This window comes from Ursus arctos, unplaced genomic scaffold, assembly GCF_023065955.2.
Source record: "Ursus arctos isolate Adak ecotype North America unplaced genomic scaffold, UrsArc2.0 scaffold_16, whole genome shotgun sequence".
Taxonomy (NCBI): domain Eukaryota; kingdom Metazoa; phylum Chordata; class Mammalia; order Carnivora; family Ursidae; genus Ursus; species Ursus arctos.
In genome coordinates, this window is record NW_026622830.1 from 29,972,429 (window position 1) to 30,259,687 (window position 287,259).

Genomic DNA, 287,259 nt, shown 5'->3' on the forward strand with positions numbered 1-287,259 from the left:
TGTGGAAATGGTGAGGCAGACCACAAGGGAGAAGAAAGAGTTCACTCCCATAGGTCCAGGAACTAAGAGTGTTGCCCACCCTAGGGAACCGGCATCTCGAATTCAGTTCCACCAAGGGAAGGGCAATGCCTAACCCCACAGAAAACCTGGGGCGAGTTTGCAACATTAGAAGCCAGGGGTTATGTGCTCGTACAAATGGCAAAGACCATTCATTTGTTGAGTGCAAGCGAGAAGGATGTCTTGACCATGAGGAACATAGCAGTAAACAAACCAGATGGATGAGACCTGTTCCTGGGAGTTTCCTTTGTAGAGGTGGAAACAGATAAATAAGCAAGACAATGTCCTACGTTGCTGAGTGAAGTAACGAGACAAGGCAGTGTGATAACAACGCACTGGGGAAAGTTGGTATCTTGATTGGGATATTGCTACAGAGACGTATACAGCTGTCAAAACTCTCCAAACTGTACACTTAAGATAAGCTAGTTTCATTTCATTGTATGTAGATGTTATCGCAATTAAAAACTTTTAGTCAATAATGAAAAGAGTGATGGGAAGGAAGACATTAGCTAGAGTGATCAAGATGGCTTCTTTGCAAGGTGGACATTTGAGCTGAGACTTGAACAATGAGAATGAGCGAGAATAAGTTTGCCATGCCAACATCTGGTGTCTCTTCCTGCCAAGATGCTGCAAGAAGAGGAAGCTGTGTGTTCAAAGCGCCCAAGTAGAGAATGTGTGGAAGGCATGTGGAGGCAGATGTGAGCAAAGGGAGCAAAATGGTGGGTATGTGAGATGAGGTTGAGGAGAGCTGATGATGCGGGCCTTGGAGATTATGCAGAAGTTCATCCTCAGTGCAGCTGGGAGCCCCTGGGGGACCAGATAGAGGAAAGATAGAATTTCCCAACCTGATGAGCCCTAGGCAGAGCGTAAGGAAGGCCGGGAGAAAGCAGCCAAGTCGAGCAGCTACCCGAGGACCAGCGGTAGGCATGACCTGGGCAGCAGGGGGCAACTAGAGTCCAGGGAGGCCACTGTGGCCATAGGTGGAAGCCATAGTGGGTAATGGGCAGGACCTAGAAGACTCAAGAAGAGCCAGGGTCACTTGGAGAGCCCCAAGACGTGGGGTGATCAACAAGTGGGCACCAGTGTATGCTCCCAAAATAAGGCCAGGAGCACAGCCAAAAGGTGAATCGGAAGAAAAGGGACAAGGCTGAACGCCATCAGCAGGGAGGGCACTTCCCAACTGCTGGCCTGAGCTCCATAAATGCCCCGTCATAGGGGTGAACAGTCCATCCTGTGGTCATAGCTTAAGGAAGCCTGGTGTTCCAGAGAACAGATGCCCGGCTGGTCCACGCGGTATCTAACTTCCCTGAGTCTTCAGGGCAAAGGGTTTCTGTAATGTGGGCAGGTGGCCGGAAACTCAGTAGTATGTCCCCAAAAGGCCCTCCGTCACTATTTCTGTCTTGACAGCTGTGAGCTCTGAGGTGAATGAGGGAAACCAGCTCAGATCTGCTCCTAAACACCCAGTGGCCTGGGCTCCTTAGGGAAGGAAAAGCCAAGTTGAATATCTGTGATGGGGCCATCTGCTGTCACCCGAGAATGGAGACGACCTCACCCAAGGTGAGACAAGTTGGAGCAAATCGCTTGGGCAAAGAGCAAGAAAACAGAGGGGCAATTTCAGCATGTCATTAAGGCTGACACAGAGGAGGGCTTGGCCCTCTGGATTACCAGCAGCCTCCTCCCCGGGAAGGGCTGTCTGTTGAGAGAAGAAAATGCCTTCTTTCTTGGCTCTGTGTGTCATAATGGGATCTTGATGGTTTCCAGTGTTCAGTGAACGACAGGGGGAAAGAACTGCAGATCACTCAGTGCTTTGGGAATTACCCATGAATATGTGGCCTTGAGATGGCTTACAAGAAGGGAATGATCTCTGAGAAGTGGGGTGTTAGGGGCTGAGGGGCTGGGGTCAGCCCTGCCTTGGCCTCATTTCAGTTACCTTTGTTTTTCATGCCTGGGCGATGTTCCAGGCTTCCACTGGTATGCATTCTCTTGTCTCCTAAACAGGGTCATCCAAGGACTGCAGGCACTCCTTTTTGCCTAACTTCACTTTTCCCAAATAATTCTGGTTTTCCATAGTATGGGTAGGCTGGAAAATGGCCCCCAAAGACACCAGGAACCTGCCAATGGTACCTTGATTGGAAAAGGGGATCTTTGCAAATGAGACTAACTTAAGGGTCTTGAGAAAGGGAAATTATCATGGATTATTTAGGTAAGCCATAAATAAATTTCTGGAGTGTCACCTGGGGTGGAGGAGAGAAGCCTTTCTTTTTAGGGCATCCAGAAAATTGCAAGCTGAAGAAATGTGGAAACAAGTTTACAAAAGGGTGGAATAGTTTAAATATTTACATCTAACAAATTGCTGCTTATAACACATACAGATCCACCAAGTTCCTGTAGCGGACATTGTCCATATCCACTTGCCATTTCTGGGCACATACACCTGACCTCTAATGGCCAGCACTTGTGTCCCTTGGCCTGTGGACTTTCTTTGGCCACCATGGCTTGCTGTGCTTGTGGACCCTGAAAGTCAGAGATGCCAGGGAATTAATGCCTCCCCCACCCCCCAAGAACAGCCCTCTCTCTCCCTACCGATGCCTGCTGGAAGTTGGTGTGTAAGTACCCCGGCTCCCTCACCCCTCGGTGGGAGAACTCTGAGGTATGCTCTACCCTGGCTTTCAGAGGTCTCAGGTCGGATGGAGCTCCAGTTGCCCAGACAGTGACTTAATTTATATGTGAAGTATTCGTGTGTGTGCGTGGGAGACCAAGGATCAGGATGGGACACCTTCCTGTCTGTGTCTCTTGCCGACTAGCTGTTTTCACCAACATACTGTCTTGGCATCTACTTTCAGAGAGTGAAATCGATTTTGGGCTACGTCTATAGACTTTAACGGACGTTCTCTACAAATTCTGAAGAAGCAAAATATTACACGCTGTGAAACAAATCTTTATCACTAGGACTTTAAGCTCTTTTATGTAGTTCATTGAAACCAAATTATTAGCTTTCAATATGTCTCCCAAGAAAGACAGTATTACAGATCTTGATCTTCTGGGGGTGCATTTTTGGAGCATTATCCTTTGGGGGGATAAAGCAGGTTATATCATGACCACTCAGCAGGGTTCATTTACAATACACCCTGTATGGATTCTTGTGGCTGGCTCATCCTTTAAGTGGTGGCTCCTGGGATTTTGTGTTTTCCCCTCACTATGCCGAATCTCACACTGGCCTGACAAACAACTTGGTGACTATAAGGGCAGCTTATAGTTCGTTTCATGAGGCCTAAAATCTACAATATTTTCATCTTAATTCAGGGTCAATTTCAGTGATTACATTGGGAAGAACACGGTGTGTGATTCCCAGATGAATTTTTGGTCCTAGCTCAAAAGTGGGATGAACTTCTAGAAAGTATTCCTTCAACTTCTTTTTTAACTAGATCCTTAGGTGACGGGCATGCACATGGAACTTGGGGTGAGGAGTGTTGTGGGGAGGGTCTGTGATGTCCCGTATCAGGAAAATCAGAACCATCACCACGCGTGGGCGATCTTAATACTGCTTTCTCGTTTTTCAGTGTTTAGGGTTTAAGGTCAGAGTTGTTAAGGTTTAGGGCTCTGGGTATCAGAGTCGAAGTCACAGTTAGGTCCAGGTAAGCCTCAGAGTAACCTCTGTCATGGTTCTCATGTCATTATGATTCTCAGGATGAAGGCATAGCATCACTAGGGGGAAGAGTGTCAGGTTAGGGTTGAGGTCAGGGTATCTGTGGGTCTGCTCTAGTCCGCTTTCCCGAGTTGACAGTTCACGGTCATTAGTTTATGGTAATCAGGCATTAAGGGTCGTCAGTGTCAGGGCAGTCAGAGCCAACCACACCTCAATCCTCTCAGTCTTCGGGTTCAGCATGAATGGCCTCCCAGGGTCAGGGTTAAAGGCAAGGTATATAAACAGAACCCTACTCTTTGGAGCATAGATGCTGAGTCACTGGGGTGGGGGTAATCGGGGTCAGGACAGGCCATCAACAAAGCATCTGCGCCACTGCCTCTTAGGGTTTTTAGATCGCTGCGTCATTCATGTCAAGTTCATTGACGTTGTTAACACTAATGTCGCTGAGAGTGGGAAAGTCAGGCTCATTAGATCTAATCTCCATTTAAACTACTTAAGGTCAATTTGGGTTTAGGATAATTTGGGGTCAATTAGAATTGTTTAGAGAGTCTGGGATTTTAGGTGTAATTACGCTCTCTTGGGTCTTTTAGGATCTTTTGGACTATTTGGGTTTAGATCATTCAGATGTGAATTTTTTTTAAGATTGTATTTATTTATTTGACAGAGAGACAGCCAGCGAGAGAGGGAACACAAGCAGGGGGAGTGGGAGCGGAAGAAGCAGGCTCCCAGCGGAGCAGGGAGCCCGACGCGGGGCTCAATCCCAGGACCCTGGGATCACGCCCTGAGCCGAAGGCAGACGCTTAATGGCTGAGCCACCCAGGCGCCCCTAGATGTGAATTTTGAAGACATTTAGGGAGGTGCAAGGGCTAAATCCTTTAGAGTCTATTGTGATCCTTAGGGTCATTCAGAGTCATCCTAGTAAGTGTAGGGTCATGGGAGATAATTTGGGGCTTAGGGTTTTAAGCATCATTTGAGAAGCTTTAAGGTGTTTGGGGTTACTTACGATTTAGGGTTTCATTTGGCTCTTTGAGGATATTCTAGAAAGTAGAGTAGCTTTACTTCTTTTAGGACCCTTTTGAGGCATGTAGAGTTACGTAATTTCTAGCCTTGCTATACAAAGCGTGGCCTGGGGATCGCAGCACCACGTTCCCTGGGGCGTTTGACAGTAAGGCAGGGGGTCTCCAGCCCCCTCGCCTCAGATCTGCTGAAACCTAATCAACATTTTAATAAGACAACCCTCCCCCCCCCACACCACCACCATGAGACTCTTTGTTCTAAGACAATTTAGGGTCATTTGGGACCATTTCCAATCATTAGAGCTTTGGGGTTGTTAGACACCCTAGCCATAGAGCCATTGAAATGACCGGGTTCTTTAGAGCCCTTGGAATGAGGGCCATTTTTTTTCATTTAGGATATTTTATGCCTTTCGAGTTAGAGTCATCTAGGGTTCAAAAATATTGAAGGTCCTTTAGAGACCTCTAAGGTTCAGGTTCTTTTTGGATTACTTCGAGCTTTTTAAGGATGGGTTATATCATTTAGCATCATTTAAAGTGGTTGAAGATCATTTAGGGCTTAAAGTTATTAGTAATTTTTTAAAAGTTTGCAGTAATTTATGGCTCTTCAAGTCTGTACGTGTTTAAAGTCTTAGGCCATTTCGGGGAGTTTAGGGTACCAAAAGGTTTGGGAGCATTTGGAGTGATTTATGGCCCATTAGATAGTCCGGGATGTCTAAGGCCATTTTAGTGGGAATTACAAGGGTTACGATGGTTAAGGAACTTGGGCCAAGACCTTACGGCTGTTATTAGCGTTGGCGTTCTTGGCATTTTAAGGTCTTTGTGTTCAGGGTACATTGGATATTGACTCGTGCATTCCACAGATATTATCAAGGTGCCCACCCAGGGTCAGGCACTACTGTAGGAGTTGGGGTTACCCTCATGAGGTTTGGGTTCTAGTGGAGAGAGAAATAAATCAACAAGTATATTCAGCCAGTGACGAGTGCTTTGAGGGACATGAAAGTACAGATAACCGGCAGGAGGGCAGCTGATGGAGGTAGGGCACTCCGGGAAAGCCTCACTAGGACGCAAGGGTTGTGCTGAGACCTGAATCAAAAAGAAGCCAAGCACGTGATAAGCTGAGCGAAGAATGTTCCAGAAAGAGAGGGTGGTGAGTGCAAAAACCCAGAAGCAGGCAAGGTCTTGGCATGTTTGAGGGACAGCAAAGCCAGAGAGCATGAAGCACAATGACGGTCAAGGAGGGTAGAAGCAAGAGGGTCCCAGGATTAGGTGGGATGAGACCATTTAGGTCTAAGTAGGCTGGAAAAGATTTTGGCATTCTTTTAAAGGTCTGAGGTCATTTACGGTCACTGACTATCACGAGGGTTCTTTAGGGTTAGAATTGGTTCCTTCAAGGTTTAGGGCCCTCTAGGGCCTCTAGGAGCCATTAAGGATCATTTAGGCCATTAGGTCATTTTATGGTCACTTAGGATCTTTGTTGCATAGGATTTTTGAGATTTGTTTAGGATCACTTAGGGTCGATTAATAGCACTTAAGAATCTTTTTTTTTTTAAGATTTTATTTATTTATTTGACAGAGAGAGAGACAGCCAGCGAGAGAGGGAACACAAGCAGGGGGAGTGGGAGAGGAAGAAGCAGGCTCCCAGCGGAGGAGCCCGATGCGGGGCTCGATCCTAGGACCCTGGGATCACGCCCTGAGCCGAAGGCAGACGCTTAATGGCTGAGCCACCCAGGCGCCCCAGCACTTAAGAATCTTAGAGTTTATTTAGGACCATTTTAATTGCGTATCACGTGAAAGTGTTTCACGTGGGGTCGTGTTTAACTGTTTAGGATTGTTTGGATTCATCTGGAATCTTTTAGGATTGTTTGGTGAAGTGGTTCTTAAATTCAGTGCAGAAAATCCTGCTGCCAGAGCCACACTTGAGAAGAACTAAATCAGAATCCCTCGTATGAAATATAGCCTCTGTGTTTGTAGAGCTCCCGGGGGACTGCAATGCACAGCCAAGCTGAGAGCCAGCACTTCATCCTGGCTCAGGACAGAGCTCCTCCCGTGCACCCGCAGCCTCGGCGTCATGGGAGAGCTCGCCAGAGATGCGAATTCTCGCCCCACACCATCTGCTGAATTAGGAACTCGGCAGGTAGGGCCCAGCAATCCGTGTTAAGAAGTTCCCCAGGTGGGGCGCCTGGGTGGCACAGCGGTTAAGCGTCTGCCTTCAGCTCAGGGCGTGATCCCGGCGTTATGGGATCGAGCCCCACATCAGGCTCCTCCGCTATGAGCCTGCTTCTTCCTCTCCCACTCCCCCTGCTTGTGTTCCCTCTCTCGCTGGCTGTCTCTATCTCTGTCGAATAAATAAATAAAATCTTTAAAAAAAAAAAAAAGAAGTTCCCCAGGTGATTCTGATTCTAAAGTTCGAAACTATTGGCATGGAGTTTACAAGAATCTTCAGGATCCTTGACCTTTTTTTAGGGTGGGGGATTCTAGGCGCATTTTAGGCTCATTGAATGTCATTTGGGTTAGTTTAGGGTTCTTTACTGTTGGCTTAGTGTGTGTATCTTTGTGGGGTACGGGTGGCCATGAGGTAATTATTTTTAAATTAGGTTTATTTGCTAATTCCCTGAATCCAAGAGTAATCTTCGCTGCCACCCTCCCTGGACCTCTTCTTCCCTGCAGCCCTCGGAGAAGCTGAGCCCCTGCTCTGTGGGGATGTAGGTTCTGAGTTCCTGGATCAGACTTCCTGGCGCGTGAGGTAAGACAGAGGAACAGGGACTGTCCCGTGGGCCAGGGTGGGGACTGGGTTAGCCGATCGGGCACCGCCTCTGGTACCCAGTTCTTAATAAAGAGAACTTCAGAACGTCAGCAATGAAAGTCCAACAGTCTGACAGCATATTCCGCATGACCTCGGGTTTCCAGAATTTATAATAGGTTTTTTCCCCCCCTCCTTTTGAAAGCTGTTGCTTTTCTAACTCCTGAAAGAAGCATCGAGAGTACTATTAGAAAGTGGGGTTTCGTGTCCAGGGTGACTGAGCCGAAAGACAAAGAATTCCCCGGTTTCCCACATAGAGCTTCCATCCCTCCGGCTCCCACTGGTTTTCTCACAGGCCCTAGAACTACGGATGTGATCCTTCCTTTCTGGAGTGCGGGTGTGTCTGCCCGTCTGTGTGTTGTCACATTAGTGTGTATGCATGCGATGTCTACTACATGCACACTCACAGGGACTGCATTTCAATTGCGTGAAGGGCCTCCTAGGACAGTGAGGCCTTAGAAGTCTTGCACAGGGAGAAAACTGGCCCCAGCAAGGGGATAAGGGCCTAGCTGGCTTTCATGCTCTGGCCACTGTGTTTTGTGTGTGCGTGTTTTGTACAAATATGTGCTTTTGGACCCTCAATATTTTTGGACATACTAGCAGGAAATTTTACCCTAAAAGCCAGTGTAATAGAAACATAAAGAAATCATAATCCCACCCTCCAAGGTAACTTGTTTCATTGGCTTTAAAGAGAGTCCTGCCAGCCTATTGAACAAGTTATTTTATTCACTGTATGTAATAATATTTTCCATGTTTCTACAAAAGCTTCGTAATTATACCTTTAATGGCTGAATAATATTCATGTTTATGGTTTCTATTTTATCTGCAGCATTATCACAGAAGGGAGGAAGAAAGGAAGAAAAAGTCCTACTTGGCTTTTTTTTTTTTTTTTTTTAATTGAGGTACACTGCTTGGCTTTTCATTGGGTTTATTTAGATCAATCTAAGGGGAGCTGCTGTCTTTCTAACCCGTAAATGAGGAATGCTTTTCCATTTTTTAATTTTATTTTCTAATCTCTTATTGCTGATACATAGAAAAAAAAATAAATTTGTATCTATTCACATCGTTTTGGCAACTTTGCAAAATTCATTGGTACTTCTAAATTTCTAGATTATTATGACCATTTTAAATTCAGCTTTCCCTTGTTGTTTTCTTTTAACGGGTCTGGATGTAATAATTTGTTCTTTTTGCTTAGGTAACTCGAGAGCTTTTTGCAAACTACTCAAATGTATTTCTGTGACTTGTGTTAGAGACAAATTTGGCTAAGGGGCTTTAACAATTTAAGTTGAACAATACATCACATTTCTGTAAATACGGGCCCTACCTTTAGAATCTTTCCTTGGGATCATTTTGGACTCAAGGTTTTTCATCGCCCCAGACATTCAGTATTTGCTATGCGTGGGAGTTCTCATCAGTAGTTTGTTCCCGAAATTATACCCCAGACATCTCTGAGACATAATTACTTTCCATTAGCAAGACATACCCACGCTGTCCTGTGCCTTCTGCCCCAGTCTTTGGCACCAGCTACTCTCCTGGGAGCCCAGATTTCTCTCAGTGGAGGCCATGGTAAGAGACCCCAAAATCTGGGTGCTGCCCTCCCCTTAGGTGGCTCTGCAGCTGTGGGTAGAGCGACGTTCACGCACGAGTTCATGCTAATGCGTCCAGGTCAGAAACTCCTTTAGGAAAAATGGATCTCACGGTAACGCAAGAACATTTCAATCAGTGTTATCAAAATATTGATATGTAAACTATCCACATTGTGGGGCGCCTGGGGGGCTCAGTCGGTTAAGCGTCCCGCTCTTCATTTCAGCTCAGGTCTCGATCTCAGGGTCCTGAGATGGAGCCGTCCCCCAGCTGCGCTCAGCAGGGAGTCTGCTGGAGATTCTCCCTCTTCCTCTGCCCTTCCCCTGCCCCACGCTCCCCCCCAAGCTCTCGCTCTAAAAATAAATAAATAAATCCTTAAAAATAAAATATCCATATTATATTTTGCCTTTCACCAAAACACGTGTTTAGATTTCAGTTCTATCGTAAAGTTTAAATTTAAGTTCCAACTTATGGTTTCATCTTGAAAATCTCACACATTATAATGAGGGCGAGCTGTTTTTCTCGCCAATGCTCAGAGCAACCACATTTGTCATCCACACCGGGACATTTTGAGAGACATAGGGGCTGCTTTTGCTAATTACAACGGAACAACAGGTATAAGCTGAAACTGTCCTGGGCAAACCAGAGCTTACAGTCCCTACCAGTGCACCCATGGATTTAAAGCTTGAAGTTAACTGAAGTATATACTTAAATCATAAGTAATAGTTTTTTTTTTAAGTAGGCTTCATGCCTGGCGTGGGGCCCAACACGGGGCTCAAACTCACGACACTGAGATCAAGACCTGAGCTGAGATCAACAGTTAGACGCTGAACCGACGGAGCCACCCAGGCGCCCCTTAAATCATAAGTCATCATTTTTTATTTTGCGTAGTTTTAAAATGAAAAGAGCAATGTCGATTCCACCCAAGTTCAATTTTCAGTGGGTTTGCTTGCATCTAAGCATCTCAGCAAAACCTCTTCAAATGTATTCAAAACTTGACAGCTCGGTCTTGTGCTCACAGCAAACTCCATTCAGTACTAGCTTCATTACCTAAAATAGACAAAACCAAATTATTTCATAAAATCTGTTTCCATAAAGAAAGCCAAGAACTGCTGGCTCCTTGGGGAGAAGATTATTAGTATTTGCTGGATAATTTTCAGCACTCTAACTTCTGTAAGGCTTACTGCCTGATTTGGGGTGTTGGTGGGACCCCAGGCAGACTGTTTATCTTTTGTCTTTGTCACCTACATGCCCTGTCTGAACAGTACAAAAACCTCACTGCCTTGGAAGTGTTTTAACTGTCTGCTCGTCTGCTGCACCCCGCTTAGTTAATTCAGCAACTAAAAAGCTACTGCTCCAAGGGAAAACTCTAAATATAAAAAATCAAAACAACACTTAAGGGGAGCTTTGATTCATCCAAGCTTTTTTCTCTCTTTTTATTTTTTTTTAAAGATTTTATTTATTTGAGAGAGAGAGAGAGACAGCATGGGGGGGGAGAAGCGGAGGAGGGGGAGAGAATCCCAAGCAGACTCCCCGCTGGGCATGGACCCCCCCCCCCCCATGCTGGGCTCAACATGGAGGTTTTTGATCCCAGGACCCTGAGATCATGACTTGAGCTGAAATCAAGAGTTGGACACTTAACCAACTGCACCACCCAGGCGCCCCTTTCTCTCTCTTTTAAAAGAAACATATAGGGGCGCCTGGGTGGCTCAGTCAGTTAAGCATCCGTCTTCAGCTCAGGTCATGATCTTGGGGTCCTGGGATCAAGCCCCACATTGGGCCCCTGCTCAGCAGGGAGTCTGCTTCTCCCTCTCCCTCTGCCCTCCCCCGTGCTCATGCTCTTGTTCGCTCTGTCTCTCTCAAAAGAATTTGTAAAAATATTTTAAAAAACAAATAAATAAAAGAAACATATAAGTATCATTTGGGGGCATTGTGGAAAATCTTATCTTGGTTGTTAGCTTTTTTTAGAGGCCAAATTATGTTGGTCATTATTTATGCTCCTAGGAAGACAATTATCAATCACATATTCAAATGTTGTGAACCAACCATATAACCCTCTGTGTTAGAGTTCTCCAGAAAAACCGAAGCAACAGGACATGTCTACATAGAGATTTATTTTAAGGAATTGGCTCATGCAATTGGGGGGTGGCAAGTCCAAAATCTGCAGGGTGGCCTGGCAGTCTGGACACCCAGGGAAGAAAGAGCCAATGTTGCAGCTCAAGCCCAGAGGCAATCGGGAGGCAGAATTCTCTCTCCCTCAGGGGAGGTACTGTTTTCCTTTAGGGCCTTCAACTGATTGGATGAGGCCCACCCACATTATGAAAGGTGATCTGCTTTACTCAAAGTCTACTGATATGAATGTTAATCTGATCTAAACCTTCACAGCAATTTCTAGACTAGTGCTTGACTAAATATCTGGGCACCATGGCCCAGCCAGGTTGACACAGAATTAACCACCACACTGGCCCCACACCATAGGGTGGAAATTAGGCCCCCATCTGGGATCTTGCATTTCGCAATCCCTGGGGAGCTGCCTCCAACAGAAGAAAGCCCAGGTCCCCACACCCCTACAGGGTGGCTCGGCCATTTTAGAGATGGGGAAACCAAGTCTTAGCAAAAGGTTCCACGACTTGGCCCCAGGATCAAAACAGGCCTGGGGACAGTCAGGACAAAATCCAGCCTCATCAAATGGTAGCTCCCAGCTCTTTCCACCTCAGCTCTTGGCTCCAGCAGGACCTGAACTCGAGACTCCTAGGGGACGTTCTCATTTCACTTCCTATTTGGAACATTACAGCCAAGTCTGAGTGCGTCCAAAGCATAAACTCTCAGGGAAGATAATCAACTTATTTCCTGGATGTGCCTTCGCATTCCCATCCCCGGCCCTCCCACAAGGCAGGGCTCCCCGCCCCGCGGCCAACGCGGACCCATCCACAGAGGGACTTCTCTTTGAAAAGTGCTTTATTTCAACAAGATCTAAGTTAGCTGTGTTAAAACATACCAACATGTTACAGACATTTATGGCTCCCTCCTGAGGCCTTGTCAAATTAGGTTATGACACCCAGACGCATCAGTCTATACGCTCAGAACCAAACGCTGACCCAGGTCATGTACCATGGTTGAGGCAAGTTATGATGAAGGAAAGAATACTCACAAAGCTAACACAAGTGGGGAAACCCTGAAGAAACACTAGAGTAACGCACCACAAACCGTCGGCCTGGGGAGCAGGTCTGCAATCCGCTGGGAAGACTCCAAGGGCAACCTGAGGCTTTCCCTTCCCAGCTCGTCCATGTCTTGTGCTTGGTTCAAACACAGGGGGCGCTGTAACCCCCCCCCCCCCCCCCCGTGGCAGGGTAAACGCTTTCAGTTCCGCCTGAAAGAAGGGGTGCCAGATTCACCTGTGTCTCTACCTCTGTCTCGGAGATCATTTCTCACCTCACCTGACTCAAGCAGGTCTTTGTATGCAACAACTGAAGTAACAACAACAATGTGCGCCGTGGCCTCGAGGGTGCTGGAGACCCCCCCCCGCCTGCTGTCTCAGCCCCCACATCATGGTTTGGCCACGAGGCCCTGAAATTCCCTCGTTTACGTAGAAAGTTTCTCTCTGGTGATCTACCTGTGACACCATGTTCTCCACGCTCTGGAGCTTGGCCGCCTTTTTTTTTTCTTTGGAGGAGAGCTTCTCTTAAGAGAGGGTCTTGCCCTTCTGGGAGCCTTCGCTCCTCTTTGTTCCCGACACGGAAATAACCACCCAACCCTGGAGAAAAGAATTTGTGCCAAGATGTTTTGCATCTGAGAACAGATTTGTGTGTGTGTCATTCTATTTCAAAGTCTTATCTACAATGATGATAAAATGTCTTTATCTGGCCATCTCCAGGACAGAGTGTTATTTTCTTTCTGGTAGGGAAAAGGGAAGGGTGTAAATATTTCTCCTTGAAGTCTCAGACCAAAACCTCAGCTTTTGGTCCCAGCATTTTTCTCGAAGGTGGGGGGGCTAATCTGAGCTCCTCCCTCCTCAACCTCACTGAGAATTCAAGTCCATCAGCCTGGAGCCCAATGCACACATTCCTCACCAGTCCGCACAGGCAGGCCTGCTGTTTGTGCTTCTCAGTCCCTCCCCAAGATACCCCTGTTCACCCCCCCATTTAACTCATCTCCTGCCCACTCATGTGGTCACCGAGAAAGTGACCTTGTGCTTAATTCCACCACCACCTGGGGGAGGGACCCCCTTCCCAGCCAGGCTTTTCCTTCATTTGATCACCTTGTAATACAAGCCCCTAGAAAAAGAAAGCCAGATGTGGCTATTCGGCTTTTCACAAGTTAGGGGAAAAAAACCCTATAAATTGGCCTTTTGTTCTTCACACGATTTCAGGTTCATTGCACGCAATTACATAAACCCACACAAATCACTAGAGGAATTCAAAGCTGCAAAGCCATGTGATACCAGTGAGAAAATCCGGCTCCACACCGTGGAGAAGGGTCTCTGTTTCAGCTGCTGCTGTGTCAAAGGACCTTTCCAAAATTCCTGATCGGGTTATTAGGACGTGCGAAATGATCTCTAGACGGGGTGGGCCAAATGGAAAAGTACAGCCTGTGGTAACTGGAGTGTATCTTCTAAGATGCGACTCCCCTGACTTCTACCCTGACCGACCCCCCCCCCCCCATCTTTAAGAAACCAGGCCTATCTTAGGATCGCTTTCTCAGAAAGGGAGCTGGCAAACCTGACGTTTTCAACATTTCCCTATTTAAACCCTCGCAGTTCTAGGGCAAATCACAGAGAACTCATATAAACCTGAAAGAGCTGTCCAACAAAAGTCAGTGGTTAGTAATTTGCTCTGTGGAAATTTTTCTGCCTAGCCCACCAAGGAGAATTACTGGGGCCCACACAGGCTTTGAGCATTCAAAATAAAAGTAACTGGAAGAGAAGTTTCTGAAGTCATTTTCTCAAATGCACAACTCAGGAAGTGTGTTTGCATTCACAAACCCGCTCTTTCCCATCTGTAACAAAGGAAGCCTCTCCCCCTGCCCCCGGGTTTTCTGTGCATTTTGCAGAGGCCCACCGAGGTCTATGATTGCGACTAAGGCCTCCGGATTTCCAGTCCACATCCCATAGGGCTGGGGCACTGTCCCCGAGGAGGAGGTCGCCTTGCTAGGAGACCCCCGGCAAAATGCCAGGTGGCAGCACGCCATCTTTGTGAAAGTCAACAATAAGACCACAGCTGTGAGCCATTTAAAGAGGCCACGGAAGCCACAGAGGGGAGCAGGAGGCAAGAGGGGGCAGGAACGGGTCTGCTGCAAACATCCACCCTCCTTGGGGACACTGATTAGTGGCTCTCCTTCCGCCAACTGCCCGGCTCCCCAAACCTTTCTTGAAGAGGAGGTGAAGAGATGGGGAGACCCTCCCCCAACAAGGCTGAGACACCTGCTGTTAGGAGCTCCCGGCCTTGCTTGGTTGATCTCCACAGCCAGGCATCCCGCTCTGTCTGTCCCTCTTCAAACTGTACCAGCCACACTGGTGCCCAGCTACCCAGCGGTCTTCCTGATGGGAGCCACAGGGAACACACCGTCCCACCCTTTCCCCCCACTGGGGTCTGTTCTAAACATCACCCAGGTGGCTGCTCCGAAAAGCTCCAGCCTCCCTATGCACCTTCACAGGGCAGCCCACCGAGCTTCCCTGAGCCCCACACTCAGTCAGTCGCTGGGTCATCCTCATGCTTTGGAGTCCATCTCCATGCATAAGGCGAGGGCAACCTCAAACACATGGCCTCAGCTCCAAGTGTGGGGAGAGCCCTTGATGGGAAATGGGCTGGTCTCCCAGGCATCTGTCACATCTGTAAGGAGCTTCTGTGACTCGCTAAAGAGGGAGACTCTGGCCCCCACCCCAGGACAAGGCCAGGCCCCGGCCACGCTAGCCAGAGTTGGGGTTGGCTTCCATGGCCTGGGGTTGGCAGGCTGAGTGGAACAAGAGGCTGCCCTCCTGTCTCCGAGACGTGGCCATGGAGGTGAGCACAGAGGCAGAATCCACAGAGATCATCACATGTCTTCGTTATTTTAAACGATCCAAGTTTCCAGTGTAAAAACTTGTGGGCTTATTGCATCTAACCCACAGATGATTTATCGTTCTCTTTCCATCCGACCTTCCCCGAGGGCCTGGGGCTGCTATTTTGTTAATTTCCCATGCCCAGGCCTTCTAGACGCACAGGGAGAATCTCTACCAACATATAAATACCCTTCCCAACACGTGCGGCTGCTCCCTGGCACTTGAGGGAAGACATCGAGGTCAACCCCTCAGATCGATGACTCCCCCGACGTGCCTGCTCTCGAGCTGCACACCGTCAGGCTCCACAACGATGGAGCCGGGGCTCGGAGTTCAGTCGCATGTGAATATCAGGTAGGCACGTGGCTATGTACCATGTGTGCACACACTTACGTGTGCATGCGTGTGCTCATGTGTATACACACACACACAAACACACACACGCGCGCTTTGGGTCCTTATAACAAATTTCAAAAGTCCTTGTGAGTGAAAGAAAGGAGTGGAGCCTGGGGATCCAAGGATGGGAGTTGCCTGCTGGCTTCTCCATCCTGCTCCGGGCAACAGATGGTGGCTCGGCGGGAGCTGGAGAGGTCTGTATCTACACGTTTCCATGGAAGTAAGGTACCCAGCTTCCGGCGCGTCTTCTCATGTCAGTGGCAGCCCCCGTGGCGTCTGGATCCCCTCCCGCGTGTGGCTCAGATCGTTGCTGGGGTCTCGGCCATCTCCTCCAGCCTCTGCCGGATCATTAGCCGGAGCATGGTGTACCTGGGGACAGGGACAGCTACGACGGACGGCAGAAGGCAACACACGCCTCCTCTGGATCTTCCCCCACCCCGGGCTCCAGGGGCCACCTGTCGGTCCCTTCGCGTCTATCACGGGCCCCGCCGTCAGCCACCTTCTCGGCTTGTGTTCATTTCCACACCCGGATGAGAGAACTGAGCAGACCAAATCCAAACTAGATGATTTGACTGTCGTTAGGAACTCTGGCCAAAGAAGGACGGCAGGCGAAAACAGCAGCACCAACAGGAAGGGTTCCATGAACCGAGCTTACTAGGCTCAAGGCACAGTAGCATGGGATCCTCACCGGGGCTGGACCATCGGAAACTGCCGTTATTTGACCATCGTGAGGGGCCTACAAAAATGGCAGCTCCCTATGGTTCAAGCGCAGATCGGCCCCTGCGTGTTGCAGAACAGACCAGAGCGACTACCAAGGGTGGGGGTCCACGCGTGACGAGGGCCGGGCTCCACCCCCTCCCTGAACTGAGACCGTGCAGAGGCCGGCGTGCGGACCGCTTTGCGGGGCTCATGGGCAGGCTCCTGATGGCCAGGGCTTTGCACCGCACAGCAAAAGCTGTCTTTAAAGTCTGGCGCATAGCTAGTGTTCGGTAAATGTGAACTTTCATGCTATCGATCGTCACTGTTACAGCAAATGGAGCACTGGCGCCATTCTCCAGGGGCAGAAATCAACCCACTGTTCAGCCGTATCCCTGAAAAGCCGTCCACTCTATGACTAAACATGGCAAAAAAAAAAAAAAAATCATACATTCTCCCCAGAGAAATAGGGTGAAACAGGTGAAGGGGATTAGGAGGTACAAACTCCCAGTTGTAAAATAAAAAGTCACAGGGATGAAAAGTGGAGCATCAGGAATACAGGAATAAACTGTAATAATGTTGGATGGTGACAGATGGGGACTACGCCGATTGTGGTGAGCCCTGAATAATGGATAGAACTGTTGGATCGCTGTGCCAGGGCCTGAAACAAATATAACGCTGTGTGTCAACTGCACTTCAATCACAGAATTAAAAAAAAAAAAATCCTCGCCAGAGAGAAGCTTTACTGGACTTTTCAAGCCAAATGTAATTTCCAGGGGCGCCTGGGTGGCTCAGTTGGTTGGGCATCTGGCTTCAGCTCAGGTCATGATCCTGGAGTCCCGGGATCGGGACCCGCATCAGGCTCCCTGCTCAGCAGGGAGTCTGCATCTCCCTCTGCTGCTCCCCCTGCTTGTGTTCTCCCTCTCTCTCTCTCTTTCAAATAAATAAATAAATAAATAAAATCTGTTAAAAAAATTGTAATTTCCAGAAGAGAAATGTTAAGAAGGGAGAAGGGTAGGAGGAAAGGATTTCAGAGGTCGGTTGCTTAGACTTCTCTCCACTGCTAAGCCCGCCTTCCTGAAATCCCCGGAACACTTTTATGTCCCACATCAAGATGAGAAGCTGACACAGGAAGCAAAGAGACCAACACACTTAAGCTTTGCGTCCCCATCTGAGATCCACATTTGTCACGGGAAGCTCCCGGAAGAAGGTCCACAGGACCCAGGCCCACACAGCCGCCCAGCACAGTCCCCAGGAGGCACGGAACGGAGAGCCGGCTCCCCGAGCCCCCGGAGAAGCCCAACCAGCGCCCTGGGGCCACACGTACTTGCGCACCAGCTTCCTGACTTCGCGATCTTCTTCCTCTTGGAGCTTCTGAATGAAGCTTTTTAGGACAGGCATCTCAAACTTTATGTACTGGGCCACCTGGGGAGGAAGGAGTCGGTCTGGGGTGCATGCACGTCCCTCCCACCCATATTCCAAAGCCTTTTGGCGTCCCTCTCATGTAAGGCGCAAAGGCGCAGGAAACCTTTCTGCACTGACCCAGGATTTCTTTAAAACGCAGTAGCCAAGCCTTGCTCTTCTCAAGGCTGGCACAGAGTTTGCGCTGATGATCGCTCCCTATCGGTGACAAGTATCTCAGAACTTCTCAGTTCTCGTCCCGTGTATCCCAATGCACAACAAGGTGATTATCAAATGTGGGAAAGCACTCTCTCTTGATGCAGTGAGGCAGGGAACACCTGAACCCACAGCATTCTATAGACCTCTCTGTTCTCCTCTAACAAGATTTAGGGAGCCACGTTGCCTCTGGAGTCTCGAGCAGGCATCCAAATGGGAACCGGCTCCGGAGAGGCTGGGGGGGTGAGGGTGGCCCCCAGGTGTGCTGAAGTTCCACTGCCGTCCCCCCTCCTCCGCAAGAATCCCCACCCTACTCGATCAACTCTTTTCCATGGGAAAAGCCTATTAGTGTCAAGCTGCTGTATGACTTGCGACTTGCTTTGGTCAATGGAACGTGCGTGGACACGATGTAAGGTATATTTGGGTGGAGGCTTCAGATGGGCTTCTAAGGTTTGCCCTGGTTTCTAGCACACCAGGCATCTGCCATGGGAAGTGTACCCCAGGGAGCCGCTACCCCTCAGGCCTGGGTCTCTGAATGAGACACGCAAGGCACGCCTGAACCCCACCCCCAGCCTGGAGCAGAGCTGCGCCCACCAGCCTGCAGCATCCTGAGCAAGAACGGAAATGGTCACTGTTGCAAGCAGCTAGGATTCGGAGATGTTTGTCACTGTAGCAAAAGCTGACTAACACATAGGAGAAGGTAAAATTACTGCAAACAGCATGAAGTTGCTAAGAGAGGTCTGCAGAAACTTCTCAGCCCTTACAGTAGCCTAGAAAAGTTGAAGACATTTACTCTCTATGTAAACCACTTTGTGCCTGAGTGTTCCCCCAACAACTCCCCCAGGGCATACTCTTCGCCTAGCCTCCACGTTCATTCTCCCTGCCTCATGACCGTTCCTGCTTCAAGAAAACCTAGTATTTAAAAAAGAAAATTAAGAAAAAAATTTAAAATGACAAAAAAAATTTAATTCAAAAAATTTTAATTCAAAAAAATTCTTAAATTAATAAATAAAAAAACTTAAAAATAAAATAAAAATAAATTTAAAATTCAAAAAATAAATAAAAAACAAAATAAAAAAATTTTAATGCTGAGTGAAATAAGTCAAGCAGAGAAAGACAACTATCATATGATTTCTCTCATCTATGGAACATAAGAACTAGAATGATCAGTAGGGGAAGAAAGGGATAAAGAAGGGGGGTAATCAGAAGGGGGAATGAAACATGAGAGACTATGGACTATGAGAAACAAACTGAGGGCTACAGAGGGGAGGGGGGTGGGGGAATGGGATAGACTGGTGATGGGTAGTAAGGAGGGCACGTATTGCATGGTGCACTGCGTGTTATACACAACTAATGAATCATCGAGCCTTACATCGGAAACCGGGGATGTACTGTATGGTGACTAACATAATATAATAAAAAATCATTATAAAAAAAATGAAAAAAAATTTTTTTAAATGAGAAAAATTTAAATTAAAAAATAAAAAATAAATTAAATATTAAAAAAGAAAAGAAAACTTGGTATTAAGGAATGGCAGCAAAATGGGATGTGGTCCTCGGCCAGAAAGTCAAGTCATAGCCCAGTTGCAGGTAACCCAACCAAATCTCCGCTCTCCTGAGGAGAGACCACCCAACCGAAGGGGGACTCACATCGTACGTGACTTCTTCCACCTGGTCCTTCTCCATAAGAAACACTTTGGAGACTTGCTCACACGGTCCCTGGAGGATTCGGGCAACCAGAGGGTAATCGGTGTTCTTCAGTTTCTGTTTCTCTGGAACCACACACAGCCAAGAGCAGCCCTGAGTGTGGCCTGAGGCCTTTCTCACCATAAGTAGGGGCCAACTCAGGGGCCCCAGGGGCCCAGGCACCTTAGAGGACGCGGCCAGGTAAGTCAGGAGACTGCATTGTGAATGAACAATTCTGGTTCAAAGCAACCGCTCCCTCCCCGCTCTGAGGAGTTGGTTTTATCTACCTCTCAAGAAAATCCGGTTCCCCCTTAAATAAGCAGTTGGGTTTTAAACCCCATTCGGCATTCCCCAGTGGACTCAGCCAGTGACCCCACCAGCCTCGGAGACAAACAACACATGGAAGTTTCCAGAGGCCAAACAGCAAGCGAATGAGGCAGAGGTAGTGTTTTTACACTCGCTGTTTTGAGTGAAATAAACAATTTTCAAGTACCCTGTGTTTTTCAGACTTACCACCGCTGGTATGGACCACATACAAAGCAAACTCCTCTGCGGAATTCTCGATCTGAATCAGAAACAAGAGATGCTTGAAGAAAGTGCCTATTTACACACCCCAACTCCGAGCCATGGCTTCTTGAACGCTGCAGAGCTAAATGGATTTTCGGGGCTCCCGAGGGGGGACTATCTCGCCAGCTCTCAGAGGGGATGAGGAGAGGGGGCAGGCAGGTAACCCTATCAGTACCAGTCGATAAGAAGGACTGACTTTGCTTGCCCCCTGCCTAGCACCGGGCCACACACAGCCCCTCGATGGGGTCCCGTGAACCCTCCTTTTACAGAAGATGCAGCAGAACCACAGGGAGCTTAGGTCCCTGGCTCAGCTCCTCCAACAGCAGGTGCTGGCTGGGGACCTGAACCCAGAGGTCACCAGCCAACAGTGCCTCAGTGACAAACAGTGATCCCTGTCTCCCAAAGATTTCTTACAAAGGGATTGTGGAAAACCTATGGAGTAACGGGACTCTAAGGACACCCATGCACTAGAACTTGCACGTGTCTCGAAGTTCATTTTTCGGAGTAGGGTCCCCAGATGTGTTTCAGAAGTCAGTCTGTGCCCGGGGCCTGGGGTCTGAGGGCCGGTGCTTCTCAGAATTCAGCAGCACGAGAATCTCCTGCCAGCTGCTGAACGGGCTCCCTGGTCTGCGGGCTTTGGATTCGGCAGGTCTGATTCAGGGCTGGGGCCTGGGAAGCTGCTTTGCTAACAAGCTCCCGTGGGATACTGATGCCATGGGGTCGGAAGACCCCAAGCCCCCCGCCCCCCGCCCAGCTTCCCCCACCCCGGCTTACTGCACGCTCTCCACGGTCTCCCTTCCCACCTCGGGGCCCCCGCAGGCCCACACGCCGCCCCTCCAAGGTCAGCCCGCAGGGGGGACTTGCCTTGAATTTGTTGAGCAGAAGCTTCAGGACCTGTGGGGTGGTCATGGTGCTGTTGATGCGGACGTTGGTGACGGAGCCGTAGGCTGGCGTGAACACTGATGTCTGTCAATAGAGGGGTCCAGCTCAGGGTGGCAGTGGGGACAAGAATTGGACCCTAAAACCCAGGCGTCCCAGCCCCGTGGCCTGGGGTAAAGGGCACAGTGACAAGGGCACTCACCCCGTGTACCCTGAGAGCCATGCCCCCACACACAGCCTGACAGACAGTGGGCTTTGAAGTCAACAAGGCAGCCCGGGGCTGCGCCTAACTCAGGAGCTCGTCTCCCACCCACCGTCCCCATGGGAGGCTGGGGGGCGGGGGGTAGATGGGATCTGAGCTCGGCAAGTGGCAGGGTGGGGGAGGAGGGACCGACCCAGATAAGGAAAGCCCTCTCTTCAAAGAAGACACGCACAAGGCCCCTTCCTCTGTGACTTCAACACAAGGTCTCTGACCCCTCTCCCCTGATGCACTTGCTTCTGGGTCTGGGTTCGGACCAGGCGGCGGGAGGAAAGGAGGGTCAGCTAGTGTTGGGAGGGGGGCATGGGTAGTGTCTGGACGCCCCCTGATTTGAGTCCTGCTTCTGGGGGTACGCTCAGCTCACAGAAAAGTGAGACCACACAGCAGACGAGAGGCCCACGGGGTAGGAAGAGGGGAACGTGTGGATTTTCCAGGCAGGGCGGACAGCTCTGATGTTCGTGGGATCATCTCATCCACCACCCTAGGGGGGAGTTTCCTGATCTGGAGTCCCTCATCCCTCCCAGAGCCAGCAGAGCCCGCAGCCCACCCACGACCCAAGACAGAAGGGCAAACACTTGGCTTCCCACTTGTCTGTAGCCTTGAGGTGTGGCCGCTGCCCAAGAAGAGGCCTCATTCCCTTGGGGCTACCCCTGCCCCCAACCCCCCATCCTCTCTACCTTGTGGTTGTAGAAATGGCCATTGATGGAGAAGCGGTGGCGTCTGATTCGCCTCTGGTCACTGGGTGTCCTCACGTTGCCACGGCGACGCACCCCAACATCACTGCGCGTGCGCATCAGCTGTGGGGTGTCTTCCTGCAGGGGCTTCAGGCCCCTGGAGTCTAAGAGGGAAGGGGCAGGTGAGCTCTGTCTGCCTGGACCGAGGATGTGGCAGTCTGCACACAGTACCCTCTTTGTGGCCAATGCCACGGTACCCACCCCCGCTTCCCCCGAAATACAGTTCGTAAAAACAGTATTTCCTGCCGCGGGAAAAACATACGGTATAATTTACTGAGAAGCAATACAGTGACAAGATTCAGAGCAGAGACTTCAGAGCCAGATTCCCAGGGCCAAATCCCAGGTTTGCTATGTGTCACTAACCCCTCCATGCCTCAGTTCCCTCATCCATAAAATGGGCATAATAATAGCACCCACATCACGGGATTGTTGTGAGGGTTTACTGAATTAATTCACACAAAGCATTTAGAATAGTGCTTGGCACAGGGGAAGCATGACATAAGGACTTGCAAGATATTGCCAACTGACAGTATCTATCAAAATTACAAATGCACATAGCCTCAGACCCAGAAATTCCACTTGGAAGAATCCTACAGACACTGACAATGTGTGAAATGACACGTGTCCAGAGCCGCTAACTGCTGTTTGTCACAGCAAAAGACTGGAATGACTTCAGCGTCCATCAGTGAGGAGTCTCTCAGCTATCATTTCTCCACACAATGGGATACGGCAGAGCTGGATAAGAATGCCGAAGTTCCTTACGGATTTGTGCGGAACAGTCCTCAAAACTAACAGAAACAGAGATGTGCAACGTGCTACCGCTTATGTAAAAAGGGGAAGAAAAGAAATGACCTCCCACCATAAAGGGACCTTGCTGTGTATTTGCTCGTATCTGTACAGAGGATATCCGAAAGAATGCATTCAAGTATCTTCTAGGAGGGAACCACTTATGTGAGTAGATAAAATGGGGAACTTCCGACTGTCTCCCTTGAATACTCTTTGAATCTTGAACCACGTGAATTTTATTTATTCAGTTTACAGCATCTAGATCACATCAGTCTTTACACAGCGGAGCCCGACACGGGACCCTTCCCACCGCGCGCACCTGTGGGGCTCGGCGTCTGCCCACCCTCGGGCGGGGCATCCACTTCCGAGATCTGAATGCTGGGCATGGTGAGCGGCTTCAGGATGGAGCTGGGAGACAGAACACAGAAGGGAGACCGGGTCAGCCCCTGCAGGAGGACCCTCCCTCTCCTGCAAGGGGAGCACTTGGCCTGTACCAGGCTGGGGACCGGCACACCCCCTTGGGGGCGGCCCGTGCAGAGTGTCCCGTGAGGCTGGCTCCGCTCCAGGGCTGAGCACTGGGGGGGAGGGGGTGTTCTGGAGGAGAAGAGGCTCCTTCCCGGCATCGGCAGCAACACAAGCACCGGATTCATCAAGCCCGGGATGGAGAACACCGAGGAACAAAATCTGCGTGCTGTCTGCATTGAGTCCCTGAGCACACACAGGTTCTTCAGCTTATTTGGAAAACCCTATAATAATGGACATCTGTTTCTCCAGACAAGATTCCAGTTCAGATCCTTTCCTGTTGGAGGAGTGACTCAGAAATGGCTTCTGGCATCTATAAGGAACGGGGCTAATAGGTTGGCTGCCACGAGGGTCAGAGCAGCTTTGGAAGGGCCACTGATGACAGCGTTCTTGGGGCTGCCAGACGGGACGCTCAACCAAGCTGGACCCCATGCAGTCTGAGCAGAGTCCCGGACAACTGGCAAATGACTCCCCTCTAAGCCAAAAGGGATAACGACAGCAGCTCAGAGATGCACAGCCAAAATCAACAGGAGATTTGAGCAGAAAAGAGAATCATATTTAACCCCTTACGGCCATCCCATAGTGAGAAGAGTGTGGGCTCTCTGGGACCCAGTAGAGATGGGACTTAGGGTTCAGGGATGACAGTTTTAAGGACGAGAATAAAAACTGAAAATCTGACAGAACTTTCCACTGTCCTAACTCTGGACTTCTGACCCCAGACCGGAACTGGGGAGAGCCGCTCCGGAGTGGTGAACGTCTGGTGCTCCCAGCGACCACCGCCCACTCCCTCACCGAAGCAGAAACTGGTCTCAGCCTGCTTCTCGTTCTTACCGCAGTGGCCCAGGTATTCACTTTATTCTAGCCAGCATCGGGGATAACATTAGTTACCGTTCCTGACAGCCCTCTCAAAAGTCCTGGCAGGTTTTAAGAACCAACCAAGACCAGCTTGATGTTGCAGGGGAGGGAGAAGAAACGAGCGCGCCAAGTGAAGCATGCGTCAGCCGGCTCAGCCAAAAATCACGCAGTCGAATGGTATTCTAAAAATCCTCTCACGTAGGGGACGGACTGTAGCATAGTCTGGGCGTCGTAATGCGGCTGTGGCAAGGGTTTGGCCCACAGGAAATCCAAGATGGTGAAAGGGCTGAAATCGAAGTAGAGCGTGAAACCAGCCAAGGAGGTGAAGCCAGAGAACCTTGACCAGACATCCCAGCGTCTGATGGGCTGGGCGACTTCCCTCCTAAAACTCCCTGGGAAAGAAAGCAGATCAGCTCCAGGGTTTGGCCACAGTGCGGGTTTCTCTCAACTTTGGAGAAAGATGGATTTGGCTGCGGAGTTTAACAGAACGTCCAGCGTGTCCAACAGAGAGGGCCTGGTTCTGGTTGAAAACAGAAAACGCATCACTGTGGTTTTGGCTGAGAGGTCAGCACATGCCGCCCACACTCTGGCCTCGAGGCAGCAGCAGCAAGTCGGAGGACGGAGCACGGCTAGTCAGTCACTCGGCACCAAGAACTCCAGTCCCTGGAAGAAGTCCCAGCAGAGAGGGCGGGCCTCCCTACATGCACTTGGCTACTCAGGTGGCAGCAGAGGGAGGGGACGAACGGGCTCGGGCTTCACAGACCTTCCAGTGGGAACGCGGAGGAGGGAGCCTCCCAGAATACTGTCACGCTGTCACCCAGCTCTGGGTGTGGCCTGAAGGAAGCAGCCCCCTAGCTGACCTCACAGGAGTGGTTTGGGCAAGGCCTGATGTTCCTTTTCTTCTTCCAGTTTCCCCCAAGTCATGGAGAACTTTGGAGAGAAGGTTCTAGGCCTTAGTGTCTCCACAGCTGGGTCATTCTGTAAGGAGTGGTCCCCATGGGAAGGTGCTGGGCACCAGGCGTCCATCAGAAATCTGCAGGCGAGGCCCAGCTGGCCACAAGTGATACCCCTCAGAGATTCAAGAATTCTCCATGAGGAAGGACACACCACAGCCAGGCCTTGGCCCTTCCCCCCTCTGACTCTCACCCAGTGATGGTAGTGAGAGGCACGGTGGCCTGATCACACCAACACTGGCTCCTTCCTCCTCCTCCTCCTAAGCCCAGCAGAGGTGCACAGTGCAGGTGGGGAGAATGGGAGCCGGAGTCAAGGCTTGCTGGAAGAAGGTGGCACTTATCTGCTCAAGAACATTGAAGAACAGAACCCCCAGACACTCCCGGCCACCCGCAGTCCCACCTCTCCTACTCACCCCTGAGCCCCCAAGTTGCAGCCGGAGTGCCAGGAGGAAGAGGATGGTGGGGGGCGAATGCGCTCGTTGTCATCCTGCATCTGCAGACGGATGGGCCGGCGCAGCCCCCAGGAGATGTTCAGTAGCCCCTCCACGATGAACTCATCTTCCTCCTGCCCACGAGACAGTTGGCACGGTGAGCCGGCCCAGAAAACCCCGCAGAAGCCAGCAGCCCACGGGGGGACAATGGACAGCGCCCTTGACGCGGGTTGGCTGGGCGCACCTGTTACACCGCACCCCAGCTCGAGACACACCCCACCGCAGACGACCCCTGACGCCCTGAAGACGACCTCACAAGTCAACGCGAAAGTTGCCTCGAAACTCAAGTACATGTATGTAAATGATAAAAATGGGTTTTCTTGTCTTTATACTTTAAAGAAAGAAGAAGACATCTCTCAGGGTAAATGAGACGAGCCTTGCTAACAGAAGCCAGAGCGAGATTCTTGAATTGGCTACTTTCCCCTCCCCTACCGTGGAAAGTGATCCGGCCTTAGCTACAACATATGGTTAGCAATCTGACCTGCTGGTTGAAGGAGATTTAAAGTAACATTTCCCCAAGTTTATACTACCGAAAACGAGCTCCTCAGGCTGATCAACTGGTACCTTAAAAAGGGTGTCACGTGATCATGAGTTGGGAGATGATATGTTAATCAGATTTCTTACCAGCAGAACTCCCCAGAGGCTTTAATTAGCTAATGTGCTACATTAGGCCTCTCCAAGAGGTGAATAAATCCTCCAAGAATTCCAAATTTATACTCAAAGGTTGTTGACTGCTAACAAGTTAAACGTCAGACCCTTCTAAAGGCATTGGCATGTTTTGTCGCAAAGAACTGAGTCTCATTTATTATAATGAGTCTCTATTTAATCATAGAGCATTCTGAGAATTTATTCTCTAAGACACACCGCGGAAAAGCTCTCCAAGGACCAAAATCTTGTGAATAGCCCAGCCTCTCATGAGGAGAAGCTTTAAGGACAGTGCCTAAAAAGGGTCAGGCCTTCTTTCTCAAGTCTCAGAAAACCCCACAGCTGTCAGTTCTGGGCCACCGCACTTCTTCAGGACGAGCCACGTGGATGAAGAGGACAGCCATCCAATGAACAACTGACCCGGATCCCAGGATCATCCCCAGGGGCGAGGGGGAGAAAAAAAGAAGGCAGGAGAGGAGGGGAACAACTTTCAGGCAGGTGGGTGTCTTGGAGGAAAAGGCTGTATAGATGGCCTTTAGCTGGTGAAGGCTGGCATACCTACTGTTACATCACGTGATTTTAGGACCAGATTTAACCCAAAGTAGGACTTTGTCTACATGGACTGGTTTGAGGGACACAGAAAAAGCCACTGCATCTCACATACTCTCCCCAACCAGCCCGCCTTCGTAGCTGAAATTCAACCATCTGATATCTGTTTCTATGGATTGAATCACCATGGCTTGATAACCTGAAAATGTGTTTAGAAGGGTATTACACATATCTTATCAGTCTAGAACACTTGAGTATAAATTACTCTACCTGGCTTCTACATGACTCACCATCTACCTGATAACAGGCTTTACGGAAATGGATATGGGTTGAGTAAGCTTAGATTCGGGCTGGGGGCTGAGGGAAGCCGGAAGGAGAGCAAAGCGCGTCCCAAGAGGGCACCCTAGGAAGACCACTGCAGTTGTGGGGAAGGGCCAGCGTTTCCACGCAGAGCTGACGCGGCTTGCCCAGTTGCTGTAGCAATCAGACATGGGCCGGGATGTGTAAACAGAGAGGACTGGGTAAGATCCCTGAATTGCCCGAGAAGAAGCAGCCTGCTTGAGAGCCATGAGAAAGGGCCCCCCTTTGGAGGACCCTCTCTGAAGCCGATGCTAGCCCAGTCTCATCCCCAGGAATGTCTCTGGAACAGAAAAGCTCATCCTCTTTAGAACAAAATGAGCCTGGGATCTCCTTCCAAAGAACTCCAGGGACTCCCGCTAACATCCTAAATGAGAGGCCACTCCCAAGGGAACAGGAGAGGCAGGGACCCTTAGGCCCTGGAGACATGGAGACAGACTGGGCTGGCCCACACGCCTTCCCCAGAGACTCCTTACCTCACGGTGTCGGAGCTGCAAATTCTGGCCTTCGTAGTACAAATTGTAGGTCTTCAGATGCAGGAGAAGTTCATTCCTTAGGGAGAAATACAAAAGGTGTGACATTGTCAGCTGAAGCCGCTGTAATGCTCCTGTTCCCCCTTTTCTCACTTCCAACCTGGCCCTCAGCGACCCCAGTCTGGGTGTCTGTCCACACGTGTGTAGACACATGCACACAGCCATCACACCCATCCCCATCTTCCCCCAGGATCGAGGTCAAGAACAGACCCCACCTGGAACAGACTGAGCGTAAGAACACTCCAGCAAACCAAGGCTGGCCGCTCTGACAACACTCCCCAAACCAAGCTCCATATCCAGTCCTCCGTAAGGCAAACACGCTGCAAAGTCCACCATGTGTCTCTGGCCTCTCACTGTCCTTTCTCCCTCACCTCTGGCGGGACAATCGCTACAGGCTTTCACGAGACTCAGAAACGTCTAGGCTTTTCAGAAAGTTAAAAGGGACAGGTCTGGACCCACAGACTTATGCTTCATAGACACGACCCGATGGTGTGCTTAAAAACTTCCCAACTCCCATCAACAGTGGAGGATGGCTAAAGGGAGCTGTCGCCAGTCAGTGGGATATTACATAGTGACAAGAATACAAATGAGCCACGCACAACACGGAGGAATCTCACAGACACTAGGCTGAGGAAAGGCCACATATTGTGTGATCCCACTTGGATGAAGTTCAAAATGGGTGTTAGAATTCAGGAGAGCGGTTCCCCTTGGGGAGCAGTGACCACAAGGGGGCAGGAAGAGATTCTGGGCCCCGCAATATTCTGTTCTACAAGGTTTTCTCTTTTTATTCTATCCTAAGTGCTTTCAGTTTATTGAAAACAAACATGGCAGGCACCTGGCTGGCTCAGTGGGAAGGGCGTGTGACTCTTGATCTCAGGGTCGTGAGTTCAAGCCCCATGGTGGGTGTAGAGATTACTTAAATAAACTTAAAAAAAATTTTTTTAACTTGCAAATCTCCCTCTGAAGCCCTATATCAGGCCTCCGTAGCTGTTAAATCCTGGTTTTCCGGCGGCCCCCTGGAACACAGCTCTACTGAACAAGAGACAGTGAGGACCCCCCCACCTTTGTGATCAGGGTGAGCCCTCATCCAACCTGAGAACAATCCACTCCCATTTTCTGTGAAAGTGCGTGCCGGTGCCCGGGGGCCGGGAAAGGAGGAGCTTGGCCATGGTGCCCTATGCTTATGCCAGGCAAGACGCTACAAAGTTGGGTCTCTGAATGCAACCATTCAATGGAGCGGCTTGGGGCCACACCAGAGGTCAAGGCTGGCTTGAAATTCCAAGAAGCTCCTGACAAGTTAAACCTAGAAAAATCGGAGTAACTCTATGCAAGCCTAAATGAATTAGTGAAAAATGTGACTCCTTATAACTTAACACGAAAGCTGCTTGGTGTTTTGGAGTGCACAGATCGGAAATTACTGGCCAGCCGGGGTCCCTGGAGAAACCCCTCGATGAAGCGATAAGAATGATCCCCAGTTCACACAACTGCATGTCTGTCTACGGCCAGATATGTGGAAAGGAATTAAAGCAATTCGGTCTCGGGTAAGTTAAACATTTTGTTCAGAGAGAGAGCGCTCAGTATGCACGAACCCCTGTGCTGGATATAAAAATATATCCTCAAAATTATCATTTAAAGAAGTCCCTTTTGGCTCCCATTAGCAAAACCTCTGAGCTCAGGAGATTTAAGTGCATATAAAGCAATGAAACTATCTCCCATTCAGGGGGCACCTGTGCCCATTCTGGTCAGCACCCCAGCAGCACAGGGACACGACCCAGCGGGGACTCCCTCAGGGGACACCATGGACAGCACAGGGGGCAGCCACCATTAATTCCTCCCTCCAGGACACCATCTCTCTTGAACCCCCAAAGGTGTTGAGTCTTGAAGGTCCCCTTTCCTTCGCTGTCCATGGCCAGGCTCCGGGGCCATGTTTTTATCTAGAATGCCAACCTTGGTGTGCTCTCACTCATTCACACTCAGCAGCTTCCCTGCTTCCCACACACAGGCGCCCCCCCACCCCATACACAGAAGAGCCTCCCCTGCCAGGGGCTTCCATCACGCGAGGCTGGCCACTGGGGACATAACACTAAAGCCAAAAATCTTACTTGGAGATGTATTTGTCTTGTCCGCACGGGACTAGGGAGGTTTGGTGACTGTAGTCCATTCTTCTGTTCTCTTTTCATCAGAAGGGGAGACCTGTATTTGAAAAAAGACACAGGTCAAAGTCAGGTTGGGTCCTTAGGAACTCAGCAGAACTTGGGCCAGGGGAGGGGACACATGGCTCTCTGTCCCCACCCCAAACCTGCAGCCTGGGCAACCCAGTGCTTGATCCAGGGCTAGTGGAATACCACACTGCCGGTACCGCCTCTGCTCGTCACAGCCTCTGGGGAAAAACACCCAAAGGAGAGATGACAACCCTTGGACAACCCCAGATCAAATGCTCCAGTCCCTAAGAATGTTGCCATGGAAGGTGGTGCCAAGGGCGACCAACACGTCTCCCCTGAAGAGATCTTCACAACACAGGATAGAGATGTGTCTGCCAGGGAAGACTCAGATTCCACTGAGGGACACCACAGATTGGCAGGCACCTAAATATGCCCACACGGAGCTGGACGCAATAAATCACAGTGGACGCATCTACAATCACCATTAAAATATGGTCACGTGAAAGGCAATAAATTACCTGGGAAAATGACAACACGTTATGGAAACACAGGGCACAAAACCATGAGTTCGATTTTGTTTAAAATACATGGCAGCATAAAATATGCACATATATACATTTATATGAACAGACATATATATTCAGATATTCAGATACACATGTCAGGGTTTCTCAACCTCAGCACCCCTGACACTTGGGCTAAGTCATTCTTTGTTGTGGGGACTGTTTTGTGCACTGAAGGACATTGAGCAGCACCCCTGGCCTCTACCTACGAGATGCCGGTGGCACCACCCAGTCATGACGATTAAAAATGTCTCTGGACATTCCCCAGTGTCCCCTGCGGGCTAAACTGCCCCCAGTTAAGAATCCCTGGCATATGTATATATGTATAAAAATCAATGAGGGATTGGCTCTCTCTGGGTAATGGCATTACCCCAAATTTTTTTCAAACATTTTATTATGAGAATTTTCAAACATAAAGATGAAGAATAAGACCAGAACAGCCGTGGCAGCGTGGCTCTTCTACCCTTGACATTTACTATCCTTCTTTATCACACATCTGTCCCGCTACACATTCCTCTATCTATTCAACAATCCATCTTATTTTTGATGCATTTCAAGATTTTATTTATTTATTTGACAGAGAGAGAGACAGCCAGTGAGAGAGGGAACACAAGCAGGGGGAGTGGGAGAGGAAGAAGCAGGCTCATAGCGGAGGAGCCTGACGTGGGGCTCGATCCCATAACGCCGGGATCACGCCCTGAGCCAAAGGCAGACGCCTAACCGCTGTGCCACCCAGGCGCCCCATTATTTTTGATGCATTTCAAAGTAAGTTACAGACAAAACAAGTTTCATAACTTAAGGAGATTGAAATCGTACCAGTTGTCTTCTCCAACCATAATGGTATGAAACTAGAAATCAACAGTAGGAGGAAAACTGGAAAAATCCACGAATATGTGGAAATTGAACAACACACTCCTGAACAACCAATGGGTCAAAGAGGAATGGAAGTCAAAAATATCTGGAAACAAACAAAAATGGAAATACAACATACCAAAAGTTATGGGATATGACAAAAGCAGTTCTAAGAGGGAACTTTATAGCAATAAACACCTACATTAAGAAAAAAGAAAGATCCCAAATAAACAATCTCGAGGAACTAGAAAAAGAATAAACTAAGCCCAAAATTAGAAGGAAGGAAATAACAAAGATCAGAGTAGAAATAAATGAGATCAGAAAAACAATAGAAAAGATCAATGAAACTAAGCTGGTTTTTGGAAAAGGTAAACAAAATTGACAAACCTTTAGTTAGACGAAGAGAAAAAACTCAAACAAAATTAGACATGAAAAGGAGACATTATAACTGACACCAGATATATACAAATGATCTTAAGGGACCACTATGAACAATTACATGCCAACGAATTGGATAACCTAGAAGAAATGGATAAATTCCTAGAAACATATAGCCTACCAAGACTGAATCATGAAGAAAAAGAAAATCTGAATAGACCAATAATGAGTAAGATTGAATTAGTAATCAAAACCTCCCAGGTTTTGAAAAGCAAAGCAAAGCCCAGGACTAGATGGTCTCACTGGTGAATTCTACCAAACATTAAAAGAAGAATCAATACCCAATTCTTCTCAAACTCTTCCAAAGAACCGAAGAGGAGGGAACATTCCCAAACTCATTTTATGAGGCCAGCATTACCCTGATACCCTTATAGCCAGGTAAACATACTAGCAGATAAGAGAACTACAGGCCAGGGATTCCAGGTGGCTCAGTCAGTTAAGCGTCTGCCTTTGGCTCAGGTCATGATCCCAGGGTCCTGGGATCAAGTCCCACATCGGGCTCCTTGCTCAGCAGGGAGTCTGCTTCTCCCTCTGCCCGCCACTCCCCCTACTTGTGCTCTCTCTCTCTCCCTCTCTCTCTCTGACAAATAAATGAAATCTTAAAAAGAAAAGAAAACTAAACGATGAGTGTAAATGTAAAAATTCTCAACAAAATACTAGCAAACCAAATTCAACACTACATGAAAAAGATCATACAACATGATCAAGTGGGATTTATCCCTGGGATACAAGGAGGTTCCACACATGTAAATCACATATGATCACCTCGACAGATGCAGAAAAAGCATTTGACAAAATTCAACATCCTTTCATGACGAAAACTCCAACCAATTAGGTATAGAAGGAATATACCTCAACATAGTAGAAGCCAGATATGACAAGCCCACAGCTAACATCATACCCAACAATGAAAAACCAAAAGCTTTTCTGAGACCAGGAGCGAGACAAGGGTGCCCACTGTCACCACTCCTATTCAACACAGTACTGAAAACCCTCGCCAGAGCAATCAGGCAGAAAAATAAATAAAAGGCATTCAAATCAAAAAGGAAGAAGTAAAATTGTCTCTGTTTGCAATATGATCTTACATATAGAATATCCTAAGGACTCCATGGGGCACCTGGGTGGTTTGGTCAATTAAGCATCGACTCTTGGTTTTGGCTCAGGTCATGATCTCAGGGTCGTGAGATCGAGCCCTGCGTCTGGCTCTGCACTCATGGGGTGTCTGCTTCCCTCCCTCTCCTTCTGTCTCTCCCCCCACTCGTGCATGCTGTCTCTTTCTAAAATAAATAAATAAACCTTTTAAAAAAATCCTAAGGAGGGACACCTGGGTGGCTCAGTCAGTTAAGTGTCTGCCTTCAGCTCAGGTCATGATCCCAGGGTCCTGGGATCGAGTCCCACATCAGGCTCCCTGTTCAGCGGGAAGTCTGCTTCTCCCTCTCTCTCTGCCTCTCCCCTCCTTGTGTGCAAGTGCTCTCTCTCTGACAAATTTTTAAAAAATTTTTTAATTAAATAAATAAATAAATAAAAATCCTAAGGATTCTACCAAAAAACTTTAGACTTAATCAATGAATTCAGTAAAGGTGCAGCATACAAAATCAGCATGCGAAAATCAGTTGTGTTTTTTTTTTTAAGATTTTTTTATTTATTTGCAAGAGAGAGAGACAGCCAGCGAGAGAGAGAACACAAGCAGGGGGAGTGGGAGAGGAAGAAGCAGACTCCTAGTGGAGAAGCCTGATGTGGGGCTCAATCCCAGAATGCCGGGATCACGCCCTGAGCCGAAGGCAGACGCTTAACCATATGAGCCACCCAGGCGCCCCTAAATCAGTTGTGTTTCTGTACATTAACAGCAAACTATCTGAAAAGAGATAAAACAATCCCATTTACAATAGCAACAAAAAAAATAAAATTCTTAGGAATAAATTAACTGAATTAACTGTACACTGAAAGTTAAATGATATTGATGAAAGAAATTGAAAAAAAAAATAAATGGAAAGACATCCCATGTTCATGGATCAGAAGAATATTGGTTTTTTGTTTGTTTTTTAAGACTTTTATTTATTCATTTGAGAGAGAGACAGAGAAAGAAAGAGGACAAGCATGGGGAGAGGCAGAGGGGGAGGGAGAAGCAGACTCCCTGTTGAGCTGGGAGCCCGATGTGGGGCTCGATCCCAGGACTTGGAGATCATGACCTGAGCCGAAGGCAGACACATAACCATCTGAGCCACCCAGGAGCCCTGAGAATATTGTTAAAATGTTCATACTACCCAAAGCCACCTCTTGATCAACATAATCCCTATCAAAATTCCAATGGCATTTTTCACAGAAACAGAAAAAATATCCTGAAATTTATAGGGAACAACAAAAGAACTCAAATAGCCAAAGCAATCCTGAGAAAGAATAATGCTGGAGGCATCACACTTCATGATTTCAAACTGTACTACAAAGATATAGCAACCAAAACAGCATGATGCTGGCACACAGACCAATGGAACAGAATTAAGAGCCCAGGGGCGCCTGGGTGGCACAGCGGTTAATCGTCTGCCTTCAGCTCAGGGCGTGATCCCGGCGTTCCGGGATCGAGTCCCACATCAGGCTCTTCCGCTATGAGCCTGCTTCTTCCTCTCCCACTCCCCCTGCTTGTGTTCCCTCTCTCGCTGGCTGTCTCTCTCTGTCGAATAAATAAATAAAATCTTTAAAAAAAAAAAAAAGAATTAAGAGCCCAGAAATAAACCCATGCACGTACAATTAATATTTGACAAGGGAGTCAAGAATATTCAATGAGGGAAGAATAGCGTCTTCAATGAATGTTGGAAAAATTGGAAACTCCTATGCAAAAGAATGACATTGGCCCCCTATCTGAGACCAATCACAAAAAATAACTTGAGGGGCACCTGGCTGGCTCTGCTAGTACAGCATGCAACTCTTGAGGTCACGAGTTCAAGCCCAATGTTGGGTGTAGAGACTACCTTAAAAAAAAATTAACTTGAAATGAATTAGACTTAATTAAGACCTGAAACTGTAAAACTCTAAAGAAGAAAACAGAAATAAAGTTCCTTGGCATTGGCCTTGGCAACAATTTTTTGGCAATGACACCCAAATCATGAGCAACAAAAGTAGAAATAAATAAGTGGGACCACATAAAACTAAAAAGCCTCTGTACAGCAAAGGAAACACTCAGCAAGATGGAAAGACCACCTACAGAATGGGAGAAAATATTTGCAAACCATATATCCGGTAAAGGGTTAATATCCAACATATGTAAGGAACACAGAGAACTCAATAGTAAAAGAAATCAAATACTCCAATTAATAAACGGGCAGGGATGCGGCACCTGGGTGGCTCAGTCGTTAAGCGTCTGCCTTCAGCTCAGGGGGTGATCCCGGAGTTCTGGGATCGAGCCCCACATCAGGCTCCTCCGCTGTGAGCCTGCTTCTTCCTCTCCCACTCCCCCTGCTTGTGTTCCCTCTCTCGCTGGCTGTCTCTCTCTCTGTCAAATAAATAAATAAAATCTTAAAAAAAAAAATAAAAATAAAAATAGAACAACCAGATGATCCAGCAATTCCACTTCTGGGTATATATCCAAAAGAACTGAAAGCAGGATCTTGAAGAGAGATTTATACACCCATGTCCACAGCAGCATTAATCACAACAGCGAAAAAAGTGGAAGCCACTCAAGGGTCCATCAACCGATGAATGGATTAACAACGCACAGGAGACATATTCCACGGAATAGCATGCAGCCTCAAAAAAGAAGGGGATTCTGACACGTGCTACAACATGGAAGAAGCCTGAGGACATTCTGCTAAGCGAGAGAAGCCAGCAACCAAAGGACAAATACCGTATGATTCCACTAATAGGAAGTCTCCAAAGTAGTCAACATCACAGGAACACAAGGTAGCAAGTTGGTTGCCAAGGCTGGGGAGGAGGGGGAATTCGTGTCTAACGAGTGGAGTTTTACTTTTGCAACAGTAAGTGTTCTGTGGCTGGGTGGTGGCGTTGCTAGGACAACAATGTGAATGTCCTTGATGCCACTGAACTGTGCACTTGAAAATGATGACGTTGGTATGTTTTATGTGTATTTCGCCATGATATAAAAGAAAATGGAAGAGGGAGGCAGAAAAGCCCGTGCGATGGTGACACAACGTGAAAAGGACACGATCTGCTGTTGCTGGCGTTGAAGCTAGAGGAAGGGGGCGCGATCCAAGGAACGTGGTGGCCTCTAGAAGCTGAAAACGACGAGCAAATGAATTTTCCCCAGGTCCTCTAGAATACAGCCCTGCTGACACCTTGATTTTAGCCCAGGGAGACCCTGTAGGTCCTGACCTAAAGAACCCTCAGATCATAAATTTGTGTTGTTTTAAGCTGCTAAATTTTGGCACTTTGTTAAAGCAGTCCCAGGAAACAAATACAAGAGGCCCCCTAAAAATGGGGCATCGATGCAGGGAGGAGAGTTGAAGGGCTGAGTTTCATTCAGAAAATTCAATCCCCAGCTGTGTACCCAAAAGTGGTACCCTAAGTACACAGTTGCTCTAAGTTCTAAATTTTAATTTTTCGGCTTTTCCTAAAAGGGAAAAAAAAAATCATAAAAATTGGAGTCCAGAGGCGCCTAAGTGGCTCAGTGGGTCACACGTCCAACCCTTGATCGCAGCTCAAGTTCTGGTTTTGGGGTTTTTTTTAAAGATTTATTTTTTTATTTTACAGAGAGCGCGAGAGGGAGCCTGCGTGAGCAGAGGGAGACAGACAAAGTCTCAAGCGGACTCCACGCTGAGCAGGGAGCCCCACATGGGGGCTCGATCCCAAAACCCTGAGATCACGACCTGAGCCGAAACCAAGAGTCAGACGCCTAACCGACTGTGCCACCCAGGCACCCCCCTCAGCTCAGGTCCTGATCTCAGAATTATGAGTTCAAGCCCCATGCTGGGCTCCGTGCTACTTAAAAAAAAAAAAAAAATCAGAATACATATGTACTGCAAAGAAGAAGGAGGAGAAGGTGAAGGAGAAGAAAGAGAAAGAAAAAAGAAAGAGAATCAGACTGGTGAGAAAGGTTTTTTTTTTTAAGTGACAATGACCCATAACTAGTGAGTACCCATTTTTAAAAAAGTATTCTTTCTAAGAGGAAAACAGAGCAGGAGGCAAACCGTAAGAGACTCTTAACTAGGAAACAGACTGAGGGTTGTTGGAGGGGAGGAGGAGGGGGATGGGGTAACTGGGTGATGGGCATTAAGGAGGGCACTTGCTGTGATGAACGCTGGGTATTTTTTTTTTTTTTAAGATTTTATTTATTACTTTGACAGAGACAGCCAGTGAGAGAGGGAACACAAGCAGGGGGAAGTGGGAGAGGAAGAAGCAGGCTCCCAGCGGAGGAGCCCGATGTGGGTGTGGGACTCGATCCCGGATCGCTGGGATCACGCCCTGAGCCAAAGGCAGATGCTTAACGACTGCGCTACCCAGGCGCCCCATGAACGTTGGGTATTATATGCAACCGATGAATCACTGAATTCTACCTCTGAAGCTAATAATACAGTATATGTTAATTAAATTGAATTTAAATTTAAATTTTAAAAAATGAAAAAAAGTCCCCTTCCTATGCAGGTTTAAATGTATGCATTGCACAAACATTCCTCGTGTGCCTGACATGTGCATTTTGCGCTTACTGATGGTGATTCAACAGCCAGGGGAACAGGCACAGCCCTGCCCTCCAGATGCAGTAAGAGATGGACGGGGGAGACTGTTCTAGCAAGGGAAGCAGATGCTATGGCAGCACACCGAAGGGCACCCAATCTGGACTTGGGTGGGGCCTAGGGGCTTTCTGGACGAAGCGACCTCTAGGCTGAGACCCCGGGGATGAGATGGAGCTGGCAAAGGGGCAGGGCAGAGTGGTCCCGACGGAAGCCACAGGCACTCCTGAGCCGTGCAAGATGGGGCGGGGCCCGGTTTGGGACCTTGGCCACGTCCAGGAGTTCAAGGTGCCACGGGAGGCGGTGTGGTAGTCCGAGTAATGGCCCCAAAGATACCCAGGTCCTAATTCCAGGAGCCTGTGAACGTTCCCTTATAGGATACAGGGATTCCCCCGTCCCCAGGTGTGATTAAATTAAGGTTCTTGGAATGGGGGAACCATCCTAGGTTACCTGGGCGGGCCTTAAATGTAGTTACAAGTGTCCTTATAAGAGAGGCAGAGCGAGCTTCTGGAACATCAACCCCAGCAGAGAGAGAGAGAGAGAGAGAGAGAGGGAGAGAGTCGGGAAGGTACTAAACTGGATGAGGATGGAGAAAGGGTCCAGGAGCTAAGGCCTGCGGCTCCCGAGTCACAAAAGGCAAGCGAATGATTCCCCGCCCCCAGCCCTCCTGATTCCTGGGCTTGGGCCGGATGAAACCGATTTCAGACCTCTGGCCTCCAGAATGTTAGAGAGTAAATTTGTTGTTTCCACCCACCCCATCTACGATCCTGCTTACAGAGCCCCTAGGGAAACAAGGGGAGGGTGTGATGTGCCTTGAAATTCGGAACAGCTGCCCCACCCCGCCTATTTTGGGAAAGGATTGTGGCAGACAACAGAGGCAGGGGGACCCCTGGAGGGGCCTGACCCGGGAAGGGGGCGATGGGGGCGGAGTCACAGCGTCTATAGGGTTTAAAGAGGTAGAGCGAAAAGTCGTGATACACCAGTTAAAAAGGTTTGGAAAAGGGCCCCGCTGCCAGAGTCACCGTGGGGCTAAAGGCAGAGTCCAGGTGCTGCAGGGGCTGGGGGCGCCACATTCGCACTTGCCAAGTTGAGGAACACGGGCTGACTTTGAGACATGCCCACGGGACCCTCTGGTGCAGCCGGGTCTGCGGCCCAGGAAGGTGACTGCATGGAGCTCCGAGAGAGGGAGGTCTGGAACATACGGAGGGGCTGAGGGGGCAGGGCTCCGATGCACCCAGTAGGTCAGTGACCGGCAGAGGAAAAGGAGTCCCTCGAAGAGGAGGAGGGAGATAGGTTGCCCCGGCAGCCGAGAGAATAAGGTGCCTTGAAAAGGAGGCGGGTCAGCAGAGCCAGAAGCTGGTGGTAGGAGCCGGAGAAGGAAAACCCAGAGCAGCCTCTGAGCCGTGACGCAGGACCTCAGCCAGAACTAGTTCCACAGCCTGCCTGGTGCAGAAATGAGATTAGCGGTGTCTAGCCGTCCACAGACCTTCTCTCTCTCAACTCTCCAGTCTTCCTTCAACCAGGGAAACGCTGTTCTAGTCTTTCTTTGATTCTCTTCTCTTCCTTCCATTCTTGGTTCTTCTTCAGCAATGTCTCTACGTCCTCTCTCGAGCACTGTCTGTTCATCTAACCATCTATCCATCCATCCATCCATTCATCCATCCAACCATCCATCCCTGCCCCTATCCTCCAAGTACCATATCATTTTTACTCATAACCTTTCATCTCCTTCTTTCCCTTAGAATTCTGCAGCTAATCTTCTAACGCATGGATTGGATTTTCTGCAGGACTCTCTTTTGTTCACTGCCTCCATCATAAGCTATAATTTAGTAATTTCATTTTGCATCTGAAAGCAGTCTGTCCTGTTCTTAAGACAATTCCCTTTGATAGCACGCCCTCTTAAATCTGCTCAGCACACTAATTAGGGAATTTAAGTCTTCTCTACAGTTATTAAAACTATTTGGTACTTGAGAAAAAATAGGCAGATCAATGTAACAATATAGTGTACAGAAATAGACCCAAATATATTTGGGAACATAGACTGTGGGGTGCATTTCTAAATAGTCGGGGCAAGATAGATTAATTTTTAAAATGTTGCTGGAGAATTGACCGGCTTTTGGAAAGGGGAGGTTGGGGAAGCTTAATCCCTACCTTACGCCTGCCACCCAAAGAAATCATAGATGAATAAAAAATTTAAACATTAAGACATAAAATGCTGGAAGGAAACATAGGATATATATCAACTTGAAGTGGGGAAAACTTTCCCATGAAAGACCCCAAATCCAGAAGGCATCATTGAAAAAAAACAAAATGGAGCCAACTTGCAAAAATTTCCAACTTCTGTTTAGAAAAAATTTTTACCCTATCCAAAGTCAAAAGTCAATGACAAATTGGGAGAAAACATTCACAATACATATGACAAAGGGCTAATGTCGTTAATTTGTAAAATTAATAAATCCATAAGAAAAAAGATTCTACATCTAATAGAAAATTGGACAAAGAACATGAACAGTTACTTCGCCAAAAAATAAATACAAATAATTAATAGATTTATGAAAAGACGTTCAACCGCCCTAATCACTATTTTTTTACTTGCCAGATAAGTATAAATCAAGTAGTCTGATGGCCCAAATGTGGGGATTCTCCAAGGTTCCCTCACTACCTGTCGGGTGATCTTAGCAAGGCCATCGCTACTATCAGACCTCCAGGCTCAAGTTGCCCGATCTTTGTCTCCAACCTGAACTTCTTCCCACCTTTTTTCTTACTGCTATAAATCTTGAGTTAGGGGTGTTAGGAAAACACTTACTAGCCTACCACATTGTTGAATTAAACTTACATGTAACTGATTCTAGGACCCAATCCCTACTTTGTCTGTCTCAAGGACAACATCTGCATCTCTCTTCAGAAACTTTCCAACCATCACCACAAATCACTGGCTACCTCCAACTAATTGGGGGTTTGGGGGCGGTGGAGTCGGAGGGGGGGGTTCAGCTAAATTAACATTCACTTTAAGGCAAACACAGCAGCAAAGCTAACAAAGGGCCGGAAATTTAGAGTTTGGTCTGATATTCCTTAAACAGAGTATTGTTCCTCACACAAGGAAGGGTCAGAGGAAGATGGTTGATGGGGCTGGAATGTGGATTCAATGGGACACTTCCTCCAAGGGCGCCTGCCAATATCTACAGCCTTGGAGAGAGGGATTTGTTCAGCTGACTCGTTGCAACTCTTCAGCCTTCTCTGTTATTATCAAGAATTTACGGGGCACTCTGGGACTCCAAAATGCCTTGTAAGAATCATTTACAAGCAACGCTTCCATGATGCCTTGAGAACACCAAAGTGGCAGGTGACCGGCGCCATCTTTTTGAGGAAGACAGAGCACAACGGGGAGGAAGGCGGGGCTTCCCATGTGGGTCAGCATCTCAGACACAGAACTGAAACAACTCACAGCTTCCCACACAGAAAAAGAAGGGGAGAGAAAGGGACGCAGATGAAAGGGCGACTTTGACACGAAACCTAAGTTTTATAGAAAAATAACTTTCTAAAAAAGTGTTCATAAAAGAATTAACGTGGAGTTGCTCTTTGGAAGTCTAAATCCTATTTAAACCTACTGAACTCCTTACAGGAACATCGTCATTCACCCCTCAAGAATTCTCAATCAGTACAACTTCCCTGAAGAAAGACTTCAAGAGGTAAAATGTATATTGAAGCACGTCTGCTAAAACATCTGGAGGTCTGTGTATCATTGGGCTTGCCTCATGGGGACATGAGCCTCCCAGGCCTTAGTCACATTGGAGACTCATTGGGGCCACTAACTAGTCAGTCCTTCCTTCTGGCACTGACTTCACGCTCTGGCAGAACTTTCTAGGTTCTCTTCAGTTCCATCAAATGCCTGGGCAGTACCATGAACCTTGCTAGTGGTGGATGGGAAGACCCATCCATTACTGCTTGCGGGTTCAACCTTCCCTAAGATCCAAGAGAATGTTTTGACAACTGGAAGGTTCCTAAGCCATTGGAGGTGATGACATCCCCGCCACAGAGAACATTCTAGGCCTGCTTTTCAAGCTCCATGAGCGTGCCCATGCTCTTCCACAGACCAAAGCAAATGCACATGCTCCCTAGACCCTGATCCAAAACTTAGCTCCCCCTTCAAAGTATCCTCACTGCCCCCCAGGCGGTGTCGGGGGGCAGGCGCTCACACCCTGGCCTGTCCCTCACAGCACTTACCACCACGAAGAAACCACCCATCTGGTGTTTCTTTCCCTCCTGGGCCTGGAGCTTCCCCTTTCTGGACCCCAGCTCCCAGCCTATCCTTCTCTCCTGTGAATCTTCCCACGATCATTGTTTTTTCAAGGTCTGAGGTAAGAGGATTTCTAGAAGCTGGGCCCCACACAAGGATTTTTGGGCACATGAGTTACCGAGGAAGTGTTCTCAAGAGAACCCTGTAAGCAAGCAAGGGCAGCAGGACCGGGCAGGGGAAGGAGCTGGGTGACCGGGGTTCAGCTGGAGTCCAGCCACAGCCTGATCCCGGGGGAGCTCTGGGGTGTGAATAACTCCACGGACTTGTCCCGCCTTCAGACAGCCAGGCCAGCCTTTGCACCTTGTGCTAGTCAGTCACTGGTGGAGAGCCGCCCTGGGAGGAGGAAGGTGAGCTCCCAGGCACTGCCCTGCAAGAACCGTTCCCAGGACGAGGGAGCAACTACGACTCAGAAGGAATCCACTTTCTCCCACCCGCTGTCCAGCCGAGAGGAAGCAGCTGCCCACGCGAGGGGCCAGGTGCGCTGCAAGGCTGAGCTGCAGGGATGGGGACAGACACTTGCCAGAGCTCTGGACCAATCACACCCCGGCCAGCTGCCGCACAAAGGGTCCCTCCCTCTTCCTCTTCACAGACCCTCCCACTCACAGGTGTCTCCAGCTTCCCTGAGAATAGATGAGGGGCCGTGCAAGCCCTTGAAAGTCACCAGCTCAGGTTCTTGGGAGGAAGGCAAACATCGAGCACTCAAGGAGCTTGAGGAGGTGGGAAAAGGCATCCAAAGCTCTCTTCAAGAAGAGCAAAATCTCCTGTGTTCTTAGCTCTTGGCTCCTCCAAACTCCGGGGCCCTCACTCCCGTTCCATCAGGGCGCCTGGAGAACATGCCAAGGTTCATCTTCCTCAGAGCCTCCCTCACTGGCTAATCCCTACAGTTTCTGTTCCAGCCTAGAGACTACGCGGCTCTCATCTTATTGATCCACTGGAAGGTCCCCAGAGGGAGAAGGGCAAACGCAGAACAGAAAGGCTGGCAAACCACCCCTTGGCAGGAGAGCCCAGAGGAGACGAAGAACCCACTTCGTTTCCTACACCGTCTTCCCGGTGGCACAGCGGGAGCCGGCCTCGACCTCGGCAACTAGGGCGGGATGGGGGTCGGGGGGGCCACAGCCAGTTAACAGGACCCAGGCAGTCCCAGTCTCTAAGACAGCACAGTTAGGAGAACGAGACAGGCTCGGGGAGGGGAGCGCTTTCCACGGAGAATTCCCAGGGAGGCAAACCCCACAGAGCCCCCCTTTGACCGACGAGAGGGACAGGGAGTCTGAGAGGCCTCAGCAGAAACCAAAGCAGGAAGGAGAAGCAGCTGGCCTCGAGACACACAGCTGCTCAGAGGTTCTCATTCTGGGCGCTCCTTAGACTCTCCCTGAGTGAGGACGGGGAGCGGGCAGGGGGGTGAGGGGGTCCATTTAAAATTCTCCATGTTCAGGCTGCCGCTCATACCAATGACCTCAGACCCTCTGAAAGGGGCCCAAGCATGAGCATTTTTATAGCCTTCCCAGGGGGTGCCAATGTACAACCAGAGCTGAGAACAACCTAGAAATCTGAAAGGGATAGAGCTGTGTAGACTGAGGACATCACCAAATGCATCTCGAAGCAGCCTTTCAGGAATAAAAGGAACAGAATTTTCTAAAAGCAAACTGAGTCGGGTCTTCGGCACCTGCCTTCCCATTGCTAATATCTCAAAGGGGAGAGAGGACAGCGCGGAGCAACCCAAAGGGTCGGTGCAGGCAGGGACTGAGCTAGCTGACGCAAAGGGCCCCACGACATGCAAACCAGGGCACCACACCACAGAAGCCAGGAAGCCAGCCCTGCGCCCCAGAAACAAAGGAAATGCTCACTGGAGGCCCACAACTTCCCCTTTTGGGGCCTGTCCCCACCTCTTGTCTGAGTCCTGCCCTGGCCCCCTCCGCAGGGGGATAATCTGGAGCTCCTGGGTTGGAGTAGAAAGTTTTCCTACACAGTGCTTCATACTATAGTGTTAAAGACTGTCTCATCAGGTCTCCTGAGGGACTCTGCTTTGTAACCAGGCAGTGGTTCCAGAGGAGATCGGGCTGACCCCCGTGTACTTCAGCCCTTGACAGAGCGGCAGGAGGAAGTGCCGCTGGCAAACAGGAAGCCCCAGCCCTGTTGTGCCACACGAGGAAGGAGACTCGAGCTGTGGCCTGGCACACTGCCAAGTTCTAGAGATCACCGGAGATTCCACCTCCTGGTTCCTGAACCTGAACCCATCCCAGACATGGGCAAAATCCAGGCTGCCTGGGAGGCAAACGGCACACCTTGCCTTCCCTTTATTCAATAAAAGGCCCACTTACTGGCCAGGCCTGGGTCCCCTCTGGGGCCTGTTCGCCTCACTGATCCTCCCTTCCCTGAATGTACCCCCTCTGTCCCCTTTCCCAGGTGTATAGGCCCCCAGGGACCCACCCACACGGCTCGCCCAGTCACTCTGCTCAGGAAAGAGCCTGGCACCAAACACCACCCAAGCGGGTGCTAAGGTCTAGTGTCCCGACTGTATGGACTGCACCCTCTCAGCTTTACATCTGACCGTGAATAAAAGGCTTTGCCAGTCCCCGCCCCCAAAGCATGCTAAGCATCAGGAAAGGGGGAGTGGAAGGTATCTGGTAAGAGATGGGCAGGTGGAAAAGAGCTTAGCTCAGGAGAACTAGCAGAAGACTTGTCTCGGGAGGCCCTTGACGACGGTTTCCCCCACGAATCAAGAACACAATAATTGTTATGGGGCTAATGACAAAACACCGGACGTGAATAATAGACAGCTACATAAATGAGAGTTTACTCTGGGCCACCTAGTATCTGCTTTGGCTCATTGAATCCCCACAACAACCCCATGGAGAAACCTCAATATCCCCATTTTGCAGATAAAGCAAATGAGGCACAAAGAAACGAAGTAAATTGTCCCAAAATACACAGTGGGGGGTGGGGTCAGACCTGGGACTGGGTGAGTTCTTGCAAAGCAGAACCCTCTTGAGGTGGAGGGAGAAAAAAAGAGTTTTCAGCTAAAACTCAACCGAGCCAGCCGTATCCTAGAGGAGGGGGTTCTCACACTGGAGTGTGGACCAGAAGCCCCTGGAGGGCTCATTAAGTACAAATTCCTTTCCCCCTCCCCCCCCCCCCCCCGCGCTTCTGATTCAGTCCTTCTGGATGGGGTCTGAGGTTGTGCATTCCTAACAAGCAAGATCCCCAGTGACTGGCACTGCCCGTAACAAGGCTCTAGAAGCTTTATCTTCTTCCTTACGAGAAAGAACTCACGGGGAAGCTTTATTTTCTCTGTTTTACAGATAAGGAAACAGAAGTTCCCAGAATATTAGGCGACTCATCCCAGGTCACAGAGCTGACATGAAACCCAGGGCTCCTTCTGTGGTGCCCTGGCTAAGCGCTGGATATGGGGGGCTCTGAGCAGGGCAGGCAGGAACGGGGTAGGGGGCTTCTGCTGTGAGCCACGGGGAAGGGAGGCAAGTGAGTGAAGGGCTGGACGGACCGGATGTAGGTAGAGCAGACCCTGCAAGGGGCCGGGGATAGAGACCCCGGCCAGGGACCTGGGCACCTGCCACAGACCCTAAGTCACAACTGCCCTCTGTCCAAAGAAAAGCTACCCGTCACACTCGTGGGTCCCACAAACCACCTGCTCCCCCAACCCGGAAAAAGCTGGGGGGCCTGACCGATGACAGGTACGAGGCCCCCGCTGAGAGGGGAACTTGGCTCCCATGCCCGGAAGCAGCCCCTGCCTGGCCCACCCTCTCCAATGAGGAGCTGAGATTCCAGCCACACCGGGCTCCCCACAAGCAGCTTGGTCTGCAAAGCCCCTGCTCTTCTGGAGGCCAACTGGGACCCTGGGCCTGCTCTGCTCAGGCCTCTGTGCACAGGGCTGAGTCCCCAAGGCGGCTGGGACAGAGATCTGAGGAAATGGTCCTGGGATTCCTGCCAGAAGGGCCTGCCTCCCGTTCCACACCAGCGGGCGGGTGGCAGGGGAGTGACCTGGAAAGTCACCGCGGGGACTCACCCCAACAATCACCTCACAGGCCCGGATGAGCAACTACTTGCTTATAGGAAAGTCCCTCCAGTGTCCACAAGCTTCTGACCTTCTGGATGGGTTTTAGGAGGAAACCCAGAGGCCCTTAACCTCGTATCAAAGAACCAGGGTGTTGGAGCAGGACCAAAAAAAAAAAAAAAAAAAGGCATTAAGGAAGTAAAAACTCCAGACAGAGAAAACTCTGTGTGTGTGTGTGTGTGTGTGTGTGTGTGTGTGTGTGTAGCATTTAGACTGTAGCTCACAGGAACCAGAGACCTAGAAAGCCACTGTTCAATTTGACAGACCCAGCAAGGAAGGACCTTGGTCACACCTGCCTCCCTAAAGCAGTGCCATCATCACCTTCAACCAGAGGGGCCCTGCCAAGATGAACCCTCCTGGGCTACGATTCAGCGACGTGCAAACTTCGTAGGCTGAGGTGGCCTGAGGGAAAGAGTGGGAAGCTGGCCGAGGCAACAATGGCCCTAATAAGGCAAATAAGATGAAGCATTCCTTGACCTGCATCTCTCAAAACCAAGGGCTACTTTATAGGGTAGTTTCATGTCCTGCCTTGGGAAGGGCAAATTAAGCTCTCCTCCAGCCCGATAACTAGGGGATTTCTGGCACTGCCCTCCCACAGGGAGGCCGGGATCAGTCTTTGAGCCTCGAGCCCCCCCCCCCCCCTGTGGTGAGTCTCTCAGCCTTTCAGGGATGTGCTGACCTAGCGGGGCAGGTGAGGGGGGGCTGCCACCAGCTCCCCATTTCCTACAAGCACAGGTTTCTTTCTGGCCACTCTTCCTGTTTACTGAGTGATTTCTCCGAGACTCATCTCTGACCTCACTTCCCCTTCCTCAGGGAACCCCAGCGGCTCTTCCTTTTTTGGTGCTAGAGGCTAAGCCTGAGCTCTGTGTGCAGAGATCTTGGGGTTTCTGCTCTTTGCTACCTGGGGCCAGGACTGGAAACCCAAGGGCCAGGATCGCGGACTTCCCCCACCCCCACCCCAGCCAAGATGGGCAGGTTCCTGGCACTTCAGAAGCAATAAGGAAGGGAGAACAGAGGAAGAATCCAGTGTGCGCGGAGCCCTCCCCTGGGGCAGCTCTTGGGGGGCATCTCACATCCCCCCTCCTTTCACCTCCTTAATACTCTGTGTGTGGAAAAATTCACCCTCACACAGCAATCTCAGATCCTTCCTAGTACCAGGAATGACCGCTCATCTGGGGGTTTCCAGAGCATTTCCAGGAGGCTGAGGGGGAGTTTTCCACACAACCACATTCATACCCTCCTCTGTCTGCCCTGCATCCAGCCGACTAAACCTAAAGAAAACTCAGCACCGTGAAACACAGAACTTCTCCTCAAAATGGGCTTCAAAGGCTGTCTCTGTAAAATCTTTACACTTCCCCAACCGTCTAGGATTAAAAGAGCAGCCTCCCACTGGACAGAGAAAACAGGCAGAGCCAGGTAAAGAAACTTCCAGAGTCCAGTGGGCAGGTCTGCCCCTCCCACACCTAAACCCACTCACTGACTCGCTGGAGAGCCCAGCAGGCCCTTCTGGGAGCTCACTTACCAAGGAACCCAAAGCTTTTCCCACAGAACAAGGTGTCCCATTGAAAAGCCACTTGATCCACTCCCGTGGCACCTGAACAGAGCCACACGACCTGGTTTCCCAGTTCTGGGTCCCAAAGCTTCCCGACCCCCTTTCACCTCAGAGTCGACCCGAGGCTGAAGCGTACACACCATCTCCCCTGCTCCCCACCCCACTGCACCACGTCCCCGATTAGCTTGTCACAGACACAAGAAAGCAATCCTTGTCCCAAACGTTTGTGTGATGAACTGTTAAGATCCCGTGTGCAGCTTCAGGAAGAGGGCGCCGACTACCTAAGGCTACCGCCCATCTCTCCGGAGCACTTGGGGCCTCATGGACCCCACCAGCTAACGTCCTCCCTGCACGCCAGCCGGGCCACCCTGCCCGCAGACAGAACATTCCGCAGCCGTACCCACAGCCGCCATGCTGGGCATTTAGCAGACCGAGTTGAGCCCCAGGATTTGGAACACACACAAAGGACTCTCGAAATTGAAAAATCGAGGCTGTCGTTCTCAACCTTCAAGAAAGATGGTCCCAACAACCCACCTCTACCTGGTTTGGACCTCACTCACTGCAGGACAGCTCTGAGGTTCAAGGCACGGTGAACCCCAAGTGCTCGCACTCAGACCCACCACAGAAGCCGCCGTCTGGGGCCTGGGGCCCAGCTGCCAGCAACCAGCAAGCCATGCCGTGGTCGGCTCGGAGGCCGGGAGCGCTGCATTCGCCTGTGCCTGGCCGCCTGCTTTTGCCCCACCAGGCTGACAGGAAGGTCAGAGCCTGCCCCCCACCCCAGGGGAGGATGGCAGGGGCGGGTCGGATGGCCAGGACCTCGTGGCCCTGCCTGAAATGAAACCACCGGGGACCAAACACCATGACTCTATCGCAGGGCTCTTTCTTTCCTTCTTATGACCTAAGTAAAACAAACGTTTCTATTTCTTTGACCAATATGGAGAAGCAAAAAGATTAGGATCCACAGAAGAACAATTATTGAACGATTCCAATTCTATGAGATTCCTGGAACAGGCAAATTCACAAAGACGGTACGTGGAATCGAGGTTACCAGGGGTTCCGGGGTTGGGAATGGGAAGTTGATGTGTGATGGGGACAGGGTCTTTGGGATGACGGAAGAGTTCTGGAGATGGATACTGGTGATGGTCGTAGGACACTGGGAATTCACGGTATGTCACTGCTGTCATCGGAATGTTTGTGTCCCGCCAAATGCTTATGTTGAAATCCTAACCCAAAATGGGGTGGCATTAGGAGGTGGGGCCTTTGGGCATGTTTCACGGGGGTGTTGCCACCCTCACCAATGGGATTAGTGCCCTTCTGAGAGACCCCACGGGGCTCCCCCATCCTTCCTGCCACGTGGTGGTAAAATGAGAAGTCTGAGATCTAGGAGGCCTCTCGCCCCCCTGTGTGGGCACCCTGATCTCATACTTCCAGCCTCCAGAGCTTCGAGAAAGACATCTCTGGAGTTTTCAACTCCCTCAGTCTGTGGTATCCTGCTACAACAGACGGGACAGCCCCTGAACTGTGCACTTAAAAATGATGAAAAGGACAAATTTTCTATTATGTCTATTTTACCATAATTCAAAATAAAAAATAAAAATATTTAACTTAAAAAAAGACTAAGATCAGTATCCCCCCTCAGATTTCACCACTCAGAGACAGTCACTATGAACTATGTTCCAGAGACAAATATAAAATGGGGGGGAGGATATATTTTACAAAGAGCCCAGTTTGGTAACCTGCTTTTGAGAAATATCATACTTTTCCACGGTAATGGGTGCACATCGCTCCCCTATATTTTTTGTAGCCCCGTGGTATTCCAATGCATAGAGACACAGGTCTTCCCCCCCCCACCCAAAAGCAGGGCGCACCTATGAACCTTTTTGTGAGCCAAAGGGGCCCAAAGCAAAGAATCAATTACCATTAATTTATGTGGGAAAACTTGTTAGCATTCCCAGACCCAAAAATAACCTCTCTTAGGCTTTCCTGATACCTCGGGACACATCTTGCTAATGGATACACAAAATAAATCGAGACAAAGCACAGATGCCCACAGACACAGTTCAAAGCTCTGGCGGCTCGATGCTGAGACGGAGTGTAGGTCCCCGGGAAGGAGCTCGGCCGGGCGGCTCTCAGCGCTGGGGGCGTGTGCGGCCCCTCCAAGGGCTCCCTGCGAAACAGTCGCTGAATGCGATTTTTGCTTTTCGCCTTTTTTTCATAAAAACAAAAATCCTGGGACACCTGGGTGGCTCAGCTGGTTAAGCGTCTGCCTTCGGCTCAGGTCATGATCTCAGGGTCCTGGGATCGAGCCCCAAGTTGGGCTCCCTGCTCAGCGGGGAGCCTGCTTCTCCCTCTCCCTCTGCTGCTCCCCCTGCTTGTGCTCTCTCTCTGATAAATAAATAAATAAAATATTAAAAACAAACGAACAAACAAAAATCCTCTTCCGATTTCTTTCTGTTAGCAAAACAGGTACTAATGCAGGTCTTTCACAAAAACCAAGCAGCCTGGGGCAAACAACTCCGGAAAAGCGAGGGATACCTGGACCATAATTAACACGTTTGCTTTCTTTGGGGTTTAGTCTCCATTTCGGTGGTTGTTATTATTACAAAGAATGCTGCAAGGGACATCCCTGTGCACATATTTTTCTGCACTTGTCCAATTATATCCTTAGGATAAGATTTCCTACCAGTGCAATTGCTGAGTCAGGGACTCCCTCGGGAGGACCGTCAACAGAGCTCTGTGAGGAAAATCACAGCAGGGGTGTTGAATTGTGCCATACAAAAGTCCCTTTCGCCACGTGCACTTTTCTTGGCTCTGACTTGGGTGTCCGTGGCATTGCCTAGCAGTTCAGGAAAGTAGGGACTCTCCTTTCCATACGAAACCAGCCCCTCCCTCCCACAGCCCTGGCCTCCTCGGGGGACACACCACGCCTGTGTCATGAGGAGAAGCCGCCATACTAGGAAGGCAGAAGGGGGCTGGGCCACTATCTCCTGAATTCCCCTTTGCTAGCGGGAGGGACCACAGCAGAACTCCAGGGTGGCCCATGGCACCCAGTCAGTTGTTCAGCTTTTATCATGGGCCACGGCCCGGATGTGACAGCCATGAGCAGGGGTACTCTGTTTCCTCACCTAGCCGAAGGATAGCCTCTCTCCAAAGCATCGTAACTGGCCATTCACGGGCCATCATGATACCTGCTCCCAAATCCGCCATGGCCCCTTCTAGCTTATGAGCAGCACATGGGTGCCTGAATGTTTGCTGTGTGCCAGGCTCCCATCCGAACGCACATCACAATATCACCGTGAGAGAGTCGTAACTGCCATCTTACAGTTGGGGAAACTGAGGCTCAGAGACTTTACATGACTGTTTCACTGCAGCCTAAAGCTTATCCTAGGTTGGTTTTCCCCAGAAGTTGACCCTGAAACAAGGATCCGAGTGCAAATGGAAGGGGGCTGGAAAGTGAAGTAGGGAAAGGACAGCAGCCCGTGCAGGGAGCCAGTTACAAGGCAACTCTGACAGCATAGCACGTGTCCCCACGCCACCCCAGCAGAGAAGTGAGGGAGCTGGGGTATTTATACGCCTTCTCTCATCGGTCACTGGTTGAGGTCAAGGGAACACGCACGGGAAGGATGCTGGCGGCATCTACTACATTGCCCAATATCGTGCGGCCGGAAGTGGTAAAATGCCATGAAAACTCCAAATCCAATTCTCGGCATTACTCTTAGAAAGGAGCGGTTAATCAAACCCTTAACGGAGTGCCAACTACGGGGAACGTGCCATGCTGGTGAAAAAAACCTACTTTGCCAAATCACTTTGGGTTGAGATGTCCAAGGACAGCGCAAGTACCTTTCTGCCAAGTTTTATCAATGGGCTGAATAGGAAGAGCCCTCCGAAGTCACTTTGCTCATCCCACGGGAATTAGCCAAGAGCCCTTCCCTGCCCTCGTCTTCTGCATAAGGTTCCCCTCTCTGAATCAGCCACAGCTGGCGTGGGCAGGAGTCCTCCAGCCTCGAGCTGTCATCCCAAGCAGCTGCATCAGCCGGTGATTATAGGCTCCGGATCTGCCTGTCATCCCAGGAATGATCAAAAATGACCCTCTGGACACCCAGCTGGCCAAGTCTGGAGGATGTCCCTGTTTACGGTGCCCTGCTTCCCCTGTGCCTCCTGCCCTGCCCTCTCCCTCCATCGTCACACACACACACCCTCCATGGGAACCCACAAGCCGGCCGAAGAAATGGAACCAGCAATCACAGGGCTGCAGGAGCTTACCCCACCTTAAGGACTCACTTAAAATTCTTCTGGAGAGGCAGGGAGGTGTCTAAATAGGACAGTGTGTCATTAGGGTAAATCACTGGACCCTACTGTACGGAGTGGTGGGAGAAACGGAGCTGGCAGAAGGACACGGCTGCCCTAGTTTTAGCAACCCAGCGGTAGCAGCTCTCAGCAGCTCTGTCTTGAAGACAGAGACTGGACGGCTTGTTCTGCTCAGAGCACACTGCTGAGACCTGCCCGGTTTCTCGCCCTGGGGGAGAGAAGGAGACATGGGTAAGTCCCAGTCCCTTTCCTGGTCTCCCAGCAGGATTCTCTGGCAATGGGGCCCTGCCTGTAAACCCCCTCCCAGGGAGGACACTTGCGGCCCGAGTATCCTAGGGAGGACTGAAGGCAATAATCAGGCCAGCGTTCTTTTGTGCTGTGGGACAGCCATCGGCACTCCAGCAGAGGTGCCCGGATGTGCGGTCCTGGGCACCTCTCCAGCCAAGTCTCTTGGCCATTCCTAAGCAGCTCACGCACAGAAGGCAGACACGAAGCTTGGCTCCGGGGCTCCAGGAAACAGACCAAGAAATCAAAACAAAACCAGTGGATGACTGAAAGGTCCCGGGTAGGACAGTGCAGCTGAGAAGAGGAAGGCTCGAGGGTCAGAAAACAGGTGTAGGGCATCTACCACTGCTAACGGACCTCTAAGAGAACACCAACCGAAAGAGGGCCCGCAGCCCCAAACAGAAGCTGTGTAGAAATGCAGAGAGGGGGGCTCTGGAGCCCCAGGGACAGGATGAGAACGCCCCTCACGAAGGTGGGGATGCTGCCACCCGAGGCACAGGTAAGCATGCCCTGGTCCACGCAGTCGGGTGCAGAGGGCACCCCCTCTCCCCGCCCCCCCCACCTTCCCCTGGAGGGGGACATGCCTGGGGGTCCCAGGTCACCTGGCCTCCTTTCAGCCAGGCTCCCTGAAGATGCCCCTCATTCTAACTAGATTTCAACAGCACAAAAATGAGGGCAAGGCACTTGGGGTACATCTCGGCTGCACCCCAGCTAGATTATCCTGTCTCCCAATATGCCACCCCTGCTCTCCTGTCTTCTGAAGGCAGGGGCAGGACTCACCGCCCAGCCTCCCCAGCACGGAGAATCCCCGACTGTGCCAGCCCACACCCCCAGGTGCCCAGGCGGGCAGCATCTCCGGCTCCCTGTCCTTCTTTTAGCCTGTCATGACCCGGGGACTACAGCAGCTCCCAGACGGCGGCGTCCAGAGAAGAAAGCCCAGCTGGTACCCACACTCACCACCCCACTCCAGGGTCTCTGATCCCAAGTGCGCACCGCCCAGGCTGACTCCACGCTTAGTCCCTGGGACACGGCATTTGGACACGAGTTAAAAAAACAAAAAAACAAAAACCCCCAGAAAAACAGAAAAAAACCCACCTCTCTCAAAAAACCCAATGTATCTTAGCCATGAGAAGTTTCTTGAATTCCTCAGAACACCTGCAGAAAAAGTTCCCAGTAAATAATGCTAAGTGAAATAAGTCAAGCAGAGAAAGACAATTATCATATGATTTCTCTCATCTATGGAACATAAGAACTAGGAAGATCGGTAGGGGAAGAAAGGGATAAAGAAAGGGGGGGTAATCAGAAGAGGGAATGAAACATGAGAGACTATGGACTCTGAGAAACAAACTGAGGGCCTCAGAGGGGAGGGGGGTGGGGGAATGGGATAGGCTGGTGATGGGTAGTAAGGAGGGCACGTATTGCATGGTGCACTGGGTGTTATACGCAACTAATGAATCATCGAACTTTACCTCGGAAACCGGGGATGTACTGTATGGTGACTAACATAATATAATAAAAAATCATTAATTAAAAAAAAAGAAAGAAAAAAAAAGAAAAAGTTCCCAGTAAATAAGTGTAGATTGATAAATTAAAAAAAAAAAATCCAACCGCAGATTCCTCTTCCAGATGCTCTGGAAAGAAGGCCCCTGGATCTGAATCCCAGCTGTTTAAAAGCATCATTGTTTCTAATTCTTTCCTCCCATTGTGTCAAGATCCGTGGCAGGAACAGAGTTCCACTCTGGGATTAATTGCTATTTGGCCGCTCACTGGTTCACATTTTCATTCATCCCATTAAGGTACTTACTATAAACCCGGCCCGCACGAGTCACGGCCTCTGTCCTCTGGGAGAACCCGGCTTCCGGACACCTGGGGATAAAGTACTTGCGGCCCTGAGAACGGAGGCGCTCAGCTCCTGCTGTCACTGAGGGGCAGAGGTGCTGGGAACAGCCCGGGACCCACAGAGAGCCCCACAGTAAGATGGAGCCCTCCGTCGCCCTGGCGGGCCACCGCGCCGCTCCGTGCTGTCCCCAGGGTTCGCCCAGTTTAAGAGCTGAATGCAAAGCAGGCGCCCCAAATGCAGAAGTGGCTGGGTGGCCCAGGGAACCTGCCCCCCTCAGGCGAGAGAGGACGCAAAGCTGAGGTCCCCAACGACCTCAGCACTAGCTCGGAAGGCGGGCGGGGAGACCGCAAAGGGAAGTGCCACGAGGACCAAGGGCCCCCGCGCCCCTGCGCCCTTCCGAAGGGGCCTCGGGCGCGCCGCCTGCCCGCGCAGGGTGCTGGAACCCGCCTCTGGGGGACCGTCCGTTGGGCAGAGAAGATGGGGACCAGGCTGGGGTCGGGTATTCCCCAGCGCTGTCCGGGCCTCCCATCCCTGCACCTGCTGCCCGGCCCCAGCTCGCCAGGGAGTCCCGGGAACCCCGGGGATGGGGCGGGGGCGCCTTCCTGTCGCCGCCCTTGGCGCGGAGGGGAGGTAGGCCCCCCAGGGGTCGCAGAGGGAAGACGAGCTTGGAGCCGCAACTTTCTCCTGCCAGAAGCTGGGCGCGCAGGGGCTGGCTCCTACGCGGCCCCCGGGGGGTCCGCACGCCCGGGAACCGCCAGCGGCCCCGGGAGCAGAGAGGAGACCAGGGCAGGGGAGGACTGAGGCGCTGACCTGGACCGGGCTGGGAACACCGCGGGAAAACTTTCGGCGAGGCTGGAGGGAGGCAGGGGAGAGAGGACCGGCCCGCGCCCGGCACCTTGCGCCCCTCATCCCGCGCCCGGGGCCCCGCGCCCCGAACCTTGCCTGCGTCTTGAGCCTGCTGCATCACCCGCGGAGTTGGAAAGTGGGGGTGCCTCGGAGCGGGGGGGGTGCTCCAGCCCCCGCCTGGGTCAGCGAGCGGCGGGCCCGACTCAAATTCAGTCGGGCAGAGCAGGCGGCGGCCGCGCGATTGGGGGTCGGGCGCCCCGCCCTCCTCGCCTCCCCTCCGCCCCTCCCGCCCTCTCTCCCGCCCCCTTGCCTTTATCCTTCCCTACCGCGTCCGATCGGCCTCTCTCCCCGTCTTTCTCTAGCTCTCCATCTCTCCCCCGCCCCTCTTCCCTCGCCTTTCTTCCTCCCCTGGTCTCCCGCCCTCTCTCCCTTTCCCCGATCCTCCCCTCCCCTCCTCCTGGGGGGCGGAGCTTCTCCCCTCCCTCCCAGACAATGCTGGGGCTGCGCGTCCCCTGCTTCCCCTCCTGCAAGTCAGGGCTCCGGCTGCCAGCGCTTCTTCCGGGCTGGGGGGGGGGGGGGGGGGCGGGGAGGGGGTAGGAGTGCAGGGGTGGAGAGGATGGACTGGCTCCCCTCACCCCATTCGCCGCTGCCCTCTTCAAGCCGGATGGAGTCTTGGCCCAAGCCCCTTGGCTCGCCCCGCGCTGTGACAGCCACTCCCAAGGAACAGTCACGCTGCCCCGCAGAGCCCACCTCGAGCGCCCCGGATTCCCCAGGCAGAAGACGTGGGATTCATTTTCTAACACCGCGCCTTATTACAAAAAGGGTTTGAGCTGAGCAGAGGCTAAGCAAGCCCCCTTCGACAGGCGGGTGGGCAGACGTGACCGTGAGTGAAGGAAGCCAAGTTTCTTTGTCCACCTCTCACCTCCCTCTCTCATCCACTCCTGGACTCCAGGGGCTCTCAGTGCAGAGGAAGGCTTGGAGCACCCCAGCTGCGGGGCCCCTTATCTATTGCCTTCCTCTTATCATAATCCCCCCCCTCACCCGCGCAATATATGCCCCAACCCTGCAGGGCGAGTCTCCAAGTCTAAAGCAAGCCTAATGGTTAATGGGTAGCCAACCCCCAGGGTACAGCCGGCTCTGCTCATCCCTCCTAAAAGCCAAACATTCTTTACTAAATTCATTGTTTGGATCTTGGAATGTGTATCCCTTAGAAACAATGTTATAAATGGTGATGTGCCTCTCAGCCCAGCCACAAAAGCCTTTGAACCCAAAATGCAGCTGTAGGGTGGTGCTGAAAACTGTGTCAGCTACCCTGGAACAAGGAGGCCACTAATCAGCATTTTTTTGTAAGAAAAAAATGATCTACTTGTACTTCCCCCTTGACCTATAAACACAAAGCTCTCCCATTAATATTCCCCCTACCCGTCAGCCGCTACTCTGCATTGGTAAGCTTCTTTCCTTTGCAGGTAACATGAACACCATCAGGGGGATGTATTCTGAGGACATGCTGTTTTCTCTATGACCTTGAGGTCAGAACTGCAGGGAGAGCTCAGTAAGAGGCAAATCCAGAGCCTGGAGGGCTTCCAGTAACCCAGGAAGTCTTCTCTGAGGGGCCAGGTCTTCCCTTGCATCACAGGTTGGCCTTCCCTACGCCCCAGACACATGACAAAGGGTGGCCCCCATTTCCAATTCACTGGGGGTTGGAGCTCCCCTTTTGAAGACACTAGCCAGGTGGAGCTGGAATCCCTTAGTCTCTACTCCAGTCTCCCAAGAGAGCAGCTCATTGGCCCAGCTTGGGTCAGGTGACCATCCTATGACCAATAAACTGGGGTAGGGGACTCCTCTTGTACAAACTGGGCTGCCAAGCACCCTGCCCGTAGGTCCTGTTTAAAACAGAATCCAGTCCCCTTGGTGGACTTGTTGGTTAAGCGTCAGACTCTTGGTTTCGGCTGAGGTCATCATCTCAGGATCCTGGAATCAAGCCCTGTTGGGTTCCACACCCAGCAGGGAGTGCACTGGAGATTCTCTCGCTCTCCCTCTCCCTCTGCCCCCCCAACTCTCTCTCTCTCTTTCTCTCTCTCTAAAATCTTAAAAAAAAAAAAAAAAAAAACAGAATCCATTCCCCTCTACTTCTATTTTCCATCTTGGTGAATAAATTGATTAATTCAAGATGCCAGAAAACATCTTTCTTTTCATCAATTTCCCCATACAGAAGCTACAGAAGAGAAAGGAAAAGGTTCTTATCCTTCCAGGGGATGTAGGGACAATACATCTGTAACAGGTTTAATACTTTGCAAATATTAAAATGATACATGAAAGCCCACCCTCAAAACCATCTTATTTTGCCACCACCCACCCCTGGGGACTGACCTGAGAGGCACATGGCTTGAGGGAAGCAGCAGGTAAGCATTGTCTAGAACCGGTTCTCCAACAGGAATACAGTGCAAGCCACAGGTGCAATTCGAACTTTCTGGCTACGTTACAAATAGTAAAAAAGGGGCGCCTGGGTAGCGCAGTCGTTGGGCGGCTGCCTTCGGCTCAGGGCGTGATCCCGGCGTCCTGGGATCGAGCCCCACATCAGGCTCCTCCGCTGGGAGCCTGCCTCTTCCTCTCCCACTCCCCTGCTGTGTTCCCTCTCTCGCTGGCTGTCTCTCTGTCACATAAATAAATAAAATCTTTAAAAAAAAGTGAAATTAATTTTAATAATATATTTTATTTAACCCAATGTATTCAAAATATTTCCACTTCAACATGTAAGCAATATAAAGTCCATGACTCCCGAGGTATTCTGCATTCTATTCGTGTACTGAGGCTGAAATTGGGTGTGTATTTCCACTGTAGCACATCTCAAGTCAGACGTTACATTTTCATCAAGAATACTTGATCTGCATTTAGGTTTTATAAAATTTCTATCTGAAAATATCGATTCACATACCCAAGTTGTTCCAGACATACTTTAAATTTACCCAATAACTGAATTGAGTGTATCTGTTTTTACATTTAAATCTTAATTAAGATTAAATGAACTTAAAAGGTAGTTCTTCAGTAGGACTAGCTATGATTCAGTGCTCCACAGCCACATGTGGCCTGTGGCCACCCTATTGGGACAGTACAAGTTTAGAGAGTGAGGAAGCCACTGACTGACTCAGAGTCTCAAAGTCAACTTCCCTCATCTCTTGAGCATAGCCATGGCAGGAATGTCAAGCATGGCCAGAGAGAAAATAATTTTCCCAATTACTTATGTCTCCATAGAACACCACAAGAGGCAGGCTCTGCCACTAAATTAGAGCTCTACCACATGCCTGGGGAGAAGGAAGGTATGCAGAGAAGAAATGGAGGCCCAAAGCCCACTCTCGTGTTCCCAGTGGATTCTGGGAGAAGAGAGGAAGAAGCAGGAGACAGACAGTCTGAAGGAAAGGTTGCATCTTCCCTGATGATGACCTTTGACCGGAGGGAGGAGGTATGTCCCTGGGTCAGGGGAAGTTCTGAGGAGATTGCCGCATGGGTTGCCTACCTCCTTCTCCGCTTTCTCAGGCGCTGACCTAGGAGAGGGGGCAGCCTCTTTAAAGTCAACTTAGTGGATCACCATGGTTGTACAGAGTAGGGCCTGGATTTAGTCTCTGGAGTCACCTGTAAGTCGTGTATGGCACAGCCATGATGCGGAAGTCCCGCCTGCTCCCGAGGATCAGGGGCCTCAGAAGGAGGCTAACTTGTGAGTCCCAGGCTTTTCATAGGGCCTGTCTTCGTCTGAGTTCTCTCAAAAACAGAACCTGAAATAAGGACCTGGGTGCAGGTCACTTACTTGGAGTTGATCCCAGAAAGCAGGGAGGTGAGACAGGGTGGGAGGAGAAGCTAATAAAGGGCGTACAGCGGAGGCTCCATTTCGCTGGGGCCCTTTTGAGGAACTGTATAAAATGTGCCTCAGAACTGTCCTCTCTGTCAGGGGGCTGGGGCATTTATCTCGTGTCCCACCAGCGGAGGGGACTCCCAAGAAAGCTTACTTCTTACTTCCTGGTTGTGTGGACTTCTTTGGCCTCAAGGAAACGTCTGAGGCAGAAAAGCAGGAGCCGCTGCCTTTGTCATTTGAGGTGGGATGAGTCATTGTGCATGAGGTGACACACAAACCAGCCGCTCTAAGACCCAGCGTGGAGAGGGGCAAGTGGACCCTGGAGGCTAGGTCAGGGGCTGACAGGAGGACATGATGGAGACTCTGCTGAGGGAACATTGGTTCACGTCGTCGGGGAGGTCAGGGAGCTCTGCAGAGCTCTGAAGGAGCACGGAGCACCCAGTCCGTGAGGTACACTGGCCGCAGGCATCAGTAGCCACACACTCAGGAGTGGGGCTATCATCCCTCAACATTCTGCTTTCAAGGGATGGTCCGGAGCAGACTTTCTGCAGGGAGGCCTAGGGGAGACCCAGAGGCATCACCTTGCATGCCACCACAGGAAGAACTTGGGAATTCTCCAAAGAGACCAGAGACTGTTTGAGTTACTGCCTCAGACTCCATGTTTCCCCTCTGCTATCCAGGAGGTGAGAAGCTACAAAAGAATATCTAATATCTTTCTAGAGAAATAAAGAAGACTAAGCGAGGTCTGCCACTGGGACCCCAATATATCTGGACATGTCTGACACACTCGCATGGTGGGCTGGCTGGAAATCTATTTGCTTGGGAGGCGAAAAAAGGTCCTCCTGGGAGATCATTTTCATTCTAAGGAAAGAAAAAACCATGTTTGGTTTGGTACAGTAACAAAGTTTTAGTCGCCAGAAGGAAGATGAAGTTGTCACTCAACTCTGCCCCGAACTCGGCCCTCCGGACACACCAGGAAGGTAGAAGAAGCTCTATGTTACAACTCGAAGAACTGTTTCATAAACTGCAGGGAGGCTCTGGGGCCCAAGCAGCTACACTTTGGGGACCCTCCTGCTAAGTAACACTTCAGGGACCTACCCTCCACTCAGCGTCTCCATTTCAAGGGCTTGGTATGTTGACATGACCCAGAAAGTAGTGATGGATTGCCAAAACAGTCAGTTGTTCCCCTCCCTGCAAACACTCGGCCGTTCCTCCCACAAAAAAGGGGGAGCCTACTTCCCCACCTTGAATCTGGATTGACACCATTGCTTTGGCCAATAGAATGTAGCAGAAGTCACACTGTACCTTTTCAGAGCCTGACCCGAAGAAGGCTTGCATTCTTCTATTCTCTCCACTGGGACATTACTCTGCCATGTGAGTAAGTCTGAGCGAGCCTGCTGGGAGGTGAGAGATCTCATGCCCCAGAGCCAAGGCAACCCAGCTGTCCCAACCAAGGCCCCCCAGACATGTGAAAGACCCAACCAAAATCTCTACAGCCCTCTACCCAATCCAGAGTTGACCACTGATGCATGAAGGAGCCCAGCTGAGTCTAGCCCAGATAGTCGGCCAGTACAAGCACGAGCTAAATAGATGCTTGTCATCTTAAGCCACTCAGGGCCGGGTTGTTCCTTATACAGCAGTGGCTGTTAAAGAACTTAACAGGATAAAAAATGGTAACTCCGGGCAGTGATGGATGTGCTAACTAACCTTATTGGAGTAATCGTTTTGTAATACACGCGTATATCGAATCATCATGCTGTACACCTTAAACTTACATCATGTTTATGTCAATTATATCTCGATAAGGCCGGAGGGGGGAAACACAAAAAATAAAAGCCTGTAATACCAAGGAAGGAAAAGAACTTAATAAGATAAAGTGCGCATGGCTGACATAACCAGGATATTGGTGGACACGAGTCTGGAGCCTTCCAGATTTGTTTATGAGTTTGTGAGAGAGGCCTCTGGGAATTCTCCACCCACAGACACCCCGCTTCCAAAACCAGTATGGAAGTAGAGATGGCTGAAGTCTCCGCGAGCTGGTGAAATTTCTATTTATGGCTGCTAATGTGACCATGTGTTCTCATAAAGTGGAGAGACGCAGGGAAATTTGAGTAACAAAGACTTTGTCACTGAACCCCACAGGTTTATCTTTCATGGAGAAGGGCTATCTTAATTAAAAGAGTCCACTTTATCCACCACTAAGAAATTTCCATAGCATCTTAAATATTTATACAGTACAGTGTCTGGACTTATCCGTGCAGACAGGAGGGCGGATTAAAGATCTCATGCAGTTAGCACCTCAGTAGACTCAGGGGCGCGAGCCTCCGGCCCCAGAGAGGAGACCTGCCTTGCTGGATTTTTCCCTGCTCCACTTCAAGCGCAGGCAGGGGAGGGTGAGAGGGGAAAAAGGAAAGCCAAGGACCCAAATATATAGCTTAGGCTCAGTTCACTTCTTGCAAATATGCATCTTTTCCCAATTAGTATTTGGTAGAGCGCCATAAGGCGAAATTCTCTGGGCAGCTATCCCTCTAAACAAAATGCTTATAAACAGAATTTGGTGGGGCACCTGGGTGGCTCAGTCAGTGAAGCGTCTGCCTTCGGCTCAGGTCATGGTCTCAGGGTCCTGGGATCGAGCCCCACATCAGGCTCCCTGCTCAGCGGGGAGTCTGCTTCTCCCTCTCCCTCTGCCCCTCCCCTGCTTATGTGCTCACATTCTCACTTTCTCTAAGAAATAAATAAAATCTTTAAAATAAATAAAGTATTGGAAGTCCTAGCCAGAGCAATTAGGCAAAAGAATACAAAGCTTCAAAATCAGAAATGAAGTAAAATTGTCTCTTTTTGCAGACAATATGATCTTATATATAGAAAATCCTAGAATTAATTTTTTTTAATTTTTAAATTCGAAAAATAAAAATTTTTCTCCCTCTGCCCCTCCCCTGCTTGTGCTCTCTCTCTCTCTAGCTTGCTCTCTCTCAAATAAGTAAATAAAAGCTTTAAAAAAATAAAAATAAACAGAATTTGGTAACTGAACTGTGTTTCAGATTAGATGGGAAATTCCATATAATTTTTCTAGGGATCTATTCAAGTTTCCTTAACCCCACGGTTACATTCCATCAAAGCTCCCCCTCCATTCTTGGATGTATTGAAATACTAATTACTTGGTGTGAAAGTGTTATTCTGTCATAATGCAATACACATTCAAAATTATGTTGATAGATATTTACTAGACCTTCGTGGTGTGCAAGGTGCCGTGTTAGGCATGGTGAAATGAAAGAAATATCAGAATCAAGGAGCCAAAAAAACCATTAAAGAGCACCCAGTCCAACAATGCATTTGGTAGGCTCAGAAATTGAGACTTAGAGAAGTCAACTCACGGCACCCTTTGGTGGCAAGAAACAGAAGCCATTTGGGCCAGCCAAAGTAAAGAGAGACTGATTTTAAAGAACAAAAGTTTCTTGCAGAACTCATGGGAAGGAAGTAAGAGGGGCTAGACTATGACCTACAGTCTTCTCTCATCCTTGCCCCCACCTCTCTGTCTCCCTCTCTCGCTCCCTCTCTCCCTCCCTGCTTCGTGTATTGCCTTCTCTCTTCATATCTGCTCCAACGTTTCCCCAGATGGCAGTCTTGATCCCAAGGTCTACATGCTCTTAGAGATCCTGTGCCCACCGTCAACTCACACAGTCTCTGGGTATCATCAGCTGTGGCTTGTGGCAGAGTAGGGTGGGCGGGGGAGATGGGTCAGTGATCTCAGAAAAGGAAGAAGTGGGGAGAGAGGGAAAGTGCTTGCTTCGAGTGTCTATCTGAGGGATCACATAGTCTGTTTATCTCCCATCTGTTGGCCCTAACATCTCTGGCAGCTCAGGTCCATGGCCAGGGGGAATGGTCCCTCTCCATGGGCCCCTGGCCCCTGGGTATTCTTGAGAGACCCTGGGTGGCGGGTTCCCTGAATGTGCCATGCCTTCTCACACCTCCATTAATTGGCTCAAGCATTTCCCTTCTCTTGGATGCCCTTTCCTCCCCCTCTCTGCTGGACTCTTTCTCCCATTACCATGATGTAACATCCATCAGCGCCCTCCAGCCTTCATCTTCCCAGTTGAAGCATGCAATCCAAGGAAAAGATCGGTCCATCGGAGCATCTGCTGCATCCCCTAAGCTCCACGGTCCAATTAGAAGTCTACTTACATGCCTCCCATATTCTGGAGCTAACCTCAATGACTGCTCATTCTCCAAAACTTGGCTCCCATGCCACTTCCTTTGGGAAGCCCTCCCTGCTTTCCCCACCGACCCCATCACTTCTTCGGTGCTCTCACAGCCACAATTCAAAACGCATCTACAGTGAGCACTTCCTCAGGTCAACCAGCCCAACGGCCAAGATGGCATCCTGTTTATCAGTTTACCAGTTCATCTCCATCTGCCATACTGTGCGTGCTCAGCACATATCTATAAATGAAGCAAATGAAGAATGAATCCTATCACATTATTTGCCACGTTACTTGCCACAAGCTTTAGCTCATTTAATTCTCATATATCCCTGGTAGGTGGTACTATTATTATCTTCATTCTTACAGAAAAGGAAACTGAGGCAAGGAGTGGTTAAGTAACTTGCCCAAGATCATAGCAACAAGAGTCACAGCGAGACTAGGCAGTCTGTCAAAAGTGTCTCTCAGTGTTTGTGCTTTCTGTCTCCTCAGCAGCCCGGTCCAGGTGTAGAATGACACCTACTGATCCCCACCCGGCTAGCCTCACTTAAAACCTGAGACCAAATGAGGGAACTGAGGTTGGTATATGTCCTGGGGTGAGAGTAGAGAAAGTCAGGTTATTGCTTCTTTGCAATCTTGAAAGGCGGGCCACTGGAAGCAACAGAAGTATCACCTCAGAATTCTTGGGGTGAGAACGTAATGCCCATCCACTCTTGGAAAACTTGTGAAGTAGCAGAAGTTGGCCTTGTGCCCAGCCCTCACTACCCTGTCTTCCCTCCTACCCTACACTCCCATTCTCTCTTTCATTATGACATAGAAGCCTCTGTCAGTCACTGATTCATTCAACAAACACTCAATAAATAGGAACAATGCCAGGAGTGTTCTCAACACTCCGGAGACAAAGGCCTGTCAAGTTACTATTGTGTAATGAAAGAAATAAATATATATATTTACATCTTTAATACTACTGTTAATATATATTATTGTTAGTATTCTTTATATTATACACACACACACACACACGTGTGTATGTGTTGTCCAGAGCTTTCCAGTGAACCAGAGAGAGAGAGACCCCTTGCTACCATTTAAGAAAGACTTTGTCTTGGGTAGATAAAAATGGTGATGAAGATTTTCTCATAAATTCAATAACTTAATGAAAAAAAATCACCTATAAACAATAATTCAAAAAAAGTTATAAGCACTCAAGAAAAAATTTAGGACAAAGGAAAGAGGGGAAATATCAGCTGCCAGGACTTAGGAAAGAAGTGAAAGAGAAAAATAAAATCATTACAGAAATGAAGGATCCAGAGAAGCACCAAAAAAATAGGAGAAATTCAGCTCCGAACATCAAAGACGAATTCTAGAAAAATGAACACCACCACATAGAGAATAATAATGAATTTTAGGGGCATCTCGATGACTCAGTTGGTTAGGTGTCTGACTCTTGATTTCGGCTCAGGTCATGATCTCAGGGTCATGAGATCGAGCCCCTTGTCAGGCTCCACGCTGGGCATGGAATCCGCTTAAGAGTCTCTCTCCCCCTCCGCACGCCCTAAAATAAAAAAATATTAAAAAACTCAAAACAATGAATTTTAAAAGGAAGAGAATAATAAATACGGAACAAAAAAAAGGAAATCCAACACGTGTGTACTGGCGTTCAAATACATGAATTGAGAAAACTTCTCTAAACAGAAAACTCGAGTTTATAGATTTAAAGGGCATACTCTGCTCTGAGAAAATATAGTTTTCTTTCCTAAGTTTTTCGCCAAAATGTAAGCTTCATGAAGTGTACGGACGGGGATTCTCGTCCTTTTTGTTCACTGCTGTGTCCCAGTGTAAAATCATGTCTGGCGCCTGAGAGTCCCAGTAAACATTGACTGAATGAATTCCTAAAGAAATAGACTAACATGTCCTAATAATATTACCATACTTTGAAGATAAAAATTCCTTTAGTTACCTGGGAGTGAGGTCAAATCACCCATTTGGGGAAAAAAAAAAAAAAAAAAAGAAGTTCAGGACGCCTGGGTGGCTCAGTCAGTTAAGTGTCTGCCTTCAGCTCAGGTCATGATCCCAGGGTCCTGGGATCTAGTCCCCTGCTCCGCAGGCAGTCTGCTTTTCCCTCTCCCTCTGCCTGCCACTCCCCTTGCTTGTGCTCTCTCTCCCTCTCTCTCTCTCCAATAAATAAGTAAATAAATAATCTTTGGGGGGGGAGGTCAGACTGCCTACAAACGTCATCACAGCAACAGTCAAAGCTAGAAAACAATGAAGCAGTCATGTGCCTCTCATGACACCATGGTGTCCACAGAGAAAGAAAACATGACCCAAGAACTTCTATCAACCCAAACTGTCACCCAAATAGAAAACACACAAATATTTCAAAATGACAACACTTCACCCACCTTGAAGAAAATGCTGAAAGACTAAGTCTGGGAAGCAAATGGATAGAGACACAGGCAAAAGCACCCAAAGGGAGCACTGAATATACTGATGTTTGGGATTAAAGTTAAAACAACTTCGGGGACTATGGTTCCAAAATAGCACATAAACGTTATATGCCATTATGTCATAGAAACCATAGACCAACGGAGGGAGGCATTTGTTAAGTATACTGATTTCTGCGACTGCTGCTTCTTTTTTCATAGTAAGGGAATCAAAAGATATGTTGCAAGCCGACAGCCCTGATAGTAGAGTTACAGGTAGGGGTGTCCGAGTGTCCGCCGAGGGCAGGTTTCAGCCAGGGGCGGGGTCTGCATCTTCGGTGGTCCCGGAGCTTAAGCACCACTCACGCCTTTCAGCGTGTTGGGATCAAAGCTTATGAGCAAACTGCAAAGTGCTCGACTGTCTTGCACAAAGAAGATCTGTCTCACAGAAACACAGAATTAATGTGACTCTAATAAAGCCCTAGAACCAATAGTAACAACGAACCAGAACTGAGGAGAGGGGAGGAGAGGAGAGATGGCACAGAGTGGAGGCACGCCGATTTGCCATCCCCATGGTGGAGACTTGAATGATACTGTCTTAGATAAGAAGATTAAGTAAATTGTATAACAATCGGAGTGCTCTTTTGTACTATGTGAATTACTTATTCCATATGCATAGATTAACTAGTCAAAAAAAAATTACAAAGTAAGCAAACGTAGCCCTATGGAAAGCAGGGAGGGGGGAAGGAGGGGGAGCTGGCCGTGAAGCGAATCAGTTAGTAGCTGGTGGGGATTTCTGAGGGGTCCACAGGCTGCCTCCTCTCTAGGGTTAGATCCAGAATGATGGGGGAGTGGACAAGAAGCCCCTCAGATTTCCGATCAGTTTGGGAGCTGGAAGTGGGAAGGAACTGCGTCACCTCCCATCAGGAGCCTGCTGTAAGCTGGGACCTGTGATGACCATGTGGGAAGTCAGACATCTCGGGGGAGCCAGGGTGGAGGGATGCTATACACGCAACCAGCGTGATATCCACCCAGCACCAGATGCCTCCTCCAACCCCCAGCTGCCAAGATGCCACCTAAGCCCACCACCGCCGCCACCGCCACCAGTGGCAGCATCCGCAGCAAAACAGATGAGATCCTAGAGGGAATGGCGGGGGGTGGGGGGAAGGCAGACAGAAAGGAAAATTTTAGAATTAACCAGATGTAACCTGGAATGACCAAGTTTACCAGAAATTAACCAGCATGTTTTCTGCTACTAGCTGAACGGGAGTTCAAAGGAGAGGTTAAGTTGTACTTTTTTAAGCAGTTTCACATGTAGCTTGTCAGACAAGGGAGAGAATGAGATAAACGCTGGTCCGTGTGTGGTCCACGGACCAGCAGCACTGACCTTACCTAGGAGTTGACTATAAAGCCAGAACCAGGCGGTGTTCAGTTTTAATAAGGGGGTCAGGTGCTCCGAGGGCCCCTGCCTTGATAATTTCAGGTACTCCGTGGAAGCGCCTAGAAAGACAGGACTAGGTATAGGAAGGGAGGGACCTCTGGAAGGAGGTAACGTCGTATTGAGGCTGACAGGGTGACCAGGAGTTCCTTAGGGAGCAAAGAACATCCCGGGCAGAGCTAGAGGACGTTCAAAGCCATGTCAGAGAGCCGTGTGTGGTCTGGGGTGGCTGGAACAGCAGGTGGGAGGTGAGATGTGTTTTGTGTTCCATTTATGCGGCCAAGAAACAAAGTTCAGGCCGAGCCGAGGTCCCTGGCTCGTGTGGCGTCTCAGGAACGCCGCTCCCCCGGCCCTAGGCTTGAACACCGTTCAGACTGCAGGGCCAGAGTGGGAGCCAACGCCACCTCGCTCGTGGAGATGCGGACCGGCTGAGAGGAGCCAGCTGGGGAAGTTTCTTGGAGGACAGACATGCTTTCTGGGCCAAGAAGCCTCTGGAAGGAGCCAAGGAGGGGAGGGCAGGACCGCTCAGCCAGCAGGAGCAGTCCATCGGCCTCTCCCGGCCTGTGTGAGACGCTGACCCTCCACCCAGAGCTGGCCCAGTCTCCGCGGTCACAAAGCCAACTCTCAGGGCTTTACCGCTTTGAGGCCTTGACCGCCCCTCCTTGCTGGCTCTGGCCCACCCCACCCTCCGCTGTGCACAGAGACCAACATTCAGCATGTTCTCTCCCACACTCCACCTAATCGCTCTGCTGTGGAGACTTCCCCAACCCGGCCAGCAGCCCCACGCCTTCCTGCTGTGCCCTGATTGAGAGCAGGCCTGGGCTGTCCAGGCCTTCCAGCAACCTTAACCTCTTCCTCCCCAGACCCGGTCCAGGGAAGGGATAGGGAGGAGGGTCTGGGAGCAGCTGAGTGACTAGACGGAGAAGGTTCCGGCATCCCGCCAGTTGGCTCTGGTTGCAAGGGAATGGCAAAACAGGTGCGCAGAGGAGCAGGGAGAGGGCGCGGGGAGCTGGGCACAGGGGAGGCGCCGAGGCCAGGTCATGTCTTGTACCACAGGCCGCAGTGAGGAGCCTGGGGTTCAACCACGTTGCAGTGAGAACCTCAAGTCATGGATCTCGTAGCGCCGTGGGTCCTTACCTCCCTGGTGGGACACGTTGGTGAGGTGACATCTGGAAGAAGATCGTTGAGAGGTCAGGAAAGTCACAGCCGAAACCACAAAACCGGGAACACGATGGAGAGCTCGGTGAGAGGCTGGCGCCCCTGCGTTCGGGCTGCTGTTTAGAGAACAGATTTGCAAGGGGCAAGATTAGAACATGGAAACCAGCCGAGAGGTTGTTACGGCAGCAAAGGAGCAAACTGGTGATCACTTCCGCCACAGAGGTGTGTCAGCCGCCTACTGTCACGGTACTGCCACGCGACACATAGCCCTAAACTCAGGGCTGAAAACACTTATCACCTGTGGGGGGGGCGTTGGCTCTGCTTCATGCTGCGGGCCTCAAGCTCTGCTCTGCATTCTCTCCCCTTCCAGAGACCAGTGTGCTAGCCAGAGTATGTTCTCCTCATAGCGAATGGCTGAGGCACAGGAGAGCACGTCTCACCCCACAGGCACGTTTCAAGTCTTTAAAGCAACTCGTTGGCCAAAGTAGGTCACATGGCCAAGCCCAAAGCCCAGGCATGGGAAGAGCACCGCCTGTCTAGTGAGAGAAACCACGGTCATGTGTCAAAGGATGTGGACTCCGAGCCGACTCAGATCCAATCCCGTTTCAGGGTTACCAGCGGTAACACCGCATAACACTAATCATTGTGCAGAGGAGAGGACAGATTCAGGAGGTGGTCGCAGGGCGGGACTCCCAGGGGTTGGTGACAGCCTCGGTCCAGGAGACCAGAGAGTAGAGGAGCCGCAAACGAGTGCAATGAAGCTGGAAGAGAAGCTTATCTGGTGGAGAGGGAAGGTGATGCCTCCGGTTTGAGACGTACGATGCGGTTAGGTCAAGTAAGCAGTTGGCTGTAGTGTCAGGAACTTGGAGACGAGGTCTGGGTGAAGGTTTAGAATGGCCAGTCATCAGCTTACCAAAGCCGACTGAGGGGTTTTGCTGTGATGCCATGGGACGTCTGTTCTCCTTTCCCCAATCCCCCACCCTGACGCAGACCCCTGAAGACATTGGACCCCAGGGGACTAAGTGGACGGGGCACCATGCTGTCACATGAGAGGACAATTCTCTGTCAGGTCCAGAGAAGCTGAAAGGAGGAGATAAACTCTGCATGGGACTGAAAAGAGGATTTTTGTTCTAGTTTGCTTGAGAAAATTATTGCTAGAAGCTCTCCCTTTCCCACTTCCAGATGAGGTACCCGTGAAGTTCAGTGATAACCGCCGGCAGGTGTCAGAATTCGGGCCCCCTCAAATGCAGACCCCAAGACACAGCACCAAGTGCAAGTTGCTTAGGCGGGAGGTGGGGAGTGGGGAAGTGAAGGACACCAACACGGGGCATGTGGAGCACGGTGCCGCTGGGGGCAACTGGGGCTCAGTCCTGCTGGGGATTCTGGGAGAAAGCTTGGAACATACCTCAGCTACCCACCCAGCAGATGAGGAAGCTGGCTACTGATTCCCTTCAGCCATGGGCTGAGAGCTTCTTCTGTGGGTGTTGTCCCCTGGCGTTTCCTGTTTGCTTGAAAGGTTCCCAGGGAGCAGCATTAGTCGAGTGAGTGCCCAGTGCCTAGAGAACGCGAGTGGACGCTGGCAGCATCTCCCACAGCAGGGAAGGCTGTCATTCTGTCCATCACATGGGGTGCACAGAAAGGCAGCCTTCCTCCCTGCAACATGTCCACAGGTGTTGGCAGGAGGGACAGACCACTCCCAGGGTTTCTGGGAACCATGGATGCCACCGGGGATGGCGAGGTGAGTGTGGCCACCTCCAGAGACCATTTCAGGAACTCGTGTCACAGGTCTCCTATAACGGAAGGGGTGACGCCTCCCATGTCTTAGTTTGGCTTTACCCCAAAGCAGAATCTGTATATTAATTAACTATTGCCATATAACCAATTACCCCCAAAAGTTAGCTTAAAACAATAATAAATGTGGGTTATTTCATACATTTACTGTGGGTCAGGGATTTGGGAGTGGCTTAGATGAATGGTTCTGCCTCAAGATCTCTCCCAGGGGCCGCAGTCTATCTGAAGGCTTGACCGGGGCTGGAGAACCCACTTTCAAGGTGGCTCGTGCACATAGATGTTGTCAGCTGGCCTCAGCTCTGCCCACAACCTGGACCTCTCAATAGGGCAGCTCAAGTGTCCTCACAACACGACGAGTGGCTTCTCCCAGAGCGAACGATCCAGGAGAACAAAGTAGAAGTTGTCGTATCTTGTGTGACCTAGACTTGAAGACACACCTTGTGATTGCGATGACATTCTATTCACTAGACATAAGCGATGAAAGCCATCAGCCTCAAGAAGAGGGAAATGAGCTCCACCTTTTGAAGGAAGGCATGTCAAAGAATTTGTGAATATATTGTGAAGCCACCACATAATTTATTTGGGAAGTAATCCTAGGCAGACCAGGGAGGGAGTGAGGAAGTGGACAAGGGAAGGAGGAAGGTGACATAAATGTGCAATCAGCATAAGCAGTTTGTCGCCGTGGGCAACTGGAGCTCCATCCTGAGAGTTCTCGGAACACCATGCTGACGTGCCTTAGAACCATCCCCCCGGAGGGTGGAAGTGCGGGACATGACCCACCGTACCGGTCCTGCCCTGGTAGAGGTGACATCCCTGCATCTTCCACTTCCACCGAGCAAACTCCTGTCAGGCCCCAGCTCGAAGCAGAGGAAAAGCGAACGGGACAGATGCTGGAGGTAGGAAGCTGTGCGTGGGCCGGAAGCCATCTTCGTCCGCAGCTGCAGATGGACTCGGGCAGCGGGGGGTAGGGAACGAGGCGCCAACGTCATCCACGCCGGCCTTCAGCGCTTGCCTAAGGTGCTGTCTTCAGGACCGACCTCTCTGGCCCACACTTGACTTTGCTCAGTTAGCTCTCACACCCCAACAGGAGCAGAAAAAGACTAAGAGCGCCTCGCAAGATGTAAGAGCTGCAAAAAATGTGGAACTAAGATATTATCGAGCTTCGTGATGAATAGTTGCACATACAAAGAAGAAAGTACTGTGAATTCCCACATGCCCGTCACCCAGATTCAGCAACTATGAAGATTTTTGTCATGGGCTTCATCTCCCTCCTCTTCTTCCCTTCTAAGTATTTTACAGCCAATTCCAGACACCGTGTCCTATCACCCCTACAGACTTCAGGATCCGGCTCTAAAAAACACATACTTGTTCTCTTCTACCCCCAATTTAACTCCGGCTTTATCTACTCTTCTACTTTGCAAAAGTATTTTAAAGCCGGTTCTCTAAAAAATACGGGCATCTTACCATCTAATCACAATTATAAAAATGGGATTTTTATTTATTTTTTAAAAGGTTTTATTTATTTATTTGCCAGAGAGAGAGAGAGTGCACAAGCAGGGGGAGCAGCAGGCAGAGGGAGGGGAAGGCTCCCCGCTGAGCAGGGAGCCCCATGTGCGGCTCGATCCCGGGACCCCAGGATCATGACCTGAGCCCAATGCTCAGGCAGACGCTTAACCAGCTGAGCTACCCAGATGCCCCTACAAAAATGTGATTTTTAAATTGAAATATTCAGCATATGAACTGAAGGAAAGGATGGCTGATGTTGATATTTGAAAGAGAAAACCGGAAAAAAAAAAACAAACCCGAACTAGGCAGTTACACAGGAAAAATAATCCAACTGGCAACAGACTTTTAATCTGCAACACAGGAAGCTAATGGACAGTGGGATAACGAACTGATCAAAAATTAAAAAGTAAAAAAGCCCAGCAACCCAAGAATCCTCTACTCAATCAAGATTTCACTGACATGTCGGGGTAAAAGGAAGATATTTGTGGATGTGCTAGGCATCAGAATGTACTGTTCCTTCGGGAAATTCTCAAGAAAGAACCCTGTCCAAAAACAAATGACTCAGAACAGAGATTTCAAGTTGAGAGAGGATAAAGAAAAGAGGAAATGGTGGTGACCGGTGGACTTTTAAAAGTGCACACTGTTAAACAGCATAATCCATGGTGTGAAATTGTGTGGTATAAATATTCTGCAAGGGTTTATGCATAGAAGGGACATACTGTAAGAGAAATTCAAGTAATCAGCTGGAATGAAGAGTATTCAACGATCTCTGCAAAACTTAGGAATCATAGGGTGACAGGTGGGGGCTGGGAAGTAGCAGCTTTCTAAATGTCATCAGAAAAGATGAAGAAATGCAAGTACTATGCTTGTCTCAACTTATTAAGGGGCAAGGATGGGAGTAGTGAGAGGAATGGCTGGTGTCTTGTTTTTAAAATAGAATTATGTTTGTTTATTATGAAATCCGGGGAAAGTTCAATGATATTCCCTACCTAACTGGGCAGAGAAGGGAAAAGAAGGAGGAAATGAACACAGTTTCATCAAATCAATAAAAAGTTACAAAGGTAAACTAGATACAACAAAATAAGTAGTATGTAAAATGAAGAAAGAATGAAATCAAGAATATCACTTAATACAGTAAGTCCAAATAGAATTATACCAATAAAATACAGAAATGTCAAAGTTAAAATGTGAAATTTAGCCATATGCAAAAATATGTGCAGAAAACACAGTTGTAATACAATGTTAAAGAATGGTGATAACGGGATGGGCACAGAGATATTGAGTAGATATAAATATTCCTCCTACTACAGCTATTACTATTAATAAAGTGCGGTACTTTTGATATTAAACAATATGAAACTTAGAATCTTAAAGCATGAAATAGAATAAGGAGGTTCATGATAAATGTCACAGTATACGAATAAGTTATAACAGCTATAAACATGTAAGCACGAAACAGCATGGAAACTGGGGTGCCTCGCTGGCTCAGTGAGTACAGCGTGTGACTCTTGATCTTGGAGTCTTGAGTTTGAGCCCCACATTGAGTTTAAGGCCCACACTGGGTGTAGAGATTACTTTTTTTATTTTTTATTTTTTTTTAAGATTTTTAAAAATTTATTTGACAGAGATAGAGACAGCCAGCGAGAGAGGGAACACAAGCAGGGGGAGTGGGAGAGGAAGAAGCAGGCTCCTAGCAGAAGAGCCTGATGTGGGGCTCGATCCCAGGAATCCGGGATCACGCCCTGAGCCAAAGGCAGACGCTTAACGACTGAGCCACCCAGGCGCCCTGAGATTACTTTTTTAAAAAGCAGAGAGGTGAGGTACCGTCCTGCCTTGCTGGTGGAAATAGAATTATGATGGCTTTCAGACAGCAATCTGGTAAGATCCCTTAACACTTAAAATACACATATTCTTTAGCCTACCGATCCCGGTCGGGGGGATGTATTTGCTCATTTGTTAAAGCCTACGTACAAAAATGTGTATTGCAGCTATGTGTGATGACTAACAACGGGGAACACCAGCATCAGCCCTCAATAAGCTATGGGGATCCTCAGGAAAGCATATTTTAAATCTTTATGAAAAAATGAACGCGAGTGATGGCGGCTGATGTGTAGAGATTTCCACAAGATATTGCCGAGAGAACAATGCAAGGTACAGAAAAGCATGTATAAGTGGATCCTTTTTCTTTCTTTTTTTTGTAGAGCAAACCCTGACAAAACATGAATGACTATGTATGTATGGTGTTGATGCCTATGTGTGTGTCCTGATAGGTAGGCAGACAGTTCACACGGTTGCGGGAATATGGAGAAATGTATGAATGCTGCAAAGCCGGTTACCAACACGGATTACTAGAGCGATGCAGAAGGATGGGCAGAGGGGGAGGGGTGGAAGAAGAGAAGTGAGCGGACAGAAATGAAGGAAAGAAGGCTGCACAAAAAAAGAAATGCTTGTGTATAAGATCTTATGTTAAATTGTATCTCAGGAAAAAGGTCTACGTTTTCCCATTTGTAGGAATGCCCAGGCTATACTGCAAAATGAAAAAAATCGAGTTTCAGAATGCAGTATGCCACCATTCTATTTCACTAAAACAAATCACAAGCACAACCCTTGGATATGGCTATTTATGATTATATGCATTTGTCCAACGAAGAGAACGTTGTGAGAGGATACACCCGATGAGTAATGGTGGTTATGCGTGGTGGGGTGGGACTGGGCTGGAGCGGGGGGGAGTTTTCACTTTTCACATCTTTGTATTGATTGAACTGTTTCACTGGTCACAATAAGCATATATTACTTTGTTTCAAAACATCAATAGAGAAAGAAAAACTAAAGTAATGATGGTTTCAATCTCTTTCCATCTTCCTTCTCTCCTGAACATCCGGTTGTGAATGCAGCCCACCTCCCCACGCCCCACCTCACTCTACCTCATGCACGTACAGACATCTGAGTCCCATTTGCAGAGGGACTTGTTACCTTCCACAAAAATCCCAGGGAGTGGTCCAATTCAGAGAATGTGTCCGGGTATCTATGAGGCTTTTTGAAAATTCTGGGCCACTTAAGGACTTGGCTAGTCCAGAGAACACAGAGGAACTAGGGATGGGACCCACGACTGTACAGATTGATATATCCAAGTCTCAGCGCTGGCCTGGCCAATTCTTCCAGTAAAAGCACATACACCGTGATTGTGGTTCTGTAAAAATATCTGTGTGTGTCTACAAGGCCTGGAGGGGAGTTGAGGAGGAATGGAACCTAGCCTGTTGAGGCCTTATATCTTAACCCCTATCATGCTAATCCTCTGGATGGGTATTACTTCTGTTTTATAGAGAAGTTAAATAGCGTGCTCAAGGCTATATAGCTGGTCAGCCGTAGGTGGAAACGTATGAACTGCTAACCCAACTTTAGACCGGGTTTTAACCTCCAGGAGGGCACGGCGTTGAGCTACAACTGTGCACAAGTACTAACGGTTTAAACCAGTGTGTTTCTCTCTCACATCAAAGTTTGGGCTGCTGTCAGGAGGAGTTCAGGCTCCTTCTTCCAAATTTTCTTGCCCTCCCAGGCGTTGTCCTTGTTGAAAGGGACCACGTTGGCTGGCCCTCCAGCAGGGAGAACTGGGGGTTATGGGGGAAGGCAAGGATGAGGGTAAACATCTATCCTTTCAGAACACAACCCAGAAGTTTACCTTCAGGCTTATTTACCCCTCACTTGCCCCAGCCCAGTCCCATGGTCACACCGAGCTGCAACCAAGGTTGGGAAGTGTAGTCTTGGGCCCTTCTGAAATTGCAGGGCCATGGAAGAATGGGGGAGGAGACCCTGGGGGACACTTGGCAGTGTCTGCCACAGCGGAAAGAGGACTACATGGATCTGTACACCTGCAAAGCTCATTATCTGATGAGTGAACCACAATAAAAATGGTTAGGCTGCTACTCCCGGTGAAATATTTTTTTTTAAAAAAAGATTTTATTTATTTATTCGACAGAGATAGAGACAGCCAGCGAGAGAGGGAACACAAGCAGGGGGAGTGGGAGAGGAAGAAGCAGGCTCATAGTGGAGGAGCCTGATGTGGGGCTCGATCCCATAACGCCGGGATCACGCCCTGAGCCGAAGGCAGACGCTTAACCTCTGTGCCACCCAGGAGCCCCTAAAAAAGTCTTCTGTTCTGCAAGAGGCTCATGCCTAGAAGATCCCTCTGAGGGTGACTCTTCCTGCTTCAAATCCATTCTCATAATTTTCCTGAGACCACAGTGGATCACTCGCTGCCCAAGAGGTGAAACAAAACAAACTGTCCGTGTGTACACACGTGTACGCACACACGTAAATATACAAAAGGCCCTCTGACATCTTTGAGTCTCCAAACACAGTTGCTTCATAGTTGATATAAATTGGGAATTTGAGGCTCAGCATCTCCATAGTGGTTGGAAGGTTGGGGCTGCAATGGAAGTTTTCTTGTCCCTCTGCCTAGGCATGTGTCCAGAGACCGCATCAGCCCGGTTCAGACTTCCTTAGTGTGTTGTGTGGACAGGACATGGTGTGGGAGTGGTCAGGGGCAGGTGCCTAAATTCCACCATCTGAGAGTCATTCCACCTGAGCCTCTGTTTTCAAATCTCACTGTGTCCTCCCCAACTGACCCCTCCCCCCTCCCCCAAGGATGGAATGTTCTGGAAGATTTTACCCACCAAGGCATGTCATTTATAAGGCAGAATCTTCCTATGCAGGACAAATGGCAGCCAACACGATGAGTAGTAGCTTTAGCACTTTCATATCTCTACTGAGGTATATTTGGCTACCGCTGTTATTTTAATGTCAAGTATAATTTGAGGAAGTGTGATGTTTTATATTTGTATTAGAAGAGTACAGGGACTTTCCTATTTCTTTAACTGTGATATTACTGAGTATTCATAACATAATTTTTATCTTCTTTGAAAAAAGATTTATGAGTAATTCATATTTAGAATAGTTTTAAAATGCAAAAAAAATTAAGACAGAAAAAATGGAATAAATGTAACCTATAACCCCACTTCCCAAAGATAATAATCAAAGATCTTGAGGTACATTTTCATTACTTTTCTTCAAGCACACATTGACATAAATATGAAGGTATTCGTGATAAAATTGAAATGTCAGAAGAATACCTATGATGAGTTATTGCTAAATAAACCAGAATCTGGTAAGTGGATGCAGATGGACCCAAACTGAAGAAAGGCCAAGGAGAGGCCAATTCACAAGGTCTAAAGGATTTTAATTTCAACTCATAAGCTTTGGGGGGAAAAATAATCAACCAAATCCACCATAAACCCTATGGTTGAGCAAACACAGACCTCCTTCTTTAGCATAAGCGGTCAGAAAAAAAAAAAAAAATCACCAGATAACATGAAAAGATTCCAGTCCCAAAAAAGGGTACATTCAGAGTCATTGGAAGAAACACTTCCCAATGAAACATATGAAATGGGAGAAAACTTTTAAGCAAAGTCCCCAAGATATATTTTTAGTGGGACTTGAGAGGCTGTGGCATCTATGAAAACATCTCATCATGGAAGACTGTTTTAATTTGAAATGCAATTACAGAGCCAAATAAAAAAATGCAATGTCGCCAGGAAACCATCGGATGTGGGAATTGAGTATCAATGGCTGTAAACATCACAAAAGGAGAGACTACGTGCTGCTTCATAAAAGGACACACGTCCACTTATAAAGTAGTGCTCCCCGCGACCAACACCAGATTCAGGCAAAAGAACACGTTTAAGGGGCTGTACTCTGTAGGAAATGGCAAGACAGATACATTGTTCAACAAATAAGCTGCAGCGAAGAGACTTATCAACCAATACCAATGACGAAGTATGAACATTTCAAACATTTGATTTGAGACAACTGCAAATTTGAACACTATTTGACCATATTAAATACTATTAATTTTTTAAGATATAATAGCTTTTTAGAAAACCTTTTAGTGGTTAACTGGTGAAATACTGAGAGATGAAGTAGGATGTCTGGGATTTGATCAGGACAATGGAGGAGGGAAAGTTGCAGGGTGTAGACGAAACAAGATCGGCCAGGAGCTGATACCTGTTAAGCTGGGTTGTGGGCATGTGCGGGGGTGGTCGTGCTCTTCTCTACTTTCGTGTGTTTGAAAATGACCAAAATAAATTGTTTAAAAATTGCACTCGAAGACACGAGCAAGAGGCGGAGTATTCTAGAAAACCCAGTCAGAGTAACCCAGATCGTTCCTCAGGAAGTTCTCCCAGAACTTAGAGGAAATGGAAACAGACAGCATGAGTGAAACAATGCGAAACCCGCAGGAGAGACCTAGGAGATGCAGGGTGGACATAGAATCAGAATTCTCGGAGGCACGTACGGAACCACCAGACGACCCCCAATACACTTCATTAAAGAACATGACCATTATTCGTTTCTCCTTTACCCACGGAGTTATTTAGCAACACTTTATACATCCAAATATGCAAACTTGTAAATTAAACTTTTTATTATCATCCAACTTAGTTGCACATAGTTAGGCAACATGTTCTGCATAATACTTATTCCTGAAGGTTTTTTTGAGGCTTGTTTTAATGCCTAGAACAAGAAGTTTTTAGAAACATCCCTGAGTGCTTGTGAAGAATGTGTATTCTCCAGTTGTTGGGTGTAGAGTTCTAACCATGCCCTTTGGTCACTTCCATGCCTTGCTTAGTTCCTGCCTGCCTGATTTACCAAAAGGGAAATGCTAGAATCTTCCACTGGCAGGGGGACTTGCCAGCTTCTTGCTGTAGTTCTATCCATTTATTCTGCATGAGTTTTGAGGCTGTGTGTAAAATCAGTGACTCTTTGTAAACTGAACCCTTCTTATCATTATATCATGAACTTTCATATCCTTAACAAAGCTCATCTCAGATTTGGTCTGAAAATATAATAGATGGTTAGGATCTGTCCCATGTGATTCCCCCCCATCCTCTGTCAGTTTTGCACGCCCATACGTAAACCGGTTTCTTGTAAATGGTTCTCTTAAACCTACATGTGGTGAAGGATTGTTTCCCCGAACCATTATAGCCGAAGACTTTTGAGAAATATGCTTTAAAAGATTAATAAAATTCTGAACTTAAAGACATGCAAAATACAGGCGAGATATTTTAGTATTAGATTCAACACTATAAAATAACCATCAAATTGCCTAGAAACTTTTTCACACACAGTTTTTAAGTTATCAACTCCTGAACAGATCTTCTTGCGGCCTTCGACAGAGCCACACTTTTGAACACCAGTGTTATACACCAGGATTTTGTCCTGTCCTAACACTGATCTTTAAATTGACAAGTTTAGTTCATTTGTTACGGGTGCATTTGGGCGTGTTTCTCTCATGTCTACAGGCTCCTCTTTTCCCCCAACACCAAGTTCATTCGGCCTCAAATAACAATAAGACCAGGTGCTACAGACTGTGCCCCGCTCCCCCCAGTTCATGTTCCAACCTGATCCCCAGTGTGATGGTATTAGGAAGTGGAGGCTGTCGGGTGATTAGGTCATGAGTGGGATTAGTGGCCTCATCACAGGGGCCCCAAAGAGTGGTCCTTTGCCTCTCCCACCATGTGCAGACACAGGCGAGGACGGCCGTCTACGGACTGGGAGGAGGGTTCCTCACCAGACACCACACCTGCTGGGGCCTTGGCTTCCAGCCTCGAAAACTGTGAGCAGTGTTTGCTTGTAAGCCACCCAGTCTATGGTTGTCTGTGACTGCAGCCCCAACGGACCAAGACGGCAGGTTTACCAAGGTACTTACTGCCCACCTCGCCCTCTACCACCTCCCACAGCGCCTCCTGCGCTCGTCTCCTCCTCATAGTCAACTGCTTCATCCCAAGGACTTCAATGGGGGCATTTGAGCGGCTAGATGTGAAATTCTAAGTTCGAAGTTCTTTTCCTTCAGTCCTTAGAAATGTTAACTCCACACGCAGGGTTGCTGCTGGACTGACATCCACCGATCCTGGCTCTCTGGGCTCTGCTTCCGGGTCACGGTCTCCAGCAGCTTTCAGAACGAGCTTCGTCTTTGTTAACCCTAAATTTTACTACCCGGCAGTGAAGACGAACTACATCATAGACACATACCAACATGAAGGAATCTCACACTAGCGGGCGAAATGTGGTAACACGTACAACACTGCTACTCTTTTTGCGTAATGTTAAAAAACATGCAAAACACACTGACCAGTAAACCGTTTAGGGATCATATATACAGGCAAGATTGTGAAGGAAAGGACCAATCCAAAACCCAGACAGTGGTCCTCTCTTGGTGGATGGGGTACACCAGGAGAAAGGCACGTGGGGTACGGGGAGGGGGTCTGAAGTACTGGTAATGTGCTTTTGTCCCACTGGAGGTGAGAACATGGGTATTCTATTCTTTTAATACGTTGTATGTGTTTTTTTGCAAGTCCGTAGTGTAAAGTAAGCATTTCACCCCGTGACTGGTTGCCCAGCGGCGGCTCACGGGTCAGGATACTGGGAACAGGAGGCAGCAGGATGCACATCCCATGGGAGTAGCGGTGGGGGCCACGCATGGCCCAAACTGCCAGAGATGAAGCCGGGATGGAGACAGGAATGGGGGAACTGGAGTCTGCTTCAAATTAAGAAACACATCGGACTGCCTCGGCCCGCGTCCTCGCGCCCCACCAGAGGCCTGACGGAGTGCACCGTCACCAGCGGCGCTCAAGCTGGGCTCCAGGCCTTTACGGCACCGCCTCAGTGATTCTTGCCCTAGCCTCGGTACTCGGACTGAAGCTGCTCTGGGGGCCTTTGATTCCACCATGTGGACAGACAGCTTCTCTGTCCAGCCTCCAGAGGTCGCTGACTTAATGAGAGACTCACAGTGTCACCCACAGTCCAGCAGGGTGCACCCTGGAATGGAAGGCTCACGCAGGCATCACCCCCCAAGGAGCCTGCTGTGGTTCTCCGGTCGTGGGAACAGATGACGTTTTGGCTCCTGCTTTCCTCCTTTTGAGTCTTCCAGGACCCCGACCATAGAAAGATCTGAGGCTTGCTGAAACAAGTTTTTTATTAGTCGATTTCCCTCCCCTAGGTGATGACTTTTAATTAATAACAAATTTCTTAAAGACCAGCCAAAAAAAAAAAAAAAAAAGAGGCACAGGAACACAGAACTGCGTCCAGGAGAGCTTTTATTTGTACGGAACAGTTTTAAAAATACAGAATAAAATAGCTTTATCTCTACTATTATTCACAACATCTGGTCCAAATATTACATATTTTTAAAATACTTAAACGTTTAATGAAGCCATGTTAGAAAAACAATATGAAAATTCTTTTTAAAAACTCCATAAAAGAATTACACATCTCAAAAAACAACCCCACCCCCAAATACCCTCGGTATGCAAAATAAAAATAAAAAACAAAGGAAATCCCCGAAAGGTATATAGCCAAAGTCAGTCACAAAAACTCAAGGAAAATATAGGCATCCCCACTGCTTTAAGAACAGTCAGAAATTTATTACTGTGTCAAACGAAGGTCGTTATCAACGAACAGAAAAGGGTATTAAGTTGAACTGTCAGTAAGACGGCAACACTGGTGAGGTGCCCTAAGTGCCAGGAAACAAACACAGCACGTCTAAGGACGCCGGATGGGGCTTCTGCGGAGTGATGACGAGGCACAGGCAAGAACCACCTAAAAGGGCAGGAATGTGTGTGAGGCTGCTGAAAGGGGGAGCCCAGCGCTCACGTGCTTTCCGCGTCCACGGGTGGGAGCCGAACGCCGGCAACCACGGGCAGTCTCCTTGCGCTACTCGGGATGTGACTGCAGGTGAAGTGGCGGCCGTCCAACCCTAAGGGGACAGAGCACCACACGCACAGCGTGTGAAAACCCCAAGCGCTTCGCAGAGGCCGAGGGCGGCTCCCGCGGGAGGTGGGCCCCGCCAAGTCTCAGGCCCCCACGCCCGGCCAGAGCGCGGCCCCGGGGCCCGGGGGTGCGGCGCCCGCGCAACGCGGCCGCCCGGGGCCAGCCGGGTTCCGGAACGGGGCCTCTGCCGCGGCCACCTATCCACCTCGCACCTGACCTGGCCACTCCTGCGGCATCGGTATCATGGAAGATTATAGTTGCCAACTTCAAGTCTCAGTGGCTGGCCAGTACCGGTGCTTCAGCGGGGCCGTGAACTAAAGAAGTAACAACTTAGCCCATGGTGATAAAACAGACGCATGGGTAATAAAGTATACACACATACTAGAGATTCATCAATGGAGAAATTCTATTATCCCATGACATTGTCATGAAAATTATATCATTCCCTCCCTGGAAAACTGTGACTATTATCCTGGGTAGAAATGTTATTTTACTATATGGAAATACTGCAATATTCATGCATAAACCAAGTCGTCATCATGAAAGTCAGTATTCTACAGTATAAAGCAAATCCTGTGTGTGAATTTGTTACCATGAAAACGGGAAACCATCGGGACTCGCGATGCTTCATTCTAGCTGGCCTGGTGAAGCCACTTCTCTTGCCTTCACCCATCACCAGAAACTTACTACAAGTCAACATCTGAAACCCTCTTGAGAAAGAGTCTGAATGAAGCCAAGTTTAATTCCCTAACGAGACAAAGACTGGAGCCACTTCCCGTTATTCTGTCAACCATGTTAGATATTTTATTAACACCACTGGTGGCATCTCCCTTGCCACCCACTGTGACGGGACAGCATCACCTACTGTCCTTATAAACACTTCCTACATCTCACACCAAGATCGCCAAGTGAATGTAATGATGCTGGGTAGGTGGTCACTATGGAAACTGGAGTCTGAATGCCCCGCCCAAGGACATGTACATCCAAAACGCTTTGAAACATTCTACTGGCCAAACAAAGCACAGTGGGTGCGCTGCCCCAGCGACGCAGGTAATGGGAAGTGCACAGGCGCAGACCAGGCACGGCCCCTGTGTTCCCCAAAACCTCCCTTTCACGTGTGTGCTTAAGCCTGAGGAGCAGACGAAGACATTTTTCTCTTGATTAGAGCCTCATTCTGTAGCCTATCTGCCAGCAGGAGGACCACTGTCTAAAATGTTACTAATCATCAGGAGACTCCATCACTCAAGCGACGGTGAGCTTCACAGGCTGTGCAGAAAGTACCAGACTCAATGGGACCTCTGGTCAGGCTGCCCTCTCCCCTCCCCACCTCCTGACCCCCCCTTCCCCCTGCCTTAGGGAATCGAAAGTTGGCCCCAATGGAACAAGAAGGGTAAAACCTCAAATTTCTAACAGAAGGTGAGGGTATAGGACTTCCCCCCACATTTATATGCTTGCAGAAGACATCCCCCAGACCAGCAGAGTTGGAACCTCGAATAAAACCCAGCCCAAGGAGGGGTTTTCAGAAGGGAGTGGGTTTCTGGATGTTTGAAGCACGTATCCTGAGTGTCACTCACTGGAGGGAAGATGCCAGACTGCAAGTTAAGATTACCCGATGTTTCAGATGCTTTTATTTGGATATTTGGTCCTTCTGCTCCCCAAGAGAGCTGGACTCTCTGGCATGTTTAGCAGTTTCCCCCACTTTTCAGAGCAGAAAAATTAGAGATGCTGAGCAAAAACACAAATAGAAGGAAACAGGGCGACTTGGTGCAGGAAGGCCTTCAGCATCGAGTGCTTACCAAGTTAAAGGGATAACGCTGTTAACCAGTGTGCTTCTAAAGTGAACTATGCATCAGGTACAATTTTGAAAAACAACATACAAAATTCAATATAATTTAGAATCTTTTTTTTTTTTTACTTAATCTGCAACCAGATCTTGGCAAAACAATGCAGTGGCCTGAACTGTTCTTGCCAGAATACACCTCGAAGCCCCAAACTTCCCAGGAGTCAGGGAGGCTGTAGTAACACTAATGCTGCCAAGAACATCCCAGCGCCGGGGAGCGGAGCCGGCCGTGGGGGCAGGAAACGCACGCTGCGGACACAAGGCTGCTGAGAACCACGCCCTGCTGTCAGAGACAGGAACGCCCGCGGCCGTCCAAGGCTCAGCCGGGTCAATGAACCACCTAGGAAGCACCACCTCACGCGGCGAGGTCGCTACTTGGTGTTTCAGGGTTTTCCTTTGGCTGACAAATTTCAAACCAAATTCCACAGAAGTCACTTTTTCAGAAAGGATTTAGTGTTATTAATGAGAACTCGACAGAAGAGGCCCTGCCAACTGCTTTTCTCACCACCTTCTGCAATGACTTAAATGGGAAAGGTGCATTTGGCCAGGGGGTCTAATCTTCCCCTCTGCAAAATCAAGATCCGGTGGACACACAACATGGCAACCCACACACAGTCTCCTTAAGCCTTAAGTGCCAGAAAAGACTAGCAACAGAACTGCAGTGATGAATTGACCAGGATGCCCACCATTCAATATCGTGGCTCTGTGGATTACCTGCCCCCAGTTTCCCTTCTTCACAAAACAAATTCACGTATAACTTAACCCATGGTTTCTGGGCTCTGGTCCAGTAGTCAGTTTTGATAAATAGATTAGGCATTACAGTATTTACACTTTCATGGTATCAAGCAATACAAAACACAACCACAATAATGGTTACTGGCCTTCAAAAGCCATGACGACAAGCTTCCCTGATGGTGTCCACAGCTTTACAAATGCTGGTTCTTTCTTAGTGGGAGGTGAGGGTGGGGGACAGATAACAGGGGTGCGAGGTAAGAGGGTCACATGGAAAACACGGATTTCAAACACCTGCTATAGCCAGTAACATGAAATAGGAATAAAGTCTTGTAATTTATAGACACGCGCAACAGTAACGGACATCCACACGACAGCAGAGTCAAGACTCCCATAAGCATCTGCTCAGTGCCCTTGTGTGGCACTCTATACCCATCGCACCAGCCCGGAGTGATAAATGTCAGAGTGTCTCAGTTAGAGTGAAAAAGCAGCCAGTAGGAAATGTGCTGGCCCAGCCTGGGCCAGGGTGGCACCAAGAAAAAGCAGTTGAGAATCAGATATGACTTCAAGGTACTTTCCCTTCCCCTTTAATCCCCCAAACAGATTTCAATTCTAATAATACCTATATAGACCTTACCCACGCACAGACGTGGGCATGGGGTAACCATGCCATGGTTTTCAATCAGGTCAATAGCTTCCCCCCACAGGAGCATCAGGGAACACAGAATCACATTTGACCAGTTAGTTGTGACAGTGTGAGGATACTGGTGCCCCTTGACCAGAGGGGATCTCTGCGGGTTGCAGGCAGAGGTCAAACAAAATAGAAGCAGGTCCAGGTGCTTCCAGGACAGAAAGCCCCTGGACCGCGGCGGCAGCTCGTAGGAAAGCTAACCCAGGGTGGTAGAAGGAGACCAAAACCAAGGAACCGCTGTGGATTTCAAACACCCACTCCCACAGGAGGATAGGAACTTCAAGTTCGGCGGATGCTCTCGAGGGCGAGGGGTAGGGCTTAAATAAGGAGACAGGTGAGACACGATATTAGACACGATCACCACCCACAACAAAAAAGCTATCTGTAATCGTCTTAGCTCTGGGTGCAGAATGTAAATGCAGATATACAAACATATATGTTACTGCTTGTTACTCAGCAAGGAACTACAGATTCATGCCTCACTGCGGCCGGGCCACAGGGTGACCTACAGCTATACCGTGGCCTGCGAGTCCTCGTCTGAACTCCGGCTGGTGGCACTCTTCCCGAGGCCTTTCCATGTGTAGCCTGCAAAGGTTGGGCTGATGGGTAAGTAGCTGAAGCATCTGTATTTTTTTATAACGTTCATGCCAAATGGCAAATCGTAGGATTCCATGCCATCGAGCGACTTGCTCCCTTTGCCCACACCCTTCTTCCATTTCCGGATTCCTCTTTCCTCTGGAGTACCTGGAACACACACGCATAGACATACACACACAAAAAACAATACGATGGACTGTTTAGCTTGACAGTTCCACCAAGAGCTGAGATTGCCCAGCGTGCTGTCCCATATACGGAACCTGCCGGATGACAGCAAGGAGTCCCTGGGGAGGAACTGATGGCACTCAGCCATCCAGGTGCCTGAGCCAGGAACCTAAGAATCGCTAACCCATCCTTGTTCCTTTTGCTCCACTTTCAAGCCATGTGATGGCTCTGCCTTCCCCCGTCCTTCCACGTGACCCATATCTCCTCCAATGTCACTGCTGAGGTCCGGCCCACACGAGGTTACTGCCTTCCGGGTCATCAGAAGGGTCTGCTTACTGGCTGTCTGCGCTTCCATTTCACCATCTCCTTCCCCAAATCTGTTCTCAAAACACAACAAAAGAACTCCTAACCTGCAATGTGATCTCTACAAAATGGGGCCCAGTCTTTATTATACCGTATATAATGCCTTCAACTACTGGTCAGGGCAAACCACCCCCATCCAGGCATATAGAGTTTTATCCTACTTTGCTCCGTGTGTGTGTGTGTGTGTGTGTGTGTGAGAGAGAGAGAGAGAGAGAGAGAGAGAGAGAGAGGAAGAGAGAGAGAGAAGGAGAGACAGGGAGAGAGAGAAGGACACACTTGCTACGTATTCCCCACTTGTCATGGCCCTTCTGTGAGGATGAACGTCCACTGGCGTTAACACTCGGGGCCACTCTGTACCCTGACAGATGAGTCAGGGAGAATGATCTGAGCCCTGGATTTGTTTCATAAATCTTCCCAGTGCAGAGCGGCGCACTGGCAACTGTGCTTGGCTACCTGGGACACCGGACAACATACTCTTCTGCCCAAGCCTAGATGATGAGTTCGAGTCCATAGTGAGTATAAGGAACATCACTTTCTTACATTGAAACTGTGCCCTCCTGCCAGGGTTTCTGTAAGGAAGCTTTCATATCCCTCTGACTCCTGTGCCTCTCTCTCAATAAGCTCTGAGCGTGTGTGTTAGTTATTGACATCCATGAATCTAGCACGTTCCACGTACTCGTGCATGTGATTTCTCCTGCCTGATGTGTCCATCCCTGGTTTCTCCAGCAATCTCTTGATTGAGGCTTTCTGGAGGTGTGCAGTCTTCAGGGGAAATACCTCAACAAAACCTTCAAGCTCAAGAATAAGCATCACCCTTCCTTGATGGAAGGTGAATCTACCAGCGGGTCCACAGCAGCGCTCCCCATCGGCACCTCCTCTGGGAAGCTGGGAAGCTGGCAAGGCTGTGAGGCAGGGCCCACATCACATCCTTGTCCAGTACCCAGCAATGGGCACAGAACGCACCCAGCTGAGGCATAAGGGTTACGGGCATTGGGAGACAGCTGCCTCCATCCGTCCCTCAGTCACTGATCCTGGCAACAGCCTGCGTCCACCATACTCACTATCTTTTGGTCTTAGTTGGGGGGGGAGGGCTGCCTCAGGAAGGAGGCGGAGGAGCCCCACACGCTGTCAGCTGCTCAGGGGAGTGTCTGAGCAAGTTGATGAAAGCTGCTGTGGGGACTGAGCCCGGCTGTGCAAGAGGCAGGCGGCCTGGAGAGCGCCCACAGACAACGGACTTCCCTTTCTCCTAAGTCAGCAGGGAGGAAAAAGCCACTAGGTTTATCAGCAAAAAACTGATTCCTAAAAGGAGGCTGGGAGTGCCATCTTAACCACTTCAAGACCGTTTTAACCAGCGATGGCTTTGAACGGATTCGCTCTGCCTGCTTCCATATTTATTTGGTAAAACAAGTACTTCCCATATGGAATAAGCATGTTTGGTATATAGCACATACCTGGGATGGTGTTATCCAAAATGAAAGCCACGCAGCCTCCTACAAACATAGCAGTTGTGAGAAGAACGTTCAACACCTGATCGATTCCCGTTATCCCTAGAAACAGAACACAGTGGTAGGGTCACTGCCACGGCCAGGAAGGTGCACTGGGGTGGGCACCCACCACCAATGTGATGCATGAAAGTGCAAATATCCATTGTACATGAGTAGATAAATTTTTGCCAGTAACATTTTAAACTGTTATAAATAATTTCAACAATAATTAAGAGGTTATCTCTGTAAGGAAAATTCCCCAACACTGGTCTACAGAAGATAAATCTTAAAGTGAAGCTCACCCTATAATGAATTAGAAAGCCAATGGGGTGCAGTCTTAGCAGATTAAGAAAAAAAAATTAATAAAAAGATGACTGTTGCAAGGCTGAAAATATTACCGAGTAAGACAACAACAAAAATATTTGTGGTATTTGCAATCAGATAAAGGGTTTCAGAATCCTGGGTCACTGATTTGTGCTTAGCTGCTTAATTAGGAGCTACTGGATGCATATGAATGAACTCATTTGAATGTGGTATGTTAAACTGTAAAAAGTAGCAAGAATATCCTTGTTGCTAGTAGCTCTCACACTTTCTATATTTAAAATATACGATCCTTAGGAGCACCTCGGTAGCTCAGCTGGTCTCAGCTCAGCTCATGATCTCAGTGTCGTGAGATCAAGACCTGCTTTGGGCTCTGAGCTCAGCAGGAAGTCTGCCCCTCTTTCTCCCCCTCTGCCCTTCCCCCCCACTCATACACGTGCATGCCCCCGTGCTCGCTCGCTTTAAAATAAAATAAATAGAATCTTCAAAATATATGGTCCTCAACAGAAAACAGTAAGTGCTGGGAAGAATGTGGAAAAATAGAAACCTCTGATCATAGCTGGTGGGAATCAGTTTGGTAGTTCCTCAAACCATTAAAACCAAGAATTACCCTATCACCCAGCAATTCTACTTCTAGGTATATACCTAAGAGAACTGAGAGCAGGGACTCAAACACAGCCGATTCCCATTACTGGCAGATTCTGTATCTGTGAACTGACCTACACCCTAAAATTTATCTGTAAACCCAAAATGAGTTCTCCTGGCTTTCACAGGCATTCACAGAGCAGCACAAACTCTGGGTCGCCCAGCATGAGTGATCCCAGCGGAGGTCATATAAGGTAACGCTCTGCCTTCTTGTCTCAGCTCTCATACGTCCTAAGTGTGCTTGCAGTAGTCTAATACCACTTCTTCCCCATTTTTGTGTTTTTGGTTGGTGATTCCGTTGTTTAAAATGGCCCCCAAGTGCTTTCTACTGTTCCTGAGAGCAGGCCTCCCTGAGGCTGTGCTGTGCGTCAGGGAGAAAATACGTGTGTGAGAGGAGTTACGCTGCTGTTGGCTGCTGCCCCCCCTCGAGGGAATGGTCAGGATTTGCTCCTTCCGTGCTCACAGTGCCTTTCCAGGACACGGCTACCATGAATGAGGACTCACTGTACTGGTACACCACTGTCCACAGCAGCGCCGTTCACGACTGCCAAAGGCTAGGACAACGCAATGCCCAGTAGTGGACAAATGGACAAACAGATTATGGTATATACATACAATGGAATATTATTAGCCATAAAAAGGAATGAAATATTTTTATATAAATCTCAAAAACATGATGCTAAGTGAAAGAAGACAGAGATCACATACTATGTGATTCCATTTATGTGAGAGATCCAGAATAGGTGAATCCACAGAAACAGAAAGCAAACTGGTGGCTGCCAGGCGCTGGGAGAAGGGCGGTAATAGGGATTAACTGCTTCACTGGTGTGGAATTTTATTTTGGGATGGGGAGATGGTTTGGGAAACTAAACACAGGTGGTGGTTACATGACATTGTTAATGTACTAAGATGGCACTCAACTGTTCACTTTAAAATAGTTAATTTAATGTTATATAAATTTTACCTCAAAAAATATATATAAAACGGTCCCCAATTCTGCATAAAATGTCAACAGCAATCGCCATTTCTTAAAATGGTTCCTTCTTGAGGGCATCTGGTGGCTCTGTCGGTTTAGTGTCCAACTCTTGATTTCCGCTCAGGGCATGATCTCAGGGTCGTGAGATCGAGCCCTACATCAGGATCCACGCTGGGCGTGGAGTCTGCTTGAGATTCTATCTCCCTCTCCTGTTGCCCTACCCCCCCCCAAAATGGTTGCCCTTTGTTCATTTTTCATGACATCGGGTTATTAAAATAAAGAGGTGTTAAAAAGGTTAATCTTGAATTCAAAGTAGTTATAATCCCAGTAGAAAGACATGTATTTGAAAGTCTATGAAGCTGCGTTTTAAGAAATTATACATTTTCATAAAGCATTAGTCTGAGAAATCAAAGGGTTTTACACACAGGCATTCTCCCAAAAGACAGGGTCCCAGTAAATAAGGAGAACTTAATGTGCACATGAGTCACGTGCACAAGCCAGCTCATGCGGGACGTGCAGGTGGCTTCCAGATCAGTGGCGGCAGAGCGAGGCTCGAATGAAATCCATGGACGAATGTCTGAGGAGACAACTCCTGCAGTTCCAGAGCCCTCTCCGACTGCGGATGGGCTGTTTGTGAACTAACGGCTAGGGTTCCAACTTGAATCTTGAATCTTGAACCAAGATGCAAGGCCAGTTTTCCTTACCTGTGACAAGAGGGTTCTGTCTGAGGTAACTTGGAAGGACAAGCCCAAAGAAGATTGAAAATCCCAGTACAAAGAGGTTCCTGGAAGAATTTAAGTCGATGAACTGTAGGTTGGAGAGCCCAACAGCTGTGATCATTCCTGGAGAGAAACAGCAGACGGCAAGTTGCACTGAGCTCACCTACAGATGGGCAACGGGCCACGCACAGACTCCCCGCATCGTCCCTTCATCTGCCCCAGAAACTAGCTGGGACACAGAACAGTGACAGGATGGGGTCAGAATACAACTACCTGGATCTCTGATCCAAATAACTCTTGGCCTAAGCACCATCTGGGCTGACACAGGGACACAAACATCACATGACATTCTTTAGACCAAGCAGAAAACTAAGGAGATCAGTTGCCCCCCGAAAACCTCTATGCAAACATTTTGATTGAACAGGGAAACCCACCCAAAGATCTGGGCCCCGATCACAACTGGATGCACAGAGATCATGTCAAACTCCGTGGTAAAAATGGTCAGGTTTAAATGGCCGTGCAGGCAGAAGTTAGATCGATTAGATACACCAATTAAAGATTGAGGTCGTTTTATTTTTTCCAGCACAAGTATTCTACATTTGGTCCTGCCTTTAACATAAATTCAACTCAGAGATGCATTTAGGTTTTTATGGTTTGAAGGTGTATCCCCTTTGTATTTTTAAACAGAAAAGTATGACTACCTTCCATCTCAGGAAGGGATTCGGTGAGCAAATGTGAGAGGAGGAGAGAGGTCAGGCTATCGAGGAAATGGGATTTTACCAAAGAGAGTACAGAAGAGGGCGCCAAGCACCGGGTCCGGGAGGGAGGCGAAGAGGGCGCTGAACTTGCCGACCATGCCCAGCGCCAGCATCAGGGCCGCGCCGTACTGGATCACCCGGCGACTGCCGACCTGTGGAACACACCAGAAGCCAGACGGCACTCAGCGCTAGTTCTACACCCGTTCTCAGCCAGCGCCCCCCACCCCGGGGGGAAATGTGACAGAAGCCCCAGACAACGCCTAGAGTCTTCTTACAACTTTTAGTTAAGAGAGAGGTCTTGTCAGATAATGAGGATTGATCTCAGAGCACAATTACTATAAAGACACCCAGAGTAAAGAGACTCCCTCTCCTCTTTCTCATCCTGTCCCGTCCTCCTCGCTGGGAGGAAGGCAGCACCAGGGCTCGGCCTCTGGGTCTTGGTGCCCTGGGTGATGTCACTTCGGGCATGGCCCTGCTTGGGCTCTCAGGTCCCGGGTTTCTAATGCCCTTAGTCAGCAGATGGGATGACCTTCTAACATCAAATGCAAAAACCACACTCCATCCTGCTTTTCTCTTCTGGGCTCTTGGAATCACCCTTTGCCAAGTTAACCCACCCCAAAGCAAATAACCTTCATCTCCATCTTCCCCACACCCTGAATCAGATAAGAGTCCCAGATATTTCTGGAATCCCCTCTCCTCAGGGCATCTTGCTCGTGAGAGGTGGCACAGCCAAGAGGCAAAGGAGCGTGGATTCTCAGCACCCCCTGCCCAGGGTGTACCCCCTCTGCTCTGTGTGACCAGGACAAGTCACTTGGCCTCTCTGGGTGGCAAGATCCTCACTTCTATAATGATAAACCACGAGGTTTCCTTTAAGGGGTTAAATGAGACAAGATGTAAAACAGTGTGAACAGTGCCTGGCAAGCATGAGGCTATAATGACAGGCTCCCACCTGGGCTTGCTGACTCTGGCCTTTCTTTCCTCTGCCTCCCTATCTTCTCCACTGTGGTAGAGTGACCTTTCAAACACAGTGATCTGGGAGGTCAGTGCCCTTCTACTCCCCTTAAATCCTCTGGTGCTCATGAAACAAAACCCCTTCTCAGACATCCCCAGGCCTGTCTACCCAGAACACTCCCACATCCCCCCTTCTGGCTGGTTCCAGACACATTCTTCAAAATACTACCCAAATGCTACCTCCTCTTAAAAACAAAGTCTTCCTTGATTCCAAGGCTCTGTTCTCCCACACTGGGCTTCTGTAGAACCATTATAATATTTTCCACATGGCCTCATCTTTATCTGTTCAACCTGATCTCTGCCTTCTAGAAACTTCCACCTAGCCTGCTGTCACCCAGGCGGTGGGATGTGGAGAATCCTGCATGGCTGGCCCCTACTGTGTGCTGCCTCTTCCAGGAAAACACCCTGAGGACATAAACTCAGAGTAAAAGAGGTCCCAGAAGCGCCTGGGAAGTACCTATAGGGCTTTAAGTATGACTTACAGTGAGAAGACGGCTACTTAAATTTAATTAAAACGCAACGAAATGTAAGCTTTAGTCCCTCAGTTGCACCAGCCACTATTTCAAGTGCTCAGCAGGAACACGTGCATGGCCCCTGCACAGAAGAGCAGCGCAGGCGTATGCAGACCGTGTCCACCACTGCACAGTGCTTCCGCTGGCTGATGTTGGTCTAGAGCTTCCAGCAGCATCTCAGAGGACCCAAACATCAGCTGGTTAAGAATCAGAGAAGAATCTCACTGAGCCAACGAAGGGATGGCTGTCTGGCTAGAATCTGGCCCAGCTGACCCTGCAGCCCAGGTTCTGCTAATAACGATCTACCGTCTATCCCCATCCCCCATATCATCAAGTGAAAGGAAGCAGCGAAAAACGGTACGCAAACTGGAGAATCGAGCAAAAATGACTTCTGCTGGGTCGCATTACATGATAAGGAAGCCTGCCATTTTCAGCAAACATTTTTGGGAACCTACTATGTGACTAGCACTTGTTAGACCGGAGGGGGCAGGGAATACAAAGATGAGGAAGCCACAAACTCAGGACCAATCACTGTACTGCTACAATTGTTACGGTGTGTGGGCACCCAGCACGGAGGAGAAGCTCTGAGGAGCTGCAGAGGGTTCCACAGAGCTGGTCCGGAGTAAGAGTTCCCTGGAGGAAGAGCACCCAGGCACAGGGAACCACCCGCACAAAGCCCATCTTGCAGCAGATCAGATGTGCAAGGCGCAGGGCGAGGCTGGCCCCAGGGACGCTTGAAACGATCGATCTTACGTGAAGGCTATGCATGGACGGCTGATCGGCCTTAGATGCCCCAAACAAACAAACAAGCAGCAACGAAGCCATTCTTCAGTTCAGCGACGATTAACCAAGTGCCTGTTACACACCTCCGTCTGAAGCACCAGAAACACAGGCCTAATCCCTGTCCCCCCAGTGCTTACATGGAGCCTTTGCCTCTCCTCTCCTGCTACCCGCTCCCTGGAATCTCTTCCCTGCCTCCGTTCTGACCTCCTTCTTGAACTCCGACTTTGCCTCCAGGGCCATCAAAACACTGACACCTCATTTCTGACCTTCCAAAGTCTTCCACAGTGTGGAATGCAGCAGAGGAGAAACGACCTTCCTCTGAGGAGCCTGCACTGTCAGGGGAGGTGGCGCTCATTCGGTCCCTAGAAGTAAACTTAGGGCTACGTATCAAGCAGGGACGCTACCCACTGCTTACTGTGTACCTGCATGCCCGACTCTGCTAAGCGCATTACGTCAATTTATTAACTCCAATGCCTGGCAAGCTGTCTCTATAGACGAGGGCATGGAGACTTGGGGAGGTGATGTAACCTGTCCACAGTCACATGGGACAAAGTGATGGCACCAGGGCTGGAACCCCAAACAGCCAGCTCCCCACCCCATCATGCCACCCCTCTTTGCGGGCCAGCCACTGGAACACACTCAGAAGAGAAGGCCCATAAGGATGTACCGTATGGTGACTAACATAGCATAATAAAAAATAGAAAAAATAATAATAAATAAAAAAATAAATAAAAAAAGAAGAGAAGGCCAGCACATGGAATCCCGCCTGCGGGCTTCCAAGCACACAACAGGGTAGCCGGCAGCTCATCTCCTTATCAGACAGCTTAGAATCGCCACGTATAGAGAGCGTCAGAAGTGGATAAAGGGTAACAAGTATCAGAGCCGCCAGGACAAGGAGGCAGAGCCTTGGGAAGAACGAGAGATCACCCTCTTCCCACAAGCCCTGGAGTCTGACACAATGGCCCAGCCCAGTGCTGTCTGTAGAACCTTCTGCAGAGATGGAAATGTCCTGTATCCGTGCTGCCACTAGCCACATGGGACTACTGAGCCCTGGAAACGTGGCTAGTGAGACTAAGGAACTTAGTTTTTCATTTTAACAAACTTAAAAGAGCCACATGTAGCTACTATCAAACTGGACAGCACAGATCCAGGTCTGGAAGTGCCAGATTTCAGAGCTGCAGGTTCTACTCAGACAAGTGACTTGTCCCAAGTCCTTCTGCTGGATGAGGGGCAAAACACAGCCTCCAACTCGTGCCTCCTTCCTCCAGGACTGAGTCCTTCCAGGGGCCGCGTGGTTGGGGCCAAAAGAAATTTCTGCTGCAAGTCCCACTTTCCATCCCAAGACAGCTGTGTAGACGGCTCAATTACCCCCCTGTGAGTCAGGGCAATGAAAACCAATTCCAGGCCCCAGAACGCAAGCCGCCTTTGCCTGGGGATAGTAATCCAAAGGGGTTCAGAGGGAAGATCAATTAGCTCACTAAAAAGTGCTGGCAGGTTGCCTTCTCAGAATAGGCTGGCACCGTTCAAATTGTAATAAAGATAATTATCCCCAAACCACCTGGCATTGCAGAATGGAACCTCCATGAGCGACATCCCCTACTGCCTACAGTGACCCTGGTTATATTACATGATGTGATGATCAGTTTTAAAGGGGTGCAGAAAGGGAGCTGGCTTGTTAAATTGTTTTACCCTAAGTCTCTCCGTCTACACGAATTTTCCTACTATGGTATTTCAGATTCGTTCTAGGTCTGTCCACAAGGTCATGGCAGCAAACGGTTAAAGAAAGGCACGGCCCTTAGCTCCGTGTGCTCGGCATCAGCTTCTCCCCACGGGCAGTGCTAGAACCTAGCGATGGCACATGGCATGAGGGCGCTGGGAGCACCCCACAAGGCTGTATGCACACAGGACACAGGGCTCTGCGAAGGCCCCGCCAACTTCCAGGGAAACGAACGTGTCAGGACCATGCTCCCTTCTCACCTGGACTCACAGTCAGGATGAACCAAGCAGTCTCTGGTTTCTTTTGTCTGGTTATAGAATCTTACAGAGAGCGGGGAGGGGGGGTATTTCTAATTTTACAGAGGTCAGATAGCTGGAGAAGGCTGCAGCTCGCCCCTTAGTTCTCAGGACACAGGGCTTGGGGAGGGAGACATCCCAGATGGCGACCAGGTTCTAACTGTCTCTGGCTGCTCGGCGTACAGCAGCTGGGGCGGAGGCGCGTTCCAGCCCGGCAGGCAGTGCGCCCTGGCCAAGGCACCTGGGATCTAGAGCTCGGTAATAAGTGTGAAAGGCCTAGGAGCGGGTTCCTTACAGAAGCTGGACTGTGGGGTGGGGCAGTCACAGGTCTGTGTAGAGAGGGGTGGAGAGACCCATGGGGAGGACTCCAGACCCAGACCCTGCTCGGCCTGGGGGACCCGCTGTGGCCTGTCAAATCCACGAACTCTGCGCCAGATTTCCTCTAAAACAGAAGGTTGCTGTTGCTTTGGTTTGAAAACCGCATTAATTCTTTACTGTAAGAGTGACATTTTCCTGTAAGGAGTGAGATCATCTCACATCTAGAACTAGTGCCATCTCCTGCTCCCATTTCCACCTCCCGCCCTGACCCTGAGGTCCACTCTCATCATAATAGCCAAAGTGAGCCTTAAAAAATACGCTGATGGAGGCGCGCCTGGGTAGCGCAGTCGTTAAGTGTCTGCCTTTGGCTCAGGGCGTGATCCCCGCGTTCGGGATCGAGTCCCACATCGGGCTCCTCCACTGGGAGCCTGCTTCTTCCTCTCCCACTCCCCTGCTGTGTTCCCTCTCTCGCTGGCTGTCTGTCAAATAAATAAATAAAATCTTTAAAAAAAAAACAAACAAAAACGCTGATGGAGGGGCACCTGGGTGACTCAGTCTAGGTTAAGCATCTGACCCTTGATTTTGGCTCAGGTCATGATCTCGGGGTCGTGGGATCAGGCCTCACGTTGGACTTGGCGCCAGACATGAAGCCTACTTTATATTCTTTCCCTCTGCCCCGCCCCCCAACTCGCACATGCATGTGTGCAAGCACGTACCCCCCCTCGCTCTCTAAAACACACCAAAAAAACCCCCAAAAAACCACAAAACCCTCATGGAGCCACAGCCCAGGGGATGCCCTTTCCCTCAGTCTCTGGAAGTTTCTGGGGCCTGCGTGACCTGGTCCTCCATTACCTGGAGGACATCATCTGCTCTTACTACCCCCATACTCTGCTCCTGCCCCACCAGCCTCCTTGCTGATGGGCAGCATGTGGCCCTGCTCTCATGACAGGGCTTCATACTGGCCGTGTCCTTGGCCTGAATGCCCTTCCCCAGGGGCCTGCATGGCTCCCTCCACCTGCCCTGTTCAGGTCCTTGCTCAAGGTCATCTTCTCGGTGAGGGTTAGCCTGATCCTATTTAACACTTACTAGCCCTCACTCCCAAAACCCACTCCTGCCCTGTGTTTTTTTTGATACTCACTATGCTTACTGTCTATGGTTTGTCTTCCTCTGTCTAGAACGTGAACACCAACAGCGGGAATTTTGTTTTATTCACTGTTGTATCCCAAGTGCCTAGAACAGTAGCCTGGCACAGGGTTGGTGCTTAGTATTTGTAGAGTGCCCATGAAGCAGTGACAGCACTGAGTGCCTGGCTACCCAGGCAACCAAGGGAGGGAGACCTCCACCAGCATTCCAGAAACCCATCAACGAGAAAAAGGAGATTGGGGGTGAGGGGAGATGATCTCAGAACTGGAAGCCTTCCTTTTGGAATTCACGGTGGTTAGACCAATCGATGAAATGAATCAACACTTAGAGGCCCAACCATTTAATTAGAAAAATAGCTGTACCTTAGTAATTCCCAAAACTCCAATGTTGGGACTGGATGAAGTAGAGCCATTCCCAGTACCAAATATGCCATCGAGAACACAGGAGAGACCCTCCACGAAAATCCCCCTAAAATGTAAAGGAATGGGGGAAAGAGAAACATTCATTCAATGGGGGAAACACTCTGAAATATGCTCTAAGTGGCTGCACCCCAAAGGCGGCGTGCGCGGCCGGGGAGCCTCCGCATTCCGGGGAGGGGTTAGAAGTGCAGAGTCTCGGGCCCCACCCCAGACCTGCTGAAGTGGAACCTGCATTTTAACAGGATCCCCCATGCTCATTCAACTGTGAGAAGCACTTCTGTGAACCACACATTGGACACAGGTGTTTAAAAACCATTCCAAATTAAAGGCTTTTAGCCAGAAAACAGAGCCATTTGTTGGAATCTAAGACAAATAAGGGCTGTCTGCTGATCTGATTCCTTTACTGTTAATAGTTTCATCAGGAAGGAAATGCTTTGTAATTCTGTCAACATCAGAACTTTTTAAACAATCGATATATAAGTAACTCAATCATGTGCAACATCTGTTAGAGAAAGTTGTGACCAGGAGTGTGAACACTAACAGCACCAAAGCCAGACATGCTAAGACACCAGGCCCCTGGATCTCATCACACGCAATCCCTCTGGAAGGGCAGCAGCTGGCTGAGCAACGGGGGGGGGGGGAGGGAGGAAGGGGGGCGCTGATCTGCGCTCTTCTCTGAGGCCTCCACAGCGTCCAATGCGCTCTCAGCATCCAGAAACTGAAGACCAGGTGTGTTGAGAAGATAAACCCCACAGCCCGTAAGTCTCTAAATTCTGCAGACTTCACCTACTCCTGCTCTTGTCTCTCTATATGTGAGCTATAATTGTGAATAGATGACACAGCATGTACCCCTAAGAACAGTAAGGAAAAGAAGAAATCAAAGGGGACATCCATTCATGACCCTAAAGCAAGCAAAGAACAACGGCAGTGTCTCGCATCTGTTGTGGCGAGTTTAAGGTCTGGCACGGTCTCAGAGTGTCTTACGTGACTGTCAAGACGGAAGGAAGGGTGGGAATTGCCCTCCATACTACAGATGAGCAAAATGGGGGCAGTGACTTGTCCAAGGACAGACAACCAATAAAGAGCCCTGATGCCTGGCTGCTTCCGTGCTGAAAATCCTTTTCTTCTCCAAGATCAACCAAAGAGCCAAGTGATGGGGCACCGGGCCCAAGAAGGACTCCATTTTCTGAGGAACGTACCTGTTTATGGCATGGATGGGAGGCGGCGGGGCACAGGATAGCCTTGCGCAGGCGTAATAGTCCCCAATGGATTCAATAATGCTGGCGACGACTGCGCTGAGCATGCCGATGACGCCGGCCGCGGAGACGGTGGGCAGCCCCCACTGAACTGCGGAAGGAACACAGGCCAAAGTCATCAGGACATCGGAGGACTCTACACGACACACCCAGTTTCGAGGCTCAGGGAAAATCTTTATTTTTAAATGTCACGCATCAGTGCCCTAGATGCCTGGGGACAGTTCCTGAGTCAGATGGAGATGGCCACAATCAGGACTGATCTGTTCTCTGTCTCTATGAAAAAGAAAGTGGTTAGAAGAGGAGGATGCCTCTCTTCCTGCTTCAAAGCCACGCTCGGTGTCTACTAAATTACAATTTAACACAGGCTGCTGGGGTAGGAAATGCTGTTGGGATGGGATATGTGTATGAAGAAGATTTTTAACCCTGCTGTGCAGAGCATGGCACAAAACAATGGTGATCTTGCCCAGGGGGTGGCATTAAACAAAAAAGCAGTGAAAAGTCACCCACTAAATTTAAATCCCACCAGTAAAGCACAGCACCAGATACAGACAGCCCTCTAATGTAAGATCGGCACGATTTCTTTCTTTCTTTTTTTTTAAGTAAACCATGTTATGGAAAATTAAATAGTTTCCTTTAGGAAAGCAAAGAGAAGTTCCCAGGTCACTGTATCTTGAATATCTGGATTGCCACATGAGCCACACAGGGGAACCCTGGTTTGGGAAGAGAAAGAGGACAGGAAGCAAGGTGTGCAGCTAAGCCTGGGATGTGTGCGAGGGCAGGACTGCTCCTGCCTGGGAGCAGACGGGGCGCGCTTGGTCAACACGGCATTCCCGGGTGGGTCTGGAGCAGATTTTTCCCACGCCGGTAATTTCTTTATCCAGCAACATTTTGTATTTTCTAAATAATCTTTTATGTAGTTACCTTGTTACTGACACAGCCTTGTGGTTTCATTTTAGTGTCTTGATTTGGGGGGGGGGGATACTTATTTTGCCATTTATTGTTTCTTCAGAAATTGCATTTCTTAGTCTCTTTACTCTGTTTTCTTATTTTTTTCCCTTTTGCCAGCAGCCCTTAACTTTGATTTTTAAAATCTTTATTCCATCTACTTCAACATTTTAAATTGTACTCTTAAATTTTTGATCCCTCTTCCTTCAGATCATTTCTATATACAGTTGACCCCTGAACAAGACAGGTTTGAACTGCAGTGGTCCACTTACTTGCAGGTTTTTTCCAATAAATGCAGTACAGTAGTGTAAATGTAGTTTCTCTTCCTTATGATTTTCTTAATAACATTTTCTTTTCTCTAGTTTATTTTTTTGTAAGGATACGGTACATAGAGCATGTAACATACAGACGTGTTAGTTGACTGCTGACGTTATTAGTAAGGCTTCCAGTCAACAATAGCCTCTCAGTAGTTAAGTTTTGGAGAAGAAAGTTATACGTGGATTTCCGACTGTGGGGGGGGGGTGCACCAACCTCCCCACTACCCCCTACCTGTTCAAGAGTCAACTACATGCGTGCATGTGCACATGTGAGTGTGTGTGTGCGCGTGCGTGTGTATGCGTGTGTGTGTAAATCTTCTCGGCTTCCAGCCTTCTGTCTGAACTGTTATTTCATCTCTCCTTTTAACTAGAACGTTTAATTTATGTTGCTTCTTTAGAGCAGTTTCTCAACCTCAGGACTATTGATATTTTGGCCCCCAAATCTGTATTTTCACAATTTTTCTCACACTAAACACTAAAGACCACTGCTGTAGATAGTTGAAAACCTGTCTCCAGACTAAGCCAAATTGTCAGAGTGCACCCTCTTGCTCTCTGGGGGTGGCTTTCTGCCCCAGGAGCTGTGGCAACGGAGCAGCTCGCGGCAGTGAAGGGCTGTGGTGAAGGGGAGCCTCACAGCACAGGCTGCCATCCTGGGGCCTAGTGCCGGGTCCACTCGGCCACGCCCCCTCATGCACGGGCCGGGAGACCCCGGGAAAATCTCTTCGGTCTCTCAGCACATGCGCAGCCGCTCTTCCCCAACAGCCCACCCTGTGTTCCTCATTTGTGCTCCTCTTGGGACCGGCCTGTGTAGCAGAGAAGACCTCCCAGCATGTGCCGTGGGGCTTCTTCCTACCTGCCTCCCGCACCTCCTCCTGACTGCCTGGCCAACCAGTTTAATCTCATTTTATCTCGGATTATACATCTGTTTACAAATGTATTTATTCTCTTTTTGGGAAAAGCGATAGGTATACATAAATACATCGTTAGACCATATGATCTGATGAGAATGTTATTTTAGAAAGAATAAACTTTTTGAAGTATAGACATGTCAACGAATGAAGAACAACTGCCAACATCACTGTCATTTAACATGCTCGGAACAGTTCTCTTTGACCCAACCTTAATATTCTTGGCTTTTCCTGCCTTTTCTCCTTATCATCATAAAACGTGAAGATGTGGCTGCTACGCAGGGGAATAACTCCGCAAACCCGACGAAGGTCAGCTTTCGGTTCTAATTAAAAGGTCCGAGTGACGGGAACAGAGTCTTTACAACAGAACAACCAAGCATTAACCACTGGATTCATGCAAGTCACTTCTGGGGCTGGGGTCTAGAAGTATTATGTGTGAATCCGGCCTCAGCTTGGGACTCCCCCCCCACACACACACACCTTGCCAAGGGTTACCCAACACTTAAATTATAACTTAAGAGCCATCTTCCACCCATTGGTGAGTATCAGTTTACCTCTGACAGCTGTGCCCAAATAAAAAACAAAGCTCATAGCCACCCATTAAAAGATTACACAAATCTCATCATGCTTGAGCAGTCGGCTGGCTGATCTTGGGCCTCTCCGACTCAAGCGTGCTCTGTGTGGGCAGCTTCGGTACTATGCAGCTCTGTACTTGCCCTCTTCAACCCTGGCAAGAGACCCCTTGTCCAGGATTTCATCCCAGGGGAACCAAAAGAACTAGCTCATCTGGGAAGGGTGCTGGCGGGTCTCTGAGCATTAGGGACAGCCCTCTGGGGACAGGGCCTCCCCCTGTCCGCTGCCAAATCTCTGAACGGTAAGACCTTCATGGGACATTCTAGGACAAAGAAGGCTTTTCAAGCTGCAGAGCGTTCTCTCTAAGCGGGGCTCTCATGAGCTCCTGACCCCTCTCCCTCTGGCCGCCAGAATACTTACACGGGTATGGGACCTTAAACCACGGGGCTACCAGAAGCACACCCTGCCTGGCGTCCGTCCGAGCGTAGAAGCCGTACTTGGTGCTGTCAGGAGGGAAGACGTCGGTCACTGTGAAGATGAAGCAGAGCAGCCAGGACACAAGGATGGCCAGGATGATCTGAAATGGTCGAAGGGAAAAGCTCCGTGAGGCCAACGGAGGTGGTGGATGCTGGCAAACCACACACCTTCCTACAGTCTCGATGTCCTACCCCAGAACTTCCGCCATGGTCAGTACTTTCCAGAAGAAAACAAACTACAGATCTGCTGAGAGCCTATTCCTGAATGGAATCACATTTAGAGAGAGCAGTTTTATGGAGGTGAAGTTATTTTAACCCCTAGCCTGGCTAGAAAATAAGAATAATGGACAATGTGCTTGCCGAGGCCATGGGAACACAGATCTCCTTCTGTCTTAAGAACAGTGTCTTCCCTCACACTCCTGAAAGGATTTAAAATCAGAACCTTCTGCGGCTGGGAAACCTTAAGCCTACGACAATTTCGTGGTCATTAGTACCCTGATGTTACCACCCCGACCTAGTTCCAAGAAGACCTGCTTAAAACTTCCTTTCACATAAACAAAGGCAATACTGTCAAAAAAACAGAAGTGACTACTCACAGGGAACATTTTGAAAAGCTGTAACTTGTATGCAGTCCATCCTTTCTTGGATTTGTAAATTGGGAGAGGAAATTTAACATTTCTGGCATACTGAGAAAACAATAACACTAGGAAAATTGTCCTGATGAGAGAGAGAGAAAATAAACTAGGTTAAAGGCTGTCCATCTGTGTTTTAGAATAACACTCAAAACTTCAACAGCAAAACTGACCACATATTGTCAATTCACTTCTCTAGAAAGCTGCTAGTCCTCTGAACTGTTATTCGGGAAATCCTATCTTTTGGAAATGCCATTTTGGGAAAGATATTAGTTCTAAGTATATCTTGATACTAAATCAAACTGCCATATAAATGCTTCGGCTAAATTTTCCTTAACAGAGTAAGAAAACTTGAAGAATGCACATACTCAGGAGAGATGCTCACACTGTGTAAGGGGAAAAGAGAACCACACACAAGACAATGCACACTATAATCACCACCATGAATTAACTACAAAACAAGCACTGCCACACGGGCACGTACACGCAGGCACGCGTGCAAACAGGTAAGGAGGATGGGGTCCAAAATGCTCCCAGGGATTGACTACAGGGGCCAATATGTTTTGAGACTTTTCTACTTTTCTGTACTTTCTGATTGATGTATCAAGAGCATAAATTGCTTCAAAAAGCAAAAAGCTTCAACATTTAGGAAGGCTACATACAGAATTAAGTATTAATGCTAATTCCTGAGAGGTCTGTGTGTGTCAGACATCATGTGAAGGTCGTCCCGCCCATCATCCCAGCCTTCTGCAGCAGCAGCTTCTATGACCATCCACGTCCCAAACAGACAAAGCCAGCAGTCCAGGATCACGCAGCCCGAGTTTGCAGGGCGGGCGGGCCAGGGGGTCTAGCTCTAGCACCTGGGCTCTGAACTGCTTTGCCACACTGTCCTAAGAGCAGGGATGCTGGGGCTGGCTCAGAAGGCGCTCTACCTTGAGCCCCACACTACTGACCCAGCTGCACTGAGGATCACAGGCGGCAGCGACGTCAGGTGAGTCCCTGGCGGCAGGACCCGACACGTCCTTATCCTCCTGCTACCAAGCGTGGCAGGTGTGGGATGGCTTCCCACCGCTGACACAATGAAGGCCTACAACGATGTGTTTCATCACCCACAGGGACGCACTCTCATTTACAACCCGAGGGAGAGTTGGCACGAGAGTGGGTTCTCAGTCAAAGCCCAGCTTAATTGTTCCTGGGCACAGCTCCAATTGCGGAGATGGAATTATCAGCTCCGCTGACAGCCGGTCAAGTGCAGCTTCACCGTCACATTCCTAACGAGGCCCGTGGTCTACAGCCAGCTGGAGAACAGGCCATGCTACTCCATCCTCTCCTCACCTACCCAAGTGCTTGGCTCACCTGGTGATGGGGGTCTCAGCTCAAACACAAAGTCATCGAACCAGTACCAGTTCGAGGTTGGAAATATACACGGTGCCCAAGCTATTCCAATTCCCTCGGGGTGGTGAAGTTTAACAAAAAAATGTTTTATGGTGGGACACCTGGGTGGTTCAGTCGGTTAAGCAGCTGCCTGTGGCTCAGGTCATGCTACCAGGGTCCTGGGATCGAGTCCCACATTGGGTTCCTTGCTTGGCAGGGAGCCTGCTTCTCCCTCTGCCTGCCATTGCCCCTGCTTGTGTGCGCTCTATCTCTCTGACAAATAATTAAAGTCTTTTTTAAAAAATGTTATGGTAATGATAGGTACTAAAACTGGTTTACTTTAAATTTAGATCAACATAAAATTTTCATGTTCCAAAAATGTGCTGATTTATTTCGAAGTGAACACTATGAGATCCCAAAAGGCCCCAAGTCTATTATCATCATTATTTCAGGCAACATGCACCTGTTATTGCCTGCACTGTGGTGTTCACTTTTTAAAGCATGTTTGTAAGGACAGGAGGGACACAGAGAGAATTCCAGGAAGGACACCCAGATCTCAGGCCAAATCTGGCAGTGCAAAGAGTGAGTGGACTAGGCGATGACACCCCATTTTCCTGCCACTCTAAAACCCATCCCCTTCTAATTTATATTTATCCTCAAACAGCCTGTGGGGCAGGTAGGGCAGGCAGTCCCATCACAGAGAGGCAGCAGCAGACGCTCGGAGGTGGGGGACATGCCCGAGCTCACACATCTTGGCCGAGCAGAGAAGGAAAGGATGAGCCAGCCCCAGGTCCTCAGGCCAGGGTTCTGTCCAACCACTGGTTTGCTGACCTTTTACCTCACAAATATTATGCAAGCAATGCAGACTAAAATGTAGGAAAATTATAAAAGGCAGATAAGCAGAAAGACAAAATCCTGAAGGTCACTCATCATCCCAGCTGGGTAACATTCATTCCGGCCTATAGATTCTGAACAGCTTCCATTCCCTGGATACTTACAGGGCATCACTGGGTCCAGGGCACCAGGGTTTGAGAGGGACATGGGAGTGCCTGACGTCACCCTTGCCCATGGAGCACAAACAGGTCACCATCTGACCCAAAATGGAATTACACTTCACAATGTACTTCCCAACTAGCTTGTAGCCCCTATTAATGCCACAACCTCAACAGATGGACACTGGAAAGAGCACCTTAGTGGCTACTTAGCATTCCATCTTTGGACCTACCACATCTTGATACACAATTTCCATATGGTGTGACATTGGGAGCAACATAAACAACCGTGATAGATTGCCCCTCCTTGGCACCAGTCTACACATCTCCTTACGGCAGGTTCCTAGGACTAGAATGAATCTGTCGAACAGTAAATGCCTTATTAAAAAGCTTTTCTTTTATTTTTTCTTATTAAAAAGCTTCTGATACAAACTGCCAAATACATAAAAGTTGGATGAATTTGCAATCCCACCCACATACCAAAAATGTCCACTTGCTACTCACTGCAATACAGTCTTATACTTAAAAAAAAAAAAAAAAGATTTATTTATTTGAGAGAGAGACACAAAGAGAGAATGAGCAGGGGGAGGGGCAGAGGGAGAGGGAGACAAGCAGGTTCCCCACTGAGCAGGGAGCCCAACGGGGCTGGATCCCAGGACCCTTAGATCATGACCTGAGCCCAAATCAAGAGTCAAAGGCTTAACCTACTGAACCACCCAGGGGCCCCATAAGGTCTTATACTTTTAAATCCCTACCAATTTTGTCAATTTAAAAAACTGTCATCATTTGTTTTAACATTCATTCCTTACATTACACATAAGAGTATGTATTTTAGCATTGGTCACAGCAGCAAATATTTTAAACAACAAGCACGGGAGTATCAACTGGGGAATGGTTTCATAAATTCCACACTATTTCATACTATTAAGCACTGTGCGATTTTGCAAAAAATGGAGTAGATTTAAACACACAGTCTTAGAGAAAAGAGCCCAACAAACTGTTGGTGAAAAGCAGATGATCCCGGTGAAGCTGCATACGTTACCATGTTCGTATTTATGCGTACAGGGCAAATACGAACTTTTCACTAATCATGACATTTTGTTTTTTTGAGGGGTTGCTGTGTGTGGGAGGAACTATTACTTTAGATTTCCCTGTTTAATTACTGTTAAACTTCAAATGACTAGAATTTTAATATATTTTGGGGGTAGAGATGAAAAAAGACTTCTCTTGAGTATGTGGTGATGGTACATGGGGGTTCATTATATCTTTGAATAGGTTTGAAAACTGCACAGAAGAAAAGTAATCAAGAAAAACGGTTCCCATCCGGGACCTATGCTTGGAGTTGGAAATATCACCCCATCTATCCTTCCCTGAGAATCTGCTTCTAACAGTGCCTCTCTACTGTCTGATCTACCACCACTACCCCCACTGTTAATAAAATCCCTGTGAAGGGGGCCTGGGTGGCTCCATCAGTTATGCAGCCAACTCCTGATTTTGGCTCAGGTCATGATTTCAGGGTCCTGGGATCAAGCCCTGTGTCAGGCTCCACGCTCAGCAGGGAGCCTGTTTCTCCCTCTCCCTCTGCTGCTCCTCCAGCTCGCTCTCTCTTTAAAATAAATAAATCTCAAAAAAAATTCCTATGAATATGCAGGATTTTGATAACTGGGGAGGGTAATCCTTTTTACACACTAATTAGCTATTTATATGTCCTTCATTTGGTTAAATGGCTGCTCATATCATATCCTTCATTCATTATTCCACCAGGACTCTCTCCTTTAGTTAGTGAAACTATAAATTAAGGACATTAGCCTTTTTAATGGAATTTGTTGTAACTATAGCCTAGATTCATTTATAATTTAGTTTCAGTACATTTTGATAGGAGTTTTAAATGCATCAGTAGTAAAAATCTATCAATCTCTCTCTTTTCAGTATCTGCTTTAAGAAAGATCTTCCCCCTGGGTATCTGAGTGGCTCAGTCAGTTAAGCGTCTGTCTTCGGCTCAGGTCATGATCTCAGGGTCCTGGGACTGAGTCCTGCATTGGGCTCCTTGTTCAGCGGGGAGCCTACATCTCCCTCTGCCCCACCCCTCACAAAAATAAACAAATAATCTTTAAGAAAGGAAAAAAAAAAAAAAAAGACCTTCCCCATTCCATGATTAAATATCTATGTAGGTTTTCTTCTGGCACATTTATTGTTTTACTTTCTATACTTAAGTCTTTAACTGAAATGTAATTTGATATAAACTAGGAATCTAAATTTTTTCCAAATAATTACCCAATTTTTCTCACATAATTCTTCTATGCCCCATTGATTTCCAATATGACTGCAATCATACACTAAGTATTAATTTTTTTCTTGGTTCTATTTCTATCCCTCCTATTCTGCTCTACCAATGTCTATCCTTCCCAGGACTACAGTATTGTTATTAAGTTCCGAAATGTCTCTTAATTCTTGTAAGAGCAAGTCACCATTCCCTTCTCTCTGACCTTTCTGGGAATGATCCATATTACTTTATTTTCTTATTCACTAATTAGCAAATCCAGAACAACCTTAAATGATACTGGTAATAATAAGCATGCTTATCTTGGTTTCTGATTGCAGCAGTCAGGCCTGATATTTAAGTCTTTCACCATTAAACAATGAGGCACTTAACAATCTTATTCATGAAAGAGCCTCCTATTCCCAAAATGCTAACAGTTGGGAGCAGAGATACAGACTGAATTTGATTGATTTAGTTGTCATCATGTTTTTTTATTAATTAAATCCACCATGGGCCTATAATGAATTTATTAATAAATTTTCTAGGGACGCCTAGGTGGCTTAGTCAGTTAAGCATCTGCCTTCGGCTTAGGTCATGATCCCAGGGTCCTGGGATCGAGTCCTGCATCGGGCTCCTTGCTCAGTGGGGAGCCTGCCCTCTGCCTGCCACTCTCCTTGCTTGTGCGCACTCTTTCTCTCTGATGAATAAATAAATAAAATCTTTAAAAAATTTTTTTCTAATATTTAATCATCCTCGAGTTCCTAAAATGACATGCATAATGTGCTGGCTTTTTAATTATTATCTACAGCATCATCTTCCCAAACCATGTTTCAAAGAACAGTCTTCCAAAATATGTTACTAGATATGGCACTAAAAAAATAAATTGTGTGTGCAGAGCTGGACACTAAGGCCTTTTTCAGAAAAGAACCTTCTGCACACTTGTATTTTACAAGATCACAAGAAGGTTTCAAGTACAGAAAGACGCTGAGCTGTAGCCTGCTACTACCTAAACATATCTGAACTGAGCTTGGCGCTGTATACCAACTCTAGGGAGTAAAGAAAATGCTGGTCCAGGCTCTCCCTTTTGTATTAGCTCTGTCAGGATCTGCCATTTAGATACAATTGGCTGGGAAGTTTTCCTGGTTTCTCAAAGTGCCAGAACCACTTAACCAGTGCAGGAATTCTCTCTTCCTTGAAATATAATATACTCACCAGCTACTGGAGCCCAGAACTTTTTTTAGGGATAAAATCCTTTGACAGTATTCTTGCCTCTTCCTGTGGTCAGGGGTGTACTCACAAGCCCTAGTCCTCCCCTCACTTATTACAAGGTGATTACTGAACACCTGCCCTGCGACAGGTGGTGAGCCAGGCGCTGGAGGTGCCATGGGGACCGGCGCTGAACCGAAACCTTGCCCTCACAGAGCTGGCATCCCAAGTATAAAAGAAGCTGGCTGGAAACTAAAAAACATGACAGCAAAAAGAAAAAGCTTGACAGAAGGATGCAGAGATACAACTGAGGAATTTTCCCATGAACAGAGAAAAAAATAAAGAAATGGAAAGCAGAGGAAGGGTCTGGGAGGTCCAACGTTCTAGAAGTTCCAGATAAGCGGGAACGGAGGGGAGGAAGGCATCCATGAAATAACTCAAGATCGTTTCCTTCCCCCCCCCCCAAAGTCTGAGATTCCAAAGTGAAAAGGCCCCAAGTGCCCAGTGCAAGATGTAAGTAGAACGAGGGACAGCAAGGGAGGTTTCAGACACAGACAATGAAAAGACCTATAAGCTTCCAAAATTCTAGCTTGTGTCCAAGTAGAGTTTCAAACAGCTGGGTGTGTGTTGTGGCCCTGAGAGCAAGATGGTGGGGGGGGCTGGTTTGAGGGTGAGGGGGAGTCAAAGCTTGACACTTTCTCCCTTTGAAGTCTGAGGTGTCTCGTGTCACAGCACCTGGAGGGTGCAGGCCAGGGCTTAGGCTTAAAGTGTGGTGTCCAGAGGTCTGGGCTGCAGGATTCTGTGGAAGTCACCAGCATAACAGAGCCTTGCTGGGGCCGTGCACTAGAGGGGGTCCCCCAGGGAAAAAGCATGCAGTGGGGAGGCGGCCCAGGACTAGGTTCTGAGGAACCCCAACATTTAGTGGCCAGGGTGAAAAGGACTCCAGTTTGGATTTTATGCTTTTCTGGAAACCATCCATTTTATTAATTTGCTGTTGTCATTGTTTCTAAATTTGGGGACAGGGAGCACAGCTAGAACTCGTCCTCCCTGGATCTAAGGTTTTATCCTCCATCTGTGCACTCACTCCCTTCTCTGCTCAATTAGCCTTGCCAGACGTGTGTCCACGTGTTGTTTTCCAAACAACCAACGCTGGGATTTTCTACTTCTGTTTCTTTCCTATTTTTGTATCTGTATTAATTTTTGGTCCCCTGCTGCCATTAGGCTCATTTTTATCCTGTTTTTCTAGTTTCTAGAGATAAACTCTTCATGTACTTTGCCTTTAAGATTGTGCGAGTTTTTTTTTTTTTAAGATTTTTAAATTTATTTATTTGAGAGAGTGAGAGAGCGGTGGGGGGAGAGCAGAGGGGAGGGATGAGTAGACTTAACCAACCGCGCCACGCAGGCGGCCCAAGATTGTGAGTTTTTCGAGAACAGCTCTGACTGCTCTGTGGGAATGGTTGGTTCTCATCATCATCTTCTCAATTATCAGTAACTGTGAAGTTTCAACTTCCCCTCTGACTAGGACTGATTTTTAACAGCGCTTTCCAGCTTCTAAGCGGTCTGAGGGTTTTGTTCACCGCTTTGCTGTCAGTTTCTAATTTTACTGTATGATGGTAATTACACTTTCTCCTTCTTGGAACTTACTGCACTTCACTGAACAAACATTCTTCCATGCCCTTCTACACACCCATGCTGGTGTGGGCAATACTGACCAACCTTCAGTGAAATGAGAAAATTAAGAACAATCCTGGACATTTTCACATACCTTAATTTGTAAGGATAGAGGGATTAGAATTACGCAAGGACACAATTTACTTGTTCCAACACAGATAGGCAGGATTAAGTGTTACAGGGTAAATTCTGGTCAGACTATTTGGGTTCTGAAAACCATCCCAGCCACTTACTAGCTGTGAGAGCCTGGGCACCTAACTTCGCACCTTTGTGCCTCTGCTTCTTTTGCTGTTAAATGGGGGTAACACTGGTGCCCACCTTAAATTACAATGTGTATGAGTGTTTGGTAAAGCACTACGAATGCAGAGGCTCAAGCACGCTGTTTTAACAATTACAGAGGAAGTCACAAAACAAAAACAACTGGAAATGCCCTTCTACTATCATTTACTTTGTCTTAGAAAGTTCACTGGTCGGCAAAATTCCAGGTTTTGCACCATGTCCCTATGACGAGATCAACTCTTACATGTGCTCTCCAGGCACACAAAAACAATGTGGGTTCTATTTGTGGTATACAGAGTTCCATGGCTCTAATAATCAATCTTATAATATTACCAAAGTCCTGGAGGTCTTTACTGACGACACATGAAGGGGTAAGTGACATTTTTAATGGACTTGCAGTTCCACGCTGAAGGACCAGCAGTGACTGGCAGGACTCTGGTATAGGCAGGAGCCCAGGGAGTCATGTCTCCTTCAATGCCAACACCCCCACCTGCAGCATCCCTGTCTCCTGCCAACCTGGAAGGTTTTTTTGAGTCTAATCTTAAGGATTCAGCTTCTCGGTATTTCCACTCACGTGCAGGAGACTTGGCGTGACATGACCTCAAAAGGTAAAAAGTACTGGCATCACCATCTTACACCCCCTTCCTAAAGCCTGAAACCTTACAACCTTCCCTCTACACATCACTGCCAAACAGGTCTTTGGAATACCTTGACTGCACGTCACTTCCCAACCTCTGAGTCTTAAACCCTTCAATAACTTCCTGGCAAGAAACAAATCAAGTTTAAACTATCAGACTATTCTTACTTTAAAAAACAAAAAAAAACCAGAAAACCTATCTCCTAAGGTCTGTGCGATGGGAAGGGGAGGTGCTGACAGTCTGTTCGAAGTGGTCTGGAGCACTCACAGCATGGCGATGCCCCAGTGCTTCCCCGCTCTCTCTCCTGCCGCCTGGAAGCCAGACAACCCGATGAGGGCCACCGTGGGCGTAATGGTCAGGGGCCCGATGTATTTCAGCAGAGCCCCCGGCAGGCCGAGGAGGCCGATGACCACTTCTATCAGGGAGGACATGATGATGGCGCCCTGGATCTGGAACGAGAGAGGGCACAGACAGGAGCGTGAGCTGCTTGTAGATCGTAGACTCCATAAACGTCACCTGCAATCACCCTGGACAGTTCGGCCAAGCAGCGGGTTATTACTTAACAGGCATGACGCAGCTGGAAAATTCCTGAGGTCTCAAAAGAAACCAGTGGGGTGAGTGGGGTCTAGCCAACCTACGAATGACCTGGTTGACATAGAAGCGTTACAGAAACACGCACGGACTGACGTACGGCCACCCTGCCTCCCCAGATAAGTGAGAGATTCATCATTCGTGCTCAAGACACGGGACATTCAAAACCAGCCTCAGAAGAACACTCCAGCACAGATTCTAGAGTGAGTCCCTGAGGGACATTTAGAAGGTAGTATTACTGACACAAATTCTAAAGGAATGTTTCTGTTGTGAAGAACGGCTGTATCTGTGCCTGTTCTGAACTAATGGTGAAAGATCTTCCAGGTTTGGGAAGATCTGGGTAAACGGTCAGCCATTCTTCACGGCCGACGACGTCCGTGCCCTGCTCTGTTCAAGTGCGCCACAGCAGACAAGTATCTTTAATTCTTCCCACACCCGGGCAAACGCAGGCGGGGATGAAGAGTTCTGCTGCCCCCAGGCCAGCCTCTGTCGCTCCTTGAGAGGGGGCTGCGCCCCCCAGGCCGGTGATGCCGGAGGGTAGAAGTCTGGTCTTGTGGGTACACAGTGGGGGGGGGGGGATGAAGGGCAAGAAACAACACTGTCTGGTTGCACAAAGCATTTCTGTATGCTTTGTTTTATGGTGATGGCATCTAAGTTTAGTTTCACAACAGAAATAAACATGTCAGAAGTTGAAAAGGAAAAGGAGGGCTTAGTGCAAGTAACTACAATTTCTCGGGCACAGCCAACAGTGAGGCGAGGAAGAAACACAGAGAAGCCAGAAGCGGATGACGCGCATCTTTTACCTCGCGTATCCGGGGGTACCAGATGTGCTCCGTGTGTAGCAGCTCTGTGGTTCCATTGGACACTGAAACATCTTGAACACAAAAACAAAGACAACATTTTTTTGGAGTGACACTGATGTTTCACAGGATATATTCATTTTACTCTTTAGTAAGGAGCAATTTCTTCCCTGTTTTAAGTATATTTGCATAAAGTACCCATAACTAAAATTCAAGTTACGACAGTATGGCTTACCATACCGAAAGGTGGATTCCCCAACGCTAACGTTAACCAAACTGATTCACCGACTGAGAGCTCCCAGCGTGTCACAGGCTGACTGAATTGGGGATGCACGTTGCTAGTGCCGGCCTCCCACAAAGACCAACATTTGCAAGCAGCTGAGCTAACTGAAATGCCTTGAGAGCAAGGTTGCTGACTGAGGTTTTTAAAACTGAGAGAAAGCAGAGGGCCTTTTCCAGTTCCTAAGTCAAATCAGTGGTCACAAACTAACTCCTAGGAGCAGGGAAGGAAACAAAGGTTGGAAAACTTTGCTCCTAGAACCAAAAAGTGTAACAGTATTTTGAGAGTACAACAGGTCTATCTGATTTTCTCCAACCCCCTATCTGATTTTTTCCTGACCTTATCAGGTTATTTAAGGATCTCTGTAATCACTAATCGGGTGGGGTGGGGAATGAAAGTCATTTGCAGAAAACCAAAGCAGCCAGATCCTTCAAAAGCAGAGATGGTTCAGAGAAGGGATGCTGATGCAGCAAAGAGAGTGATTACTGGTGGTTCATAAAATCCACTGAAAGAAAGAGGCAGAAAAATAGCACAAATGTTGTTCTAGTCCATTCCCATGTTTATCAATTTCATTAGCATAGAGAAATGAGGTCCTTTCTGGTCCTTACTTGCTCTGGGGTTAGGGATGAACGAGTGGGGAGAGAGAGAGAGACAGAAACACGATCCACAGACTGGAGTGTTCTAAGCAGTTTGTCGGTTTGTGTGTTCTGTGCCCGATTCCAAAAAAGATTTAAGGCTGCCGAGGGCAGCACGTCCAGGCCTCCCTTCTACCGCCTGCGCTAAGGGACCCCAATGACGTACGTGGAAATAACTGCAGTTACCTGTGGTGTTACATTTCCATTTATCTAAAGACAGGATGGCTCGAGCAGGGGCCAGAAATGCAAAAGCACTGGCCTGAAACAGGGGTAACCTAAAAGAAACGAGACCAAAACCATGATCACGGCATCAGGAACTACCGAGGTAGTTCACGATTTGACAGCTTAACAGTCTTTTCCATAGACACACAGCACATGAGTAAATGCAGGCGCGCGCGGAGAAAGAGCCCCAGTGCACACAGATCTCCTCGGCCCGCGGCCAGGGCCGCCGGCTTCTCCGTCCTCCCCTCCTGCTGCTCTCCCCGCACACAGCCCCGGCATGCGCCCAGGGGGAGCCCTGTGGTCAGCGCCAGCACCCCAACACCGGGCCCTGCCCACACCACCTCTCCCCTCGGGGCTCGGGGATGTCGGGCGTCTCACTTTCCTCCTGAGCTTGTGAGCTCCTTCTTAAACACCGGTTCGTCCTCCAATAACCACCCGCCTCGTCCGCCCCTTCACATCCTTATCAGTCACCACAGAGAAAAGAAAATCTATCTCCCCGTCATTCCATTTTGTAAATCGAAAAGCCGCCCTAAATCCTCGAGGATACGTGTCATGATCATGTCAGTGATCTAGAGCTATTGAGGGGAGGGAAACTGTAAGTTACGAATCAACAGTAGACAGAATATTCTGCTCAATCATAAAAAACTCAGGGAGCGTTCTAAACCCTATTTTCAAAGAACCCAGAAAGCATGTGGACTCTGTTAAAGCTCCTGCCTACAATCCTCAAACACCACCGTTCAATTACATTTCAGATACTTCATGTTGACTTTTTGAACACCTGAGCTACTCAAATTCAAAAGATTTTGCCTTTTTTTTTCTTGAATGTGTACAGCATACGAAGGCAGCTTTACAGGCTAACATAAGAACTTGACTGCTATTTTTAACATACATTATTTTCAAGGTAAAATATAAAAATGACTCCTTCTGTTGGCAGGGCTGGGAACTCCCAGATGTCCAGATCCTTCTGAAATACTCCCCAGCGGCCTTGTATCAGCGTCCTGGCCAACAGACGGGCACCAGGCACATACCCCTCTGCGCTCTGACAGCACATCCTGCCCCAACTGGAACAGGAAGTGGGCTGAGAGAGGTGGCTCTGGCTGAAGGGTAAGTAGTCACGTTACAAGCCCAGAGCTGGCACACACCTCTCTGAGCCAGACAGGGTCTCAAGACTCTCTAGGTCTCCTGGCTGTTTGAATCATGCAATGAGATCAACTGAGAGTAGGCAGGATGCTGGCTCTAGAGTGTAGAGGCGGGCTGCATGGTACAGACCAGATACGATGTTGGCTGTCACTCACACAGGCACGCCCTCCACCAACCGTCCATCTATAATTACCTGTCGGAGGGGCCCAGAGCTCAGTACTATCAAAAGTGGGAGTGAAAGTCACCTGAAGTGGGAATGTGTATTAAAGGAAAACACTGTTTGATTTGATAACTTTACAGAAATGCCCTGAAAGGGCAAAGGGAGGACAGCATCTAATCAGGAAAGGCTGCCGTCTCAAATGGCCCAAATAACATCTGCTTTACTATCGTTTCAGATTTCAAGCAACACATCCCAGGGCCAGGTAATGTGGATTGCATTTAGAGACCTCGTCCTGGGAATACTGCAATCAACACTGCACTCTTGACTCACTGGACAGGAAGGTGAAGACTGGCTCTGGGTTCCACTCCCGGTGACGTGAACTATTCTTGACCTCGTCTGGACCTGACCATCACCTGGGCACCTTTCAGGGCAAACATTTTATGGCTTAACCATGACCAAAGTCGTGAGAACACAGCTGCAAAGAAGCTCCCTCATTTCAAGCAACCGGGACCCTGCATTCCTTTGAAAGTGGGTGGTAATAGGAAATCCCCACATGTGCTGCCCCAGACTCCCAGGATGCTCTGGGAAGGGCCGGCTCACATGTTCACGGTTGAGCCACACATGCACTGCCCGCCCCGCGCAGTACCAGCAGGAGGACGGTGGCCCCTGTATAGTAAGCAGCAGCAGTGTCCCAGCAGTTAAGGGTGGTCTCCACAACTGGCAGCGTAAATCAGCAGCTTGACGGAAATATTCTTAGGGAAAGCTGTGACAAGAGCATATTATTTCACCAAACAAGAACTTCCCTAAATACAAAGCCAATTTTCCAAGAAAAAGATGGGGGGACGATAAAGCACTAGATATTCTCAGCTGCTGCAGGGGTTTTTTGAAGCCCTTCCTCAGCAGACAGCTGACCGAGCCCAGGGCTCATCTTTCTGCACTTCGGTCACACGCCTGTCACCACCTCGGGTCTCTGGGCTCCCCACGTAGGCAGGACTGCCTGCTGTTTTACTTTGTTCTGACGCCTGGAAGAGAAACGAATCAAACCGTGCCTTTCTTTACACCAGGGGCTGGCAAACTAGCCCATGAACCAAATCTGACAAACGACTCCTCCTTGGGAGGAAGGGTTTACCGGGACACCGCCACTCACATTTATTTGCCCGCTGTCTGCAACTGCTTTGGGGCTGCAGTGGTGGAGTCTAATAATCACAACAGAGACCACAGAGCCCAAAATGTTTACTGTTTGTCCCTTTACAGAAAAAGTTTGCCGCCCCAGTGTATAGGGAAAGTATTATCTGAAACATGGGAAGAGGTGGTGGGTTTTTGCAGACGAGTTTTTAAGGTTAATGGTGTCACTAGATGTTATGAGAAAAAAATCTGAGCAGACAGGCACCTTTGTTGTGACACATTCCCATGTTGGGCTCTAGCCTTACTTAGGATGGAGGAAAACCTAACCTCAGCCTTACTTTCTTTAAAACTCTGCAGAGGCATCCCACTGCCTTCTCTGAACCCAGGAGACCAGAGCCCCCGGGCCCCAGGCTCTTCCTCACCTGCCCCTTCACAGACGTACACTCCAGCTTCTTGCCTCTGAGCCTTTGCTCTTCTCAGTCATCAACTCACTTTCAGAGCCCAATTTTTATTCCTCATTCAAGGCACAGAGAAAATACCACCTCCTCCAGGAAATATTCCAGGATCTCCTTCTTCGGATTCAAAGCATGTTCCCCTACAACTCAGGACTTTCTGCCCATGATTTCTGCAAGTTACCCTACACGTTGCCAGGAAGCTGCTTCATGATCCCTGGGGCGCTGCATCTCACCCAGGCCTGGTTCATCAGAGTCTCGGATGAGGCCTCCAGTCTGCATTCTGAACAAACATTTCTGGGTGAAGCTGAGGCACTTGGCACCACAAAGACAGACGACCCCTGTAACGACCCCTGTACCAGTGAAGCAATTTACCGTTTTACCCCTGGACTGCCAAGGAGTTTCTGCCATGTGAAGGACACAGCTAGCCATGGCCACACACGAAGCCGGGGACGTCTGTAGGAGCAGTCACCGACCTAAACTAAAGGGCCAGAAGCACTTCACACATGGGATGGGCTACAAAGAGTCCAGGCAGAGGGAAGAACAGGCACAAACGCGAGCCACGCAGCAGCCCCAGGAATCCTCCAAGAACCGCAGGCACCTGACTATGGGTGGGGGCCAATGGAAGGCCAAGGCGGACCAAGGGCAAACGGCCCACCCTGTGCCAGCAGGCAAGAGCAATCTTGCTCAGAAAGGACCGCTTTGGAGGATCTGGGGAAGGCAACCTTAACCCCAAAATGTTCTCAGAAGGCACTCCAACAGGCTGTAGCCTGACTCCGTTTGTGGTCTGTGCGTCCCTGACCCACTCTTGCTGCCGCGTCGGCTCCAGTGTGACCTGCCAACTCAGGGCAGGTCTGCGCATGCACCTCAGCCTCTATGGACTCCCTTCGTAGCACTCTGTGCTGCTGAGCTCCCTCCATGTGGACCTGCCCTGACAGAAGCTGGGCCATTTCACCCATCATCACACCCTCCTACATGAGCACTTTCCCATATCATACCCAAGGATGACATTAATTTAACAATGTCATCTACCATTCAGGCTGTATTTATCTAATTATTTATAAAAGTGCTTATACCTGCCTCTGCTCCCCCAAATCCAACTGGAGTTCCCATATTGCATTTGGTTGTCTTGTGTCACGTTTAGACCCAGGCTAAACACTTCTGGCAAGGAGACTGCTCGGGTGTCATGCACTTCCTATTAGAGCATCCCATCAGGAGGCCTCCTGGTACATCAGGTTGTCCCAAGAGATGGGAAAGCCCGCTTAGGGCAGTGGCTGCTGGAACTCTCCATTTAAAAAGGACCGTTCTCCTTTTCTAATTAATAAATTATCTATAGGGTGATTCTTACACTGTGTAAATATTATATTCCCACTAGCTTATTAACATTCTTACATAGGTTTAAAAACTACATTTTTCCATTTGATCATTCTATCCACATTTAATTAGTGGCCTTTTGTAAAGAAGAACTTGCCTCTTTGTTCAACTTTATCTCCCTTTTATTTTTTGAACATCGTCGTAGATGCATTAATTCCTTTTTCATTTAGTTTTATAATTCACTTCTGTGACTGTTATAAACTGTCCAAAACTTGCCCAAAGCAGCCTGTTCGAGCAGGTTCCCCTTCTTTATGACATGACTCTCCCCCACCTTATTCTTTGAGCAGGTCTTTGCATTCTGGCATAAAATGCTCCAGGGTCAACATGCACTTTTCTCAGTCCTGGCCCTGTAGTCTACTACTCCAGGAAGCCCAGTTCAATTTAGTGGAGAATGGGATTTAGAAACCAAGATGGAACACCAGGTGGGCTCATGGTTCCTGGGGTGGCATTTAGTTAGTGAACAGAGCTAGGATTCATTTTTGAATCGTGGGGCCACAATGACACCTATAGTTCAGCCCGTACCCCTGGATTACCTTCTTTCTTTCCATATTTGTATCTCTCCTTTTCCTACGCTGAGTTCCTGATTTCCATCACCATCAACGTACAAATCATTTGCTTTATCCTATAACATCATATAGCACCTACTAACAAGACTACTAAGATCATTGAGACTATTAAGATTTCGAGGCGCCTGGGTGGCTCATTTGGTTAAACATCTGCCTTCAGCTCAGGTCATGATCCCAGGGTCCTGCAACTGAGCCCTGCCTCGGGCTCCCTGCTCAGCGGGGAGCCTGCTTCTCCCTCTCCCTCTGCCTGCTGCTCTGCCTGCTTGAGCTCTAATAAAATCTTTAAAAGAAGACTATTAAGATTTCTATTTTGTCCTTACAATACAACCCATTCAGGGCATGTAAAGTACTGTGTTTTGAAGTCTGTGAATGAATTATTTTCTGTATGGTTAGCAATTTGACATATAGTTCGGCTCACGTGTTTCTGTAATTCGATTTTAGGATTTGCTTTTCTTCATCCTTTTAGATTCATGCTTTGAGTATGTTGAACATTTGTACAGTTTAAAAATCAAACCATATAGACAGATATACCAGGAAAGTCTCACTCCCATCCCATCCCCTCTGCCCCACCCCCAGCTACTCCCTATAGGTAACCATTCTCCTTACTCCTCACTTGTCCTTACTCCTTCATGCATGCACTCACACTTTTTTGCAACTTGTTTTTTCCTATATGTCCGGAACTTACTCTATGCCAGTTCACAGAGATCTTCCCCATTGTTTCTCAGGGCTGCGTGGTACTATACTGTGTGATGTACAAATAGCAGCCAGTCTCCTACGGATAGGCATTTAAGTTGTTAAATATTTTGCCATTACAAACGATATGGCAATAAATAACTTTTTGGGGATTATTTTGCCTTTGTGGGAGTGTATCTTCAGAGTAAATTTCTACAAATGGGATTGCTGGATCAAATGGTAAATGCGTATGTACTCTTGATCTTGTAAAATTCTTCTTTATAAGGGTTGAACTATTTTCACTAGTGACAGCAATGTGTACGAACGCTTGTTCTCCTACAGTCTTGCCATCAGAGTGGCTCATCAAATTTTTGTGTGTGTGTGAATCTGACAAAGGTGAGAAGGGGTATCTCAGGGTAGCTTTAGTTTACATTTTGTTTTTATTATAAATTGACCTCTTCTTATATAGGGAGAAGGACTTTACTGTGACCTGTTCATGTCCTCTGCCTTTTCTTCTGCCTATATAATTTTTGGCATCTTTTTAAAGTACTTTGACTTTAGGAGTTCTTTCTATATTAGAGATGTTGGACTTTATCCGTGATACATTACAAATATTTTCTCCAGTTTGTCATTTTTATGGTATATTTTTACAATGTAAAGTTTAAAAATTTTTTATATTTAATGTCATCAAATTTATTATTGTTTTGTTTCTGGGGTTTGAGTCCTAGTTTAAAAGGCTTTCCGTACTTTTAGGTTATAAAGGAATTTGCCCTTGTTTTATTCTAACACTTATATAGTTTCGTGATTCTTGCACTTGGATTTCTAATCCATTCTGAGTTGATTAAAAAAAAAACTCCTCATTAAAGACAAGTGTAACCTTTTATCTTCAAGTTTGCGCTATTCTTATTCTACAGGCAAATGCCAAAAGTGGATGAACTATTCCAGTCAGCACTTCCAATTACAGAGTCCTGGAGATCCTCGGCAGGAAGCAGCCAACTAGCGTCCCTCCCAAGCCACAGCTCACAGCCGGAGGCTTTGTCCGGACAGAGCACAGGAATTTAGGAGGGCTAGCTGGATACGATTCTGATAACCTCCTTGTCAAGCATGATAGTATCAACTATATCCAGTCAAGAGTTTGTTAGCCCATGGGGCGCCTGGGTGGCACAGCGGTTAAGCGTCTGCCTTCGGCTCAGGGCGTGATCCCGGCGTTATGGGATCGAGCCCCACGTCAGGCTCCTCCGCTATGAGCCTGCTTCTTCCTCTCCCACTCCCCCTCCTTGTGTTCCCTCTCTCGCTCGCTGTCTCTATCTCTGTCAAATAAATAAATAAAATCTTTAAAAAAAAAAAAAAAAAAGAGTTTGTTAGCCTAAAACACTTTTGTGGAGAACTGAACTCGTTAACCCCACATGTACTAAGCGGACTCTGCCAGTCTCCTAGTCCCCGGGAGCATCAGAAATACTTAAAGAGAAACAGCATGTCAATTGAAGGCAAAATCACCTGGAAAAGCCAGTGTCGAAGGAACTAAACTTGAGCAGCCCCAGCGGAGAGGTAGCGGGTGCTCAGGCTGCAGGAGGAGCTGGATGAAGTGCCCTAACCATTTCCTGATGGCCTGAGACAGATTCAGGGGCCCATCCTGGCCAGGAGATGCTGGACTGTGGCCGAGGAGTGCACTCAGCCACCTGCTACCCACCTCAAGGACATGCTGCTCAGACAGACAGCCCAGCCCTTGCCCACTGCATCCCCCTCCACCCCCTCACCTCACCTGCACCAGCCTGCCTCCTTCCCTTCCAGAAGGCCCACTAAAATAATGAGAGCAAACAGGCAGGTGTGGACAGGTTCCAGGCATTATCTCATTTGATGCTAACAATTTCACCATTATTAATTACCATTTTACAGATGAGGGAAGGGGGCATTGAGAGACCAGGCAGCTTATGCAAAGGCTGGAAAACAGTGGAACAGGAGTGATGCTAGCTCTGAGGCCAAAGCTCCCCAATACAGCTGTTTAGGGGACCGAGGCAAAGCTCCCTCCAAGGTCATTAGCTCCAAGTTCTCACTGGCTCTCAGTTCTGTAACCTCCTACCCAAAATTTAAGTTAAATGGTCTTTTTTTTTTTTTAGGGGAAAACCCTGCAACCTGCTACCATATGCCTGCTTCATGTGACAGAATATGAAAGTCTACCACCCACATGGTAATTTTGGCAAACATGTTCACCCTGAATCAACCATGCCTCTGGCCCCATCCCCCAGTGTACAACAGAGAAGGGGGATTATCGAAAAAAGTCAAATACCACCCAAGGACACAATCAGACAAATTCAGACCACTGGATGTTCAACAAGACAACTGGCCTGGGCACTTCGGGAAGGCAACAAGCGTTACGGAGGAAAGACGTGAGGACAGCTTATTATCAAGAGACCAGAGAGACGCAATAAACCAATGTGCCACATGACCTGGACTGCATCCGGGTTCAGGAAGGTGGGGGAGCACTAAGGAAGATATTTTAGGGACAGCCTGGGAAACTAAATAGCCTGCATGTTAGATGGTACGGTGGAACGACAGTGCTCTCAGGTGTGGTACATGGTCACAGGGGTCCCTCAGTCCTAGGAGAGTGTTTATGCGTGAGCTGGCATGCTGTTTACAACTCTACTTCCAAGCGGTTCCAAAAACTGCACGTACACCCCAAATACATGCACGGAAACAGAATGTGGGAGGCTTCCCAATCTCCCCCATCCCCAATCTAACCACTGCTTCCCTCTACCCTTGTAAGTTTTATGAACAGTTAAGAGTTCAGAGCCCCAGACCTGAGAGCTGGAGGTATCCTGCAGCCACCCCCGTACTCAGTGAGTACACATCATGCACAGGACCCAAGAACTCAGGGAGGTGAGACAGGGGAGCGCCCTCTTCAGGACAATCTGGTTAGAGAACAGGCTGCCACATCAGCTACTAGGACGCTCTTGGCCCAATCCCTACCATTTCTCAGCAAAGAAAGGCTCTGCAGGCCTGTGATGGACCGGAGGGGCTCCTCTGGGAAGGAGCCAGCCTACCTGCAGTCTTTTCTTTTGTGGGAGAGCTCAGAGTGAGGCCTCCCAGTCTTTTGCCCCAGGCACCTCTTGAGGTAACCCCCAAACACACCTCAGGGAAGGGCAGTGTGGCAGATGAGGGCCAGGGTTAAAGGGTCCTCCTTCACCCCCGGCTCTGCACTGACACCCGGGGTGAGGCGTGAGGACTCGGCGAAGCTCAGAGCTGTACCGAGACTTGGCCTCTGTTTTAAGAGGCAGCAGCAGCCAAGGTGATGCATCAGCTGAGTGCTCCCCGAAGCCAGGGAGGCGATGCTGCCGCCAGCTGGCTAACATTGTGGGGGAGGGCGGGGGCATCTGAACAAACTTGCCCTGATCTCTCCGGATTTCAAAGCTTCGCATTAATTCTTGGAACTAGCCTGAGGAGTTCCCCACATTGACATCACAAACTAACCAAAATGAGAACTGTTGAAACCTCACTTAAGGGAACTCAGCAATGAAGGCCTTGGTGAAACCAAAGTGCAGGGGGTCAAGGTCAAAGGGCAGGACGATGAAGAAGGAAAAGGCAGGGTGGGGAGGAGGGAGGCGGCAGAACACTGTCCCCAGCAGGCAGAGGCTCCGGGAAGCGCTAAAGCCAAAGGAGTCACACGCTAAAGCCAAAGGAGTCACACGGCTCAGGGGCTCAGACCCACCGCCACCATTTCCAAACAATCATTTCCAAACAGTCACATCCCCAGAGGAAAGGAAAGCATTTCACGCAGGGGGAGGCGTGCAGGGAAGGGAGGAGGATCTGCAGCACACATGGTGTGGCCTCAGCTAGCCCCACCCAGGGGACATGCCCCCAAAGAAGCCTTCACTGCAGGCATCCTAGGGCTGGCTGGTGCTTGGAGCTCATGCAAAGGCACAGATCGGCTTTGCCTGCACTGGTTCCCGACCAGTTCTGGTTATTTTAATGGAATGAAACAGGTTTCCAGGAACAGTGCGCGCCACTCTTCACCAGGGTGCCCGTGTGAAATGAGCGGGAGGAATGACTTGGTCAAAGCCCACCGGTCAGGGACGTTGACACTTTCCTCTGTCTTCTGCTCTAGACCTGTGGCCCTCCCAGCTTTCTCAAAGTAAAGGGCCTGCTCCTCACAGATACAGACCACAGCTGGTCCTTAGGTCCCACGCGTCGACTGCATCCAGTGCAGTGGAGAACTGGGTACTCAGCACGTGGGGGGAAACATGCAAACACACGTACACAACTCAGACACTATGTACACAACTCAGACACTACGTGGTCTGACAATAGGTCCTAGAAATCATGAAAGTTCAACATGAAACTTCCTTCTGTGGCTCTAAGCCTAAGGAAATGGGCACTAAACTGCAAACACACACACGCATATACACACACGCACAGGCCCCCTACAATCCTTACAGCTGGGACACTGGAAATACACTCCGCTCCCGACCCCATCAGCCACACACCCCGCCCCCACACTGTCCCACCCTGGCCATCCCCGCTGCCCCAACTGCTTTATCTATTTCTTTGATCCTGTCGTGATCAGGAAATAAATATACAAGTTTGTTAAGATGATGATTCACAGCCCATAACGAGGGTCCACGTTAGCATCCAGCAGAGCTAAAGATCTTTCCTAGGACTCATACTCCACAACGTCTGAGATAGACTTTAGGAAACTTGCAAAAATCTATTTGCACAATAATGGCAAAATGTCATCTAAGGGCCACCTTCAGAAGAGCTGCCTCTCATTTTCACAAAAGGAAACAGGGCTGGGGAGGTTCTCTGGCCAAGATCAGAGGGCCGAGTAGGTCCCTCTAACTTCCTGTGCTCGCTGCACTCCTCCATGGGTGAGGGAAAAGAAACCATTATTTGCCACATGCTTTCAGGTAATGCTTTAACACTGAGTACTGTAGGTTCTGACTGCCCATGGGATCACAGTTCATCATTAAAATAGTCAACAATTTGATTTTTGTTAAATACATCAATTACCTTTATTAGTTGCAATCCTAAGTTAGTTTTCCTTAAAACAGTAACATTTCACTTCTACTGTTTATTCACCCATTAAAGCAACATCACCACACTGCCAAATTAACCATACACAATTAAATACCTGACACATGCATCCCCCTCTAACTGAGCCAGCACCCGCAAAGCGGCCAGCTCTGGCAGCGTCGCCTTGGGGAGCCTCTGGAACAGACGCTGGAATGCTCACCCTCCGCCCCATCCTGAGTAGGAGCCAGGTGTCCGAGTAGCATGGACAGCTCCTCACTCTGAGATCTGACCGCCCACCTTGCTCTGCTGGAAATACTGGAGGAGGGGGTGTGCAGGGGAGACAGTGGGATATCTGGCCACTCTTGGGATTTCTACTCTTCTCTCACTCAACCTACAGGAAATGGGCCAAGGGCATAGGAGGTGGTTCCACTGGAGAGGAGAGTCCTGCCCTTTGGGGCCGAGGGGAAGAGCGGGGATTAGAAAAGTCAGAGCTCTAGTGGAAAAGGTAAAGGGTGGGGAGCCCACTGAGTCTTCAAGACCCATCTCATATGATGTCACCTCCCCCGGGACTCTCCCTTCAAATCCCTGGGACATCACAGCAAATCCCCAAAGGTGCAGGTGGCCGCCCCGTGTGCTTCACAGCACATGCTCACTTCAACAGCTCCACCATTGGGTCCAGTCACCCAGTGCCAAACACAGACTGTTTGCTGCGTATCTGTGGGGACAGGCCGGTACTTTTCTCCTCTTCTTTTCCCAGGTTAAGAGTATGGACACCACCACACACTGTGACAGCCATAGAAAATCCACATTCCAAGACAAAACCACACCAAAGCCTCTCAACACACGTCATCCTGCCCCAGCAGCACACGTTCACTGACACGGCTGGCAGATGTGACACCCGCCTCCCAATTTACAGCTAGGCAAATGGCCGCACCACAGTGAGGACGGGACCCACGGCTTCTCACACCACCCAAGGCCATGACATGCACTCGTACAGCATGCACAAACGTCTGCACGCATGCATACTGCAGCTCTGCACGCTGGGCCCCACGGCATCCCAGCAGGTGTTTCAAAGCCCTCTCCTGTTCCTTCTCCGCTCAGGGTGCACAGACCCAAGCTGTTCTGTTCGGGTCTCTCATGCCCCGAGAATGGGCAAGGGGGTCCTGAATGGGTGGCCTCCCCTAACTGAGAGTCCTCACCCAAAGGCCCCCACCCTTCCCTTCTATGTCACCAGCAGGCAACTGTGCCTGCTGCTGCCAGGCTCAACTGTCAGTCAGGACTAGCCTCCTTGGCATAAGACCAGGGCAGAGCTGCACACTGAATATTTTACCACAATAAAGACATATGCATTCCCTCCGCTCTTCAGATCAACCAGCAATTCTCAACTGTAAGCACTGCCCAATTTACAGATGGTTTCTGCTACGAGTTCCCCCAATGAGTCAGCTGTTTAGAAAAAGAACAATTCTTCCCCTTCCACCCCCCACAGAGAACCAGTGGCCTGTGTACAAGGTAAGACTCCCGAGTCAGTCAACAAAAGCTTTTTAATACACTCTGGACTCGAAATACAGAACCTCGAATGCTTTATCAAAAGACTGAAAGATGCTCCCAGCCAAATTTATCTACCTGGCTCTAAGAAAATAACTCAAGTCCTCATTGGAATGCCCAGAACACATCCCCTCCCCCTCGCAGGTCAATGACACCCCTCCCCTCACAGATAGGAGATCGTCCCTCTGGGGTAAGGGAGGTGCTCAGAGTGGTGGCTGCAGGCAGTCCTGCAGGGGCTGGGGTTGGACAACTCCAAGAGCTGGGCTGCCCCCACAGCCTTCCATCCATCGGCAGACCTGCCAGGTAGCTGCCCTGTCCCTTCCCAGGACACTGCCTTAACACTGCCCGTGGCCCTTCCCATACTTCTCCTGTCCCCAAGTAAGGGCAACCCTCTTGAGGTCCCTAAGGATTCTGGCCCCTCACAATACAGTCCGTGATTCTCAAGCTGCCCTCTGTAGCTTCTCCCTCTTGGTCCCCCAGCAGTGAAGGAAAGCCCTCCTCAGGCTGTGGGACAGGGGACAGAACTCCCAAGTGAACGCTGCTGCCCTTCCGCTGGGGACAGAGCGGGGGCGAAGGAGGAGGCCGTACTGTGATGAGGGTGGAAGAGGAGAAAGGAGAGGAACGAGCGGCCTGCAGGAAGAGGCAGGCAAGGGCGGTTCTCTTCCCTCGCGTGCCAGCTCCACACCCCTTCCAGCTGGGGGCTGAGGATGCAAGGTGAACCAGCCAGAGCCCTGGCGCCAGTGAGGGGAGCACAGTCCAGTGGGAAAGACACGAAAACAAAAAAGGACAAAGTGGACTAAGAGCCACATCTGAAGACTGTACACAAGACGCACGTGTGGGGATTCAGAGGAGGCAAGGGCGGAAGCCCTGGGGAGGCAGGGGTGTTCACGGGGGGGAGGGGCAAGCCGGAGGATGAGCAGGCTTCACTGGTCGCTGGGAGCACAAGCACGGGAGGGTGAAACAGAGGGCTCGGGGAGGAGCTCAGCCCAGGGCGAGAGTGCGGGGCTCAGAGGCGGGCCCGGGTGGAGGGACAGAGAGCAAGGAAGAAGCCTGGGGGGGCGGGTGCAGATTTTAAACAGGACGTGGGGCTGCGGCCTGGCAACACGGAGGAAGATGTGAGGTGAGCAAGATGGCCCAGGGGGCACAAAGTGGAGAGCAGAGCCACCCTAGAGGCAGGGAAATCAAGTAGGCAAGAGAGTTCTGAACTAAAGGAAGGGGGGCAGGAAGGGGATCCTGGAGAGAATGAGACCTGCCCGCTAGGGATCAGGAAGGAGCGGAGAGTGAGCCCGAGTCTCCAGCTTGCATACCCGGGGGAGAGACGGGGCCCTCCACCAAGAAAAGAAATATGGGGATGGGGGTGGGCCATGGCCACCAGGATGCCCCCTCTGCCAGCTCCAGCCAGTCCTTCCAAGCAGCCCCAGGGGAGTGGCCTGGCTCCATGCCTCAGGGGGCTTCAGCATCCCAATTCGGCACCCCAATCTCACCTGCATCCAAACGTTGTCTGCAGCAAGGTTGTGATTCCCACGCAGAAGAAAATGGTCCCGATGAGCTGGCTGGTGGCCCACTGGTCGTACCCCACACACATGGCGTCGGCCAGCAGAAAGGGCACGGCGATGGTGCCGCTGAAGCACGTCAGGTAGTGCTGTGGACGACAGGAGGCGGTCGGGGGGAGAGGAAGGCTCCCTCGTGTTTCTGTCTGATCCTGTCCAAACACGGCCCACGGGAAGAACCTCCGGTGTCCTGGGTACACTTGCCTACCCTGTGCCCAATCCTCTTCCTTCTTCAGCGTTTCTCCTTTCTGGTACGCCTTCCTGTCTTACGGCTCACCTGAGGCCAGGCCTGCACAGGTGAGGTTTTATTTATATAACTCTGAGAATACCTGCTTTGTTCAAATGCTCTTTTTAACATCAATTGCTAAAATCGGAGATCCTTTTCTTCTAATCTGTTGACATGAATTGCACTGCATGGGACCATTCTTGAAACAAGCCTTCGTTAGTCATGCTAGGTTTTTCTTCTGGGATGTGATTTGCCAATATTTTATGTGGCATTCTACATCTGTATTCTTGAGAAAATCAGTCTGCTTTATTTATTTTTAATTCTCTCTGGTCTGTGGATTAAAGTTACATAAGCTTCAATGCACAGGGTGTTTCCCATCTTTTTTTAAGGTCTGACATTGTTTGACTACCATCAGGAAGGGTTATGGGTGTGTGGAAGCTGTGGGAACCCTCCAGAAAGTGCCCATCCCCCACTCCTCCTTTGGGGCCCAGCCCCCACTCTTACAGCCCCTGGTGGGACATTCCTGATACTCCCCACTCACATCCCTTCCTCCCAGAGGTCTGTCTGTTCAGGTCCCACTTCTGTTCTGCAAACTTCCTACTTCCCTTCCCAAGTTTCCCATGTCTGCTCATGTTTGCCAAAATGGGTTGCCTACAGCCCGACACTCCACTATACAACACTATTAGGCATTCCAGGCGGGGAACAGAACGTTCCCGGCCGGGACTTCGCAGAGCTGCTCACAAGCTTAAGCACTGCAGATCGTCAAGAAAGGCATGACACATGCAGGGTTTCCCCACCCTATTTGACCAGGGAATACTTCTAGAGACAGCTGTAATATAAACATTTCCAAAAGTTGAGACTCCTGAACCTGATTCAGGATACTTAGCCCAAGCCAAAGACCACGAAGCTCCTTTGGCTGTGACTCCTCCTTTATTAGACACCTTTCAGTCCAGGTGACCGAGTGCTTTGATGCCTGTGTGGGAGGTAGGGGCAGGTGGGGACAGCGGTGTGGGGAACCAGACCAAAGCCTCCGGTGTCGGCAGATACAGCCCCACCTCCAAGTGACTCTCCTGTCTGGGCAATGGGACCAATTTTCTCAGCATCTGAAATACCTCAGGCTGAACAGCCCATTCCAACTTGAGAAAGGAAGAAAGGAAAATAAAATCTCAGAACAGAGTCCGGGCGAAAACAACCAAGGCAGACACAGGCCAGGGGGACAGGGCCTCCCAACTTGTAGTTCTCCAAAGGCCCCCCTCCAACCCCTAAGTGGGAAAAGGGTACTGAGAGAGGGGAGGAAAATACCCAAGACGTAGGGGCCCTGCGTCAGCCTGTGTCACCTCCGGCCTGGTGTTCCCCACCCCCACCCCCCCGCCGTCTGGTGGCTTCCCCCTGTGCTCCCACGGCCATCCACAGCACCGTCCCCTTCCCGTACAGAGAACACCGAAACCTCCCACGTACGTCCCAGCCAACAGGACACTTCTTAGTGTCACCCGTGTTTCATGGCAGCACTGACCACGACTGGACTGCATGCCTACAAATGAAGATCAACACTTCTCTTCCCTCCCCACTGCGTTCTCCCCTCTTCCTGTATCTCTACAGTCCTTCCTCCTTCCTGCCACACCACTCATCTCACTCATTCCTTGAGCCTTTTCCCTCCTTCAGGCCCCGGTCAACCTCTTCCTCCTGTGCTTTTCTTCCTTTCACTACCATGAAACGGATGCTAACTAGTCCCAGTCATCATTCTTAAAAGAGTCATTTATAATACAGCTGTCCATAAATAAAAATCAAAATTGAATTTTTAAAGAATCCAGACAGACAAGTCGAACATCTGCTGGTGGTTACATCCTAAGGGACCCATCTTACCTGTAACCCCAGAAATATGCACAGGTACCAGGGGGGGACGTCTTCTATGGTATAAATCATGTCCGATCTCTGGGGGTCTAGACTGCCAGTGCTATCCAAGGTTTCGGCGAGAGAGCTCTGTGAGCGACAGGGAGAAAAGGAATTGTTTCATAAAAGCAAGGACCAATAACAAACTCAGCTCAGTACAGGCCACTGTTACTGAAAAACAACTTTATATAGTGGTGGCCACTTGCTTGTAAAAATAAGCCCTGGCTGCCTTTGATGCAATGCTCAACACAGTCAGTGAGACAATCTGTCCTCAGAGTTTGGGGGCTCAGCATCCCTTGTCACTGACCCATCCCCAAGAGCACCCAGCTTGCTCAGTTTCCACCCCTCAGCCTGGGGACCCCCTACGTGCTCCCAGGTTGGGCCCACAGAGTGATACCTTTGCATGAGCAGTCCTTGAGTGGTGCCCCAAAGGAAAAAACGTTATAAAACGCTAATCGCTTTTAAACAAAGAGCACTAATTTGTCTCTTCTACTCTAACCCACCCCTGCAAGGAAAAAGAGCTCTGTATTTAAAAAAAAAAAAAAAAAAGTCCTACACGAACACCACCGCTCAAACACATGGTGAGTGAAAAGAGCAAAATTCAAAAAGACAAAGATATGAGGATTCCAATTTTGTTTAAAAACAGACTAAAGATGTATTTATAGTTTAGGGGACGGTGTTGTTTTTTTTCTTGCCTTCTCTTCCCCCCACCCCCATTACTACGGACTTTTAAAAATATTAAGTGTTGCATGCTTTTTGAGCCAAAATCTTCACAAAGACTGGACACTTTGGGTTATAGTCTAGACGTTTTCACAGCCAATGTCTGCACTATTTCTCAGCTAAACAGAAAACTCAAAGTAACCTTAAATTCTCCCACATACCCTCAAAACTGCTCTGGGTTCTAAAACTCTATGAACAATTTCTTTAAAAAAAAAAAAAAAATGCCCATCTTGGAGTCTAAGTCTCTTGTAATTTAAAAAAGTGCCCAACAGGAAACACAAGTAAAAGATGTTGCACAAAAAAGGATAATGACCTTCCGACTATATCCAGCCCTGCTTGCTCCCTGTTGTCCATAGATACGGTCCACAGAAGGAGAGACTCCCTGTCAATCGATTTCCTGTGCAGAGGTAGACAGGGATTTGGGGGCCAAATACCCTTGCATAAAAGTGGCGCAATTCAGCCTCACCTTTTAAAGCCTAAAGGTAAATAAATGTCTGAAGTAAGTTGACATTTGAGCTAATCCAAACGAGAACTGAGGGTGACCTTTCGAAGAACTTTTTCTTCCACTCTAAACAACGGATATTGGCAGATCTGCATTCCTGAATGAGTTATAACGAACTGCGTATGCCTTTTAAAATTTTGTTGGTAGGGGTGGGAGAGAAAGTACATGCGTGTGAGAAGTGCGGTATGTGCTAATGTGCAGGAAAGGATTAACCCAGCAGGCTGGGTTGTCCAAGCCCCCCTCCCCCCATTTCAAAAAATGGCTCGGTCCTTGTCCTTGCCTGGCAATTGGGAGACAACCTGTGAATTCTCGGAGTAGCCTGTTGTTGTTTTTTTTAAGATTTTTTTATTTGTTTGAGAGAGAGAGGGAGAGAGTGAGCGGGCAGGGAGGAGGGAGAGGGACAAGCAGACTCCATGCTGAGTGTGGAGTGGAGCCCGACGTGGACCTGAGATCATGACCTGAGCCAAAACCAAGAGTCAGATGCTAAACTGACTGAGCCACCCAGGTGCCCCATGAACTATCCTGCTCTTAAGAGTGTGTCTAGGGGCACCTGGGTGACTCAGTCAGTTGAGAGTCCGACTCTTGGTTTCAGATCAGGTCAAGATCTCATGGGTCATGGGATCTGCCCCGCATTGGGCTTCGCACTCAGCACCAAATCTGCTTGACATTCTCTCTCCCTCCCCGTCTGCCCCACCTACTCATACACTCACTCCCTCAAATAAATGAATCTTAAAAAAAAAAAAAAAAAAGAAGAGGAATTAATAAGCTTTTAAAAGTCAGACTAGAACAAGGAAAACATGGGGGCGCCTGGGTGGCACAGCGGTTAAGCGTCTGCCTTCGGCTCAGGGCGTGGTCCCGGCATTATGGGATCGAGCCCCACATCAGGCTCCTCCACTATGAGCCTGCTTCTTCCTCTCCCACTCCCCCTGTTTGTGTTCCCTCTCTCGCTGGCTGTCTCTATCTCTGTCAAATAAATAAATAAAATCTTTAAAAAAAAAAAGAACAAGGAAAACATGATATAGGAACAAATACAAGAAATAAAAAAATTTCCAAGAACTAAAGGATATGTTTGCAAATCAGAAAGACCCATCAAGTACTCAGTGAATTAATGAAAAATTATTTAGATATTTTGGAAGGCAGCCATGATACCACCAATTTTGCTCAGACTCAGATATTCTGAAACTCAATAAAATAATCAACTGTATTAAGAAAGACCTGAAAACAGAAATTTAAGAACAAAGGGAAATAAAACATGTTGACAGAATTTGGACAGAATTAAAAAAAAAAAGGACTAAAAAGTGGAAGTGGTAAGAGCACAAGAGAAAACAGACATGAGTAACAGAGTAAGGGTCACAGGCTGGAAGTGGGGGGGGAAAAAGAAATCAAACAATGTAAGAGAAAAAAAAAGATTAGAAAGAAATGATAGTTAGAGAAGGCAGGCAAAGGAGATCCAAAATAGGTCTCCTTAGAGCCCTCAAATAAGAAAACTGGAAGAACAGACTGAGACAAAAAATAAAGACAGAATTCAAGACAGCTTTCCTAAAGTAAAAGGCTCTTTAATGCTAAATACTCCAAGTGTCAGAAAACAGTGACCCAGAACATTCAACATCAAAACATAGTAAAGTTACTGAATATCAAAAGATAAATAAAGAATCCAAAATACAGAAAAAAGATCAAGATGCTGATAAAAAGAAAACAAGACTGGTCTGATTTCTTCACAACCACAATCAATACCAGAGAATCAAAGAGTAGCAACAAGGTATGGCTCAATTATTCTCTTATCTTATCTACTACACAATTTTCCAAACATAGACCAAGGTGGAAATATGGAATGCCCACCCCATTTCTCTCTCCAGCTTCAAAAATTACCAACGCTGTATTCTCGTCTAATCTATTCCAAGGGAACTTCCTTTTTCAAGAACTGCTGGTACCTTAATTTTAAAGAGAATCCACAAGGACCTCAAGTTTAAAAAGGTCTTTAACTTTAAAAGTAAATCTCAACATTATGAAAATAAGTTTATCTTCTATTTAGCAAACTTGGTGACAGTTGCAACCACACAGCTGTTGAAAAATGGGCAGCGAAAGACCCCAGTGCCAAGCCAGGTGGGATATTCAATGGGTACACATTATAACTAGTTCACTTTTGACTATTTTCACATTTTGGCAATCTCTGCTTCCTAAAAACCTCGTGCTATTTTACATTCTCCTGTCCTCTGTGCAAAGGCCCTAGGAAATTACGTGTTGTGATAATCCTGTTTTACAGATGAGGTAGACTCTGAGGGGCTGAGCGAGTCACCCAGGAGTTGAACAGACAGGCTGTCCACAAAGGCTGCGTTTGCCCCATGCTACACGGCCTCCCAGAAAGAACAGGGTTGCTTTTACGAAATTACCAGAAAGAACTGACTTTCTGAAATTGTGGTTAATAGTGATTTGCCCCATACCACTATGACCACTTCATATGCTCCTATAAACACATTTTGTGGGTAATCTGTAAAACAACAAAATGCTGGTATTTCAATGGGAACATCTAAACCGTTTACTTGGAGTTACTTCATTCTTGTTCCAAATACCCTCACTATAAACAAAGTTCAATTCCTTCAACATCCCTCATAGAAGAATCCCAGTAATACCGAGGTCAAGTTCGGAAGTACTGGGCATGGGTCCCAGTGCTATTTTACAGATTCATGCGTGGTTCGTGACTCAAGGCATTATCCTTCTGGTCGTTTCAGGAATAAATCCCTTTGAGCACAATCCAAGATGGGTATTTTGTAGTTAACACCGTATTACCCAGCATTTACCATAAGGAGCTCAAGAGTATTAAGAGACACCAGAAGTCAAGTTCTGTATAAAGTAAGTGAAAATATGACAACTAATAGCTTGCTATAATTAGGAAAACAAACATGAATATGGAGAACCCATGGGGTGATCTCTCTGGCCCCCATTCCTCCTGTCTCTCCTGCAAGGTCCCGGTGTTAATTCACGGTCAAGTGTTCAGAGACAGCCTTTCCATGCCCTCGAAAAAGCAAGACCCAAAGGGGAGCATCCTCTGAAGTGTTCTTTGCATGAATTCAAGACAGCCAAGGACCTAAATTTCATCTTCTTTTTCTCTAAAACAGGGATAGCGGCAGTGCCTCTCTAATTGGACTGTGGTGAGGGCTAAATGTGACCCGTTGCTTGAATCATAGAGCCCACGGTCTGGACCATTAGCACCCTTTAATACATGGTAGCTCTTCTCCCGAAACCTGTCATTTCACAAAATAAGAAAAGCAGCCAGTGAAACAGGAAGGTATCCTATCTCACTAGTATTCAAGGAAATACCAATGTATCAAAGTTTAGACAGTGAAAAAAGATTTTCAAACAGGTAAATAAATGTCTAGCACAAATGAGCTAGACATTTTTCCTGCCAACAATTCACTAGCATTAGTAAAAGGTACTGCTAGAGATGTTAAAAAAGCCCTGAGTGTTAATGCTCTTCACTGTTCATTTCAAAGGATGACCATCATTTCCTGGATAATGGAGGAGGAAATCCAAAATCATGACAGCCTATACCCGGGAAATTCTGGTGACTCTGATTAAGGGCCCAGTACACAAAAACTGGATACAGCCTGACAAGCCTGTGAATTCAGAAGCATTCTGCTACAAGATGTACCCCTTGGATGCTGAGACCCAAGCAGGCCAGGTGGTGGCTCCTGGCTCAGATCCTGCTCTGTGGGCTGTCTCAGCTGCGGGCGTAGGCATCAGTCAGCAGTGGCTACCTGAATTCCTGCACTCTGAGGAGCACCTCAGAATCCAAGACCAGAGGAATTTTAACATCTCAGCAGGAATCTAATTAGCCTCCATTAAATTTATAATAGCTTGACCAAAAAGCAATATTGCTCAAGATAGCCAAAAATGGAAAAAAGAAACCACACAGACGCAAAAATTCGATTAGTCCAGAATTTCAATAAAATCTCCTTGTTCTTTATTATTACAGTGATTTCACTGTAAACTTCTAGTGCTAATACCCCAGCTGGGTACTATTTGCATGTATCAACTTTCTAGTGGTCTGTTTCTAGAATATTAAGCGTACACTACCTAAGGTACAATCCAGGGGCACCTGGCTGGCTCAGTCAGTAGAGCATGCACCTCTTGATCTCAGGGTGGTGAGTTCAAGCCCCACAGTAAGTGTAGAGCTTACCTTAAAAAAGTACAATACAGATGTTCTAGAATATAATGCTTCAGTATAAAAACTGATTAAATTAGTAAATTTTCACAGTGAAAATAAAATGTGCTTTTAAAGTCTACCAAATTGGGGTGGCCTGGGTGATTCAGCCTTTTACACATCTGACTCTTGATTTCAGCTCAGGTCATGATCTCAGGGTTGTGGGATCAAGCCCCGAGTAGGGCTCCTCACTGGGCATAGAGCCTAAGATTCTCTCTCTCCCCTCCCTCTGCCCTGCCCTCCTCTGTCTCTAAAAAAAAAGAGCCTACAAAGTAAACCTCAAATGAAATTAAGAAGTCTTAGAGCTGCCATGTAATCTGGAAATATCCTATTGCCAAACTTTTCATGTATTAAGCATAGTGACCGACCCAAAGTAAAAAAAGAAATCAAGACATCTGGATCCTCTTTGGGCAGGCCTTTCCGGGCCTCTGTGAATAGGGTCACACGGACAGACCTCAAGGAGATGGGATGAGGCAAAAAAAAGATTCTCCCTGCCTCAGCATGTGATTTCCATCACTCTGTTCACTGTCACAGTCTACATAAGCCATCTACTGGCTTCTCTTATTCTCGTTTCCCGCCAACGGAGCATGTACCAGGAACAACACTAATAACCACCTACGTGACCATTCCGTTTAATCCTAACAAACTGAACAGATGCTGACATTTGCATTCCCATTTTGGAGAGGAGGCACCTGATCCCCAGGGAGCTTACAGGATCTGGGTCACACGAGCACCCAGACCCGAGTCCAGAGTCACACTCTGAACCACCTCCCTCAGCACCCTGGCTGAGGCCTTTGAAAACAAGGACTTCTATATGGGGCTCCCCTTAACTGCCATCAAGACAACTAAGTCACCTCCGCTCCTCCTCATCCCTTCTATTCCCATCATGAAGAGCACACACCCACTCAGGAGGGCAGAGACCAGCTCCCAGGAAGGACGGTCACGCCCTGTACGGGGCCAAGGACGCAGGGAGGAGGCTGGGGCAAGGGGCTACCTTTTCTGCGATGCCGTTTTCCGTCGTGTAGATTGCCATGAGCTCGGTGTCTTCGTTGTCCTGTTCACCGCTGGACGTGGCGCCTCCATTGATCACCACCTGCAGAGACACACTTCATTTACGGGCCGTTTCACCGCACGCCGCTGCGCTGTGGGGAAACAGACCCCCAGAGCCTTTTGTAATGTTCCTGACAGACCCGGGCTGTGTGGGTTTTGCCTACCAAATCAGCCAAGTTTCGAGTTCTCTTAAAGAAAACTCCGGGCAAGTGTGCGCTGCATCAGCGACCGCGTGTTTCTGACGGGGGAGAGAAAGGCACCGCGGGCCCCACAGGGGGAGGCCGGAAATGGAGCACCCACAGAAAGCCCGGGGAGCGGAGCCCGCAGCGCCCTTCCAGGCCGAGGGAGGCGTGGCTGCGCGCCCGAGCCGCTGGCTCTGGGCGGTGGGAAGCATCCCGAGCTGCCTTGGTCAAGACCCCTTCCCAAGTCACCACATGATGACGATTCTGCGTGGTGTCCCCGGGAGAAGCAACTCGCGCGCTGCGGCTCACCCAACGTGCTGACGTTTCCCCCCGTGGTTACTATGCAAACTAGCTTGCCGGCCCAGGCGCAGGCAGGCGGTAACGTGTGGCATTGGACGGGTGTAGGGGCTGTTCATGCTGACAAAATCTAGTTTCTGGGGGGCGCCTGGGGGGCGCAGTCATTGAAGCGTCTGCCTTTGGCTCAGGGCGTGATCCCAGCGTTCTGGGATCGAGCCCCACATCAGGCTCCTCTGCTGGGAGCCTGCTTCTTCCTCTCCCACTCCCCCTGCTTGTGTTCCCTCTCTCGCTGGCAGTCTCTTGCTCTGTCAAATAAATAAATAAAATCTTAAAAAAAAAAATCTAGTTTCTGGGCCCTCAAAGTAAGCACCAGAATTCATCACCACCCTTCATGCCTGCCCTGGTGAGGCACATGGAGTCATCTTAGGTCCTGGAAGCCCGTACCAAGAATCTTAAAATATTTTTACTCTTTAGCCAGAGGGCTCCATTTCTAGGAATCCATCTTGAAAAATTAATCCTGAAAAATAACTATGCATGAATAGCGGCACAACTACATTTTTAAAACACAAAGAAAAAAAGACAACGTACATAAGAAGTTTAACATCTGGTATTATAAAGTACACTAAAGACAAGTAAAAGATGAGTGACGGGGTAAGAGATGGTCCAGCGCAACTCCATAGCCCACAAAGGCCGGTATCAGTAGTTGGTAAAGAACACCTGCAGATCAATAAAACAGTCCACAGGAAATGGGCAAATGATAGGAGGCTACAACTCACAGGAAAAAATTTAAATATCTAAAACACACGGTTAGCTGTCCAACCTCATTTAAAATTATAGAAATGAAACTTTTAAAAATTTTTCATTTTTTAACATGAATTAGGGGGATATTTAAAAGATAAATCTATTGACCAGGGTATGAGGAGAAAGCTACTCTGAGTTATCAGAGAGATTACATTCTTGGTGGACTGGCTTTTTCTGGAGGGTAATTTAGCATTGGAACAAAACAGACATTTTCTTGCATCCAGCAAATGCACCCATAGAAACTTATCCTCCAGAAATATCCACGCAAATGCTGTGTGCATTCAAGACAGATGACTGATATTTAAAATGCCGAATCCTTGGAAACAACCTAAGTATTCATCAAAAAAAAAAAAAAAAAAAAAAAAAAGACATTACAACCAATGGGGGGAAAATAAAGATGAACATCGTGAGGTATGAGATATCCATTTCAAAAATAATGCTATTAAAAAGAACTAAAAAGCCATTAAAAAAGAAAAAAATAAGCTAATGTACTGATGAGGAAAGAACTCCAAAAGATAATGTTTCTTAAAAAAGTCACAGAACAGTAAGCCTAGAATTATCCTAATTATGCTTAAAAAAAATCTTAATAACCTCCCTGTCTTGAACACTTGGGAAGAAAGGATGCAGAAAGGCCCCAAACCGACAACAGGAAGGCTGCCCTAGGGACAAGGAGTAATGATGGGCCCACCTTTCATTTTTTACTCCCAATCCTCCTTTAACATTTGGGTCTTTAATAATCAGCATGTATTTGTGTGTTATTTGTATGCTGCTTTTTAAAGCAAACAATAAAAAAGATGTCCACCAAAATATTAACCGTGGTTGTCTTTCATCAATGGGGCCGTTTTCACCTTTTCCCCTTTATGCATTTTGGAACCTCCTACAATGAGGACAACTACTTTTTACAATGGGGAAGAAATTACAAACACTAAAGGTCTAATAAGCAGCACAGCTCAGATTGAGGAGGTCCAAAGACATTTCGATCCTTTTTGAATAGTTGAAGAAATTAGGCAGTGAAAAATTAAACTTCTTATACAGATTAATAACCCAAGTGTGAGGCTACGTTAAAGAATGCCAGAGATCTGCACTAACTAGTACATAATTTTTACAGGGCACCGTTTTCTTATGGCACTTCAAATAAAGATTTATTTCTAGAACTACCTATTAAGTTGCGAGACAACTTTTTACACAAGCTCCCTGGGTTTGGGACATTTGTTTGCCCGTAAAACCAGAGGCCAGCAAGATATACCTTCCCAGCCAAGTTCAAGTCCATAACAGGAAACTCTAACTTACTATCAGAGCCACGCTCCAAGTTCTATCACAGCAGTGCTCAGCCCACGGAGACGCCAAGACGTACACACACTCAGGATGAACTCTCTTACAACAACAACGCTCAGTTACTAAGTCATCAAAGAAACCCAGATCTGATTTGGAGTCCTATCCTGGCTAAAACCCCCTTCATCTGCACTCATGGCCAGCCGCCCAGGGGAAAGACTGCGGCTCCATGGGGACGGGGCTTCCTTCAGGCTGATGAAAAGGTTTTGGAACTAGGCAGTGGTGATGGTTGCACAACACCGTGAATGTGTGTAATGTCATTGAATTGTTCACTTTAAAATGGTTAATTTCATTAACTATTTGTGTGAATTTCACTTCAATGATTTTTTTGAATTCATATACCGGCACCAAGCAGGAGATTTTGGTAGGATTTATCAATTCCCACGCCTTTTCGGACTTACTCCACTACACACACTCACAATGCGGTAAGTTCCATAAGATGCAAATGCTGCCCAGCCCAGGCAAAGGCTCACTTACTCATTTGAGGAACTGTCTGAGCACCGGCTATGTCCAGGCCATGAAGATGCAGTCCTGCCCCGCCCCCACAAAGAGCGCCACCTGGAGTGGGTGCCAGGCTCAGGAATTCTGACTGGACACAGGGCCCCCAACAGGCAGCCACGAAGCAGTGGCAAGCACAGGTGGGCCACATCGGATGTGCCCTGTGGATGGCCGCTCTGCCAGCAGTGGGAGTGAAAGGGCGAGGTGCGGTACAGGACGTGGCGACGGGAACAGAGACAGGCAGACCTTTATGCGGCTGCTGCCAGGCACTAGAGACAGTGGCCTGGGCCAAGGTAGAAACAGTGCTCTGGGAAAGGTAGTATGGTTCAGGAGAGAGCAGGGATGTGGCCCTAAGTCCCCTGGAGACTGCCTGGATGGGAGCACACATCCCAGCTGCTTGGGGTGGGCCCCTGGCAGACAGCACTGCAGTCCAATGGGCAACACACTAGCCCTGCACTGAATGTCGGGGCAGGGGGAAAGCATCCAGGCTGCTGTCCAGTTCAATCGCCTGGGCCCTGGCTAGATGTGGGTCCCAGCCCCAGACTGGTGCAGGGAGGGGCAGGGAAACCAAGTGGTACAAGAGCAGTTTGTAAGCCAATCCAAAAGGTGTCTGATTCCTAGAAATCACATAGGACCCTTACTTTCCCAGGCTAGTGTAGGACGTTAATTTAACTATAAAGATGACTGGCCTAAATCACCTAACCACGATCTCTAACATATTTCCACAGGTCAAGCCATCCCTGGGGAGCTTGGAGCCCACTTCCATCCCCATCAGCCCCCCGTTCGAGAGCTGCACTGTTGCCCTCCACCCATGCCACCGTCATCCCAAGGGGAGAACATGTCCTGCTCCACTGTGTCCTGGAAAGTAGGAGGTTCTGGAGCAAGGGGCAGATGAACCAAGTTTCTACTGAAGGGAGAGGGGGATCTGGCACCGGAGAGAAGTGAAGGCGACGGGAGGTGGGGACGCCCACTAGGGCGCCCTTCTGACCCACTGCCTCTACTGCATGTGCAGGAAATGACCAAACATGACTGAAAAAATAAAACGCTGGTTTGTTTTACTAATATGTTTCCTTTGGTTTATTAAATTAGCTATTCTGATGATCTAGGGGTTTTTTTAAAGCGAAATTTTAAAAAATCAAATGTTAAAGTCTGTTCTTCAGGAAAGGCACAGACTTTTTTTTAAGAGAAAAAGGATAAAAAAAAATGTTCCTGATACTATCAAAGCTTCACATTTTTGAACCTCTCAATATTACTTCACTGGGAAATAAAACACGAGTTGGGAAGCTTCTTAAATGTAATAAGACAGGTTTTCTTTTGTGTTATTAATAGCATGGCCACTAACAATGGGATCTTGGCATCTTTCATCTCAGGAAACTGATCTAGGTTTTATTAAAAAAAAAAAAAAAGATTATTTTTGGAAACAAGATGTCCTTTCTCCCCCCCAAAACTATTTGAAACCAGACTTGATGGCTTTACATTTTTCCGCTAAACCAATATTGTATAATCAATCCATCAGCTGTGAAGCAAGCAGGTTTTCTCTGCCTACATTTGCCCAGCTAATGGCTTATTTCAAATATGCAAGGCTAGTATGGTCTCTGTGTGGGAGAGTGTGTTTAGTGCTCCATAAACATGTCTTTCTTACTCAAGTGTGTTATTTCTAGTAAACAAAGACAATAATGCTAACGTACTTGTTTCTAAACAGTAATCCAGAGATGGCCAAATATATGGGAAGCAGGAGAGAGGCGTAGTAACGGAGCCATGTCACGCTGAGGGTCAGTATCACAGCAATGTCCATTTAAACCGACAGCGAACGAGCCTGTGTTACTCACACAGAAGTTACAGTGAATGGCAGCTGTGGACACCTGCAAGTTGAAGGGTATAGGGACCTGGGAAACCTTGTGCCTCTCACCAGAGGTTCAGAACTCAATCTATCACCTATTTGGGGTGTGGTATAAAGCACCCACCACTATCATGTGTCCAGTAGCTAAGTGAGCCGTTTTCTACTTACTCGCTTTCAAAGTAAAAATGAAGTAGCCCAAATTAACTGTTTTCTATTCTTTTAATAACAAGGTAGCACTATTCTTACCCTCCTACACGCACAACGTGATTATTTCCACTAGTACCCATATCTACAACTAAAATGTGTTTAAAGAAGGTATCGGGGAGCCCGTGTGGCTCAATCAGTTAGGCTTCCGACTTCTGATTTTGGCTGGGGTCATGGTCTCAGAGTCAAGGGATCAAGCTCCACATCAGGCTCCACACTGGGCATGGAACCTGTTGGTATTTTCTCTCTCACTCCCTGTGCCTCTGCCCCCCACGGCACTTGTACTCTCTCTATAACAAAAACAAAATAAATAAAAAGATAGAGGTATCAAGATTAGTGTTTCTCAGCCTTTAACCCAAACCCTTTTTACAAGAACATAAAAATCTCCCACCTACTTTCATTATTTGAAATTTCAAAATTAACTACCATGAAAAATAAATCAAAGTATTATACAACATATGCTAAACCCCCAGAGCTTGTCGATCTTACATTATGATAATCCAAAATATACAGCTGATAGAACACTAGCAACCCTGAAGCTGTCTGAGGCAGCAAAGTCCCTAACCCTGTCTTCACTGCTTCCTCAAATATGGCAGCCCCCATGACACTCTTCAACAACCACTAGCGCAGCCTCCTTCACTTGCCCTGCCCTGCCAGGGCTTCTTAGGGCAGCCTCTTCACTTCCTCAGCCCTCTCCAGAGCGCACCTGGGCACGCAGCAGCCAGAGTACCCTGGGAGTTCCAGGGACGTGTCCCCTGCCCCCCAGCATGACTTGCCCTTCGAGAGGAGCCAGAGGTGCCTCACCTCCCCCCGGTTCCAGCCCCGGCCCCGCAGCCCTGGGAGGGCTGATGCGCCTGTCGGTGGCCCACAAAGAAAACCTTCTGCGCTCCTCCTCCCACACATGCCATGACGATGGTGATGGGGACGGCTAATGTTTGCTGGGCACAGATTCACGCCAATACTGGCACTGGTCTCCTTTCAGATCCCCTGCCGCCCATTGGCTGATCTCTGGTTTAAGGCACATAGTGGAGACGCAGGAGGTAAAGTGAAGCAAACATTTATTCACCGCCTACCGTGTACGTGATCTGATGTTGATACGCATGATCTCGTTTACGTCTCAAACATCCCAGATACAGGCAAGGAGGCTGTGGCTGTCCGTAGTGACAGGCACAGCTCCGGCTGGAGTGCTGCCGGTTCTCCCTCCACCCCCTCAAACTGCTACCTGATCAGGGATTTTCCCTACAACTGTAACTTCTAATAGGTCTGTGGCATTTCTGACCATCGGTACAGCTCAACATAGGTAAAGGGGTGGGGGTAGGGAAGACAGACATTTGCAAAGAGTGAACGGCCAAGGAACACAGGAAAAAACGTATTCCCCCTCATTAAAATTCAAAACTAGTACGCTTTGCAATAAGGTTAACATACATTAATGGCTAACATCTACTCTGGCAAACACTGAGAAACAATCTAAGATCCCAATGAAAGTGCAAAAGATCCACAATTTGCTATTATGTCACAATTACAAATTATGTGTTCAATGGCATCAATATGCCAGGCTAGAATATGAAGCTAAAAGGCTTCATAAAGCAGCGTGTGTGTGTGTGTGTGTGTGTGTGTGTGTGTGTATCAGAATTTTATAAAAGAACTACCAAATATTTGTTTCAAATCTCTAGAAAGAAATATACCAAAATAGCATACTGTTTTTCTGGCTGATGGGATTCTGAATGATTTGTTTTTCCCCTCATTACATCGTTCTATAGTTCCTAAATTTCCCACAGTGAACATATTTCTCTTGTAAATAAAGAAGTTACACAAATAATGAAACTGACAGAAAAGAAACCTAAGTGAACTATAAGAAACATCAAGGAAAAGAACACATTGGTTTTCTTACTACTCCCATTTTATTCCAATACCACATTTGTACCATGAAGCCCGGGGAGAAACGTGGATGCTTTAGAACCCATAAAATTAAAAGGGGTGGGGGAAATAAACACCGGGTAGTTAGGGCCACGCGACTGCCCACAGCCTATCTTCCTCCTCAGGTACCGTATCAAATTCTAACAGGAAATAAGCTTTCTCTCCACCAGAATTACGGACTTAGATTATGGTAAAGAAATCTATCTGAAATACCTTACCTCTAACTGTTGAAGTCAGGGATCCTGCCTACCTAGCTTAGGTAAACACAGGTTAGGAGTGAATGGAGAATTTAAAGGTAAGGGGCTCAGGAGGTGTAAAAGCCTACAAGAAAAAGAAATCTTAATTAGTCTAGGAATGCAAAAGACACAGGCAGGAATGCCAGACAGGGCTCGGATAAGAACATGGCCGGGAAGCAGGGAGACCAAAGACCCATGTTGACTTATGGACCAAAGAATGCAGTGGCCACAGGGATGGCGCTGATGGTGGGGGGCTTGATCGGGTGGGGAAGGGAAACCTGGGTGGCCTGTTGTCCTCCCATCACATCTGGCAAAGCTTGGAGCACAAAGCAAGCCTCAAATAAGACCAGAATGGACAGGATGTGCTTTAAGGCCCAGATTCTGTGGATTTGGCCACAGCTAAAATGCTCCTCAACTTTGTAAACCTCCTCTAGGAAGTGACTGCACCAACTCTGTTATTTTGTCATCATTTATACCAAACTGTCTGTGTCCCGACTACTAGGTGGTAATGTTTTTATATTATGAACATCTCTCATTTAAAACTGGCTCAGTTGGTTGCACATCCAACTCATGATTTCAGCTCTGCTTATGGGGTTGTGAGGTCGAGCCCGGCATTGGGCGTGGAACCTACTTAAGATTCTCTCCCCCTCTCTGCACCCCCCCCCCAACTCACCAGCATGCTCACTCTCTCTCTCTCAAAAAATAAAGGAAGGAAATGAAAGAAGGGGAAAAAAAACTACCAAACCTCTATTTGAATTAAAAGCTGAAATACTAGGGCACCTGGATGGCTCAGTTGGTTAAGTGTCTGACTTCCACTCAGGTAGTGATCTCAGGGTCCTGGGATCATGCCCCATGTGGAGCCCTGCATCCACAGGGAGTCTGCTTCTCCCTCTCCTTCTGCCTCTCCCCCCATTCATGCACGCGTACGCTCTCTCTCTCTCCCTCAAATAAAATCTTTAAAAAAAAAAAAAAGCTGGGGCGCCTGGGTGGCACAGCGTTAAGCGTCTGCCTTCGGCTCAGGGCGTGATCCTGGCGTTCCGGGATCGAGCCCCACATCAGGCTCCTCTGCTATGAGCCTGCTTCTCCCTCTCCCACTCCCCCTGCTTGTGTTCCCTCTCTCGCTGGCTGTCGCTATCTCTGTCGAATAAATAAATAAAATCTTTAAAAAAAAAAAAAGCTGAAATATAAATACTCAAAAAAACCTCAAAACCAGAGCATAAAAATTAATTTTTAATAGGGCACCTGGCTGGCTCAGTTGATGAAATATAAAACTCTTATTCTCGGGGTTGTAAATTCAAGTCCTACTTGGGTATAGAAATTACTTAAAAATCTTTAAAATTAATTTTTTTAAATTAATTATTTTAAATATTTTATTTATTTGAGAGAGAGAGAGAGGAAGAGTGAGCACAAGCGGGGGGGGGGGGCAGAGGGACAGGGAGAAGCAGACTCCCCGCTGAGCAGGGAGCCCCATACGGGGCTTAATCCTAGGACCCTGATCATGACCTAAGCCAAAGGAAGACATTTAACTGACCGAGCCACCCAGGTGCCCCTAAAACTTAATTTTTAAGAACACAAACGCCAGAAAGAAGGGAAAGACTCTCTCACACCATGCATCAAAATCATTTGCATCCCATCTTCTCAGTGTTTTCACTTCAAAGCATGTTATCAGGATATCCCCTTTCCTAAAATATATTTTCCAACTGATAGACTTTGAACAGAAAAGGCTGCTTATCTTGTGTGTGGGGGGAGGCTGCTTATCTTGGCTCTTCCATTTTTTACCTGTGGAGAACACCCCCTCTCTTATCATGGCCACGATGTAGGAGATTCAAGCTCTTATCTTACAGAAAGAGAGGAATTAAACCAGCTCTCTGGGAAACTACAACAAACATAACTCTCTTGATCCTCTGATCATTCTCAGAATCACACACTGTTGATCCCAAGATCTAATTATTCTTCAGAAAGAGAACATTTCCCAAGACACCTATCATTACCATCCAACTGGGACTCTCGGTTTTAAGATCTAACAACTCCGAGCCCTCTATTTAGGAATCCACTAAAAGAGACCCCACAGCACCTGGCATTCAAGTCACGAGAACGAGGGTGTTTTCTAGGCTTCCATACTGTTGTTGTTTTTTTTTTTTTTTAAACGGAACTATTTGCACCAAATCTTGTCCCTTCTTTTCACTGCTGAGGATGTTCAAATCTGCCATCACAGAGTCAGGGGCTTAGAGGAATCACATGATGTGATTTCTTTACTCACCCATGTCTGCCAAGATTCCTTCTCTTAAAGAAGAAAAAGCAAGAGAAGGGAGGGGAAGGAAGGGAAAATGAAGACGGGACAGGAAAGAAGGCGCACCTGTCTCCTGGCCGCGGCGGTCTACACAGCATGGCTCTGAGCTGCTGCCCCCCCAACCGGTACATCCAGCTGGACCAGGGTTCTCTTTCTGACTGCTGTATCATGACCTCGTTTCCCTTCTCGCAATCCATCACCTTCTCCTACTCAAGGTTTAAAGCTTCCTTCCTTTACCAACAACTTGAAAGACAAGGACAATGTCTTTACCGATGCTGATAAAATCCCCAAATCAATGGCAAACAAGGAAAACCCTCCAATTCTCTGGTTTGCTGGACTGTAGAAGTGGTCAAATCTGGCATAAATCTACAGCAAGAGATTCATTTGTAGTAATTCTAGAAAGTGAAGGGAGGGGACCCAACTATATTTTCTGATCCATTTCATTACCTTCCAATTCAAAAATAGTCTTTCTCTTTTAAATGTTTTACTGTGTTTTCCACATTTCCTAATGTGAACAGGTATGACTTTTACAACCAGAGCAGGGGTCTTTGTGTGTAAGTCTAATCACATGGAAGACTTTCCAAAAAGTTTCTCTGAAAGAGCTAAGATGTTTTCCACTATTTGACAGACTTATGCTTGGTTGTAATCAAGGTCACCGTATAATTTATTATCCAAACCAGGCCCTTCTAGGAGTATAGGGAAACTGGATGGACGTGTGCACAGGAACAACAGACCTGAGCCAGGACTCCCCCGGCAAACCAGACTGTCAGAGAGCCTGCGTGTGACCTTCTTACAAGCCTCTTCCTACCTGGTGACTTAGGAAACGGTCTTCTGTGCTACACGACGCCAGTGCAACAGTGCTCAGAGTGGGTTTCAGCTGGTTGCTCTGCATAACGCAGCAGGACCTGCACCCTGGCTGACAGAAGACGAGAGGAGGGAAAAGATTTCCCAGGTGCCAAGGGATCAGAATTTCCCTGCCTGGAAATGGACATAAAGCATCACAAAAGAGGACACTCTAACTCCTGAACTCCATATTTTATCAATTCCTTACTTCCCCACATCAACTTAAAAACAAACAAACAAAGCCCCGTTGATCTGTGTGCTTATTTCGTAGACCCCCATCCCCCCCACCACATATTTGAAGCTGTCCTTGCCTGCCCTTCCTTACTTCCATCCTCCTGAGTCTGTGGGTACCTGGGTTAGCTCTGCTCTGGGGCCCGACCCCTTCTCACCAACCCCACACACCAGCACTCTGGCTCGAGCCACTGTCAGCTCAGCTGCCCTATGGCAGTCAACTCCTGACTGGTCTGCTCCCCGCTCGGCAGCCACAGAGCACGTCACTTTTAAAACTAGGCGGAGCAGGGGCGCCTGGGTGGCTCAGTCCGTTAAGTGTCTGCCTTCGGCTCAGGTCATGATCCCAGGATCGAGCCCCGCATCGGGCACCCTGCTCGGCGGGAAGCCTGCTTCTCCCTCTCACACTCTTCTTGCTTGTGTTGCCTCTCTCGCCGTCTCTGTCAAATAAATAAAATCTTTAAAAACAAAACAAAAACTAGGCAGAGGATGTCACTCTGCTCAAAGCCCTCCGACAGCTTTTCCTCAAAGTCAGGAAAAGCCAAAATCCTTACCAGGACCATGCGGCCTATGTCATCTATGCAGAGCCCATCTTGCCCTCTGTCCAGCCACACCACCTCCTCAGGGTCCCTCAGACGTTCCAGGCACCCCCTGCCTTCGGTGCCTTTCTTTGCACCTGCTGCCCACACACCGTCATGGTGGGCCTCCCTCAACTCCCGCCGGCCCTCACTCAGGGCAGTCTTCCCGGCAGGCCGAAGGTGCGATGCCGCACCCCCGGCAGTTTCCACCCCACTTGTATTTATCAGTATCTAACATCTACCCATCCGACTTAGCTCTAGCACGTACTGCCTGCCTCGTCACCAGCGGGCAAGCTCTGTGGGGTCAGAGACGTCTGTCTAAGTCACGCTGTTCCCCAGAGCCTGAAACCTGTGGCAAGCACTCCGTACATGCTTTTAAAGGATACGCTACTTAATGGCCCGTGGGTCCTAAATGATCCCTGACTTGACATTCTATTCCTCATTATCCCTCTTCCTTGATTTATTTTCTTCACAGAATTTGTCACCGGTGCCGTCTGATGCTTCTGCTGCTTTGTTTATCGTCCACCTCCTCCCACCCCTGGAAGTCAATTCCAAGAGCGCAGGAACCGGGCAGGCACGCAGCGAACAGCTGCTGCAGGCGAGAGGCCCTTTCCCGCCTGGCTTCCCGGACCACGAGCCGCTCCACCTGCACCGTCAGAACGCCCTGACTGCGCTTCCTATCTCCAGAGCCTTCCTCTCACAGCACCCACGGCAGGAGTTCTCTGCCCCGAAGCTCAAGCAACTTGGCTATGATCATGCCTCGGCTCCCCGGCTGCCCACCCCTGTTCCCTAGATTCTGACTGTACTACGTCTGGGCCCAGAACAAGATACGGCCATGCCGTTCCCCAGCTCTTCTCCGTCCTCTTGAGCTGCTTCACCGAGACACTTTCCAGGACTCTGAGGCCATCTCCCCTGAGAATCTTGGACAGGCCAGGCCCACCCTATGCACATGGCTGGGCAGGGGTCCCTCAAGGGCGCTCCCACAGCACCCCATGCTGAATTCAAACCCTGACATCTAGGGTTTGATTGCATACTTGACCTCTCTCTTCTACTGGGCCGGAGCAGCTTGTTACCGAGTCTGCGTGGTGCCCACCCACTGGGGGCACGGTGGGTCCCTCCCATTATACGGCTCTGAAGAAAACACGCGAAGGGAAACTGCAACAAATTATGTACTTGTATGGGTGATGAGTATTTCTCCCACCCTTCCATAAAATTGAACCTAATGAAGCTACTCCTCAGTCCGTACCCCAACATCTCCAGACTCCGTGGTCTACTCTCGGCACCCAAGAGAGAAGACCCCAATGTTCTCACCAAGACTATTAGAAGCAGCAGAAGACACAAAACCTTAGGGAACCTTCAACACGTCTGCCGGCTGTGAACTTGGCATTGGAACGCCAACGTGCTGAAACAGGCTGTACTACAGGTGGGCCTCTGCCAACATGAAGTTCAGGCCCTTCACTTGGTTTCCCCTGGACAGCCCTCCAAGTTCAGATGACACAGAACTCTCCACGTAGAACTGCAGACCTTTTCCTGGCTGTCCTTCCTGGCCTGTGCCCTTAGGGTATGACAGTTCTTCAAGACTGCTGTTTTTCTGGTTCTAATTTCTGGCCACGTGGCATTCACTCGTATTACACATTTCCCAGTTGCCTTTAAAAGCACACAAATTTGCCAAACGAGACTCCCGTGGGATAAGGAGATCTTTTGTTACGTTTCTCTTATTTAATACCAACTCTGATCACATGATCTAACTTCTGTGAATGCTGGGGCTTTGCAAAGCTCTTGTTCTTACCGTGACCTATTCGTTATTCTTCTTCTATGTATGGATTTACTCTTTTTCTCGTTAAAGTGTTGTCATGGACCTTTGTTTTACTCAGTTTAAAGAAACTCTGATTCCCGGGGTGCCTGGTGACTCAGTGGGTTAAGCGTCCAACTCTTGATTTTGGCTCCAGTCATGAGCTCAGGGTCATGAGACTGAGTCCTGTGTTGGGCTTGGCGCTGGGTATGGAGCCTGCTTAAGATTCTCTCTCCCTCCCGGCCTCCGCTTACGCACGTGTGTGCTCTCTTAAAAAAAAAAAAATGAAATAAAATATAAAGAAACTCTGATTCCCTTTCTATGTGAGTTTCTATAAAAAAAAAAAAAGTCACCTCTTGCCACATTTCAGGAAGCTCTTATCCAACACAGGATGCCAAAGAAAATCTCTAATGATAAAATCCTCAGCACACCGCCACCGAAGCCCGCACCCCTACCCTTGGCAGCTTGCAACAGCAAACCCTCCCCAAACCTCGTTCGAGGAGCAGCCTCCTTTGGCTCCTGCTGTCCCAGCTCCTTGCACTCCAGGGCACCAGTCTCTAGCACCATAATAGCCGACAGCCTGAACCCCAGCTTCTGATTCCAAAGCAAACATGAAAGAGCCTGCATTTCAGAGTCTAGCAAGGCCTTGACCAGCAAGTAAAAAGAGATGGGCTAACCAGTAGCCTTGTGTGGCTATCAGGCTCTTGACCAGGGCAACTGAGGAACTGAATTTTAGATTTTTGTTTTAATGAATTTAAACAGCCACATGTGGCTAGCAGCTATTGCACCGGGCAGCACAGATGCAGGGAAAAAGACAAATACCATTTTTCAGTGCACGAAGGGGCCATGCTATAAGGACAGGAAAAAAACAAAACACAACCAGAATCACCAAGTCAGCCAGATGCTTACGGGGACAAGTAACTGGAGGCCACAAGAGACCGAGCCCCCGTTTCCACCTTTTACTCCTGCCAGAGCAGCTCCATTGCCACCCACCCCAACTCTTTCTAAGACCATCCCCAAAAATATCTGTCAAACTCAGAAGATCAGTGGGCACCGTACCTGTCATCAGTGTGCTCCTGTCTTGCTCACCCAGCGGTGAGCTACCTGCTGCCGAGACTGTGGGATCCAACGGAGATAAACTTGACTTAACACAGCATGTGAACTAGACGCTCTGGGCAAACCCTTGCATTTCACCCTCCCACAGAACCACTAGGAGAGTCTATGAAATTAGTGTCTAGACCTTGTGGGCCGAACGAGGAACAGGGAGACACAGATGAACACGCCAAGACAGAGAGGCAGGGACCAAAATAATCCTACCAGTTGGACAGTGGAAAGAGACCAGCTCTGCTCCAGCCCCCTAGACTATCCTGTTACCAAGCAGATCATGCAAAACAGTCTTCTATCTTCAAGTTTTCTAAGGCACAGCAACTTCATTAGTGATGAAATACGGGCAGTACAGTGTTCCTATTTTTACTATATTATAAAATATTTCCTACCAAAACTTTCTACAACCCCAAATTCCATCACATGAACTATTTCTTGACATTCTTTGACAGACTTTTGTTTTCATCTGTTTGCCTTCTGGTGTTTTGCCTTCTGCTTTCTCATGAGCTCTGCAGGAGTTCATGTGAACACACTTCCTGACATCCCTGTTTCCAAGTCATCCTGGCGGTTCGCGTGCTGACCCTCCATGGCCTCTCTCCCTGGCAGTTCTCCCCTCCTAGCAACTTGATCCCATGAGGCCAACTCTATTACTCCTCTTTCTCATCCCCTTTTTAATATTTACCTTTAAGCCCGACACAGGGGGGAATATTCTGCAAGTTCCCTAACAAAACTGCTGTAGTGTTAAACCAACTTTATATTCACATTATATTTACACCCACCTATACATTATGTCCCCGTTCCCAGCTCCCATGCACTTGCAGGGACTCCTAGTGAAGAGGGATCTGGAAGCTAATGCTATGAGGAACAGTCCTTCCCAGCCCCACTCCTATAAATAATGGTAGAGGGAAAACCCCCGAAACAGACAAACCTTTCTGTAACAAGAAACATCAAGTAACAAATAGGCTGACACTGGGCCTGGCCAGGGTCTGAACCTGTAGACCTCAGTCAGGCAGCCCTCAGCTCCAGCAGGGAGATGGGGACTTGGGGGCCCCCAAACAAGGGGGATGAGAACCAGGTCCAGGGGCGCCTGGGTGGCGCAGTCGTTGAGCGTCTGCCTTCGGCTCAGGGCGTGATCCCGGCGTTCTGGGATCGAGCCCCACATCAGGTTCCTCCGCTGTGAGCCTGCTTCTTCCTCTCCCGCTCCCCCTGCTTGTGTTCCCTCTCTTGCTGGCTGTCTCTCTCTCTGTCAACTAAATAAATAAAATCTTAAAAAAAAAAAAAAAGAAAAAGAAAAAGAACCAGGTCCAGTGCTCAAAGCCAGGGCCCAGCAGGTCATGTCATGGTTGGCAGCACTGGGGGAGAGAGTCAGACCTCCACCGTAAGGCCCAGTTCTGGACTGGACCCAGGAAGAGAGAAGGCAAAACCACAGCACCAGAAGCCGGGAAGGAGGCGGTGGCGGGAAGAGGGAAGAAAATCTCAGAAGAAACACTCAGAAGAGGATTGTACGCCAGATGAAAACAGAACTGGAGAACTACTTTAAAATAATTACATTAGGGTCCTCAGTGATTGAAACGAAGAAACATTTTTAAACAACACAAACACATATAAGAAGAACCAAAGATAGGCAGGAACGAACCAAACAGAAATCTCAGAAATGAGAACTATAATCCCTGCAACAAAAATTCAACGTAAACACATGACTGTCCATAAGGAATTAGTAAACTGGAAAATAACACTGGGGAATCCATCCAGAGGTTAGCACTAGAAAAAGATATCCAAACCATGAGAAAGCAGTTAAAGAGAAACAGAGAGACGGGAAAACTCTAGTGTGTAATTAACAGAAGTTCACCCAATAGTTGAGAGCAAAATACAGTTATTTTCAGATGTACAAAGACAAAGGTAGTGACCTTTCACAGACCCTCAGTGTTTTGCTTTGTTTTTAAATGAAAAGCAATCAGAGAGGGAGGGAGAGGGAAACCAACAACAGGGAATAATAAATATGAAAACAGACAGCATGTACTGTGGCTTTAACTAACTGTAGAGTATCACAATTTGAATATGAAAACAAGTCAACCTAAAACTCTCTGCCATAATGACAAGGCAGGTGGGAGGGGAAGGCCAGCTCAAGTTCATGTCTCTCCAGTGGATGGTGGGGGTGAATGGTGTGCTGGGCTCTCAGGCAGGAGAGACAAATCAATACCCAGGCACGAAACTTTCCTTTTCATTTTTCAATGACCATCTAATTTAAACTTGGAAAACCACCTTGCCTCTTCCTCTAGAAAAACTGTCAACCCTAAGCCTTCAACACAACAGAAAATCCAGTGTAAAAACTTCACTTTATAAAAGGAAGAAAGAAAAGTGACGTCCGTTGTAAAATCAGTGGGACACTGCTCTGTGAATCAACAGGGTAAAAATCAAAATGTGAATGCCAGTCAAGTCAATCAATGTACTTAAGGATGCATGTTCACATCCTTCTTACTGAGTAATGCCACAGTCAGGCAACTCCAGGACCATACTTTAAGGAACCCTAGAATGATATTTTTGCCCTTCACCTCATTTCTAGTATTAAGAGAATATCACTTGGAGGCAAGTTCTCTCTAAAGAGCATTTTCCTTTTTTGAACCAATACTTAAGGTAACTTTATACACATCATATCATAATCCTACACCTGGAAAAGTATTAGCACTGAATATAACGTGTGTAATCAGCCTTCTCTAACTGGGACACTTGTTCAGGTAAAATGACACCTTGGAGGCTGCTGCCCTAATACAAAGCTGGGACTTCTGGGTTCCAAATGGTGAGTCATTCATTCATTCTCCTACCTGGCAATGTTAAGTCTGAAGTTGGGTTTCAGGTCATTTCATTAGAACACATTTTGGGAGCCGGAATGAAGCTTTCAGCATCCTCCAGCACACAACAAGCACTGGGCTGGCTGGTTTTACAGTGTTCATGGCAATGCAGACTTCCTTCCTGGAGTTAATCCCATCAGGTGACTCCAGCAGACCGCAGAGCCAAAACCAGGCAGCCAACATGGTTCCCAAGACTATCTCACAAGAAAAGCATTTGGTTTTTGAATGCCTTAACCTTCTCTGAAAACAGGAGTATTCAAGCTAATCCTACGTTGACTGAATATGGAAACTACTAGAGAGTGAGTCAAGGGGAGAGAAAGAAGGGAAGAGAGTTACCGGAAGAGTAAAGAAAGCTGGGTGCTTCGCTTCATCTTCGTATTTGCCTTCAGTGGAACTTCCGGCCTCCATGGACTTGGACGTGGTGTTCTTACCGATACCCATCATGAAGAGAAAATGAGCAGTCCAGCCTCTGGACTGGAGGGGCTGGAAGAGAAGGCTTGTTCGGGCGAGGAGCTCAGGATCTGAACCGGCTCTGCCAGTGCCTGGAGGGCCCGATGCTCAGGCAGAGAGGAGCCCCACACGCGCCGCCATCTCTTAGCACCTAGGGAGAGAGGAAGCAGCCAGATCAGCACAAGCGCATCGAGAGCACAGGACACGCATTCCCTGCGTCTCCCGCAGAGAAGTCGGAGCGTAAGTCCCATCCAAACACCAAGAAAAGCACGTTACTTAAATCACACTTTTCAAGTCCCCATCTTCAGTTAGTCACGCAGATTCTGAATCGCCCCCCACCTCGAGGGGAGGACCACTGAACTGGGCCACCAGCAATACCCAAGTCCAAGGATGCAAAGGCTACGCAGGGATTTCTCTGACATGCATGATGGTACAGCTCTCACAGCCCAGCACTCTCCAGCAGAAAACGTGCCGTATCCAACCCAATCGTCACTACCCCCAACGCTGCTGGAGAAACTCAATCTTTACTTGTATCTAATTTTCATCAATTTGAATTTAAATAGTCACATGTGACTAGTGGCGACCATACTAGACAGTGAGTGCAGTTAGAGCTCATATACTATGATTGCATGGGTATCAAAGTTCTGAGTTCCCTATAGGGGAAGGCGTTCAAAAGCATTTAAAAAAAAAAAAAAAAAAAGGAGAGGAAACCAACCGAGGATTAAATGACCACACAAAGTTCTAGAAACGTGTCAAGATGACCTTTAATGGGCTAGAAGAATGCCATACAAAATACAGACCCAAAACATTCCATATAGATCGAATAACAGCATAAATCTAAGGAAGAAATCAGAGAGACAAAATAAAAAGGGGGGTAAAATGTCAAGAGATAAGGGAGGAGGGGGAAGGAGAGCAGATGGATCTGGAATGCTCAGAGAAACTGGTATCAGTGATGAGGAAAAGTGCAATGCTCCGGGCTAAGAGAAAATCTAAGCAAAAGTCAAGAGAGTAGGAAATTACTGAAACAGTTCTATGCAGCCAAGTTTCAGTGAAGAAGAAAATTAAAAACTCAATTTCAAACAAAAGTATGACTTGGACAATAAAAGAGATCCACCCAAAAATTAACAAGCATTTGGGGAATTTCGGCTTCAAGAAATGAGAGGACACAAAGGATCCCTACAAGGGTTGGCACATGGACAATAAAACATGCCTAAGTATGCCCAAAGTTTTATTAAAAAAAAAAAAAAAACCCACAAGCAGGTAGGGGTGAGAAGGGACAGCACATTCATCAGAATGATGTCGGATCTCAGCGCCAATTCATGTCCCATTGAGAGTGAGCAACCCAGCCAAGCTGTCCTGCAAATGCCAAGACACACCTACTAGAAGTTTAGAACCACATGTAGGAAACCTGTTCAAGGAACCTGTTAGGGACTCTTTCATTCAACAATGACTGGATAAGCCAGGGGAGAAACTGAAATACAGACAAACAAGAAACGAGAAGGGATTATTACAAAAATTTGGGAGTTCAGTAGGTGGGGTGCAAAAAGGGAAAATAAACAGTTGCCAGAACATCACGTTGCCGTAAGTAGGACAGAATCAAGTGCACACATCAAACTGGTTTGAGGGGCTCTCTTGGTTTAAATGTTCATGCACATCTTGCCTTCTTGGTTACATCATATCCATGTCTGTTTAAAGCAGTAGCTCTCAACCAGGAGTGATGTTCCCTCCAGGGGACATGTGGCAATGTCTGGAGACCTTCCAAGTCATCAGACTGGGGGTGGGGGGGAAGCTACTCGTATCTAACAGGTAGAGGCCAGGAGTGCTGTGAAACGTCCTCCAATGCATGGGGCAGATTTCATAATAAAGACCTACCTGTCCCCAGATGTGAATAGTACCAAGGCTGAGAAACCCCGGTTTAAAAACATTTCCCTCCTTCCAAAAAATGACACCCTGGTGTGCCATGTGGAACCTCAGCACAGAACAAGGGATACACGTTCCAGTTTGGGAAGCAGGGACATGGATGTCACCAGACAGAGCAAACTCCGTAAAGGCATAAGTCTATGGGACTTACTGTAATTTTGGGACTTTTAAAATAATTTTCCCTTTACAATAACCAGGATGAGCGGGCCACTTCTCATTTCTGCCGCTTGTAGGGAATATGGGGACCCATTTTACGATGTAGTTTCCAATATACGAAAGAGAGGACCTTCTGTCCTTAGAGGGAAAGTTATGGCCATTGGTTAGAAAACCCTGAAGGCTCTACCTGTAGCCCTAACAGAGAGTTCACTCCAAATTACCCTTTTTCCTTTGTTCTCACTTAAAGTGTGTTACAACAACTCAAAAACAAAACAACACAAAGAATTCCTAGCAAAGTTTCCAGAGAGACAGGCAAATGATGGAATGCGTAACAAACCCTTTGCATTCCCCAATCCCCCGGGATGGAGTCCCTGAAGAGGACTAAGGAGGCAGAGAGTTTCGAGGCTCTTGAGACATAAAATTCTCTTCCAGAAAGACTCTTGTAGTTGGGGGTGCCACTGTCGACGAATCAGTCCATCTCATCCAAGTTTGGGAACCCTACTACAAAGCTGCGCCAGTGGAGAATTTTTCAGAGATTTTGTGATGTGCTGACTCATGAGTTTTTCACGTCTGCTAGCAAGTACAGAGACTCTTTTGTGGTTTATCTCCTTCTGCCCTTTGCCTATAGTGTTTACAAATCTTTATTTTTGTATTAATCCTTTAATTCTGTGTTATATTGGTTACAAATATCTTATCCCAGCTTTTTGTGTGTTCATGAATTTTGTGGAAGATCTTTCAGAATTATTTATAATCAAATCCATCCATCTTCTACACATTGACTTAGCTACTACCACGCATCAGCTTCCCAAGAGCTTAAAAAAAAACAACAAACAAACACACAAAGCATGACAATGAACATACCTAAAAATAAAATCTACCTAAGTAGCCCTGACAGACCTTTACCTTAACTGCCAGAAGTATAGGTTTCCCAGAAGATAGGACAAGCAAAGAGGACAGAGAACCAATGAAAGGTTTTTACAAGACTACATGTGTGGTTATCAAAAGCACCAAATGAGCCCTTGGCTCCACATGCAGCCCCACGGCCATCAGTAGACCAGCGGAGCTCTCAAACCCGCACTCACCCATGCTAACCTTAGGGGAAAGGATAAGGCTTTTTTTTTTTTTTTTTTAAGATTTTATTTATTTTTTTGAGAGAGAGAGAGCGTGCGCACGCGCACAAGCAGGAGGAGCAGCAGGCAGAGGGAGGAGAAGCAGGTTCCCCGCTGAGCAAGGAGCCCGATGCAGGCATGAGGGGCTCAATCCCAGGACCCCGGGATCATGACCTGAGCTGAAGGCAGACGCTTAACCGACTGAGCCACCAGGCATCCCAGGATAGGGCTTTTTAATGTGGAATGCATCCCTTCTTGGCCTTTCGGCTAAGATCAAGTGTAATGTAGAATGTATTTACTCTCCTAGGAGAATTGCATCTTCATGCTCATTTCAGACACGATCATCCCTGCAGCAGGCAGCCCTCCCCACTGCCCCCATGACCAGGAACCAAGGGGTCCAGTTCCACTGAGGCAGGACCACTTTCCATCAAGCACTCTGTGTTTCTCTACTGAGTGTTTAACTGGCCCTCGTGAGCTCTACTGGGACCTACCCACTGCCTTTGCCGTCTCTAACAGAGCAGTGCCCTTCGGCGTGCCCTGAAGGCGCGGAGCCAAGTGAGCACAAGAGGGCACAGGCTCAAGCAAAGCTCAAGGCAGTGATGCTCTGAGAGAAGCTTCCGGGCAGAGGGTGCCGAGACCCGGGAAGAGAGGCTACCCTTTATTGGGTAAGACAGACAGGGGAAAAAGGAAGGAGATAGCGAACACTGAACGCAGAAATGTATCCGCAGAAGTCCCCAGATGACAGAGCATTCCACAGCCAAGTACTTGAGAGTTATGAAGACAGCCTCAAGGCCAGAACCCACGCACCCACCTCAGAGCACAGTGCTTCGTCCACACAGGCTGAACTTGAATGGGGGAAATGCCAAGGCCCAGAGGGAGATGGGGGGGGTGGAGTTTAGGGTCTGGTTTAGGGTTTGTGTTAAAACAAAAGGCAAAATCTTCCAGGGAATCTTACACTGGGGAAGGTCTGCACGCCCCCAGTCCATCCATCACCCCTCTTCCTACTCCTTGCAAAAGAAAAACTAAGCAAGGCCACCGCTATCTTGCCCCCACCCCAGCGACAAGGGGCAGGAGGAGCTGAAGGATGAAAGATGGGGCTCAGTAACGATGAAGAGGACGAGGATGAGGACGGCACAGTGAGAGCAACAACTACAGTCTCCCAGCTGAGCACCTGCCTCACCTTATCAATGGCACCTCGTTCTCCCGAGTAAGCAGAGTATGGCAATGATGGGCCCACTAAGTCCACACGAGGGGAAGCTGAGCTTCAGCGAAGTGGGTAACTTGCCAAAGGACACACAGCCGTAAGCAGTGGAGCAGGAGTCAGACTTTAATCCGCATTCCCGGCCTAACAGTGTTTATACAAGCGAGACCTAAAACTGTCCTTCGAATGTTTGGGTTTCCAGCCGATCCCCCTGAGCGAATATGCCCCAGGCTGGCCTGAGAGCACAGTCTCTGCCCGACCTGCTGTGTGCCTCTGCTTTACCTGGGATTTCTGAGGGGGCCCCGAGGGCTGCCGAGCTCCCTCTCCAGGGCTGACGCTCACGCCCCCCAGAGCAGGAGCTCCCAAATCTGTGGGCTCCGGGTGCTCTGCGGCATCAACGCCACCCAACCAACAGCCCCACCACCTCTGGTCTCACTTTCTGTTCCACCTTGAGCACTCCTCTTGTCCATACGAGTGCAGCCGGCATGACAGAAGCCACCATGCCCTTTGCTGGTGTCCTGACGCACCTCAGAATGACAGCCAAATTCCTCAGCAAGGCTGTAGGGTCACTGTGATGCCTACTGGGAAGCCTGGCCCTGCTGTGCTGTCATTTCCATCTTTCGGGTCCTCCGGTGCTGGGTCCACTACTAGCTTCTCGGGCTCTTGCATGTGCCCTGCCTCCAAACACCCTTTACCTCATCCTTTCCATTGGGGTAACTCGCATCCGTGCTTCCTCGGGTCTCCACGGCACTGTGGCATCCGGGAACCATGAGGATGGCTGTGCCATCGCAAGGTCACGCCTGCCTGCCCAGCCAGACCGCCGTCAGAACGGGGGCAGCGGCTCCCGGGGCCAGACTCAGCACCTGTCCCGAAGGCTCCCCGGCATTTGTGGGATGAATAAAAGGTTAAAGAAAATAATAAAGGTACCTGATATAATGTAACACTCATTCTTTTTTTTTTTTTTTTTTTTTTAAAGATTTTATTTATTTATTTATTTGACAGAGAGAGAGACAGCCAGCGAGAGAGGGAACACAAGCAGGGGCAGTGGGAGAGGAAGAAGCAGGCTCCCAGCGGAGGAGCCTGATGTGGGGCTCGATCCCAGAACGCCGGGATCACGCCCTGAGCCGAAGGCAGACGCTTAACGACTGCGCTACCCAGGCGTCCCTGTAACACTCATTCTTGCTTAATACTCTTACTAAACTGGGAAAGGAAATGAAGAGCCAACATCGACCACATCCCTGACACACCAGATGCGCTGAGGTCAGGGACAAGCCGGGGCCTACACAGCTGCGATCACTCGGCTGGCCGAGAAAGAGAAGGGAAGTGTTTGAAAGGAAAAGACCAAATCAGGACCACAATCAAGAGACAGGAAAATCTAGAGAATCTACGGGTTGATGGCGAGGTACAAAACGCATTAGGAGTGTGAGCCTGTATATTTGTTCACTACCTTACAAATAAGGGCATTAAAAATAACCCACATAGGGGCGCCTGGGTGGCTCAGTTAGTTAAGTGACTGCCTTTGGCTCAGGTCATGATCCCAGGGTTCTGGGCTCGAGCCCTGCATCAGGCTCCTTGCTCAGCGGGGAGCCTGCTTCTCCGTCTCCTTCTGCCTGCTACTCTGCCCGCTTGTACTGTCTGGCAAATAAATAAAATCTTAATCAATCAATCAAATAAATAAATAACCCATATAGGTTTTTAAAAAAGTACCTAAGGTTCTTTTAATTTCACTACTAAGATAGTTTACTACTAAGGTAGTGAACCTAAAGCATTCCCCAAACCCAGCAACAAGCATCCAGTTCAGAAGCTGGCAAAGTGCTGCCTGGACTGGTTTTGCAGGGTCCATTTCATTTTTAAATGGTGGTAAACAGCAGCAAGGAAGAACATATGACAGGATTATGTGGGCCAGAAAACCTGAGATATCTACAGAAAAGTTTACCGACCCCTAAAGATAAAAGGATGTACGAATCCTGTTTAAGATGGTAGTAACAGGGGACGCCTGGGTGGCTCAGTCAGTTAAGCATCTGCCTTTGGCTCAGGTCATGGTCCCAGGGTCCTGGGATCGAGACCCGCCTCAGGCTCCCTGCTCAGTGGGGAGTCTCCTTCTCCCTCTTCTTCTGCCGCTCCCCCTGCTCATGCTCTCTTGCTCTCTCGCTCTCACTCTATCTCAAATAAATAAATAAAATCTTTAAAAAAAAAAAGTAAGTCAGCAATAACAGATTACTTACGTTTCATCAAAAATGTGCATAGCCTTTATGAATAAAACAAACTATTTTACTAAGGGCCATAAAACAGATTTAAATAACCAGAGAAACAGACCAGATCCCAGGACAAGAGTGCTGCTCTAAGGATATCCATTTTCTGATACGACGTATATAAATTTAAAAAAGATCAATCAATACCCCAAAAGGAGAAAAGGGGGCTTGCTAAAATTCCTGTGGAAGGATAAGCAAAAATAGCTACAAATATTTGAAAAAGAATAAGAATGCGTTCTATCAGATAGGACCCTAACATAAAGTTGTAATAAACAGAGTTCACAAAGACAGACAAATAGACAAAGGAGAAAAACCCCCAAAACTGAGAAATATAGAATATGGAAGCACTTCAAATCATAAGGCAAAGTATGGATTTTTCAACACAACATGCCAAAACCACCAGTTCAATACTAGGTAATAAAATCCAGAAAAGTAAGTCCTAAGGTTAGTGCAAAAAAGGGAGGGAGGGCGGGCCACTAATGGTTATATAACATAGGGTGGAGGAATCCTTTCTTAGCATACTATTATGATTAGGCAATGTGAAAAATTTTTTTAAAGATTTTACTTATTACTTATTTGACAGAGAGAGACAATGAGAGAGGGAACACAAGCAAAGGGGAGTGTGAGAGGGAGAAGCAGGCTTCCCGCCCAGCAGGGAGCCTGGTGCGGGGCTCAATCCCAGGACCCTGGGATCATGACCTGAGCTGAAGGCAGACGCTTAATGGCTGAACCACCCAGGCTCCCCGCGATATGAAATTTTTTTAGGTTTCTGTATGGAGAGAAATCACACAAATTAAAAAGCAAAATATAACCTACACAAGATCATGTCTTCATATCTATTTGAAGAACTCTTATAAATCAATAAACAGGAAACAAAAGCCCTTAATACAAAAATGGACAAAATAGAGGCGCCTGGGTGGCTCAGTTGGTTAAGCATCTGCCCTCAGCTTGGGTCATGATCCCAGAGTCCCTGGATCCAGCCCCGCATCGGGCTCCCTGCTCAGCGGGGAGCCTGCTTTTCCCTCTCCCTCTGCTCCTCCCCCCTGCTCCTTCTCTCTCTCTCACAATAAATAAATAATCTTTAAAAAAAATGGACAAAATATGAGTTTTTAATCTTCAATCCCCCTCAAATACAAACGGCAAAATAAATGTTCAGGACATCCTTGTTTAAAATCAAAAGTATACTGAAATGAGGTACTTTTTATTAACCTATGTGGGTTATTTTTAATGCCCTTATTTGTAAGGTAGAAATAAACTCACACTCCTAATGAAAAATAAATTTGCTAATGAGAAGGCAATTCGATTATATGTATCTGAAGAAGTATACTCATGTTCAATTCTAATATTTATTAATAGATATATTCACTAATATTTGTTAATTAGGACACCAAGATTTAGCTCCAAAATTGTGCGTGTTAGCATTATTAATAAGATCAAAAATCAGGAAAAATTTAATATCCAACACTAGGCAATTGAATGGCAAAATTACGGTATGTTCCTACGGATGTAGACATTAAAAAGATGACATAGAAATACTTATTGACGGGGGCGCCTGGGTAGCGCAGTCATTAAGCGTCTGCCTTTGGCTCAGGGCGTGATCCTGGCGTTCCAGGATCGAGTCCCACATCAGGCTCCACGGCTAGGAGCCAGCTTCTTCCTCTCCCACTCCCCCTGCTTGTGTTCCCTCTCTCGCTGGCTGTCTCTCTGTCACATAAGTAAATAAAAAATCTTTAAAAAAAAAAAAAAAAAAAAGAAATACTTATTGACATGGGAAGATGTTCACCCTATGTTACGTAAGGAATAAAAAAATAGTATGCACAACACTATGCTAAGTGAAATAAGCCAGTCACGGAAGGACAACTATGGCACGATTCCATTTATAGGAGGTATCTAAAATAGTCAACTCACAGAAGCAGAGAATACAATGGGGGCTGCCAGGGACTTGGGGGGGGTGCTAGTCAACATGTGTAAAGTTTCTTATGCGAGGTAAGTTCTAGGGATCTGCTGTAGAACACTGTACAGTTAACAATACAGTATTGTACATTTCAAGGTTTTTTAAGAGGATAGATCTTAGGCTGAATGTTCTTACCACAACAATAAAAGAAGATACCAATTTTTTAAAAATCAGGCAATGAATAAAAAGAATTAAAGGGAATTCGTACAGCGATAGAAAAGTTAGGCACAGCACTAACCTAACTCCCCGTGTGCCTGTTAAGAGTGCACACACGCACACACACACACAGAGTGTCAGCCAAAATGCTGACTACTGGATGGCAAAGGACTTACGTCTCCCTATTTTCTAAAGTTATCTACTTAGCAGTGAAAGGTATGCCCCTTTCTCCCAGAAGAGCCTGATCATGTCCACATCAGCACTTGGCTCCACGCCTCTGTTCAGAATCAAATCCAGAGACGTGGTCAGTTCCCCTTAACAAGGTCACACGAAGCAGTCCGGTCCCTTCTGTTGAGCGGTCAGGACACAGCCTTAGAGTGACGAGACACGTGGAATAAAGTTCATAGGTTTCAAGCTGTAAAATAACTTCTGTTGTCAGAAGAGAAATGGAGAAAAGCAAGGTTTTGTAAATTACACCCAGCTGGGAAAGGGAGGGAACAGACAATAAAAGAGGTGTACCAATAACCAAGGTTGCCCCCAAAGAAATGGTCCTCAACTTTGATTCCATGTTGGAACCACTTGAGAATTTTAAGCATACTACTGCAGGGGTCCCCTGCCCACGGAATCTGACTGAATAGGTCTATGAAGCCTGAGCATCCAGTTTCTAAAGCTCCCCTGTCGCCATGGTTAAAAATCACCACCTTAAAGCAAGCAGGAAATCACTACAGTCTCATAAAAAAAAAAAAAAAATTTTTTTCAACCTCAAAATAAATCTAAGCCTGTCGGAGCAGAAAAACAGTAATTTGGCAAACTCTGCTAAGAGCAAGTAGGGAAATAAAATATTCTGGTCTTTAACAAACTTCCAATTCCCTAGGGATTGAACCACCACCAGCTCTCCAGCCACGAATAATCATGAACAAATACAGGATAACAGCTTTGAATTAGTACTTCTTTGATCAACTATTCAGCCAGTGATCATTTCTTTTGCACTTAATTTTTTTTATCTGTCCATTTCTCTGCTGTCCAGGAATGGGTCAACTCCCTCCTGTGGCTTACCATGGCCACCTGACTTGGAAGGATGATGGTACTATCCAAACAGAGCATTTCAAGGACGAGCTGCTCCTGGAGTTCACTACTAACCAAGCCTTTCCGTGTTTCTTGGAAGCAAAACCAAATCCTAAGAAAACGTGTCTTTTCATCAGCATCCAGCAGTTCCTCGTCCAAAGCTCTCCACAGCTGAATGAAGTAACCACCAAGAATCCTCCCGAAGGGCAGACTCTCCCCTGTGTACAATTAATCTTTATAGTCCCAGCTCTTAGCACAGAATACTCAATAAACGTTACTACATATTTATCCCACATGGATGGCAATACTACGGCAAAAACATAAATGCATGGCAAATCCACCTTTGACACAAAACTCTCCAGTTCTCCAAAATGATACATGGAGCGTAAGAATCAGTTCACGTGCCTAAGACTCACTTGCGAAGCTTCTACAAAATGCAGATTTCTTCCACACCAGTACTTGTAAACAGATCCTCAAAGCTGTTTTCATTAAAACAGCCCAGAATTCAAGCCCTCAAAAGGTGCATCAACAGGTGAAAGGATAAACAAGTCACAGCAGGTCCCTACAAAAAATACTCAGCAGTAGAAAGGAAGCATCTGCTGAGGGGATGCAGGTACTCAACACAGAGAAAGGGGCCGCACACAGGACCTGCAGCCCGATTCCCGGACCTCCAGCGACAGCAAGCGGAGCGGCGACCCAGCGCAGGAATGGAGGAGTGGCTCCCAAAGACAGAGGAAGGAAACGATGGAGAAATCTTCTAACCACGGTTGTGATGCTGGTGGCTCCATCTGTGTGTGTATCTGTCTACCGCACATAAACTATACTTTGATAAAAATCAAAAAGAAAAAAAAAAAAGAATTAAAAAACTCATAATCCCACCAACTTAAAAAATGTCCCCTCCCCCAAATTCTGACTCCATAGACCAAATCTGGGACCTGGGAACATTTTTTAACAAAGGCACAAACATTCTGAAGCTACTGGTCCTCAGATCACCCCCACCTCTGCATGGGCAACCTGGGGTGGGATAATCTCTCAGCCTGCAGAAACCTATCCAGACAGCTGAGAGTGTGACTAACAAGGAAAACTGTGGGATAAGGACACGCAAAACCTCAACTTGCCAAGTCGTAGTCTGGTTCTTACCAGGGTACAAACAAGACCTTTCAGAGCTGGCCAGGTTCAATGATAAAGCACATTTTAAAAGCCAATCCGGGGCTCGCACTCTGCTTAAATCCCATCATTAGGGGATTATAGTTGAACTGTGGCTGCTCCATTAAATTCTGTTAAATGCTAACATTTGACCTAAATGCTTTTAATCCAAGACAAAAAAAGATTACTGGAACACATAACCTCAACTTATATATGCTCAACTCCCTTTAAATGAAAGGGCTTGAATGGTTGCCTAATACACAGGGTCCTGCTTTAGAAAGTTTACAATCCTGACATCTATCCTAGCTATTATTATTCCCTTTAGGCAGCAACGAATGAACCTGTAAGTGGTGGTTATTACTCGATCTTGTGATGACAGTTACGGTGTCACGGGGTGTAACTGGGAGAAAAAAAAAAAATCCTCCTAAAGCCTTTTCCAAAACACTCCAAGAACTTCTGCTCTTATTCTTCAAACTGCAAGTCACTACCCACTAGTAGTGGACTAGGACATCAACCTACTTGATCTCAACCAGAATTTTAAGACAATGACATTTAACCAAACAAAAGACTTCAGAGCATACCTCACAAGATAAGAGATTCTAGTTTCAAGATAAAATACTTTACTGTGGCTCAGTCGAGAAACAACAACCGCAACAAAATGAGCTTACAACTCACTGATGTAACTAACGCCCTGCCCAGTGACATAAAAGGCATATTCCAGGGGCGCCTGGGTAGCGCAGGCGTTGAGCGTCTGCCTTCGGCTCAGGGCGTGATCCCGGTGTTCTGGGATCGAGCCCCATATCGGGCTCTTCCGCTGGGAGGCTGCTTCTTCCTCTCCCACTCCCCTGCTTGTGTTCCCTCTCTCGCTGGCTGTCTCTCTGTCACATAAATAAATAAAATCTTTGGAAAAAAAAAAAAAGGCATATTCCAGGTACCCAATTTATATCAGGCTGTTGGCTGGGCTTTAAGTAACATACCCGTAGAAAAAGTTTGTTCACGTGGTACAAGATAAGGACGCTGATAACAAAACATCATAATATCTCCTTGCTACAAGGGTAGAGCGTACCCCAAATCCTGCGCTCCGAGTGGCCTCTCTTTAACACCTATCAGAACCCTACACCAAATGGCCTCAATGACTGCAATCGAGAAAATCCCCACTGACCCCCAACGAGCTATGTCAGCCTTCTGTCACCGTCTCGATTTGCCAACTTTTCTCTCCAGAGAAAGGAAAGTTTAAAAGAAGCGGGATACAACCTGGATTTCTGAAGGGGAGCCCAGAGCCCACTGCCAGGTTCCATGGCAGAAACACAGCTGCTGAGAACCCCAGGAGGAACAGCGCTTTAGACGTCACCCCCCGGGGCCCGTGAGGTGCCCCACGTCAACAACCCTGCTCTGAAGGTGAAAGGGCCTGCAAATAGTGCTGGACTACTTGGGTATCACATGAAAATGGAGCTGGGGGCCGCAACAGTGGGTTGCAGGACCGCTGGCGAGACTCTGCAAATCCTCCTGGAACGTCACACAGTAAGGGAGGACTAACTGAACACAGGTACTTTATGGAACGTAAAATCCACAACTGGTAAAATGAAACAGAAGATGTTGAAGAACGCTCCCTGCCTGCAGGAGACCCCTTCCGTCTCTTCTGGAGACTGGGCCCAAGAAGCCCCGGGACAGAATAAGCTCTAGATCCAAACTAAACTCTAAATCCTGATCGGGCACCTGGGTGGTTCAGTCCGTTAAGCGTCTGCATTCGGCTCAGGTCATCGTTCCAGGGGCCTAGGATCAAATCCTGCATTGGGCTCTCTGCTCAGTGGGGAGTCTGCTTCTCCATCTGCCTCTCCCCTTGCTTGTGCCCTCTGTCAAATAAATAAATAAAATCTTTAAAAATAAATTAAAAAAATAAACTCTAAATCCTGAGAGCTCTTAAATCCAGTGTGAGAGGGGCTGTTCTGCTGATGCCTGTTTACACACAGGCTGAGCCATGAAAAGCGATGGTCATGGGATCTAGAGGGCAAGACGCTGACTCACTGACTGCTCGGTTAGGGGAAGATGGAGTCCAGCGTACAGGAAAAGGCCAAAGCAGCTCATGTTTTGCTGGTTTGGGGGCTTTAAAATCCATACCCATCAGTGATCTTTGTGTTTCTGACCTCATGTAGGTATCAGACACCACCTCCACTTCTGTGGCTGATCTCATCCAGCAAAAATTTGTTCCCCAAACCTTAAATAAAATTATGATAAGACCTTAAGACCTGACTATCCTAACCGTGACTCTCCTGCCCCAGGTACCATCCACATGGACCACACTGACCCGCAGTTCCCAGGCCGGAGTTCAAGAAGCCTCCTCCTCCAAGAAGCATTCCTGGGTTAGTTGTCCCTCTTCTAACTTGGTCCTGCTCCCCGACCAGGCAGGGATAGGGACAGGGACACAATGTCCACCACATAAAAGGCACTCAAAATATCTAAAGAAAACTTAAACATTTTTCCCGGGGCCAGTAAGTGATATACCTGAAACCAAACCTAATCCCCACCGTCCATATTCATTCAGGGAATGCATGTGCCCGGGACAAGTGAAGGCAGAAGAGAGGCAATGAAGAAGGGCCAGAATCACAATACAGAGGCACATTTGAGAAAACTCAAGCAGAGTCCAGTTTGGTTTTATTGCATGTATTCCTATTGTGTGATTTAACATTTCGGTTTTTGTACCAATGGTGTTTTTAATTAAAGACTATTTTAAATGTATTAGTCATTTTAGGGGCCACTGGAAAGCTAATTTTGTATGCAATTTTAATGACAAGATAAAAACATGTTCAGAATTAACTGACTGCCTATCATATCCAAGACACAAACAGGATTTCACTTAACCCTTACAACAATGCTGGGAAGGGCTGTTACTATCACCATGTCACAGCTCAGAAAAGCGAGGTGGCAAGGTTGATTTCCACTTGGACAACAGTCAAGGGCAAGCGACAGGCCCAACAATCATTCTGAGAGCATGATAAAGCTGCTCTCAATTCCCTTAGAGACTGACTTACAGAACAGGCTCCGAAGATGAGCGGAGCGGCCACAAGAGCCCTGGAGGGCTACTTCTAAAGGTTATTTTGGACAAAGCTGGAAAAAGCCCTCCCAGTTACCATCCAGGAATGGAAAGCAAGCATCCTCCTCTCGCACAGCTCCAAATGACCTTTGTCACTTGCTGTCTTCCCCGCCCCTTTCCCAGCTGCCAATACGAAGACAAGCCTGGGTGTTCAGGTAACTTGCAGGGATGGCTGTGCCCTGCTAACCTCGGGCCGCCCTCGGTACTGCTCCAGCTCCTGCTCCACCCTCCGTTTCTAGCACCGCTGAGGACAAGAGCCTCCTCTCCTCCCACAGGGAAAGCTCAGGAGGGCATGGGTCACCTCCTGCAGAAGGATTCCAAATAATCGTTCGCTCCATCGCCTCGAGCTCCACGTACTTATCAGCCCTCACTCGGAACTACTCTTCAGACTATCCCATTCCTCTCTGGAATGTTCTTATCAGTTCTTCCTGCCCTCAGTGTCAAAGCCAAATGTCCTTCTCTCACCTGCAGACAGAGGTCAAGCTCCCTCGTTCCCTCGTTTCTTAACTGCCGGCTACACCTGCTGGGTTTGGCTGGACTTCAACGCACTTCCTTAGCTCTCTCCACTACCTGCTGCTTCCGTCCTACCGGTCTGTTCCATTTGCAAATCTCTTCTGCGATATCTTTTCTCTCCCCGCTTTACCAAGACGTCGGTGTCCTCCTCCTCACACACTTTCCCAAGATAAGGAAAAGGGCGCTCTGAAATTTCACCTACCCTGATGGATTACCCGATGACTGAATAGTGGGTTTGCCTACACTGCACTGCAATTACCTGGGGCTGGGACGCTGTAATTCTTTCCCAAGTTAACCCCAAGTACACAGTGATCCAAATAATAGGCTCTCCCTGACGTTCAATAAATGGGAGCCTGTTCCCTGACCGTCAATAAACATCTCATGCTTGGGAGTAGATTAAATAGTTGGGTTTTCCCCACCCCTGCAAGGGAACATGTTCTTCTAATTCATAAAAAAAAAAAAAAAAAATAGCCATTCAGGGGCACCTGGCTGGCTCAGTTGGAAGAGCAGGCAACCGTTGATCTCCAGGTCATGATTTTGAGCCCCACGTTGGGTGCAGAGAGTATTTAAATAAATAAAACTTAAAAAAAATCCATTCAATACAGAGATTGCAATTGCTTAGAATCCTATGCCACACATGTACAGCTTTCTTTCGTGTCTGAACCTGACATCTGTATAATCCCCAAACCTTAAAAAATTAAAAAATTGATGTATTCAGCTATAAAAGACTCCAGCTCTCCATGAAATTTAATCTGTGTTCCTTACTTTTCTTTGAGGCCCTAAAATTTTGCATAAAAGAGCACCCAAAATCTTGGAGGACCCAGGACGGGACCTCACTCAGAAAATAAGGTAAAAGGGCGCCTGCAAAACACCGCGACTGACATTTCAATTGTTGCAGATCGGGTTTTAAGGTCACTCCTTCTCACATGTTTAATGAAGGGCACTGCCTTCTAATTCTAAGAGTCGCATAAACGTTAACATTTGGTTATTTAAATATTGACAGCACCGAGAAACTCAGACTTTGGAGACTTTCTAGCAACCCAGCTGGGCAACCTTGAGCCACACAGGCTCCTCACCCACCTTCAGAGACACATGCAGGCATAGCTAGGTATGTGCAGAAAATCAGACACAGCCACAGCCCGGAGCGCACACCATCGCAGACACGTGCACGCGGACACACACACCCGCAGCTCCAGATGCATGCACAGACATGGACACAGACACACAGACACCAATTCCCCAAAGCAGAGCTACTGTACCAAGAAATGGTCTTACCTGCAGAGAGACCTCTTACCGTATCCACAAAAATACTCGTTCATCAGTGTCCAACCCACCAACTCTGTGCTGGCGTCTGTGCTGGGCTGGGATCTCCTGATGCTTTTAGGTGCTGAAGGAATTTCGGCTTTTATAACCCACACAGGCTCGTCGAAATTGTATAACCATACCACCTAGTCCGAAATTACACAACAGCCACCACCTGGTTACAAACGGTTACTACACGCTTCTGGTATGGCCTGCTCACCATCGATCTGCCACAGGTTTCACGTGGCAGGGCAGACTGTCTATTGTGGAAACCAAGCAGTTGCTGGGATTACATTTCTCAAACCCACACAAATAAGGGAAATTAAAACCTATCTTTCCAAACGCTCCTGTTCAGGCAAACGAGTCCACCCACACTGCTTTCAAGCTCAGTGAAAGAGGGGGGATTCATTTTTACTTCCTGGTAATGTTTCATTTCCCCAACTGGGGGACCAAAAACATTTCCGCAATTGGGGGCCCCAAAACAATTGTTTTCAAAGCCCAAAGACTTCAAAGATTAAGAATACATCTCAAAGCATGAGGTCTTCGTTGAAATGATAGGAAAACAACTAACCACACTATTGAAAGCCAGCCACCAGAGCCCAGCTGTGTGCAGCCTCTGGCAGGCCCCAGCCACAGAGGCCCCACTGACGAGTGGAAGTGCCCCCCAAACACTGAGGAAGACAAACCCACACTGACAAGCTAGGACCAGTAGGAGGGAAGAAGCCACACCTGTTGTTAGGACTAGAAAGGACAAAGTCTGACTCCAGGGCAGGGCCTGCCAGAAACCTGGGAGGCGGGCACCCGCTGTGAAAAGGCAAGAACCGGCCTCCATCTCCCCAGCACCACACAGGGACCACACGGCTCAGATGAGAAACAGGCAGGCAGAAGGGACATCTACCAGCAGCACAGTACATCCTGGAAGATGTGATAAAGGCAGAGGAAGAGACAGGACAACCTGGAGAACAGCAGCTCTGATGGTTACTCATTCATGAATCATCTTTGCGAAGTCAGTGGTGGGCACAAGAGAAAGCTGCCACTTGGCTGCAGTGGAAGTGGGGAGAAGGCTAGCAGCCCAGAGCTTTAACTGTTCGGGAGCAGGAGTTTAGTCATCACAAGTTCCCAGAGCACGGGTCACATGCGACATACCCATCACCTCAGGCCAACATGCCCAGGTAGGCCAGAAGGCCCCTCGTTCCAAAGTGAGCTAAGAGGGGGCACCTGGGTGGTTCAGCCGTTAAGCATCTGCCTTCAGCTCAGGTCATGATCCCAGGGTCCTGGGATCGAGCCCCACATCAGGCTCCCTGCTTGGCGGGAAGCCTGCTTCTCCCTCTCACACTCCCCTTGCTTGTGTTCCCTCTCTCGCTATCTCTCTCCGTCAAATAAATAAAATCTTAAAAAAAAAAAACAAAAAACAAAAACCACCAAAGTGAGCTAAGAGGAAAAACCCAGTATGTGGCCTATGGGAGATAGAATCCAGTCTCTGTATCCCCAACACAAGAACCGTCCTCAGGCTGTTCTGTGAAGACTCGAACCTCAAAAAGGTGAAACTGCAGGAACCAAAAGAAAATTTCGATTTGGAACAAAAAAGAATTAAAAAACAAAACAGTTGCTATTTTTAAAAAAGGGAAACAGGATCACACAATTACATGAAGAAAATGGACTGAGACCAAGAGAGGACAAGCTGGGGGTGGTGAAGAAGCAACAGAGAGAAATGAAAACCCAAGGAAACAGCAGAAAACTAATGGGTGGAGGACGAGTTTGAGAAACACGGAGAAACAAGGAAAAGTCCAGAAAGGCAGTAGCAGTTCCCAGATGAGAACGGTGGAGGGACAAACGCAAAGAGCAAAACCAAGACATGAAAAACCAGGCTCCTTGACTAGACTTACAAAGAACAAAGAAGTCAGTCATGTTGTAGGACTCCGTTTACATGAAATGTCCAGATTGGGCAAATCCAGAGACAGAAAGTAGATTAGTGCTTGCCTGGGGCTGGGGTGGAGACGGGGGACAGGAATGCGGAGTGACTGTTAATGAGTTTGGGATTTCTTTATGGGATGAAGAAAATGTTCCAAACTTGATGGTGATGGTTACACAAGCCTGACTCCCTGGAAGCCGTCGCACTGCACAGGTTCAATGGAAGAGCTCTGTGCTGTGTGAATTCTAGCTCGAGAAAACTGTTCTATAAAGAACGAATGGAACAGGCTTAAAGATATAAAAAAGATATAGAATAGAAACCAACTACTCTGAAATCAAGAAAAATCTGAGTAGAGCGATTACAAAGGACGCCTGATTCATGCAAAATCAGAGAAGAAACCTGTTCTTGGACACCTTCTGGCAAAATAATTTAACTACAGGAAGAAAAAGTTGTAGAAACATCCAGGGAGAAGGAGAAAGTGTTTGGGTTACTTAATAGCAATAATTAAGATGAACCCCAGGATTTTCCAAGGCAGCACGAAAATGCCGGAAGTCTATAGAAAATGAAGACAGAGAACTGAAGAAAAGGTTTTCCCAAAGAATTTCATACCCAGACAAGCTGCCCTTCATGTGGGAAAGCCAAAAAAAATGCGACCTCAGACATGCAGAGGCTCAGAGAGGGGGGACTGGGGGGAGAAGGTTGAGGCTATTATTCCAACCACCTAAGAGGCAAAATTCAGAAAGGCCCATAACACGCGGGGCTGCTAATCACATTACCAACCCAAACCATCAAGGTCAGGATGAAACTAAATGATGAAAATAAACCTGATTATAAAACTGAACGCATACATCAAATTAATTCTCTAAGCATATGCTAGGTTATGGGAAAAATGTAACTAGTAACAGTAAAGCAGATCCAGCAAGATGACATTATTAAAGATCGAAGACAGGCAGTGAGATCCTGCTCAAACCCATCTCCCAAACAGGGAGGACTTTTAAAACACAATCAGAGCTTAGCGATAACTACTGGAAAAACAGGTGGGCTTTGTTTGTTTGTTTGTTTTGGAGATGTTCTTTGTTTTGTTTTTTGGTTTTTGGATTTTTTTAGTGTTTTTTACTTAAAGGAAACCACTATTAAAATTTGAAACAGATTACAGACTAAAACACAAACTAAACATATAAATGAGTTAAATTCAAAGTGTTCTCAGATGCTTCAGAATATAAATGCCAATGCCCAAAACAGACCTTAAACAAAGTGAAACAAAAATAAAGCAACGTTAATGCTGTCTCGTTATTCTTTAAGTATCAGACACAATAAAATCATGCCAGAAGTGTTAAACAGGGAAAAGAGGGTAAGTTTACATGGCTGAAGTAAAAAATTCACAACAGAAATATTATGTCAATTTTTATATTCCAAACATTATTTCACTGAAATAAAGTCCATACTGGTTAACAATATGGAAGAAAGGGCCAACAGTTCATAAACGTACCCAACCGTCTCCAAGAAGACGGGGACGAGAAGGTGGAGGGACAGGGGTACAGGCTCAATTTCCATGTGAGCTTGATTTTTTATTGATAAGAAAATGTGACCAATATAATGAATAAGGCTAACATAATAGGTACCAAACTGTGCACCCCAGAGAAAATAGAGCTTTCTTTTCATTGGTTAATGAGCATTTGTGAAAAGTAGCCATCATGCCAGATGAAACGTTCAACCCCCCACGAAAAGGAGCATTATTTCTCACTGCCCGACCACAATGCCACAAGAGATCAAAAGAATTATTAACCAACAAAGTCCTAACAACTTCAAAATGTTCAACCTTTCTCCCAAATAACCGCTGGGTCAAAGATGAAACTGAAACTGTAAAAACACCCTTACAACAAAAAAGAATAAGTAACAAAATACCCTAAAGGACAAAATATGAGAGAAAGAAAAATTGGCTAGAAAAGCAAAAAAATAAAAAAATAAACTGGATAAATACATCCAAGAAGGTTCTTAAACAAGCCTCTCGAGGCCAAGGCAGATAGAAACCTTCCATTCAAAAATACACAGGCCCAGGTAGCTTGCCAGGCAAATGTCTCCAAGCACTGAGGAACAGGAACTTCCTAGACTACTCAGCTCCAGAGCACTGGAGAAGGAAAAAAAGCCTATCAACCATTTTACAAATCAACATCATCCTGATCATCAACTTGACAAAGAAAAGGAAAAAAAGCTAGTATTACAACTCACTCAATGCGCAGAAGGAAGAAAGCCTATAAGATAAACAAAAACCAAAAAGGCATGGGATAAAGCTCAGCATCAATTTTCAAATAAAACTCTCAGCACATTCAACACAAAAGCAAAAAAGGTCCTCAAAAAGAATCTCCATCTCATGCCATAGCCAATGAGATACTTGCCCTGAAAAACCCAAGAGGTGCCCATTAAAGCCAGGAACGGAAGGAGTGGGATAGCCTCCATTATATGCATACGCACAGGGACAAGGACGCTAGGAAAGTAGATGGCAATACACCAATTACTTTACAGAGGTCATTTCCGTAAAGCAGGATCCTGAGTACTACTTCTTTGCGTTCATCTGATTTTCTAAGTTCTATGCCCCTCCCATTGTATTAAGGGACAAATGAGAAGCAGTTCAAATCTTAGTACCTATAAGGTTAGTAAATTTAGGACCAAAAAATGATGCAAAACAACTAAAAGGCTGAACTTAGAACAAATACTTAAAAAAAAGTTTAACTCTTCAGAAATAATTATGCATTTGAAAATATGTAATTTGATTAATGCAATCTCTAATTTATGTTTTCCTTTTAAGGACAAAATCTAACCTGTTTTGAGAAAAACTCTTATATGTGGTTTTTATTTCTGTCTTTCCAAATAAATGTTATATATTGACATTTCAATACTGAAAAACACTGAAAAACTGAGTAAAACAACAAAGAAGGTCTATGATTATCAGCTGGACAAACACTGTTCTGATTCTGTAATGAGCCAACCTTGGGGGGGTGGGGGAATAGTTCTAGAAACACAAACAGCAAATGTCTTGACTAACAGCACCCCCTAGTGTTACAACGTTTACCTAGCACCCAGTAAAATAAATTGGAAAATACAAAATTGCTTCAAAAAATTATTTTGGATAATTTTAAACATACAGAAAAGTAAACAGAATTAAAATACATTTCACATACAACTTATTTCCAACTATGCACTGTTTTGATTTGTGTGGCAACTTCTGTATTTCAGAAGTGTCAGAAACCAGCAAGTGTCTCCAAATGTCCTTTCTCACTCAATTAATTGCTATTATAAAAACCCTTGATTGGGACGCCTGGGTGGCTCAGTTGGTTAAGCGTCTGCCTTTGGCTCAGGTCATGATCCAGGGTCCTGGGACCGAGCCACTCATCGGGCTCCCTGCTCAGTGGGGAGCCTGCTTCTCCCTCTGCCTGCTGTTCCCCTGCTTGTACACTCCCTCCCTCTCTTTCCCTCCCTCTCTCTCTGACAAATAAATAAATCTTTTTTAAAAAATAAATAAAAAATTTAAAAAATTAAAACCCTTGATTTTTAGGCCGGGCACACGACCAACAAAATTCAGGCAACATTTCCCAGCCTCCCCTGCAGCTAGATGTGGTCACGTTAACTAAGTTCTGGCCTGTGCGATGTGAGTGGAAGTTATGTCCTCTCCTCCCCAATGGCTGCAAGAACCATCTTGAGCCATATTAATAAATCAGTATGCTAACAATGGTGAACCAGTAAGAAAAAAGGAGCCAGGTTACATAAGAGAAAAAAGCTTCGATTTCACCTTTGGTTATATTAGAACTGCCTGAACTATACTCTTAAACAAACAAACAAAACAAAACATGTAGAAACACTATCTGGCAAGACAACACATTTTGGAATAAGCCCAGTGACTAAATTCTCAAAAGGAAACGGATCAGTACATATTTCAGACCTGGATGAATGTTGATGTTGATGTTATTTTCCTTCAAAGGGAAGCATCATGGTAAAGGGCAAACATCTGGGTGAGATGAGTAAATTCACTGTTCACCTTAAATTCACTTCCCTGACATTTAAAGGCTGGCCACTCACTCATGGTCTCAAAGCATAGCTCAGAATGTGTGCTGATAGCACATGCCAGAACTCCAGCACTGAAAGTAAAATCAAGTTGATCCAAGTCTCAAAGCAAATCCACTGTGAATCGGGGTGCCTGGGTGGCTCAGTCATTAAGCGTCTGCCTTCGGCTCAGGTCATGATCCCAGGGTCCTGGGATCGAGCCCCACATCAGGCTCCCTGCTCAGCAGGAAGCCTGCCTCTCCCTCTCCCACTCCCCCTGCTTGTGTTCCCTCTCTCGCTGTCTGTCAAATAAATAAATAAATAAAACCTTAAAAAAAAAGCAAATCCACCATGAAGACTGTATCCTCTAAACCCAAGATTCACCCTCCAGCACGGCCTGGTTGGCACCATGCAGTGGAACACCAGGTTAGTGGGAAACAGCACTTCACCGTGAGGCCGGAAGCCCGGGACACACGCACGGTGGCGTAAGTGCAGGAGTCATTAACTAGTGGGCCTCAAACAGCGTGCTCTGCAAAAATAAGGGTGTTGGCCTACATCTGTGGTTTCAGCACTTCGGTTTTTCGTAATGGAGCAAGCATCCTCAAATTAAATCTTATTCAAGGCCTGGAGGGAGGAAAATCACAAGTAGGTGGATGATGTCATGAAAACGGGGACTGCATACTCTTCACTGTAAAGTTTTAATACATATTTTCCAGAAATAAAACAAAAGGTCCAATCAGTAAATCAGAGATTCCATAACTTTAAGAACTTTGCTGACAGCAGCAAGAAAAACACCTTTGCCAAATTTTCTAGCAGCAGCCTGCCGATGTTGCGCTACACTATACCACCTCTTTTATCACGGATTATTCTAACACAATGCTCCGATTCTGAAGTAGGGGAGGAAAAAAATAATCCAAGACCAAGGAGAGCAAAAATCTATTACTTCAAGTCCTTTTAAAATATCCAGTTTTTAAATTTTAATTCTTTGTGTCAAAAAATATGACATACTTATTAGAATGGCTAAAACAAAAATTAAAACTGCTAAGATGAGACAGCAAGTCCTGATAAGAACACGAACAACTGGAAGTACCACACGCTCCTGGTCAGTCTGTAAAGTGGCACCGACACTTTGGGAAAACATTTTGGCCATTTCTTATAAAATTAAAAGACAAATTTACCTTATGACCCAGCAATAGTACCCCTAGCTATCTACCCAGAGAAACGGAAACTGCGTTCAGTCAAACACCTGCACTGGATGTGTATGGCGGCTTTATTTGTATTAGCCAAAACCCGGAACATTCACCTTCAGCTAGTGAATGGATAAACCGATTGTGGCACATCCCTGTTAATGAGAGGTCAGTCCACACCCACCAGATAAGGCCGGTATAAAGGAGCCTAATAATACCACTGTTGGCAAGACTGTGCATACACAGGAATTTTCCCACTCTGTTGCCAGAGATATGAATTGGCTCAAACACTTGGCAAGACAATTTGGTGGCATGTAGTAGGTTACAGATGTGTGTGCACTGTGATCCAGCAACGCCACTTCTCAGCATCGTGACCCCGTTTCTAATAGTACACAACCAACACATCAACAGAATATGTAAGTTCTTATGCTTAAACAGAATTTAAAAAGCGCACTTAAAATGAATGAGCTGTATCTAGCCGCTTGGGTCAACATGCCATGAGAACATTCCTGAATGAGCAAGCAGGCTGCAGAACACAGACCACATGAGATCTCTTACTTAAGGTTTTAAATCATGCAGCCAATACTGAATGCGGGTTTATGGGTATATAAACAAGTAATACAAAAGCAAAAATACGAGGGGCGCCTGGATGGCTCAGTCACTTGAGCTCCCGACCCCTGACTTCGGCTCAGGTCATGATCTCGGGGTCCTGTGATCAAGCCCCGCATGTCGGGCTCCACACTGGTTGTGGAGTCCGCTTGAGATTCCTCTCTCTCCCTCTCCCTCTCTCTTAAGGGAGGAAAAAAAGGGTAAAAATATGGGACAGAAGGGAAGGAGAGGACACTAGCAAAGAATACAAAGAGGATATCTAAAAGGTTATATTTTCTTTAAAAGAGAGACCTAAAGCAAAGACAATAGCATGTTTAGATTTATTAAATCTGAGTATCTGGCATGAGTGTTCATTCTTTCATTTTCTTTACATTTGAAATTTCACAAAGAACAAACTCTTACCAAAGGATACACAAAACAGACACATAAAACCCGGTGCAAGTAGTTGCCTGCAGAGAAGGGAGCTACAATCAGACAGAAAGGAGACTTAATTGCCTTGTCTGTCCTCGGAAGCTCTTAGACTTTGATCCATGTAGATCCACTATCCATTTTTCTTTAAATACAAATAAATTTCACGTCCTCATCACCTCCAATCCCACCTCCCCCTCAGGGGGGAGAAAATGTCTATCTAAAGCATTTTCATTTAAGAGAAGGCAAGGCTGCTGAAGAGGTCATGGCGTTTCCAGCCTTGACTGTGCCCCGGATGGACTCTGTCAACTCGAAAGGTCATTTAACCTGGCGCTGCCGGAGGATTGTGCCCCTTCTAACACTCTACCTTCTGTGAAAACACAAACATGTCTCCATAAACCAGAAATCAGAAGTCCTAACGATGCCAAAGGGAGCAGGAAGCGGTTCTCCCGTGGCCCTGGCAGGAAAACTTCTAGGATGTGTTAAAACAGTTCCACACAGACCATCTGCGGGGTTGCCTCATATCCTCTGTGGAACAAAGTGGGCAGAGATGTATACAGATAGCCACTGTTTCTCAATGCTTGATGAGGGAGGAGGGCAGGAAGATGAGGGAGCATCTATCTAATGACTTGTTTTCTTAATGAACTAAGAAGTGGAAGTCATGGTGGAGAGGAGAGACAGAGGACGACAGTGGGGGAAAGAGTGAAAGAACTCACATAAGGAAAAAAAAAGTCAAGGGTCTGGCTGAGCCCAGACTTGTAAATAGGTGATGGAGAAAGTCACTTTGATACCTGGTTTCTCTCCAGCAGAGTATAATGGGACAAAAAACGTGGAAAAATTAAAAAACAGGACTGTGCCACTGAAGAAGCCTGGTAAGTCACCCAGACAGTTCAGTGAGGAAAGCAAGATGTCAGTAAGAGAACAGTCACATGATTCCCTGTGGCACCCACAGCGGGTAAAAAGGGTGAGGAAGGGAAGAGGAAGCCAGAGAATGCCCAAGTGCCTGGGGAGAACAAGAACCAGTAGAGAACAAATGAGACCAAGGGAAGGACAGGATGTGTGCAGAGATTCCACAAGAGTCGTATGGGAGAGGGTAAGGCTCAGGAGAGCTGAGGTAACCGCAAGTAAAAATCCCAGAAAAAATCCTGTGAAGGGAGAGTGAGGGTCAGAGGCCTGAGGAGCCAACAACTCAAATGCGACGTTAGACACAGTGGAAAGAACAGGAGCAAAACAGGAGCCAATGTTCTTGGGGAACATTAGGAATGGTCAAGAAGTTGGTATAGATAAAGGCAAAAAGGTAAGGGGAGGGTCGCGTCACAGACTGGTATGGCCTTCAAAATGGCAGACATTGCTGAATGAAGGCTGGAGGCTGTCCTTTCCACCTGGAAAGATGTACCATCCAGAGAATTTCCTATTCACATTTCAGATTTCTGTTTAAATTGCCAATTCCTCAGAAAATCCTTCCCAGACCCCTCAAAATCCAAATCAAATCACACACTTCTCTTTACTGTTCCCTCCAAAGCAACAATCACAATTCATACCAAGTATCCCTCATTGTTCAAACGTATGCTCTTCCTGAGTTCACACAATGAGGAATCCACATTTTTCTGAATCTACAAGATTCTTAAGTTTTGGCTAACAAAAAAATACAATTTCAGAGAATGGAGGGTATACCTAAAAATTTATCCAGAGAGCCACCAGGTCAGGAAGGCAGTTCTCTGGTAAACTGGCTTCAGAACACCTTAGCCACACATGCTTAAAAGTAGTCTTGGTGGAAGTAGTCTGCATGGCTGGAAGAATTCCTAATACTGTCAAAATTCTTTTTATTTTCTAATTTAATGTGATTCTCACCCTATTGCTGATGGGTGTACAGTCATGTATAAGCTTTCTTATAAAAATGTGAGAAATCTACAAGAACACAAAAGTAAAAGGCACAGCTTATAACGCATTCAACAAATCTTAAGATTACTGAATAATTGTTTCATGTTCCTTCAGTAGACAGGCACTTGGATAAACTGCTAGTGGGAGCAAATAACTGGCTTAACATTTCTAGATGGCCATTTAACAACGTCAAAAGCTCTAAAAATACACATAGCTTTTGACCCAACAATTCTACTCTTAGGGAATTTACAAAATAATTAAAAGGGGCTCAATTTTTCATTATGAGAACGTTCACTAAAATAATGGTAGAATCATCCAAACCTGGAGGGGAAAATATTAACGCCTAAACTGGTTGGTTAAATCGTGGATACATTCTGGGGTGTCCGGGTGACTCAGTCTGTTAAGCGTCTGACTCTTTGATTTCAGCTCAGGTCGTGATCTCAGGGTCGTGAGATTGAGCCCCTTGTCGGGCTTGACACAAGGCATGGAGCCTGCTTAAGATCCTCTCTCTCCCAGGGCGCCTGGGTGGCTCAGTCAGTTCAACGTCTGCCCTCGCCTCAGGTCATGATCCCAGGATCCTGGGACTGAGCCCCTCATCGGGCTCCCTGCTGAGTAGGGAGTCTGCTTCTCCTTCTGCCCCTCCTCTCCACTCGTGCTCTCATGCATGCATGCTTTCTCTCTCTTAAATAAAATCTTAAAAAAAAAAAAAATTATCTTTCTCCCTCTGCCCCTCCCCCTGCTCACATAGGGTCTTTTTCTCTCATGTAAAAAAAAAAAAAATTGTGGATACATTCTTAGAATATTGTGGGGATTTAGAAATTGGTAACAGAAATACTGACGTGGAAGGAAATGTGCTGAGTATCCCCGAGTGGAGGAAAAGGCAGGTTACAAAACACATACGATATCCCCATTACAGTGTATACATACACACAAGGAAAAGGGAGGGAAAATGCCCAAGTGTTTTGTGATTTTGTTATTACCTCTAGATGATAGGAGTATGCCTTTTTGCTCTTATTTTTCTACAGTGTATGTATCATTTTAAAGATTTTGTTTTTAAAAGTAATCTCCACATTCAATGTGGGACTCGAACTCACAATCCCAAGATCAAGAATCTCATGCTGTACGGACTGAGCCAGCCAGGTCCCCCTATTTTAATTTTTAAACCTTAACTCATTGCCTATGGACAATATAAACTAAATACACAGGCAAGACAAACTAGAAGGAGAAAGTACAGCACTCAAATCCCTGTAACAAGATGCGTGGCCTCTCACTTCCAAGGCCTTGCTGACAGAAGCCCAGTAACTCAAGAAACCAAAGGTGTGGTCAAAAGGAAGGCACTCTCAATGTTCTGCAAGTTTACTGTGCCCAGGGACTCCTGGTTTTCCTGTATTGCCTCACAGCCCCGTATTCTAACTGCTTCTAAAGGCTGTTGTTGTGGGGTTTTTTTAAGATTTTATTTATGTATTTGAGAGAAAGAGAGAGAGCAGAAGTGGGAGGGGGGACGGGGGCGGGTGGTAGAGGGAGAAGCAGACACCCCACTGAGCAGGGCTCAATCCCAGGACCTGGGGATCATGACCTGAGCCAAAGGCAGATGCTTAACCAACTGAGCCACCCAGGAGCCCCTAAAGGACATTTTTATCTCAAAACAGCAGTGTACTTCTTCACATTTTTCTAGGTCATCAAATTCTTTATTTAAAAGAAATGAGAAATAGTCACTGGACTCTAAAGAAGGGGGAGCATTGAGAAATGTGCAGAATGCTTGAATCGCTATATCGTACACCTGAAATTAATAGGACATTTTTAACTATACTGGAATTAAAATTAAAATGTTAATTTAAAAAAAAAAAAGGAGAGGAGCACCTGGGTGGCTCAGTCGTTAAGCGGCTGCCTTCGGCTCAGGGCGTGATCCCAGCGTTCTGGGATCGAGCCCCACGTCAGGCTCCTCTGCTGGGAGCCTGCTTCTTCCTCTCCCACTCCCCCTGCTTGTGTTCCCTCTCTCACTGGCTGTCTCTCTAAAATAAATAAATAAATAAATAAATAAATAAATAAATATTTTAAAAAGTTTAAAAAAAAGAGAAATATTCATTGGACCCTAAACTTCAATGTATTATAATCTAAAATTATAATTTACATATATATATAAACTGCAAAATGTATTTTTAAAATATTATATACAAACATAAGTATTAATTCATTAAAATTATAATCTAATATAGCTAAAATTATAAATGTCAAAACATTAATGATTCTTGAGTGAAATGGAAAACTAGTTTAAAAAATTTATATATACAAAAATACATATAAATTTAAAATACATTAAAAATTTGTTTTCTTCTCAAGCCTTAGGGAATAAATGAAATAACATCTAGAAATACTGCCTCTCAATCAATTTACTTATTGAACTGGTTCAGAAACATTTTCCAGGGACATCCGGGTGGCTCAGTCAGTTAAGTATCTGCCTTCGGCTCAGGTCATGATTCCAGGGTCCTGGATCGAGTCCCACATGGAGCTCCCTGCTCAGCGGGGAGCCTGCTTCTCCCTCTGCTTCTGCGTCCCCCTGCTTGTGAGCGTGTTCTATGTCTCTCTGAGAAATAAATAAAATCTTTAAAAACAAAACAAAATGAAAACACAAAACATTTTCCAGGCAATGGGAAGCTCCTCAATTTGACAGGGGAAAAAAAAAAGAGAAAGGGAAGCTGAAAGAAGTATCATTTGATGATGAGCATGTGCTATTATGCAGCCCACGAACAGAAGTGGCTTACGTTATGAAACACCCCAAAATCCAAAAGCTTCCGAGTTGAAAACATATTACTTAGTGGTACAGGACAACAGTGTGGGCCCCGAGCTGTGCCACCCAACGCAAGAGCCACCAGCCCCATGTGACTCCCGAGCACTTGAAGTGTGGTCAGCTAGAAATATGCTGGTAAGCACAAAATACACATGAAACTCCAAAGATTTACTATGGGGGAAAAAAAGCAAAATATCTCATCAATACTACTACACAATACTACAATAATTGTGTGAAATGATGATCTTTTTATATATTAGGTTATAAAATACATTACTAAAGTTTGTTGTACCTGCTTTTTATTTTACTTACTATAGCTACTAGAAAATCACATATGAGTCCCATTCTAATTGTACTGAACAGCACTGGTCTAAAGAAAGCAGATACCAGGAAGAGAGATCAGCTATGCAGAGTACACAGCCACGGGGCTCACGATCGGACTCCATCGAAAGAGTATGTACAAAACACACACACGCAACACAGGCACGGCCGTGCATCCTAACCCCGCCAACAGAACCAAGCCCGTGCTACTACCCTTCACCGTCAGCTCTGCAGCCTGCACTCTGATGCAGGGGAGCAGGTGCCATCACCTCACGTCACACACTCGCAGCACTGGAAGGCGGGAGGGAGCCAGATGTGAGAAAGGCCCAAGCAGAGATCCACGAGCTGGAAGGTCGTGAGGGGAGCTGGGGGCTGTGCACGGGAAGCTCAGAAGCAACACAAGAAACCTAAATAAAACTAACAGGGTCCACCCAAAGGGCTCAAATCCAGAGAGGCTTTGTAACTACTGAATTGCAAGTTCTGGTTTTGTATGGCAAACCTCAAACAAAATTATACCTGTATTTTTGTAAAGAAAAAAAAAAAAAAATACACACACACACACACACACACACCCCTCATTAGAAGGAATGGGACAAATTTATCGACGAGATCTTTCCATACCAAACAGAAAGTCAGCAAAGGACTTGGGCAATTTATCAACAGCCGGTCTTAATCCAACACTAACACACCGGTTTTATAACACATCCCACTGAAAAGGCCCGGGCTCACCTGATGCGCGTGGAGTCCCTTCACAGTAACTGTCCCACAGTAACCACCTTCCTTCCCTACCTTCTTATGCAAGCTCCCTGATCATCATCAGTGTTTACACAGGTCTTTGAAAGCACCCATCTTTTCCAGTAAATATTTAATTCTCTTGTTGCTACCGATCAAACTATCAACAATGAGCATTTTATATAACATGTTTAGTTATAAAAAAGTGGGACACTGACGTCAATAGCACACAGTCTGTAAACCAAAGACACCCGAATTACCAGACGCAGCCTCTCAGAAATCAGCCACCAATAAAACACAGTTCCTCCCAGCTCAACGTCTTTAATCCAGTTTCTATCTGAGTCCCTCCACATTTATGGATCAACTTCTAAAACGTGCCTGCCATCAGAACCGGGCCCGTGGTCAGCAGGCTCCTGGCACTGGGCAGAGCTGGCGTTCTCTGCTGTGAGTGCCCAGACAGTGGACTATCGCCTGTATGCTCCTGATAACATACTACCTGGTAGGCCTTCTCTTTTCTCAGCTTTGTAAACTTAGTATTTAGGATCTGTACTGGGGGGGAGGGGAGGAATAAACCAACCATTTGGCTAGTTTCCTAAACTGCCACAAATCTCAGCACTGATGGAAATGGATTACATGTGAAGCCATCTGCCATCTCAGTGGACTGGGACAATGAGTGAATCATAGAGACCTACAAGATAATTATCAAACTGGGCGTGAGCACTCAGAGAAAGAAACTCAAAAGGGCCAGAAATGATCAGAAATGTATTTGGGGAAGTGGGACTTGGGGGTCAGCCTTGGGGGATGGAAAGTCCTGAGTGGTAGGTCACCATGGAGACCAAGGTAGGCAGAAGTATGGCGAGTCTCTAGGCCATGAAAACAGCTTAGCCACAGCATACAATGGGCGGTAGAGGACGAAAACCCTTTGCAGGGTCAAAGGAGTCCAACATACACACAACACAGCTTTACGAAACATGAGTTTCTCGGCAGGTGAGGAGAACAGAAAGAGTCCACTGCCAAAAAATCTCAAGATGGAAGGTCAAGAAGCTACTGTGTCAATCCAAGTATAAGGATCTTGGCAACTGGGAGGGTGGAAGGGACAGTGAGAAAAAGGGACAGAGAGTGATTTGAAAGAGGAAAAAAAAATCGATCAAAGATTAGGTGTCAAAGAGGACCTCTAAAAAAAGAACAAGAGTGTCTCCTATAAATAAGGAAACGGGCTCGACTAGCAAGTAATGAACAAAGTCTGGACGTGCTGAATTTGAGCTGGGGGTGACATGTACGCCTGACAAGCGCCCACTGAAGACCAGAGACCGGAGAAGCTCTGAGCACAAATGGAAGACACGTGTGAACTGAAATATAAAGACGGTAACTGAAACTCAGAGCTGAGAGACCATGTATTTCGCAGGTATCCCCAGACAGAGCAGTCTTCCCCTTTCTCCCTCGTGGTTAATAAATATTACTTTTAAGAATGTATTACATAGGGGCGCCTGGGTCACTCAGTCGTTAAGCGTCTGCCTTCGGCTTAGGGCATGATCCTGGTGTTCTGGGATCGAGCCCCACATCAGGCTCCTCTGCTGGGAGCCTGCTTCTTCCTCTCCCACTCCCCTTGCTTGTGTTTCCCTCTCTCGCTGGCTGTCTCTATCTCTGTCAGATAAATAAATAAAATCTTTTTTAAAAAAAAAGAATGTATTACATATAATTTGATACCGGCTTAAGAGGAAAAAAAACTGCACACAGAAAAAAGGTCAAAGAACACAAATGTTCACAGTGGTGTCATTAGGTGGTAGGATCAAGGATCTTCTGCCTAAATTCTTGGAATTTCTGGTTTTTGGGGTTTTTTTTAAGTAGCAAGTATAGACTTTCCATTAGAAAATGAAAAAAAAATTTTAACTGATCCCCTTTCAGCACTTGTGAAAGCTCTTACAATTGTGAATTTTACTGTTTGAAAATTAAAAGTAAATAAATAAAAGTACCACTGACATAACATTCTATACCCACCATACTGAATAAGTTAGCTTTGACAAAACAACCTGTTTGAGAGAGAATGTTTATTAATAAGGGTATAAATTCTTGCAGCTTCCCTACAAGACAATTTGTCAAAATTTAAAAAACTAAAAAAAATCTTAAGCACTGTACCCAACAATTTTACTGCTAGAAATTTACTTATAGGTAGTCTCCCTAAAATATGTACAAGAAATTTCACTGCAGTATTGTTTGTAATAGCAAAAAATTTAAAATAACCAAAATGCCCATCAAGCTTTGTGACGGGGGAGGGAGGGAACGCAATTTAATAATCTCACTGCTTAATGTGCAGAATGCTTGAAAAAGAGAGAAGACGTCCTCAATCTTTACCCCCAGGGTTCAGACCTGGGACCCAGACAAGGAGCCTCAAATGGCGATAAGCACTCAAATTTTTACTGATACAAAAAGTCAAAAGCATATAAAGGAGAAGGAAAATATTTACTTCCTACCTTATCATTACCCCTAAGTGGCAAGACTTTGCCTATTTTCTACTTTAATCTGCTTACAAGGAATTTGGCCTAAAGCAGTCCATTACCTTATCATTAGCATTAATGGAACGATTAATTATTCCCAGGATTGCATTTAGACTGTTGGTGACAAGTGCAAAGGACAAGGTCAAGCACAAATGAATTCTAACACTAAAGGGCTGTCAGCACAACTGCATCATGAAATGCAGAATGAAAAAGACTGGGTTTCAGACGCACCTAAATGCCGCACCGTGGACCTGTCCATATGCTTTCCGTTACAAGCCGCTGAGCTACATTTCCTCGTGCTGCTGAGGTCCAAGCTCGAAACCACAGGGGGATCCCGGTTAGCAGAGTCAAGACCTAGCTAGAGAAAAACAGATGGTAAATAAAAACAGAGTCATAGCGAACCTACCAGGAGGCACCCCGCATGAACGGAGTCTACTTCTCACTCAGCTGTGGCCAGTTCTAGAACTTGCTCTATGAGGCCTTCATTCTTGAGGAGCACCTAGGAGGCCCCAGGCAGCCCCCCGGCAGGATCACACACGCCACCTTCATTCCCTTCAAAATCGGCTCTTCATCTGCCCTGAATATTATGGAAGATGGTATTTTAGAATACCTGGAAAAAGCAATTTTGTACTTAATTGGGGTTTCTTCCTGATAATCTTTTAAACTCCATATTCCCTAGCATAAGACCTCAATTTAGCAAAAAAAAAAAAAACAAACCTTTTTACATACTTCTCTAGTGCTCACGATGTGCCAGGCACTGTACTAAGTACCTCCTAAAAACTTGTTTAGACTTTATTTGAGAGAGTGAGCAAGCTCAAAGAGCAGGGGAGGAGAGCAGAGGGGGAGGGAGAGGGACAAGCAGATTTCAACGAGCACAGAGCCCCCCTCAGGGCTCAATCCCACAACCCTGAGATCATGACCTAAGCCCAAACCAAGAGTCAGATGCTCAACCGACTGAGACACCCAGGAGCCCCAGTACCTGTTAAAATTAATAAGGGGAAATGTCACTAATGTGAAGTGGGGAAGAAAGGAGGGGAGGCTAGCAGGGGGAGCCAGAGGGGGAGCCAGTACCACTCAATTACAGGAAGAACTGTCAATTATAGACCCCAAAAGACGATCTCGACAGGAAAGAATCATCAATGATAGGCCCCCAAAGGGAAAGATGCACATTGCAGCTCCTACAAGAAATCTGCTACCCCTGCCAGCTCAGCCAATGACAAGCTACCAACACCCTGAACTAGTGTCTTCCTCCAACAGGCTCTGCTTCAAAGCCACCCCTCCCAACGTCTTCCTTCTCCATAAAATAACCTTCCTCTCCTTTGTTGGACTTGCCTATGGTTTGGCCATGGTTTAATGCCCCAAATAAACTAATAAACTCATTTTGCTGGTAAAAAACTTATTTTCAAAAGGTTCGCATTATGCGGTGATTAGAAGTGGGTTCCAAAAGGCTGCCAACAACTCTAAGGCTGGTGAGCAAACAGGTCCCCATACCCACAGAGCTACCTGAGCTCACTGCTTTCTCGCCAACCCTAGAATTTGAAGGTAATTTTTCTTCTGGATTTTGAGCTCCACTCTGTGTTTTAAGCTCTCCAAGAATTATTTGGGATCTGTTTTACGGCTTTGTCCTTTATAAGAATACTCATTTGGCTTTCAGTCCAACTCCTGTTACGAACCAGGCTACTCCTATTGAAACGGTGCTAGCCTTTCGCCCAACTTCTTGGGAACAGGGCTGTGCCTACTGGAACAGAGCTGGCCTTTGCTCGGATTCCTTTTAGAACCAGGATGTCCATACTGTTTAGAAATTTTTCTTTCTTGCTCTAGAAAAACAAAACAAAACAAAACCAAAAAAACCCTTAGAAATGAGATCCCAGTCCATCAGAATGTTTTGAGGATGCCCCCTTCTTCTGGGACCCTAGCCAGTTTTATGTTTAAAAATTGTGGTCCCCCTTCATACACGGAATCATTTAGAACTCCAATGGCCACTACAGGGAGCCTGCCATCTCCCCAAACTTACTCTTCTCAAATCTTAATTGGACAGTCCCGGCTCTAAAACTGTCAAAACTGAATGGGATGCCTACTTTGGGATTTTGAAGCTTCTGAACATTATCAGGAATCTAAAATTGCCTGTCTGCAAAATACAATTTCTAGACTAACAGAGGCAAACAAACAAAGGGAGAAAAAGGCTTCTGGGGCCTTTTTCCTTCCTGTCTTCTAAGTCTTAGGATATGCAGCAGCTGTCTTGCTTTCCGTCCTGAACTTCCCTTTTCCCCTGAACCTCTCCCCACTCCCTCCTTTCCTGAAGGTAATAAAACCTGCCCCTTTCAAGTTAAGTCTTCTGAGGATCCGAATAAACCCCAAATTTCTTATGCTACCTGGACCAAGGTCAGACTGCGAGCCAGAGTCAGAGTTTCCTAAAGTCACTCAGGATCCATGCTCGCTGAAAGAATTTAACATAGTTATGCCAACCTACCACCCCAGTTTCTAAGATTTATATCAGTCAGGCCATGTGCCTATCAGTGAGGACCAAGCCAAATGCTGGATGAAACTAGCTCCATGAGAACATCCTAAAAGATTTAGAGAAACAAGCGCCTAACTTTGGCAAGATCCTAGAATGCTTGCTGGAAATCTCCACAGGGCAGTTACAGCAGCTTTTCCTAAACCTGTTGACTGGAACAAAGTTCAGGCTTGCACACAAAAGCCTGATGAACCTGATCGTAACTACTATAACCAACTGCAAACGGTCTCTAAAGAAGATTCTGGCCCTCCTTTAGAGGCTGAATCCACCTGGGAAGCATTTAACTACATTTACTAACAGCCTGAACCAGGATCTTTGCATGGAACGGGAAACTGTGTCCACTCCACATTTAGCTAGCATGGCAAACCAGCTCACTCACACCCACAAGGGTCACCTGAAAGAAAGACCACTAAAATCCTCAATTTTCAACTCTGGCAAGTGAAGGCCCCTAAACAGACCAAAACCCCCTGGTTTCTGCTATTGGTGCAAAGGGCCAGGGCACTGGGAAAAAAAGACTGTTACAAACTTAAGCATTCCAGAAGCCCTCCGCCCTCTAGCCAGCCTTTCCAGTGTCCTAATTCCCACTGACAGGGCTCCAAGGACCTACAGGGACTCTTCCCAGTCCCCCCTCTTAATTGGCTTGGAGAAACCACAGTCCAGACTGAGAATAAATCTCTTTGTCTTACTGACCCCAGAGCTGCATTCTCCATGCTCAACACCACTCCTGGAAAGCAGGTCCTGCAGGCATCAGAGCAGGAAAACAGCTCCCGGGGGGGGGGGGGGGGGGGGGCTCTCATAAACCTCAACAGGTTCCTGTCTCTGCACCCATTCCCTTTATTCAGGCCCTTTGAGAGAGTCCCACCCTTTTCTCCTTAGTTTCTCCACCCCATTCATAACGGCCAAGATTTCTTAGAAAAGTATCGTGCCAGAATGTCTCCCAAAAGATGGAAATAATTCTAGAATCAGAATTGCCAACCAGGTGGATTAAATGACCCTTCAACATCTTTTATTTGTTCCATCTCTGATGGCACGATAGGGGAGTCTGGGGACACTGCTCATTTGTCCCCATCAGGTCAGCTACCGCCCTCTTTATGGGCAGATTCCTCAACTGATATTGGCAGAATTCACAGCACGCCTCCCATCAAGATTCAAACAGGTCCCCCACAACGTCTCCCCAGAACGAGTACCCTATAAATAAAGAAACCCTTTAAGGCATCAAGCCCATAATAGGAGACCACAGGACTCAGGGCCTTATCATCCCCTGCACTAGTCCCTGGGAGCCCTATTTTACCTGTGAGAAGACCCAGTGGCCAAGGATGGAGGTTAGTCCAGGACCTCGGAGCAATAAATAACATTATCCCTGGGCGCCCTGTTGTCCCCATACACTGACGTCTGTCCCCACTGAAAGCAAATCCTGCTTCACTATAATTGTTCTATATAGTGCACTTTCACTATTCCAGTTCATAAGGACAGTCAGGGTCTTCTTGCTTTCACTTGGGAAGAACAATAATAAACCAGGACAGTAATGCCCCAGGTTACACAGGCCGTCCTTCTTAACTCTTTATAAACCTTAAAAGCTGATTTGGAGGATATAAAGTTTTCTGCAGGCTCTAGTTGGTTACAATATGTATATGATCTGCTTCTCTGCTCCCTTTCTCAAACCTCTTCACAGGAGACAGCATTCACCTGTTAAAACTTTGGCCTTAAAAGGACATGAAGTCTTCAAAGAAAAACCGCAGCTTGTAAAACTCAGGTTCATCTTAGGGCACCTGATCGCAGAACAAGGACTACATTTAGACCCAGGCAGGTTTCACGGCATGAACTTCCCAAAACCTAAAACTAAGTACCAATTACGAAGTTTTCTTGGATTGGCTGTCTACTGTTGAAATTGAGATTCCAAATTTCTCTTACAGCTCAACCACTGTATGCTTTACTTAAAAATGACAAACCTGGGAAGCCTGGGTGGCTCAGCTGGTTAAGCATCTGCCTTCGGCTCAGGTCATGATCCCAGGGTCCTGGGATCGAGTCCCACAGCAGGGAGCCTGCTTCTCCCTCTGCCTCTGCCTGCTGCTCGCCCTGCTTGTGAGCACTCTCTCAAACAAATAAACTAAAAAAAAAAAAAAAAAAAAAAAAAAGACAAACCTGACCCTGTCATTCAGAAAGATGGAGAAGACCTAGCTCTGGAGACTTTAAAGAAAAGCCTAAAGCCTCCTGCCCTCGGACATCCTAACTGTCAACTTCCCTCTTCCTCGTTGTTGGTGAGAAGGAAGAAAATGCTTGAAGTACTTGCCCAAAAATACCGGGGACCATCACTGACCCATAGGGTAGGAGAGCCAACCACTGGAGCCCGTGGCCAGGGATGTCCCTTCCACCCGCACCTCAGAGCCATTCCTGCCACTGCCCTTCTGCTTAAGGCCAGTGAAGAGTGACAGGACTCCCTCTGACCAAGCTTGTGCTGCATGCAGCAGAAGCCCCCCTAAACTCTCACCACACTCGACACCTCGGTCAGCCTCCTCACCTCCTAGGAGATGCCCCTGCTAACTGCTCCTCACAGAACTCCTCCTCACTGCAATAACCTCAAATAAGCCTGCTGTTCGTCTCTCCTCCTTCACGGAGGACACCCCTCACAACTGCTTGAGACTGACAGATCACCTCTTGACCCCCTGTGATGATTCCTAGGAAACTCCGATAACCAAGGCACATTTCTCGTGTTTTACTGATGGTTCTTACTCAGAGGACGAAAACGACCAGTCCCGGGCTGGAACGCTAGGGTGCTCCTCTGTTAGTGACCGAGGCAGCACTCTTAGCTCCGGCTACTACTGGAGCCCAACAGGCTCAGTTACACGCCCTTGGTCAGGCTTGCAGCTTGGCCAAAGGTAAAACCACAAACATTTATACCCATAGCTGGTATGTCTTCGGGTAGCTCAGGACTCTGGAATGTTATAGCAACGACGTGGTGCTCTTACCTCCAACGGGGATAAAATTAAAAATGGCTCCTAGGGTCAAAATTCATTAAGTGCCATGCTTTTGCCAGCTGCTCTTTTATTAAGGTTCCTGGGCATTCCAGACTCGACTCTCTGGAGGCCAAAGGAAACCACCTCACTGATACTTCCACCAGAACCGTGCACTCAAAGAAATCAAGAGCCAAACCTCTGTCACAGTCCAAAGGGATGTTCTCCCAAATGAGGATTAAAAAACTGACCAGAGACACCTGATAACTGACTCCCAGAAAAGGAAAAACAATACTGGGAATCTAATCATTGTTGGTGTGATAAAAAGAACTGTGGTTTAGACCAATTAATCTGGCCCAATTCATGAACCAATACGGGTGGGGAATACAAATAAAGCCGCAAAAAGTGCCTACCTCGCTTGCCCCACGTGTCCAAAACACAATGCAGAAAAATGCGCTCACACTGCTCACCTGAAATTACCTAAGGGGCCATTCGAGGTTTGGCAAATGGGTTTCATACAGCCACCCCCACCTCGTGGATTTAAATAGGTTTTAGTCATGGTTTATACGTTTACTCCCTGGACCAACGCTCTCTCTGGTAGCCAGGCTGCTGCTTCTACTGTAGTTAAAATTCTGTTAGAAAAAAAAAAATCATCCCAACGGGGAGAAACCCTCTTTAACGTCATGGTAATCAAGGAATCCATTTTACCAGGCAGGTGTTTCAACAAGTCTGTGCTATTTGGCCAGTTTTACACTTTCCTCCTCAATCCTCAGGTTGGCCCAATGTACTAAGGGCACTATTAAGATTCAACTGGCAAAATTTGTAGAGACCTCCCATCTTATCTTGGCCTAAAGCATTGCCATTGGTCCTTCTTAACTCAGATCCACCCCTCTGGAACTCAGACTTTTACCCTTTGAAATAATCAGAGAACGTCCGATTCTTTTTTTTTTTTTTTTAACATTTTATTTATTTATTTGACAGAGATAGAGACAGCCAGCGAGAGAGGGACCACAAGCAGGGGGAATGGGAGAGGAAGAAGTAGGCTCATAGCGGAGGAGCCTGGTGTGGGGCTTGATCCCAGAACGCCGGGATCACGCCCTGAGCCGAAGGCAGACGCTTAACTGCTGTGCCACCCAGGCACCCCAGAGAACGTCTGATTCTTGCACTTGGCCCCTGCCTCCTTTGACCCGCGGTTGATAAAGATACACTTGAATACTGTAAAAGCCTAACTGTTTCTATTGGAAATAGCCAGGCTTTGGTAGAGCAATCTTTTCACCATGCACCCTTGAGAGAGGAAAACTTAAGAATCACACCTTACAACTGGAGATTCCACCTACCGTAGAAGACACCTCTAGAAAGACTCTGCAGCCTCACTGGAAAGGGACTGCTAACCAACCCTTGTGCTGCCGAACTCCAGGCAACAGACTCTTGCATTCACCTGCCTTGTCTAAAGAAAGCCAACCCTGACTGGGCCTACACCGTCTGCCGACCTGAAAGTCAAGATTTCCCAGAAGTAAAGCAGATGGCGTCTGATGAGACGGCTTTCCCGAGGTGTCCAGACCAGGCCTGTTAGAAGGTTCGGGATTCACCAAGTCTCTCTTTTTCATCTGGACAATGAACAGATTCTGGATTCTTATCCAAAACTCATGGTTTCTGAATTGTCGACTTTACTGTAGTACGACCACATTTGGTTAGAACAGTTCTCTTGAGATAACAATACTGTTTTAAAGTGTCTTTTAAGTTTTGCTGTTTTGCAAAAAGCCCACCAGCTGCTGCTTCACCTGCACTGTGTCTTACCAAATGGGCTATTTCTCAGAGTGCTCCTGTCGTATCCATTATTCTGTTTTCATAACTGCTCAAAGGGTGACTTCTAGTAGGCACACGGGACTCTGGGTTTGCCTCCTGTAGGGGGAGCTTTTCTCCCCTAAATTGGAATCAGTGCCAATGAATAGTTTTAGTTGGCTGTTTTCAAAGATTTTATTTTTTTTAAGTAATCTCCACACCCAATGTGGGGCTCGAACTAACAACCCCGAGATCAACATTCCACCAACTGAGCCAGCCAGGTGCCCTCTAGATGGCTACTTTCAGATCTAGGGTCCTGGCTTAGAACCATCACACAATTCGGAACTGCCATGTTACTTTTGATTCTGTACTTGTTGTCTGTCAAACTTTTGTAAAAATGACGTACCCAGGCGCGCCTGGGTGGCTTGGTTGGTTAAGAGTCTGCCTTTGGCTCAGGTTATGTCCCAGGGTCCTGGGATTGAGCCCCGAGTCGGGAGGCGGCTTCTCCCTCTCCCATCTGCCTGCTGCTCCCCTTGCTTGTGCTCTATCAAATAAATAAAATCTTCCAAAAAAAGTGACGTACCCAATAAAGAGACGACATCCAACACTTACAGTCTTAATAAATATGCACTAGAGGTGGGAGATGCCTGACAGTTCTCCCTGCTCCCCCTGCTTGTTACTCAAATTTGACCTCAGTAGGTTTCCAATCTATAGAATGTTCCCCATAATGTGGGACATTACGCCCAGGAAAGGTCCTTCCTAGCACTGAGGGACAAAAGGCCACTGAATTAGAAGACTCCAACTGCGGTTCAGCAATGCTTTTGGGAAAAGATCTTGATCAAAAGGGGGAAAATGTGAAAATTTATAAAGGAAAACCTCACTAAAGTGGAGTCAGGAGGCTAGAGGGGGGAGTCAGTACCACCAAATGCCAATCATAGGAAGAATTGTCAATTACAACCCCAACAGAAGACTCTCAACAGGAAAGAATCATCAGTAACAGGCCCCAACAGAGGAAAACATACATAGTATCTCGTATAAGAAATTAACTACCCCTGCAACTCAGCCAAAGACAAACCCTCATCACCCTGAACTCCTGCTTTTCTCCAAAGGACTTTTGTTTAAAATAACCCCTTCCAACTTCCTCATTCACCATAAAATAACCTTTTTCTCCTTTGTTTGTTGGACATACCTTGTGTCCCCAAAGTTGCAGCTCTCAGTTAATAAACCCAAATAAACCCATTTTTGCTGGTAAAATAACTTTAATTTTTCAGGTTAATGTATCATACCTGTGCAATTTCATTTTCACAACAACCCTCGGAAACTACCAGGTCCACACTTTACAGGTAAGAAAACCCAAGAGGGGTGAGGCCTGGTCAAGGTCCTGGAGCTCCTACGAGATGTGACAGAATAGGGGTCAGAGCCCATCACGCCTGTGACAACTGAGCTTTATGACTCTACACTGCTTCCAATGCCACCACTACCATAAACTGGTGGTGCTGTATTTGTGGGGAAAACAGAACAGAAGATTCGATTACTTAAAAATCACCTTTTAAAGCCTCTTACAAATATACTGGGAGGGTGCTCATAAAAAAAGCTGGCTCATATTCTATTTATTAAGCTGGATTATCAATAGGTACACAGATGTTCATTTTATTGTTTTATATACACTTATACCTGTGCATATGTTTCACGGTTAAAAAAAAAAAAAAAAAAAAAAAACCCCAGAGCCTGACAAGCCAGCTGTCTCTGGAACACCCGGCACCAGTCAGGAACCTGCCCCACCATGGTAAAGAAAAACACAGGTGATGAGTTTAGCCAGATACCAACAAGTTTCTTGTTAGAAAACAGTTATGCTGGGGCGCCTGGGTGGCACAGTGGTTAGGCATCTGCCTTCGGCTCAGGGCGTGATCCCGGCGTTCTGGGATCGAGCCCCACATCAGGCTCTTCTGCTGTGAGCCTGCTTCTTCCTCTCCCACTCCCCCTGCTTGTGTTCCCTCTCTCGCTGGCTGTCTCTATCTCTTCCAATAAATAAATAAATTCTTAAAAAAAAACAACAGTTATGCTGCAAGTCTTTTTTTTTTTTTTTTTTTTTTTTTAATGCTGCGACTCTTTCTACTGTTTGTTCAGGAGCAAGTCTGCATCACAATCACTGACGGCTTTGAGGTAAACAAGCACACTAATGCCATCAGACTTGTACCAGTCCAGCCTTCAAGGAGCCTTCAGTGATCCTATTTTTTTTTTTAACGTCGGAAACTAAACATTGGTCTTTTGCCGTTTGGTACAAAAAAATTATTACTTGTTTTAACTGATGAGCATATGAATGGAGAAATTGTTCTTCCCTTGCATTCAAGGGGGAATAAAAAGGTAATTTATTTCCAAAAATAAAATCTTCATAACCATAAATCTATCCTAAGCTATGTTTATTAAAAATTTAGAGTCAGGAGAAAAGCACCAAGGCAACATCCATCAATGAAGATTAGTCAAGAAGAGGAATAATGGAAATAACATGGAAAAAAGTAAACAAAGAAATGCTTTAGAAGAACAGCTTATTTTCAGTTAAACTGAAATTATGTATGTTGTCCTTTGAGAAATGCAAGTTGCACAATATGTGTAGTATAATCCCATTTTTATTAAAAGTATAATTATATAGAACATATTTGTGGACACAAGAAAGGGCTGGAAAGGATAAAGATCAAACTGCCTTGAAGTGTAGGGGGTAAAAGAGGCTTGTGTGACTTTCAAAATTTGCTTTATCCAATTCTGACAAGTTAGAATTATTTTCCAACATGTGTATGCTTCTTCCGTAAATCCTTTAAAAGGCTGAAAAATATTAATTAAGAAAAAAGCTGCCATGAGGGCAAAGCTGCAAATTAGCAAAATGTCACTTTAGCTACGAGTCAGAGAAAAATCGTAAAGGGGCAAGTGCAGTACTATGACCCCGTGAAGATTTGTTTTTGGAAAGTATTTTTTAAGCTGATTAGTAAAACCAGTGTTTGGAAGGACTGGGTTTCTACTCCACTAGACTATCAGAGACCAAAACACAGAATCGGGTCAGATGTTCTAATACTGGAAAAATACAAATGTATTTGAGAGAGGAATTAAACAGGAGGAGCCACTCGACAAAAGCAAGACTGAGTTATCAGCGCGCATCCTTGAACTTCTGTCCCAGCACCAGTCAGCACGCCTCCCCTTTGTATGCCACCACACTCTGGAAATGCGAGGACCTGCCCTTTGCACACAAGGTTACAAGGCTGAGATCAAAGCACAGGCCCCTGCGAGCAGTTCAGAGGAAACGTCACTTGGAGCTCAGTGACGCAGCACCTGATTTCCCCCCAGTAAAAGCCACTCTGAACACACAAAAATACTCACAGCTCTTCTCTAGTTTCTTAATTGGGTTATGCAAAGGTACTACATGCTATGGTTTCCAGGTTTTGATTTCAGAGAAAAAACACAAAAAAATTTGGGGGGTGGGGATAACTATACACACACACACACACACACACACACACACACACACACACTGTTATCTCTGTATTTTACCATTTCCTTAAAAAAGGATGTTAATACTTAAGAAGCAGGAAGGATATAGCCCTGGGGCCAGTACCATTCACGGGCCAGAAACTGAGCAACCAAATCATTTTATCAATTCAGTAGATGCCAAAAAGGCTGACAAAATGCCTATTCCCAATTCAAAAAACACAAAACCTCTTTGTACACTTGCACAGGACAAAGACTATCTTCTGAAAACAAGGGCAAACACAAGATACTATATACTCATCATGCTTTTACATTGAGTTTGTATTTTTTAACTGACTTAAAAGAAGCACATGTATGTACCCCAAAATCGAGATGAAATGGGCAATTCTTTTAAAACAATTCTTTAAAATCCTGAACAAATAACAATACACAAATAGAGAAAATAACAAAATCAAAGAACTGTGCTCAAAAAAAGATACCAGGCTCAAGACAAATTTACAGGCCAGTTACATCCTAACCTTCCTGGTAACGAAATAGGAAATGGGAAACCTTCCCAATTCCTTCTGGGAAAACTGACAAGCTAACAAAGAAAGCACAAGAGAAAAAAACTGTATGTTAACTTCACTTGCCAGTCCTAGATTTTTTTTTTTTTCAACTTTTGCAAATGTGACATGCAAAGAATGACATCTGGTTTCAATCTTTATTTCTTTGATCCATGTATCTATAGTTCTCTTATGAACTGTTAAAGTGCCTTTTGTCCATTTTTTCAGTAGGTTTGATTTTTTTTTTTTTCTTATTCACATGTAAGAGCTCCTTACAAATTAAGGGCATAACCCTTTGTCATGTTGCAAATATTTTCCCCAGAAAAAGTAAATGACTGCTTTTTCCTCTCTGTTTGTATCACTTGAAATAAAGGATAGCTTTTTCATCTCTCTAAAGTCATATCTAGTATCTTTTTGCAATTGCTTCTAATACTTTTGTGCTTAGGAAGCCCCTCCTCATTCCAAGATCAGAGAAATATTCACCTTCATTTTCAGCTAGATGTTTTTGTCAAAATAATTTTTAAATCTTTAACATCCATCTCCTTTAAAAATGCATGTCCAGGGGCGCCTTGGTGGCTCAGCTGGTTAAGCAGCCGGCTCTTGGTTTCGGCTCAGGTCATGATCTCAGGGTCCTGGGATGGAGCCCTGCATTAGGCTCCCCGCTCAGCAGGGAGTCTGCTTGAGATTCTCTTCCTTTCCCTCTGCCTCTCCCCCTGCTTGTGTGTGTGCCCGCCCACTCTCGCTCTCTAATAAATAACTCTTTTAACAAAATAAAAATCCATATCCAAGAAAATCATTGCTCTAGGAAAATAACTAGATGAGTATAATCGTATTCACTTTAGTTGTACAACAAGTCAATGTCCAACATTTAAGGGCTGGCTAACTAAATTATGACAGCAAAATGCTTTATGATAAAACACTACAAAACCATTCAGGAAAAACAGTCATGCTCTGTTACTAAGTGGGGGAAGACGGGTGGGGGGGAGGCAGAACATCCCCCATTTTTATAGAAAAACTACACTTATTTGGTAAACCAGGCAGTCAAGACACTTTCCCTAAATATTAACAGTTATCCTCCCTGGGTGTCAGATTGCATGTGGTATCGTATTTCTATGCTTTTCTGTTTTACATTACCAATGAACTTGTATTGTATTTGTGATTAGGAAATAAAAGCTTAAAATTCATAAATACATATGCAAAACAAGCCACTAAAACTACTATTGCCCACATGCTTAAGTTGCAACTGTCTTTCAAAAAAATTAAAAATGCCTTTCCTTCGCTTAACACATTTAATCCCATATTACAAATAGGATAATAATGACTTAATTCAAGAAAAATGGAGGCTTGCCAATCTTCCTAATTACCCAAAGATCTAAGGAATAATGTCTGATTTATATTCCTGGCAAAATGACCAAATTAAAAACACAGCCCAATGATAATTATCAGTGGTAGTAAGTCAAGCTCATGCTTGGAACACAGACGGTTCCATTTTCCTTTTATAAACTGTGCCTTAGCATGTGAACAAGTAGGGCTGAGTTCAACTAAGCTGAAAAATTAACCCCAAAAGCTTCCCCATCAGACCTCTAATGCCCCCATCTCTCACTGAACAGCCCCATTCTCTGCCTACTGGTGCAGGGCGCTCCTTGACCCACCCAGACTCATTGACAACTCAAGGGGGCTACCCTGCTATTTCTCCGCGCCCCCCCCCCCCCCCCGCCCCGTCCTGGATCCCTTTCCGGGCCTCATTACTGTGGAAGACAGGAATAATTTTGGAGAAGAACCAGGGTGTGTGTGAAGAGGAATGACAAGATCCCCCCAGGGTCCTGCTAACCCCAGAACTTCCTAAAACTTTTCCAAAGTGTTTAGAATGATCTCAATTAGATAATACCTGTACTCAGATTGAAGTTAACTCAGGGTCAGAACTTTGAACTCGGAACCAGGGAAGACCTGGAGATGGTCTTGCCAGGGTCTCAGATAGGCTACTTCTCCCCAGATGTACCTGAGTACCAAGTACCAAGATGGTGCTCAATAAAAGCTGGGTGGGAGGATGAACACAAAGGGTAAATTAGAAATCCCACAGACCCACCCGCCAAGGGCAGTGAAGGGGCACAGAGGGGAAGCAGAGACTCACACCCAGTTAGAAGCAGCAGAACAGATTCCAAACCAGTCTCTTTCTCAATAGAACTGTGGAGAGGAAAAAATAACGCCTGGGTCGGCACAGAGAGCCCCTAGCTCCTGCTCTGAGCCCTGTGCTACATGTGTTATTAAATGCCCGCCCACGACCTCAGGAGGTAACAAGACTAACAAGGACTAAAAACTAGTTAGGACAAGCGCTTCCAGAGACCTGGAAAAAGACGAAGTCCATTATTTTGGAAAAAGCCTAAAGGATATAATTAGAAAGAGTTACTTGAGGCTATTATTGAAGTATGATGTAAAAGTCTCAATTTTTTAATAGTACCGACGCAAAAGTAAGGAATGAAAGAACAAGAACTCCATCAACCCAAAACAGATATCATACATGCCCAAAGGGAAAAGTACTAAACACCAAAAGTGTCGAAATTTAAAACTAGAGTGGAAAGCTTGTCAATGACATCTAGCCTCACTTTCTGGCTGTTTAGAATTAACAGCACCCAACTTCCAGGTGATCCCACTTAAAGTTCCCATTTATTGGGATCGGGATAGTGAAAATGTTCAAGTTCATGTTTAACTTTTTAAAATTGAGCTGATTGTTCCCATCATACTTTAAAAGACAAGCAGATTTTGGGGCGCCTGGGTGGCTCAGTTGTTAAGCGTCTGCCTTCGGCTCAGGGCGTGGTCCTGGGATCAAGCCCCACGTCAGGCTCTTCCCCTGGGAGCCTGCTTCTTCCTCTCCCACTCCCCCTGCCTGTGTTCCCTCTCTCACTGGCTGTCTCTCTCACTCTGTCAAATAAATAAATAAAATCTTAAAAAAAAAAAAAGACAAGCAGATATGAAATCTAAAAAATCTCTTAAGCAAAATCACATTCTGACAGATTTTTATTCATCTTTAAGAAAAACATTTCATTTGAAACTTTAGAGTCTGAAAAATGAGGTTTTTTTTTTTTTTTTTGAAAACTAAAGCCCTAAAAATGATCTACAAATAAAACTTCTTGGACACATCATAAAAATACAAGACAAATTGGGAAACATATTTGCAACATTTACTAAAGTGCTAATATCCTTGCTATAAAAAGAACTGCTATAAAAGACTGGGAAAAAGATGGGAACACAAAACTAGAAAAACTGCTAAAGGAAATAAATAAGCCAAACAAAATATAAATGGCCCAAAAAACTCAGATGTGTTCAAATTCACTAGTTACCAAAGAAAAGCAGAATAAACATAATGATTCTATTCTTTGCCCAAACTGGTTTAAAAAAAAGGGGGGGGGGGAGAACAGGAAAATTTATAGCAATAATTCCCAGTACATTAACCTGGATGCAGTAAGCATCTTGCATATACGTTATGTAACAAAGCCTTAAAAATACAAATGATGTCCCTTCCAAAAAAGTGGTCTAAAGAAATAATCTGAAAAATGCACACAGATTTCCATACAAGGCTGTTCACTATTGTATTATGTTCACCACAGCAAAAAACGGCTCATAAGCTAAATGCCCAACAATAGAAGGATTTGTCAAATAAAACATGATGCATTCAGCACAAATGAGCTGTTAAAAGCCACGTTTTAAAGGGCTATTTAATGATTTAGTCATATGCCTAAGGTACACTGCTAAATTAAAACAAAATAAAACAAAAAAAACTGGTTCAAATAACCCCTGTATCTCTATTTCAAAATACAAATATACATGTGTGCATATGTACATGTATACAAAAAACTTTACTTTCAAATAAACAAGAAAAAAATATTCAATGAGTAAAATAAGCTATTTTATGTGCGTTTCCACCACAGTCTTAATATTCCTTAATATTCTAACACAGGACATCAGTCTCACTTTCAGGTATTTTTTCCAGTACTTCTGACCTTAATTCTGATCAATTCTGACCAATACCTCCATATACTTCAATAGTAATTCTAACCAATAGTTTTGGTGTTCTTTATACAACAATCCCTAAAATAGCTGTGCATTTCCTGCATATTATTCTCAAATCAGTCCATTTCCTATCGCAGAAAAGCAGAAGACGCAAAAATTCCTGAGAAATGACATTCCCCAGGGACTGCTCTATCCTTGCTCTCTATACAGACCATAGACAACTATATACACCCAGGAGAAAGTCAAAAGCAAAATCCTTTTATTTCTCAGGAAAACAGTGTCAATGGTCAGATTAAATACAGAAAAAGTACACAGACCTCTCTAGCACATTCTTCACCAAAGTGACCAAATGTTTCACACATGCAGCTCTACAGCCAGCAATATGCACACTTCCATCCCATAGTACGTTCAGTCAACTACGCACAGGCTCTACAAGGGGTAAATACCTGCACTTGACTTCACTTAGAGCAATGGTTCTCAATCCTGACTGCACACTGGAATCACCTGGGAATTTTTTTTTTCCCCTTAACCCCAATAGTTAGGCTATAGTCCTGATCAAGTGCACTTTAGTCTCTGGGATGAGACCACATAGCTGTATTTTTAAAGTTCTCCAGATGATTCCAACTTGCTGTCAAGGTTGAGGACCATTAACCTGAAGCATATTTTTCAAACAATAAATTAACAACCCATGAACATGAATAGAGAAATCAATTCAGGGAGCTGGGTCCGGCAATTATTTTAACTAAAAAAATAAGAATGGAACGGACTGGAAAAGGCTAAAATATATAAACGCATCGCTCAGGGTTGCCTGGGTGGCTCAGTTGTTAAACGTCTGCCTTCGGCTCAGGGCGTGATCCCAGAGTCCTGGGATCAAGCCCCACATCGGGCTCCCTGCTCCACTGGGAGCCTGCTTCTTCCTCTCCCACTCCCCCCTGCTTGTGTTCCCTCTCTCGCTGGCTCTCTGTCAAATAAATAAATAAAATCTTTTAAAAAAATGCATTGCTCCTAGTGCAAACAGATATCATCTCATGAAAATTTTCAGTTAAAAATATGTAGTTCTTGGCAATGCTATCGAGACTGATCTACAGATTCAATGCAATCACTATCAAAATCCCATCTGCCTTCCTGGTGAAAATTGACAAAATGATCCTAAAATTCAAATAAAAATGCAAAGGACCCAGAATAGCCAAAACAATCTTAAGAACAAAACTGGAGGACTCATGCTTTCCAATTTCAAAACTTAATACAAAGCTATAGTAATTAAGACATCCCAGTATAAGGATGGACAAATAAATCTATGGGACAGAAGAGAGAATCCAGAAATAAACCGTAACATTTATGGTGAGGTGATTTTCAACAAGGATGCCAGGGGAATTCAATGAGGAAAAAATAGTCTTCAACAAATGGTGCTGAGAGAACTGGAAATCACACATAAAGGAATGAAGTCAGACCCCTATCTCACGCCATATACAAAAATTAACTCAAAACCAATTGACCAAAATCTGAAAGATAAAACTTTTGTAAAACTCTTAGGGGCGCATGACTGGGTCAGTTGGAAGGGTATGCAGCTCTTGATCTCGGGTTCATGATTTTGAGCCCCAAGTCAGGTACAGACTATTTAAATAAATTAAAAAATAAAACATAAAATATAGGAAAAGGTAAATCTTTGCGACTCTGAGTTAGGCAATGGTTTCTTAGATATGACACCAAAAGCACAAGCAACAACAACAACAAAATAGGTAACTGAGACTTCACCAGAATTACAAACTTGTGTTTTGGGCGGCTGGGTGGCTCGGTCAGTTAAGCATTCGGGTCTTGATTTCGGCTCTGGTCATGATCTCAGGGTGATGAGATCTGAGCCCCAAGGCAGGCTCTGTGCTCAGTGGAGAGTCCGCTTGAGATTCTTACCCTCTCCCTCTGCCCCTCACCTTGCTTGCGCTCTAAAATAAAACTTTTGCTTCAAAAGGACATCAGAAAGTAAAAGGTAACCCATAAAATGGGGAAAATTTATAAAACTTTATATCAGATAAGAGACTGGTAAATAAAACATTAGCAATAAAAAGACAATGACCCAATTTAAAAGATGGGCAAAGGATTTGAACAGACATTTCTCCAAAGACATTATATAAAGGGCCAATAAGCACATGAAAAGAGGCTCCCCCCTTAGTCATTAGGGAAATGCCAATGAAATCCACAATGAGATAACACTTCATACCCACTAGAATGGCCATAACCGAACAGACAGGCAATAACAAGTGTCGGTGAAGATGTGGAGAAATTGCAACTGTCATATTGCCGACCCACCTACCTTGGAAAAGTCTGGCAGTTCCTGAAAATGCTAAACATAGAATTATCATATATCACACTTTGATATTTACCCGAAGAACAGAAGTGTGATCACACAAACACACGTATGGGAACATGCACAGAAGCATTATTCATAGCAGCTACGATGCAGAAACACCCCAAGTGTCCGTCAACTAATAAAGTAGCACTGACACATGCCACAGCATGGATAACTCATGAAAACATGCTAAAAGCCCATCACGAAAGAGCACATATGGTAGAATTCCATTTATATGAAAAATCTAGATAAAGCAAATCCACAGAAACAATGTAGGTTAGTGGCTGCCAGAGGCTGAGGGGAAAAATGGGGACAGACCACTAATAGGTACGGGGTTTTCTTTGGGGGCTGATAAAAATGGTTTGAAAATGAGATAGTGGTGGTGGCTACAACTCAGTGAATATACTAAAACAACTGAAGCATACCCTTTAAAAAGGCAGGTTTTATGGAATAACAACTCAATAAAGCTTTTGTTTTTTGTTTTTTTGATTTTTTTGCAGTTCATTCTGTGTCAAGAGCTCCTTCCCATCATGTCCTCAGAACGTCACGCAGTTCCTCTACCACAGGACAGTATGGATAAATAACCTTTCCAACTCACAGGCGGAGTCGTGTATGGATTTCGTGACCAAATCACAAAATCAATTCAGGGCATCACAACTAATTTTTTCACAAAATAGGAGTAGAATATTTCAGAATACACAGCATACAAAGTTATGTATGTTTTTTGTGAAACTCGTTTGAGATGCCCACAAGCAAACCTGATGTATATATATATACTTAGCAGTGAGTCAGTCAAAACAAAGTCTGGAAAATGCATTTTAGGAGTTGACTGACACCTATTCAAAACAACAACAACAACAACAAAATAAGTATGAGATCTTAAGAGTTGAAAACAGAAATTGAAAAAAAAAAAAAAATGCCGAAGCCGCTCTGGAGCATTGCCCTACGCACTGAACTAGACGCTAAGAAAAGTGAGCTGGACCCCGTCTGCTTCTACTGCCCAAGTCATAATAGAAGATTCCCTACCCCGTCCACCCCCGCCAGGGATTCCAAGGGGTTCAGAGCAGCATCTGGGGCCCTGGTCGGGGAGCCCACGGCGGACCCCACAGGGAGCTCAAGAGGCGAGCGTGCAAACCCATCACTTGAAACTGCGGGGGAGGGGGCTGCAGGTTGGGCAGCCTGGATGTGCAGGGCCTGAACTCACACCAGGTGTCAGGAAGCAGGTGCAAAAAGCAGAGTTTCAACAGAAGAGGCAAATCGAGATTGCTCTTCACAGGGACGAAAGAGAAAGGAAGGGAAACAAGAAGCCACAAAAACTTCTCTGAGGGAGAGCACATTTTCAAAGACGGTGGGTCAGAATCCCGGCCACAAAAGATGCCAGCAGCTGCACAATACGACAGCATGGTCAGAAAATAGAAGCCCTTGGGATGAACCTGAAGATAAGATAGAACTCCTGTAATTCCTCCTGGCAAGATATTTGAGGTCATCCTCAAATCAGCAGGGGAACTGAACTTCCTTGGAGAATTACCACAATAACAGGGACAGATTCTGCCAAGGATTTTTGTGGTACACAAAATTCCGGGGTCAATGTCAAGGTGACGAACTTTGTTCCTTCAAAAACATTATGTATATATAGTACTACAATTTACTGAAAAAGACCTTGAGAAGAGGACACTTCTTCAATATCAACAAAGATTATATACAATAATGCATTCCAGTAAAAACTGACTAAAAGGACTGTTACATTAAAACCTGTTTTATAAATACTCTATAATTTATTCAGAAAAAGAAACGTATGGGGCGCCTGACTGGCTCAGTGAGGAGAGCGTGCAACTCTTGATATCAGGGTAGTGAGTTCAAGCCCTGTGGTGGGCGCAGAGCCTACTTCAAGAAAAAAAGGAAGGAAGGAAGGAAGCAAAGGGAAAGAGAGAAGGAGGGAAAAGGAAAAGAGAAACGTATAAGAAAAAAAACCAAATGGGGGCTCCTGGGTGGCTCAGTAGGTTAAGCATCTGACTTTGGCTCAGCTCATGATCTTCGGGTCCTGGGATCGAGCCCCATGTAGGGCTCCCTACTCAGCAGGGAGTCCACTTGAGATTCTCTCTCTCCCTCTCCCTCTGCCCCTCCCCCTTATAAGTTCTCTAAATAAATAAATCTTAAAAAAAAAATAACTTTTTATTTTGTTAGGATACAGATTTTAGCTAATGGCCCTGAGTAATACAGGTGGTTGGTTGTAAGATACGTAGACTGCAATCAGGTACTTTCTCTATTCCTGCTCTTTATCAGTGGGAGGAAGGGAGGAGCAAGGGGAAATCACCCCATTCTAAGTAACTATTTTTAAATAAGGAGCAATAAACAAGTAATCTGCAGACATTTATTAGCAAAAACAATCTAGAAAAATGAAAGCTATAAAAGATCTACATAAACCCAAAGATTTATGCTCATGGACAGAACAATTCAATATTATAAAGATAAAAAGTCTCCCCGAATTTATATACATTTAATAAAATTTCCCATTAAGTTATTTTGAAACCCTAAACTGAAAAATCCAGGATTAAAAAAAAAGAAAGAAAAGAGCATAGGCATCACCAGACAGTAAAGCCTACTATAGAGTCATTACAATGATGAAAATAGCAAGGTCATGGCAAAGGAGTAGCCAGATAAATGGAATAATATAGCAAGTTCCACAACAGATCTGAGGATTCAGCACATGATTAAGGTGTCATTTTAATTTAATAAGACAAGGATGAATTAATGAATAAATGGTGCTGGAAAAAATGTAGAGGAAAAAAAAATCCTTACTCCATGCCACACTCCAATACAAGTATTAAATAACAGCCAAATGTTTTTTAAAAGAACAAACATATAAAGGAATATTAATAAAATCTTGGGGTAGAGGAGGCACGAGAAGGAAAAAGACTGACAGATCTGCATTCAAAGCATAGACAAATATTTGCAACTTATGACAAAAAATGCAAATCTTAATGGCTTATTTCTCAAACTGAGTGAAAGTAGGATTAAAATAACACATCCAGTAGCATCAACTTTACTCAAAGATTAAGGAGGAAAAATGTTTCATATTAAACCAAGCACTGATGTTTCTGGAGTAGAATAAAAAAGTCATGTTATTTTTAGATAAAACAGAAGACTTAAAAGAAGTGCCATCCTTGTTATACTCCCTAACACTTCAAAATATGCATATATTCCCCATACCATACTTCTGTGGAATCATTTGTGAATCGGTGTCTTAATATATAAAGAGTTCTCGATGATACAATATGAATTCAATAGAAAGTGTCCAGCACTGATGTCATCCATACCACTCTGAAGCAGAGGTAATCAAACTTTTTTTTTTTAAAGATTTTATTTATTTATTCGACAGAGATAGAGACAGCCAGTGAGAGAGGGAACACAAGCAGGGGGAGTGGGAGAGGAAGAAGCAGGCTCATAGCGGAGGAGCCTGATGTGGGGCTTGATCCCAAAACGCCGGGATCACGTCCTGAGCCGACTGCAGATGCTTAACTGCTGTGCCACCCAGGTGCCCCCAAACTCTTTTTTTTTTTTTAAAGATTTTATTTATTTATTTGACAGAGATAGAGACAGCCAGCGAGAGAGGGAACACAAGCAGGGGGAGTGGGAGAGGAAGAGCGGGCTCCCAGCAGAGGAGCCTGATGTGGGGCTCGATCCCATAACGCCGGGATCATGCCCTGAGCCAAAGGCAGATGCTTAACCGCTGTGCCACCCAGGCGCCCCCAAACTCTTTTTATAAAGGGCCAGAGAGCAAGTATTTCAGGCCTGCAGGTCATATGGTGTCTTGAATGCACATGGCTGTGTTGCAGTAAAACTTGATTTACCAGAATGGGTGCCAGTGGTTCTCTCAGGGGCAGCATCCGAAATGCAAATTATCGGCCCCCACCCCAGACCTTCTGAATGAGAAACTCTCCAGTTTGAGTTCTACCACGTCAGACAAGGAAGACATCGGAACCCCAAGCCAGTGGATTTGCCTTTGGAGACAGCAAAGGATTTCAGCCAGCACTGCGGAGGGGACGAGAAAACCAAACGGATTTGAGGGCTGAAATTCCAACTACAGTAGCCATACATGAGGAACAGCGTTTCCAGCAGTGCTCTCCATCAGAAGACGGGTGGAGAAGACCAACCACAGAGTCCTAACACCACGGCCTCCTTGATGAAGGGATGGTCCAGAATGAAAACGCTAATGCAAGTTTAATTAAATGAAGCTGGTGGCAAAGGGATGCCACCTCAAAGGGAGACCACATTAAAAAAAAGGTCTATGTGTCGGGGTTGGGAGGGCGGGGGGGATTATGGAAGATTCCTACAGGAAATGCCAGGGGGAACTAACTGAAGAACAAAGGACCCGGGGCGCCTGGCTGGCTCAGTCAGCGGAGCGTGCGACTCTCAATCTCAGTCGGGGTTGTGGGTTCGAGCACTATGTTGGACATTGGGTGTAGAAGTTACTTAAAAAAATAAAATCTTAAAAAATAAATAAAGGTGGTGCAAAGGAATGAAAAACAGGCCAGATAAGAGAAAGGCGGGGGGGGGGGGGGGACTTAGCAAGAAGGATCCAGACCTCAGCTATAAAGTGAGAACCAGAGTAATTAATACCCATTTTCTAGGGCGGCCATGATCAAAGGCCATTAGTGACCACAGGAGGTCCTAGGCAGAGCACCTGGCACCCAACACTAGCTTCTCTAGCCTCTTCTATGCCAACAGGAACTTACAAACTCAGAGCTTCAGACAAGACCTGGCAAGGGTATTCTATCACTGAGGGTCCTGGATTACTGGAGCTTAAGAGTAGAAATCAAGACCCAAGAGTTAACTCAGGTAAGTTAACCAAACTCCAATTTCTTCACTGGTAAAATGCGGCCCAGAACAGCTCTACCTGCCAGTTGCTGGGACTAACACTATTGACCTCAAGTGCTCAGCACAGAGCCGATGTGCCCAGGCCCCAGCTCAGGCAGTCCACTGTCCAGTCTTCCTTGGGTCCGCTCTACTGCCTGGAGAGGCTCCTAGAGGAGAAGTGCATTTTATTAAACTGCGCTCACATTCAGCTTGGAAGATGGGGGATTCAGCTCTGTAAGACTCATGTTGAGGGTGAACTGGGAGGGAGGGAGCCACCTAGATGGGTGAGCCTCCACCAGGCACTCAAAGACCCCCAGGGCAACAGACACGAGCAAGCGGCTTTGGGCAGAACCTGTGGCAAGAACTGTGAATGAAGAAGGCTTCCCTGACCGCTGACCAGAGAGAGCCACGGTTCGGGGCAGCCAAGCAAGCAACAGCCCACGGCAACTCTGACCCCTCACTGAAGGACTCACTGAGGCTGCAGAGAAACAATGAATAAGAAAAAAGCGGAGTCAAAACGGTGGCCAACAGAAAGGGTTGGCTGCAACCTGAAGCTACTGAACAGTGCACAGCAGTGAGGACACTTGACTCAAGTCCTAAGTACGATCCTCTGTGAAATTATCCATTGTTCTCTCCCGCGTTCATTACATACACTTGAATCCTCAGATGTTTCTGTATGGAGCGTGTACGCAGACCATGCCTGCCACACTTCCTGGGATAGAGGAATTTCCAAAGGTCATTTTTGATGAATCCCGCTCTTTGCTTTTTGTGCTATCTTTAGATTCTAGGCCTGCATAACATGCAACCCCACTGAAGCAGTGCGAGAAATGGTTATTGAATCAATGAGTAGCTGGAACTCTCCTTCATGGAGTACATTTTCAGAGGGCCTTAGAAGCCACCTACACCTGCGGTCAGAGGAGAGAATTAAGACTACGGACAACGAGAAGTTCTCAAAAAGATTTACACTTCCCTGGAGGCAGAGCTCCCCCCAAACACCCACTCCCTCCCTTTATGACCGCATTTGGGTTTGTCAGGTTGGCATGACGACATGCCCTATACCTGCTCCTCAGCCATCTCAGACACCTTGGGTTCCTTTCATTCTCGGAGCTCAGGACAGAAATTTGGACATTACCCTCAACTCTTTTGTACACCACCACCCCCACCTCACATATCTGGTCTATCAGCAATCTCCTCAGCCCCACCCAGACTCCCATCACTTCTCACCACCTCCCCAGCTACCTTCCATCACCCTGGTCTGACCACCACCCTCAGCCCTCACCCAGGGGCTCACCCTGCTGCCCCGCCCTCCCTGCTTCTAGTTGACTCTCAAACAGCAGTAACCAGCGTGTCCTGTTAAAAGCTAGGTCAGTCCCTCAAAACCCTCCACCGGCTCCCATTCCCCTCAAAGTAAAATCCATAGGCCTTACTGTCACATGGCCTTACAGGATTCAACTCCCATTGTCTCTTTGACCTCAAAACCAAACGCTCTCCTCCTGCCTCAGGGCCTTTGCATCTGCTGCATCCTCCACTGGGAATGTTCTGCCTTCAGATATCCACATGACTCATTTCCTTCACATCTTCACTCAAAGGTGACTCAGGCCTTCCCTGTCTATCCTTCCTAAAATTTCAACTCCCACGCCCAACACTTAATACCCTCAATCCTGCCAGATTCTTCTTCAGGGCATGAAATCTCTTTGCCTCCTCACCAGAGTGTGAGCTCCATGTGGGCAGAGAATCTCCAAGCAGCAACCAGAGCACCAAAAACATTGCCTAGCACACAGTGGGTTCTCAATGAATGTACTAAATATGTGAAAGTCCAAGGAAAAGTATAAGCCACAAGCAAACCTCAATTATTCGAGAGTCAACAATCTAGAACCTGTGACAAAATAACAGGCGAGAAATAGAAAGCTGGGGAGAAAAGGAAGACAGTGCCATAAAGCACACACAGGGCTCCTTTAAATCCTGTGTCAGTAATGCACAGCTTAACCTGGAGCAGGAATGTTCCCTAGCAAAAGAATAAAAGCCCAGACAGGCGGCCCTCTGAGGAGAGAATAACTGGAAGAACAGCAGGGAGCAAAAATGAATTAATGAGGTTATCCGGCGTCGGGAACGGACTAGTGTGTTGGGAGTTTTATAGGCAAGGCCTGGAAACAGGTCAGGGAAGGACTGTAAAATGTTTAAATTAAAAAAAAAAAGCCTAAGAGGATTAAATAAAAATAAGTTTTTAAAAAGCTTTCATTTACAAGTACAAAGCACTATGTAATTGCAAATTATGACTGCTGCCTTTTAATTCCCTTAAGCAAAATGCGAAAATTCGCATTTGGTGCCAGAAAGGAGTCCCCAAAAGGATCCCAGCTTTGTCTTTAGAGACACTGAACAGGATGGCAATAGCCCCAACTCAGGATTTCTAATATCCCAGACTTTAGGCTCCTTGAGGGCAAAAGACTGAGTGTTAGTCAACAATTATTTGTTCAACAGCACCTGGCACCAAATTGGCAAGTAGACTAACAGAAGCTCGCTCCTGTGACACCGAACTCCTGCACTCCTAAGACCTCTAGCCTTTGCTACACAGACGCGACAGGCAGTGTGGCTGGCATGAAACCTAGCAAAACCCTCTACAGTATTCTAGCCAAGTACTTTCATAAGCATTTTTGAAACATCCTAACAGACATTAAAACTCAGCTTAATTAACTTTGCCACAGTCAGAAAATACAACTGCCATGCAACCATGTGAAAAAAGAAAAAAACAAACTGTCAATACGTAAAGTTCCTGAAATACCTCTTTCCTTAAAAAAAGAAAAAAAAAATCACTCCCCACTCAGACCAAAAAAACCAACAGAAATGCCCTGGAATTCAAAGAAAGAAGCCGGTAGCCATTTTGACAAAGGAAATGGTCTAGAAAGCAGATAGCTCACGCACAGGCTGTCTCAGGCTGTCAGGTGAAACAGGTAGCTTGGCTGGACACACCTGCTCACCTCCTTTCAACTAACAGGTGTGCCATGAGGGCTTACACCGCACACCCACTGCCAGCCATTTAAAAGGCTGCTGCCCAAACGCTATTAAATTCTGGATAAGTGAAAAGAGACCACTAGGGACAGGTTCACAAGTGATCCTGCCAGAGTCAACCATAACCCAGTACAGAATTCCGAATCTCTGAGCTGAAAGGCCCTTTATAAATCTCACCAGATTCCAACACCTTTGGGGCTATCCAAGCAAAGTCATCTGCGAAGGTAAAAAGGCAGGTGTAGACAACTGGAAACGGTGAGGCCCCAGCCCAAAGGCATTCAAATGCAAAAACATAAAAATAAAAAAGCTTCAGCTACCCCTGATTCTTGTCTCTGGCTTTAGAGAGGAAGAAACTGGCCGGGAGAAGTCACATGGCCAATTAATGACAGCTCAAACCAGACTGCCTCGGGACTCCCGGTCCCATGTCCTCGCACATCACCAGCCTTCTCAGCACACCCAAACGTCAGCAGGGACAGCATCTTCCCCCTCCCATCTTCCAGCATTGCAAGAATAAAAGTAACAGCCTCTGCTGACGCCCCAGACCCAGAAATCCCTTATGGGTGACTTTCTTCCACCTGCAATTGCCCTCATTTACCCTTTGCCCTGACAATCAAGAATTTCTCATCAGTCACGCTTAAAACCCCCTGCCTGTAGGCCGAGTTCCTGTCAGCTACCCACTCAAGGGTATACCCAGAGTCAAAGGAAGGAGAAAATTCTGAGCCCTTAAAGTAGTCACACTCGAAAATGTCAATTTCTCCTTCCAGCAAGGTAGCAACAAGGGGAATTCGTGACCGCCGGGGGAACAGGCCGGAGAGAAAGGCCCTGGGGTCCGAGCAGCGGCTTCTAAAATTACTTGGCGCAGCCTTTGTAGGAGAGAAGAAAGCAAAAAATGTACGAGGCACCCCCCCCACCCCGCCGCCCTCCTGATAGCCCTGAATTCCGGGGGCACGGGGATGCCCGCGCGCACCTCCCGAGGAGGGACAAGGGGAGAGCGACCCCAGGACGCGCGGGCCGAGGGCCCGGGAGGAGGCTGCGACGGCGGCCAGCCCGGTCCCGGGGGACCCACTTGCCTCCCCGCGGCGCGGCCTGAGGGCCCGAGCGCGCTGCGGCTCCCGGGGCGGGCAGGGTGAGCGCCCAGGGGCCCGACCGGGCCCGGTGGGGCGGCGGAGACTGGGGGGTCGCCGGGCATCCCCGGGCCCCGCGGCCAGCTTGGCCCGCGGGTGCGGGGACCCGGGGGACCGGCCGGGGCTGGGGGGGCGCAGGCCGCGCCGCGGGGCCGGTGACAGCGCGCGGGGGCCGTGCCAGGCCGGCCTCGTGGGCGCGGCGGGCACCTCGCGGCCCGGCCCTGCAGGTGCGGCTCGCGGGCCGGGCGGGGGGCGCGGCGGGCCGGCTCTCACCTGGCTGCAGCTCGCTGGGCTCCCGTCCTGCCGCCGCGCCTCGGCGCCGCAGTGCCCGCCGCCGCCGCCGCCTCCGGTCCCCGCGACAGCCGCCTGCAAAATGGCGCCGCGGAGGGGCGGGCCGGGGGCGGGGAGCTGCGGAGCCGCCCGCCCCCGCGCCGGCCCGGGACCCACCTCCCTCTCCGCCCCCGACCCCCCGCCCACCGGCCTCCCCCCAGGGGAGGGGCTGCCCCCCTCTCCCGCGGGGCCCCGGGCGGGGCAGTCGGCCCCCACCCCTGCCGCCCCCCGCGGCGTTCCCTGAGCGCACCCCCCCTCCCACGTCCCTTTCAGCTCCCTCCCCGGCGTGGAAATCGCCCCCCTTCTCGCGCCTTCCCGCCACACCTGCTCCTGGGGCCCACCTGGAGCCGAGCGCCCGCCCGGAGTCTCCCCCTCCTGGCTCCCCCCTTTTACCCTGCCTGACACGGAGCCCTGTCATCGCTGCAGGAAGATAATCGTGCAGTTGGCGCGGTACATTGGGCTAGGGGGCTGGAGGTTTTAAGGCAATTTCGCCGTTTCTCGGGTTAGGCCGGCAGGTTTTTTAACTTACTGGAGGAGAGGTCCTCATTACATCATGCAGACACGGTAACACAGCCCGAGGTTTCTCAGGCTCCACTGCCCTGGGGCTCGTGTTTAGCTGCAGGTTGTGATTCGGCGGGTCTGGGGTGCAGCCCGAGATTTTGCATTTCTAAAAAGCCCCTGGGGTGATGCCACTGGGTTGGGGCCGCTGAGCGGAAGGGCTACGGGTAAAATTGAGCGCATCGCAACCACAGCTTGAGCGCTCCGGGGAGACGCACGTGGTTGGGCCCCACCCCCCGGGCTGCTGAGGCCCGAGGTCCGGAGCGAGAGGAACTTGCACTTCTGGCAGCTTCCCAGGTGATGCTGCTGCTGCTGTCTGACGCTCACACTCCGCGAGCCGCTGCTGAAGACTATCTGAGTACATGGCCAGAAACAAACAAAAAACACTAATAATGAGCGCTCTCATAGCACCTTCCATCTTGAAGCCACGGTGGTGGCTGCTGTTTCCACCGAATAATAACTGACTAGTTCCCCCAAGCAACTCGAGAGAGAGCTGAAGAATTGTGGACTGAGTTTGACCTGACATGGGGAGGAGCACATTTCATCATCGGAATCTTCAGCCTGCTTTACAGAGTTTGGGGAACTCCGTGTTATAGGTATCATACATATCAATGAGGGGGGAGGGGTATGACTAGCCACTGGGAACGTCATCAAATACAAAGTGTAGTCTGTGTTTGTAAGAATCAATAATATGTCATCATATTTATCTCTCTAATAACTCATATGTTTAAAATACAAGAGTTGGCTTGGAAAATTCAGTACACGTTCTATTGTGTGTCAACTGTACTTGAATTAAAATACATTTTTTAGAGGCGCCTGGGTGGCTCAGTCGTTAAGCGTCTGCCCTCGGCTCAGGTCATGATCTCAGGGTCCTGGGATCAAGCCCCACATCAGGCTCCCTGTTCAGTGGGAAGCCTGCTTCTCCCTCTCCCACCCTCCCAAACCCCCCGCTGGTGTTCCCTCTCTCGCTGTGTCTCTCTCTGTCCAATAAATAAATAAAATCTTTTAAAAAACACAAAACAAAACAAAAAACCTTTTTTATACATTGGAAGTTCAGGTGTTCTGATCCTTACTGAAGAGGGAGGAAATAAGAGAGTTAGACTCTGTGACCAACGCCTAAAGAAAAATTCACGTCCCCTCTCCATGTAACATCGCCGACAGTGATAGTGTTTTCCAGCCAACCTCTACTTTGGGGCGCACGGGTGGTGGGGGTACTCTGTGTCTTGCTCAGCCAGGATGTGAGATCTGGGATAGAAAAAGGAGTCTTCAGGGCATCTTCAGTGTCTCTTTCTGCCTCACAGATTTTCTCTATCCTAAAAAAACTTCCACTGTCCCAGCCTCTCTTCCTTCCCCCTCCTCCCCATCACTCCTCAGGCTGACGCAGTCTCTCCCTGCTTTCTCAGACGTCACCAGTGACCTTCTAATGGCCAAATTCAATTGCCCGTTTAGAGCCCTACTTTTCTACGGAGATGGCTCTGTAACCTTCCATTGACTTCTCCCTCCTTCTTGAAACTCTTTTAGGGATAATACCACTGGGTCTTGCATGTCCTATACCCCCCCACTTCCTTCTCAGTGATGTAAGAGTTGCTCCATGCTCACCCCTAAAAAGATTAGTTTTGACTAGCATTTCCTTCCTTTCCCATCTTTTCCCTTGCTCTTTCCTTCTTGAACCCCCTCTGAAAGACGGCCATTTCCTCATGGTTCCCAATCTCTCTCTCTCTCTCTCTCTTTCTATCTCTCAACCAGATGTCTTTCTGAACTTCTGGACACACATTTCCAATTGCCCTAGACAACCTCCCTAGATACTACCCAGGAATTTAAAATATGGCATCTCGGTACTCCTTCTTCTCCTACTACAAACTTGTTTCTTATCTGGGTTCTCCCGTTTTGCCGCCAGAAACTTTGAGGTTGACTTTGACTGCCTGTCCCTCAGCCCCCATGTCCATTCCGTCCACCTATGGCCAATCGGAACAAGGAAGTATATCTGGAATTCTCTTCTCTGCATGTACCATCCCAAACCCTCACTGGCTCTTCCTTGGACTGTTGAAAAAGTTTCTCTCTGGCCTCTTGGCCTCAAGAGTTATCTCCCAAAGCCATCCATGTTATCATCCCCAAACATAGAATTGACCACTTCCCCCCTTCTGGAAATTCTTGAGGGCCTCCGGGTCTACATAGTAACCCGGTAAAAAGAAACAGAAAATAGGCTATTTCCCAGCCCAGCATTCAAGGCCCTTTGTCAGCTAGTCCCCAGCTGCTTCTTTTTTTCTGGACAAAGTACCACTTTTTGCTGCTTGGTATCAGCGGATGACCTTGACTTCAACCTTGCAGGGTTCTTGTGAGGATTAAATGAGATCTTTTATATAAAGTGCTTATTCAGGGCTGGAATACATAAGTGTATTTTACATAGTATGTATCCATGTCCTTATTTTTATATAGTTATTTTTATCATCATCAATTCAAAAAATACATGAATAATTTCCTATTCGTTTCATTTTCCTATTTCCTATTCATTTTCCTCTCCTGTTATAGAAGATACAAACAGGGTTTTTTCTTTCCCCTTAACTTCTCTAAACTAAATCAGCAGAACGTTTTGTGACCTGGATAATTTGATTGAAATTTCTGTCATTTCCAGGCTGTGTTATTTTTGAGAGGTAATTGTAGCTTGGGGCTATTCCATCTTTATACAGTGCTTTTCTTTACAATATTTATTTCCGATATCTCTCTGGAGTGTAGAACCGAAATTGGCAAACTTTCCACAAAGGCCTAATAGTGAATGTTTTAGGCTTTGTGGGCCAAGAGGCAAAATCGAGGATATTAAATGGGTGGGTATAAAAGGAGAGAAAATAAATTTCCACAAATTTTTTATTGATCAAATTCAAAATACAACAATAGCAATTGAGTATAAGCTTTTTGCAGTACAAGTCTGCTAATGAGAAGACCAGAATTTGGGGGGGGGGGGTGGACAACAGGGAGTAAGATTTTGCTTAATTTGAGCTCGAAGCCAGTGTCTCCTATCATCAAATCGGTCACAAACGTGCATCTAAAAATCATTCTTAGCTGGTACAACAATAGGCCGTGGGTCATACTCTGCCAACCCCTGATCTAAACCATAACCCCCTCACTCTGGGTTGTCTCCTCAGGGTAATATGGGGCCAATATCATTTATATTAGATCTTTGATGATAGAAGAAAGCAAAATGACAGTCATTTCAAAGTCTTTTCTTCTAACTCTGAGAAAGTGCTTGGAGCAGAGGGTGAAAGCTTCATCTGTACACCATGTCTTGGTGTCAGAGGCAATGACACTTTCTAAATCAGACTCATGTTGGGACGTGACCAGGTATGATGCAGCCCAGCAGAGCCCAAGATCTGCCTAAATACGCTCTCTTTCTTTTTTTTTTTAAAGATTTTATTTATTTATTTGAGAGCAAGTGAGAGAGTTAGTGAGAGAGAGAGAGAGAGCACGAGCAGGGGAAAGGGCAGAGCGAGAGGGAAAAGCGGGCTCCCTGCTGAGCAGGGAGCCCAATGCGGGGCTCAATCCCAGGACCCTGGGATCATGACCTGAGCCGAAGGCAGACGCTTAACCCACTGAGCCACCCAGGTGCCCTCTCTCTCTCTCTCTCTTTTCTTTTTTTCTTTTTCTTTTTTTATGTTCAAGGATGTTCATTGCAGCCTTGTTTCAAATAGGAAAAAAAAAAATTGAAACAGAACCGAAATGTGGACCAACTGGGGAATGGCTGAATAAACTGGAGTGTAAGTACTGTGTGGAATACTGTGTAGCCCTCGCACCGCCCCCAGCCCCATGCTCTTTTTAAACTTGCGATATAACTCACATACCATACTAGTCACCATTTAAAGTATACAGTTCAGCGGTTTTTAGTATATGGGCAAAGCTGTGCAGCCATTACCTCTGTGTAACTTCAGAACATTTCATCACCCCAAAAAGAAACCCTGTACCTATTACTAGCAGTTATCCCCATTTCCCCCTCCCTCCAGCCCCTGGCAACCACTAATATACACTCTGTTTCTATGGATTTGCCTATTCTGGACGTTGAATATAAATGAAATCATACTATTGGTCCTCTACAATCAGCTTTTTTCACCCAACACAATGTTTTCAAGGTTCCTCCATGATCTAGCACGTGTTAGCACTTCATTTCTTTTTTAAGACTTATATATTCATTTTAGAGAGATTGGGGGGTTGGGACAGAGGGAGAGAGAATCTCCAGCAGACTCTGCACTGAGTGTGAAGCCCAACGTGGGGCTCGATCTCACGACCAGAGATCACTTCCTGAACCGAAACCAAGAGTCCGATGCTCAACTCACTGCACCGTCCAGGAGCCCCTCGTTTCTTTTCTAAATCTTGGTAAAATATCTGTAACATAAAATTTACCATTTTAACCATTGAAATGTACAGTCCAGGGGCATTACATGCGCTCACACTGTTTTGTGACCAATGTCACTATCCACCTCCAGAATGTTTTCATGATCCCAGACTGAAACTGTGTCCCCATGAAACACTAACTCCCTGTGGCCCCCTGGTAATGATTATTCTGTCTCTGGGAATTTGCCTACCCAGGTGCCTCCCATAAGTGGAATCATACGATTTTTGTCTTTTTGTGTCCGATATCTTTCCCACAGAATAATATTTTCAAGGGTCACCCCTGTTGTAGCTTATATCAGAATTCCATGTTCTTTTTAGGGTAGAAAAATACTCCGTTGTGCAGTTATACCATAAAACGCCACCTTGAGCAGCAGGCTGGCCACCAGGAGAGACCCCACTACTAGCACAGCTGTCATCAGGGACATAGTGTCCTCGAGGTCCCAGGAGTGGCTAGGAGTGCAGGAAAAACAATCTGCTAGGAGGACGGCAGGATGAGAAGCTAGGGGTGCGGCAGGAGGGGTGGTGACAGCACAGGGGGTCAGGCTGGGGGCAGGCAGGGCAGAGCTGGCCTGAGACCTCAGAAGGACTTGTGCTCAGGGGTTGAGGACTAGAGAACCCCACCCGGCTCTTCTCCGAGGGCCAGGGCCTCTACTCTCCATCAAGGGGCAGAAATGTAGTTATCAGTATATCATTTCCCCCCCATCAGACTGGCAAAGATTAATAACATCCAAAGCTTGTAAAAGCGCAGGGAAATAAGCTTTCTCAAAATCTGTGGGAAGGAGTCTAAGTGGGTCTGCCTTTCGGGAATGTAACTTGGCAATATCCATCTGTTTCAATACACACCCTGTATCTGTTAAAATATCTATTTACGTGTACCCACCTTTAACCCAGAGTACCAGTTCTGGGACTCTATCTGACACAAGCCCACAGGGATCTATGCTCAGGGCGCTCAAGGAAGCAACCTTCCCTGTCCCTTGGCCCTCTTCCACACCCTCTCCCCTCACGCAGCAGCCCCTCCTGGCCTCCTGGCCCTCCCTCCCCAGCCCTCTCCCTGTGCTCTCTCTGAAGCCCAGGCCCACCTGACCCAACTGAAGCCCCGCCCCAGGCAGCCATGAAGTCCTGCACCGTGACACGAGAGGGTCTCCCATGGGAACAGCCCTCTGCCCTTTATTTGTCCTTCACAAGTGACCTCTCCTACCTGCACTCCCCCATCCCCGCAAATAACCTCAAATTCCCTCTCTAACCATTTGCTCCTACTGCCAGCTTTCTCCTGGGAGACCATTCTTGGGAGGTGCTTTCCTCAGCCCCACCTGCCTGTGAGGGACCCCCCCCCAGTCTGTCTGGAGACCCCCTCCCTCAGGTAGCCTCCTTCTGTGCATCTCAGCACCCACCACCCCCTTCTACAACCCACATCCTCCCAGCCCTTGCACCTCTCTCCCCTTCTCAGCTCAGCTTCTCCGAAGAGCCACCTCCGTCCCCATCTCTGTTCTGATATCTTCCTCTCTTCTCCCCCTGGCAATCTGGCTTCTGTCCCTGTTTTGCTCTGAACCTACCCAGGTAAAGTAGCCATTTCCTCCAAATTGCACAATGTAGGGGATCTTTTCTGTGTGTACCTTACTGGAACTTTCTGGAGGCATTTGGCACAGCCGGGGCTGTGTTCTCTCAGGAAAATCTCTCTTTTGGCTTTGTGGCTGCATTTCGTACTGGTTCTTCTATGTTTCTGGCCATGTTTTTTCCTGCCTCCTTCTCAGACTCCTATTCCTCCTGTCCCTTCAAACACTGGTGTTGGGAGTGGGGGAGTGTGTCCATTTCTGTCCACTTCCGTTCCGTCCATTCTCCTCAGAAATCCTTCAGGGGCTTCCCCGTTCCTTCTGCCGGGATCATCTTAACCTTTCCTCTGGATCATTCTTGCTTGTTGTTTAAGTTCCCCCCACCCCCGCCTTTGGACTCTCCTGGAAATCTCCCCGGAGCCCCTAGGCTGGTATAAGTGTACCCCTGCATATTTCCCAGGATTTTGAATGAGATTATATTGAAATGATTTGTTTTTCTGTCTTGTTCCCCTGCCTCACTAATTGTCAGCTCCTCCAGGGCAGAGATCTTGATTTATGTATCCCTGCATGCTGGCTCGTGTCACATGATGCCTGCCACACAGTAGGTGCTCAGTAAGTAGTCAAGGATGTCAGTTGTTGGACTGAACCACCACCGGGGCCTGAGCACTGATGGGAGATGCAGTATGAAGGGAGGGAAAGACTCAGGATTAACTCCAGGTTCCCAGAGAAATGGGAACCAAGAGGGAAACAAAAGTTAGAGGCAAAACACAAAAGGCCTCATATGCCTGGGTAAATGATTTTATTCAGTAAAGGAATTATCTGAGCCTAGAACCTCATGGTCTCAGTCTCTGGAGGGGGAGGGGATGGGAAAAGGACAAAAATCCATCAGTAATTATATAAAGTAGAAAAGAGTAAAATTAACCCAAGCTGTTGGAATTCAGGACACTGTCACCCTGTGGGGGGTAGTGACTAAGGAGAGCCCCACAGGTTCTTCTGAGGAGCCGGTCACGTCCTCTGCCTTGATCTGGGTGCTAGGCAGGCAGGCATATTCACTTAGTGAGATTTCATTAGGCTGCACCTATGATATGTGCGTTTTTCTGTATCTAAATTACAAAGCATTTTTATTAAGTAAACGTAATAACTAGGCTTAGAAAAAAATTTATATTCAATAAATTGGGTGTTCCATTTTAAATAACATGGTCCATCTCCAGAAGAAAGTGGAGATGAAGCCCCTAACTAGAGTGGGCCCTGGAGCAGAAAGTCAGGCCCCAGGACATGAATTGGTCCAAGCTGTTGTCTCCAGGAATGTGCATCTTAGGAATGTATACATGCTACAGGATGTGAAGGTTAACTTAGAATATTCCTTTGGACCTAGAACCAATGTGTCCTACAACTCACGCAGCCTTGGGGAAAAGGCACAGGGTCTCTGCCCCACCTCTGCCTTGTGGATGACCTTGGGGAAATCATTTTACCAACGTACAGGTAGGTCTCCCAATATGCAAAGTCAAGATAATTCTGTCTGCCCCATCTACCCACTAGGTTGGTGTAAGCATTAAATGATATAATTACTGTGAACATGTTTTCTGCAAATGTTTTCTACAGCCCTTTACAAACATAAAGTATTAGTATAAGAGGCCTAATCTAGTCTCAGGACTGAGTCCACAATTGGTTTTGAGCCATAATCACACACTTGATCTTTCCGTAGACTGTGTTTACACTTCATTTATATGAAATTTCATTCTCTTTGTTTTTGATAAGGTCTCCAGTTATGTAAGCTCACTTGGAATTCAGGTCCTTTGTGCCCAGACTGTTGGCTGCCCCAGTCGCTCATCTGATACAAGTTCGGACAGCCACTCTTGATCACATGCTCCTGATCACATGCTATCTGGCAGGCATGGGGCTAGACACCATTGACAAAACGATAGATAGGAAATTAACCTCACCTGCCCCAAGTGAGCCTGTATAACCGGTAAGTATGGAGGCTAGAGGAGAAATCGTTGTCTACCCACTGTATGGCTGGGCTTCTGGTGCTCAGTGGACTTTTCCTAAGACATGAGATGGCAACCAGAGAATAAGCAAATAAAAAATAATTATGTTCACGATAAGTTCTAAAAAGGAGTCATCAAAAAGGCTGACTATGATCTAGGTTGGGGGGGCCATCATAGGTAAGGTAATGAAGAAGCACTAAAGAGGGGACATTATTGCTGAGCCTTGAAGAAGCCAATTATGCAAAGAGCTGGGGAAAGAACACTCCAGAAAGAGGGGACAGTGAGTACAAAGGTCCTGGGGCAGGAAAGAACTTGTCAGATTTGAGAAACTGAGAAGCGGTTGGTATGGTTGGGACATGGATGGTAGGCAGACGAATGAAATGAATGAGATTGAGGAGGTGGTCATGTGGGGGCTAGATGGAGCAGGTCTTCTACGTCTGATGGGAAGTCATCAGAGGGTTCCAGCAAGGGAGTGACATGACCTCATTTCTTGTTTTAAGATCACTCTGCTGCCCCATGGAGAATGGATGGGAAAGCCAAGGGTAGAGCAAATCCAACATGGTGGAGGAGTTACAGCTGGTTAGGTGGAAGACGGTGGCTTGGGATGAGAGCAGGAGAGATGGAATTAAGGAGCAGATTCAAAATACTTTGGAGATAGAAGTGACAGGGCTTGCTAATGGGCTCCACGTGGAGCACAAAGGAAAGAGTGGAATCAGGGGACACCTGGGTTTGGGGCTTGGACAGCCAGTAGGTGAGGGGCCACTCTGTTGATGGGTTCTGGATGGAGGAGGAGTTGGGGTGGGGACTTCGATCTGTGACATCCCCAGAGGAAACAGTTGCATAGCTGCATCCCGATTCCCTTACTGGCCTCAGGGAGGAGGACAGGGCTGGAGTTGTGCACATCGGAGCCAACAATGCTATGCGATAGTCAAAGCCAATGGATTCAGTAGGACCATGGAGGGAAAGAGCATAGAGGGAAAGGAGCCAAGACCCCATAATAGGGTCTGGGGGTTCCTCCAGCACAGGAAACTGCAGCTAAGCAGGAGAGGACAGTGGCTGAAGAGGACACAGAACATCATCTTATAGTTGACGGGGTCCCTCCAGCAATAACACATCCCTTAAAAATTCGTGCCCAGCCCAGTTGGAGGGAGTAGAGAGGAAAATTATGGTGTAAAAATAGGTTCATGCATGAAACTGACCTGGAGAAAATCAGAGATCCTGGTCTGAGGGGGGTTAAACCCTGTTTTAAAAACTAAGGCATAGGGTCGCCTGGGTGGTGCAGTCGTTAAGCGTCTGCCTTCGGCTCAGGGCGTGATCCCAGAGTTCTGGGATCAAGTCCCACATCAGCTCCTTCGCTAGGAGCCTGCTTCTTCCTCTCCTACTCCCCCTGCTTGTGTTCCCTCTCTCGCTGGCTGTCTCTCTCTGTCAAATAAATAAATAAAATCTTAAAAAAAAAAACAAAAAACAAAAACAAAACCTAAGGCATAATATACCTACAATAAAGCACACAGCTTAATGTGCTGGTTGATGAATTTCTACCTATGTATGCACCTGTGTAAGTGTAAGCTAAAATATACATACACACACACACACACACACACACACACACACACACACTCTTACTAGGAGTCTGGCAATAGCGTGTATATATACACTACTCCTAGAAAGTTCCTTTATGCCTTTTTCTGGTCATGACCCACCTCTCCCATGAAAACACTATTGTATCACCATCAATAGGTTTTGACCATTTTTGAACTTTGTATAAACAGAATCGTGCAGCATGTGCTCTTCTGTGTCTGGCAGCTTTTACTCAACATAATGTCTGACATGCATTCCTGTTGTTACAAGTGACAGGAATTCATTCTCTTTCACTGCTGCACAGAGTTGCCTTGCATGAAGACCACCATTTATTCACTCCTTCTGCCATGGATAGACATTGGGATTCTTCCCAGCTGGGAATATGATATGCTATGAACATTTTTATACAAGCCTTTTGTAAAAGGTTTGCACTGAAGTTTTCGTGTGGTTCAAGAACAGGCCCAGATAAGTACCAAAAGAGTTTCGTTAAAACTCAAGGAGATAGGAAGAAGACGCAAGTCGGAATCCTCCCAGGTAGAGGAGCCATCTATGTTTGGGACATCCGTACACTAAAAAAATATATTCATTATATATCGGAAGTTCACATTTCGCTGGGCATCCTGTATTTTTATTTGCTAAGTCTGGTAATCCTATCAGACCTGGCCTCATTTTTTGTATATGTTACGTTTTTTTTTTTTTTTAAGATTTTATTTGTTTGACAGAGAGAGACACAGCGAGAGAGGGAACACAAGCAGGGAGAGTGGGAGAGGGAGAAGCAGGCTTCCCGCTGAGCAGGGAGCCCGATGTGGGGCTTGATCCCAGGACCCTGGGATCATGACCTGAGCCGAAGGCAGATGCTTAATGACTGAGCCACCCAGGTGCCCCTATATGTTAGGTTTTTAATAAAATACATATACATGTATTTTTTAAAGATTTTATTTATTCATTTGCCAGAGAGAAAGAGAGAGAGAGAGAGTACAAGCTGGGTGGGGGGGGGGCGGGGAGGCCAGAGGGAGAAGCAGGCTTCCCGCTGAGCAGGGAGCCTCATGTGGGGCTCGATCCCAGCACCCTGGGAACATGACCTGAGCTGAAGGCAGATGCTTAACCAACTGAGCCACCCAGGCATCCCTAATAAAATATTTTTAATGAACTATGAATGCACCTGGATGTGTCTCTCTTCCATCAATTCATGCTAACTAGATCTCCTGAAGAAAAAAGCCTCCTGGATAGTTTTACCCAAAGAAAACAAAACCACTAATTCAAAAAGGGTGCCTGGTTGGCTCAAGTCAGAAAAGCATGCAACTCTTGATGTTGGGATCATGAGTTCAAGCTCCACATTGGGTGTAGAGATTACCTAAATGAATAAAACCTAAAAAAAAAAAAAAAAGGACACTAAACACACACACACACACACACACACACACACACACACAAGATATACGCACCCCTATGTTTATTGCAGCATTATTTACAATAGCCATGGTATGGAAGCAACCTAAGTGTCCTCAATAGGTGAATGGATAAAGAAGATGTGATATATACATGTAATGGAATATGACACAGCCATAAAAAGAGTGAGATCGTCCCGTTTATGACAACACGGATGGACCGAAGGTATTATGCTAAGCGAAATACATCAGAGAAAGATAAGTACCATGTAATCTCACTTATATGTGTAGTCTAAAGCACAAAACAAACAAACAACAAAGCAGACAGACTCATAAACAGAGAGAAACTGGTGGTGGCCAGAGGGGACGCTGTGGGGGAGGGCAGAATGGGTGAAAGGCAATGGGAGGTACGGACTTCCAGTCACGGAGTGAATAAGCCGTGGGGACGAAAGGTACAGCACAGGGAGTATAGCCAATGGTATTGCAGTAGCGTTGTATGGTGACAGACGGGAGTCACTTGTGAGCACAGCGGAACATGTAGACTTGTCAAATCACGCTGTTGTGCACCTGTAACTTAGATAACATTGTATGTCAACTCCACCTCAATTAAAAACAAAAGAAAAAAAACCTTCTGAGGCATTTAGCAGAGTGTTGGTCATCCTCCAAAGAGGCGGGATCTATATTTATTTGTCTGTTCTGATTTTCTTTTAATAAGAAGTTTATTCTAGGGGCGCCTGGGTGGCTCAGTGGGTTAAGCGTCTGCCTTGGCTCAGGTCAGGATCTCAACGTCCTGGGATCGAGCCTCACATTGGGCTCCCTGCTCAGCGGGGAGTCTGTTTCTCCTTCTGCCTCTGTCCCTCCCTCCTGCTCATGTTCTGTCTCTCTCTCTCTCTCTCTCAAATAAATAAATAAATAAAATCTTTAAAAAAACAAACAAACAAGTTTATCCTAGAATCTAGATCCAATGTATAGAGGTGTGGAACCACGTCGGAAAATGCTGATGGCTGCCTAAAAATCAAATTTTGAAATGGATTGTTTCTTCTTCCAGTGTTTATAGGTACCTGCTTTCTGGGGCTGCCTCACCACTGTTGTGCAGGCACTTTTTGGACAAGTGGACAGCCTCTTAGGACAGCCTCTGCTGGAGCAGCCCTCTGCCACCACACTTCGAAACACTGACCCCAAGCTGCTACCTGCCGTTTGTGCCCCATCACGTCTTCCCTACCTGATGTCTTTAAACAGAAATTACATGTGAAAATAGCTTATCAGCTTCTTCAGGGCATAAAAAGACAGTCCACAATTGGATTTCTTCAATACAGACTTTAAGTGACATAGATAACTAAGATACAACTTTTTTTTAAGATTTTATTTATTATTTATTTGACAGAGAAAGAGAGAGACAGCCAGCGAGAGAGGGAACACAAGCAGGGGGAGTGGGAGAGGAAGAAGCAGGCTCCCAGCAGAGGAGCCTGATGTGGGGCTCGATCCCAGGACCCTGGTATAACACGCCCTGAGCCGAAGGCAGACGCTGAACGACTGAGCCACCCAGGCGCCCCTAAGATACAACTTTTTTTATCTTAAATTTATAGCATGACAAATACTGGTTATAGAAAATGTCAATCAAAGCAAGATAGCATATTTTGCCTCTCAAAGCGGCAAAAATGTCTGAAAACGTCATACCTTGTGTTGGTGACACGTGAGACGACAAAAACTCTCCCACATTCCTGGTGGTAGGGTTAAATCCGTACAACCTTTCTGGAAACCTTAGTAAGACACATTGTAAAAGTTTCAAAAGGTGCCTACCTTTTCATCTTACAGGTCTACTCATTGAAGTTGGTCCTAAGGACATCGCTATGGATGTGTGCAAAGATTTACGGCCATGGGTGTCTATCATAGCATGGTTTATAGTCCTAAAAAATTGGAAGTCTCCTGAATGTCTAACAAGAGGGAACTGTTAAATACATCGCAGGCCAAGTGTTACACACCCCTTGTATTCGATGATGTAGAGAAATAGCAAATGACAGAAAGAGCGTTCGTGGAATGTAAGTGAAAAGCAGATTGAAATGTACATAAACAAGATTGCTCTTGGCTGAAAATCACGCAGAATGCTGAGTCCTACTTCCGTGTAAGAGATAATGAATAATAAGGAAGTAAGGAAAATGTATTCTCTCTGATAGCAAGAAGCCCAGAGGTAAGGATGGGTTTGTGCTGATTAATGGTTTGATGACATCTTCAAAGACCCAGGCTCTTTTCATCTGTCCAGCCCATCTCATCAGCAAGGCAGCCTATCTCCCCTCAGGGTTGCAGGATGGCTCCGTGGCTGCAGGTGTAACATGGAACTATTTTTTTTCCTATGCATCTTTTTCAGAACAAGGAGCTCTTCCAATGGCCATCACTGGAACCTCACATCTAGGGGCGTCTGGCTGGCTCAGGGGCAGAGCGTGCGACTCTTGATCTCCTCTTGATCTTAGGGTTGTGAGTTTGAGCCCCACGTTGGGGGTAGAGATTACTTAAAAAACAACATCTACAAAAAAAAAAAAAAAAGAACCCCATCTCAGCTGATCAGAAAGGTGCCCCCCCCAAACCAATCACTGAGAAGGTGTGTTTGGGCTGCGAGTGGTCCCCAGGTAGGTCATACTGCTGGTCCCAGAAGCCCTCAGACAGCAGCATCTACGTACCTGGATGGGGCGGGGTGTGGAAAGGGTTTGGAAACAGTGCTTAGACCAGGGGTTCTCAAAGGGTAATCCTTAAACCAGCAGCATCAACTGGGAATTGTTTTAAAAGACAAATCCTTGGGCCCCACCCTGGGTTTTCTAACTCTGAAACTCTGGGGGTGGGACCCAGGAATCTGTTTTAATGAACCCTCCAGGTGATTATAATGTTTGATGAGCTTGGAGATGATTCAGGGTTTGCTCTTGCATTGAGAATACCTGAAAAGATGCGTTTTGCTGGTCGATATCAGGATTCATTCTCTAGTGCATCTTCCTGGACTGAAAAGGCTGGAAGCGAAAACGACGTTTGCGCCTGTCAAAATGCCCCCGTGAGCTCCTGCATGAAAGCTGGGTCACGGGGAGGAGACGCAAGACTCAGAGAACAGTGACCTGCTAGCATGAACTCGGCACAGGGCTTGGGGTCCTGGAGGGCAGATGTGGCAGCAGCTTCTCCATTTGTGACATCTTGACTGTGGCAGGGACAACAGGACCCTTGGCATCCCAGTTCTGTGTGGTTTGGGGGGTCATTCTGTGACTTCTTTTTTATTGTGGCAAAAAACACATAACATTAAATTTACCGTCTTCACAGTTTTTCTTAAAGATCGTATTTATTATTTTAGAGAGAGAGAGAGCATGAGCGGGGCGGGCGGGGGGGGGGGGGACAGAGGGAGAGAATCTCAAGCGGACTCCCCACTGAGCACAAAGCCCGAAGTGGAGCTCAATCTCAGGACCACGAGATCATGTTCTGAGCCGAAACCAAGAGTCAGACACTCAACTGACTGAGCCACCGAGGCGCCCCCCATCCTGACCATTTTTCAGTGTACATTTCGGCAGTGTTATGTACATTCCCATTGTTGTACAACAGATATCTAGGACTTTTTCATCTTGCAAAACTGTAACTCTACCCATTAAACGCTAATTTCTCCTGCCCCCAGCCCTTGGCAACCAACTCTCTACCTTATGTTTCTATGATTTTGACTGCTTTCGAGGCTTCGTAGCAGTGGAATCATACAGTCTTTGTCCTTTTGTGGCTGGCTTATCTTACTCAGCATAATGTCCTCAAGACTCATCAATGTTGTAGCAGGTAACAGGATCTCCTTCTTTTTTAAGGCCACATAATATTCCATTGCGTGTATATGCCACATTTTAAAAATCTATTTATCTGCAGATGGACATTTAAGTTGTTTCCCCATCTCAGCTATTGTGATAATGTTGCAATTATGGGTGTGTAAATATCTCTTGGAGACCCTGCTTTGAATTCTTTGGACTATGTACCCAGAAGTGGGATTGCTGGATCATATGGTAATTCAACTTTTAATTTTTTGAGGAACCTCCATACTTTTCCCATAATGGCCTCACCATGCTGACTCTTCCTTAAAAGACCAGGTAATAAATATTCTAAGCTCTGTAGGATGTACGGTCTCTGTCACAACTACTCAACCCCGCGCTGTAGTGTGAAAGCAGCCATAGACGGTACGTGAACAAGTGGGTGTGGCTGTGTTCCAATAAAACTTTATAAAAATTGGCGGCAAGCCTACTGGCCATAATTGGTCCACCACTGGTGTAGATCATGTGTCTTCGGCCCCGCGCATGATTCTGTGAGCAATACACATCACTTTCCGCTGGAGTAGATTATGTCGTCTCCCACTAAGAATCCTGAATAACAGAACTTGAACGAATTGGTGCTCTGTTAACAAGAAAGAGGGAATGGCAGTTGGGTTAGCAACCACTATCATTTCCTACAAAAGACAGTATTTTCAGTAGAGGAGAGAAATAGTAGATGCGAGAGAAGAATGGAAGGGGATTGTGGTAAGCCAGGCTCCCCTATGGCCCCCAGTGACCTCGCTTCCTGTGATTCACACCCTTGGGAATGGTTTACAAGTAGGTCGATGGTTTACAGGGTAGTTCCCTCCCATAAGGAATAGGGCATTATGACAGTGTGTGACTTCCAAGTCAGTTGTACAGTATAGGCCCCTGGAAGCAAAAGCACAGAGAACCCAGGTGAGTGACACACAGAAATGGCCAGTGCGACCCTTGGCCCCTCGGTGGAGCACTGAGAGCATCTACTAACACCACACGTGGGCATTTAAGATGTTTGTTGAGAAACTCACTGTCACTCAGTGTGGAGGATGGAGCAGTGGGCAAAGAGATGGATGCAAAGAAGACCACTTAGAAGGTGATGAAAAGTCTGGATAAGAAGTAATGAGTGCCATGGCAGTGGGACACACACAGAGAGCCAGGCTGGAAAAAACCCAGCTCTGTGAGCTTGGAAGAGTTGCTTAACCTCTCCGGGTCCATTATAATAATACTGAAAAAATAAGAGTAGGGGTAGTAACATCTATTGAGGGCTTCACTCTGATCAAGCTACTGCTTGGTCCAAAGAGATTACAATTATTACTCTAGTTAGCCCTCACCACAACCCTAGGAGGGAGGCACAATTATTGTCCCCACGTGACAGATGAAGACACAGAAGCTCAGAGACATTAAGGAACTTGCCTGAGGTCCCACAACTAGTCCTTTCCTCACGATGTGTGATGAGATTAGTGGCGACCAACAGCTGGCGGAGTTGGAGGGAAATGGACAGTGGCTGCTAATAGGAGTGATGAAAGACAGCAAACAGTGGTGGTGGGGCTGGTTGCACAACCCTGTGGAAGACGAAAAACCATCACAATGTACACTTTAGAAGACTGAATTGTACGGTAGATGAATGATCTCAATAAAGCTATTTTAAAAAAAATTTTTTAAAGTAGGCTCCGCACCCAGCATGGCGCCCAGCATGGAGCCCAGTGTGGGGCTTGAACTCACAACCTTGAGATCAAGCCCTGAGCTGAGATTAAGAGTTGGATGCTCAGCCAACTTGAGCCACCCAGGCGCCCCATCAGTAAAGCTCTTTCTTTTCATGTAATATACCCAACAGGTAAACTTTAGATATGGAAATGTGTGCTAGGTGGCTGTAGAGAAGGGATAAGTGGGTTTCAACGATAATAAAGAGCATTTCGTCATGGTGAGCAGAAAAGCATTCTTCACATATTCTGGATATTCTGGATTCTGACTCCTTTCTCTCCTGTATGACCTGGCCCAGGGCAAAGCTGAGAAACTGAAGCGCAAGTAAGCAGGTGCACGTGTGGTACCCGGTGCCAGGTGCTCTTTGCGTCACACGTTTCTCACCCTCTCACTGCAGGCAGGACTTGCGTTTTCCATCCTGACCCTGAGACACCAGAGCGCAGAGAGGACATGGGACTCCACCAACTGAGCCACCCAGGCAGCCCTGTTTTTGTCTTTTTGATCCTGAGTCCAATTACGGATCACGAGCTGCATTTGGTTGTCTGCCCTTTAATCTCTTTCCCTCTGGAGGAGTTTGCCTCTTTTTATTCTTCACGTTGTGGGTGTGTTTGAAGAGCTCAAGTCCCTTATTTTGCAGAGTGTCCCTCTATTTGGGTTTGTTGATGTTTCTTCTTGCTTAGATTTGGATTAAAGTCTTAACACTCTTGACTCTCCACCCAGCCCTCTGGTGGGACAACTCAGGGTGGGGGTGTGGTTCCAGAGCTTCTCGGCAGGATTCAGCTCCATTGCCCGGAGTAGTGGCTTGTTGGATAAGCCACTCGTTAGAGGCTGTTCTTCCCTGTCTCACTTCTTCACTACCTTCCTAGTGTTCACCCAGCTCACCTCTCAAATAAACTGCTTGCTCCCAGGTCCTTGTCTCAGAGTTTACCCAAACCAAGACCCACGGTATACCATACACACTATTCCGTAGCCTGCTTGGTTTAATGAACACAACCTGGAGATAGTCCCGTGTCACGACGTACACCAAGCCTTCCTCATTCTTACTGAGGGCAACATAGTATATATCCCCATCCATGGCCATGGGAAAGAGACAGCCTCCAAGTCACTCATCGTATCAGAAATAGGACTAGCCAACTTTCCCCTAGGCTGGCCTGCTCTCTCTCCACCCTTTCCTGCTTCCATGATTCTCCCAGGCACCCCTCCAAAATCTGGGAGGCAGCCCTAACCTAACCTCCCCCCTCTCTTGTTCTGTACTGTATAAATGATCAGATCTACAAATTGCCACTCCCAGCGGATGCTTCAGCCTACAGAGTCCTAGAGTCCTTCCTTCCCTTCCCTTCCCTTCCCTTCCCTTCCCTTTCCTTTCCTTTCCTTTCCTTTCCTTTCCTTTCCTTCCCTTTCCTTTCCTTCCCTTTCCTTTCCTTCCATCCTTCCTTCTTTCCCTCTTTCCTTCCTTCCTTCCACCCTCCCTCCCTCCCTCCCTCCCTCCCTCCCTCCCTCCCTCCCTTCCCTCTCTGGTTAGAAGAAAACAAACTTATTATTCTCTTTTGCGTTTTAAAAAAAATTTCTCAAAATTAAGTACAACTTAAAAACTTGTCAAGATTAAAAAGTCAGGAGATTTCCCGTTGGAATCTGGATTTCATGCCTCTCTTGGAAAATCAGAAGTCCTGGCACTGCCTCTGTTCTGGCATGACCAGTCTTCAGGGCTGCACTGGAGGGTCCCGTCCCCATGGCGGCAAGGCATGGTGTCTTCCTGCCATCTGCTCGTCCGCACAGTGGGCTTCTCATTCATTTATGGGATCTCTCTGGTCCTACCGGGTAACTGGGTTTGAAACCCCTGGTTTGGGCCCTCACTGACGCAAGCTTGAAGTATTTCTAAATCACCGAAAGTTAAAATGCAAATTCCGCTTCAGTAGGTCTGAGTCAGGGCTTGAGATGCCTTTCTAACAAGCTTCCAGGTGATGCTGATGTTTCCTGGGCTACAGAGCATTCCTTGAGGACCAAGGGTTTGGTCTCTCCCCTCCCTAGTCCATTTTGCACAGCATCGTGCATTTCTTTTCTTGAACGTGATGTTTCACTGTTTAAAAAAATCCCAGTGGGGGCGCCCGGGTGCCTTAGTCGGTTAAGTGTCTGCCTTCAGCTCAGGTCATGATCCCAGGGTCCTGGGATCAAGTCCTGCATCGGGCTTCCTGCTCTGCGGAGAGCCTGCTTCTCCCTCTGCCTGCTTGTGCTCTCTCTCTCCGACAAATAAATAAATAAAACCTTTAAAAAGTTTTTAAAAATTTAAAACCACTTAAAAAATCCCAGTGGTTGTTGAATACCCATGGCAGTTCCTTTTTACTATTTAACTTTTTTTTTTTTTAAGTGGGCTCCAGGCCCAGCGTGGAGCCCAACATGGGGCTTGAACCCACGACCCAGAGATCTGAGACCTGAGCTAAGATCAAGAGTCAAATGCTTAACCGACCGAGCCACCTGGGCTCCCCTACCATTCAATTTTTTTAAGCCACAGACTCTTGGCTTCCTCAGCACAAAGCTTTCGCTCAATCCCCAGTGTACAGTAGACCAGCGAGATAGAGTAGGGTTACTACTGAGGTTGGAGAAGGGGCCTTGGGAAATAGGACCCTGAAGTTTCCTCCCAGCCCCATGGACCCACATCCTTGTGGCCAAGCCAAAGAAATTTAAAATTGCAGGAAACTCAGTTGCAAATCAGAGACCTTATTCTGGTATTCCAAGGCTTTCAGAGTTAAGTAACTTGCCCGAGGTCGAGGTCGCACAGCTGCAAAGTCCTGGATTTTCCCACCCCGCTGTGCATTCTTGTCCCAAGGCCACTTTCACACCCTTTCCTCCCAACACCCAGGTGAAATCATCCCACCTGATTGCAGGCTTTTCCTGCCCTGGTCACGCCTGAGACTCAGCTCCTCCCGGGCAGGGCCCTGGAGGAGGGGAGGGCCGGGGAGCCTTCGCCTCTATGCTCCAGCCTCTCCTTAACTTTATCTCTCCTCCACTCCTCAGCTGTCTTTTAAAATAGGGCTTCAAATTTGTAAGGAAAGGTCTGTGTCCCCCACCCCCAACCCTGCAATTCTCTCCGAAATGGTGCATTTGGCAAAAGACAGGAGACCAGGGAACTGGGGGGTGAAGTTCCATCTCCTTAGCCTCCAGTTCTCCATCAGGTGGCCACAGCCTTGCCAGATAAGCCTCTTGCCTTGTCTCGGTGTCCGTGCCAGGAAAGCCGCCTCGCTGCCCCGTCGGTTCTCACCTTCACCTGAAATCACCCTTGGGACCCTTGCCGAGCCGGTGGGCCCTTGTGGACAAGGCTACCCACTGAGAACATCTGTGTTATTTAATGAGCTTTTAAAAAATTACAATGAAAAGTCTTTGAAGAAATTATTGGCTCCTCCCCCATTTCTTTTCAGCTTGTGGGTCATGAGAGGTGAATGCAAGCATCCTTTTTCCTTGCCCCTTTTCGGTGTCTGCCCAATTTAGATAAGGGTGGGGGAGGGTGGTGGGGGGGAGACAGCAGTTGTCCTAAAACACTGAACTCTGTTAAACTATACATCTGAAAAATGAGATAAAGTGGACAATTAGCTGGAAAAATATCAATTACCAAAATTGTTCAAGAAACAGAAAACTCAGGGGCGTCTGGGTGGCACAGCGGTTAAACGTCTGCCTTCGGCTCAGAGCGTGATCCTGGCGTTATGGGATCGAGCCCCACATCAGGCTCCTCTGCTATGAGCCTGCTTCTTCCTCTCCCACTCCCCCTGCTTGTGTTCCCTCTCTCGCTGGCTGTCTCTATCTCTGTCGAATAAATAAATAAAATCTTTAAAAAAAAAAAAAAAGAAAGAAGCAGAAAACTCAAATACACTTATACATTAAAGATTGAATCCAAATAAAAAATTCTACAAAGCACTGTACCAAGTCCTCATGTCCTCACAGGCACTTTCACTACCCTCAAGGCACAGAAAACCTCTGTCTTACTCAAGCTCAGAATCCAGCTTCATCAATTTGTACGAAGCTAGTCACTGGCCAACCGCTAGTGTAACCCTGACACCGAGGCAGCAAGGACAGGGGAAGTAGGAAACCGACAGTCTGATTTCATGTATATAGACGCAACAATTATGAAAAACCCATTAGCTAATCGAATGCAGCAACGTGGGAAAAAACATTACCTGTAGTGTTCCTCCCAGGAAGAAAGGATGTCATATGATCGTTGAAAAATAGCAATATAATTTACACAGCTGTAGATTGAAGAAGCAAAACCATATGGTCATCTCAATAGATTCAGAAAAAGAACAAGTGATAAGCCCCACAACCATTCTATGAAAACACGGTCTTCCTTTAGGTTCCTCCGGAAGCCGACCCTCACAATTATCCCACCAGTGGGAAGAGGGGTGGCTGAGCTGGGGGATTCATACTCCAGTTCCCAAGAGAAAGTCATTGCTGAGAAGTGACCCTGGCGCTGTTGATTTCCCAGCGTGTTCAGCCTTCCCTTCACTGGGGCAAAGCGGCCTTTCTCGGTTTGGGGAGGATCAGAGGAGGCCTCCAGCCCAGAGAAGCTCACTCTGGCATTTAAATGTGGGCTCAGGCATCCTAAAATGTCTAAGATACGGGTGGGGCACACTCAGCACACTAGAAACAGAAGAGAATTACTTTGGGGCGCCTGGGTGGCTCAGTTGATCAAGCTGCCAACTCTTGATTTTGGCTCAGGTCCTGATCTCAGAGTCGTGGGATCGAGCCCCATATAGGGCTCTGTGCTCAGCATGGAGTCTGCTTGTCCCTCTCCCTGCCCCTTCCCTCACTCTCTCTAAAATTAAAAAAAAAATGAAACCTTTTATAAAGATTTATAAAATCTTAAAAAAAAGAGAGAGAGAATTACTTTAACCTGTTCTTTGTTGTTAAGAAATTTACAAAACAAAAAATATAACATTCTTAGTGTGAAATGTTACAAAAATTCCCTTTAAAGACAGAAACAAGGACAAGGATAGCCTCTATCGATATTTTTGTTTGGGGCACCTGAGTGGCTCAGTCAGTTAAGCATCTGCCTTCAGCTCAGGTCATGATCCCAGAGTCCTGGGATCGAGGCCTGGGATCAAGGCCTGAGTCAGGCTCCCTGCTTTGCGAGGGGGCCTGCTTCTCCCTCTCCCTCTGCCTGTTGCTCTCCCTGTTTATCTCTTTCTGTCAAATAAATAAAATCTTAAAAATATACATATATATATTCATAATAAAGAAAGATTTAGAGAAAAAGAAGAAAAGTGAAAGAATTGGTAAGAAAATACACAAACAAAAACCCTGCTGCTATCTGCAGATAATATGTAAGAAATGCTGTGTCACAAGTTATCCCAAATTTTAGCAGCTTGAAACCACGAACACTCATTATCTCATACACTTCCTGAAGATTAGCTGTCCAGAGTGACAGAATGGTCCTGGCTCAGGGTCTTTCCTGAGGTTGTCAGCAAGTCATTGGCCAGGTTGCAATAACATGAAGGGAGGAAAATCCACCTCTCAGGTGAGTCACATGGCTTCGGGCAAGAGGCTTCTGGTTCTCCCCATATGGGGCTATCCATAGAGAGGGCTGCTTGCACAACATGGCAGCTGGCTTCCTTCAGAGTGAGTGATATGAGAAACTGGGAAAGAGATAGAAAAGCCAAGATGGAAGCCACCATCTTCTTATAGCAACCTAATCTCAAAAGTGACATACCCATGTTAAGACCATATGCCATTCATTCCAAGAGAGTCACCAGGTCCAGCTCACCCTCAAGGGGAAGGGACTACTAAGAACCCCTGAGTACCAGGAAGCAGGATCACTGGGGATCTACCTACCAGTGGGGCTCCCTACCACAGTGCATAAAGGAAGTGGAGTTACAAATACAGGGAGAAAGGGGTAGGCTCTTTAGTAACCGTGACTGGGACGATTGATTATCCACATAAAGAAAAGCACTGATGAGAACCTTAGCTCATACCACACTGAAAATAAATTCCAAGGGGATTAAAGACCTAAATATTAAAAGTAAAACTTGTGGAATAAAATTTTGGAGAATTATCTTTAAACCTTCTGGGTGGGAAAGAATGCCTAACAAGATTCCATACTGTCAAATTTAACTACATTAAAATGTAAAGCTTTTGTACAGATACATTGACAATCTTCTACAGTCATGGAAAGCCCTGAACAAAGTGAAAAAGAAAAGCTAGAAACCAAGAGAGAATATTTGTAATGTATATAATTGAGAAAGAATTGGTACCCCAGATATTTTTTTAACCTGCAAATAATAAAGGCAAAAATCCAAAAGGAAAACAGGCAAAGGAATAGTTTCTATGACCAATAAACACATGAGACAAAACATAGAGAAACACTCAGCTCCTTCAGCACACAGGCAAACGCGTATTAAAACACAGTGAGGGGCTCCTGGGTGGCTCAGTCGGTTGGGCATCTCCCTTCGGCTCAGGTCATGATCCCGGGATCCTGGAGTTGAGCCCCCATGTCTGACTCCCTGTTCAGTGGTGAGTCTGCTCCTCCCTCTCCCTCTGCCCCTCCCTGTGCTTGCGCTCTCTCTCAAATAAATAAATAAAATCTTTAAAAAGAAAACATAGTGAGATACAATTTACATCTTCGGACTGGCAAAAACTGGCAAGACTGGCTGTATTAATCAGGAATGCATTAGGCTGCAAGTAACAGAAGACCTAACTAACAGGAACTCAGACAATTACGAGATTCTTTTTCTCCCGTAACAAGAAGTCTGGAGAAGTCTGGAGGTAACCACCTGTGGGCACCAGTTCACTAGCTCAACGGCAGGATTGTAAGGTAGCTGGTGTGCCTCCCGGCATCTCCCCCAGTTTGAAAGCCAGAATCAAAGAGGAAAGAACAAAGCTAATGTACTCATCCTCTTTGTCAGAGAAGCAAACGCTTTAAAATCCGTCTGGCCGACTTCTGCTGTATGAAGGATTTCAAATATCCACAAAAGAAGAGAATGATATAATGACACTTTTGCACCTGCAATCAATTCTTCATGTTGACATTTTGCCAATTTTGCTTCAGCTTCTTTTCCTTGAATAAGGGAGGTACAGGACCCAAAGCTATGTTCCATAGCCACCACGGATGAATGGGAGATGAGAAGGTGGGTATTCGCTTGTCCCATCTCGGCAACAGAGAGAAAGCAGGCCGAAAGGGCTAGAACATGACCCGCTTAGCCAGTCCACAGTGTCTAAAACACCAACGCCATCAAAGCTGGCAAGGACTTGAATACAGAAGAACACTTGCGTGGGATGTCTGGGTGGCTCAGTCGGTGAAGAGTCTGCCTTTCGCTCAGGTCATGATTCCAGGGTCCTGGGATCAAGTCCCACATCGGGCTGCTTGCTCAGTGGGGAGCCTGCTTCTCCCTCTGCCTGCCATTCCCCCGCTTGTGCTCTGACAAATAAATAAAATCTTTAAAACAAAAAAAGAAGAAGAAGAACACTTGCATGTGGTTGGCACAAGCCGAAACTGGCTCGGAAAACCCTCTCGGTATGTGCCCTTGTGACACACGCATGCGTGTGCACAAAAGCCTGCAAATGTTCGTGTCAGCTTTTCTTTGGCTTGTAGCAAAAAACTGGACACAGCCTAAATGTCACTCAGTAGGAGAGCTAATACATACATTTCACAATATGCCATCAAAGTATACTACACGGCTATTAAAATGACTGACCTCAGCCACAGTCTGTCAACACAGATCAACCTTTAAGACTCAATGCTGAGTTAGTTATAGGGGCGCCTGGGTGGCTCAGGGGAGCATCCGACTCTTGATTTCAGCTCAGGTCATGATCTCAGGGTGGTGAGATCGAGCCCTGCATCAGGCTCCACTCAGCGGGGAGTCTGCTCAAGATTCTCTCACCCTCGCCCTCGGCCCCTTCCCCTCCCTACCCCACCCCCGTCCCCACCCCCAATAAATAAATAAATAAATCTTAAAAAAACAAAAAAGACCCAATGCTGAATTACAGAGGCAAACTGCAGAAAGTTACGTAGGGTGTGATACCATTCACGTAAAATCGAGTGCACACAAAATGATTGTGGTTTCTGCAGCCTACATCTGTAACAAAGGTGTACGGAAAACACAGGGGGAGGAGACACTAACTTCATAGCAGCCGCTGTCTACAGGAAAGGAAAGAGAACCGGGGTGGGGGGGCGGCGTGGGAGGAAGAAACCAGACCTTTCCTGTTTTAAGGAAAAAAAAAATAGATGTGAAACAAATTTGTCAAAACGCTAACATTTGTTTTATCTGAGTTGTATATTCCTAAGTGTTTGCTGCATGATTTTATCTGCTACTTTGGAGATTTAAAATACTTCATAAACTAAACATTGAGGGAAGCTTTATGGCGTTTCTGGCAAAGCAGCAGGGCTCCATCTTCCATGTGCTAAAATGCAGATGCTGAACCAGGGGGTCTGGGGTGAGGCCTGGGGCTCTGCATTCCTAACAAGCACTGCTGATGGGGTGTCGCTGGTCGAGGGCCCCACTTGGAGAAGCAGTGTTCTAGAAAATTCTGCCCCAGGTCTCCTTAAGTTGGAAGCGAGGGGCCCAGCCCAGAGATGGGAGGCTGCAGAGGCAGAGGAAGCCTGAGGCTTTCCTGCCTATTTTAGGACAAGCTAGAAGCTTGACGTGTCCTAAAAACCCTCTTTCAGGCTCTGCTCAGCTGCCTCCAGTGAGACTTTTCCATCCTCCCTCCTTTATAACCTGCTCACGGATTATTTTTTCATGCATGGGTTTGGCTTCGGTTTCTTTTATATCTTTGTAAACCAAACCCTCCTTTCATTGTGCTTTAGCTTTGTGTTTCTCCCTCGATTGTTCTCTCTAAAACTCCTAATCTTACTTTGCAGGATTTTCAACTGTAGTCTTCTCCTGCTTTGTCTTCCTCCCTGGCCTTCCTCAGCGTCCGTTTCCAAAACCAGCCCTGTTTTACTGGTCTGCTTTATCCCTTTCTTTTCCCTGCTTTCTCTCCCCCACTCCCCACTTTCTTTTTCCTGCTGGATTTCTTTAGGTTCCCTTTTTTCTCTGGCTCTTCTGATTTAATCCTCACTTTTTCATGCCCACCTCCTGGTGCCCCATTGAGGCAGTGGGGTTCACTGGGTGACCGACAGCAGCAGGTTGCCTGAGTTCAATTTCTGCCTCCATCCGCACTGGCTGTGAAGCTTGGGCCAGTAGCTGAACTTCTCTGTGCCTGTTTCCTCATGTGTAAAGCAAGATTAAGAACACATTTACCTTACAAGGTTATGGGGAGAACTAAACGTGTTACTGCATTAGGACAGTGCCTCGCTCAGAATACGCACTATAGACACATTACCTCCTATCTGTATTTACATAGTATGGCTTTCAAGCTCCAAGATGGCCCCCAGTGATCCTTACCTCCTGGTGTTCTAGCCCTTGCGTGCTCCCCCTCCTATCGAACTGGGGGGGGGGGGTGAGCAGTGTAACGCATAGGACGTTATAGAAATGATGGCGGATGACTTTGATCATCTTGGACATCTTGCATCACTCCCTCAGGAGGAAGCCAGCCGCCATGTCCTGCGGGACTGAGGCCTGTGCCAGTCGCCATGCGAACCATGAAAATGGATCTTCCTGCTCCATGAAGACTTCAGAGGGCCACAGACCCCTGAGAGACTGAGGCAGAAATGCCCAGATAAGCTGTCCCCCAAATTCCTGACCCACCCACAGAAACTATGTGAGATAATGAATATTTATAGTAGTGTTAAGCAGGTAAATTTTGAGGTAACTTATTATGTATTAATAGATAACCGACAGATGCAGATTTTAAAATTTCTCATTGGACTCTTTTTTTAAATACAGATTATTTTCTGAACTCACATTTTACTTATTTAGGCCTTTTTTTTTTTAAATTCCTCAACTTTTATCATGATTTGAACCCCTTTTTCTTTTCAGGACTTACTTTCACAATGACTAGAAGGGAATGGGGGACAGAGACTCATTCCCAGCTTCCCTCTGGCTCCCTGCAACTCTTCAGCTGGGTGAGGACAGCCCTGAAAGACTCTCCAGGTCGCTCAGGAGAGTGGGGAAAATGACCACTTCAATTCTCCGTGAAAGCACAGGCCCCAACCTGCACATTTGTTTTGCCAGGTCAGTGTTAGGGGCTTCGAGCCCCCAAGCATCACGTGAAGAACTACACATCATGAAATCCATGAGCTTGGATTGGGGATGCCAGTGATAAGAGTCCAGAGGGGCCAGAGAGGGGCCAGGTGGCCTGGGATCCCAGCTCAGACGTCTCTGGGAGGCAACCCAGGGGTTTGAGGTCACGTTCTGTGAGGGTCCATGCAGGAGTTGGTCTCAGGAGCTTCAAACAGAGTCTTGGTTCTCTTTTGTAACCTTGGCTGCCAGACCAGTCTAACAGGGGTGGACATACTCCTGCCTTTTAGATTATGGGCCTTCTTTCCACCCAGAGGCATCTTGGGACAGGGATCATGGCTGAGACGGGCAGAGACCCTTGGCATCACGGCATTGTGATAAGCTCTGGAGTTCGAGTGGGGACCCTGCCACTTGTGACCTGTGTGTCCTTGCCAAGTATTTAACCTCTTTGTGACTCATTGACTGCTCTATATATGGGAAAACAATAGATCAATCTCGTCGGGTTATCATGTGCGGTTTCAAGGATGTCAAACATGCAGAATGGGGCCTGGCTCAGCGTGAGCGCTCAGGCAGTGTCAGCCTTCCTTACACAACCTTGGGTGCACCCTAGAAGCACCTGCGATGGGTAAAACTCTCCGTGCTCAGGCTGCACTTACATCAGAACCCCTGGGGGTGGGACCCAGGCCTCGGTGTTTTTTAAAGCTCCCCCCCAGGTGAGTCCATTGTGAAGAGAGAGCCTGAAAAGAAACCCTCTCATGTATAGTCAAATGATTTTGACAAAGGTGCCAAGACCATTTGATGGGGGAAAGGACAGTCTTTTCAAAGTATGGTACTGGGACAGCTGGATATCCACATGCCAAAAAATGAAGTTAGTCTCTTGCCTAACACCTTATACAAAAATTGGTTCAAAATGGATCAGAGAGCCAAATATAAGAGCCAAGGGGGCACCTATGCGGCTCCGTCAGTTAAGCTGCCCGACTCTTGATTTTGGCTCAGGTCATGATCTCAGGGTCGTGAGATCGAGCCCCAGGTTGGGCTCTCTGCTCAGCAGGAAGTCTGCTTCTCACTCTCTCTCTGCCTCTTCCCCCAGCTTGTGCTCTCTCTCTCAAATAAATAAATAAAATCTTAAAAAAAAAAACTTTTTCAACTTAAATAATCAACCCTAGAGAGAACATATAATGTACTGTAAATTGATTTTTGGTGAAGTATGTGAAAGGAAAAATTAAATAGATCCCCCCTCATTACTTTGTGTTATGTTGTTGAATGTGTTATTTCCTTAATTAAAAAAAAATCCTTCTTCAGGTCGCCTGGGTGGCTCAGTGGATTAAGCGTCTGCCTTCAGCTTAGGTCATGATCCTGGGGTCCTGGGATTGAGCCCCGCATTGGGCTCCCTGCTCAGCAGGAAGCCTGCTTCTCCCTCTGCTGCTCCCCCTGCTTGTGCTCTCTCTCTGTGTCAAATAAATAAATTAATTAATTAATAGATAAAATCTTCAAAAAAATTCTTCTTCGAATCTGTGGATTCTTTTATAATTCCCTGGTCTTTTAAATCCTTTAATCCTTAAAATCTTGGCTATTTATGTGATCACTCCTTAATGATACACTTTCCAGAGACTTGTCTGTTCCATTAATCTTTTCAAATAATTCATTCTTTTAAGTTTATTTTTCTAGTAATCTCCGCACCCAACGTGGAGCTTGAGCTCCTGACACTGAGATCAAGAGTTTCATGCTCTTCTCGCTGAGCCGGCCGGGCGCCCCGCAATAATCCATTTGTTAAAGATTTGTTTCACAAGCTTCATTTTTTAAAATATTTTTTTAAATAAGAAGGTTCTGCTGCTTCAATCAAGCCTCCATCCTTAAATGAGACCAGTGTGAGGTGACCTCGTGCTGTATCATCCTGCCACAGCCCCTGAAACATACCATCATAATAAATATTATTTAACAGTGGCAAAGTTTGATCCTGTGTTTAAAAATTAATTCAGGGGGCGCCTGGGTGGCACAGCGGTTAAGCATCTGCCTTCGGCTCAGGGCGTGATCCCGGCATTCTTGGATCGAGCCCCACATCAGGCTCCTCTGCTATGAGCCTGCTTCTATCTCTCCCACTCCCCCTGCTTGTGTTCCCTCTCTCGCTGGCTGTCTCTATCTCTGTCGAATAAATAAATAAAATCTTAAAAAAAAAATTAATTCAGGAGCACCTGGGTGGCTCGGTCGTTAAGCGTCTGCCTTCGGCTCAGGGCATGATCCTGGCGTTCTGGGATCGAGTCCCACATCGGGCTCCTCCGCTGGGAGCCTGCTTCTTCCTCTCCCACTCCCCCTGCTTGTGTTCCCTCTCTCGCTGGCTGTCCCTCTGTCAAAAGAAACAAACAAACAAACAAACAAACAAATTAATTCTACAGAAATGAGCAGCTTATTTTGTATTCTACTATTTTATTAGGTGATGCTTTTAACTGATCGATTTCCTTTACTTGTGTTCCCTCGTTTTATCTCCTTGCAATTTTCTCAACTTCTTGAATTATGTTAATTAATCTATTTCATCATGTCTTGTCAATGTTGAAAACTTTTTAAGGTATGAATTTTCCTCTAACTACAGTTTTGGCCCTATCGCAGAACTTTTGATGTATAAGTTTGTCATTTTTATTTTCTCAAAAGTTGTGATTTTTCTTTCTTTGTTGTCTTAAATGTTACTTAGAAGGGTACCTTCTAAAATTTCCCAAGTCGTTAACTTTTATTTTTTTAATTTAAACTTTTATTTTTCATCTGCTGATTTGATTGCCTTCTAGTCAGAGAAAATGGCTTGGATGTTTTCTGCTTTTGCAAATATACTGACTTTTTAACCTTTTTAATTTTTTTTCCATAGCCTAATAAATAGTGCATGTTTCCAGTGTCCTTTGGGTGCTGAATATAATGGCAAATTCTATGTTTCTAGGAGACATGTTTTGATTTACAATTAATAAATCAATTTTATTAATTGTATTATTCAGAACCTCTTTAGTGTTATTTCTTATTCTCTTTGGTAGGCTAATACTGAAAGTAAATAAAATTTCTATAATGACTGTTTTGTTTACTTTCTCTTAAGACTTTGAACAACTTTTTTTAAGACTGTATTTATTTATTTATTTTAGAGAGAGAGAGAGAGAGAGTGGGAGCAGGGGGAGGAGCAGAGAGAAAGGAAGAGGGAGTGGAGAGAATCTCAAGCAGACTCCACACTGAGCGGGGAGCCCTGTGCAGGGCTAAATCTCATAAACCCTGAAATCATGACTTGAGCTGAAAACCAGGGTCAGGTGCTCCACTGACTGAGCCACCGAGGTGCCCCTGAACAATTTTTATTTCCAATATTTTAATACATAGAACTAAAATTTTGAATTTTACCAATGTCACCTTTTAACCACCTTGAATCCTCCCTGATTGATGTCAACTTACTACTTTTCTTTCTTTTTATGTGTATTTCTCTGATATAATTTTTACTTTTCCATTTTTACTTTTTTATTACTTCATTATAGATGTAGCTTATAAACAATATATGGTTATGATTTTGTGTCCTAATCTGCAGATCGTTGTCTTTTAATAATAGAGTTTAATCAGCTTATATTATTATTACAATTGATATAATTCATCTTATTTATACATTGAGGTTTTTTCTTATGCTTTTTCTTTATTTTCTACTTTTTGCTACGGGGACTGAATTTTCCATTCTTTCATAATGTCTAGTATCATAGAAAGTGCATATCCTATTTTCAGTCCTATTGGTGGCTGACTTCATAGTTTTCAAAAGTTTCGTTAATCTGTGGTACTCTGCCAGGGTCACGAGTGAAACTATTTTGGGGGACCATCTTAAATTAATAATATAATTCATGTTTTTGATAAAAATTATTATTACTAAATTAGAATATTTCATATTGTATATATTCTTTCAATTTTTTTTTGCTTTTGGCATTTAATTGAAATCAGCTCTATGATAATTATGAGGACATTTGATTTGGACTGCACGTGCAAATCCAGTCTATACCACGACTTCTCCATTCCTGAAACTTTAATTTGCTTCCTCTTTCGCCCAGCTGGTGTATTTCTTTAAAGATTTTATTTATTTGTTTGAGAGAGAGAGATTGAGAGACTGAGTGGGAGGAGGGGCAGAGGGAGAAGCAGACTCCCTGCTGGGCAGGGAGCCCAACTTGGGACTCGATCCCAGGACCCTGAGATCATGACCTGAGCCAAAGGCAGACGCTTAACCAACTGAGCCACCCATGCATCCCTCTTTAAAATACTTTTTGCAAGCATATATTAAATACAGAATTCAAGTATGTATCTATTATATACATACATAAATTATATACTATTTGAACTTCGAAATATACTATTTTAAGCTTAATTTTTTGATGGGTAATACTTTCACATGGTTCAAAACCCAAATTAGTATGTATGAAGGATTACTCAGCCTCTTCCCATTCTTGTCCCCATTTTCCCCCCAACAACCATTAACCACAGTTCCTTGTTTCTGACATTTCCCTTCACTCTTTATGAATAAACAAGCCTATGTTAATACAGATTCTTATTCTTTTGAAGATTTTAAAAATCTTTTTTAAAAAATATTTTATTTATTTATTTGACAGAGAGAGAGAGAGTGAGCACAAGCAAGGGGAGCGGGAGAGGGAGAAGCAGTCTCCCCACTGAGCAGGGAGCCCAATGTGGCCCAATCCCAGGACTGCGTGATCTTGACCTGAGCTGAAGGCAGACACTTAGCCTACTGAGCCACCCAGGTGCCCAAATAAATAAAATCTTAAAAAAATAAATTGCATAGCATTTCACTGTGTGTTAGATATGGTGTAGTTTTGAGCTCTGGCATGTCTGAGAATGTTCTTCTTTTCCTCTCACACATGTGAAATCCTTGAGTCCTAGTGTATTCCCTCATAAAATTCTACAGATGCTGCTGTTAAGACCAGGTTGATACTTGTTTCTTTGTTAGTATCCCCATCTTTTTCTACCTGGGTCCTATCTTTTTCCTCAAGTTTAGGCACTTTAATGGGATATCTTTACATCTTTTTGCCGATTCTATTCAGAACACAGTAAGGTCTTTTATCTGCATATTTTTTTCATCTCAGGATAATTTTATTCTCATATAACTTGAATTATTAGGTCTAATTCACTTCTTCTGCTCTCTTCCTGAGAAACATTAATCATATTCATGCTGGCCCATCATGCTAGGGATTTGGGGTTCATATTTCAGAAAACCCAGATTATCAATGGCTTAAAATAGAGGTTTATCTTGTTCACATAATGAAATGTCCGGGGATAAGCAGTTGCTAGCCTTGGTTCAGTGTTTTAGGGATGTTGGTATCTAAAGACCTGATTCCCTTGGCCTTTTCCCTCATGGCCAAAAATGGCTGCTCTAGCACCAGCCATTGCATCCATGATCCAGCGAGAAGAAAGATGAAAGAAGCCAGAGGGAGGAAAGGATGGTACCTGTATCAGGAAAGCCAAACTGTCCCAGCAGTCCTCAGCAGAGTTCAGCTTAATATCTATTAGGCAGAATTATGTCACAAGTCCACCTTTGCGTGCAAGAGAGATGGTGAATGTTGTTTTTAATGCCACCTCCAACAAAACTAGGACTATGTCAGTACAGAAGAGGAGAGCATGGATATTTCTGTTGTGTCTCTGGCACAGCCATGTGCTCTTGGGTCTCTCATCCTTCGTAGCTATCATCTTCTCTGGTCTCTTTTCCTGTGTTCTAGGTGAACTTTGAAAGGGCATCCTCCAAAACAGATTTAAATTCTTTTCTTGAATTTTCATTCTCATTATCTTTTCCCTTCTAACTTATCCTACTCTCTTTTCATCTCAGCCTTTTCTCTCTGTGTAATTTTCGCTTGCTTTTCAAAGAAGCCAGAGTTTCTCCATGTCTACTGTTACGGTGGACACTTCTGTGGGACGCCTGCTCAGCCCATCACCCTGCCCTCTTCTCTAAGAATAGACTCCCCGACCTTGGAGGATGATTTTAATACTCTGTGATCCTGCATCCTTGGCTCTCGCTGAGTGGACCAAGGGCAGCCAATTGACGCACACTAACAGATTAGATGATCTCCCCTGGGAATATGGAATTGGAATTTAAAACAGTATTTAAATCCGGATGGAAATAAGAGATGTTATTTTAGGAGTGTGAGGCAGCCATCCAGTGGGATGCTGGTAGATGTCTAATAGCCAACTCTTCATGAAAAATAAATGGATATATATATATATATACACACACATACACACATATATATCAAGTCTTACTGTTGCGTAGCGTACAATTCACATATAATAAAATATATAAGACTCTATTGCAAATCCCACGTAGCCAAGTGATTCTAACGGAAAGCTTTCATTGATTTTTGCTGGATTCTTGTATTTGCAGCAAAACTCTAGTCACGAACGAGGAATTGAAAATAGTTGCAGCATGAATGTTATGAACACAAATTCTCATTTATGTTGTGTTATCTTAGGAAGACAAAAGTAAAACAACAAAGACATATATCAAAACTTTCCTTGTTAGTCGGTGGTATGAGGACTTCTTTGCTGAAAAGGGTAATTGTGTTTGAACACTGAATACGTAATTCCTCAAATTTTTGTGCTATTCCTCATACAAAGCACACAGTGCATTCTAGAGTCTACCCTACATCATTGACATTTCACTATTAGTTTCTTAAGTTCTGGACAGTCAACAAAATAATAAATCAAGGCTTGATTTGTAATGTCTGCCAATTTCTGTGGTGTAACTATTCCCACTGTGGCTGAGTTCAAACTCCCAACAGGAGGAAACCAAATGCAGAGTTGGAAAGAGATGCCCAACGGTGTGTCCTCACACCGTATTTCCAACCTACAGACACAATAACCATACACAGCCTCCGGATAATAGAAAATGTAGTAAAACACATAATGAAGAATTGATGATTTTCGAGTATTTATTACCCTTTGTTTGTAATATAATTTAGTTAGCTGGAATTTATCTAATTTAATTTTTAATGATGGTATGCGTAACAGCTGGCCTACAAAATTCCTGCAAATAACAGTCGGCTTTCAGGAGTCTGTAAGAGCCAGCCTCCGCACACCAGGCGGCCGTCCTCTGCCACAAGCCCAGGGAGCAGAGGAAGCCAGTCTGCAGAACCAGGCGCAGAGAGGGGGGGTGGGGGGAGGAGGGAAAAAGGGAAGGAGGAGGTAGAAGAGGAAGGTGAGAACAAAGCAAGAGTACCAAGAGAGGCCAAGAAGACGGCGGTTGGGGGGCTCATGGCGCACATTCCTGACTTGTCCCGCTGCTTGGTTCCCACACACTCCCGCATTTCTGTATCATAAAGCTGTGCTCCATATCCTCGTCCTAAATTCTTTTTTCTGGTGTTTTTTATACTTTATTAAGAACAACTCGCTGAATCCAAGCCAACCTAAGATTAATACTTGTTGTTTTGTGTGCTGAATATACGCTGAGCGTTTTTTAAGGATTTTTTGAGGATAAAATATTTGTATCAATTAGTAGTTGGAGTTACAATGCGAGAAACCCGGGGTGCAAGCGTCCCTCAATGTGCTGGACCCAAAGTGCCCAACGACGTGTGAGTGCTTGACCAAACACCGTGCTTCCTGTTCCTATGCCTGCTTCGTATGGGCTTAGGGATTTTTTTTCAACTTAATGGTTAAATAAATCTTTCTGCTCATGAATTTTTCTTGATTTCAACTAAAGTACAGAGGTGAATGGAAGGGCAGTGTAGAATAAGGTCGAGTTTTCTGGTTTCTTTTTTACATATTTTGCAGTTATGTTTAGTGATGATTATAAGGTGTTACACTTGATTTTAGCCAAAATCGTGTGCGAATTACATTGTCAAAATTCTAGTCTTTCCTTTAGAAAGGAGCTGTCGGATTCATGTGAAAAGATAACAAAGGTGAGGAGGTTTTTGTTCTTAAGTGAAAGACTAATTGAATGAGCCCCCGTGTGCGCATCACCCACCTTCAACAACCACTAACTCCTGGTCCGTTTTGCTTCCTAGGGACTCTTGCCGCACTGGATTACTGGAAAGCAAATGCCAGATGAAATGTCATTGTCATCCACAAATAAGGAAATTATTTTAAAAACGCATTCCTAGTCTTAATTTGTTTTATGTGGTTGTACTTAATATTAGCATAATATTCTTTTTTTTACATTTTATTATTTTTTTAAGATTTTATTTATTTAAGAGAGAGTGAGATTTATGAATAAATAAAATCTTTAAAAAATAAATAAATAAATAAAAAATAAATAAATATATCACGTGTCAGAACTACCCAGATGATTATTAAAATACAGATTCCTGGGAGACGGCTGGGTGGCTTAGTTTGTTAAGCATCGGGCTTCGGCTCAGGTCATGATCCCAGAATCCTGGGATCGAGTCCTGCGTTGGGCTCCTTGCTCAGCGAAGAGCCTGCTTCTCCCTCTCCCTCTGCCAGTTGTTCCCCCCGGTTGTGTGTTCGCTCTTTCTCTGACAAATAAATAAAATCTTTAAAAATAAATAAAATAAAATACAGATTTCTGGAATCTACTCTGAACCTGGTATTCAAAAAGTAGTGAAGAGAAAAAAAAAATCGCTGGGCCAATGAAAAATAAAACTGAGGAAAGGGAATGACGTTGGGAGACTCCGAAAAAGCGTGGCTAGAATCAGGCACACCACACAAAGACAACCGCATGCGTGTTACACATTGTTCTGGTTGCAACCTTGAGCACCTTAAACAAGGAAAGAGGTCTTCCTGGGCATCTGGCTGAATTCATTTGTGACCACCGAGGCCCCCCAGGATTTCTCAATACAGGAAGTTAAGAACACTAAGGATGCCTGGCTGGCTCAGTGGGAGGAGTGTGCGACTCTTGATCTCAGGGTTGTGGGTTCGAGCCCCACATTGGGTGTAGAGATTACTAAAAAAAAAAAAAAAAGAAAAAGAATAGGGGCACCTGGGTGGCTCAGTTGATTAAGTGTCTGCCTTTGACTCGGGTTATGATCCTGGGATCCTGGGATCAAGCCCCATGTTGGACTCCCTGTTCAGTGGTGAGTCTGCTTCTCCCTCTTCCTCTGCCAGCGAGAGAGGGAACACAGCAGGGGAGTGGGAGAGGAAGAAGCAGGCTCCCAGCAGAGGAGCCTGATGTGGGGCTCGATCCCAGAATGCTGGGATCACGCCCTGAGCCAAAGGCAGACACTTAATGACTGAGCCACCTAGGCGCCCCGACACGTGATATATTTAAAAAGACCGAGATGGGAGGTCTTTAGGCGTGTGAACCACACAGAGGCCTCCCCGCTCCACCAGCCTTTGGAGGGACTCTCAAGGATTTCTCTTTGTGTCACCCTCTAGGCCATCAGCATATCCTCTCAGTTCTACCTTCAAAACATATCCTGGGTCTGATCCTTCCTCACCAAATCCACTGCTACCCCCTTAGCCGAGACACCCTCTTCTGTCCTCTGGATTATTGCCAGAGCCGCCTGACAGGAGCCCCTCCCCACCCTTGTTTTCCTACCGTCTGTGCTCCACACCACAGCCATACGGGGTCCTTAAAAAATCAGATACCATCTCTCTCCTGCTCAAAATCCTCTGTTCGGGGGGTGCCTGGGTGACTCAGTCTGTTGGACCTGTGCTTTCGGCTCAGGTCATGATCCTGGAGTCCCAGGATCGAGCCCCACATCGGTCTCCCCGCTCAGCAGTGAGTCAGCTTCTTCCTCAGACCCTACCCCCTGCTCGTTCTCTCTCAATCTCTTGCTCTCAAAAATAAAATAAAATCTTTAAAAAAAAAAAAAAGATGAAAAAAAAATCCTCTGTTAGGGGCTGACTTGTGTCCCCTCAACGTTCCTGTGTTGAAGCCTTAACCCCCAGGGCCTCAGAATATGACTGTTAAAGAGGTAATTAAGTTAAACGTGGCCATGAGGGTGGAAAGAGGAAATCTGGACACAGACACACGCAGAGGAAGACCGTGTGAAGTCACAGGGAGAAGACGGCCGTCTGCGAGCAGGGACAGAGGCCTCAGGAGAAACTGATCTGCCCGCACCTCGATCTCAGACTTCCAGCCTCCAGAATTGTGAGGAAATCCATTTTTGTTGCTTAAGGTTGCCCGTCTGTGGTACTTTGTTGTGGAAACTGTGGCAAACGAACGTACCAGTGGAGAATGGCTCCCAATGTCCCCTCAAGAAAAAGTCCCAACTCTTACTCAAACCTCCAAAGCCTAAATGAATTTACCAGACTCGGTGCCCACTGCTTGGAAACTCATTGTGTCAGCAAGCTGGCAGGCTGAGGAATTGCCATTGTTACGCGGCAATCAGACCAACACGGTTACTGTTGGCACAGGAAAAATCCAGAGTTGGAGGGAAAATGAGTCATCAATAAATATCAACCTTAACGATGGCCACATCCATTAAAGGCTCATCTCAGAAGGCTTAGCCAGCTCTGCCTCCCCCCCCTTCATTGCAGATCTTGGGAACAACTCTTCAGCTCTTTGTAGTCGGGCCAGGACCCCACAAATCGCCCTCAGTCATCAGACCTGGCTATTGATGGTGCGTTAGGGGCTGAAATACAGCAACACTCGTGGTTGCTCATTTTAACCGAAGGACCACGAATCTCTCGCCTGGTTGCACTGTTTCCACCGAGATGTCACCAGTGCCTCAGGGAGGCCGGGAGAGCTGGGGCCCGCGGCCGGAATTCCACCCCGGAAATCAGCTGGTTGCTCTCAATGACGAGAGGGAAGACCGGTTTAAATGAACTGTTTTGGGGAGGGAGGTGGGGAGGACGGGAGAGACGGTTTGGGTGAAGAGCCTCAGTGAAGATGCAGCGAATATTGCTGGCACCACCCAGATCCTGCTGCCCTGCTTCGTACTTCGCTGGGGCGGCCATAACGGAATACCGCAGACGGGGGCTTCCACGACAGAAATGTGTCGCTCACAGCTCTGGAGGCCGGGAAGTCTGACATCAAGGGGTCCGCAGGATTGGTTTCTTCTGATGCCTCGTCTCCTGGGTTTGCTGATGGCTGCCTTCCCACCGTGTCTCACAATGGCCTCCTCTCTGTTTGTGTGCACATCCCTGGTGTCTCTTCGAGGGGCCCAGTCTCCTCTTCTTACAAGGACGCCGGGCGGATTGGACGAGGGTCCACCCTAATGGCCTCATTTTCACGTAATCACCTCTTTAGAGACTCCATCCTCAAATACAGTCACATTCTGAGGTCCTGGGGGCTGGTGCTTGAGCATATGAATTTGGGAGTGAGACGCAACTCAGCCCATGACACCTGCCCGGTGCATCCCTCCCCCAGCTGCTCTGAGTGTCTATCGCTAATGACTCACAACTGTCGCCTTCTCCAGAGAATTGTTCTTGGCCAGCCAGGGTCCCCTTGCCTGAGTGGTTACTCTTACCCGGTCGTATAAAAGGCTGGCCCTCTTGGCTCAAGGCGAGACCAGCACAGTGGTGGTAGCCATGCGGTGGAGCTGTCCTCAGGATCAGGCTAAGGCTAGATTCCACACGAAATTCGGGGTCAGGCTAAGGCTAGATTCCACACGAAATTCGGGGTCAGGCTAAGGCTAGATTCCACACGAAATTCGGGGTCAGGCTAAGGCTAGATTCCACACGAAACCATATCTTTCTCCGCTTCCTCCTCTGCACAGTTCTGCTTCCCTCACTCCCCTTCTGCTGGGAGCACTCCTCCAGTTAGTCATGTCCACCCGAATCCCTGCCTCAGGCTCTGCTTCTAGGGGACCTGATTTTAAGACAGTGTTATCTTAGAACTTCTTCTGGATTATTCCAATTTTAACCCTAGAATCTAAGGATGGAAAATGGAAGTGACTGCCACTGTATTTTGTCTCCTTCATCTTTGAAATGGCCCCTGAATCTGGCCCATCCTCTTCATTCCTACAACCACAATCCTAAGTCAGGGCATCATCACTTCTTGCCTAGACAATAGCTCACAACGAGGCTCCCTGCCTCTGTTTCTCCACATTTTCTTCAAAGTGTCTTCTTGTAAAACTATTACAGTTAACTTTGGTCTGGCTTAAAACCTTTTAATACCTACTCAGCTTTCTCCTAATACTACCCTCCATCACTTACCTTTCTTTGCCTGCAGGAGACAGTCCATATTCCTTAGGATGGCCTTCGAGCCCTTCCCAGCTGGCCCCTCCTCACCTTTCTAGTCCCCAGACTCAGCAGATGGAGTGTTAATTCATGTCACCTGCCCTTTCTACCTAGAATGAATGCTTTTTTTCCTACCCTTGTGTCCTCACAGGGGAATTTTTTGCTTTGTCTCCAAGGACCCACCGCCTCTCTATGTCCCCATCCTTGTGTCCCTTGTGTCCCCCCTCCTCCCACTATCACAGCATACCAGCCACCTCTGTTTCACTGCTCTGTTATTCGTTGTACAAGAGGCCTCTCCTGCTAAAATGTGGGCTCTTAGAGGAGGAGAAGCAGCATGTTTTGTACTTGAACTCTCAGAACCTAGCACAGGGCCTGACACATAGCAGATACTCACTAAATTTCTGATGAATTGAACTGACCGTGTCTTAGGGCAGAAGGAGCCTGATTGGACATCACCTCACACCTGTCAGAACGGCTACAATCAACAACACAAGAAATAACAAGTGTTGGCGAGGATGTGGAGAAAAAGGAGCCCTTGTGCGCTGCTGATAGGAATGCAAACTGACGTAGCCACTGTGGTTGACGGTGTGGAGGTTTCTCAAAAAAATTAAAAATAGAAATATCGTATGATCCAATAACGCCACTAGTGGGTATTTACCCAAAGAAAGTGAAAACACTAATTCAAAAAGATATACATACCCTTATGTTTATGGCAGCATAGCTTACAATAGCCAAGATAGGAAAGCAACCCAAGTGTCCATCCATAGATGAACGGATAAAGAAGACATGATAGATATGCATGCAGTGGAAGGTTACCCAGCCGTAAAAAAAGAATGAAATCTTGTCATTTGCAACCACATGGATGGATCTAGAAGCTATAATGCTAAGTGAAATAAGTCAGTCGGGGAAAGACAGATACCAGATGGTTTCACTTATATGTGGAATTTAAGAAACAAAACAGAGAAAGAAAGATAAAAAGAGACAAACCAATGGGGTGCCTGGGTGGCACAGCGGTTAAGCGTCTGCCTTCGGCTCAGGGCGTGATCCCGGCATTCTGGGATCAAGCACCACATCAGGCTCTTCTGCTATGAACCTGCTTCTTCCTCTCCCACTCCCCCTGCTTGTGTTCCCTCTCTCGCTGGCTGTCTCTATCTCTGTCGAATAAATAAATAAAATCTTAAAAAAAAAAAAGAGAGAGACAAACCAAAAAACAGCCTCTTAAATACAGAGAACTGGTGGTTACCAGAAGGGACGTAGGTGGGGGGATGGGTGAGGTAGGTGATGGGGATTCAGAGCTCACTTACCATGATGACTACTGAGGAATGTATAGATTGTTGAATCACTATATCATACACCTGAAACTAATATAATACTGAATGTTAATTATACTGGAATTTTAAAAAAAGATTTTATTTATTTATTTGACAGAGAGAAAGAGAGAGCACAAGCAGGGGGAGCAGCAGGCAGAGGGAGGGGGAGAATCAGACTCCCCGCTGAGCAGGGAGCCCAATGCAGGGACTTGATCCCAGAACCCTGGGATCATGACCTGAGCTGAAGGCAGACGCTTAAACAACTGAGCCACCCAGATGCCCCAATTATACTAGAATTTTACAAATAAAAAATTAAATTAAAAAAAATCTTAAAAGTCACCTGAATTTGGAAAAGAAAAAATAAAGTGTACCTAGAGACTTAAAAAAAAAAAAGCTTTAGCACCTGCCTATATATCCCTAAGTGATATAATTTAGTGTTTCCTGCTTTTGATACTTATGGAATAGAATGATACAAGTATTCTCTTTTGTGTCTTGCTTGTCAGTTAGCATTTTGTTTGTGGTATTGACCTGCACACACCTGTAGTTTTGTCATTTTTATTATGTAGTATTTCACTCGGAATTTACCACAATTTATCCATTTCCCTCTACAGAGACGTTTGGGTTGTTTTCGGTTTGGGGCTGGCATGAAATGCTGCTGTGAATATTCCTGTCCCTGGGTCTTGGTGCTCGACTGCATGAGTGTCTCTCATATGTGTGCCCAGAAGAAGGATCGGTGTGCTGGAGGGTGAGTGTCTTCAATTCCAACAACAGCACCACACAGTCTTCCCAAGTGGTTACACCTGTTTACATTCCCACCAGCCGTGGAACAACATTCCCGTTTTCTATAGCGTTATCAAGTCGGTATCGTCAGAGTGTATGATTACTGATTATCTTACACAAATGGGAGAGTAGCATATAGTTTATTCTCCAACCTTGCCTTTTTAAACATAAAACAATATGTCTTGGAATTTATGCCGTCTAGAAGATGTAGACATCCATTTTCATGCTTACATAACACTCTATGGAATGAATGACCTTTTTTTCTCTAGGTTTGAATAACACATCATTTTCTACATAGAGACTTATAGGGCAAAGATAGCCTGTATTCACAGCTCACTCCTCTGCCCATGGCAGACATTACTAGCTGATCACGGCACTCTTTCCCACTGAGCACAAATGTAGCCTCAGATTCTTTACCTCTAATACCTTCCTATTCAAAATGTAGTTCCAGGACTGGCAGCATTGGCATCACCTGGGAGCTTTTACTGGCAATGCAGGATCTCAGACCCCACTTTAAATTCATTGAATCAAGGGCACCTGGGTGGCTCAGTCAGTTAGGCATCTGCCTTTGGCTCAGGTTGTGATCCCAGGGTCCTGGAATTGAGTCCCACATTGGGCTCCCTGCTCTGCGGGGAGCCTGCTTCTCCTTCTGCTTCTGCTTTCCTCCCTCTCTCTCTCTCATGAATAAATAAATAATCTTTTAAAAAAGAAAATTCACTGAATCAGATTCTGCATTTTAGCAATATTTCCAGGTGCTTCGTCTGTACAAGGAAGTCTAAGTGTGCCAGTGTAGCCAGCCTCTGCCAATCAAAGCCATCGGATGAAACATGTGTGTCCTCCCTAGTCCAGAGGCACACATCAAGGCTCTGTCCTTGGTCCTTTCCAAGCACTCATCTGTGCACAGCATGGGAACACAGGCGTAGGCTGCTCTGACCTGCCGACAGACAGTAAGAAACACTGCATTTGCGGAATCAAGACAAACACACTAAGTCGAAGTGATGGACTGACTCTAACCATTAGGCAGAATAAAATTTGACCAAGACAAAAGACTCCATAGGAGTATATTTGAGAAAAGGGCAGCATGGCATACGGTATCTGTTCTGGAGCATTAACCCTGTGTCCCACGGAAGGGTTCCGTTCCCGATTAGTTTGGGGAACACAACCATGCTTTTTCCTTCTCTTACAAAGTCAGTTAATGCACTAGCAGATACAGAGGCTCTGAGATGTCACAGTAGTAAGTTCTCTCTGTTTAATTCAACAGCCCCCTAACAGAACCCTGTCTGTGTATCACCTATTAATACCTACAGAATTGGTGCTCCAGGGAACCCAGTGTGGGAAACTCCAGTTTGGGGCTTAGTTTACAGTCTATGAAAAAGACAAAACAATCTTTGAAACACATAAAGGGAAGTACGTTTTCGGGGAGAGAGGTGGTGCCCAGCTCCCCACAGTCTGATGAGCACCGTGCAGACGTCAGAGGTTTGCTAAGGAGGGACACTGAACGGTTCAAACATCTCCAGAGACGAGGGGGGCATGGCACAACTGTCCTACTGTGAATGTCTAACTCAGAGCAGATTTTCTTTTCCTGGCTCAACACGTGAGGACAGTGATAGGGTGGGGGACAGAGGGCAGGGCATCTGAACACATTTAGAAGCCCCCAGAAGATGGACAACGCTCTGGGGGGACCCCTCCCTCCCCGGAAATTGGTAAGTAACTGCTATCAAATTTTTGAAGCATCCTGTGAAAGAGGAATGAGAATATCTTGAGAAGGACCAGAAGACAGACCAGAGACAGCTGGATGAGCATTACAGAAAAGTGAGAAGTCGTACAAGTTGTATCCTCTGACCACCAGGCAATGGAACCACAAAATAACAAGAAAAATTTAACCACAAATTTGTTAACTTGAAAAATCTTATGAAAGCTTACTCAACGATTCTTGGTTTCAAAAGAAAATTTTTTAAAAAATGACAAAGTATTCAGAAATGAACAATATTTAGAGAGCTACATGTCAACATCTGGGAGATGTGTGCAAAGCAGGACTCGAGACAACGCATATACCCACAGGTGCACTGATAACAAACCAGAAAGACTGACATTAGGTGCATTGAGTTTTCAACCTAAGAAGCTGGCAGGTGAACAGCAAAATAAACCCATAGGAAGTATAAGCAGAAATTGTTCAAGATAAAAGCAGAAATAAATAAAAGAAAAACAAATGAAACACAATAATAAATCTGATCAATCAAACCCCATGCTAATTCACTGAAAGAAACACAATAAAATAGACATTTCTGAAAAATGCTATCAAAAAAAGACAATAAAAATTAACATTTATAATAAGAACAATAAAGCACAGACATTTCAACAGATAAAAAATATTAGGTATACCTTTATAGTAATAACTTTGAAAGTTTAGACAAAAGCTATGAGTTTTGTGAATGAAATACAAATATCCAATAAACATAGGAAAAGATGGAAGATATCATAGGAAAGCAGGTTTGGTTTCATCGTATGCAATAATCCCCTAACAAATTGGAATGGTCCATGAATGGCATGACCTAGGTCTCTAGGAAGGCAATAGCATAGGCTTAGATGCAGGTTGACCAGTTGTCAGGGGCGATGAAGTTGCTGCTGTTAAGAGGGCCTGGAACTGAGAATCCTCTTTCTCTGATTTCCATGATCTGCCTCCCTTAGCTGTTTGTCGTTTTTTCCAGTGGCCCTTGTTATGGGCAGCAAAGTTGCTCTGACAATCTCTTAGAGACTAGTAGGCAGCAGAGAGGCAGTGGGTATGGCCAGCCGGGACACATGTGGGGATGTTTCTGGAATAATTGGGTTAAAGTCAGGGCCTGGTAATGACTGGGCTTGGAGCAGGGTTCTGGCATAAAGGGCCGGAAGTAACCAGCCCACAGACCGGACCACAAGGTTGTGACTCACCGGTTGTGTGGGATGCAGGTCACGCCCTGATAGGCCGGATACCACAACTGTACGTCGGATCGGAGTGGCACTGGAGATGGGCAGAACCAGCATGAGGGGTGGGCTGTGCTGGAAACCCCCATCCCTGTGAGGACCAGAGAAGCAGGAACTGATCTGAGCAAGGGGGAGAGGGACTGCCATGCCATGGACGGAGACTACAAAGTTTCTGGCTTTGGCCTGTGCCCTCACCCCTAGCTCTGTTCTGCCCACACACCCACACTGACCCAGACTGGGAAAGCTCACAGCCTTGCCCAGTCATGGTCAAGGCAATCATGGCCAGCACACCACGTCGGTGACGCATCACTGCCACACTGGCAGGCCTCCTGGCCTGGGCCAGGACTGGCCAGCCAAGTCCTGGGTACTGGCCTTGGGCCATTGTGCCAGCCTGTCAGGGTGGAGTCACTCTTCCCTGAAGGACACTGCCTTCCCTGATGGAGGATGTGAAATGCTTCTCTGTCCTCCTGGAGTTCTGAAGGCCATCCCAGAGGGGGTCGAGACTGGGAAGTGGAGACAAGAACAGTTCTTTAAAAACAAAAAAAAAGGCAAAACCCCAAACATGCCCAAAGAACCTCCTTCCGGTGTTACTCACACCTGTGATTCACGGAGTTTACGCCTGGAACGTTTCTGGGATCAAAGCATCACCGACCTGGGTCAGCTCGCAGACCCAAGTGTGCTCATCTCCCCGCTGATGTCTTCGGTTCCAATCTCCGCCCCCCGACCCGGGCCCCCAGCTGCCAACCCATACAGATCTGAGCCCCCATTTACAGCTGCTAGGTGCCCCCCTTGACCTCAGGTGAAGCTAATATCTCAGCTAATCTTAGTTTGAGTTCCAACAGAAGTAGATTCTGGGTACGGGTAGTTTGGAAGCGATTCCAGGAAGCAGTGGGGATGCGATACGGGGAAGGAAGGAAATCCAAGGAAGAGAAGCCCGAAGACGTCTCGATACCCACAACTCTCACTGGTACCCCACTCAGCCATCCTCCAGTTCCAGCGAGCCAAGGGCCGCGGCAGGTGGCAGGTGGCACACCGGTTCCACGCGCCCACATGTCAGTGGAAGGCAGGATTTCATTATTGAGTGGCAGAAGACTCCACAAATACTTGCATGAGACGATTTTTGTCCACCCCCGGGGGGAAATCACCCGGCAGGTTTCGTTAGTTTATTGTGATTGATGGTGGTCGTTGTTCCGGAGCACGTGTGCAGAGGAAAAGAAACAGGCTTCTTCAAAGATGCTGGGGATTTTTTTTTGTTCGTGTGTTTGTTTTTCCCTATTTGCTAGGAGCCGGCATTGCCCCGTTTCCAGGTGGGTGGCCGTGGAGTGGTTGTCAGGAGGCACTCGAGGGTCAGAGGGTCATATCCGTAGATGCCGCAGAAATGACAGGAAAACTGGGAAGTGGGAATGTGTTTGACTCCAGTCGTTAATGAGTGTCCTGGCTCCGGAAATATGCATCACTGGGCTCCGCGTGGCTTAACTGCAGGGCTGCAGCCAGTCAAGAAAACGCAGACGGGGCGCCTGGCTGGCTCAGCCGGTTAAGCATCAGAGTCCTGATTTCCGCTCAGGTCATGATCTCAGCGTCGGGAGACTGAGCCCCACACTGGACTTCATGCTGGTCATGAAACCTGCTTAAGACTCTCTCTCTCTCTCCCTTTCCCTCTGCCCCTCCCCACCACTCTCTCTCTCTTAAAAAAAAAAAAAGAATACACAAACACACTGACAGAAACAGGTGTGGGTATGGGGAGCTGGGGAGCTGGAGAAAGACGGGGACATAAATAGACAGAGAAGGATGTATAGGTTTTTAATTATAGTGATATATATACATAACAAGATGAATATAGACACCCATATGTGTATTTAGAGAAAGAGATACCCAGAAATATACAAAGAGGTGTTACATATATATATATATATATATATATATGAATGAAAATTTATTATTTGTGTGTGGCGAGATTGTTCATGGATATTCTCCCTTTCTGTTTATCTAACATATTCTGCTTTTCCAAAATGAACTTGCATCGTTTGTCCAAAAAGAAGGGTTGTTTCATTTTGTTCTGTTTTGAAGACCGAAGGTATAGAGAAAGTATAGAACAGCTTGTAGGAAGCCTTCAGACTGGCGGACGCGGTGTGGAGGCGACGGAGGGCTTCCAGCATCAGGGAGGAGGGGGAACTGGTTACCTGGGAAAAAATTTAAAGCTACGTCCGTGGTCCAAAGAGCTAATAACGTGCCTCGCTATATTTCTTTCTTTTTTTTTAATAATAATTTTTTATTATGTCATGTTAGTCACCATACGGTACATCCTTAGTTTGTAATGCAATGTTCCATGATTCATTGTTCGCGTATAACACCCAGTGCTCCATGCAATACGTGCCCTTCTTACACCCATCACTGGGCTCGCCCATCCCCCACCCCTCCCCTCTGAAGCCCTCAGTTTATGGTTTCTCTCATTTACGGAACATAAGAAATAGCAGGAAGATCGGTAGGAGAAGGCAGGGAAGAATGAAGGGGGGTAAACAGAAGGGGGAATGAATCATGAGACCGTGGACTCTGGGAAACAAACTTTCTTTCGAAGCCACAGGCTCGGATGGCTATCAGGTTTGCAACCCAGCCGTTTGGGGGGACAGCAGGGTTCTTGGTGGGTGTTCCTGATCCCAAGGGCTCTTTATATGCGCATTTTGCTTCCAGAGCCTGTAGCACATCCTTTAAATAAATCACATGAATAGGTCCATAGTTACATGGACCCATTTTACTGTAAACAACTTTTCATCCTTTGAGGGAAGATTTGAGCCGGAGCAGCAAACATTACCACTAACCATATGTGGGGACTAAGACGGTTTAGAAGAGGCATTCTATTCGCTCTTTGTCGGTGTGTAACGATTATCATAAACTTCACAGCTTACAACTACACCTGTTTAGGGGCACCTGGCTGGCTCAGCCGGTAGAACATGAAACTCTCGATCTCGGAGTTGTGAGTTCGAGCCCCACGTTGGGGGTAGCGTTTACTTAAAAACAAACAAACAAACAAACTAAAGACCCCTATTTATTATCTCACGCTTCTGTAGATCAGCCATCTCGGCGGGCTTGGCTGGGTCTTCGGCTCAGGGTCTCACAAGGTTGAAGTCAGAGTGTGGGGAGGGATACAGTCCTCTCTGGAGGCTCTACGGGGGCAGAACCCACTTCCAAGCTCTTCTAGGCGTCGGCAAAATTCCATGCCATCCTATTGCAGGACAGCAGTCCCGCTCCTCACTGGCCGTTGACTGGGGGCCTCTCTCTCAGCTCCCTAATGCTGCCCACATCCCTTCTCACGTGGTTCTCGAAATCTTCAACCCGGGAATGGCTTATCAAGTCATTCTCGTGCTATGAATCTCTTTCTCTTCTGCTGCTTTGTAAAAGGCTTGTTATGATTAGATCAGACCAACCCAGAGAACCTCCGTGTGTTAACATCTATGGACTGGGAACTTTCATTACAATTGCAAAATCCCTTGCCAGGAGTCCCTAGGATAGTGTTTGACTAACTAGGCGGTGAGAATGTGGTGTGGAGAGAATTCTTTAGAATTCTGCCTACGGTAGGCATAAAATAGGCAGTTCACAATGGGCCAAATGCCCCACTTAAAAACATAACTTGAAATGTTATTTTTAGTATACAGAGAAATTAGTAAAATAACGTTAAGTAACATTAAAATCTAAAGTAATATATATTATAATTATAATTTAAACATTAATATAAATTCTAATTATTATATATCATTTAAATATTAATTATACTTTTAAGTAATATATTTGTCTGCTGTTAGTTCAGCAGATAAATTTATTTTTTATTTTTTATTTTTTTAAAGATTTTATTTATTCATTCGACAGAGATAGAGACAGCCAGAGAGAGATGGAACACAAGCAGGGGGAGTGGGAGAGGAAGAAGCAGGCTCATAGCGGAAGAGCCTGATGTGGGGCTCGATCCCATAACGCCGGGATCACTCCCTGAGCCGAAGGCAGACGCTTAACCGCTGTGCCACCCAGGCATCCCTAAATTTCTTTTTTAATAAAAGAGCTTGGGGCGCCGAGGTGGCAGAGTCAGTTAAGCGCCCAAGTCTTGGTTTTGGCTCAGGTGATCTCAGGGTCCTGGGATCCAGCCCTGTGTTGGGCTTTGCGCTCGGCAGGGAGTCTTCTCAGGAGTCTCTCCCCTCTCCTTCTGCCCCTCCCCCCACTGCACCTGCACATATGCTCTCTCTTTCAAGTAAATATTTTTTAAAAAAAGAAAAGAGCTAAAGAAAGAGACGTATATGAATGAATAAAATGTGCTGTGTGTGTGTGTGTGTGTGTGTGTATACATACACATATATGCACTGTATCTTACTCAGCCTTAAAAGGGAGGAAGTTCTGACACCTGCTACAACAGGATAAACCTTGAGGACATTATGCTAAGTGAAATAAGCCAGCCGTAGAAAGACCCATATTGTCTGATTCTTCTCATCTGAGGTACTGGGAGCAGCCCAATGAACAGAGCCAGAAGGCAGAGAGGTGGGGGCCGGGGCTGGAGGGAGCGGGGCATGGGGAGCTCGTACTCAGTGGGTGTGGTTTCAGCTGAACAAGATGAGAAGAGCTCTGGGGATGGATGGTGCGCGTGGAGCCCAACAACATGAATGTCCTTAATACCACTGACCTGCATATTGAAAAATGCTTAAGACAGCAAATTTTATGTTATAGGTACCTTCCCACAATTATAAATAAAAAAAAGAAAAGGTTGTATAAAGAAATAGTGATGAGCAATGAAACTAATGTAACTTTAAACCAAGACTAAGTGATTCTTGTTTATATTATTAGAAAACATTACTGATGTAAGAAGTTACTAAAAGAATTAGAATTTATTATTAAAATTTTTATTTTTGAGAATTACAATTTAAAAATAACTCATGACAGGGGCGTCTGGCTGGCTCAGTGGGTGGAGCATGTGACTCTTGATCTTGGGGGTCATGAGCTCCAGCTCCACATGGGGCATAGGCATAACTTCAATAAATAAATAAACTTTAAAAAAATATATTTTATTTATTTATTTATTTAAGAGAGAGAGAGAGAGAGAAAGCACGATCTGGGGGAGACACAGAGGGAGAGGGACAAGCAGACTGCCCCCTAAGCAGGGAGCTCGACAATGTGGGGCTCGATCCCAGGACCCCCAGGACCCCGGGATCATGACCTGAGCTGAAATCAAGAGTGAGCTGCTCAGCCAACTGAGCCACTCAGGTGCCCCCACTTGGTGCCCCCACTTCCTCACTTTCTAAATTGTGTGGTCCTTGGGGAATTAGCAGGACCCCACTCTCCTGTCAATGGTGATGGTTGCAGGGATGGACATGTGATCCATGTTGGCCAAGCAGAACTCTCTCTGGGATTTTTCTCTTTGCAGCTGACAGGAAAGAACTTTTTCCTTTGCTGGTCATGAGGCTGTAAGAACTTGAGCTTGGTGCTTCCTGAAGATCGAGTTCCAGCCTCCTGTGGGGACTGACGGCCCCAGTAACCTGGGCCAACCAGCGCAGCAACTCAGGTCGGATTCCCAGACTGAAATGAGGCTTCATGTGAGAGATTATTGGGGAAGGGTTTGCAGGGGTAACAGGAAGGGGGGGGGAGTAGGAGGCGGGGAGAGGGAGGAAGCTGAGGCTGGGTGGTGTTTCAGGTGAAGTTCGACCCTCCTCTGGTCCCTTGGGAAGCGCAAGAGTATTGATTCTACCCTGAGGTTGTCTTGGCTCCTGGCAGGAGAGCTGGACTGGTCTCTCCCTGCTCTCACTCAGTGATTAGGGGCTGCCCTGGGGGGTGCAGAAGAACTCCAGAAGTCCAGGGCCGCCTTCCCACGAAAGTCACAGGCACGGGGAAGAACAGGAAGCCCCATGGGCTGGGCACACATAAGCAGAGAGAGGGCTGCCAGGGGATCTGGCCCCGGCACCGGTAGTGACTGCTACGCAGAGGCTGAGCCCGGATGGAGCCCGCCTGGACGGCCTCCGTCTTTCCTTCCCTGGGCCTCGACTTCAGTGGCTCAGGCCATAGGCTCCAGGGTATCAGCAAGGCGCTACTAAGGGACAGAGATGGAGCTAAATTCAGGCAGAGGGGTCTGGGGCCTGGGTGAAGAGTAGCTCGCAAACCCGGGGCAGGCAGGCCGCCCGCTCAGAGCTGGGGGAGTCAAGGCCAGTCTGAGGCTTGGGGTGGTGGGACCTGATGCCCCACAGTGGGTGACATTGGACAAGGGGCTCTTTGTGTCCCCCACTCTTGGATTGGCCCCCTCCACACCACTGTTTGTATACAACCCCACTCCTTTCTACAGCTCCGTTCTTCCTGGCCCAGTGGGCTGTTCCTTGGCCTTAACGGCACTCACTGCTCCGTGTGGCTCTTCCCGCAGCACCTCCCCTCGAGGTACAGCGCTTGCCCCCGCCCTGCTCTCAGCCCCCGGGGCCTGCCCATCTGGCATCTGCTTTCACAGCAGATCCTGGTCACAGCTGCTCTGCACTGGACTCCGGGGAAGGCCCACCTTTGATTGGCTCTGTGCCTCCGAATCGAGCCAGCTCTGCTGTGAGGGGCTGCTGCGCGCACGCTGCGTAAGGCCACCCTTGGGCAAAGGAGCCTCCTTGACTGCTTGGAGGATGGGAAGTGTCTGAGAGTTTCAAGATCCCTGTTGGCCAAGGCCAAGTAGCTAAAGACTGGGGTGACAGGAGGATGACAGCCCAGCTCCTTTTCCTGGGGGTACACTTTTTTTTTAAAGATTGGGAGAGGGAGAAGCAGACTCCCCGCTGAGGAGGGAGCCCGATGGGGAGCTCGATCCCAGGACCCTGGGATCATGACCTGAGCCGAAGGCAGATGCGTAACCATAACCGACTGAGCCACCCGGGCGCTCCGGGGATGTAATTTTATACTCAGTTTGGGAGGGGTCGGGCTGAGGCTGAAACATCTCCCCAGTGGCATCCTTTCTGGGCCTCCTCCCCTTCCCTGTCTTGCTCCCCCTTCCCCATTCCCTTACAGGTTTCTCCTGGGGGCATTTCCTTCATAAATCACTTACACCTGAATCCTTGACTCAACCCAACCCAAAGTCTCATCGAGACGTTCACTTTGTTACTGGAACTCACGGAGCACTGACTGACTGACGGATCTGATTATACAAAATACGTATCAGTGATGACATCACAATGTTGCCCCAGCATCCATCCCCCCTTTATCAACTGCACCCAGTTTTCCTTGGTTAAACTGTCACTCTCCCGTTCTCAGGCATGCAGCTTTGGGGGATCGACCCCTACCTGAGCTCCCACATGGACCCCAACTGGTTTAACAGTTAACAGACTCCATTCCTCTGGTTACAGAGATTAGTTCCCTTGTGGGCAGGAAACCCAAGCTGGTCCAGTGGGGATCTGAGGAGGCATTTGCTTGAGCTGCCAGGAAGGAAGAGGCTCCTTCTTGGAAGGCCCATAAAGATAGGGTGGGCTGGTGGTGCTCTCGCCTGTCTGGGAAGGAACACAACCCCCAGGAACAGAGCTGAGAGGTGAAGAAAGAGAAGCTAGGGCAGGTCACATCATTTGAGCCCTGCGCAGAAGAATGTTCTGTTACAGGAGTCTCCAAATTCCCTTTTGCTCTTTAGCCAACTTAGTCGGATTGTTTTTCTTTTATTTGCACCCCCTAAGAGTCCTTATTTTGCACCTTAATGATTCATTGACTTTTTCTGGAAGTGGTCCTATTTTAAGAGAGATTATTTTAAGACATTCCTCATATATTCTGAATGCTCCATTATTAAGGGTGAAGTATAAGGTTCTTCCCTGGGGGAAGGGGGAATTGGTGTTTAACGGGTCTAGAGTTTCCGTTTTATAAGATGAAAAGATCCCAGTGATGTGTCACAAAATGTGAATATATTTCACGCTACCAAACCGGACACTTAAAAATAATTAAGACGGTAAATTAAATGTTATGTATTTTTTTACCACAATAAAAAGAATCATGTGGAATGTGAGCTGTACAGTTCAAATGAGCGCATCGTATGGCGTGTAAGCTCTGTCCCAGTAAAATGGGGTTTTATTTTCTTTTCTTATTTTTTATTATTTTTAAAGATTTATTTATTTATTTTAGAGAGAGAGCACGTGTGCACGTGCACGTGCACGAGTGGGGGGGGGGGCAGAGGGAGAGAATCTTCAAGCAGATGCCCCACTGAGCAGGGAGCCCAACAGGGGCTCCATCCCACGACCCATGAGATCATGACCTGAGCCGAAACCAAGAGTCAGTCGCACAACCAACTGAGCCACCAGGTGCCCCCTAGTAAAATTGATTTTTAAGAAAAATCATTTCCCTCCAGGGGCCCAGCCTCGTGATATCCTGTAAGTGTACATTTCATAATCGTTATCAGGACTTCCAGCAATGGCTCAACCACCCGACTCCATCACTGGACAGGCAGCGGTAACGTGAGGCAGAGTAGGGAGGAAAGGGCAGCGGGAGGAAAGGAAGGGTGGAGACACACTGGTTACATATGGTGGAGACAAGCTTCATGGGTGTGTGGTCTGTATGTGTGTCGTCACAAAGGGACCCATGGTCAGGAGGACCCCGTGCATGCTTTAATGCTCTGCTGTCCCCATCTTGACCATTTTTAATAGTTTTTAAATAAGGGAACTGTATTTCCTTTCTTTCTTTCTTTCTTTTTTTTTTTTAAGATTTTATTTTTAAGTAATCTCCACGCTCAACGTGGGGCTCGAACTCACAGCCCTGAGATCAAGAGTCACATGCTCTACCGACTGAGCCAGCCACACTGAGGGCCACAGATTACGTAGCTGGTCCTGCATATAGCCTTTATTCCTCCCGATAGGCAATGTCTTTTCTCCAACTCTCCCTTAGAAAGCTCAGATACTCCCAGAAAGCACGAATGATTTGCATATCTAATACAATGGTGTGAACTGTCTTGCATTTCTAAGATGTTGGTGTGAATTGTTTATCTTCCGACGGTTGTGAAGTATGAGACAGCAGTTGTACCAGTCAGGGTAGCTGCATAACACAAACCCCCAGATCCAGTGGCTTTAAACAGCAAAGGTTTGTTTCGCTCCCAAGTGTGTGTTCATTATGGGTCAGCTGGGGGCTCTGGTGTGAGTCATCCTCACTCCCGGACTGAGGCAGAGGGTAAGTGAAAACATGGGAAATTGTGTAAGAGCTCTTAAAGCCTCTTCTCAGAAATGACACCCATCTTGTGAGATCGAGCCCCGTGTCCCCTCGGGCTGGCGATGGGCATGGAGCCTGCTTAAGATTCTCTCCAACTCCCTCTTGCCCCTCCCCCCCAAAAGAAGAAACACCCATCACTCGAACTTGCACTTCATTGGCCAGTGCTGATCACATGATGACACCGAGGCTGAAGGGAGAGGAAATCTAATCCAAACAGGGGACCAGGAGAATTGGACAGATTTGTTAATCAGTTGCTCGAACACCATTTATTTAAATAATCTATCCTTTCTGTCTTAATTTTCATTGTCCATTTATCGTATACTAAATTTCTCTTGATCTTCAGGCCTCTTTTTGGGTCATCTTTCTGCTCGACTGATTTCCCTTCCTTAACTTTTAATTTCCGTAGCTTTGTAATGCCATTGAATATCAAAGAAGATAAGTACTTCTTCAGGGTTCTCCTTTGACATTTTTTTTCTGGCTATTGTCATCCTTTAATTTCTAGACTGATTTGAGAATCACTCTGTCAAGTCCTCTTACCCCGCTGTGTGATTTTGATCAGAGAGGGATTGCATTGGAGACAAATTTACATCTCTTCACAATACAGAGTTACTACTAATAAAATCTTCTAGGTATCTCAGTGAGGTCTTATGATGTTTTCCAAGTATACTCAGTAACTTCCTACTAATTTGACCTCCAAGTGTTTTGTTTCCTAGTCATTGTGAATGACACCCTTGCTGTATTGTTTTCCAATCATCTTTCCAGCCCAGGAGAAGCGCTCTTGGTCTTGATCTTTGTGACCAGTTTATCCTACTGAACTTTCTTACTACAAATGTTTTGTAGGTTGTAATCTGTTTATTTACAAATTATGATTAATCTTTCACTTTCCTCATTAAAAAAACAACACCACCCCAATCTTATACTTCTCATTTCCTCAGCAAGAGTGAAACTTGCTGTGTGACCGATGCAATTTTCATTTCCACTATTTTCTGTGACCTCATGACTACTTCTCTCCAGCCTGGCAGCAGCCAGGGTGCTCTGTGCCCACTGGCTTAGGGAAGGGGTGACACAGCAGAATGCACAGGAAAAGGGAAGTCAAGTTCTTGGAATTTTTTTAAGACTTTGTTTATTTGAGAGAGAGCACATGCATGCGTGAGAGGGGGGGAGTAGCAGAGGGGGAGGGACAAGGAGACCCCACGCTGAGCGCAGAGACTGACACAGGGCTCCATCCCACAGCCCTAAGATCATGACTTGAGCCCAATCCAAGAGTAGGGTGCGTCACTGACTGAGCCACCCAGGCGCCCCAAGTTCTTGGAATTTTTAGTTTTGAATGTCATTACCAGATTTAGAAGAACAGAGGAGGTGGTGACAGCCTTTATACCAGGTTCCTCAATGTGACCTCTGACCTCTGCTGGCCCTTGAGCCCTTTGACCCTGGCCCATGACGAAGTAAGTACAGATACGCCGAGGAATCATTTAGAAACTTTCGGCAATTTGATGGCGCCACAGTATCCAAACGCAAGAGCAGCCGACTGGCTTCCCTGAGCGGTGTATGGACCACAAATATTGCTCCATGGCAACCGGAAGTGAAACAAAAGCTGCTTCACCACAGACCGTTTGACCTTTAGATTCATTTCTTGGTTGATGTGCTTTAGCTGAGTGCTTCTTTGGATTTACCAGAAGACTCGGGATTGAGAGAAAAGAGGAGAATTCGAAGGAAGCAAGTGGGTGTGGAATGTCACCGTGTCACTGCATCCTGGTCAGCACCCCCCGAAGCACGGCCAGAAATGCAGGGCGGGGGCTGGGAGAGGAAGGCTGCCAGAGGGAGAACAACAGATATCCTTGACAGACTGGGAAACTGCAGTCGGAGGGGGCCCATGCCCTTTTCTAAGCAGAGCCTGGGCAGCAGCAAGAGTCTATCATTCCTTTGAGAAATGAAAGGGCTCTGGGCAGAGCTGGACGGCTGGACTGGAGATGGCCCACACAGTTCCCACGCACCCCGGCATGCGGCGGGGAGCGGCCGAATAATTTGCTATGTGTCCACAAGGAGCCCGAAGGCAGTGAAGGACCTTGGACACTCCCACTAGGTAGACACCAGGGCCACCTGATGTCCTCATGGGCTCAAAGGGGGCACAGAAGGAGCTGAGCCACAGAGAGAAAATGTGCAGCTGAGAACAAGGGACACTGAAGCTATGTATGGACCACACCTAATGTCCAGGTCAAAGTACATCTCGGCAAACACTAGTGTAGAAACACAAGGGCCAGCTGCCTCCCCTCCCTGGAGGCCTTGGCGCCCCTGGACAGCCCCGTCCTGCAGCTGAGATGGCAAACGGGGCAGTGAGGGGACACTCCCGTCCTGACCGAGAGCACATTTCAGTCGCCTGGTGGCATGGTGACTCGCCATGGAATTCAGTGGAATTATTTAAAAAGCAGAAAAAAGGGGCGCCTGGGTGGCACAGCGGTTAAGCGTCTGCCTTCGGCTCAGGGCGTGATCCCAGCGTTCTGGGATCGAGCCCCACATCAGGCTCCTCTGCTGTGAGCCTGCTTCTTCCTCTCCCACTCCCCCTGCTTGTGTTCCCTCTCTCGCTGGCTGTCTCTGTCTCTGTCAAATAAATAAATAAAATCTTAAAAAAAAAAATAAAATAAAATAAAAAGCAGAAAAAAATTGAACACCTTACCTCTTGCAAACTTCAGTCAATGCACAGAGATTCAAGCCCACTTTTGCTTTGTTCAACCAGAATGACAGGTGTTCGTGGATACCTCGCCCTTGCTCCTGACGTTAATGGGAGCGCATCTGGTGTTTCACTGTATGGCATTTGCTATTGATTCCTCATGTTTTTAAAGATCTTGTTTTTAAGTAATCTCTACACCTAAAGTACGGCTTGAACTCACGACCCCGAGATCAAGAGCTGCCCCTCCACCCACTGAGCCAGCCAGGCGCCGCCTCTCCAATGTTTTTTATGAGGTTAAGGTTTATCTACGTGAAGAGAGCTACAGTTTTGTTATTAAGTCAGGAATAGATGTTGAATTTTGTCTAATGCCTTTTGAGCACCTATCAAGAGGGTCCTATGATTTTTCACTTCTAACCTGTTAAGGTAACGTAGTACACAACAGATGTGCTTAATAGACCTTTGATTTTGGGGGTGCCTGGGTGGCTCAGTCGGTTAAGTGTCTGCCTTTGGCTCAAGTCATAGTCTCGGGGTCTCGGGACCGAGTCCCATGTGGGGCTCCCTGCTCAGTGGGGGGGCTGCTTCCCCCTCTTCCTCTTCCCCTCCCCCTGGTCATGTGCACGCTCTCTCTCTCTCAAATAAATAAATAAATAAATAAATAAATAAATAAATAAAATCTTTAAAAATATATTCACCTTTGACTTTGCCTGTTTAACTCGTAGTTGAATTTGAGCTTATAACTTATTTACAATTTTCAAATCACCATGTATAAGTGAGTTGTGTGTGTACTTTTTAAAAACATTCATTTGGACAAGTTGTGCTAAGGGGGTTGTACTAGGTTTATAACATTTTCTCATGCTCTAGATTCTAGAATGTACAAAATTATGGACAGCCTTTCTTGAAGGTTAGCTAGAAAATTTCCACACTATTGTCCATCTGTGTCCAAAATCTGGCTGAATAAGACCTTTGAGGACCTCCTTCCTATCCTCTTGAGTTAGTGGGTCTATTCGGGTTTTCCATTTCTTATTGAGTCGATTTTAGTGACTTGTTTTTTAAGATTTTTCAAAAAATGTATTCATTTGATAGAGAGAGAAAGAGAGAGCATGCATGAGCAGGGGGAGGGGCAGGAGGCAACAGGAGAGGGAGAAGCAGGCTTCCCACTGAGCAGGGAGCCTGACCTGGGGCTCGATTCCAGGACCCTGGGGCCATGACCTGAGCCAAAGGCAGATGCTTAACCAACTAAGCCACCTAGCTGCCCCCAATTTTAGTAACTTACAGAACATTTCATTTTCATGTTTAAATCAAGTTGTACCTAACATTCTTGGGGTGCCTGGCTGGCTCAGTCAGTAGAGCATGTGACTCTTGACCTCGGGGTTCTGAGCTCTTTAATATTCAAGAGATTACTTAAAAAATAAATTTAAAAAAAAAGTCATACCTAACATTCTCTTCTCTGAGTGTGTACCCCTGAGTCCCGAGTTCATCTGAAAGCAGTACTCGCGGACTCCAGGTGGCCCCTCCGACATCCTCTCCAATCTCACCAGACATGAATCTCCTCTTGGCACACATTTTCCCTGTTACTGGAAACAACGCTCTTCTCATTTTCCTGCTCCATGTTCTTTTGTGTTCCCGAATCTTTTCATGTGCCTCTTTTCATCTTTACCCAAAAGAGTCTGTTTTTATCCAGTGTCAGGAGTTTTATGGGCTTTGATCAAGGGCTGGGATTTTCTGTTCTAATCTTGTAGCCTCAGAGAAAGAAAGGCAGACTTTCTGTGGGTTCTTTAGCAGATTTAGAGGATGAGCTGAGAGTGAAGAGAAGGGCCGGACCCCTAGCCGGGGCGGGGACAGGAGGTTCGCCTCTCTCCCCTGGCACAGGGGCTCTCCAGGATCTCACCTGCCTGCCTCCTCTCCCAGGCCCCTCCTGTCACAGTGTACTGGCCAGAACCGTGTCGGGCAGCTGTCGGGCGGCATCTGCTTTGTCGCCTCTCACCTCGCGGCCGAGCTGCCCCATCTGCCCAGGACACCCGTGTAGGGCTCCCTGACTTGACAGGTGCTTCCCTGAGTTTTCGCTAATGATCTAAGCCGTACATGTATGTTTCGTGTGCTTTTCTGTATATGTATTATATTTCACAGTGAAAAGAGCTGAAAAAGGATCTGTATATGGTTTTATAAATGCACCTTTTTTTCTGAAAGAATACAATAGCAAACTCTTCATGGAGGGCGTTTAATTTTTGTTTTACTTAATATAGTTCCATATTTAAATAAATTATTGTTTTTCAAAGCCTGGGAAATGACCAGGTAGCCGGGAAACCCCAGGTTGACCCCAGATGACCAGAGGCACTCTCCCAGTCTTGGCTGTGTGCAGACAGATTTCAACATGCAGCTGTCTCCTTCCTGGACCACAGACAAGCGCGCCTTTGACCCACTGCTTTCCACCCTCATTGCAGACCGTCCATTACTCACCGTGTTTTGAACCTCAGGACCTAGTCTTTGCCAGGTCTCGTTCTACGGGGCTTTCTAAGGATCTCAAAGAGCAACAGGACGGTCTTAAAACACAAAAGCAAAAAAAAACAACAAAAAACAAAAAACAACCTTCAAACAGAATTCATTCGATTTCGATTTCCCTTAAAAAGGAAAAATGAGGGCGCCTGGGTGGCTCAGTAGGTTAAGCATCTGCCTTCGGCTCAGGTCATGATCCCAAAGTCCTGGGATCGAGTCCCGCATCGGGCTCCCTGCTCAGCAGGGAGTCTGTTTCTCCCTCTCTTCCCCACTCGTGGTCTCTGTCGCTATCTCTGTCTCTCTCTCAAATAAATAAATAAAATCTTAAAAAAAAAAAAAAAAAAGAAAAGAAAAATGAGTTTTTTCCAGGGTACAGATTTGAAAAGGAAGGAAGCTATTCCTGTTTTGAGAGTGTCACAACATATATTTCTTGAACAGTTTTGGTCAGCAAGTCAGCGAGTGAAACCTGACTTGAAGAGGTCAGCAGAAGTGTGAGCAAAGGGGTCTAATAACCGAGAGGGCACGGGTGACTGGAGGTCCAAGCAGCAAGCGGGTGACACTGTGGATGACAGCAGCTTGTCTGAATGCGGGTCGTGGGAAAAAGGCTGAATTCAGGCCCTGAAGGGGTTTGGGGGGGGAGAAGGAAACAGGGGAGCAGCAAAGCCCCTGAGGTATGGATCCCTGCATAAAAAAGTAAAAAATAAAATGAGTTAAACCCTCTCTCTCCTCCCCAACTCTAAGCCACAGGGCAAAGATCACTCCAGGACCCTGGCAGGAATCTGGAAGTCTGATCTTCAGAGAGAGTTTGTGAAATCGGGCTTTTTGACTGGGAAGCTGGGAGATACCATTTTCCAGCCAAGGTGGGAGCAGCCAGCCGAGAGCAGGGCGCGAAGTAGAAGTCTACATACTGACTGTCGAGGCTCTCAGCCTTGGCTGCCACCTTGGTTCCCAGGCGCTGGCAGCCAGCACTGTCTGGGAAAGACCCGCCTCAGGGAAGAGAACTCCCCAGTGAATGGCCCAGGCTGACTGTCGCGCAGAGCTCCGTCCCACGGTCAACAAGGCCGTTCCGCGGGCACAGAGCTGCGCTGGGTTTGGCGTCCTCACCGTTTAGCATGAGCTGACGGCCACGTGTCACCTGAAAGGTAGAGACCGAAGCAAAGAAATCGAAAAAGCAACCTAGAGAAAAGACCGGCCTGCAGGGAGAAGGAAAGTTCACAAACCAACCAGGAAAATCCTCAAGGAGATTCGTCCCTTCATTCATCCTTTCACGCAGCAAAGACACCTGGCGCCCCAGATGCCAAGCACGGTTCTAAGGTGCTGGGAACAACAGTGAACAGAACAGAGAGGTCTGCCCTTCTAAGTGGGGTGGGACGAGGGTGTGGAATGGAATGATGAAGGACACACAGAGTAAATAAGTAAAATGAGTGAGTTAGAGCGTGACAATTGCTATGGAAAAGAAGAGCTAAGTGGGAGAAAGGAGGCCAGGAGTGTGGGTGCTAGGAATGGATGGGACGGGGGCGTGGGCAGGATGCGGTATTACTCGTGGAGGCCACGCCAGGCCGTACTGAGAAGAGGTGATCAGAGCAAAATCTTGAAGGAGTGAGGGATTCTGGGCAGAAGGAACAGTCAAGGCCTAGGTGCTAAGGTGGGAGTGGGCCTGGAGAAGTCAAGGAACACTGAGGAGGCCGGTGTGGCTGGAGCGGGGTGGGCAGGAGGTAGAAGAGCTAATGACAGGGAGGCCGGGGGGAGGAGAGATCACGGGGGCCACATCAGTCACTGCAGGGACTCGGGCTCTGCCTGTGAGTCAGATGCAGAATCACCGTGGTGTTTTGAGAGGGACGACATGATATGACGTATTTTTAAAGGACCATTCTGACCGCTATGCTGATAAATGCATATTTATGTCTTTTAAAAAGATGGTTTTTAAAGATTTTATTTATTTATTTAACAGAGAGAGAGCACAAGCAGGTGGAGAAGGAGAGGGAGAAGCAGACTCCCCACTGAGCAAGGAGCCCGATGCGGGACTCAATCCCAGGACCCTGGGGTCATGACCTGAGCTGAAGGCAGACATTTAACTGATTGAGCCACCCAGGCACCCCATCTTTTAAAAATATTTTAATTATTTATTTTAAAGATATTATTTATCTATTTGAGAGACAGAGAGACAGAGACAGAGCAGGAGTAGGGAGAGGAGGCAGAGAAAGAGAGGGAGAAGCACTCTCCACTGAGCAGGGAGCCCAATCTGAGGCTTGATCCCGGGTCCCTGGTATCTGAGCTGAAGGCAGACGCTTAACCAACTGAGTCATCCAGATGTCCCTGTTTCTTTTTTCTTTTTTTTTTAGAGTAAGCTCTACACCCAATGTGGGGCTTGAACTCATGACCCAATGTCAAGAGTCACATGCTCTACCAATGGAGCCATCCAGGTGCCCCTGATTAAGTGAATATTTACATTGATAATATATTGAGATAAGAAAAGATGTTATGGCCACAAAATAAAATTTTATTGCCATAAAAAGAACACCCAGAACATTAAAGAGAGCCTTGTACATTAAAACCATGATAGCAAAAAACCCAAAAGTATGACAGAAGCATTAGAAGACAGAGCTAAGTAAATCTTCCATAAAGGAGATCAAAAAGACAAAATATAGAAAAAAGACAAAAATATGAAAAATCAGAGAGAAAAGATAAGGACCAACACTTAAAGAAACAATTCCAGAAACAGAAAACAGACCTTAGAGTGAAGGCAATTATCAAAGAAATTAATTTCAGAAAATTCCCTAACACTAAAAGACATGAGTTTCCAGAGTGCCTATGCTGGAGAAAAAGAGGCCAACAACAAGACATGTCACTATGAAATGTCAGAACACTGAATACAATCCTCCAGGCATCCAGAAAGAAAAATAGTAGCAAAACAAAGAACCTGGGATCAGAGTGGCACCAGACATCTCCACAGAAGTCACATGGGAAGGCTGAGCGCTCTGCAGTCACATTCTCACCTCTGGGGGACAATAAGCAGGGAGAGAAAGGGCAGCAGGGTCCAGAGGAGTTCCCGATGACATGCACAGAATCCCAGGGGTACATATGGAAATGGCAGAGTCTGATATAGTGACAGCTACCTAGAAAATCACATAAACAAACGAAACAAGATTGCCAACTCCAGGAAAAACTAAAAGTTGTGCCAGAAGAGAGAAGTAAGTCATAATGTATGTCCTGGGTAAGCTGCAAATGGGGTTTATATATTCTTAGTCACGTCACCATGTTTCATATTGATCCGTTCAAAATCACACAATTACATGGAGAAAATGGAGGGCTTGCAAGTTGAGTAGGATGGGAGACAGTGAGGGCACAGAGCAAAATCTCCATTTTCTACCAGATAAAGTCAATTGATTAGGCCTCGCACTGAAAAATTGTGAAGTGGTAATGTATCATGCGGAGAACTCAAAGTCAATACAAAGAGATTCAGCTGGAAAAACCAAAGGTGGGTGGTTTGTCCCTTGGGGAATGAGGGAGAAGGGGTTGCTAAGAACAACAGATTTTCATAATAAGCCTAGTTTAACTTTTTAGAATATGGACACTGATCGTTTTGAGAAAAATAGTTTAAAAAGAAAACGACCATAGTGTCTCATTCTTTAGCTGGTCACAACCTAGTCCCCTGTGACCTGGGCAACCTTAATCTGCAACTCTCCCAATGCCCTGCCTGGACACAGTACCCATTACCAGTGGTGGGGGGCAGCCCAAGTTCATCCAAGTTCCCTCCCTCCTGCCCTTGGTCCAGCTCGAGTCCTATCTGTGCCAGACCCTTTCAGAGCCTGCTGAGCTTCCTTTCCTCTCCAATCCACCTTGCAGAGCAACAATTGACTAAATTATTCATGGATGACTATTACTTATTACATTTGTTTAGCTAGTTCAGATATGGATCTCTCCTAAGTAAGTTGCAAACTTCTGGAGGAAGTAGACGATTCCTTTTTGATGTCTGGCAAATGTCCATAGTAGGTGCCCAAAAAAACATTTCATGAATAAACTTAAAAGTAGAATCCAAGGTGAATTAACAGACAGACTTAAAACAAAGTCTGGAGGTAAAACTAAGGTGAGATTAAAGCCGTGACTGATAATGGTTAAGGCATCTAGAGGACCTAACTGTATCAAGATAGGGCAGCCTTCAAAGCTCTGTGGTCTACCTTTTCAGTTAATGTTTAAGTTGAGTTGTTTTAATAAAGAGATATTTTGCCCCCGAAGTACTCTAAGTTTCAAGTTTTGGTGAACAGCCAAAACAGCCCTGGGAGAGCAATACAGTAGAAGACCATCTTGAGTCCATATTCAGAATGAGCAGGAGTCCTTGATCTTGGACGAGCATCAGTCCATGCTTTTTTGGTCCCACTGTGCTTTCACTCCCACTAAATGGAGAGAACACCTGGCATTTTCTGATATCCCCAAGAAGGGGAAACTTGGACCTCTCGGCAAGTACCCTGTCAACTGGCTCTGAAGTCTTAAAATGTTCAGATCATGGCTACAAGGACAGGAGCCTACAGCTATATTCAGAGATCTGACTCAGCCCCAGTTCCTCGTGGTGATAGTTCTTGCCTGGTGCCAGTCATCTCCACTCTGCCAGGCCACAAACCCTCCCATGTTGGTGATTCAGCTGTTGTCACCTTTTCAGCTGTAAGGGCATGCTGGTCCTGAGGGTGGTGGTCTCCGAGCAAACTCTATGGATATTCATCCTAGAGAAAACTCAAGACTGGAACATTTCCTAGTTGGCTCTTCTCCAGTTAATGAGAGGAATGAAAGAATGGAGGCACTGGAGACCCACAGAGCCAGGGAGGAAAGCTACAAAGAACAGTGTTCAAGGTAAACTGAGCAGCAAGGCCTGCCTCCCACATATGCAGGAAAACATATCCTGCCTCTTGTTGGGTCCAAAATTACACAGCTCCCTTCCCCTGGCCCTCAGAGCACTCGAATGTGCTTCCACTCCTGCCATGGACCTTCCCCATCTGTGGGACCTGTTTTGGTTTCTCACTACTCACACAAAGCATCTTCACAAAGCCTTCCTGTGTTGAGTCCGTGCCATTCCTGTGAAGCTTCCTCAAGACACTGGGAGTTACTATGTTGGCTGAAGAGTAATGGTGGACCAAGGAGGAGGAGCTCCAAATTCTGGGTGCTCCCCACCCTCAGCCACTGAGGCTGCCAGAGGAGGTCCGTCCCAAAGGGAAGAAATGGATTAGGAGGCACAGGGAGCCCCAAGCCAGCGCTTCTCAGGCATCGACACACAATGAAAACCTTAGAGGTCTTGTTTAAATGCAGGTTTGGATTTAGCAGGGCTGGGGCAGGCCCGAGATTCTGCGTTTCTAACAAACTCCTGGTCCACAGGCCACGCTTTCAGTAGCAAGGGGCATGATTGAGGACGAAAAGTGGAGAAAGAGGGGAAAACAGGGCCCATGGGAGGAAAGCTGAGGGAGGAACAAGCTCCAGGCAGGGTGGTCTGCTAGTGCTACCACTGAACCCCTCTGGTCTCCAAGGCCCTCCCTTCGGGGCCTTCTGGGGCAGGGGCCTCTGTGGCCCACGTGATGGCTACAACGGGGTGCCCTGGTCCTCTCCCTTCTCCTCTTGTTCCACAGGACTGGAGCATACAGCCTCCCAGCTGCGTGCTGGAGGAGGGCCAGGGGCTGGAGACCTTCTCATTCCCTCCATCCCAGCAGGGAAGGGAGCCCTGCCTCGGCTGGGGTTGACCGCCATGCTAGCTCAGGCCCTAACTCCAGGACAGCCCCACCATGAACAGCCGATTCTTCAGGTTGGCCCCAAGGATAACACACAGGCTCTCTCCCCTCCTGAGCTTCACCTGAGCAACCACTCCCTGAAGCCAAAGGAGCGACCGTCTTCACTTTCTCAAACAGCAGCTTCCATTAACTGAGGGCCTACTGTGCGTGTCGGGCTCTGGGAGAAGCGCCCTCCCACACTGTTTTATTTCATCCTCACATTTACCCTCGCAGGAAAGACCTGGCTTATCCCCACCGTGTAAGGAAAACGAAGCCCCAGACGTAATTTGTCCAATGCTCACAGCTAATAGGACTCTACCCTTCCCATCCTGGCATTAAACCATAACTGAACTCGTGAGGCCAGGAGCCTGTGGGATTATGTCTGGGAGAGAAGCCTCAAGATAGTTTAGATGACACAAGACAACGAAGGCGAGTTAATTTGGTTTATAACCCTTTGAAGGTCAGCAGAAAGTCAAAGCTGTGATGGTCCCTCGACCAGCTTCCCTCACTGAACCAGTCACAGAAGGCTCCTCTGTGCCAGCTGGCAGGGACAGCCCAGGACCCAGAAGGACGGAACTTGCAGGTGGCTGAGAACGGGGCTCAGTGGCCTGAGCAGAGGGTGCCAGGCAGGGACTGGATTCATGACGTAGCACCAAATGTCTGCAGAGGAGCCGGCCTGCCAGGCCGCTGACGGGAGGGTCATCTAGCACCATCTGAATCAGATGGTACCAGCCACTGTCCACACCTCGAAGAGCATGACATAGCACCCTGGGGTGGAAGTGCACTTTCAACTTTAGCTCTTCATTTAATAAACTGAAGTGCCCCCAAGCACTGCGCCGGATTTGTGGGGCCCTAAGACACACTCTTGCCCTTAATGAAAAGAATTAGCGGGCTGGGCACACAGGTAACCAAGCAGTGGTGAGGACTGTAGTGAACTGGAGAATTTGCAGACGAAGCTGCCTCACTACCTTCCTGCAGTTGGTTGTAGCCTCTCAGTACGGAAGAAAAATCTAGTGATTTTTCAAGAAAACCCCCAAATCAAAATGTGAACCTTTCCATTCTAAAAACAAAATGCAGGCCAACATCTGTGTCCACTAGTGTGCAACCTCTGCTCCTCACTGGCCAGGCCCAATTTCTGCCGTTATGCCCTTAGCACCTCACAAAACCCGGCAGGAAGGAAGCAGTCAGTATGCAGCGGGCACACTGACCCGGTGAAGCTTATCCAGAGGCAATGGGTCTGAGTCTCCATCATACGTAGAACGGCCGATGCAACTGGGAAAGATTTTTAGCCTTGGAAATGACAAATGAGTGGCCTAACAGTTGTTGCGAATAAGAAAATCCTTCAAAGCTAGAGCACATGGTTTAGCCAACGGGGGGCGGCGGGGGGCGGGGAGAAGGCTTCCTTTACATGAAATATACACTTGACAATTGACTTGGGTCCCCACTACGGTCTATGGCTCTCCCACCCCCACCCCTTCTTTACTTGCCCGTCCCTTAAAGGCACTTGGGCTTTCATACTTGGTAAGGGGAATTCAGGCTTTGCCTTGAGTTCCAAATGTCCAACCTATTACCTAAGAATATTATCCAACTTGGTGTTCTTTCCAAGGATTAAAATGAAACCGCATGTAATAAAGGTGCGTGGCACATCTGGCAAAGGTTTCAAGAAACACTCACCGCTGTTATGAAGGTGTAAGGTGTTTTCTGTAAAGAACCAAAATACACACTTACTGTCAGTGCAAAGTTACAGGGAGTCTGATTTTGTCTTAATACACAATACTTGAGGGGCACCTGGGTGGCTTAGTCACTTAAACGCCCGACTCTTGACGTCGGCTCAGGTTGTGATCTCAGGGTTGCGAGACTGAGCCCCAGGTTGGGCTCTGCACTCAGTGTGGAGTCTGCTTGAGATTCTCTCTCCCTCTGCCTCCTCCCCTCCCCCTGCTCGCTGTCTCAAAATAAATATACAAAATCTTTAAAAAGCCCAAACAATACTTGAATAACAATTGCACCAGGAATGAGATTATGAGCCTGAATGTTCACATAGAACAGCAAGGGCCATTTGTTAGGGGGCATCAGAGAGGGAAGGATTAGGACTTTTATGGTCTCTGCTCTTGGGCCCCTAGGACTACATGCACAGCTTGGAAAACTACCTTCTAGTGTAGATTTTCAAAAAGAATGTGGTTGATCTCCATGGATATGGAAAGATACACCAAACAGAGTGAGTGAAAAAAAGGGAAATTATAGAAATATCCAATGGAAGCCTGAGGTTTGTTTTTTTTTTTAAGATTTTATTTATTTGACAGAGAGAGTGCATAAGCAGGGGGAGCAGGGGAGGGAGAAGCAGGCTCCCTGCCAAGCAGGGCAGGACTCTGGGATTGTGACCCAAGAGGAAGGCAGATGTGTAACTGACTGAGCCACCCAGGCACCCTAAGGAAGCCTGAGTTTTAAAAAGAATATATATGTGCTTAGAACACTTCTGGATGGGTGTATAAGAAACTTCATTAGATAACCTTAGAGACTGCAGTACCTTCTACTGCAAGATGCTTCTCATTTTATGGTCTTCTGTTCCATTTTCAGCGTTCTCCCGTTACCAGACCCATCGATACCTCATAAAAAGGATGAAATAGGGGCGCCTCGGTGGCGCAGCCAGTTAAGCATCTGACTTCAGCTCAGGTCATGATCTCAGGGTCGTGGGATTGAGCCCTGCTCAGGTTCTGCACTCAGCGGCGAGTCTTGCTTCTTCTCTGTGCCCCTCCCCCCTCATCTTCAATCACGCTCTCTTAAATAAAATCTTAAAAAAAAAAAAAAGATCGGGGCGCCTGGGTGGCTCAGTCGTTTAGCATCTGCCTTCTGCTCAGGGCGTGATCCCAGGGTATTGGGATCGAGCCCCGCATCGGGCTCCCTGCTCTGCTGGAAGCCTGCTTCTTCCTCTCCCACTCCCCCTGCTTGTGTTCCCTCTCTCGCTGGCTCTGTCAAATAAATAAATAAAATCTTTAAGAAAAAAAAAAAAAAGACCAAATAATTTGGTTTGGCCAAAATCTTCTGGTCTGAGCTTTGCTTTACAAACAGTTGCCAGGATATGGCTTTATAGATCTCTTTACATTTCCAGTGTCAAGGCCCAGGAACTCCAATTAAGAGTACTGGGCTCCCCAGTCTCCTCTCCCATTACCAAATGCACCTCACTTTGGAGGTTGCTTCAGGTCACGCCCGCCCCCCGCCCCAGTCCCTCATTTCCTGAGTCCAAGGGTTTTTTTCCCATATGCACTCCCTCTGTGAATAGTATCATCCAGCTTTTAGGTACCGTCCCAACAATGACTCCCTAATTTCTATCCCTGGCCTAGACTCTCTCCTCAACCCCAGATCCACAATTTGTAAGTGCCTACTCAACTGCTCCATGTGGATGTAGAGTACACGTCGACAAGTTAACACATCCAAAAGTGAATTCACCTTCCCCAATAAACTTGTTTCACACACAGCCCTCCAAATCTTAGCTGACGGCGCCTCCAGGCTTCTAGTTGCCCACGTCCATAGGCTCACAGGAAGAAGACGACTGAAAAGCAGTCTGACCCACAAGGCCAGTTATCTAAAAATGAAGGTGGCCCCGGGTACTAGGATCAAAGATATCATATAATCGTTAAAATGTTTTCTGAAATATACTTGAAATTAACTCACTTTAAGTCTAGGTTTAGATTTTGGCATTTTAATTTCTTTTCAATATGTCACTTTGTGCAAGCTAGGCAAGAGAATCAAACTAAGGCAGTCCAGTCCATCTAGGGATCCAGGCTGAGTCTTACAATCTTCAGCAGAATGACATCATAATGCAAGGTGCTAACAGCAGGTTTATAATCTCTAAATAACAGCCACTTATCTACATTTTTTCCTTAGGAAACAGCCAAAGTCCAGTCCTTAAAGGTATGATATACAGAACATCTTGATCTACAAAGAACAGAATGACCCAAATTATATGCTGGCCAATTTACTAGTGGACCAAATGAAAGCTTACCAAGGACTGGTGAAGAGAGAAAGTGTTTACCTTTTGGAAACTTGCTCTGAGATTTAAAAAAGTCCTGGCTACTTTTAATAAGAAAGCAAGTAAAAAATATTACAGATGCGCCCACACTGACATTTGATTTTGCCAGGATCTTCCACTAGAACACAAAGTAAGAGATGAGTGTAGGGGTAAGATACTTAGATGTTTTCAAAATTAATTACTAGTAATATGAAATTTGACATATTAAATTCTTCCATTTGCTACCAGAACAAACTGACAATGAGGACTATTTAAAAGAAATGCTGAACTCTAAAAAGGGCGGCAGCAGTAACACTCCCCACTACAGAATAACCTCCTGTTTTCCCACACCATTAACACTGCTGCTCTTCCAAGATACCTATTCCTGTGGGAAAACTTGTCAGCTTTTGCCAGGCCTAGGAGATGAAAAATAGGGCATGTCCTAATTAGTTAATTTGTAATTGTAAGCTCAGTTGACATCTTGAGGATGGACCCATAAAATCTGGCCATTCTTTCATTTGACATCTGCAAACTGCAGAACTCCTTAGCCCTTAAGCCAGTTTCTGCTCAGTATCTTAAAGCTGGTCTCAGTCCCATCTGTGACTCTTCTTCTCAGGATTGACGGTGGGTACTAGTCATCAAAATCTGGAATGTCATCGTAAGAGTAACCCCGGTAGCCTTTGGATGCATAGTAGGCAATGCGCAGGTGGTAAAATCCTGGCAGGAACACCAGGATGCCAATGATCAGGACGGGAACGGCCCGGTCTGCCCCCTGGTGGCAGAAGGAGGCAAACACATTAGTACCTTACAAACTATCAATTTTAAAATAAAACAAAGCCACAGATTCAACCCATACATCAGTATTTTATACTCTTCAGAGCATTTCCTTTGGGTAGTATGCTACCAAAGGAACAGTTTACATCTCTTTTCCTCCTGATTATAAAATGTAGAAAAACTGCAAAGCACTAAAAATTTTAACATAAATAAACTGTCCATCTTCGACCATAGACAGCTCACTTATTTCCTTCTGATCTCCATTCCAGTTTCTAGTTGTGAACACACCATATCCTGTGCCTTGGTTTAGTCTCTGAGTCTAACAAGCAATTGCCAAAATATTATGAAAAGTTCAGCACTGAGGGTGGGAGATAGGCAAAATGGGTGAAGATAGTCAGAAGGTACACATGTCCAGTTGTAAAATAAGGAAGTTCTGGAGATGCAATGTACAGCATGGTGACTACAGCTAATAATACCGTATTGTGTATCAGCAAGTTGCTGAGAGTAGATCTTAAAAGGTCTCATCACAAGAAAAAAAATTGTAAAACTGTGTGGTGATGGACGTTAACCAGACTTACGGTCGTCATTCCCCAATATATACATATAGGGAATCACGCTGTACGCCTGAAACTACCATGTTCTATGTCAACTAACAGTGTGCATCATTCCACTGTGACGGACGCACCACAATTTAACTTAACCACCCCCCCCCCGACTGTGGGGATAGTTGGGTTGCCTCTCACTTTTTTAACTGTACAGAATGCCACAATAGACTTTATTGTTTTTCTTGGCCTTTCAAATTCTTTCTTTAGTGTATATTCACATGAGCACAATTCACAGGTCAAAGAGGAAGAAATGTGTTTAGTGTTTTTATCAGTAGGGCTTCAACTATTTGGGGAGTTCCAGGAGGGCAGGGACTTTGTTCATCCCTGTATCCCCAGCTGTGCCCAAAATATAAATGTATTAAATGAATGAATCCACGCTTATAAAATTGCTCTGCCCTGTTTTTAGGTATAGTTTTAAATGTTTATACAGTTAAACTTATCCACCTCTTCCTTTGTGATTTTTCCCATTACTTTTAAGCTTTCTCTCATCTAAGTGTTTAAATCCAATCTAAAAATCTCTCTCTTTTTTTTTAAGATTTTATTTACTTGTCAGAGAGAGCGCGCGAGAGAGCGTGCGCATGCGTACAAGCAGGCGGAATGGCAGGCAGGGGGAGAAGCAGGCTCCCCTCTGAGCAGGGAGTCCCATGTCGGACTCAATCACAGGACCTTGGGATCATCACCTGAGCTGAAGGCACTTAACTGACTGAGCCACCCAGGCGTCCCTAAAAATCTCCTTTTAACAGGTCTAGTTACACAATGTATTTTGACAGGTTATCTACTCAATATAATTTTGGCTGCTTCATTCACACAGAGAAACAGGAGTATTTACCTCATATGGGAACAGTAAAAACTAAGTGAGGTAATACATGTAAAGCAAGCAGCCTCAGCTGGCACACAATGACTCAATTAATTCCAGCTTAAAACCAAGGAAAGAAAAAAACAAAAGAAAACAAGGAAAGAGAACTTGACCGGGCTCTCTCAGGCTAAAGACGGGACTACATGAACCTCAGAAACAATATAGTCTACAACTCTCACAATTGACATACTTGGTGCTATTTCTGTTATCTTATTTTACATTTTCTACTTCCCTGCTTCTTTTATCTTTTGCAGGATATTGACTGGACATCCCCAATGGGATATAACCTTAGAGAATTGCAAAGAAAACTTACAGTGCATTTAACCTTCTTATACTTAGCATTAACACTCATGCTATTACCTTATTTTTTTTTTTTTTTTATTTGAGAGAGAGAGAGAGAATGTGTGTGCACATGCGAGTGATGTGGGGGGGGAGCAGAGGGAGAGAGATAAGCGGACTCGGCACTGAGCATGGAGCCCAATGCAGGCCTCGATCTCAGAACCCTGAAACCATGACCTAAGCCGAAACCAAGAGTCGGATGCTTAACCAACTGGGGCACCCATCACACTGTTATTTTAAAGCTATTGTATGTGTAACATAGAATAAAGCAAGTAATGATATCGTTATCATAAGGATAGATATATCCATATAAAATCAAAGAAATTAAGTTCTAATTAAATTAACTCTAATCTTAAATTTGCACTGAACATTGTTTTCTACAAATAATGAATCATGGAACACTACATCAAAAACTAAGGATGTACTGTATGGTGACTAACATAACATACTAAAAAATTATTATAAAAATAAAAATAAAAATAAAAATTAAAAAAAAAGAAAAAGAAAACTTTTCTAAAAGATACCTATTTCCTGATTCCATCGCTGAAAAGGCCGAGACAATGAAAACCAAAGCATGAGCACCACTAATGCCCAGTCTATGATCTCTCTAAATCTACTTCCTATACAGAAACCAGGGCTCTTCAGAGAAATGGTTGTTTACAAGTTAGGAGACAGGAAATACATAGATGGGCCTGGTATAACTTGCTGTGCCATGAAAGCAAGAAAGCTATCAAAGGCTACCTAGGTCATGTTTAAAAGACATAGGAGTAACACAAAGAGGCCCTACTGACCAAATACGGAACAATTTAGATATTAAAAAGAATATGGGGGGGCACCTGGGTGGCTCAGTCAGTTAAGCATCCGACTCCTGATCTCAGCTCAGGTCTTGATCTCAGGGTTGTGAGTTCAAGCCCTGCATTGGGTTCCACACTGGATGTGGCGCCTGCTTAAAAAAAAAAAAAAAAAGAATACGGACTATGAAACACAAATATGTAAAAGAAAAAATAGGAGTTTATAATGATACCATTCTCTGACTACCTTTTGAGGTTGCTAGGTGTATTTTTATAAAAGTTGTGAAACAGAAATAAACATTTTTCCTACCTTCACTATACACATTATATTTTGGGATAAACAGATGGTAGATTTGAGAAAGTTCTTTATAGCAGAATTTCAGCTAATGAATGCAGAAAATGATAGAAGTGCGTCCATTAGAATAAACAGTGATGGGGAAGTTTGTAATAAATGAATTAGGCTAAAGACACTTAAACCCAGCAATCTAGCTTAGTATCAACTAAAAAATCAGGATAACCATTATGTGCCTCCTAATGTAATGCTATAGCAATGGTTCTCAAAATGTGCTTGACGGACCACCAGCATTACCTGGGAACTTGTTAGAAATGCAAATTCTCACAACCCACCTAAAGAACTGGGATCTCTGGGAATGGAACCAAATAATCTGTGTAACAAGTCTGCCTGATGATTCTGATTAACAGAGAAGTTTCAGAATCAACCTACCATAGCAAAGCACCTCCTATGAAATATTCTTTCTAAAACAAAACTAAACCTGAATCTAACCAAGTCTCTAAATCTAACAAAAATACGAAGTGAAGGTAAGATATTAATACAGCACCCCTAAACTTTTATAAAAACTGTTACAGATGCATACTGAAGATGCGCACTTGAGAATACCAGCAAAACAGAAACGCCTGGGTGGCTCAGTCAGTTAAGCATCGCTCTTGATTTCGGCTCAGGACACAAGCTCAGGGTTGTGAGCTGGGTGTGCAGCCTGCTTAAGATTCTCTCTCTCAAGTGATTAGTGATTTTCTTAATTAACATCTTTATCCTTATTTATAAAGCAGTCTTTTATAAACCACACAAGGTAAAACGATATTTGCTGCATGTGGATCTCACCTCCACACTCGATATTTATAACATAATTAACAGAGTCCTCTGGGATTGATACTGCATGCTACAGTGAAAGTTAACTGAAGGAACGGTCCTGAAGTTAGATGTTCAAACATAGACTGCACCAAGCATCTGGTGACCATATAATAATTTTAAACAGATAAGGAATCAAAGGCAAATCAGATTCACTTCTTAAAAACCATATGCAGCCATTTTATTGCGACAGGACTACTATTCCCAATTTCTGTAATGTCCACAAGTTTTTCAGCTGTTGGCTGTGTTCCCTCTGCAGAACAATATGACCATCATCTCCCGGCATGGTGTGTGTTGAAGAACGCACATGACTTACAATCATTATTAGTTCAGACCAACTTGGACACTGTCTATTAATGAATGTATATAGCCCGAGAAAAAAGAACCACCAAACACCACTTTTGGTTTTGAAGATAACACTCCGAAGCTCAACAGGAACTCCAACCAAACCCAATGCAATCAGGATCAGCCTCGTGGCTCACAAGTCTTGGCATGGTCAGTGGCCCCAGACCTATACAAGCCTCACTGCTTCTCCCCAAACTGGAATGTCTGTAGCACTACAAAATTACAATAATACATTCTACTCCAGTTACAGCCTTTATCAATCAGGAATCCTCAATGCTAGGGGTGCCTGAGTGGTTCAGTTGTTTGGGCATCTGCCTCCGGCTCAGGTCATGATCTCAGGGTCCTGGGATTGAGCCCCATGTTGTCTGGCTCCCTGCTCAGCAGGGAATCTGCCTCTCCTCCTACTGGTGTGCACTCTCTCTCTCTCTCGTGCTCATTCTCCCTCTCTCTCAAACAAATAAATAAAATCTTAAAAAAAAAAAAAGAATCCTCAATGCTAGGCTCAGCTTTGCTGTTCTGAACTATGACAGTGGGAAGATTGCTCGACATCTCAAGGGAAAATGTGCCTACCTACCCCCACATACCTCACAGAAACTGTGGGACAAGCATGCTGTTGTTCAAAAAAAGAAACATATGTTTTGTCATCAGAGAACAAAATCTAAAAACTCTTTTCTTCTTTCTGCTGGAATCTCCTGTACTGGGTATGAATATAAAACAATAGAGCCCAAACTCACACTTTAAGATTTCATGGCACATTCCCACAAACCCTCCAGCTTACCCCTTTGCTGATATAGCCAGCCAGCAGGAGGGAGCCTATGATTATGAGAAAGGCGCCAATCAAAAACAGCACTGTAGCAAGTGCAATGGCCTTATATGGGATCTTAGGAGGGCTCTTCTTAAACTGGAAGAGAAACAAACAAAAAAGGCAGAGCATTATGAAAATACCAGAACTCAGACACTAAAGCAAGGAGGGTAATAAAAACCAATGTGGATGCTTTGTGTGTCTTAAAGGAAGTCCTACTACCCACTACAGCTCTGGGAGAGAAAGGCAAGGGACAAACAAGAGGTGAAGCTCTAGTTATTGCTCTAACAGTCACTCAAAGGAGTCCCAGCAGAATGTTACTCTTTCTACTTCTAATCTCATTCCATATACCATTCACTGTAAGAAAATATTTTCTTACAAAAACCAAAGACACTTTATGGTCATTCATTGATTAGACACGTGTTTATTAAGAGCCTGGCACATGGAAGGGTGTACTAATCTACAGGGATTCAAGAGTGAACATCATGCTATGGAGAAGTAAAGAAAACAAGTGATTTCCGGCACTCAAAGTTAAGTCAGCATACAGTCAAAGGTTTTAGAAACAGCTTTTTCTAAAGCATTAGTTGCTCACTCCATGGATCAAGTAAACTGACTCGTTAATAAGTTCAATTCAAAGTTAAGATTCAGAGACAAGCTTTCTAAGGTTTGCCTCATTTCTGTATCTGACCTAACTGGCTGGAAGCTTCCCAGTTGTGCCTTCCAAAAAAAAAAAAAAAAACGTCTCTCCTTCAAGTATGGGTCCACAGAGTGCAAAGAGTAATTGATTTGTTTATATTTAATGGGATGGGTTCCTGTTTCCTCCTCCTTGGCCCTGGTTCCACCTAAACTATTCTAAGGGGAAGTGGACAAAAGGAGATGCTACACCATTAAGTATTTTATAAATAACGATCAGGGTAGGATACAAAGTTAACAAATATTCTGTTTTACTTACTGTTTGCCACAAAGAATACCTTTAATAAATTGGATCTCATGACATCAGGAAAGAAGGAAGATTCCCACAATCTGCTGGCTTTAGCAGTTAGTTTCTCCCTTAAAAGATGAACTGGCTTTGACTAAAGTGTAAACGAACCAATGACACAGTCCTTAAAAAAATTCTACTTAACAAAACACAATCTGAGTATTTTCCAGAAAAACTAAATAAAATTTGTAACTACTGGGCTTTGGCGTTACAACTAAAAATTCTTACAAATGAACAATATGTATATTGGTTTGAAACTGCTCTACCAAGGCCCCTCCTTCTGCAAACTATGGTTGAAAGGATCTGAGAGCTGAGTTTCTTTCTTGCTTTTCCTTCTAATCCCCAGGGACAGTTAGCAAAACCTCCACCTAGAAGGTCTTCCTGCTAACTCAACAGAAACAGAGCCAGCCAGTCTCATCGGCTCCCTTCTGCATTTACCTGAAGGTCAATGTAGCCATCGTCTGTGCTGGAGAGCCTTGAGTATTTCACTTTACTACTGGGAATTCCAGTAGCCAGGTTGGTACGAGACGGCATCATAACACACTGCCACGGCTACAGTCTGAAGACAAAGAAAACTGTCATTGTATGCAAGTGACAAGAGCGTGTTACTTATATTGGAGTTTGGCGCTGAAATGTCATACTATGCAACTGGCATTTTATGCTCCATTGCACTTAAAATCTGCTATTCCTTTGACACAGTGAAAACATTCTCCTTGTGTATCTACTCTGGTGTGTCCTGGTAGAATGAGTCAAGACATTTGCCAAGAAACAGACCTCATGTTTATCTTGTCACCAATATTCCCGTGCCTAATTTTTCCAGAGCCCACAAAGAGCAGATGGAAGAGTGGTAACTTAAATCTGAGTCTGACACCAAAGTCCACATTTTCAGTCATTCTGGCCCCTGTCCCTGCTTCAGGAAAAAGCAAGAGGAGTATATGCTCAAATGATTCTCTTATTTGCCAGGGAGGGAGAATGGGTGGGATATGGAATACACTCACGTCAGCATTTTGTTGATTCCTCCTAATGGGTATCATTCTTTTAATGCAAAAAATCTGTAGAGCTTCCTATAAATTTGGCTATCAGGATTATTAGTACTGGTAATGAGTACTGTACCAGTACCAATTTGGCTGTCTCTCTGCCCCACCCCAAGCACTGAAAGTAGTGATTTCATTTTCCAGATTACTTCTATAGATTCCTAAAGAAAAAAAAAAAAAGAGAGACAGAGAGAGAAAAGAATAAAACCTGTTTTTTGTCCAAAATATTCAAAACCAACTTCAGTAATGAAATCATGGCTATTTTGTC

At 46.8% G+C, this 287,259-nt stretch overlaps 3 protein-coding genes and 1 long non-coding RNA gene across 20 annotated transcripts; all 4 read right to left on the reverse strand.

Annotated features, from left to right (window-relative positions):
- Positions 1–9,964: 9,964 nt before the first annotated feature.
- On the reverse strand, positions 9,965–54,961 carry RASSF2 (Ras association domain family member 2). 11 transcript variants are annotated; one of them, XM_044385708.3, is made up of 13 exons: positions 54,644–54,813; positions 53,671–53,732; positions 52,962–53,021; positions 29,765–29,855; positions 27,606–27,681; positions 25,501–25,652; positions 23,077–23,165; positions 21,915–22,075; positions 20,964–21,065; positions 20,046–20,097; positions 19,497–19,618; positions 17,557–17,654; positions 12,049–15,902 (listed from the first exon to the last, which is right to left on the reverse strand). In XM_044385708.3, the coding sequence occupies exons 4-13, from the start codon at positions 29,821–29,823 to the stop codon at positions 15,833–15,835; spliced, it is 981 nt and encodes a 326-aa protein (XP_044241643.1). In that variant the 5' UTR covers positions 29,824–29,855; positions 52,962–53,021; positions 53,671–53,732; positions 54,644–54,813; the 3' UTR covers positions 12,049–15,832. The 11 variants fall into 11 exon arrangements, with proteins under 11 accessions (XP_026358862.1, XP_044241643.1, XP_057168636.1 ...); XM_057312653.1 differs by lacking the exon at positions 54,644–54,813 and adding an exon at positions 54,517–54,637; XM_044385707.3 differs by lacking the exons at positions 52,962–53,021; positions 54,644–54,813 and adding an exon at positions 54,879–54,961.
- A 25,089-nt stretch (positions 54,962–80,050) lies between these two features.
- On the reverse strand, positions 80,051–211,116 carry SLC23A2 (solute carrier family 23 member 2). 6 transcript variants are annotated; one of them, XM_044385701.3, is made up of 18 exons: positions 211,015–211,116; positions 184,367–184,493; positions 151,786–152,050; positions 134,403–134,501; positions 127,959–128,075; positions 125,804–125,961; positions 112,243–112,331; positions 111,145–111,215; positions 110,018–110,199; positions 101,295–101,415; positions 100,643–100,799; positions 97,423–97,570; positions 96,167–96,272; positions 90,047–90,176; positions 89,252–89,389; positions 86,573–86,668; positions 84,514–84,740; positions 80,051–80,562 (listed from the first exon to the last, which is right to left on the reverse strand). In XM_044385701.3, the coding sequence occupies exons 3-18, from the start codon at positions 151,891–151,893 to the stop codon at positions 80,506–80,508; spliced, it is 2,004 nt and encodes a 667-aa protein (XP_044241636.1). In that variant the 5' UTR covers positions 151,894–152,050; positions 184,367–184,493; positions 211,015–211,116; the 3' UTR covers positions 80,051–80,505. The 6 variants fall into 6 exon arrangements, with proteins under 6 accessions (XP_044241636.1, XP_044241637.1, XP_044241638.1 ...); XM_044385702.3 differs by having other exon boundaries at positions 184,367–184,489; positions 211,015–211,114; XM_044385703.3 differs by lacking the exon at positions 184,367–184,493.
- A 16,607-nt stretch (positions 211,117–227,723) lies between these two features.
- Positions 227,724–246,131, reverse strand: LOC130543786 (uncharacterized). The gene is made up of 3 exons (XR_008959399.1): positions 246,069–246,131; positions 240,301–240,452; positions 227,724–227,866 (listed from the first exon to the last, which is right to left on the reverse strand). It is a non-coding gene; the product is annotated as an uncharacterized LOC130543786 (long non-coding RNA).
- A 32,863-nt stretch (positions 246,132–278,994) lies between these two features.
- On the reverse strand, positions 278,995–286,516 carry TMEM230 (transmembrane protein 230). 2 transcript variants are annotated; one of them, XM_026503066.4, is made up of 4 exons: positions 286,396–286,516; positions 285,950–286,028; positions 284,955–285,077; positions 278,995–280,091 (listed from the first exon to the last, which is right to left on the reverse strand). In XM_026503066.4, exons 1-4 carry the CDS (start codon positions 286,413–286,415, stop codon positions 279,951–279,953), a joined length of 363 nt encoding a protein of 120 aa, XP_026358851.1. In that variant the 5' UTR covers positions 286,416–286,516; the 3' UTR covers positions 278,995–279,950. The 2 variants fall into 2 exon arrangements, with proteins under 2 accessions (XP_026358851.1, XP_026358848.1); XM_026503063.4 differs by lacking the exon at positions 285,950–286,028.
- Between the last annotated feature and the right edge of the window lie 743 nt (positions 286,517–287,259).

Bases quoted from the DNA above. Each gene is read 5' to 3' on its own strand.
- RASSF2 (XM_057312650.1), bottom strand. From the start codon at position 29,823: ATGGACTACAGTCACCAAACCTCCCTAGTCCCGTGCGGACAAGACAAA. The intron at 21,066-21,914 runs GTAGAGAGGATG...CTCTATTGACAG, and splicing joins GCCATTTCTACAACCACAAG to ACATCAGTGTTCACGCCAGC. The intron at 17,655-19,496 runs GTGAGTCCCCCT...CTTCCTCCCCAG, and splicing joins TGGAAGAAGTCACGTACGAT to GTGGCCCAGTACATAAAGTT.
- SLC23A2 (XM_044385703.3), bottom strand. From the start codon at position 151,893: ATGATGGGTATCGGTAAGAACACCACGTCCAAGTCCATGGAGGCCGGA. The intron at 134,502-151,785 runs GTAACTCTCTTC...GTGTCTCTGCAG, and splicing joins CAGCTTTCTTTACTCTTCCG to GTGGTGATCAATGGAGGCGC. The intron at 86,669-89,251 runs GTAAGGAAAACT...TTCTGTTTCTAG, and splicing joins ACAGAACCCTCTTGTCACAG to GGATAACGGGAATCGATCAG.
- TMEM230 (XM_026503063.4), bottom strand. From the start codon at position 286,494: ATGATGCCGTCTCGTACCAACCTGGCTACTGGAATTCCCAGTAGTAAA. The intron at 285,078-286,395 runs GTAAATGCAGAA...TTTCTCTTCCAG, and splicing joins ATGGCTACATTGACCTTCAG to TTTAAGAAGAGCCCTCCTAA. The intron at 280,092-284,954 runs GTAAGCTGGAGG...TTCTGCCACCAG, and splicing joins CTGGCTATATCAGCAAAGGG to GGGGCAGACCGGGCCGTTCC.